The 288,358-nt window shown below is 43.9% G+C and overlaps 1 protein-coding gene across 2 annotated transcripts; it reads right to left on the reverse strand.

Annotated features, from left to right (window-relative positions):
• Window positions 1-51,052: 51,052 nt before the first annotated feature.
• DOK5 (docking protein 5) lies at window positions 51,053-156,871 on the reverse strand (the record flags this gene model as incomplete). Of its 2 annotated transcripts, none has more annotated exons than XM_084247040.1 (8): window positions 51,053-51,117; window positions 57,074-57,188; window positions 68,755-68,890; window positions 81,665-81,854; window positions 84,397-84,516; window positions 84,603-84,717; window positions 103,096-103,203; window positions 156,806-156,871. In XM_084247040.1, the coding sequence occupies 8 exons, from the start codon at window positions 156,869-156,871 to the stop codon at window positions 51,053-51,055; spliced, it is 915 nt and encodes a 304-aa protein (XP_084103166.1). The 2 variants fall into 2 exon arrangements, with proteins under 2 accessions (XP_084103166.1, XP_084103165.1); XM_084247039.1 differs by having other exon boundaries at window positions 57,074-57,194.
• Window positions 156,872-288,358: the final 131,487 nt, after the last annotated feature.

A 288,358-nucleotide genomic window follows, 5' to 3' on the forward strand; every position in this document is an offset into this window, starting at 1 on the left:
CCAATATAAAGTTCATGTATCTTTAAAGATATTTATATATTCAATATATGATAGGTTATTAATACATTATAGGTACTCATACATATAGAATATGTGTATATAAAATATATACATGTAAATAAAAGATAGTTTACATACAACAGATATAAATATCATGAATTCAGTCCAATGCTTGTGCATACATAATTCAAAAATAGGGAAAAAGACGTTGTTGCTTCTACCCGCATCTTCTGTACTTGAAGCAGGTGCTGGAACTGGCTGACTTGTCTGCTGCATATATACATCAAAATCAGATGGAAACTATAGGAATCCTGGCCCCCAGAATGATGTACCAGCCTCCTGACATGATGCCACGCCACCCTTTGTTACTACCTGTTACTGCTGAGCACCAAATCACTGAACTGGGATACATTTCATGCAATAGGACAATTTATCTAATTGGGTTTGCATAGTTTTCATTGTATATAAGCATTCATATGTATATAGATTCCATTATATATTCTCTACGTGCTTCATTCATATTATGTGTTTCACTATTTATATAGATACATGCCTCTGTATGTATAATGAGATGTGTGTGTGTATGTACAAATAATTAGGGCAGAAGCATGCACTCACAAGAAGTTCACCTGGGGGCCTCCCTGGTGCCTTAGGGTTTAAGTTTCAAGCTAACATCACTGAGGCCTGAGTTTGCTCTCCAGTCAGGGAGCTGACCCACAGGGTGCAGCAGACCTCTCCTGTCTCACCCGCTGCTCCCCTCAGCAGTGGATTTCAGTAGATCCACCTGTTCTGCTCCCCAGTCTGTCTCAGGTGAATCCTCTCACCCCCATCCCTCTGGCCTACACTCTAGCTCTTCTAAGCATAAATAAAAACATAAATCCTTAAAAAAAAAAAAAAGTGCACGTGGATGAAAGGATAGAAAAGCTTCATTCTGATCTCCATGCAGCTACAGCAAAATTAACCAATAAGAACTGACATCTACCTTGTTTTCTATTTTAAGTGCCTTATCTATGTACATTCATCCACTTCTCACGTAGCTGTGCAAGGAAGGTGTCCCTGCTGTACCCCTTTCACAGGTGAGAAAGAGCTTCACAAAGACAGCGACTGGGCAACCCCCAGGGCCAGGAGGGCTGAAGGCAGCCTCTGGGCAACCTCAACATCTGCCAGTGAACTGAGCTCAGGGGCAGCAGAAGTGTAACCCTGAGCCCTCCGGTGGGGAGACGGAGTATATTTGTTTCATGGGGGTTTTTAGACTCTCATAGACAAGTTTTAACAGTAAAATACAGCAAGTTTCCACAGGACCCCTTAAGTGACTCTGAAGGACTCTAAGGGACCACAAAAAATATCACAACCCACTGCAGGAATCCTGGACATCAGGGAGGTGGAAATCCTGAGAATTCAGTTTCCCTGTATGTAAAAGAGGAGTAAGAACCTATTTCATTACATGAAATGACAGGTGGGGAAGTTTCTAGAAGCCTGTCCAGGCACTGCGCTGCTGTTCCGTGCCTGTGCCCAGCTGCCCCAGCTCATGCATGCTCATGTCGCCCGTCCCAGAAGGGCACTGATGGGGCCCTTCCCCTCTCGATATTGCTAAATAAGTTATTTGGGCATCCTACCTATGTCTCTCTTAGAAAAATTTACTTTTGGATCAGAGAACAACCCTCAATCCAAATTGAGGTGGCCAGTGTCAGGTTCCCAGCAAGAAGTCTGGCAGGGACCCCGCTGGTTCCGTGCGAGCAGGGACCACGTGGTGTGACAGGCTCTCAGCCAGCCTGGACTCCTCTCTGTCCCGCTGTGAGGAGCACGGGCCGCCAGCCCCAGTCCTAGGAACGAGCGTTATCTGAAGAGAAGAAACAAAACCTCATTGATCGCATAGGTTCTGTAATTTAGAGCCCATCAGTTTTGAAATCCCTTAAACACTTTTGTTAGCACCAAAATAGGTGCCTCAGTTTCTCCTGATTGAGCTGCAACCCTGAAAACCATGGCTGGACTCTCTTGCCTTTCTGATAGAGTGGGGCTTGCTCTTCCTCGGGCAGAGCGGAGGGTCAGATGACCTTTCTCCAGGGCCCTCGGCTTGTGCAGGTCAAGCGTGTAAGACATCAAAGCGGAGGAGAAGTTGCAATCCCACAGTCTCCCACAGCATGCTGAGAGCTACTGGGGTTGCTTTCCATTGTGCAGGGCTCCGGGATTCCGCGTGCAAGGCAGGCTGATTCCACACTGAGCTAGCCATGGTCCTCCGGGTCAAATGAAGTTTCCAGGAAAGAATGGCCAATTCAGCGCCTTCTTGCCAAGATTCAAGAATAGTAGGGTGAGCAGAACCATCTGTATCTCTTTATTGAACTGGGGAAAGTGGCAGAAGGAAGAGTTGGCAGCTACATCTGTTGCCTAGAATTTATTAAGCTGGCGTGCACATATCATCGAGCCTTAGAGCTTATTTTTTTCTTATGAGTGACACATGCTCTGATGACATCCTACGTCTGCTAGAACACAATAGCGGCATTGCGGCATAAGCCGGAACAAATTCCACGTACCAGACACATTTCTGAGAGGGAGAATAGACAAGTCCAGTATTCAATAGCTCAAGGAGCTGCTAAAATAATTGAAACAAGATATTTTATGTGTCTTGAAAGAAATATTGAAAGCACTATGCATTATTTCTTTTTTAAATGGTGTATTTTTTATTGTGCCAGCTAAAAACATTTTCTTCACTCAGTTGATAAAACAACAAGCACTACAACAAAAACGATCTTCATGGATTCAAAGATAGAAGAACAGGGAAGCCTATTTATGGTGTCTGGCTTTCAAATTATCAGCAAAGATTGTTCTCTGTGGTACTTTCACATGACTTAGGCGCAAGTAAACAGAAACCAAATATGAAGAACTGGACAAACCGACTATTGAGCATTTGTATTGTGACTTTCAGATTCAGTCCTATAATTGCACAGGCATTGAAAGACTCAAGCTAATAATATCCTCCAGAGGGAAATTAAAGAGAATGACCAGCCCTTAACAAGGAAGTTAAGATGCTGAAAGAGTTCATGATAAAAGCAATGTTCGGGATATCAGGTAAGTTCATGAAAAAAAACCTGCTGGGCCTCCCCTGGTGGCACAGCGGTTGAGCGCTGGGCTGCGAGGATGCCCACAGTCCCTGCGGCACCGGTTCAATTCCCGGCTGCAGGCAAGGGTCCCACATGGTGCACAGACCTCTCCTGTCTCGCCCGCTGTTCCCCTCAGCAGTGTATTTCATCAGTCTGCCTGTTCTGTTCCCCGCTCTGGTGAATCCTCTCACCCTCCCACCCTTCTGATTGTACCCAGTGCTTGTATAAATAAATAAATAAATCTTAAAAAACAAGAAAAAGAAAAAAACCTGCTCAAAAGAGCAGTGGCTTAAATATTTGCTTATTAATTTCTCGCTCACAGCAAAGTCTTAGCTAGTATGAAGACTCCTCTCTAAAATAGGGGATGGGTCCTATTTCAGAACAGGCAAAATGGCAAATTCATTTTGGACGTGGGGTTTCCATCTTGCAATCCAAGATGGCAGACAAGGTTCCAGTCCATATTATGTCTGGAATCCAGCCAGAGGGCAGGAGTCAAGAGGTAGGGTTACCTTCACAGCATCATGGATGAAGCTGGGAGGGTTATGCTCAGTGAATAAGAAGGGAAAAGAAAAATATTGGATGGTCATCGGTTATAGAAGGAGTATAGGAAAACCAAACAAAGGGTCAAAAAACAAAAAGATAAAACACGTAGGCCACTACATGACCTGAGGCTTGAAGCAGGGGAGAGGGAAGGAAAAGGAATCAAACAGGAAAGGGAAGAACACGGACCATGGAGACGCATCACAGGTGATGTGGTGGTGGGAGACTGACATTGCCGTTACGAACAAGAATGTAAGAAAATCTAAGAAATTAACAAAAGGGGAAAAGAAAGGTAGGGTTACCAGAGACAAGGCAAACACCTGACATGTTATCTGCTACATCCGACATTGCTAAAATGGGACAGGGAGGGCGCACTTGTCCCCTGAATGTAACACACATCACTTTTCTCTCATCCCATTGGCTGAACTTGCTATTCAGCTACCCAAACCTCCACAGCAAAGTGAAAAAGATCATTGTGAATCGATGGCCACATTATTAGTATATGTTAGGATTCAACATGTATTCCTGTGTACATATATGAATATTGGAAAATAAAGTAAGAGTCTACATCTCCGTATTCCGCATAAATCATAACGCTTTTGGCAAAAGCATCTCTCTGGAAGAAAAACTCTTTTATTCTCACAACAAACCAGTTAGCCGTTCCTCCTCTGGACACCCTTCCTCAGCCCCCTCTGGCCATATCATTTCCCCTTTCGGATCCCATGGGATGGTCCAAGTCAGGGATGTGTGGCATCAGCCCCTGTGCTTTCCTCATAGACAAAATGTCGCACGGAGCAGGGACCACGTCATTTGCACTGTGTGCCCAGCACCTGGCTCTCTGCACTGAAGCCGCTGCACAATATTTACTGCTTGCACGAGCCATCTGGACACTCAGATTCGGCGAGGGAACGCTGATGCTGTCTCTCACTTACCCCATGCTTAAATCTAAGCCTAACAAGCAAAAGAAAGTTCTGGGCTCTGTCTTGTTCTTCAGCTCCAGCCCCTGGCTGCCAGCTGCAATGACACAAGAACTTAACTGGTCCGTAAAGATAATTTATGTGGTCTCTCCCCTCGGCATCAACTCCCATGAAACCCCATGGTGAGAAAGATCTTTGCTTTTCCTTTACTTTGACTGCTTCTGATCAGATCAAGAACCCAGTGTGTACACACAGGTCTGCCCTCCTCTCTATCAGCCAAGGTGTCTGTTATTTGCAAAGAAAGGAACGGTTTTCACTTCAGAATTTTCTAAACCAACCAACGTCGCTAGGATTTCATTCCGTGGCTTTGTTTTCATTGCAGTTAGGTTATTTTCAAAGTTACTTTCTTTTGCTGTTAGCAAGCTTGAGCATTTTCTAGTTGTAATTGTGGTATGATTTCTGTTCCGAATAAGCTAGAATTGGAGACTTGAAATAAAAATAGCAAAAGAATAAGTGTATGAGAACATGGCACACACTGAAAAATGTGGTGTGGATCAGAGGAGGAGGGGTCGCTGACGTGCGGGGCTTGGCTGATGGCCACTGCAGTGGCTCAGGGGTGGAGAGAGTGAGGACATGACCTGCCTTCCAAGCCTGCCCTGCACTCCCATCTGAGTGTCCTAAGGCAACACAGGACTCCACCCCCATCACTGCATCTTCATTTGTCAAGTGGAAAAAGCACCACCTGATTCATACAGTCTGCAGGCTATTTGAGTAAGAAGGTATAAATAAGGTGCTTAATTATTTACTATTTTCCAGAGTGAGGGAAAACAAGGACTTGCAGTCCCTCTTGGTGGTGCAGGAAGTCTTATACCACTTTACAGGGCATTTTGGCAGTGCCAAAGTGTTTTCAAAAGATACATCCTTGAACGTAGTCCAAGGGAAACAAGGAATTTGTCACCCAGAAATACTAACAAAAGCACCAAAAATTGTACTAGTAAGAATAATCATTATGAGTACTATTTTTTAAGAGGAATGATCCTGAATGTATTTTTAATCAATAAATTTTTTTAAAGATTTATTTATACAAGAGCTGGGGTACAGGCCAGATGTGCAGAAGGGTGAGAGGATTCACCAGAGACAGAGTGGGGAACAGAAAAGGCAGACTGACAAAATACACTGCTGAGGGGAGCAGTGGGCGAGACAGGAGAGGTCTGCTCTCCATGTGGGTTGCTCCGAGGCTGGTGGGGACTGAACCGGCATTGCCGAGGCTGAGGACAGCTTCAGAGAGCTGTGCTCAGCCTGCACCACCACGGAGACCCTATCAATAAATTTTATCCATAGGGAATAAATAAATTTTATGACAATTAAGCTTACTATATAGCTATTAAGAAGCTATACTGCAGACCTAAAAATTATCAAGAAAAATATTTTAATATTGAATGCATATTAATATAAAACATATATATTGATAGAGAACATATATGAATATAATTTATATCATGTGTGGGGAACAGCAATGTGTTAGATAGATGTGTATGATATGGCAAGTAGTATTTGCAGAGGTTTAGAAAACTCTCTGGGAGGAAAGTCAAAAATAAATAATGAAATTAGAACTTCCTTTCACAAGTCTTTTTTCCTTTGGTTACAACTAAATTCCTTATGATAACTTAAAAAGCAAAGCATAATATGAGAAATGTAATTTTAAAAGCCAAAATGATATTTTACAATGCATATCTTAACTCACCAGTCTACGACTAATATATCCACCTACCCTAGAATGCAGACTGGCCCAGCTCCCGTGGAAAACAGTACGGGGACTTCTCAAAATATTGAAAGAAGATCTACCATTTGACCCAGCAATGCCACACCTAGGTATCTAGCTGATGAATATAAAGACACTAATTCAGAAAGATATGCATATATCTTTGATCCTATGTTCATTATGGCATGATTTATAATAGCCAAGATATGGAAACAATATAAGTGTCCAGTAATGGATCAATGGATTAGGAAGATGTGGCACATGCACACATGCACGCACACGCACACACACACACACACACACACACACACACAGGAATACTATGCAGCTATGAAAAAGATGAACTCTTCATTTGTGACAATATGAATGGAACTGGAGGGTGTGATACTGAGTGAAATAACTTAAAATGAGAAAGGTAAATGCCAAATGATTTCATCTGTATGCAGAACATAAAGAAGCTAAGCAAAGAACAGACAAAATCAAACCAAAGCAAATCATTGGACTAAAACTGAAAACTTATAGTAAGGGAGGTATGAGGGAGAAGCAAAGAGTGGAAGGGATCCAAAGGACTGTGGTGGAAAATTATTGGTATTTTGGCGGTGGGTGTGGTATGACAACATTCATTTGTGAAACTGTACTTTAAAACATTACCCCCAAGTTAACAAAAGTGACTGGATACAAGAAATGAGAGTGTGTTAGCTTGATCAGGCTGCCTCAACAAAACACCACAGACTGAGGGACTTAAACAACAGAAATTTATTTTCTCACACTTGTAGAGACTGGGCATCCAAGATCAAGGTGTTGGTAAGGCTGGTTTCTCCTGAGTCCTCTCCCCTTGGCTTCTGTGCCCACCCCACCCCGTCCTTGTATGCCTACTTCCCTGGCGTCACTCTGTGACCAAATTTCCTCTTCTTATAAGGAGACCAGTCAGACTGGATCACAATGATGACCTTATTTCAACTTAAACCCTACCTCAAACACATCACATTCTGAACTACAGTTGGTTAGGACTCCCATTCAGGAATGTACAAAGGACACAATTAAGCCTACGACACATCCGTGTGTTATAAAGACAAAGCACATCATGTCACCTCATGTTCTTCCACAAAAAATGGTCTCTGGTTTGGAGTCTTCTTTCTTCCACTCTGTTTCTCGCTGGGTTGTAGAGACATCGACCTACACTCTCCTGCCACAGTCACAGGTCGAGGGGCTTAACCACTCAGAGTGGAAGTGGGGGATCCTGTAGGAATGCGTGAATTGAGGGCTGCCTGTTTCTGGTCAGATGTTAATTTGTGAGGCAGAAATTGTTGAGAACCCAGGACTGGGTGGTGGGAGGCACATTACACCACAGAGACCCCAACCACAATGTCATTCCCACTGAAAGATGCAACAAGAACTGGAGAGAAAGTAAGCTCTGTTGACATCACCATGTGAATCTGAATCCAGCCTTTGCCTGAACCCAGCATGATTTCTCACCCACTCAGACTTCTCAGTCTTCTTCTCTGAAATAAATCTGGGCTGGTTTCTTTCTCTTGGAACTGAAAAAAGCCTAACCAATCTAATCGACACTCTGCAGTGCGAGGTGCTGAAACTTCCTCCGTCATTGCACTGACATATCCTTTCTTAGAAACTAGAGGAAAACATTAATGACATACCCCGTCCTAGAACGAGTTTAGGCATTAGATGTGCAGCAGAGAGCTCCCTGTCAAAGTCACCTTGACTTTTTGAAGGCATGAATGATCAAGAGTCTTGTCTTTCTGGTTGAGAGCAAGTAGCCAGCTTCCCACACCTCCACCCTGTGACACAAAGACATTCTGAGGACCACTTTTTACACTGCTCAAATGGCCAGCCTCTCTGTAAACCTCCCTGGAGAGTGACAATAAGCCACCAGTCTCCAGAGCATCGCTTCATGCTGTTCTCTCATCCAAAGTCAACAGTCGGGGCAAGAGGCTTCAAACACACACCCTGAAACCACCACCCCAGGATCCTCAGCATCACCCCGCTTCACAGTGAATATGCAAGATTAGGCATGCAGGTGCAGCCTGTTGCTCTGGAAACTTAATGAAGACAAACATCGCCGGCACCTTGGTGCTACACTCAATGGGCAGGACGAGCCATTCTCGTCGACGCCAAGCCCTCAGTGTGCCTGATGGGAGCATGTTTATTGACGATGCACTTGAAGCTGGTGAGAATGCTGCCTTGGCATTGCCAGAGTCCCTCGGAGGAGGAGACCCCAAAGCAGCTGGCTTCTACAGACTTAAAGTATAAAATAAAAATGAAATCCTAGAGTCTCTGTAATATCTGTTCGAGAGAAAACACCATTAAACTGCAGCCCTTCAGAGCATGATGTCACAAGTCAGATCCTATTAAAGGAAGCAGAAGATGAATGCTTGCTCCAGGCAACTGCAAGGAGTCAAGAAGAAAACACATTGTAAATCTTTCCACTGCGTGCCTAAATTGTAAAAGATGACTTTCGGCATCCCGCAGACTTCACCAGGGAAGAACTCTTTCCTAAGGAAGAAATTCCAAGCAGCCAGTAGAGATAAGACATGGGTAATCTGATCAGCAGAGGAGAACTTGTGTGGGATGGCATTTATTCTCCCAGATTAAAACCTGACCGAATTTTCAGGAAGGAAATGATATCTGGGAGTGGCGAGGGAGGTGTGGAAATGCACACCCAGCAAAGTGGAAGGGTGGAGAATTCAGAAGAATGACTGAATATGCATAAGCACACTGATGGGACCCCTCATTCTCCAAAAGAGTGGGGGTGCATTTGTCAGTGGTGTTTGCCCCCCACTGGACACACCTGTGTGTGATGACACCCCTCACCACTGCATGCACGCACCTCCGGGGTGGTACCCCAAAAATGGGTTTATTATTACAATTAGCAAATGAAGGTAATGGCGTTTTATTGAGGAAAGAGTTAAACAGATTAAAATTGAGAATAACATCGGGCTTGCCTCTAGCACAATTTCATAGGCACATGGAAGAAAGACAAGCAGCCCACACCAGCCACGAGCTGCAAGAGAAACAGGCCTGCTGGGGAAGGAAGCAGGGCCTCCGTGGCCTGATCGATGGCAGAGGGAAACCCTCTTTGGAATAAGACCAAGACTCAAAAATCAAAGCTATTGCATAACTTCAAAATATTGCTAAGTAACTTTGTATATTACACACACAGACCTCTGCATACATCTGGGCAGACAGGCACGGCATTTGCCTTTCCTTGCATGCCTGTGCCACAGTGATTGATGCCATAGAGTAGCTTAGGGGAGTGCAGAGCAAAGCCAACACCAAAAAGAGGGGGAGCAGGAAGATCATGGAGGAAGCAGCAAGAAGATACGTGAATGGAAGTGCCAGAAAAGGGTGGAGATGGAAAAGCAAGGTTGCTGAAGAACTCGCTCCTGTTGCTGGGCATGGACCCCGAGGAGGGGCGCACACTCCATCGAGCTGGAATGAATGACTAACCACCATATTGAATGGGAGAGATTGAATATTGGACAGAAGGTTAGTTTGAATTTAGAGTGGGAAATTAACATCCCAATTTATCACTCTAAGATAACAGAATGGCCCTCCTCTCCCGGATATATTGATTGACCTTAACATCTTGGGGGAGGAAGAACTCTGCATTATAGATTTTCATATAACATTGATCACAACTTTGTAGCTCTCAGCCTTCAGGTTTTTGAATGGTGGTTACAAGAGAAGATTCTGAGGGACTGATTTCTGCCAATCCCCAAAGGTGATTTTAGCAAGTCTGGAAATATTTTCAACAATAATAATAATAATAAAACATTGGCAGACTAGAGATTGATCAAAGAGTAATATTTGATCAAAGAGTAACAGGTGGACAGATGTCAAAAACCAAATCAGCAACAATATTCAAACCCCAGTATTTGGAAATCACCTGCACATTTGTGGGAAGGAAAGCTACACGCCAGCTCGTGGGCACGACAGTCTTCAAATCCCACGTCAGATCCATCTGATTCCAAGTCATTACCCTCCTTGAGGAGTCTGAGGCTAAAGGTTTCTGTTGACTCGACTCATACCCTTTCTTCCATGGGATCTCCTAGCCCCACTCTGACCAGTTCTCCTGCACCATCTGGCTGGCCTACGATTCAATTTCACTTTGATAGTATCTGAGTAGAGTTGTTGCAGAAATAAATTCTAGCCTTTTACCCAGGCAGGGGAAGAACAAGGGGTACTTCAGGAATGGTGAGGTCAGAAAAGTTTTATTACTCATACATGAGGTCCCAGACCTGGGTAGCCCTGTAAGGTCCAAGCCCTAGTCTAGAGACAGAGTTTCTTTTATACACAACCACTTTACATTGATAAATTTGGTTAGTTAGCATACAAATTCTTGACACAGGAAAAGGGGCAGGATACAGATCTTTGAGGATGGGAGATCAATCAGCCTAACAGGCTGCCAGACCTTGCTTAAAGATGCTTATTAAGGAAGCAAACTTGTTATTTACATTTCATTTCCAGGTCTATGACTCTTTACCAGGGAACATACAGGGTTTGGTGAGCTTCTGGGTTGACCATATCCATGTGTCGGATGTGTTGTAAATATGTAAAAAGATCTCCTTTTCTTAGCAGTTCCCTTTCAGAGTAAGCATCAGAGTCCATAAGCTAAGGGTTGAATCCCACTTCAGAGCTCAATGCCCAGTCTCAGCCTCCTGTACTTTCTGCTGTAAACTGCAATCTCCCGTGAACCCCTCACCGGGTGACTACATAAGTCAAAAAAGTCAGCAAAGCATTTACATTGACCAGTTCATAATGTTATAGAGGACATAGAGCCAGATATGAAGGTACATTGGGTGCAATCCAGAAGGGACCTGGGCACAGGAGTTCTGTCTCCTTGGAGTTGAGGTGCGTTCTCCCCACTCCCCAACACATGGATATGTTCAACCCAGAAGCTCTCCAAACCCTGTACTTTAGAGACTGTTATAGCGATTTCTTTATTTAGTGTCACTGATCATTAATTCAATCTCTAGTTCCTATCCCCACTGGAGACAGGATGGGATTGGAAGTTCCAAGCTTCTAGTCATGCCTGATCGTTCAGGGAACACCCTGTCCTGGTGTGACCCAAGATTCAACTCATTAAGACAAAGGATGCTCCTATCAACCAAGAGAGTCAAGGAATTTGGGAGCCCTGCATGAGAGGTTCCAATCACCGCCACCACTGACAGATGAGAAAGAAGCTCTGTGTTAGGAACCAAACAAAAAATCCAAAGATGCTTGTAGCACCTCTAACGTGAGGGAGAATGCAAGGGTTTTTAGGAGCCCTGTGTCAGGAGCCAGAGGCAGATACGCATATACATTAGGGAAGTGTCAGGAGGCTATTTAGTAGGGGATGTGTGTGTATGCACGCACACATGTATACACACATTTATATACACATACACACAATAGACAGTAGGGATATATATTAAGAAAATATATAATTTCCTCATATAATATATATGAGTATATGTACATATACTCCTGATCATCTTACAGAGCTTCAGGTGGAAAGAATACAATCATAAATACAGGTAAAGGGAAATGCCAACCTCATCCTCAATTACACATATTTTTCTGTTAACAATAAAGAAACTGAAGGGCCTCCCTGGTGGCGCAAGGGGTTAAGCGTCAACACTATGAAGCAATCCGCAGCCACTGCAGCAGGAGTTCAATCCCCATCCATGGAGGTGACCCACATGGCACAGCAGACCTCTCCTGGCTCATCCGCTGCTCCCCTCAGCAGTGTATTTCAGTCGATCTGCCTGTTCTGCTCCCCGCTCTGTCTCTGGTGAATCCTCTCAGCCCCGCACCTCTGGCCTGCACCCCACCTCTTGTATGCATAAATAAATAAATCTTTAAAAAAAGGAAGAAAGAGATGAATAATTTGCACAGCATTACAAAGTGAACTACTAGAAACTCCATCATGAGATCCCAGGTCTCATAGTATCATCATTGTAGCATTTGCTGCCAAGCTCTGTTGCTTCCACTTTGACAATCTGGTACATTCACTCACTATACAATTTAATCAGAAATGAAATCAACAGATCACTCACAATAGCAGATGTACAGATGGCCCGTTACCAGCAACCTAGCAAGTTATAAAAACTTCACCCAACTAAACTGTTCAAAATATGATCTCACTGGAGAAAATGGTTATCAAGAATGTTTCCAAGCTTCGTCTTAAAGGAGAAATTCCCAAGCCACAAATGAACAGCTTTCTTCCTTTACCATATAGTTTCTTAAATTGCAGCACAAGGGTTTAGAAAGAAAAAGGAGATACACAGCGCATCTTTATGCAAATATGGAACATTGAGTGATTGTGAGATTACAATGAACCAAACCCTCCTAATCTTTTTGTTGAAAAATAAAGCACAAAGGTGTGGAGACGGAGACACACACACACACACACACAAAAACAAGAGAGTTATGCTGAGCACTTTGCTGTGTGTACTAATTAATAAAGGGGCTGATTATAAACTAATAGAACATGTTGCCTGAATCTATCATTTCATAATTGGAAGCATTTTTCAATGTGATTCCATGGAAAGCCTTTGCTAAGGGGAGGGAGGCCCTTTGAAATTCTGAGGCTCTTGAATTTAGTATTCAAGTTGACATTTAGGCAAAAGGTAATTTGGAATCCATGCTAGCATTTAGGCACAGAATTAGCAGTCAGAAATACGAGATGACTTACACAGTTTCACCCAATACGCACTCACCGATGAATAAACATTGGTCATTGGAGAACCATCGCGACCCTCTGAGTGTGCGGTTTTGTGACCTGCTTCTTCCTTTCACATGGTTGCAGAAACTGAATTTTTGCCAGTGTTTTTTCCTGCAATATTGATTCACAGCTTAAACTATGCTGTTTGCCTGTATTAATAAGTGTACCTACCACCTTTTTTTAAAGATTTATTTTTATTTATTTATGCATACAAGAGCTGCGGCACAGGCCAGAGGTGTGGGGGTGAGAGGATTCACCAGAGACAGAGTGGGGAACAGAACAGGCAGACAGACTGAAATACACTGCTGAGGGGAGCAGCGGGGAGACAGGAGAGGGCTGCTGCGCCATGTGGGTAGCTCCCTGGCCGGGGATCGAACTTATGCCGCAGTGGCTGCAGATAGCTTGATAGTGCTGAGAGGTTAACCCCTGTACCACCAGGAAGGTCCTTAAAGTTTGCTATTTCTATTAGCTTATGCTAGGGAGCACTCAGTTCTTCCTGGGGCTGCTTGGTTAACAATGTGTTCCTATTGGGGCCTCCCCGGTGGCGCAGCGGTTGAGCGCTGGGTTGCGAAGCTGCCTGCAGCCTCTGCAGCGCCGGTTCGACCCCGGCTGCTCCCGGGCCACCAGAGGAGGGTCCCACATGGCGCGTAGACCTCTCCTGCCACCCGCTGCTCCCCTCAGCAGTGTACTTCGGTCCTTCTGCCTGCTCTGCTCCCCGTTCTGGCTCTGGTGAATTCTCTCACCCTCCCGTGCTTCTGACTGTACCCAGTGCTTGTATAAATAAAGAAAGAAAGAAACAAAGAAACAAACAAACAAATAAATGAATAAAATCTTAAAAAAAAAAAAAAAAACCAATGTGTTCCTATATATCCCATGATTGATCTCAGACATTCCAGGCTATGAGTCCCAGAAGTGACAATGTGCCAACTTTCAGAAAATTAGCACACGTCTGTCTCCGATCCTTGCTTCAGCAAATACCATCTGTGATAGACTGATCCAGTGGGTCCTCCGACATCTCTCCAAGTTTTTCCATTTGTTAGTATACTTCACCTAGCACTACAGAACGTCATCATCACACTTCAAGTGACAAAGTGATCCCTTCTCTCCACTTAGGCAAGCAATGGTTCAAAGCCAACCCTGGCCCAACAGATGTTTTGATAGGGCTCAAAAACTAAAACACTGGGCCTCCCTGGTGGCGCAGGGGGTTGAGAGACAATCTCTGAGGCTCACCACAGCCACTGCAACATGAGTTCAATCCCAGGCCAGGGAGCTACCCACGTGGTGCAGCAGACCTCTCCAGACTCCCCTCAGCAGTATATTTCAGTTGATCCACCTATTCTGCTCCCCACTCTGTCTCTGGTAAATCCTCTCATCCCCCACAACTCTGGCCTGTACCCCAGTTCTTGTATGTATAAATAAATAAATCTTAAAAAAAAAACTGAAACATTTACAAATATTTTTACATGGCTGAAAAAACATCAGCCACTGAATACCATTGCATGATTTGTAAAATGACTTGCAGCCCAAATTTCAGTGTCCATAGTTCAGTTCTCTGAGGACACAGCCAGACTATTCCTTTGTGTGTTCTCTGTGGCAGCTTTTGTGCTTCGCTGGCAGAGAGGAGCAGTTGCCGTGGAGACAGAAGTCTCCCCAAGCCAAAAAAAATATTTAGAGGTTTTAAGCCTTTAAAGAAAAAGTTTGCCAACCCCTGACTTATTTTCATGTTGTAACAGGTCTTTAATTTTCCCCTTAGTGAGGCTGGCTTGACACTTCCAGATTGAAGATCAGATTTCTTGGTGAAGAAGATTGAGACAAAATGAGGATTGAATGACCATCATTTAACTTCTTACTGTGCCCCCAAGCAGAGATGCCGTTTCTTTCCAGTTTATCTTCTTGTCTGATGTATCGCTGCCAAGCATTTTCCCTTTCGATAATATTTCCACAAGCATTAATGGCTCGTGACCCTCCGTCTTCCTAAAAACATTCCTCTGGGTCCGTGACACTTTTCTTTTGTGCCTGGCTTTGTTCCGCTACATCCCTCCACTGCCCACGTGGGTGGACACATCAGAAATTGACCTGCCCAGGGAGAGGCTTCTTCAGGTATTTCTCTCCCACGAGCAAATGCTCACGTTCTAATTCAAACAACCCATCACCTTCTTTTGGTGTCAGTAGGTTTTCTTACCTCTTTTGAAGGGATTTTACTATTCTTTTTCAATATGATTTCATAAGGCAAGGTGGGCACCAAGCGTAGGTGGCCTCACACCTCGCTCTAGAATTCCTTTACGTTGCAGATGTTGCTGAAAGATGACTGTGCGGTCACCAGCCCCTGCGCCAAGGTGACTTCAAAGCACCAGTTAAATAGGAGCTAAAGAAACCAGGTAGCATCTGGACCCCTCCTGAGTTAGTCACAGAGCCTGGGACAGAAATCCTGCTTTCAAAACTGAAATCTAGCTCTTTCCTTCTGCGAAGAGACTGATAATATTTACTGAATGTTGCAAAGTTTCTGAATTACATGTCTGAAGTTGTACATCTTCAAGAGATAAAATATTATAGGGGAAATGTCTGCTTAGGATTTGCAAGAGAGTCAGTGGAAATTTTAAAAATCAAACTGTAATTTGCTAGGAATATAACCTTTATCTCTCAGTTATAGAACATGAGAAAATGCAATCTGATAGTTATTCCAACTGTGTGTGTAGATAGACACAGACAATAAAGCTCCCTTTTTCTTTTTGAAGTATCTTTACAATAAGTAGATGTGTGTGGGCCTCCCCTGGTGGCGCAGCGGTTGAGCGCTGGGTTGCGAAGTTGGGCGCAGCCTCTGCAGCACCGGTTCGATCCCCAACCGCCGGCAAGGGTCCCACATGGCGCGCAGACCTCTCCTGCCGCCCGCTGCTCCCCTCAGCAGTGTACTTCGGTCCTTCTGCCTGCTCTGCTCCCCGCTCTGGTTCTGGTGAATTCTCTCACCCTCCCGCGCTTCTGACTGTACCCAGTGCTTGTATAAATAAATAAATAAATCTTAAAAAAAAAAAAAAGAAAACAATAAGTAGATGTGTAATCATGCACTTAAAGGTACATAAAGCATAAATCTTATCCATTAATTAAACATAGAAAATTGCTAACATTTTATCATTTTGATGGTCACAAATAACTTCATATGTTCAAATCTATATTTTAGAATGACTCAAGTTTGAAATATACTGAAAGCTAAAATCATAATGAATGGAGCTCAAAGTAGGAAATCCTGTTGACAACAACATTAGAATAGATGCCCTAAAATAAAGAATAACTTTAAAAGGCCTGCTTGTTCCCAATATTACCTTCAAGAACCCCATCTTCACTCACTAGTATGGAACAGATCCCTTGACTCTGTCAGCTCCCTTCGATATGGAACTATCCCCTCTTATAGCTTCTAGTTTCTATTCTACCCTCTAGTTTTAACTATCCAATGTAGTGTTAACAATGCACAAAATTCTAAGTTGACTTGGCCCTGGTTTTTTGAAATATCTCCTAAGAGATAGTAACAGGACGTCAGGTAAGGTTGCATCCTAATAGCAAACACCAGCCGCCTTCCAGGGCTCCAAAGAAATAGCCAAAAACTCCACAGGGGCAGCTGAAATAAACTTTACATAAAGGAGTTTGTACATAATGTTTCATTTCTTATACATGACATTCTGGAACAAGCAAAATATGCTAGAAGGAGAATAAGTTCTGAGAGGAGAGCAGGGCCGGGGTCTACTGGGAAGGCACCTTCCAATTTTCTGTGGAGATGGAGTCTTCCACATTTAAGAGGGATTTGAGTTATTTCTCAGGTGTGGATATGTTTGCTTTATTAAAATAAACAACCAAGAAGTCTGTGAGCTTCACTTATTTATGACTCACTTGTTTGATGAGTTACCTACCCACCCCTCTCCCCACCTACCCCGCCACCACTTGTTTTAATATGAACTGAATGGGGTCTTGGCTGTGTCCAAAGGAATCAGACAGAGCTAACTGTTAAAGGGTTCCTGTTTAATTGGTGTTTCAATAAAATGGACAGACTAATAGAGTATACAAATGTAGAGAGAGAGATGCATTCATACGCATAGTGTGCTGGAATACAGAGGACGAGAAACGTCTTAAAATGTGTCTGTGGAATTGAAATGGCAGATAGGATGTGGACAAGGGTGAGACAGTACTTTGGAAAAGGAGTTAGCATGGGCAGCAGCAGCTACCTGAGAGAGTCTGTGTTCATGGAGCAGTGAGGAGTTTGAAAAACCAGACCCAGGCCTCGCTGGTGGTGCAGGGGTTAAAGTCTAAATACCATGAAGCTATCTGCAGTCACTGCAGCATGAGTTCGATCCCCGGCCAGGGAGCTACCCACATGGCGCAGCAGACCTCTCCTGTCTCACCCGCTGCTCCCCTCAGCAGTGTGTTTCAGTAGATCCGCCAGTTCTACTCCCCACTCTGTCTCTGGTGAATCCTCTCACCCCCTGCACCTCTGGTTTACACCTCAGTTCTCGTGTGCCTAAATAAATAAATCTTAAAAAGCAAATAAAGAAAACCCAGCCTCAAAGGAGACAAACAAGTAAGCAGGCTGGGCAAAGGCAAATAGCCTGGGTAGAACCTCAATGAAGCTTTGTGCAACAGAGAATCAATGCTCTGTTTTAGTTACTTGTGTTGGTTTGGGTTTTCTAAGCAGGTAAAGTAATAAAGCTGGTTGTGCACACAGGGAACTTGGTTGGAAATGAGGCAGATGAATCAGCAAATATGCATGGAACAGTTAGAAGCAAGAAATCAATGATTCCATTTAATATGTAAAAATATTCCCCAGATATAATTTCCTGCTTGAACACTGGCAAGACAACTGGTAACCACTTAGGACTCGGGAAGAATTTTAATTTCCCTACCATGTGTTAATATGCTTTGCCATCAGTAAATAGAATATTGAATGATTGATTTTATTTATAAATTCTGTGATGGTGCAGACATCAGAAGACATTTCTGAAGCATATTCCCCTTGGGGGCTTCTAACACACTGTTAATATGTCAGCATGCTGTGGCAGCCACGTCTTCCCCAAACTCCCCCCAAAAGTCACACAAGCGACATGTGCTTATTCCACTACCGACTCTTCCAGACCAACGCCAGGGCAGAAATACAAGATGAAAATGTAAAACAATTCAGAAAATAATTCCAAAATAATTCAATTAACATTTTTCATTTGCCTTCTGGACTGAGATTGCTTTTATGATGTGAAAACTTACAAAAAAGGGCAGTGAAAAGATAAAACATGACTTGGAACCATCATTCCTCATATAGACACTATAGTGAACACGAACTATACTTCCAGGGCCCACCCAGTCCTGCCGGACGCACCGCCACAGGCTATGATATGAAAACAGAAGCTACACCATCCAGATCAGGGCCTTTGCACAAATTATCTAAACTTCATTTTTTCTACACTTTTCCTGCACATTTTGCATAAAAAAGCAGCAGCAGCAGCAGCAGTGGGGACAATCGCTTGTAGTGCACAGAGAGGGCGCAAGGGAAGGGCCTCGAGACCCAGGCAGGGCCTCCTCGAATGGAGGCCTCCCCCGCTACCTGGGTCCAACTGGCCTCTGAGCCAGCCCCCTCAGCTCCATTTTATCTTTCCACATTTGCGAGAATCTACATACACTTGATTATAGCGCCTATGTGCAAATGGGTGAGAAAAGAAAAAATCCCTTGGAAAGGAAAAACAGACAAGGAAAGAAAGACAGTCATCGGGACGGACGAGAAGAGGGCGCCACCTCACAGCTGCCTCTCAGGAGCCCTGGCTTCGTAACAAGGACGTCAGTGCCTGACCACTCGGATGAGGATAAATATGTTCCAGGGATTGCAAGGCAAGCGCAGGCACCACGAGTGGAGTGTCTGTGATCATTTCTCTGCTGTTTCCACCCTCAGTTATCCTGTATCAGTTTTGCATCATCGCTGGAACAAATCACCACAAACATAATGACTTAAAACAACTCACATTTCTGCTGGGTTCTGGAAGTCGGTAGCCTGGGCTCTGGGCCACTCCAGGATGAAGTCAGGATAACCCGGCGAGTCTTTCTGGAGCAGGGTGAGGCTCTGCCTCCACACTCAGAATGCTGGCCGAAGACACAGGCTGGCTGCTCGGGGCACAGGCCTCCGCCGTGCCCATGCCTGGACTCCATGTTTATGTCCAGCAAGACAGCAGCTGGCCCTTCTCTTGATTCCAGCCTCTGGGCTCTTCTGCCCTCAGGAAGCAGAAAGCTCCTTACATGGGGCCCATCCTGATCATCTAAAACAATGTCCGTATTTTCAGGTCAACTGGAGGGTGTCCAGCAGGAGGGTAGCAGAGTGGAGCCACCTCCACTATTCACAAGCAGCTGCAGCAGGACAAGCCGGCGACTCCTGCAGGGAAGACAGACATCAGAGGATCAACCCTGTGGAAATGGGCAGGAGAAGCTCGAAGTGAACTGAGTTTATAGTGAAGTGGCCAGTTCAGCCCCCTGCAGCTGCTGAGTCAGGGGCACAGGCCCCTGTCAGGGACTCTCGAGGCCTAGCACTGCACTGGACAAGGGAGCACGGTGCTGGTGCCCAGGATGGAGGGTGCCCTAGTGGAGGGCAGGGTGCACAGGGTGCAGATTACAGGCCAGAATTAGAAGCTCCCGGCCTAGAACAACTGGAGCCTGAACAGGCATGGAGCGCCAGGTGGGGTCACCTGTGTGTCCTACAAGAAGCTACTGCTTGAAGCTGAGGCTGGGAAATTCAAAACCCCTGGCACTGCTCGCCCAAAGCAAAAACCCAAAGACGTGTGCTGTTGCATAAACCAGAGTGGAAGCACCTGCTAGTGAATAACAGAGGCAAGCAGGAACCAGGACAAGGCCTGTGCTAGGGAAGAAGGAAGAGCAGTCTTGGCCCTGGGTCTACTACCGCTGGGGCCCAGGGCTGCCGCTAGTGCTGGCACTCAGCCCGGGCAGAAGCTGACCTGGGACTGCAAGAGACGCTTGGGCCGAGGAGCTGGTCAGAGGCGGGGCTGGTTGTGGACCCACAACGCCACAGAAAGCCTGAGGTAGCAATTGATGCTAATAAGAGTTAACATTGACCAAGTATCCTCCATGTGGCAGAACCTTGTCATTTAATCCATAACCTTTCATCAGTGATGTTGCAGGCCATCGCCCTTTAAAGGGAAAAAAACACAGCGTAGATCCAGTGAAGAGCCTCGCCCCCAGTCACACCTGCCAAGAAAGCTGCGGCCTGGATTGAAACCCCAGCTGCCTGACTCCAGATTCAGGCCCTAAAGCGTCTCTGTTCTTCCCAGGAAACACTCCCGGATTCCGCATGGGTCCCCTGAAGATGTAAACATGGCAGAAACAAGAGGCTGCAGAGATAATCAGGCCAGGCGTGGCCTCTGGAGCCAGGTGAGGCAGGGAATAGGCGCACAGAACTCAAAAAACACTGGTGTTATTTCTGCATTTTTAGACATAAGAACAACCAAAAAAAATGGATCCATGACGGGGCCTGTGAGCAAAGGCTGCATCTACCCCAGCCGAAGGTTCTGGTGATGCAGACACTGGGAGTTAGTATTCTCAGATACTTGTTTCTGATTTAAGTCCACTTTTTAAAAGCTGATGGAATGAGGCTTCGAAACTGGAAACTGAAATGTATAGACTACTCAGTAGAGAAAAAAATCTCAGGAGCGAGATGTGGCAGTTTTAGAACAATCCTGTGCGGTGTATGGTAGGAACTGTGCTGTCCCCAGGCAGCCGCGGACTGTGGTGGTGCTGGGGGGTAGGGAGGCAGGAATGGACCCTCCAAGAAGCAACACATTCCCCATCCCCAAGACCTGGGGATTCTGTTAGGTTATGTGGCAAAAGAGACGTGCAGAGGCACAAAATTAATGGGTTTTGAGAGGAGGGAGAGTCATCCTTGGTCCCCAGCCTCTGACCCACAGGGCCTTCCTCGGTTAACACGGGTGAGATGATCTCCCTCTCAGGATATTAGTGGAGATGAAATAGTGCAAGAGGCCTGAGACCAAAGTTCCTACATTACGCTCACTCCCCACACTCAGCCAGAGGGGGCTCCTGACCCCTTGGAGCAGACAGTAGCTCTGAGACATTCAGGTGGGCAGGGAGATGGAAGGAGAGGGGCAGAGTAGAAAGTGAGGGTTGGACAGGACAGTGGTGACTACACCCAAGGATTTTTTTTTTTAAACAGACAATTACAGGGCTTCCCCGGTGGTGCAAGGGGTTAAGCACCGCACTATGGAGCAATTCACAGCCTGTGCAGCATGAGTTCGATCCCGGGCCGGTCAGGGAGCTACCCACATGGCGAGGCAGACCTGCTCTGACTCATCTGCTGCTCCCCTCAGCAGTGTATTTCAGTCTGCCTGTTCGTTTCCCACTCTGTCTCTGGTGGATCCTCTCACCCCCTGTATCTCTGGCCTGTACCCCAGCTCTTGTATGCATAAATAAATAAATCTTAAAAAAAAAAACAGACAATTATAAATCAGAGGCATCCTGCAGGGGAGGAGGCGGGAGAGGGATCAGAGGGAGGGAGAGAGGAGCACAGGGGACCAAGGTGATGGTGCAGGGGTGCACTGGGGAAGGAAACTCTACGGGGACTGCACCTGAGGGGGGTGGGGGAAGCAAATATTATTTAAAAATGAACAATGATGTAAAAAATTAAAAAATTAATTAAAAATGGAAAAAAAGGATTTTTTAATTAAAGTTAAATAAAATTTTAAAGAATTCAGAAATTTTAAGTTTTAGCAATTATAATATATTCTAAGCATGAAGATCAAGATTAGTTTTAATAGCCATACAAAGCAATACATTTATTTTGTGTAACATAATATATCCAATTACAAAATGACTTTTAAGAATGATCCCCCCCTTTGGTGTTTGCTACAGCAGATTTTATATTTATTTATCTTCTAAAATTGAATGATTGTTGCAGCTAGAACATGCAGAGTTTACTTGTAATCTTTTTTTGTTTGTTTGGATTAACATTATAAAAAAAGTTCTTAGAGTCATTGTGGTTGTCCATCTATGTATTCATTTTGAAGCTCACAAATGATCGCTGCTTACATTTAAAATTAAAATGTGTAAATTTAAAAAAGAAATAACAGAGCAAGGCCTCCTGCTTTGATGGGCTCTGCTCCGTTGCTCCTGATGTCAGCAACCCCAAGTCAGCTCTCATCTATGTGACTATATGGGACACAGTCTTGTGCAGACAAAAATCAAGGGGGATTCACTTGACTTCCAAGTAAGAGCACGTGAATATCACATAAAACTGCCCCCTGAGCTTGAAATATCTGTGCCAAGTCCCACGACCTAGCCCAGGCCGGAGGACATCAGAAGCTTCCATGCCGACACACTTGCCCAGTTTGGAAACTGAAACCAGACAAAGAGCCCATTGTGCAGCAGTTACCCTGTTGTAGCTACTGAAGCATCTTCCTGGACCCTCTGGTTCTAAAATGCCTCTCCTGAATCTTGAAGATTCACTTAGACTCCGTTGCTTTTTGCCCCTGCCTCCATGGTTTGGGACCCCAGCCTCAGGAGTGTAAGTGACAGGCTGAGGCTGACATGACGTCCTCACAGCCAGTGACAGCCGGTCAACAGCCGCTGAAACTTCCTTACCCGGAAGATGATATTCTCTGCTGATGGCTTAATTGCATTTAAATGCAAACCAAGTTAAAATCACAAATAGACATGCGCCCAGGTTCAGCAGAATGGCATTTTATTCTTTGTTCTTCTCTCTGATGACTGTTTCTGCGATCCCATTAGCCAGATGCATGCAGACTCGAGCCATCAGCACTAAGCTCACACCCTTGTGTCCCCCCCCCCGCTAGGAAAACAGTTTTTCCTCCCTTTTTTCTTATGAGAAAAAAAGGACATGAGCAATATCAGACACCTCTGTAGTTAAAAGGCAGAGGCCTGAGATTAAATCACAATCAAGGATAATTATATAATTGGGAAATTGCAGATTAAAAGGGACCACAGGACATCGAGGATAAGGCGCTGTGGTTGCACGTTATCTTCTGGAAGTTGCCTGCTCTGTAACGTGGGCTAGATACTGGAGGTACGACTCGGTCTTCCTCATCTGACGGCATTTTTCTTTGCTTTGATTTTGACTGTCTGGTTCACAGTGGTAGTGATAACAATTGCCATTTAAAAGCAATGAAATTCTCAGCTGACAGAACCTGGGAATCTGATTGTGTGGCGAGCAAGTTTGCTCTCAAACAAGACAGCAGGCGCCCCAGATGCTGCAGCTGCCCAGCGAGCCACCAAATCACCACCCAGCTCCACATCTGCAAAGCTAATTAGACTGTGATTACACGCGCTGGCCCACTGCACGCAGCGGCCACACAATGCAATCGCTCTTCCGCTGAGATTGGGCCGTCACGTGTCCTGGGGAAAAATGACTTTGAATTGATGTTGCTTCATTGTGTAAACAAGTAAATGAAATAATCCATTTGAGAAGCAAATGGCAGAAGTAACAGGCCCGCTCTGCCCCAAACCCGGGCTAACTGAAACCTGCATTGCCCGTGCAGATGCTGAGGATGACCACGGAGGGAAGCTGGGGTGCAGCAGCAAAACACCCCTGGCCAAGGAAGGCAGTTTCTCAAGAAATTGATGCCAACAAGAAAGAATATTTGAATAGCAGAGATTTAGACCTAGAGCAACTTCTCCCTCTGCCAGAGTGTGAAAATATGCCCAGTCTTGTACACACACCCTTTCCCTGTCATCTTGGGGAGAATGGGGGAGCTGCTGTGAGCCCCCTGGAACCACCTGACCAGTTTCAGAAATCCATCTTCATCACCCCACCTCCACATTCTGGCTACGCATTCATTCACCTCTCAATATCCCTAAGGCTGCTTCCTCTGGTTCTGAAATTCAAGAGTTTATTGAATATATGAATGAATTTGTGTCATTAATTATTAGGGGATGCAAAAAAAAAAGAGCGATCATTCCCAGCACATGTCAGATTCTATTCTAAAGGCGCCCCACGCTCAATTAATCCTCATACAAACTTACAAAGCAGCCTCGGCCTCTGCTTTTTATGTCCCCACAGAGACCACCTCTAACTGTTCTCTCTAAAGTACTCGACTCCCGCCCAACTTTCACTCCACTTTGTCACTAACAGGCGCCATGTCACACAAGGACTTGTCCTTCATGCTGCTCTTGGCTAATGACGCCTAAGTTCCTTGAAGCCATGGGCTTATTTTATTCGTTGAGTTGTTGTCAACTCTTTTCATGGCTCCAATATGTCCAGCAATTTCCAAGGGTAACAGAGCTATGGCAGATCTGGGATCCAAATTTGAGCCCATCTGAATTTGAGCCCATCTGCACCTCCCATCCATGTTTTAAGTTACAAACCAGACAAAGGCCTTGTCTCCTTAAACACAGTCTCTGCAGTTATGCTGTTAATAAATACAGTTGTAAAACAAAGAAACAAGATTTCAAAAGGTCAGAGATCCAAGTTCTATATTCAACATGTGTTTTTCTCAGTCTCTCTTGCTTTAAATAGACAAATCAGATGTGGGTGGAGGGATGGATGGATGGGTGGGTGGATGGGTAGAGGGATGGGTGGATGGATGGATAGATAGATGATAGATCAATTTAAAAAGAGAGAAAGACATAAATATATTTCCTTTTTTGCCATCTTCAGCACCTGCTCATGTAAAACCCAAATCATTGGCCATAAATTGTCAAGGGACTGGAAAGGCGCCCCCATCTGCACTAGGTCTGCCTCTCCTTAGACTCAACCGTCAAGGACATTCATTCTACATCATTAATAAGCAGGATGGTTCCACAAACCCAGCAAATCACCCCTTTTGGGCTCCGAGGAGTGTTAAGGTAGAAGGGGGAAAGTGAGTTTAAAAAATGGAAATAACCAATGCTGAATGTGTGTTGAGATTCAAGACGCTTTGACGGTAAGACCTCAATATCACCGAGCAGAAATGGATTTCAAAACCATCTTAAATGAGCCACCTCAGCCTTCCTTAGTCCAGTCTGCATTTAAGGGGAATGTGGCCAGGGGTGCCTGCTCACACACACCCCATTACCAGACAGTCGAGCCCTGAGAGAATCAGACTTGTGACACCTGAGATCTGTCCAGAGGTGCCACCTGTTACAGGTGAGAGTGATGTGCTGGAGACGCGGCTGCCACTGAGGATGGGCTGTGGCCCCAGCCACTGCTCTGTGAGTCCCAAGCAAGCACTAGCCCCAGGTGATGTCAGCTACACTGTAGTCCTGCTAACTTGTCGCAGGTAGCACATCAGGCATTGGGCTAAATAAGTTACAGGTATGGTTCCATTAACTAGTCACAAGTAAACAAGTAAAAGCCAGGTAAGTGTTCTATGTATCCCCCCTGATGGAGAAGACAACTGAGGTTTGATGAGGTGGAGAACCCCACACCCCACCCCCAAGATCATAGAGTCAATCAATTATAAAGCCCCAGTGTAATTCTGTGTAAGCAGATCATGTGACTTGCTTCTAACCAATGGAATATCTAAAAAAATGATGGACTCTTGCACCCGTGGATGGGAGGATTTTGCTAAATGAGAGGTCGTCTTCACTCCCGGGGGTCTCTGCTCTCCTGGAAGAAATAGCCTCCATGCAGTGGCCTCTGTGGAGAGGGCCATGCAGCAGGGACTGTGCATGCCTCTGAGAGCAGAGGGAGGTGCTGCACCAAGAACCAACCAGAAAGTGGGGCTCACTTCAGAGCCCACAAAAGTATGCCAGGTAGAGGGAAGACACACCAGCCACGTCGTTAGCTGCCATATCTACAGCGGTTGGTCACGCAGCCATGGCCACTAGAACAGCCCCCTCTGGGGACTCTGGCCTTGGAAATGGAGCAGATAAGAACAGGTGTTCAAGGATACCTGGAGCAGCATTATTCACAATGGGAGTAACCTGAAGACCTCCCCTTCGTGGAATGGTTTAAATGAGTTGTGGTTTATCAATTTATGAATTGCCTATTGATAAAATATCAACAAGTTGTTAATATCGATTAACCTGTGGGAAGAATGTCCATGACGAATTGGTTTTAAAAGAGAACTTTGAGTAGCATATATAATATGCCGTTACTTCTAGGGAAAGCAGGTGCGTTTGTTTTTATTGAACAGAGGGCCAGGGCTGAGAGCTAATACTGGCTTTGTCTCTGGGGTGGGGGAGGCTGGTGGGTAGGAAGGAGACACAGACATCACAGCGTATGGCACCTGGCACAACCATGCATGATGACTGTATGCACGGCTATCGTAATGTGATTATTTACTGACTCCCCAGAGAAACTGCTCTAGATTCGGTGGTAACTCCAGTTACTCGCTGCAGGATGAGCCAGACAATTCCAGAAGCAAGTGAATAAGCAAGATCGCGCAGGTAAGAGCTGCTACTCTTGAGCCAAGAAGACAGGGCACTATATTAGACGGCAGGCTCAGCTGTGCGGCCCCCAGCTCACAGAGCTTGTTACTCCAGGCTGAGACACTTCCAGGGCAGCTTCTACAGCTCAGCTTCCCATAGGGGCGCCATTCAGTTCTGCGATTGTGAGCGGATTCCCCCGTCAGCCCCTAGAACACAGTGTGGGGCCGCCAGAGTCCAAGACATGCCCAGATGAAGACAGTATCTGCCCAGCTGGCATCGCAGGCCTTCACTGCGGACATTCTTCCCACAAATTAATCGATATTAACAACTTGTTGATATTTTATCAATAGGCAATTCATAAATTGATAAACCACAACTCATTTAAACCATTCCTGGCCTCTGCTTGGCAGCCTCTGCAGGGGCCCACCTTTCTGTCTCTATGTGTGATAAACATGAATAATTTTTTTCTAAACATGAATAATTTTTAAAGAGGCGTGTTGTTACATTAAGAAAAAAGAAAAATGCGGGCCTCCCAGGTGGCGCAGCGGTTGAGCGCTGGGTTGCAAAGCTGCCCACAGCCTCTGCAGCGCAGCGCCGGTTTGATCCCGGGCTGTTCCGGCCACTGGAGGAGGGTCCCACATGGCTCGAAGACCTCTCCTGTCGCCCGCTGCTCCCCTCAGCAGTGTACTTCAGTCCTTCTGCCCTGCTCTGCTCCCCGCTCTGGCATCTGGTGAATTCTCTCGCCCTCCCACGCTTCTGACTGTACCCAGTGCTTGCATAAATAAATAAATATATCTTTAAAAAGAAAAAAAAGAAAAAAGAAAAATGGAATGACAATAAGGCCACCCCTGGGAATGTTTAGCCTCATTAGGATGTGCGGAGCTTGCTGGGTTGGCCACCCTGGCCCCTCGCAGACACCTTTCCAGAGCCCTATGTCCCTGCATGTCTCCCCGGTTCACCCCCAAACTGCAGCATGTGACTCATGTACACAGGGAGGAGCTGCGACTTTCACGTAGCGATTAAGAGACAGGAAAGACCCGCAGAGAATGTCACAGAGGGAAGTCACAGAGCACAGAGGAGGGAGCCTAGGCCTGCATCACCGTGGGTGACCTCCCAGGTCATGCTCTGTGCATAAAATGGGAGTCGCTGATTCAGTTCCGATCAACAAGTGTTGGAGAACAGGGAGCCCACCGTTTTGGGGTGAAAGGGGTGAGGTAGAAGGTAGGGGGGCGGGGAGAGCTGGGCAGAAAAGCCACCTCTGAGGAAGGCTGATTAAAGTGCCTTGAGTGGGCCAGGGTGGCCGTACCCCGAAGGTGGAAAGCCCAGCCTGCCAGGGGCTGGGGTGACAGCAAACTCAGCCATGGGGGGCAAGGGAAAGGAGAGAGGAGAGGGTAGACCTCCCAGACCCCAGACAGGGTCACGCGAGGACAATCACATGCCCTTTGAAGACTTCAAGCAGGTCATCCTTCTAGAAACACCAGCAGCTGCAGTGTGGACCCTGGGGTCGGGGCTGCGGCCAGCAGGCACCAGGAAGAAGCTGGCCCCCAGCCAGCATTTAGGTGATTAGACTGCTCACTCATGTCCCCCTGAAAGGTTTGTACAGAATAGCCCCACGGGGGCTTCGCTTGACCCAATTCAAAAGCATTAAGAAGAAACCAGTTCTGCAAATCTGCTTTAGAAATATTTGGATGCAGGTGAACGCAATTGGAGAGCCCTTGGGTTCATCCCTCAGTTAGAAGATTTCAAAGAAAGGTTCCTAGAATTTCCCCCACACCTCAAAAAAGACTTGCAGAAGAACCAATATTGCCAGCAAGTGACAGGGAATTTCTGTCACTGGTCTGTTAAGAGGATAATAATGGGAGAAAGCAGGCTGGCAGCCAAACCTTAGAACTCAGCCAAAGATGCCCAAGCAGGCCCTTGATTTAGACAAAATATGTACCATGACTCTTACTCAGAGATAAAACAGCTCTCCTGGATGGTAGGGGAATGTGAAAATCTGTTTTCAATAGAATTGTCTTTAGCGAAATCTTCATTTTAACCACCACACACATAGAGAAAGTTCCCGCCGTCCCACTGAGAATCACCTCTTCTATTCTTCTGCCTTCTAAAAATACACACAGTGCTTCATTAACACCAGAAGGCTCTCGAGCCGTTTACCTGGCAGGAGAAGAAGCGTTATATGCACCAAGTGCCCCGTGTCGGCTCCCAGAACACACGGCTGGAAGGACACCTTACACATCACTCTCCCACCTGCGTTTCCAGGGCCCCCACCCAACGCCTCAAATGTCTCTGCCTCTAATTTCTGGCTCCTACTTAGTCCAAGAAGGGCGTGGGTCCCTCTCTGCTGAGATGTCCCCAGGGAGAAAGGAGTTCAAACCCCCAAAAGAGATCTGGACACCCATTTCTGGGTTCCCTGATTTCAGAGCTAAATGAATTGAGACACAGAGAACTGGGCACCGTGAAGATTTAATGAAAAGGGAACATATAGACACAGACATCCTTTATTTTTGAACATACCTAGAATATGCACATGACTATGTTTGCATACAGTGTGCACACTCATGCATGGCCATGCATGTAATTTCAGACACCTGTACCACATTCCCCTTTACAAAAATGGGGAAAATCAATGCTGAAGTCAGATTAGATAACACCTGTACTCAAAATCTTCCAGAAATGTCACATTTCACTCAGAAAGAAGTGCAAAAGCATTACCAGGGTCTGCAACAGAGCCCCACCCTTTTCTCCCCAACCTTCCTTTTCTACCACCTTGTCCAGGCTAGCTTTATTAGACCTGCGCTGTTCCTCCAGTACATTCCTCCCTTGCCTGCTTCCGGACCTTTGCATGTGCTACTCCCTTCTGCCTTACTCATCTCAGCTCCCCTCAGCCCAGAACAGTGCAGGGAGATTCTCAAATACCAACTGAATGGACGAGCAAAGCTAATTCCATAGGACAAGACTGCTGCTAATCACAGAGCTTACAGCTGGGAGAGAATTGAAAATGGCAACTCGCCTTTCGTCCTGGCAAGAGGGTAAGACACACCTAACACAGGTGACTCCTGCCCTGGAGTTAAACTCACTAGATGCCCTGTGGGCTGCCGTGGCACTGAGATAGGCAGACACGGGCAAAGGCTCTAGCAACACAGCCTCAGGAGGGAGAGGCAGCGGATGGTTTCTGGAAGACTGATCCTTCCCAGACAGGCCAGTGGGCTCCTCAGACCTGCAGGCTGAGGCTGCAGTGACAGCGCACTTCCCAGAGCTTACCTGGGGTGGAGGGAGGCCAGGCAAAGGGCATCAGGAGGAGCTATCCTGTCTGTCTGCAAGACGAGGAAAGCAGAGAAAAGGGGAACAGGTTTATTAATGTCCCTTCCAGCAGGGGCCAGACCAAGGGCCTGCTAAGGCAGGAGAAAAACAAAAGGAAAAAAAAAATAGAAAAAGGAAATAGTGTTTTGGAAGAAACAGGGACCATGGAACTGTTTCTTTGTTCCTCGCAGGCAGCTGACACTGCCACCCTCAATACCCACCCCCCCGCACCCCGCCACCATGATCTCTTCTGATTCAACACTGTAATTTGCAGAATCTGTAAGGGGGCACCAGAGATGGGGTGAAGGAAATAAGTGAACACTGCTTATCCTGCCTGTGGTGCTCCCCTCCCGCCCACCCCCTGCCCATCCCTCGGCAGTTGTGGGGTCATTCACAAACGATCCTTTCCCTCGGCTTGAGTGCTCTTGCCTGGAGCTTCTCCAGGGGACAGGCTGGCTCGGTTAAACGTTTCAGTTTCTATTTCTGCAAAAAGGACTTTCAGCAGCAGATCTCCTGTCTAAATCCACGTCCTGGAAACTGGAAGTGGAGGCTGGCTGGTGTTTTCTCGCCTCACCCTGGAGTCAGCTCTGCCACCACCTGTTAACACGGGCTTCCGTTCTACTCTTTTTATTTGCGGCTTTGCTTCCAGAGAGACTGGAATAATACAGATGGTCCCCTTGTATACAGTTTGCATAGCAATTGCAACAGAAATAAATATTACTGACTTGGCGTGGCAAGATCTATGGAAAATGCCACAAGATAAATAAAAGAGGAAAAGTGTATAAGCTATTTTTACTTTATTAGCTATAAAGCCAGGCTTAAACAGGGATCAGAGCATCCAGCAGATACCATTCAACAAAGTTGCTTATTCTTTTGCTCTCTTTGCCTTTTTTTTTTTTTTCCAAATGAGAACATCGCCACCTGGTGGGAATCGGCTTAATCAGCCATTTCAAAACCACCCAGAGACAATTTAAAACCCAAACCTGAACTCAGAGGTCAGGGCTGGCAGAGAGAAGGAACTGTAGATAATAGAAGAAGCACAGATTTCAAATTACTTGCTGACCTCTTGGAGTCTCTTATATAGGACTTGTGCCCAGGAGTCCAAATCTCTTACAAATCCTTTGTTCTTCTCTAGGTCTTGCCTTCCAGCTCTCCTTGCTCAGTCACTCTGTTTGTATCATTTCATGCTTTGGGCCCTACCCCAGTTCTCGAAGTGCATCTAGACCACTACAGCCTCCTTGTCTCCCTCCTCTGCCTCCCAGTGCACTCAGAGTGCAAGACTCTAACTTGATTAAACTCTACTCAACATCCTCAGCTGTTTGAACTTTCTCCCCCACTATGATATGAGCCCATGGATTTCTTAATGTCTATGCCCAAGTCTCTAACTGGAGACCAGAGACAATTCATCCAGGAGGTAAGTATGGGTTGGCACGTAAATTGTGAAAGCAAAACAAAAGCCATAGTTTCAACATTGAGAGATTTCACATAAAAATGGACTTCCAGAACAAAAGTCTCATTATCTGCCAGAGCTAAGTCTAGACTTAGCTTTTCCACAGTCCCCACCATACCCTATTGTACCATCAATATGAGGTCTGAAATTCATTTATCATTTATCATTATGCTTACTCTGAGTTTTTCTTGTCCTTGAGAGCTAGTTTGGTTTTTTTTTTTTTTAAAGAATTTATTTTTGCTTTTTTTTTAAGTTTTTTTTAAAGATTTATTTATTTATACAAGCACTGGGTACAGTCAGAAGCATGGGAGAGTGCGAGAATTCACCAGAGCCAGAGCGGGGAGCAGAACAGGCAGAAGGACCAAAGTACACTGCTGAGGGGAGCAGCGGGCGGCAGGAGAGGTCTGCGCGCCATGTGGAACCCTCGCCCGGCGGGCCGGGAATCGAACCAGCCCTGCAGAGGCTGCAGGCAGCTTTGCAGCCCAGCGCTCAACAGCTGCGCCACCGGGGGAGGCCCAAGAGTTAGTTTTTGTGTCAATGTTTTCATTAAAGGTGTAGAAATAAGGAATAGACCAAGCTAAGCATATGTTCAAGAAACAAATGGCAGGGAATATATTTTCAGAGATCTTATTCATGGTAATATGTAAACATGCAATCCACTTTGTGTATTCCTGTTACTTTTGTGAAATTTGAGTTTGCTAGCAGGCAGACGAGAGTACCCAGGACCCCCAAACTTGGACTGTCAATAGGGGTTCTGCCACTTGCCACATAGAGACAAAGCAGACTCTTCACATAAAAGATCTTTAGGGCCTCCCTGGTGGCGCACGGGGTTAAGCACCGCACTATGAAGCAATCTGCAGCCTCTGCAGCACGAGTTCAATCCCTGGCCAGCCAGGGAGCTACACACATGGCACAGCAGACCTCTCCTGTCTCCCCGCTGCTCCCCTCAGCAGTGGATTTCAGTCAGTCTGCCTGTTCTGCTCCCCACTCTGTCTCTGGTGAATCCTCTCACCTCTGCACCTCTGGTGTGTACCCCAGTTCTTATATGCATAATTAATAAATCTTTAAAAAAAAAAAAAAGATCTTTAGTAGAATGTAGTAGAATGTGCATAGAGAGGGGAGAAGAGAAAGGAGGTAGTTTCCCGATGAAACATCGGACGTCCCACCCTCTCATGGGTAAATGCCCAACCATTTTGGCCCAAAGCAGGGTCGCTGAGGTACCTTCTGGCAGAAACCACAGGAAAGGGACAAAAGGGGTCAGGTGGTCTGGAAAGGAGCAAAACCATACTACAAATCCAGGTAACGGCTGCCATTGTCAGCCTCCCCATGGGGCTCTCTCCCACGTCTCTTCCAAGTGTCTCTGTTTTGACTCCACACATCTTCCATGTCCCCAAGTTTTTGGTGCCAGTCTGCAGTGGAGAAGCCAGCGCTTCACACATCTCTCTGCCCCCATGCCTCAAGTCGCCTCTGAGTTTCCTCCCAAGTGTCTCTTGCTGCTCTGAGTCCCCTCAGGTGGGCAGGGAATGTGGAGCCCCCACTTTCATGGGGCTCACACTGTTACAACCCCTCTCTGTGACCAGGCTCTCCTCAATTCAAAACGCTTCCCCCAGCCCCACCTCCAGCACTGGCCTTTCCTTCTCTTGCTTCACTGGGAATCTTTGCTTTAATGTCCCAGATATAAAATATCTGTATTTCAGGGACCACAGGGCCTCTGTCACACTACTCCACTCCACCGCTGTCGCACAAAAGTAGCCATAGATCCTATGGGAACAGATGGACATGGTGTGTGCCAATAAAACTTTATTTACATAAGCACACTCAGCCAGCTCTGCAGTAGGATTTCTATGCATCTCTACCCTTTGACATATTTTCCTCCTGCCTCGGTCAGGCCTTGCCTGTGGTATGTTCTCAGTGAAGGAACTCTGACACCTGTGGCAGGGGCACCTGTGTCTCTGGGAGCCCCTCTGCACCTCAGAGGCTCATGGAACTGTGGGAGGAGCTAAAGGGATGACTCCAAAGAAGCTGAGTGATATGACAAGGTACAAAAGAGCTCATCAGCAGTGACCTTGAGACCCATCCTTCTTCCGCCCACCATGGATCCAGCAGAAGCACCACATGACCTGGGACACGACACGTTGAGCATTTCTTCTCAGTGGGAGCAAAGGCCCCATGTAAGGGACACATCGAATGACAAGACTCATCGCCCAAATCTGAGCCTGCACCGTGGCCTCCCCTCATTTAATTACAGCTGACCCGTGGCCTTGGGGTGGCCCTCTGCGTGGGCATGTTTATGTTCCCCAGGGTTTCCTGGTAACACAGCAGCTGGGCCATCTTTACCAGGTTTCCAGAGCAACAGATGTTGAAAGTCATTTCAAGGTCAAACACGCCCCTTAAAGGGGAGAAAGGACTTGGTGAACCTTTTGCCCACACATGCTCTTTTCTGCCACAGGCAGTATTGTAGGGAGCAGTAGGGCGAGTTTCAGGGGGGACACAGCCGATGTCTTCTGTTCTGTCCTAGTGCCACTGGAGTCGCTGTGCCCCATGAATCTCTTTGGCCAAGAAGTTGTGTTTGACACTGCTTAATGTAATATTTAGTCACAATAAGGGGATCATCAAACAGGCATAGCCAAAGGAGTTGAGAGTATCTATTTGTTCAACTGTTTTTGAAAATGACCAGGGTAACGTGTGTCCTTGACTCGGTAAGGCCCCTTCCAGGGCTCACAGCTGAAGATGAATATTCATGCAGTTCATTGAAACACCATTGATAATAGGAAGCAACTGACGTGTTCAAGTGCAGAGCAATAATTCACTTGGGAAAATCCACATCATGGACTGCAAGAAACCAGTTAACAATGCATGTGTTTTAAGCTTCTTTAATTGTCTAGAAATTCTTAAGATTTCGATGAAAACAGCAATCATTTTAAGGTATCATTCTATTTTTAAAGAAAAACAGACTCTCCATCTAGGCACAGAAATGCCAAAGGAAACATCAACATGTTAACAACAGCGATCACACGTGGGGGTGAGATTGTTGTTCCTCTTTGCACTCACACATCTCAGTGTTTTCACAAAGCACTTGTTTGAATTTTTAAATAAGCAAAAGAGAAGTTTATGTAAACAGCAACACAAAAATAGAACTTAATAATTCCAGGGAAGTAGAACTGTGGGGGTTTTAGCTGAAAGGGAATTAGGAGCAAACTAATAATTATCTAGTTTGGCGTTCATAGGGGTCCCCTATCGGAAGGAACAGCTAAATTCAATAATGTTGCTGCTGGAAAGAGCTGCTGGATCCTCAACAATGCAAAGCCCCTGAAAACCGGCTTCGGTTCAGCTCGGTTTTTCAGTTACTTCGCGCCTTCATCACAGAAACAAACAACAAAATGCAATGAACTGTCTCAAGAAAACCAATTACATTTTCAGTTTCAACCATCCTGTTTGATAAAATCAAAGTCAGAGGAAACATCCTAGGAAAAAACCAAGAACCTAAATTTTATAGACTTTTCCAGATTCTAAATGGTAATTATTCCCTGCATCAGACAACACTGACTGACATTCATAAAAGATGTTTACCCCAAACCCCTCAAACCAGATACTGATTAGCATAATTTAGGTCGGACAGCTTGCTCTCACCAGCTCAGAGTTGTGAATGTGTGTGTGTACACATATGCTCATTACATGCAATTGTACCCTCACTATTCACACACATGTACATACATATCTATGCAAACAGGTGAACGTGCATAAATCCACAATTTCTCACAAAAACGTTGCGACCTATGTACACCGTTCTCTGGTTCTCTCTTAGGAACATGTAACTCAGTCAACAAATATTTACTGAGCATCTATTATGTGCCAGATACTCTCATGGGTGCTTAGGCAAGATCAAAGAGTTTGACCCCACAGGACTTATCCTCTATAAGCAAAAATCACCAAGGAGCATAAGCACCTTTCTAAAGGCAGCATGTCAGGCACTGGGGGTCAGAGGTTGGGGGATGGTCATTTTTAATTCGAGCTGTTAGATGAGGATGTTGGGAAGGATCCGTTTGCACAAAGATCTTGACAAATGAAGGAGATCAGAGGTGGGAGTCGCTGGGGAAGACCAGTTTGTTGGCAGCGAAGCCAGACAGTGCAAAGGCCCTGGGCAAGAGCGTCGCAAGGGGTCAGGAAGAACAGGGGCCAAAATGGGAAACGCAGAAGGCCCAAGTGGGGGAAGAGAAAGTGAGGGAGAAAGACCTGGTGGCAGGTTGCTTCGGGCTTCCTGGAGGCCGCTGGAAGGGCCCTGGTCAGCCGTGGCCAGCAAAGGAAGGGGACCCTTGAGACCATGCGAGAATCCCTGTCAGCTGACTCATTCTGACCCGGGGCAGCCAGGGGCTCTCAAGCTGGCCAAGGACACTGCCACACAGTTTGCTGGTCACCATCTCCGTTCTTCACCTGCATGCACAACTTACTCATGTTCAGAGAACAACAATAATGGAACTCATTTAACAAACCAGGGAAAAGAGAGTTGTTGAGGCCAAAAATGCCCGCTTACCTCACCTGAAGCCGGGTCCGGCGTTTTACAGTCCTAGACACCAGCGCCCCCACAACGGCATCTTCCAGCCTCTGCGCCCCAGAGCGCGCAGCCAGACTCCAGGCCGGATCCAACTCCCAAAGACAGCGGAAGACACAATAGGAGCTGCTGCCCCAGCTCCAGAGAGGCCCCTGAGATGCCCCAAGACGCCCCCGAGCTGCCGGGAGCCCCAGTGTGCAGCGACCCCACTCAAAGCTCAGCGAGGCCCGCTCCCGTCTCGCCTTCCCGGCCAGGCCGCAGCCACAGCAAAACCGGGAATAGTTTCAGTCTCGGCTACTTGCAAAGCCTCCCAACTTTTGCTCTCTGAGGTTGGCTGTTGGAGGCCTCCCCGGGCTCTCCAGAGGCCGCACCAGCCTTCCGGAGATGGGCATGCTGGGGGCAGGCATCACTGAGCCTGGAATCGCTGAAGACCTGAAAAGCTGAGCTCCCCAGTGCCGATTCCCCAGCACTCAATCCTGAGCTGATGCTGGGGGCTGCTTCATCAGTCCCCAGTGCTTGTTAGTGTTTCTTATCCGAGCCTCCGACCCAGAGGGTGTTGCATTTTCCCCCGGGGGCCTCTCCAGGCTCACCAGCACCCACCAGGCCGCCACCTGGAGCAGGCTCTGGCTTCGGCCTCTCGGCCTCGGGTTACAATGGGAGGAAACCAGCGCAGGTTGGAAGAGTTATGAGACACACCCCTTCTCTTTCAAATCTGGGGTGGAAATCAGCTGAGATGTCAACACATGTTGCAAATACACCCATAAACATAGAGGTGGTGGATTTCAGGCCCCGATGAAGAGGTGAGGTGTGTGCACGCGCAGGGACGAGGGCCAGAAGCCTCTGGACACCAGACCCAACCCGAGCTGGAGATGAGCTGATTGGCACCTGCTGAGGACCAACGCTCCAGCAGTTGGGGGCTGCAAGTGGGCCTCGACCATGGCCGCCACCTGCTCAGCAAACACAGGCCCAGGCGAGGGCAAAGGAGAGCCATCTGCGTCCCCTCCCCTCACGCAGGGCCAGGCCTTCCTGACCCTGAGCTGTGCTCACTTGGCCCCCACTGTCCCCCCAACACACCAGGTCCTGTCCACCATACTGTCCACCCCTTCTTTCCTCGGACGTCCCTGCTCCGCAGTTTTCACCCTTACTGCCCTGCTGGGTTCTTCCCCAACCTCTCCGAGTCTGACCAAAGGTCTTTCCTCAAAACCCCCTTCCAGGGCCTCCCCAGTGGCGCAGCGGTTGAGCGCTGGGTTGCGAAGCTGCCTGCGGCCTCTGCAGCGCCGGTTCGATCCCCGGCTGCTCCCCGGCCACCGGAGGAGGGTCCCACATGGCGCGCAGACCCCTCCTGCCGCCCGCTGCTCCCCTCAGCAGTGTACTTCGGTCCTTCTGCCTGCTCTGCTCCCCGCTCTGGCTCTGGGGAATTCTCTCACCCTCCCACGCTTCTGACTGTACCCAGTGCTTGTATAAACAAAACAAACAAACAAATAAAGAAAGAAAGAAAAACATGCCTCTATAAAAAAAAAAAAAACCCCTTCCAATGGAGACCTCCCTCACCGGTGACAACAATCCAGCTACAGCAACAGCCCAGCTACAGCAACGGTCCAGCTATAGCAACAGTCCAGCTATGGTGACCGCAGCGGAGGGAAACCCTGCACTGTCAAAACAGGTTTTGAAACCAGCAAGGATAGGAAACAAAGGAAAATAATAATTTTTTTCTTCAATGTCTGGATGTACGGTTTGTAATTTTTATTTAGAATAATAAAAAATATCATTTAAAAACGACAACATTCTTCCAGCACGGCCTCCGGCAGTGCGGGCGGGTCTGCTCAGCAGCACCCAGCAGCAGCTGATGCAATGCAAACACCAGGAAGCCAGAGAACCCGCTTCTTTCCTTCCTGCAGCTGGAGTATAAGCACTGCGAGGGCAGAGAATTGTGTCTATGTCATTTTCCGCTTTGTCTACAGTGTCAAAAGCACAAAATCGGTGTTGAATAAACACCTGGACCACCGAATGAGTAAGAAGCCATGCTTTAAACAACATGCCCCATCACAGCATCTTCTCTTTAGATAGAAATCAAAAACCTGCTTAATAATTCTTGAAATAGGGCCCAAAGGGGCACCTGTGCAAGACGTGGGGGTTCCCAGGAAGCCACCCTAGTAGGGGGCTGGGGAAGAAAGGAGTTAGTCTCCAATCAATCCCCACCGTGCTGGGCTCTCCCAGGTGGAAAGCACTGGCACAATTTCTCTCTGGTGCCTCTTTGGAATTCCTGACCCACATAGGGGGCAAATGATTTGAGCTCATCTACCCAATTATCTTCATGGCCTTCTTTGCTTTTCTATCATTTCATATTTTTCTGTTTTTCCATGGCCTCACCCTTCTCAGAGGCTCCTAAAGACTGTAGAGTGTCCCTTTCTTCTTACTGGTTGTTCCTTCTCCATTATTCCTACCTGCTCAGTGGGCAGGTAGCATCATTAGACAGCATCATTCTTCAGGCATCACCTCCTCTAGGAAGCCCTCCATGATCGTTTCAGGCGTCACCTCCTCTAGGAAGCCCTCCATGATTGTTTCAGGCAACACCTCCTCTAGGAAGCCCTCCATGATCATTTCAGGCAACACCTCCTCTAGGAAGCCCTCCATGATCATTTCAGCTCCCTGTATTCTGGGCTTCCAAGGCTCAACAATCATCAGAGCCAATTACTATCCTGAACATGCCTCTCTGTCCTATCAGTCTCTCCCACACAGTGTTAAGCTACTGAGAAAAATCACTCTGTATTTAATTCTTCATATTCCCTAGGCCCTCACATGATGCCTGGCATCCATCAAGATTATAAGTCACCTTTGAGGAAGAGATAAATAAATGAGTGAGTGGACTTGTATGCATTACTCTGGGCTATTTTTTTTTTTTTTTTGGCTGAGAGAATATGATCACTCAATAAATTATTATATACTGCTCCCCAGGGAAAATGCAGCTTTCAGCAAAAGAATGTATTGATAAAAAGATGAAATCGAAAACACGACAGCGAGCACAGCTGGGGGATTCGGGCATTCTTAGCTTCCCCAAATTATTTGTATTTGTGGTTAAATAATGTGTTGAATCATGTGGAACTTCAAACAATCAGATTTCTTCAAGCAGTGCCCTGTGCTCTGCTGGGCACATCAGAGGCGTCCTCCCATCACAGACCCGTAGCAAGAGGACTGCCCGGGACTGGCTGGTCCAGAGGTTACCCCCCAGGCACCTGCCTCTCCACACAGCAGGAGAGTGGAGGAGATTTGGCAATTTGGGGGTTCATTTGCTCCTTATCAGCGAGGCTTCAATGGAATTATTCCTGCCCTGGGTGGAAAGCACTGGCATGATTTCTCTCTGGTGCCTCTTTGGAATTCCTGACCCAGGTAGGGGGCAAATGATTTGAAAATGGGCACATGTGATAGCAGAGGGGATGGGATCCCGGAGCCTCAGTTTCCTCGAGAAAAGAAGAACTGCTGTTTCCTGTGTCGACTCGGAATAAGTTGATAGAAGGGAAATCTCTACTCTCTTCTCCACGGGCGATTCTGTATTAGGATGTTTTCTTATCACAGTGGGCTCCGCGTGTGTTTGTCTCAGCTTCTCTTGAGGTGTTTTTCCTTCTTGCAGCCAAAAAGAAAAGTAGCCATTTGCTTCAGATATTTGCATACAAATGATATCTGGCTCTTCTACATACAGCAGCATCTCTGCCCTCTGAAGGGGCGCTGTGTTATAATGGGGAAATACACATTGTTGTGAGAACGAGTTGGTTTTTTTCACAGATGACATTGTAAGGGAGCTGAGGGAGAGAGAGAGAGAGGCAGGAGAAGGGGAGAGGAGGGGCTGAAAAATCCCAAACCAGCCTAACCTCTTGCCAGTAGTTCTATAACTGGGGGGTCCCCAGAGAAAGGGGAGGTGCCAGGTTCCCTGCCCCACCCAAGGGAGGGTGGAGCTGACCAGGGAGGAGAAGCTGGAGACTGGAGAAGGGGGAAGAGGATGGAGCCAGAGGAGGCCTGGAGGAGGCGCAGGGAGCAGAGACACGTGAAGAAGCTGCACCTACTTCTTGGTCCTGGACCGGTTGGAACAGACGTGGGTGAGAGACCCAGGGGGAGGTGACAATGGCAGCTTTTATCTTGGTTTTGATTTTGCTCTTTTCCTCCCAGACTTGTCTGGGCTGTTTCTGACCCTTTTCCATGGGTCCCCGCCCGAAGTGCTTTAGACTTGGGGCAGCTTTCGGGCCTTGCTTTGGGCCAATCCCGCTTGGGTGGATTTGACCCTCGAGGGAACGGGTAACTTCGGGTGCTTGATTTGGAAACTGTATTACTTGCCTTGTCTGTATTGCACACTAATTCTGTTAAAGTTCCTTTTCATGAAAGGTCTTACATGTTTTGACTTGATGAGGCAGATGGAAGAAACTATTTAGAGCCGGCAGGTTTGGGGGTTCTGGGGTGCCCCTCTCCCTGCCCTGTAACAGATGCTGCTGGTGAGGGAGAAAGTAAGTCTGCTGTGTTGGCAGCTAGCCAGGGTCACGAGGGCCCTCAGCCTTGAGATAACATCCTGGAACAGGTTGAAACGGGACCTTCTATAGGTTGACCCACCCCCGGAGCAATACCTGTATTGGCCCAAATTGGCACTGTTTGGACATTCTGAGAACCAGATGGCATCTGGATAAGGACCCCCCCACCCCAGCCCCAGCTGATGACGATGACCAGAACCAGCCGGAGGGGAACCCATCATGGAACCTCGCCAATCCAAAAAGGACAAAACACAGAGTCATCACCAGCCCCTCATTTTTTTTAAGATTTATTTATTTACGCATACAAGAACTGGGGTATAGGCCAAAGGTGCAGGGGGTGGTGAGGGGAATTTTGAATAAAGCATATAAGCTCTTGCCTATTGCCCCCCCAGCAGCAACCTGCCAGGACCCCTCTCTGCTCAGAGCGTTCCTGTCCTCCTTCTCCAACTATAGATTTCTCACCTGCTCTGCCTAATCCTGATCTCATCATTGAATTCTTTCCTCCTGAGTGAGACAAGGACTGAGCCATAGGGGTCCGGCTCCTAGACTCCAGCCCAATTTGTTGCAGAAATAAATTCTAGCCTTTTACCCAGGCAGGGGAAGACCAAGCGGTACTTCAGGAATGGTGAGGTCAGGAAAGCTTTATTATTCATGCATGAGGTCCCAGACCTGGGTCGTTCCGTAAGGTCTGAGCACCAGTCTAGGGACTAAGGGTTTCTTTTCTACAGAGCCATCTCACATTGATAACATTGGTCAGTAAGCACAAAAGTTTGTGACAAAAGACAGGTGTTCAAGGATGCCCGGGGAGATCAATCAATCAGCCTGGAGGCTCTCTGGCCTTGTTAAAATGTAACCTCCTTTAGGTAATCTCATCGAGATAGGCTTTGGAGAGGCAAAACTTGTTTGCATTTACCTTACATTATTTACTGCACCAGCCTGTGACTCTTTTAGCAGGAAACAGGAAAGATTTCATTTGATTAGTGGTTCCTTTTCAGATTCACGGGGTTGGGTCTTGGACTTACCCTGGCAAATCTGCAGCTCTGGCCTTGCCTGGTGTTTGCCCACGAGAGGATGGGAATTCTGAGTGTGTCATTTGAAAACCTTTCTTCTCTCTCTATACCCTTTGAACTTCTCTCCAATTAAAATCTCCAAGCATCCTAAGAATCTGCTTTCTTTGTTTTGTTTTGTTTTTCTTGTGCACAGGAGACACAGACCTTTAGAATGAACCTTTTAAAAGTCTGGGGTCCCTGGGCACCTTCTTTTTCATACAGCATTAGTTTTGATTCCCTGTTAGGGAATGAGCTTCCTCATAACATTAGAGGAGGTTGCTCTTGGTGAACATGAATTCATCGAATTCAAGAATTTATGAGAGAGCCAGAAACACAGAAGACATCCTCAACCCTTTTAGGATCAAAGACTCTGGTGGGGGGGGGTCCCCAAAACCTTCACCCTGCAAAATGATACCCTGCAAGCTTAGGATTCCCAACCAGTCCTTTGTTCAATTGATTCCCACATCCCCCTAGAAACTTAGCTGAACATTGCTGCTAGTTCATTGCCCCCATATGCCTCAGGGAAACATTTCCCACTGTAACAGGAGGGTCCCCAGGAAAGGGGGAGGTTCCAGGTTCCCTGCCCCACCCAAGGGAGGGTGGAGCTGAGCAGGGAGAGAAGAAGCTGCAGAGAAGACTGAGGAAGGAAGCAGGATGGAGCCAGAAGGAGCCCTGGAGGAGGTGCATGGAGCCCAGAGACACGTGCAGAAACTGCGCTTGTCTTTTGGCTTTGGTCTGGAGTGGGGGCGGAGTCCACAAACCCTGTATGGAATTAGCTTTAGGACAGCCTTTTCCCCCTAACACCACAATGCAACAGCTAAAAATACAGGGAACTCACCTCTCGGGCCACACCACTGTTTTTGAGCCTGCTGGCTAAAACCCGCTGGCAAGCATCTGGTGCAAAGGCATTGAAACAACTATCAATGGCCCTTTTGAGGGTTAGGAGACCTACCCCCACCTGCCTTTAATCACCGGAAGCTGTTGATCCCTTAACATCCAGCAGCCAAAGTGGCCTAGGTCAGTTTGCAACAAAACTCTGCAGCCCAAAGTCTGCCCTCGCCCACTGCTTTCTGTTTACTAAGTGAAAGGCTCCAAGCACTCTGCAAAGCAAAGGGTTCAACTCGACACTTACCAAAAATTCACTGAAGAACAGAACTTTTTTTTTTTTTTTTTTCCAGGAACCAGTATTGGCATCTCTGGGGGGAATCCCAGTCTAGCCCGATCTGACCCCTTCCACATTGAGGACATTTCCTCCAGGCAATGAGAGGGCCAGAATTAGATACTGGGCTTTTGTGCCAGCAGAGCTGAGTTCTTCCTATTGTTCTCTGCTCTTTTCTTCCTTCTCCAAGTAAATCACAGGATCATCAGAAACCCTATTGAAGCCTCTCTAGGACTGCACTGTGATCTTTATCTTCAAAGCCATCCAGCTAGGCCTCTGGCTGTAAATTTACATGACAGCTAAAGCAAGGTAAATTTGGGGGCTGGCTGCCTTTGATAACCAAATGCTTCTCTTTCTTTCTTTGTTCTGATGGTACAACTTTGAAAGGAATTCAGTGATGAGGAAAATAATTCTGCAGTATTTAACTCTGTGCAATCACTGTGACTGGCTTGGGGCATTTGCTTAAAATAGGAAAGGTGTGGCTGGTCCTGGGCAGAGACAGTCCAGGTCAATTATGAGATGCCTGGACGGCCAGGCTAAAGGTGAGCAGCAGTTCTGGGTGGGAGACACTTACTGAGGCAGGAAAAGTCAACCCAGACCTAATCCTCAGTACTGCTCAGCTTGCTTTCTCTTTAGTCAGCAGGGCTGCCCAGGACCCGCTGCAAAATTAGTGAGGCCCAGCCTAGCAGGGAAGTGCAGAGGTCCTCATTGGAGAGGCAGGGAACAGGTGCCCCCAAAGAACTACAATGTCCAGTGATTTTTTTTTTTTTTTTTTGCTTTACTCTCTCAGCTTTTCCTTGTGATGTTTATCTGCTATTAATGTCATTGTAAGTACAGAAAAATTTAAATGTGAAAGTGCCAGCATGGATCTCCCTGCCACTGCACCATGGCCCTTTTAAACATCAACGTGAGAACATTTTTAATTCACAAGTTGAGTCACCGAAGTGACACACCTTGTGGACTTCATAGCTGGTGGCTGCATGTGTGTGTTGCTCTTGGCAGAACAACCGAAACGCTGCACGAAACTTAATAACTTACTTCTTTACACGGCACAGACTAGCTTGTACTCACCGGTAAGTCAGGAAGAAGTGAATCCGGGGCTGTCCTTTTCCTTCTTTGTCATACACAGAAAGCAGGTGAAGAGGGAAAAGATACGATGAATGGGCGTTTTTGTTTTTTTAGTTTCTGAGAACAATATTTCTAGAAACATTTTTTCTACATTTTCTACATTTAAAACAAGTTCTGGTTCCAAGGGAGAGACTCTCGGGGCTGTCAAGACCCCTGTTGACTCCCGGGAGATGTGACACTAGTCCATGCTCTGGGTCTGAGTCCCATGCATCGTGGGTTCTCTGGAATTCCGTGCTCATGGGGCATCAGGGGTGCTACAGGCCAGTGATGTCCTTTTCTTATCCTCCATCACCAGCAAGGCGTCTAGGAAGAGCAAACCCCTCTTCCCAGATGAGATGATGAGCCTAGGGACACTCCCACCACAGGTGTCTCCTTAGCTCAACAGGAGCCCCCTAGTCCTGTCTGACTTTCCTTGCAAACACAAGTTCAAAGATAAAAGTAGTAAACATTTCACGATGGCAGCAGCAGCAGAGCATTAAGCAGAGCATGGGCACCTGGCACACAGTGGAGGATTCAGACATTCAGAACAGGCCTCCCTCAGACGTGTCACATTGGCACATGGCTAATGTCAAGCTATGGTCATTTGAAGGTCAATAGGTTCATAGGAAACGTTTACCACTCCCTTAACTACCTAGGAGAATGAAAATGGGGGCATTAGGATTTTTACCAGAAATTACCATTCTATTGGCAAATCTACGTGGGCGGGCACACAGCTAATTACAAAGCAGCTGGTCTTCGTGACATGAGGCTCCCTCATCTCATCATGGGAGCATCTTTCCTCTCCCCTGGAAGCCCCAGGTCCCAATCCTGTTCCTTAGCTTGGGATATATACCCTCACTTTACCCCTCTGGCTTTAGAATGTGTGTAATTAAATTTGTTCTTTCTCTTACTTATCTGTCTCATGTTAATTAGCTTGCTCTGCCAGCCTCAGAAGGACGCAGGTGAGTAGGGGAAATCCCTCTTCCCAGACACGAGGCACAGGACTAGAGCTCACGCCCTGTAGCTGGGATGAGAGGCCGTTGCAAAACAGAGCACAGGCCAGACACAGCTTCTCACATTTCCTCTTCCCAGTGTTCTGAGAGGCTCAGGGATTTTTTTCATAGCATCCTGATGCCAAGAGAAACACCTAGCCATACCAGGTATCAAATTGTTGGGCTCCAGCAACTTCGATCTTTATGTCCCACCAAATAAGTAGCCATTAAAAAAAAAAAAAAAAACCTAAATACAAAGAAAAGTAGCATCTGTAACAAACCACAATTTCTCGCTAAGGGGATGTGTGTATCTACGGGGCACGGAAGCTCCTCCGCCCGGGGCATCATTCCAGACACCCCCCAACTCCCTCCCTTCCTGGGCCACATGGATCTTCAGAATGCTGCTGCTTTCCATCAGCGCAGCTGCCAGAGGCCCAATTTCATAAAAATGACATTGGCTTCACCTATTATGGAAACTGAACAGCCTCCAGCCTGTAGCTCCCAAAGGCCCAATGCTCATGGAGTGTCGCTTCTGCCTACAAAACTTTTCTGTATCCCACAGACCTCCGCAAGTTCACCGGGGCACCCCAGGACACACAGTTTGGGGACCACACCTGTATAAGTCAAATGTGGCCTCAGGGGTCACCATCCTCAGAGGGATGGCAGGAGCCTGACTCCTGCCCTTTTCCCTATTCTGTCCCCCTCCTCCGAGGTAGACCGATCTTACCCTCGGCCATGATTAATGGGGTATTGACTGACACCTCACTTTCCAATTCTTAACTGACGGAATGAATATTGATTAAGCACCTGCCATGTCAACCAGGTGTCTTGTCTGGTGCTGAGGGCACAAAGCTAAGCTAAATTGATACAGCACCTGCCCACAGGGGGCCAGAGAGGATGGAGAAGGCAGGCACCCCACGAACGCATCCCACCCACGATGCGCGCCGTGCAGGGCCGTCCCCAGCACTTCGAGAGCTCACGAGCAGCTCCCTCTGCTGCAGGGGCCTCAGGAAGGACCTCTGAGATGCTGGGTTGAAGGAAGTTTGGCTCTTGCAGGAGCCAACAATTCTCGGCAAAGGCACCACAGAACCCATGATCTTTGCAACGGGAGGGCACAGGTGAGGACGAGGGCACAAGCATCCCTCCCAGGAGAACATTCCCTTCCCTGCAATGCTGAGGACAAACAAGCAGTCAGGACCTGGATGCCCAGCTGGTCCTTGAAGGCAGGCTCAGGTAGGGCAGGACCCAGCAAACCTGTCCCGTGGAGGGACAGGATGCTTGGGGAGCCCCACTCCTCAGAAGCTGCCCAACTCCAAGGCTGCCTCACCACAGCAGCCACAGCTCGTGCCTGGTCCAGTGGGCCTGACTGTGCCCCAGGAAAGCTTCGGGGACAGTGACAGCGAGTAGGCCACGCTGGGCAGAGTGTGCAGGCCTTTCCAGAAAGGCCTTCCAGGGGTCCTCACTGCTTGGGCCTAGAGACGGTCACCACTTACCCAAAAAACAAGCAAATGGGTCCCTGGCCTCTTAAGATTCCAACTGGGATTTTGTGCCCCCACCACCATCCCTTTTACCTTAGGGGCTCCCATGTAAGTGAGCAAACAAAGACCACATAGACACACACAAAGGACCAGCGCTGTTCTAGGAACTCCAGGCAAAACACCAACCAACCCATCTCCAAAATCTGTCCATCCACTCAAGCAACCCCAGCTCTAAAGAGGACGAGGCGAGTCTTCAGGGGCCCTGCATTGCAACAGGGACTGGCGCCTGTGGAGGGGAGGCCGGGGGGCTGCAACTCCTCGCTCATTCTCCGCCCCTGGCCTGGGGCTCACTCCTGCCCTCACGCCGCTGCAGCGTGTGCCCTGCGTCCCGAGCAGCTCCTGGCTGGCTTTTCCTAGCCCAGGGAGCGCTGTGGGAAGCCCCGGCACTTCAGGCATCGCAGAGAAACAAAGCAGGTCAAACTGGGCCTCCTTATTAGTTAGTTGTTATGGCAACAAAGAAAATATTGCAGAGCCGCTGAAAATGCCAGGCGGAGCCCACCCCGGAGCTGCCACCTAGGCGCACAGAGCCCGGTGACCAGCCCAGGTGATCGCCTCCCAGGGCCGGTTCTTATACCAGGACACCGAAGGGCTTGTGGCCCCACCCCAGGGCTCCTGAGCAGCACCCCCAGTGTAACAGGGTGGTCCCCAGGAAAGGGTGTCGGATGCCTGCAAACACAGGGTGGGCGCCATGGGCGGGGAGAGGCTGCGAAGGGTTCCCACGCGGCCGGCCCTTGCGGATCAGGCCTTGCGGAGCTGGCTTTGAAGCCAGCCAACTGTTGGCTTTTATCAGAAAATGAAGCCTGACCTCTGACCTCTACCAGAACCAAAGGCCTCCCCGAGAAGGGGAAGCCGTGAGCATCCCATCTCGAGGGAAGCTGAAAGTGCATGTATAGAAGTAGATTTTGCTAATGGCTGGTGCACTGTCTCCTCCCAAGAGTCAAGACCATCCCCCAAAGAAATCATTAAATGTTTCTTTGTGCAAATGTCCGTTTTCTCTTTTTCCTTTGTTATCTGAACAATTTGCTTCAATACTTGGCACCTGGGGCTCAGGCGCGTGATGGCAGGTGCTGGGGTGTTGGTGGTTCCTCCCCCGCCCCCCACTCCCTCTCCAGGGGAACATCACTTTTCTTACTGTGTGGTTTTGTTTTAAGACTTATTTATTTATACAAGCACTGGGTACAGTCAGAAGCGTGGGAGGATGAGAGAACCCACCAGAGCCAGAGCAGAGAGCAGAGAGCAGAACAGGCAGACCGACAAAGTCCACTGCTGAGGGGAGCAGCGGGCGGCAGGAGAGGACTGTCGCGCCATGCGGGACCCTCACCCGGTGGCCGGGGATCGAACCAGCACTGCAGAGGCTGCGGGCAGCTTCGCAAGCCAGCGTTCAACCGCTGCGCCACCGGGGAGGCCCACTGTGTGGTTGAAACAGAAGCAATGGTCATATTCAGGAAAATCTCCAGAGTCAGACTCCACCTTGCAACGCAGTTTTGGTGCAAGTGGTTTAGACTCGAATCTGAACCATACACAAATCCACTGCAGCTTGTGATTCTTCCCCTTCCTCATGCGTGTGTATCCACCCACTTGGGTTAGGCATCAGAAAAAAGAAAAAGGAAATGCATTTCCCTTTATTTATTATTATTCTCTAGTTAAGACTAGAGGTTCTAGCATTTTAAAATCTCATTGTTTGCAACAAAACCCTGAAACTAATAAAAGAGAGTGTTTGAGGTTCTTTTATTTTGGGGGGAGGCTTCATCCTTGCCCTGGGAGATTGTATAACAAGACCCAAGGTCATGTGACTCCCTATGGATTGGGTCTAGACAATTTATAGATATGAGAACTAAGAGGCTACTTTGTAGGAAACAGGTAAGATACCAGTGATTTGTGTCTCATAGTGACACAAAGGATTGCAGCAGAGATCACCCCAAAGGTCACAGGCCATATGCCGGAGGGCAGGAACCAGCTTAGAATCTGACCAGCAATCTTATCCCAGCATCCTCTGTGCTTCACTGTTGTGCTGACCGAGGTGAGGTTCTTGTGATCTCGAGCCAGGCACTGGTAAGGACTCAGGGGATAAGGCCAGCCTCCCACTTGCTTTTGTAAATAAAGTTTTATTGGCACTCAGCTCAGTCTTTCTGCTGATGTACTGGGTATGTTTGCTTTTGCACCATGACAGCACCAGAGACCATATGGACCCTAAAGCCTAAAATATGTATCTTCTGGGCCTTTAACGAAAAAGTTGCTGCCCCCTAAAGTAGCCTGGGTTAAAGATCTACACAGCAAGCTGAGGGATCAAAGCTGGCTTCAAAGGTGCGTCTCCCATTTAGCAGCTATTAAAGTAATTAAATAAATGAGGTGCTGATCAGATGCTGGTATGTCCCTAGCATCCAAAACCTCAGGCAGACTCACTGCACTCAAATCAGAGAAAATGCAATTGAAGATCAATCAATCACAAGCAAAAAACCAGCCAGGCTTTCCCAAATAAGGCAACTGCTTCAACTATGGCCAATCAAATCATTTCCTTGCTTTGCTGCCACCTGGTCTCCATAGAAACCCTCCCCCAGCTGGTGTCCCAGGAACAGCCATAACCACCTTTGGTTGGATGCTCCAGATTCAATGTTCAATCCTGAAAAACATTTTATTTTATTTTATTTTTTTAAAGATTTATTTATTTATGCATACAAGAACTGGGGTACAGGCCAGAGGTGTGGGTGGGTGAGAGGATTCACCAGAGACAGAGTGGGGAACAGAACAGGCAGACTGACTGAAATACACTGCTGAGGGGAGCAGCAGGGAGTCAGGAGAGGTCTGCTGCGCCATGTGGGTAGCTCCCTGGCCGGCCGGGGATTGAACTCATGCTGCAGAGGCTGCAGACAGCTTCATAGTGTGGTGCTTAACCCCTTGCACCACCAGGGAGGCCCCTGTAAAACATTTTAATGTTTCTCAGTTTACCTTTCAACAGAACTGAGGGATCTTGGGCACACTAGATTATTCAAACTCTCTGAGCCTCAGTTTCCCCATCTGCAAAGTAGAAACAGTCAATATACTTCCCTGAAGGAGCTGTTGTGGCGATAAAGCAACAATGCAAGGAAAGCACAGAGATAGTGCTTGTCCAGCAGTAAATAGAATCTGTTGGCATCACCTAATAGAATTCTAGCTCTATTGTCAATATGTTCCTTTCCTGGAAAGTTTGAAGAGTGGCTCTTCTTGTATAACGTAGTTAAGTACATGCAGCAACATTTCTTTATATACTCATTAGCTTTAGACTTGCCTCAGCAATTTTGACTTCATTAAAATTACAATTATTTCTTTAATTCCATTTCCTTTATCTACTTCTTCAACTTAATCCCCCACGTTGGTTGTCAGTGCCCTGAGAATCAGAACCTTTTGTGAGATAGTTTTAGAAGAGAAGGGAAATAAAATAAGGCCAGAGAGTCGGGAAAGTAAACAGGGAGAGAATTATCAAATGTGCGTGGCAAACCAAAACTTTAAAAGGTGAATATGAACACCCCTGGGAGAAGCAGGATGAGCTAACGTGGTGTGAAGAGTAGCTTCAGAGAACACAGAACGCAAATGCATTCCAGCGAAGTCATTAGCACTAAATCATTTCTATATCCTTAACCCAGTAATTAGTTCTTAGCTAATTCAACCCTCATCCCCCAATACTTCGCAACCCATGAGAAAAACATGCTAGCTGGAGGGGAGAAAAAAAGGCCACTGCAAAAGGGTGAAGGGTTGAGACTATGGAAGGGGTCCAGATTTCTGGGCGGAGGCTGCTTTTGAAAAAGACCTTTCTCTGTTAGGGCATCTCCCTCGCTGTACCGGGAAGACCTAAGGGGCCGCATAGACTTTCACGAGAAGGCAGGACTTAAATTTGCACCCTTTTGTCTACTGTGCCTTCCCTGGGAAGCACCCTAGTGACCCTTGCATCCTCCCCCAGCCCCCCAAGTCCTTCTGTGTGTGGCTAAGCTATTCAAGATGGGCGTGTGAAGCCACACGGGCTGTCAGTCATGTGGGGCCTCTCCCATAAATACAGGGGGTAGACATGTGATTATTAAACTTTTTGAGTTTTTTTCCCTCTTATCAGTCTGGCTAATTTTTTTTTTTTTTTGATGATGATGATTTGCCAGCCTAGAAGAGCCCAGAGGGTAACAGGATGATTTCCTGCACACCCTGACATATCCATGAGTGTCCTCGGAAATCCCGACTAACTCCAATCCTGTGGGCTTTGGGATGCAACGAGAGCGAAGCTAGGGCCGGGCCACGCCGTAGCTTCAGAAGTGCCAGGCTCTCAAGAAAGCTACACTGCCAAAGCCCTTCCAGGCAAAGAATGAGTTTTAGTTTTCAGATGTTTGCTGAAGGTTCTCCAAATCAAAGGAGGGCTTTTAAAAAGGGATGGGGGAGGGCCCATGCAAGAGAAACTGTCACCTCAACAATCCTACATTGTCCTTTGAAAAGTCACCCTTAACACAACAGGCAAGAGGGCGGCAAGGCATTGATTTAACTGACTGATGATAAAATGTTATATTAAAATACGATTTCCAGTTAACCAGAATCGTCCTATGAATAACCGAGGAAAACAGTATAAACCGATAACAAATAATGAAGAGCCATTTTATTGTCAGGACTGACTATCATCACACAATCGAAACGCTCAGAGGAAAATCACAAGGACCACAAAAGGACAGGCTCCGAGCAGCGTGAGAGACACGGTATCTACAATAGAAAAATCATTCTGCGGCATCGACTCCTTTCTGTCCAGCTGTAGAGGGACGCCACGCCGATGCCTACAGGACAGCTGTCAATCACACTGAGATGTAAAAAAAGAAGAAAGGAAAAGAGAAAAGAAACAAATATTGGTTTGCGGAATTCCTCGGTGCCCACGGCTGGCCGGGCCCGACGCTGGCCCTCCGCGTGGCATCCCTCGCTGCCATCCGCAACCGCCGGGCTCGCCAGGCCCCCCGAGGCCGACACATCACAATATCGCAGACTCTTGGCAGCTCCTGTCAGTGCTCGGATCGGAAGGCAGGAAAAGTCTCTGTTCGATGCAGCTTCAGAGGGCTGGTGACATCTTTTCCAAAAAAAATGAAAAGGAAAAGAAAAGGCAGTTATATTTCAAGAAAGCTGAAGATCACATTGGCTAGTAACGAGTTTCTATGGAACAGAAATAAACAAGCTACAATACAGGCCTTCTTGCCCCCCAGAGGCTACTCACAGTGGTGTGCAAATACGAGGCAGCAGATTAACGTGTCATTTGCATGATTAACATATCATTTGCATGGGCCTTTGCAGGGAACTATAATCAGGCCGGGAGTAGTGATTTTCCTACTTAATTGTCTTCATCAACCCCGATAGCCAGGTATTGAGGAGAAAGGGGAGGGGCTCATAGGATCACGGTTGCTTTTGATGAGAACACGCTGGTTGGGAAGCCTCAACAGAAATCAGGCAAGAGTAGCCTGAGGCTATTTTGCAGTAAAGGAGCATTTCTTAAAATCCATGTTGCCTTTATTAGTTCAAGTTTGGATTCCAAACTAAGGAAAATGAAGGAATCAGGAAGGCAAGAGACAAGGTTGCTGGCAGCCCCCGTGTGACACTGACGGGCAGCCGACTATGTGTGACGGACCCGTACTAAGTACAGGTTCTGACCACCTTAGGGTCTCATGAAACCACCCAGCTCCACAGCCTGGAGCTTGAAAGCAACCGTCGTTAATATTTAAGGAACAGGCATGGATGTTCCAATAAAACTTTGTCAACAAAAACAGACAGCAGATGGGAAGTGGCCAGCAGGTGACACCCGGCTCGTCCCTATAGATGAAATGCCTGAATTTATAAAAACGAGAGGTTTTACTGCCATCTGCCGGCGAGGGCTGGCACAGGCACGCAATTTCCCGTGGGTACCGCTTCCCTGATAACCAAGCCTGGGGCTCCAGCCCACACAGCACGCAGAGAGGGGGCCCCCATCAGGACAGTGGGGACAGAACCCAGCCCGTAGACTGACGGGGCAGAAGGCACACGTAGGTCCTCTGCCACATCATCACAGTCCTGACCTCCTCGGACCTCAGTCCTAGGACCAGCGGTGAGAAATTTGGCAATAACCTGATCCATTTTCCACATCTACAAAATGGGGTGATAATACTTGCTTTACCCTCCTCATGGTGCCGGTAAAGGTTAAAGGAAACACTAAAGGTTTCGTGTAACATACAACATTTGCGACCACGTTAGAGTGAATATTGAAAAATGAAGTTTAACTCCTCTGAAGTAGCCACTTGCTTCAGGGATCCATCACCCTTAAAATAAACGTGTAAATCACAGGCTGGAGCCAATCCCCTGCAGGGACTATTCCCACTGCTTGGCATGTGACTTTGAAGCGCCCACGTGGCAGGACTTCATCCCAAAGGGCAGCCCATACGATAAAGAAATAGCCAGCAAGGGAGTCAGAAGGCTGGAGTTGTGGCGCCGGCCCCTCCACACACTGGTGTGAGCTTGAGCAAGTGCTTGGCCCTGAAATAGAGAAGACCGGCCTGCTGTGCACAACCAACCATTGCCAGGAGAACCCAGCAAGGCGCCAGCAGGTGCCCACTAGAGTGACACAAACACTGGGGCCTCTCAAACATTTCCTAAAATTTTCAACAGTCAAATCTCATCAGTGATCAGAGGCGCCTAGTTTTCTTGGTTTGGGTTTGAAACAAGAGACGCTGACAGAAGAGATCTGAAAAGATTGGGTCAAGGAGCAACTTTGGGTCATGGCGCACCTGTGGAGTAAGGGCGAAGATTCCCACCCAAATAACTGAGAAGAGGATGGGGGAGTCAGAGAAGGCACAACCCTGAGGCTGCAGGCACCCCACTGTCTCCTAATAAAAGTGTGTGCCAACCCCACAGTCTCCTTTCTGCTCTTCTGAAAATCCTGGCTGGCTTCTGCCTTAGGGCCTGAGGGCCTTTGCACTTGAAGACCACTTTTCCCTGGCTCTCAGTACGGGGCGATGGGGAGAGAACTCTCACTACAGCTCTGTCTCCTCACACTCATGATCGGGGTGAACACTGTAGACTCCTGTGACCACCCTCAAGGAAGCCCTCTGCAAGGCATTGTCCTCTCCAAGTCAATGACTCCGCCTCTTCCTCCATGGCAAATGCTTTCTTTTCAAATGTGACAGGCACCACATTTGAAATTAAATATATTTAATTGCTGTGACTCTTCTTTAGAGTATAAGCTCCAGGAGGGCGGGGACATGACTGTCTGGTGGCCAGTGCATCTCTATCATCTAGCACAGCACGTGGCATGAAGCAGATGCTCAGTAAATATGTACCAAACAAACGAATGACCGAGTAAGTGAATAAGTGAGTGGGTGAATGGGTGAGTGGATGAATGAGTGAGTAGCTGAATGAGTAACTAGATGAATGAACACGGGGGGGGGGGGTACCCCACAGAACACAGCTGGGGGAATCGCAGTCTGTGGTTATTTCATGCGATGCATTCCTGCAGGACTGATGGGAATGATGGTGCCCAGCGAGTGCTTGCTGAGAGCTGCAATTCCATCATGCCAATCAGCTGTCACGCCAAACCTCCTTCCCCTGTTGATTCTGTGAGCACCTAGCCACGAAAAAAAATTTCTACATGAAACTGGAAAGTGGGGGTGGGTTGGGAGAAGCAATGAAGGTGGATTAAACGCTCTGGCTGCACACAGCCTGTGCCTCTCCTCCCCGAAGGGAATAAAATGATAATTCCAAAAGCAAACAGCAGGCGGCTCTCCAGGACTACATTTGCAGAAGAGATTAAAAATTTTTTTTCTCAAGCCAGTTGGATCAATTCTTCCATAAGAGTGTGATTTCCACGATTAACCTCCAGATCTGTCATGAAAAGTCAGCCTGAAATCCATCCAGGCAGGCGAGGTGGTCAGGGGAATTGTGACTGGTGATTACCAGCAAAACAAGAAATGGCATACTGAGTAACTTCAGCGCAGGGGACACCCAGGCCCAAGCGCTATTCTTTTTTGTCAATATTATTTTTTTCTTCCAGGAGTGGGAGAAAGAGGGAGGAAGGCAGGTGTGTAAGCTAGAACAACAGATGCCTCACTGAACAATAGATGTAGCCACCTCTGAACATGAAGATGTCTTCGGCTGTCTGTGAATTGTTTTGCTCGATGTACCAAATTTACTGGTAAGAGGAGAGACTACTGGGGACCAGAAAGCTATCCACAAGATGACTTTACAGTAGAAAAGTCTACATAGAACACACAGGTGGAGAGAGATTTCAGTAGACAAGCCAAGGGTCAAAATAAAACACATTTACATGGATTGCTATGCAGGAAACAGAAGTATGTGAAAACAAGTCATTTGATGATGAAGCAACTGGCTCAACATGTAAAACAAAAAAATAATTTTGAAACAACAATAATGCCATGTTCACGTATACAAATATTCTGACAAATATTCTGAGGTCTTGGGACGTCCCATTGAGTGTGCATATGCAGCCAAACTAGGAAAAACGTAAGAATTCTAATGGACAATTATATTAAGGGAATATCAACTATGTACGAAAGATAAGCAATAAAAATTGCAATTATCATCTTCAAAACGCTATAAATGATCAATCAGAAAGCTTGCTAATCCATCAACTCAGCAGGAATTCCGTGGCATTTGTCGTCATTACCACTGGCTTTTATTTCATTAGAAATGTACTCATCTTAGTATCTTCAAATTACTGTTTTATAAGTACAATTACTGTGTTCATTTAAAAAAATCTATACCAATCAACTTGAACCTAATTTTACAGTAAAACCTCATTACTTTTGAGTGATGGTTTAGACATCAAGAAGTAATAAACCCAAAGATAAAGAGGATAAGCTCAATTCCGATTCCAAGGGGCCGGTGGGTGTGTGGTTTGCTTTTTAATAAAAACCACAAAGGAAACTTCTGCCGGGGCGTGCATCTTCCCCTGCTGTGATGTCGTGGGTCGCTCCGCTCATTTCTCAGGGGAACGTTATAAACTACTGTTGCTTTGGAACGAGTGGATTTCTCATCTTTGCCCATCACCCCAGAGTTGCCAGCAATGTAGGGTCTTCCAACCGTAACGGGACTTTGAGCCTGGAGGCAAATTTGCAATTGTCGTTAAATACCTGAGTCTGGAGGCTGGAAAATAAAATTGTCTTCTTCATAGCATTCAACGTAGACATTATCGGGGAAGGCAGACATGCATCCTAGGAGCAGGCAGACAGGACGCCAACAGCTTCTCAACACCTTCTTTCAATTTACAAAGATTTTTAAAAATAGGATTGCCCATCAGAGCCCTGACAAGACCCTCAGACTTCAGTCATCTCTGACGGGTACCTCCCACCTTCAGTTATGGGGCTTTAGGTTAGTTAAGAATCGTAACGCCAGTGGACCCCGCACACCGCATTGTCCAAGCCCACGCCGTCCTGAGGGCTTTTACGCTCTGGGATGCCTGCAAATAAAATTCTGAATCGGCAGCGTGTCCCAGCATTGCGGCTTTCCTCACTCTCAGAGCATCTCTGCAAACTTGGGAGTTCAAGGAAAATCCAGAGCTTTGTGAGTTTCTACGGATGCTCAGGCCATGCTGCTGTCCAGGAGTCAAGGCCGTCCATCTATTTCCCTCGATGAAGCCTGCGTCACTTGGGTCCCCAACTTCCTTGTGCACTTCAGACACACAGACTATAAAAAGACCTGACTTGTTTGTAAAGATTACCTCGGGGGACGCTAAACGTCAAGATACAAAGCAATTCAAAAGCTTCGTGTGCATTTACGTTCATGATCTTTGAAACTTTCATAATTACCGTTGATCTTACTGTATGTTTGGAAAATACAGCCAATTGCTGTAACAATATAAACACAGTGAAACACACTTTTCTTTAAAGTAAATACCTTTGAGTATAAAGGCTGAAGAAAATGGAAAAATAGTATAAGTGTTACGGATCGATGACAAAAATGCTGGTAAGATTCACGTCTATAAAGCTCTCTGAGGCTGATGTGACAAGTGGTGGGATCTGCGGGTGACCTGATGAGGCCGACTCTTCTCTGTGTAGCTGTGTTTTGGAAGGTGGGTGTATTCATTCAGTCACTGTTCACACAGGCAGCCCTCACTCAGCCAGGCACTTGCGATACAGGTTTTGAACACCTACTGTGCGCCACGCTCTCTGTGCGCCACCTACTGTGCGCCACACTCTCTGCCTGCAAGCACGAAGGTGAGAACGCAAGTTCTACAAATTTCCATGGATGTTTGCATGCCAGGCTGGGGTAGAATGAGAAGACCCAGAGGGAAACCTGCCCCCAACTCGCTCCCCTGCCTAGTTTGCTTCCCCTGATGGTGCTTCCTGGAAGAACTTGTCCTGAGCAAACAGGCCACAGGCCAAAACAGGAAATGAACACCAGGGCAAAGACTTAACGAGCAGCGACTCATCATCTTCATGCTTGTGCTACGCACAGTCAGAGGTTTCCATGATGGCATGACAGAGTCTGTGAGGGGAGGGCTGGAGGTGATACAGGGTTAGCCGGGACAGGAGGGGAGAACAGGAAAAGACTTTCTGGGGGAGAAAGGCCCAGTGGGCAGCACTGAAAGGAAGGCTGGGTGACCCAGCACAGTGAACAGGCCTTTGTGCTCCAGCCTGCTTCTGTGGTCATTCAGTCAGTCATCCTTGCATTCATTTATTCAGCAAATTTCTGCAGAGGAAGCAGGCAGAGTCGAGTGCATATTCTTCAAAGTTCTGTGACTTGCACCATCAATGACAAAGCCCCTACAGAGGCCTCTGCAGCCCCTTACCGGTTGCTCGCGTGTGCTATTCTTATACACCATAAATCAAAAAAGGTGCCTCTGGAGGACAGGAAAGTGCATAAATGGGATAATTGCTGAGTGTTGCTGGTGTCCGTCCCTGACCCTTCTGTCCCCTGCTTTCCTGCAGGAGGGGCTTTGTGGGTGTGCTTGGAGTCCAGCAGAGCCAGAACCCCGGGCTCCCCACGTCTGTACATCCCTCCCACAGGAGAATTCCTGGGGCGCCGGTCCCCAGGACCCGCCTTACCTTGCAGGCGGTACAGCTGCCCGGTGCTATGCTGCCGCGTGATGTGCTCCCAGTAGGCGCTGCGCGGCAGGGGCACCATGGTGGCCAGCGAGGCGGCCCGCTCACTCATCTTCATCTGGAGCTGCGCAGAGGGGGAGGCAGGTCAGAGGGCTGGAGGGCAGGGAGTCCAGAACCACCACTGAGCTGGCCAGAGACAGCCCATCAGGGAGTGTTTCCCCATCAGCCTTTCCCCGTGAGTATTTACCCCATGCGTATGGCTCAGAGCATTTAACATTGAGTAATTACCCCACGAGTGAGTTATTTCTCACGAGTGAATATAGACCCTGGAGTGAGGATTTGCCTGCGGTGAAGAGAACACAACAGACCATCCTGCACTTGCAATGGGTTAAGTCCCAAGAAACTCCTAAGTTGAAAATACCCAACCTAGAGGTAAACCAAGGGGTTTTGCCCGGGATTTGCCCTGGCGCACAGTAGGTGCACAGTAAACATGCTGGATGAGTGAGCGTCCTTCTGGGGTTGCGGAGAGGGTCACAGAAGAAAGAAGACACAATCTTGGAACCCCAAGGGGGAACAGTGATTGGGAGGGCAAAGCCAGGAAAAGTAGCTCAGAAGAGCGGTGAAGACTCACCGAGCCCCTGGATTGCACCCGAACCCGAGGCTAGCAGTACCCACCAATTCCTTCCTTTCAGTTTTTACTGGTCTGAGCTGGAGCTCTACAGCAGCATCAGAGAAAAAAACTCTGCCTGCCGCTGCCAAGCGCCGATCCTTGTCCTGATCCCAAGGGCCTGGGGACTGTGCTGGTCGGCCGGGACAGCCTGCCGCAGGGAGGCCAGCAACATCATTTATTCATTCTATTAGCAGCGCTGCCTCAAGATCCCACCAGGGAAGAGAGTCAACCAAATGTCTTCCTGTGCTTCCACACCCCAGCTCTCCCCCTAAACCGGAGGGTGGCAGGCTGGCCTCCTGACCCAGCCCGTGAGAACCCAGTCTGTCCAGTGGCACCAGATACTCAAAGCCTTGAAGCCTGAGCTGTGGAGAGAGAAGCTGGCCATGGAGTGGGGAGCTCATGACCCAGCCCCACAGATTGAAGACACACTCCCCTCTTTTCAGCCTCTCGGTCCCTTTCTCACAGAGCTTCCCGTCCCAGGAGGCAGTCAAATTAAATAAGAAATAATCCAATTGTCCTAAAAAGGAACTTGCCGCATCATATGCCACCACAAGGGAGGCCTGAACGCTTCGCCAAGCCAAGGAGTCGGGTTTTTTTGGGGGGTGATGAGGATGTTCTGGAGTTGACTGTGGTGAGTTTCCCAACGCTGGATATTTTAGAAGCACCAAATTGTAGTTGAAAGGGTGCGTGGTTTGGTATGTGAATTATAACTTTAAAAAGCTGGCATCCGAAAGATCAAATCAGAGTGTGGTGTGTGCTGGGCAGACGATGTGTAAAAAGCCTGATCTGATGAGTTAGTGGGTGGCCCCAGAGCAAGGGACATTTAAATGTCAGAGACAACAGACCAGGGGGCACCCCCATCAGACTCATCATCAACCACACAGGCAGAGCCTATTAAAAACTTTCCGTCCTCCCGTGAGGGACATGCTGAAGGCCGGGGTCGCCCCTCGTAGTGAAGGGCAACTCTCATCAACCCTTTTGGGAGAGGAAATATGCTAATGACCTCTCAGCAGAGCTGGTCAGTGAAAAAAGCAACTGTCCTCAGCCCTGCCAGCCGGCTGTGGCCTCTATCCTGTCACCTGGCCTGGCTGACTCGCCTGCTGCTCCAGCTTCCTTAGTGGGCCTGACACAAGGCTCAGCTTCGATGCCGCGCCATATTGCCTTTCTCTGGAATCCAGCTGTTTTACAGCCGAGCACCATGCTTCTCGAACTGTACAGCAGCACGACAGGATGTAACTGCTCGCTGGCCCCAGCGGTTATGAGCAGGGGCTGGACCACACGTCACCACAACGGCCAATCTTATATCACAGCCTTATGTCACCCTCTGCAGGCTCTTAGACTTCCGCCAGGTTGTCCCTTAGGGGGACTCTGGTGGGGTCCCTGCTGGTACAACCCTGTGTGTGCAAACCAGGAGGCGAATTTCCCTCCCCACCACCTGGGCCTGTAGCTGGCTCTGGCTATTAGAGGCAGCCGGAGCCAGAAGCACCAGCTACACCTGAATGTCCCCAGCTGAGACTTCCAAAGTGCATGTAATTCTGACAACGCCCTGCATTTCAGAGAGTGTATATACCTACTCACTTATTCTCTATGGACACTTGAAGCTCCAAATGCACAAAACATTCATTCCAAGGGAGATCTGCACTCGATGATCACTGCAGCACTGTGCACAATAGTAAAGTTATGGAAACAACCTAAGTGCCCAACGACAGTTGAGTGGATCGGGAAGATGGTGTATATATTCAGTGAAATACGACTCAGCTGTAAAAAGCGATAAAATCTTGCCATTTGCAACTACAGGGATGGGACTAGAGGGGGTGATGATGAGTGAAATAAGCCAGGAGAAAAATAAATGCCGGATGATGTCACTCATGTGGAATGTAAAGAAACAAAGCAAAAGAACAGACAAAACTCAGCCAAAACAAACCAAGAAATTCAACTGTAGAGCTGAGGCTTCCAGAAGGGAAGGGTGAGCAGAGCAGCAAAGGTGAAGGGAGGACCCAATGGACTAGGGTGGAAGATTGTGCCTGCCTGTGTGGTGGGGGTGGTGGCTACATCTGAAGATGTGTGAATCTGTGCCCCTAAATTACAGTGCTGTAGAGCAACATGACTGTAGAGCAACATGACTGTGATAAACATAATTTTTTAGGGTGTGGGTGAGGTTGAGTCATTGGGACAACTCAGCTCAAGAAAGAAAAAGCCAAACTTTGCTTCAAACACCAGCACCTCAAGGTCCTGTACCTCCTTTTATTGAAAATTCAGCCCTGGATTCACTGACATCAGCTCCCTGAAGAACACTTTCCGCTTCTGTCTACTTACGTGCCTGTGAAAATAATGCTTGGACATGTATTTACTTTCCGGACCTTGAGTCTGCACTTCTCCAACTTTCGCCAGTTAGGAACCATCTGGAGGGCAGATGCCTGCCCCCCACTGCCAGACATCCCAGGGGTGGGCTGAGGATTTTGCATTTCCCCCAGTTTCTGAAGGATCCCAATCTTACTGGCCCAGGGACCACACTGCACCATCACCGTGCTCTCTTATATAAGATCTCTGGGCCATTCATTCTGGAAAAATAAAGTTTCCTAGTGGGGTAAGAACCAACCTTGGAGCCAGGAAATCAAGGGTCAAGAACGCAGCCTGCCTCTGTTGGTTGTGCTGGATAAGCTCATCAGCTAAAAAGGAGGGGACAAGTTCCTTCCTTGTAGCAAATTAAAGGGCATACAAAATGCATTATGGCACCCCCACGGGTGAGCACATTCCGGTTGGTCAGTCCTTATCCATCTCCATAGGCGCAGGCCAGCTTCTGAGCCAGGTCCTAATCACGACATTCACATTTTCCTCTGAAACGTAAATATTTGCTCTTGGACTTTGTTTCTGGCTGAGGGCAGAAGCCTTAAAAGGTTTTCAGGCACAACAACAAAGTCACACATAAATATGCTGGGAGGGAACATTTTATCACTTGGTATAAAAGAATTATCCTATTTCTACCAGATGGGAAAAATTAACTTGAAGAATAAGCATAAATGAAACTCCTGTCACCGTGGATGAATTGCAGGTATAGAAGACAAGGAGGTTCTAGGGCCTGCTAGGACCCCGGGCTCCCCGGTGCCCCCCAGGACCTGACATTCTCCAAGGCTGCTCTTTCTTTGGCTCTATCTGGTAAAGCTTTGCAGGAGAGGGCAACCCCAGTTAGAACGTGTAATAAATTGAAATCTTTCTTAGTATTGATAGGTTTGTATTATGTCCAGGAAATACAGAAAAGAGTATAAGGGGTATTTGAAACAAAGAGCACTTTTGATATGTTAATGTATTTTCTTCCAGTCTTTAAAAACATGTGTATTCATCATGATATTTCACATACCCTGATGGTGCATTTAGTATGTAGAAAGGGAAGCTAAGCCTGCAGACCCCATGATAAGAGTACTTCTGTCATGACACCCTCCTTTTCTCTCTTAAAATGTGTTATGAGGGCCTCCCTGGTGGCCTAGGAGTTAAATCTCAGCGCTTTCCCCACCTGAGTTGGATCCCTGGCCAGGGAGCTGACCCACAAGGCACAGCAGACCTCTCTGTCTCCCCGCTGTTCCCCTCAGCAGTGTATTTCAGTAGATCCACCTGTTCTGCTTCCCACTCATCTCTGGTGAATCCTCTCACACATCCCGCAACTCTGGCCTACACCCCAATTTCCCTCTGCAAAAAGAAAAATAAATAAAATGTGTTCTGAACATACCCTAAATACAGCCACCTGCTACACTCTTTGAATGTCTGAACTGCAGCCCATCTTTGCTGTACCATACTTGATTCATTCATTCCCTAACCATTTTTAATTTACCAGATGAGATCATGGAATTAAATTCTGACTATTCTCCTTCAGAACATTTTTTTTCCTCCTAACCACATTTTTATTCTGGAATTTACACACAACTATTCCAATAACCTGTTCTTAAATGAATTCTAAAATTTAATTTTAATTCATATGTCAAATTGGATTTTCTACTAACTCAAAAGTTACTTTTAAATGTTACTTCATCAGACAAGTAGATGAACTGGTAGCTCCATTTTTATTCTTTTTTTTTCCAGTTTTATTCTTAAAGAAGGTAATCTTGCCCTTGCGTTATTGTGCAAATATGTAAAAGACTAATCTGTACCCATTAAAAAGAAAACGGTGGATTACTGTGAATTGATAGAAAACAATTCGAAAATCCAGGACCCACAGTTACTTCTCTACCTGTGCTGGAGAAGAGAAATGGTCACTAGGATGAGTTTAGATAATATCACTTCACAGTCTGATGATTCTCAAATGTCTAATTCCAATCACTCCCCTCAGCCTTAGACTTGTGTGTTTAAAAGCCCACTTGCCACTCCCCCTACCTACTAGAAGTCTCTCATCCAAGGGACACAGAGCTGAGGTGATATTTCTCATGCTCCAGTCCCCCCAGGTGCTTCCCCTACTAGGTCGAGGGTTCTTTCACTCAACTGGTTGTTCCAATCTTCAACATGCATTGAGAACCCACCCCTTACACCCCTTCCTGACCACCATCCTGATTCATGTCCTGGCCCTCACCTGCATGTCCAGAGGAGCTCCCTAGCTCATCTCCCTGCCTGTACTCCTGCCCCAGCCACCCCAGCTTTCCCAGACAATGGCCAGGAAGATCCTTTGAAAAGCAAAGCCAGGCCATCCCACCTTTTCTTATTTAAAGCCTCCAATGATTTCCCAACTCACCCCAGGAAAATCAGAAGCCCTTCCCAAAGTCACTCAGGCTGCCAGGACCCTACAGAACCAACTCCCAGTTACTTCCAGACTCACCTACTGCCCCTCTTCTCTGCATTTTTATCTGCTTCAAAGTCACAGCCTCCTGATACTTGAACATGCGAAGCACAGAGCTGCCTCAGGGCCTTTGCATTTATGGTCCCCTCTGTCCAGAACAATTTGAAATGTTCAAAGCTCACTCCCCACTTCCGCAGCTCTTTGCCCTAACAACACAGCAACAAACCACATCATCCTCTCCCTCTTTCCACTGCATGCTTCTTCCTAGCATTCACCAACTCTTGAGACAGATTTATATGTTGATTATCGACTATCTCACCTCCCCACAACGATGTGGGGAACTTCATGAGGGGAAGGACTATTTCTCATCCTCTGCTGTACTCCTTGCTAGAACAGGGTATGGTTCAAAGCAGGTCCTTGTGTTTATAGAATAAATGAGGTTACAAATAAATAGAAACTCTTGTATAGATTAAGCAATAGAATATTCTGGAAACATACAAATACAAAAGAATCTGGAAAATGTTTGCCTCTGAGAAAGGAAAGTGGAGGCCTGAGGTGATTAAGGGTAGGAGAGAGACTTATTTTTCACTGTTTGCATTTTATAGCATGTGCAGAACGAATCTTTCCACTCAAAAGCCTTCTTTTGAAAGGAATGCATGTTAAAATAAGTCACAGTTTCCTCCCTCGATCACACACCCTTCCATTCACTGGTTTAAAGAACTTTGTAACTATGAACCGGGCACCAGCCCTCTCAGGACAAGCTTGCAGAGGGGAAGCACCTTCCTCCTCACACACTGTGGTTGTGTAAACCCCGTTCCCAGCCCCAACCCCTTTGGGCTCTTCCAAGCAACACTTACTAGAAAATGAAAACCGGGAGAAGTTAGAAGGAAGTTAGAAAAGAATTATCAAAGAAGCATAAGCATCATTTCAAATCTCTAACCAGAGTGAAGTTCTCCAAACAGCTCATGAATAGTATGTTTTGAAGTGAACCTTAACCTGAGAAATCAAACATTGTACAAAAATGAACAATGATATAAAAAATATATAAATATTAAAAAAGTACACAGTAAAAAAAAAATAAATTAAAAAAAAAGTTAGGTTTATTCCTATAATATCCAGAACAAACGTCTCCCTTATAACAGTGGCCTTAGAGAACATTTAACAAAAATAAAAAGATATAAAAGTCAAGGGTGTGGTCGAGGGCGTGCAGCCCACAGCCCTGCCACCAAGTCTGGCCGATCTGTCTGTCTGAGTTTTATCAACCCCCCTTGGGAAGTCCTAGCAAATACATCTTGTCGGGCTGGGTGCTGGGAGTAATTTATTGCGATAACTACATTCACTGCATTCTTTGGAGTTCTTTCCGCTTGATGAAGCAGGTTCATTTAATCAATACAAACTGCTTAAAATGCTAATTGCTATGCTAAGTGACGGTACCAGTTCCTCTGGAACAGAGATGCAAAAGCTGTTGCACAAATTTTGTCATCACTGCAGGCAACCGTGCGGCTGGTGAGGAGAGGGAAGGCGATGTCGAGGCGCACAGAGGTCTGCGTGGCTGCTTGTCCCCTTTTCTCCACCTGCCAGACAGGTGTGCACTCTGCTGTGTTAGGGGGGTCATTTCTTAAGAGGATCTAGCTTTCTCCAGAGAGAGTTTAACAACAAGGCTCTCTGGTCTCCTCAGATGCACACACGCTGCTGATGGATGTGGAAAGACTGGGTAAGGGTCAGTATCACTGGACAGTCATGGAATGACGCCTGAGTGGACACTTCTGTTCTCAGCACTGGGGTTCACTGAATGAACCTCTGCCCCAAGACTTGCTGCAACACTAGAGGCTCAGTCACCTGGCACTTATTCAGCCTGCCAGGTGACTCTGCCCTCCCCTGATCGCCTCTGACCACACCACTCAGCTCCTAGAAGGTTTCTATTCTACCCCCTTGAGGCCTCCAGAACAGAGCACCAGTCGGGACTCCATGCTCCTGTCTGATTTCTTCACATACTACTTTTGAGCCACTGACCCTCAGTTTCTCCCACTATGAAATGGACCTAAGGATAACGCCAATGGAAGGCACAAAAGTCAAGTATTTTAGAAGCAATACACCAACCAAACGCTTCATTTTATACCTATCAAAAAATACAACTCATAATCCACCATCCTACTCCTGAATTTAAAAAAGTTACTTAAAATTCAGTTCAGAAACTCAAGTTAAATAAAGTTAACCGTACATAAGAAGCTGGGTAAAAGATGCTATCATGGGATTATTTATTGGTACCAAAAAAATGGATATTCTCATAGATAGGCTCAATAAATTAAAGTTACACGAAGACCCTGAAGTTACACACAGCCTTTAAAAATAATGACTACCACCAAGCTTGGTAAATTTTCTGTCAAGGACCAGAAAATAAATAGCTTTGAAGGCTTCACAATCCCCATCGCCAAGTAATTAACTCTTTTGTTTCAACATGAAAGCAGAAAGCAGCCGGAACAATAGGCCGTGAATGGGCATAGCTGTGTTCCAATCAAAATTTAATCACCAAAGGAGATACAGGCCAGATTTTGCTTGTAGGGTATAGTTTGCCACCCCCTCAATCAGACCCACACATCAGAATGTTTAACTATTTCCACTAGCTCTTTACCGTGAGGGAGAAAACCAGGGGTGATTAGCTTGTAAAATGATGACCATGTTGTAAATTCAACAGTGAACCCCAAACCCCCGTCCTGTGGACCTGTGTGTGTGCGGAACTATTGATTTCTGTGTAGGGTCACGTGGGCAGAGAGGACAGGATGGAAAATGTATTAAGATTGGGAGCTGCTAAGAGAGGAAACAGATATAAACAAAGAATGAGAAGAAAAAAATATATAGCGCTAATGTTGTCTATCTGGTCATATTCTTGTAGTTAGATTTCCTGTGCATGCATTTATATAACAATCAATTAGATAGGACTCAAAAGCCAATCGCTATCTGCGAGGGTGGTCATGAGAATTGAAGGTAATAAAACATGCAGATTCGGCACAGAGCCGGCTGGAGCTCCTTGATCAACTTTAACTGCCCCTCAATTACAGGAGTCTAGATGGATTAGCTCTAGCTGTGTTTCTGCTTACATGTGCCCGCCCTGGTAACCCTGTCTTCCCCTCCCCCATTTGTTCTGTTTATTGGGGTGCAGGCCAGATGTATCGGGGGCAGAGAGGATTCACCAGAGACAGAGCGGGGAGCAGAACAAGCAGATCCACTGAAACACACTGCTGAGGGGAGCAGCGGGGAGACAGGAGAGGTCTGCTGCGCCATGTGGGGAGCTCCCTGGCGGGGATCGAACTCAAGCCATGGTGGTGATATCGCTGAGATTTAACACCAAACCAGTAGGGAAACTCCCTCTTCCTTTCAATGAACTCTGCACCCCCTAATTGTAATCTTGGGCTTATTAAAAAAAATGGGAGGTTTTTAACATTGAGATGAGGAGGTACATGATTTATATACCTCAGTGCAGGCAACAAAACAGTCGAGTGTGTTCAACCTCCCACTGTGGCATTGGGGAAGGGATTCTCCTTAGTTGTCAAAGGGATTCTCCTTAGTTCCTCACCCAACAATCATACCACTAAGAATTTAGTCTCAGGAAACACCAGCAAGAAAGGCTGATGCGGAAACTGTTCACCAGGGGTCTCACTCCTTTATTCTTGGAGGAAATCTTTCCTTTATTTGTACACCCCCTGTTTAACAAAAGCCCCTGAGCCCTGCTTTCCTGCACACAGAGAACACGGTGCTGGGAAATGGCTCCAAATTGCACCTACATTCTACAAAGTCATTAGGAATTATTCTTAAAGTCAATCAATTAAACAAAGAGGTGACAGGGAAACAGTTCTGGATTCACTCTCAAACCAGGGTGCAGGCAGGATGTGGGGGAGGAGCCCCCACAGAGCCCCGCCTGCAGTCCCTGGAGTCTGCTGAGTCCCTGCCCTTCTCCACTTGGAGGGAACTCAAGAAATGACAGCGCCTGTGGGGCCGGAGAAACATCCCACACGCGGCCACTCCTTGCTTCCAAATTAGAGTCTGTCACAGACACTGATCTCCAAGGTGGGAAAAATAGCAAACTGCTCCCAGGGGTCCCCCGAGACCTGTAGGTTCTTGGAGAGGCACTGGCTTCCCCCCACTCATCTACAGGTCCTTAGAGAGGATGATAATTTTGAACTTAAGAATAGTCGAGAAGGTGATGGAGGAACCAGGAGAGAGACTATTGCCAACTGGGGACAAAACTACCAAAGAAACAGGTGACTTTTAGATGCTCTGCACTTGCGTGTGCTGCTGGGAAGGTTCTCTGATATTCCAGGTAATTTAAATAAGGCTAAGCCAGTTGTTAGTGGGGCAACTAACCTCCAAGAGAATGAGGTGTCATGGCTAGAGAGAGCGGGGTAGTGCCAGAGAGGAAGGTGGTGCCCTCCAGGCTGCTGGCACGTGACTCAGCCACTGAGTCTTTTCGTGCACTACTCAGGGACTGACTCAAGCCCACTGATTTTAAGTGATTCGCCAGGTCTAGCTTCCCTGCGAGTGGGATCCATTTGGAAGCTGACTCATTTCCATCTAAAATGGGATGTTGTTGTTTTAAAATCACATTCATTTGCTAGAACTCATTAAGCATGCCTCAAATTAAGAGCAAACAACATCATTTTCCAGTTAAATTTGCAATGGGATGATCTGAACAAATTACTCATATTCCTGATTAATTTTTAGCGGAAGTAATGAGGAGGCTGTAAATGGAAAAACACGTGTGCACAGAACCTGCTTTACAAGCTTAAAACAATTTATGCTAATTGTGGCTTTACCACGAAGGTGATCTTGGAAAAACCTCTTCAGGTGTGTAAAGGCATCCAACGGGAGAGCTACCTAACTTTAACACGTGACATGTCCTGTAGTTGGAAGTAACTTGAGGTCCGCTTCATAGCTAGTATCTCTCTTTGTGTTCATTCACCTATCCATCCGTCCATCCATCCATCCATCCACCCATCCATCTGTCCATCCACCCATCCATCCATCCATCCAACCAACCATTTATCTGTCCCTATTACAACATCCAGGATTGTTGAGGATATGGAGAAATGGGTACAAATATCAAGTTTGTTCAAAAAGAACATCTTTAAATAGTTGGGGGAAAATATCAGGTGAAGAATACTTCATGATACTTGAAAATTACATACAATGTGAGTTCCAGAGCCCACTAATAAAGTTTTTCCACACCCATCTGAACTACCTAGATTTGATTTTGCAGCACAACAGCAAAGTTAAGTATGTCCTGCCACAAACACACCGTCTTAGTCCACAAAGCCTAAAGCACTCGCTGCCCAGCCCTTTATACAAAGCCACTGGTTGCTGCTCCCAAACCCCAGAACAGTGCAGGGACAGGAAGCTGGGAGTGATCTGGGGTTACCAGGGGTCAGATCATTTCACTCTTGTGCTTCCCCTCTTTAAATCCCACTGCTGCACGTTTAGTGACCACGCAGAGCGACCCAGCATTCTTGGTTTTGCATATTCTCCTTCCAGATTCGAAGCCCCATGGTTTGCAGCCACAGCCTATGATATGCCTTATTCAAATGCACGTTCACCCCCTTGGCTTCTCCAGCAAGAAATTCGCTAGACCTCTGACATGACGCCCACAATCTTAGGTCAGTAATGCCTGCCTGGGCGTGGGCCTTCCTCATTTCACTCCAGTTCCCCCTCGGTCTTCTTACTTACATTATGGTGGATATTCACGATAACCTCATTCAGGTTTCTGAAAGCTCAACCCCCTCCAGGTGGTGGTGTCAGAAGGCGGGAGCTCTGGTGGGGGGTGATAGGTCATGAGGGCTTGTGTGGGATTCATGCCCTTTAGATAAAAGAGAACCTCATCTCCAAGGCCATGTCAGACACAGTGAAAAGACCACCTTGACTATGAACCAGGAAGCAGTACCCTGGACGCTGACCTGGCCAGCTGCACCTTGACCGGGGACTCCTGCCTCCCAAGGAAAAACAAAGTGCTGCTGTTTATATCCCCCAAATACCCTCCCCCACATCTATGGCATTTTATTGCAGGATCCCACGCTGATTAGGATACACACCCCCGAAAACTGAGGCACAAGGCATATTAATGAACCATCAGGGGTGCCCGGGGTCTGTTGTCACCTCATGGCCACCTGGGGCTTCCCAAGGGTGGCATTTCATCCAACACGCTGTTGGGTGTGGAGTCAAGCACCTGCCCCAGCAGGGCCACAGGGAGTCGCCCCAGCGTACCATTGAATTCTTCACGCTCTGGAGCAGACGCTCGTGCTGCTCGGCTATGGCCAGGGCGGCCGAGTGGACTTTCTGGTAGATGGCCTCTCCATCTCGTGTTTGAAAGATAAACAGCCCTTCTCCAGTCTCACACATCCTGTGAACACAAAAGCAAAAAGAAAAATACCGGATGGTCTCACTCATAGCAGGAATCTAGAAAACTTAAATAAGGGACCAGGAAAAAGAATAACTATAAGAAAGTGAAAATCAAAATCAACAAAAACTATGAACCAGAGACACTTTTTGGGGGGTGGGGGGCGGGAGGGGAGGGATTGGGGTCAGAATGGGGGGATTGCAATTGTATGGGGAATATAAAAATAAAATTTATTAATAAAAAAAAAAAAAGCTGCTGAAAATCCAGCTCTGAGAAGCTCAGTGCACTGAGCCCAGAAAATGCCGAGACAGACCCGCTCACTTTGAACAAGATGAGGGGTCTTGCTCAGGTTTGCTCGACAGCTAGCCTGAAGGGAACGCGCCCGTAGTCAGTACTGACATGACTGGGAATCAACTGCTTTCGTTTAACATGGCACCAGCTGGTTCAGTTTGTGTTTGTTTTTTTTTTTTATCAAGGAGCTTGATTCTTAGCACGGCCCCTGGCCTCCACCTGTCGCTCCCACAGGAGACGAGGTGGCCTGCAGCCCCACTGTGCGCTGTGTGGAAGAGGCACCACCAGCTCAGAAGTAAAAGGATCCTGACCCTCACATTCTCTTCTGTCCTCCCAGACGGTGGCTGCAGGGATTCTTTCATTTCCAAAACCATGAACCAAATTGCACTCCAGCGTCTGCTCGGTGCAATGGTCAGATGCAACTAAGAGCTTTTTCAAATAAGCGTGACTGTGCTGGATTAATGTGCAAAACACAAGAAAATTTCCTTAAGGACAGCTATATGGGTTGGATAACTGATGTAAAGGATTAAGAGGAAAATGATCACTACCTCACACTGCGAAAAGATAGAAATGAATTCCATTTGTAAAGAGAGATTGGTAAACACAGTGAAGCAAGCATCAAATACGTGTGATCTGATCGCTTAATATATTTTAAGTACCTGTCTGTGTAATACAGATATATGTTCACAATCATCAACTGCCCGAAATAGCTTTAAAGAACTTGGATAAAATTATAACAAAGATTTTTTTTTACAATTCTGATTTTGATGTACATACACCAATAGTAAACAAACAGGTAGATTTTTTCTGTTTGTTGCAAAGAACCTATTGAAAATTATTCTAAGACACAATTTCATTTCTTCCAAGTCAGAAACTCTTGTTGAAAAACTGAATCCAGGGGCCTCCCTGGCGGCGCAAGGGGTCAAGACGCAACCTATGAAGCTATCAGCAGCCACTGCAGCGTGAGTTTGATCCCCAGCCAGGGAGCTACCCACATGGCACAGCAGACCTCTCCTGTCTCCCCACTGCTCCCCTCAGCAGTGTATTTCAGCAGATCTGCCTGTTCTGTTCCCCACTCTGTCTCTGGTGACCTCTCACCCTCCACACCTCTGGCCTGTACCCCAGTTCTTGTGTGCATAAATAAATAAATCTTTAAAAAAAAAAAAAAAACTGAATCCATCTTCAGAGGCTGAGCTGTGGCCCCAGCTAAGGAACAAATGGAAAACACACACATTTCCAGCCCCAGCCACTGTGAGTTGTTTATCTACCCCAGTCTTTGCAATTCACGCAGTACAAGGGAAGATTTGTCCTGAGCTAATTTCCCACAGGTGGCCCAGTACCAGAGCCATATGCTCCCTCATTCACAGACAGCTCGGCGAACCAAACTGGTCAAAACCAGCCTCACTTTTCCACGACAGGGGGGCGGGGAAGAGAAAAAGAGACACATTTCCCCGAGCTAGCCTGAAAAACCAGGGCTTGGGAGAAAAGGCAGGAAGAACAGTCTGGCAGAAGTAACAGCACGGAGATGCTTGGGGGTGTGATTTCGCCGCTTCGGGCAGAGGACGGGAGGAGCAGGGCAGCCGGTGTGCCTGCAGCACATGTTCAAGACTGGGGTCCCTCCTCGTGGTCGCGTCGCCCCCCCATGCAACAACCCCCACAGGTGCTGACTCCCTGCATTTAGGCTCCGTGCCTCCTTTTGCCAAGGGCTTTACCCTCCAACAAGTTTATTAGAAAAGTAATAATGGGGTTGAAATTATGAAAAGCCCAGTAAATGACCTCATGGTGGACAGTATCAATAAGTAATGAAATCATGAACTGATCAACCCCTTAGTTTCTGACTTTCAAGATGTAAATATCATTCACTGGCACGTGTGCATGAGCAGGCGTGGGGGGCATGTGTGTGCATGTGCGTGCACACGGGAATGTGTGTGTGCATGTGTGTACACGGGAACGTGGGTGTGCATGTGGGTGTGCATCTGGGCATGTGTGCATGTGTATGTGTGTTTAGAAGATTTGGACACTGCTAACAGCGGGATGGATCTTACAGCCCATGCGTATATTAACGGTGTTCTCTCCACCCCTGCAGACGTGATCATTAAATCCATGATGAATTTTACATTGACAACAACATGGTCTAACTGCAAAGAAGCAGGTCTCTGTCAGACTCGCAGGCGGGAAGTCCTAACCGCTGTGGCTCGGGTGTGAACCGAGGCAGAGACATGGGCGTCTTCTTGGAGGGGCTTACAGCTGACTCGGTGAGACAGGCGCTCGCTGGTGAACGGATTCCAGAGCAATGGGACCTCAGAGGAGCCTGATCAGAGGGGCGCTAAGGAGACCAAGGGCAGGGCTGGGAGGAGAGGTGGACAGCAGTTTTCTGCAGTAACAGAGACGTTAGGATGCCCGGCCCCAGAGAAGCAGATCAGAGCACTTTGCAGAGAGGAGCACAGAGGGGGGAGCGCCCGGCGAGGAGTGTTTGTGTTCCTCTGTCTGTGCCAGCGAGGTGGACGGGGGAGAGTCTGGGCAGTGGGGGCAACCCCGCCCCACAACCTCCCTCCCCCGCCAGGCTCAGCCGACCTCAGATGATGAGACCAGGAGACACACCGACTGACCCACAGGGGCCCCGGGAGCTCCACCTGCAGGAGACACAGGTGACAGCCCCAGGAGGTAGCGTGCACACAGCAGGGCCAGCCCTGAGGGCCAGCGCTGGTGCTGTGGAATATTCTGCAGCATCTCTGGTCCCAGCTCCCCATCGTGGCAGCCAAAAAGCATCCTAGATGCTGACAAGGGTGCCCGGGAGCAAAGTGCCCCTGGTTGAGAATCACTGAGAGACAGAAAGCAAGGGCAGGGGGAGGGCCTGGCCGGGGGCACGTGTGCAGGAGGCTGCACGGTGGGCGGCTCATGGGCTCAGGGGCCGTGTTCGCCACAGGCACACTCCGCGGGGAGGCACACAGCTGCCGGTGTCGCAGTCTCATCTCTACCCGTCACACGGCCCGGCCCGCCGCAGTTGGCGCAAGACAGGGGCAGCCGGCCCCTCCAGCAGGGTGAATGTGAGAGGCGCGGGGCGCATGCGTACGTGTGCATGAGCATGAGAGTGTGTCTGTGTGTGTGTAAGTCAGCATGAAGGTGAGTCTGTATGTGGGGTGTGTCTCAGTGTGTATGTGTGCATCTGTGTGAAGCGTGTGTGCAATCACGTTTGTGGTACGTGTCTATATGTGGGAGATGTGGGTGTGTGTATTTGTATATGTGTACATGTGTGATATGTGTATGTGGTGTGTGTGTGGTGTGTATCTCGGGTGTGATTTGCATGTGATATATGTACATGATGTGTGTGTGTGTGTGTGTGTGTTGGGCACAGCCCAGGGAGGCTGGAGACTAAGGGCAGACCCTGCAGAGCCACCACTGATTCACGCAGCTCCGAGCCCAGGGCACTCCCGAGCATCTCCTTCATTCACACCCGACTGTCACCTGTTTGCCACATCTTCATGCCACTTATTCAATCTTTTATAATCAACTCACTTTCCACCTTAAACCAACATACCATAAATGAGCCTCCAATCAGCACCCAAGCAGTGTGCTCGCCTTTCACTGAAGAGGAACACGAGCCTGAACACAGTGAGAACCAAACACCATCATTCAGGGGTCTGGGGTCTCTTGCTGTCAAAGACTCGAGCTGGAAATCTGCCCACTTAACAACTCAGGTAAATTAGAATGTACTAGAAGACGGACTTAAGACATGCCAGCACCCAACTGAAAGCTTTCTCTGTAATTTAATCCAAAGGATCAAAAGGTAATTGAAAAGAAAATGGCTTTATTACTGTGAGAGCCACATTCACTGAATGCTCTGCCCCCATCACCTACAATCATCCCACCTTTGGGGGAACAGGTGCGGTCCTGGGCAGGCAGCTGTCCCGTCACTGCCCTGGCCGAGTTCCTTGACCTTCCGACACCTCAGTGTCCTGAGCTTCACCTTTAAGAGACAAGGTCGCCCAAATCTCACAGGGTGATGGACAACTGTGTTGCATCTAGGGAAGGCTCTGGCATCAAGGTACACAAATAATCAGGATCTGTGGTTACTTTAACCCTTTAAAGGATGCAAGTCTAGGAAACAGCAGCATGGGGGCAAGAGAACGAGCACAGGGGACAAGGGACGAACGTGTGTGGCTGGGGAAGGGTCATGTTTGAGGCTCGAGGCCTGTGAAAGCAGCATAACAGAGACCTCGCCCTTGCGAATGGAAATACAGATTGAGAAACGTGGGCCTCCTGGTAGGAAACGAATCAGTTTGCATTCAAGACAGATGACGCTGCCACATCCAGGGTGCCCAGTCTCTCCGGCTCCCGTGAAGCTACTGCGGACACTCCGAGTGTTGGCAGATGAACCATCTGAGCCAAGAGATCGGGATGAAGGGCAGGACCCCAACCCCTTCCTCCCAGGGCTCATCTCCAGTCACCAGGCTTCCTGACAGTCAGTTCCCGTGCACACCTCCCACGACCACTGTTATCATCTGGGACAGAATTCTGACCCCTAAGTGTGTGCACCCGAAGGTTTGGAAAAGAACAGCACAAGAACTATCCGAAGTCACAGGTCACGGGAGGGTGGTGTTAAGTGGCGGTGTATTCCGGCATCGGATCTTGAGCACTTAGCTGTGAAGTCAAGAGCATTTTTTCTCCCTCCGTGACTTTCTCAGCCAAGACCAAGCTGTCACTCCAGCTGCGGGGTTTGTAAGACGCAGGCTGGATAGGAAGTGCTCGGTGCAGTTTCTAAACACAAACACGGTGTGTGTTGCTTGGCTAATCCCTGACGGGGTGAAAAGTCAGCTTAGCAAGGGAGAAAGTGTCAGGCGAGTGTTGTGTGGACTCATTTGCTGGTGAAGGGGGTCACCCTGGGCCGGCCCCTGCCCTCCCCCTGGAGTTTGAGCTGCTTCTAAAGGATCCCGAAACCTCTTTCTCTCTTAATCCACATCCAATCAGTCAGTAAATCCCCTGGCTTTAGCTTCAAAAGCATCATGTCCACACACCTACACCACCCTCTGCTCCCAGCGCATCAACAGCACCCCCGTTCTCCTGGGGTGCCCCGGTGCCCTGGAACTGATGTTAACCAGAGATAGTCTAGTAAAAAAAAAAATGGGTCACATCATGTCACTTCTTTGCTTAATCCTCCCTGGATAGTGAACAGTTTAACCTGGTCCAGAAAGAGGTCTGGCCTTTGGATGGGGCTCCGGGCATGATGGCTGTTTGCCTGGGGACCTCGGGCCGGCCAAAGGCAGCAGTGTGACCCAGGGAGGGGCTCTGGGCCACCTGTGCTCTTCCGCCTGGACACGCGGGCCACCCACGCGGGCGGAAGTCGCCAGTAGAACACACATGTCACACAGGCCAACACAGGCTCTGAACACGGAGGCTCAGGCTCAGGAGGGACCCCTGGTGGCAACATTGGGAATCGCAACCCAGCTCCAGGCGGAGGGCAGGGCTCTGGGGGTCTGGAACTTCCCTGGACTCCACTGCGCCCACTTCCTCCCCCAGCAGGCGCTTTCATTGTCACAAACTTGAACTGATGCTTCAGTTTCCGGACTGCACTGTGTTTCTAGCAAATTATTAAAGCATGGGTGGAGGGAGAAGCTCTTCAGCTTGCAACCGGTGTCAGGTGTGAGGGGGGTTGTTCTTGGCCAACTCCACACGGTCCCGGGGGCTCCCTATCTGACCAAGACCAACAGCCAGTTCTTCAAGACCTGCCGGGCCTGCCCTTGCCTCATCTCCACCTCCACGTTGCCCCCTTGCCTCTCCTGCCCAGATTCGCCGGCCTCCTGGCTCCTCTTTGCACCCCCAAATCCACTTCCCCATCTTCCTTCGGCTGGAATGCTCGACCCCCAGGCTCCAACACGGCTCACTCTTGCCCCTTTAGGGTTCTGCTCCCACGTCACTGGCCAGCAAAGCCAGCCCTGGCCACCCTATGTGCGAGCACACGCCTGCTCTGGCACTTTCTATTGGACAACTTCATGGCTCACTGTGGAACTCACTCGCACCATCTATTATCTGTCTTTTTCAAATGTCCGTTATTGCCGGCCGCCCTCTTCTCTGCAGAGTAAGCGCCACATGGCAGAGCTCTTGCATGCTTCAGCCGCTGCTCCTTCCACAGGCTGGAGCCACGCCAGGCTGCTGGACAGGCTCAGAGAGTGCTTGAAGAAGGGAGGTTTCGACCTTACTAGCACTCTCTAGAACTCTGAGGCAGCACTGCACAAAGTGGCCACGTACATGGGTGCGTCATCACTGGTCAATTCCAACACAGGGGTGGGTGCTGAGGCCTTTCCGCCCTAATAATGGATTCCCAGACCCCCTGGAGTCTTCACTTCTCACACCGTCTTCCCAGTGAGGGCAGCAGCTTGCACAGGTGAAGAGCTGGCTCCCGAGACCCCAGGCTGCAACCCACGGCTTTGACCAAGCAGTTATAGATCAGGAGTCCTCACCACCCTCTTCCCAAACCTCAGGTGCCTGTCACAACTCCCAGCTCCTTATCTACGCTTCTGGTTGTAAATCAGAGGCTCCCAGGACACCCCCTCAGGTTTGGTGGATTTGCTAGAACAGCTCCCAGCACCAGGCAATCTTTCACTCACCAGCTCACCAACTCGTCCACGGGAAACAAGAGGACTCATTCCTCAGGCAGGCACCCAGGGCAAGGGGTGGTGTCGGGAGGAGGCATGATGCGCCCACGCCCTTGCCAGGTGCATACAACGTTTTCCCCCAAACCTTCGCACGTCCACCCCTTTCTCCCCAGAAGCTCTCTGCAGCTCCCTGGGGCTTTCTAGAGACTGGATGAGCCCACAGTCCAGGACGATGAGCCTTGGGCCACCGAACTCCACCTCCTGCCGCTCCCCTGTGGGAAACCAGAGCTGGGCCTAGAAGTCCCCCCTTCTGTGCACTGGTCTCCCTGGCACCAGCCCCTGTTCTCAGGCGCTTTCCAAAAGTTACCTTCATTCGCCCAGGCCCATTAAGACAAACAAAGTCGCCTTTTAACACTGGCTCTGAAGCTCACTCAGGCTCTGAGGAGCAGAGGCCAGAGATTATGATAAAAGAGGCTCCTGTGGCACAGCAAATTCTGAGATCTGGGAGCTGGGTGCCAGGGACTGTGGGTGAAGACGACAGATGAGAAATCCTCTCGGTCATCTGAATCACCACGTACACATGTTCGCAGATGGCCACACCAAGCAAATGGCTACCAGGCCCACGGAAAGATGCCCAACACCGCTAATATCAGGGGAACAAACCCGCATTGAGATACCACTTGGCACCTGTGAGAATGGCTGTCACGAGGGGTGAGTGACGCTGGGGGCACGGGAATGAATAAATGCTCAAACATTCAGAAGCGAGAGAGCACTTAGCAGCTTAGACACTAGAAGAGAAATAGAGCCGACCCAAAGATTTATGCCAAAATGATGCTCCAAATGCATCATTATGCCAAAATGATGCACCTGTATGTCACCAATTATAGGGGAAAATGATTTTCCTCTGCAATGAAAGGTTATTTCACTAATACACTTGCTTCTAGCATGGTCTACACCGGATACAAATGATTTCTTTTCCAAGGATGTTCGGATGCCTTTACATCCAAAACAGTCTCACAAATCTGTGCCCTCCATTTCAGGAAAAGACTCTGCATAGGCAATATCAGTTTTCACATATTCTTGGCATACTCAGAGTTTCTCTTAGCATCACGTCAAAACCAAGGAGGTGAAGAGAGGGACTTGCGTGGTCGTGATCCTGCTGCCCCTGCCAAATGTCACCTGCGCTCCTCACTCCTGCAGGTGCTAAACCTGGGGTATTTATTGAAGCCAGTTGGGAGGGGAGGAGGAGCCTGTCAGGCAGGGCACTCCGCCCCCAGCCAGCTGTAAACTTGGCAGGAAGCTCCCTGGACGCCTGCCACCTTCCCCAGACAATGACATTTCAGGCACAGGTCCGCGGGGGATGTTGTCACAGTGAGAGCTTCATGTCAGCTGGATCTTCCCATGAAAAACCAGAGCCCCTGCCAGCGATGGGCTTCGCTGAGGTTTCAGGGCTTCGAAGTGGAAAGAAACAAACAAAAGACCAGAAAAGCTTCAAACCAGTAAAACAGCATGCCTCTCGGGACTCCCCCCCAATGAACTGATCCTGCTTTATCTCCAGGGCCAATGAGTGGACATTCACTGTGCAGTTGCACTTTATTAAGCAATCTCTCTTGCAACTCTAAATTCTTCAAGAAAAAGCAGTGTTATGGTCTGATTTGCTCCTGGGGATGAGAAATGGCACCTAGAAGAACCTGCTGGCCTAGGACCTTGAGACAGCTGACAGCCAACATCAGCCTGCACCCCATGCTGTGGAAGCAAATACACGGTTCCAGGATTCAAGTGACGGAGAGGACCCACACAGTAGGACGCGTGTTCAAATGACCATGATCTCTGCCAGTTTGTCACTGACTGATGGGCATCCTTCTGCAATGGCCAGGGGGAACTCTGCCAGGATCACGTGAAATGGTCTCAGGGGGCTCAGGTGACATAAGTACAGCTTCTCTTCCTGAGCTCTGTAGAAGTTAACTGAGAACGAGGCTCCCCACCAGTGGACTGGTGACCCTTATTAGAACTCTAGAGGATCTGGAAGTCAGAGGACCCAGATGTGACTCCTGAATCCACCACCTACCGATCTTGTGCCTTTGGAGCATTCACACCAATGGCCACATGTCTCTTGAAGATGCGATAATAATATTCCCTACTTCATGCGATCACTGAGAGGCTTAAATGAGACAGTGCATGCAAAATACTTAGAACAGTGATTTTCAGACAGCAAGGGTTCAATCAGTACTAGCAATTGTTTCAAAGGCCAATACACCTGCTAGCGTAGAGTTTCTCAACCAAATAATTATGCCTGCAAAGTCGTCACTGCAAAGGACTCTTCCGTGCAGTGTACATCTAGCAAAACCCCTGGCCCTCCTACCCACTACACGCCGTTGTCCGTCCCCAGTCAAAAAGTCTCCAGACATTGCCAAATGTTCCCTGGGAGCAAAACCACCCTGGCTGAGAAACTCTGTTCTGTATCTCAGCACCTTCATGAGTGACATCACTAATTAGAGTGAAGTAACCACTTCACCTATATGCTTCAAGCCATTGTTAAATGTTGTCTTGGATACATTTTTTTTAATCACATTCATTCCCCTTCTGATGGCACCACCACCTCATTCCTGCTTTGGCGAATCATCCCCACTCTATGTGTACCCCAGTTCATAGGCTAAAATGCTTTAGTACAATGCTTCATGCACGGACAATGTAATGGTCAACACAGTAGGACTTTCTTTCTGTTGGCCAATGTTAGGAGACCTTAAAGCTTCTGAAAACCACCGTGTGGACCCAGAGTACAGTCAACTCAGAGGAGACAGGATGGTGTGATAAAACCTTGGACCACCATTTGGATTCCAAATCAAGCCACGCCTGAAGCCTTCCCTCCTCCCTAGACTTTGAGTTACCTAAGTCAATGAATTTCCTTTCTGCTTGTGTCAGCTTGGGTTGATGTAACTGCCTAGTATGTGCTAGGTCAGTGTGGCAAATCATGACAGGGGGTTGTAAATGCATCCTTACTAGTCTTCATGGCAATCTTGTGACATAAGTAATACACTCTACCCACTCACAGAGGTGCCCACATGCGTACAAGAGCCGTGTAATTCCCCCAACTGGCTGCCCAGTGCCCTGGGTCCGTCACAGTGGGGTGAGAAGGGGTGGGAAGAATACTCAGTCCCAACCTTAAGAGGCTGAAGGTGAGCAGAACTTTGCTCAATGTCCCTATGAAGACCCCCCCCGCCCCCGTTCCTCAAGTGGAATGCCATGAAATCTGTGCAGATGCCGTCAGCATATGTACAAACCAGTGCCTGGAGAGACTTGACTTCTGTTCATTTATTGATGTGAGACAGGGAGAAAATTCTATTAGTTAATATGAAACTGCCCTGTTTTGAACACATCCAAAAATAGCCAATGAAAAAATTATCTTTATCTTGCTAATAAAGCAAGGCAGATATGAAACCTTCACGCTCAGGGAAACACGAATGATCTTATTATCCTGAGCATCTTGATGGTAACGATAAAAATTCATCTTTATTTGAGTTTCAGGCAAAATATAAAATAGTAATATTACCTTGCACTTAACACTGTCTGGATGCCAGAAACCTAAGTCCTGCTCCAGAAGTAATCACAATAAAATGTCAATGATAACGATTTAGGAGTAACCCAGCACCTTTGAGGTCATCCTGCATTGCTGCTTTGACCTGTAACAGCCGTGCAAGGAAGTGATTACTTGGATAAACTGAGGATGCAGGTGAACATTTTATCCAAGGTCAACATCTAATAAAGCAGAGAGATTAGACTTGGGACCTCTCTGACTCCCAAACCCGTGCTCCGTACCCAGTCCCATGATGCTTGAGAAAGGCACAGCCTCCTAGGAACACACGATGCTTTCCCTACCGATCATGCAATGTCAGCTTCGCACCAACCTACAAAGCATGACCCCTGAACAAGCCTGCTATTCAAAATAAATAAATATCCCCAGTCCCTATAAAACAGGAGGCACAACCCTGTGTGCGTGTGTGTGTGTGGTGGTGTTGTAGTTATTGACATCACCTATGAGAGTGCGTGAATAAAATACCCAAGAGGTCAGACTGCAGAGAGACCAAAGTCATCGCGTGAAATTCCTTTCATTTTTCGCATCACTATTTTATGGCTTTTGGTCCAAGGTCATAATTTTCATCTACAATTTCTTTCACCTGAGCTACTTCAGTATTATCCCATACCCACTTCTGCCCTCGCTCTCCTACAGCCAACAAAATACCAGCAAGATTACATCACATGCACACTCCAAAATACATCTGCTTCCAGATCGCTATTTCCTGCATCAATTGGCAGAAATACCAAAGTCTTAAAATCATCATCTAACTCCTTGGCAGTTCTACTAGATTTTAGTACGAACAGATTAAATGTTTGCAAGATATGAGTAGTATTAAAACCTGAGAGATTGGGATGATTTCAAAAAAAGTTTCAAATAGTCACAAGATATTACAAAAGTTTACTACAGTTTTAGCCTCCAGAAACTACCATACAAAGTCACAATACTCTTCCTGCTCCTGTTTTCCATAAATAGTAAATCAAGGAATCAGATTCCTGATCGATGCAGAATCCTCCTGTGTAGCACTAGGAAATAAAAGGGGGGGGTAATAAGAGTGGTATAATTACAGAAAATCTTTCTATCATAAAACATTTAAACCTAAATTTCAGTGGTTACAATTCATATATAAATCATTTCTGAGGCCCAAATTTTCCAAGCCAAATTCTTAAATTTTCCCAGAAGGTTAATAAATAAGAAATTCTGACAAAAGAACACTGCTCTGAAGATTCAAGTTTTAATTTCAAAATTGAAGAAATCTGTGGTCTCTGGGAGATTCATGGACTTTCTTACAGCATTTCCAGTTTACTTAAAATAAAAGAGACCAGGGAAGAGTCGTATGGAAAAGAAGAATTGAAACTTTCTAGAATAGCTGTAAAAGCCTCCCAGTGATCATATTTTTGAAAAACAAAATTTAAATAACTGGATTTAGTTTCTCAGGGGATGAACAGATTAGTGTGAGGAGGGCAGGGCTGTGATTTGTTCATGTGAATTAGGGTCTTAGGTTTAAAACTTCTGTTTCTACTCTCTCCTCCTATCATTTGTTTACAAACAAAAAAAGAATTAAGTCACAAGTTAATGCTTTTCAACTCTAATATCAGCCATACACAGAAGGACTTGCATTTGTCTTCAAAGCTAATCATTTAAAATTCTAAAAAAAAAAAAAAAATGTATCTGCAGTGTTGCAAAAACAGAGGCTAAATCCTGAGGGAGAAAGTGTGGAGGAGGAAATGAGGCGCTGAAGTGGCTAATCTGGTAGCTAATGATCAGCCCAAAGGTCCTGGCGCCATCTTTGTTCCCAGTTAACCTCTCAGAGGAAAAAAGGCAAAGTGATAAAAGTGCGTGGAGTATTGGAGACCTAACCCCTTCCAGTCCCACTGTCACTCCCTACATGGTGAGGAGAATTCAGGAACATCCTATACTTCAGTAAAGTCATATAATTAACCATAATGAGTTTAATGAGGAAACATACATAGAACACTAATACGAGAGCTTTCCAAAAACCAAGAAGTTGGCCTCTACTTAGCCTGACCCAGTAAATGGTATGTTTTTACCAATTTTATCTAGTTCAACCTCAGTTTGCGGTATGGAATCAAACTATGTGATGAAAATCCATGTCCCATTCATGAGCCATTAGCATCTCCCCTGGGAAGGAATGCCAGGGTGGGTGCCGCGTATGTACACGGGGAGATGCCAGAGTCGTCCATCTATGCCATCCCAAGCTGTGCTTCCGGTGGGTCTCCTGGGAAGACCCAGGCCTGCAATGATGTGAACTGGGGAGAGGGGGAGGGGAAAGGTGAAGCAACAGTCCCCGAAACTCACCTCCCTGCCTCAAAAGTGAACCAAGCTGCATCTCGTCCATACCGCCGCAGGGCGCTTAGCGGCCAAGAGATGAGTTTGACTCTGGGATTCTGGACGTCCCAAAGGCAGATGTGCTCATACGTAATCTGCAAGGCACATTCGCCATGTACATCTAAGTTAGGAGATGGCATCAAATACACATTGAATCTCTCTGGGAGAAAAACAAAAGGTTAGTCTAAAATCCCCAGGAATAAAACATCAAAGACATCGTAGGAACAAAGAGGCATTTCAAAATAATTCAAGCTCACATTCTTAGGGTTTGGCTGACTACTCAGGAAGACAAACCTTCGCATAAATTAACAGTCCCCCCAAATGATTTTTTAAGTGAACACCCATATTAAATAACAATCGTGATACAGTCTGGCTGTCAACATGCACTAAACATGACATGAGCAAAGTCCATTTTTAGAATTTTTAAATTTGCATAATAAAAAAATTTGGATGCCAATAATACTAAAGCAATGAATCCATTAAAAGCAATTTTTTTTCCCTGACAAGTACGTAGCAATTACACCCACACTTTTGTGTTCACAAAGGATGCAGGTGCAAAGTGCTGGCTGCATGGCTTAATGATATTAAAGTTAGATTGATCAACTTATAATTTTCATAACTAAATGGACAAAACTGTATCCCAAATTATTTATATTAAACTCCACGCTAATACTATGCATTTCACTGACCAACAGATGGGAAATACCAATGAATAGCAGTTTTAACAAAGAACTTTCTTTAGCCAAATACAGGATATATTCATTTGCTTATTATTTGGGTGATTGTTAAAATTTCACCAAGATCAATCTATATAAGTAACTTTGGCTTAGGAACACAACCAAATTTTCCTTCCATCTGTTAAAATTTTTAGAAAATTCTTTGATTTGAGAAGTTATAGAGACAAACCCTTTAAGGGAAACATAAACAAAAATATTATCACTAGAGCAAACACATTTTCACCTATCCATCATTATGGTAGGTGGTCAATATCTGGTAAGATAGTGGCATGGCACTAGCAATATTAGTAGAATTCTGGATGAATTGTTTCATAATAAGGAAGTCATTTGAATTGTCATAGATTCTAATTGAATTGAGTAAATAAGTGTGACAAGATTATATTCATAAAATGTATTCATGCATCTATTATTAGAAATGTCTAAGTTATTTTAAACTCCCCATAAGCAAATATGTTCTATGTCTATTGATAGGAGCTATTATTAAAAGTATACTTTAATGGGGGAAGTTTCCCTTGGGAGAATTCTGGAACAAGTAAGAAAAAGTCATGATTCATTGAAAAGTGAGCTTATTACCAATTCCTTTCTTTCTTCTATAACTCTACCCACTCCAGAGCAACAACAGCAATGGGGTAAGAGTGACCACTTTAATTACAATTAGATGGAGCCAAATGAAATAATAGTGTAAAATGCCTTAAAATACCTAGTTGGGTTTTGTAATTATGTCTAATAATCATATAACAGAGGTATTTTTATTCCCATTTGACAGGAGAGGAAACTGAGGCACAGAAAACCAGCATGGGAAAAGTCACTCCTAGGAATAGATAATTCTTGAATTCCATTTGCAGCAAATGATCAGGACACAGCCTCACAAATATAAGTTTGTGAAAAATGAGTGCTGATTTGAGCACACTCGATTAAATCAAACGAGAGCCTGCCACGTGCTCCCCTTCATGTTGACGTCATCTGCGTGGAGATGGACGATGGCCAAGAGGACGCATCCACATGAGCCCAGACTAAACATGTCATGGAGACACAGCCCCAATCGGGAGGTGGGGGACCATCTTTTCCCAACAGCTGAGTGTAGACCCATGAAAAGGGTCAGCCCGATTCCGCCTCTACCAGGTTCTAATCCAGCCAGGAGACTCAGAGCCTCTAGGGGTGATCTGTCCTCACAGATCAAATCGATGGTCTCAAACAGAACTCTGGGGTCCCCTCCACCTTATCACAGACTCGGTGACTTGGAGGCAAAGAGATGCCCCAGGCTCATGCTGCAAACCAACACAGACAGGTGCTGCAGCGTTCACGAGCGTTTTGGTCTTTATTCCTTAAAAAGCTTGGTTCCCAAGGCATGTGTCGATCTCAAAAAGTTAGCTGAAGGGGTTTCAGTTTGAAAAGCAAAATCACAGATTTAGATGGATTTAAACTTGATGAAACATACATGAAGTTGGGATTTCGTGAACAACAGTGGAAAGATTTCAATAAATTTTTAAGTGGAAAAGACTAAAACCCACTGCACGATAACATCTGTACATTATAAATACAGGCCCAAGACTACACAGGCCGGAATCCAAAGCTACTTGTGGGAATTAGAGGAAGCAGGTTATCCCCTGAAGCTTCAGTTTCCTCACCTGTAAAATGGGGAGGGAGCAGGGCCTGTGTCATCAGACTGCTGGTGAAATTAAATGATCCAATGGAAGTAGAGCAGCTTCCATAGAAACTGGCGGGGAGCAGATTTCCCTCAAGCTTTCGCTGATGTTATAAATGTCGACACATTCACCTGATGTACAATAAAAGCACTAAGACAATACACTGGAATATTAATGCAAGTTTTGGGTGAGCTTAGAGGTCATCTTTACTTTTCTCTTTGCACATTTCTATCAGGTCACATAGTGAAGACGTCTTATGTTCAATGGGGAGAACAACCAATTAAAACAAGAGAGAAGGAGAAGAATTTTCTCTACATACCACTCTGTTCTCTCTCAACCCCGGTAGCCAGTAAGTCAGGCTCTCCGAGGCTGATGTCGTTGACCCGCGTCCCCACACACTCCACCTGGAGGACTTTGCACCATTCATCAGCCTCAAGGTCTGTGGAAAAGCAGAGAGATGAACCTGGAGGCCCGGCATCCACTGACGAACTAAAAGCAACAAGGTCTTTGCTGCTTCAGACAAACCTGATTCGCAAGCAAAGGTCCTGGAGGTGTCGTCACTGAAGTAGATGCCCACGGCGTGCTTCTTGGTGCTCTTGGGAAGCCGAGCGACGCTCCTCACGTTGTTGAGCTCCGTGACCTGGAAAAGGAGCCGGGGACAGCGGTCACACGTGGACGGTGCGCATCCGCCGGCGACAGCGGGCCTGGGGGGCACCCCGCAGATCAACACAGCTTGACCTAAAAGTGTGCGTGTGAAAGCGGTGGATGATCTGTGTCCCCCTGAATATACAGCAAGGGGGGTGAACAGATTGCCTGTCCTTTAAAAATTTTTCAAAGCAAATGAAGTGGCCCAGGCTCAAAACTTATCAAGGTAGAAAGCTTGTTTAGCTTTTTTTTTTTTTCAAGATTTATTTATTTATGCACACAAGAACTGGGGTGCAGGCCAGAGATGCAGGTGGTGAGAGGATGCCCCAGAGACAGAGTGGGGAGCAGAACAGGCAGACCAACTGAAATACACTGCTGAGGGAAGACAGGAGAGGTCTGCTGGACGATGTGGGTCAGCTCCCTGGCTGGGGATCGAACTCGTGCTGCAGTAGCTGCGGACAGCTTCATAGGGCTGAGACATAACCCCTTGCGCCACCAGGAAGCCCTCACTTTGTTTTTATCCCTCCTCTGCTCCCCAGAGTCTGTCTTCTCAATCACTGTGGTGTCATCTATTGTCATCACTGTGGACAGACTTTCAAATACTCTGTCCCTTCAGATTGCTCCCAGCATAAACCCATCACCCCCGAGGAAGGGAAGAGTGCTCCATCCATAACTAAATCATTTCACTCTGTCAATCAGAGATGGAGAGCTGAGAGCCTCGAAAATGCTGCATGCTCCAACACACAGTTAGCTTGTGGGATATTTCCCGCTTCTTCCTGACTTACATTCTCCATGGTGATGGGGTCCCTACCTTGGAAGGAAGGCTCCCCATCAGAACTTCATTCTCTCTCTCTCCCTGTCTCGTCGCCTTACTCTTTATAAACTGCTCCCTCTCACGAAGAGTGTTGGGTTATTGGTTTGCAAAATGTCTGCCCCTCACTCAGTGATATTTAGATTCCTTGCTGCCTTCAAAGAGCCTCACACTCGAGTCCTGCAAACAGAAGGCTTGGGCGGCTTCCAAGGAGTGTACAAACAAGACAAATGCCTCTGTCATGGGGACATGCTGAACCTCCCCTTAGCATATCTCTCTGTGTTGTTCTATGAAAGAATGTGCCTCCCATCCGTCTTCAGTAATGTTATGATTTCCGTCTAGTTTTCTAAGTTCAATAAATGCCAGGATCAAGAAATAGGTGGGAAGAAGCATAAAGATTCTTCTCCATGTGCATACTAATCTTATTATTACATATTCCTGCTTCTTTACCTACACAAGCTCTTTTTAGGGTATAATTATAAATTTCTAAGCATGAAATATCATAACACTTGCTATAAACTAAATGTTTGCCCCCCCAGTTCCTAGCTCCTAGTGTGATGCCATGTCATGATGATGTCATGAGGGTGCTGCCTCATGAACAGGATCAGTGCCCTTACAAAGGAGGTTCTAAGGTGCCCCTATATCCTTCTTTCACATGAGAACATGGCAGGAAGACACCTTCTACGCCAAAAAGCAGATGCTGAATCTTTTGTGCCTTGAGCTTGGATTTCCCCTTCTCTAAAAGTGTGAAAAATAAATTTCTGCTGCTTATAAGCTACCAAATTTATTCTTCTTTTGTACCATCAGGACTAAGATGCCAGTGTTCTACAAAAGATGGCCAAACCAGTCTCTTCAGTGGCTCCATATCATCTCTTATTCTAGAGTTTACCAGATGCAACCACTTTTTTTGTTGTTGTTTATTGAGTCACCACCTCAACACAAGCCACTTGCCAGAACTGCTTATCTATCTCTCTTGTTTCATCTCAACCCCAAGAATGCACGATTCATGCAGCATCCAGACAGAATTTTAAAAACACGGGTCAGATTCCACCATTGCTGTGCATAAAAGAGGACACTTAAATGACTTTCCATTGCCCTTGGGATAAGGGTCCCAATCCTCAGAATGACCACCAAGGCGCTCTGTTGTCCACCCCAGAGCTACCCCACCAATCTCCTCTCTGATACCATCCTCGTGTGTCCTGTGTCCCAGCTCCCAAAAGGCCACGGGGTTCGCCTCACACACAGTCTTCCCCACGCCTTAATTCACCCCCAGTCACCAGTAACTCTTAGCTTAGTCACTGCAGGGACCCTACTGCACAGCCCCTACCTCCCTCTCTATGATGGAGTCTCAAGGCTCTACCATCCACCCGATGACATCTTTGTCTGCAAAGCCCTCTGAGGGGGGGGCGGGGTATGGTTTAGTGCCCGTCTCTCTTCTCCTGAGAAGGCCACAGAGAGCAGTGACAGTATAGGTTTTGCTTATCATTGTGTTCCCTGAATCGAACACAGAATGATCACGTAGAGGGACTCCCATGCAGTATCGTACGACCTGCAGGACGCAGCCACAGACTCCCCTGCTTCGTGCTCCTCCACGGTAAATGCCTCGTCCCCCTGCCTCTGCTCCAGGAAATCATACTTTTCCTTCAGGTTCATTTTCCTTGGGAAACTTGCCCTGACCTTGGTGTGAATCAATTGTTCCTTCCCTTCACTTCCATCTACGCTGCATGAAACTGTAGTCTGTTAGCTCCTGCTGTCACTAACCCATCGCGTCTCCTGTTCCCAGTGGACACGGGTCACCCGTCACCGCCGTCACGGAGAGCGGCATCCATGAAACACAGACATTGAGAGGAGGCGCGTCTGAGGCTGGGCCGCGCGCCACGCACTGTGCGGAGGGTATTTTTAATACAGAATCTCTCATTTGAGCCTACGAGCTAAGACGTCGCCTTGATCGGTATTATCCAGATGAGGAAACCGAGACTGGGAAAGCTGAGACGCACGCGCCCACATTCACAGCTGAAAACCAGCTGAGCTCTGAATGCGGCAAATGGGTCCCAAAAGCTGTGCCCTTCACCCCCTGAAAGGCCAATAACGAACTCAAAACTCAGAGGAGCTTTAGATTTGAAAGTGGTCTCTGATTTGAGGACCCCTTTCTTTTCCTGGGTGGTCGAAGTAAAGGATGAGCGGCCCAGGCTCGGTGCTGACCCCCTGCTAAGACGGGAGTCAGCCCCCCTGGGCCTGAACACGGCCGTGACACTGAAGCACGTCGCTTCCCTGCACGTCCGTTCAGGGCCAAGTGGAAGGAGTAAGTCGCGTCACCCACAACAGTCAGGAAGTGCAAGGAGAACTGCATGACTCAGAACACAATTACCCGTGCTGGAAATTGGTTTAGATAATAAGCAACCCCACACCTCCGCTCGGGAAGTGGGGGGTGGGGGTGGTGATTGTGTTCACAGAACACAGGATTACATTTTATGTGGGAAAAGACCTTCAGGTTCTACAGCAAGTTTCAGTCCCCAGCTCAGCACTGCAACTCAAGGAGCATGTGCATGCAGTTCCCCTAAACACTCCCCATACACACACACACACACACACACACACACGCACATGCACACGCCCATGCACACACACACACGCATATGCACATGAGCTCTCTTCTTACTTCCAAAAGAATTGCAATCTACACGACTCCATAGCTGAGTCTTCCTCAGAAATGTAATGGTGATTATTACAACCAACACAGGTATCTTCATAAGTCAAAAATTTTTATAAGATATGTTTATTTCTACCATCACTCCATTTTGTAAACAAGAAAATTGAGGCAAGGCATATTTTTAATACTTCTTTGATCAGGAAATCATTGGTCTCTGAAAACACACTCTCGCAGCAAACTGATATTGATCAGGTCGCAGATTTACCTTTGAGAGGGACGTCACTTGAACTGGGGGCGACCTAATGTCTCTGGCCATGAAAAGCAGACTGCACGGAAGTCCCCAACTTCCTCAGGTTCTTGGAAACTGGGACTTTGAATGAACAAAGGATAAAGAAAGTAGGTCCTTGAATAAATATCATTTCCTTCATCAGCAGCCGGGATTTTTCCTTCTCCATGTTAGGGTAAAATGTTGAACAAGGGGCCTCCCCGGTGGCGCAGCAGTTGAGCGCTGGGTTGCGAAGCTGCCTGCAGCCTCTGCAGCGCCGGTTCGATCCCCCGGCTGCTCCCCGGCCACCGGAGGAGGGTCCCGCATGGCGCGCAGACCTCTCCTGCCGCCCGCTGCTCCCCTCAGCAGTGTACTTCGGTCCTTCTGCCTGCTCTGCTCCCCGCTCTGGCTCTGGTGAATTCTCTCACCCTCCCGCACTTCTGACTGTACCCAGTGCTTGTATAAATAGATAAATAAATCTTTAAAAAAAAAAAATGTTAAATACCGGATGGTCTCACTCATAGCAGGAATCTAGAAAACTTAAATAAGGGACCAGGAAAATGAATAACTATAAGAAAGTGAAAATCAAAATCAACAAAAAACTATGAACCAGAGACACTTTTAGGGGGGCGGGGGTGGGAGGGGAGGGATTGGGGTCAGAATGGGGGGGGCTGCAATTGTATGGGGAATATAACAATAAAATTTATTAAAAAAAAAAAAATGTTGAACAAGGCAACGGTATCGCGGTTCTGCCGCCTGGGCCCTCAGCACCTCTTCCAGGGGGACAAGAAGCCAGTCTACTCGCACGCAGCAACGTTCACTTCACCCTCAGTTTGAATTTCTTCTTTATCTCTCACATCTCAGGTCTGCCAGAAGTTGTTTTCTGCCAAGCTCCAAACTTTTTAGGAAACTCCCTCCTGAGTGTCTGCAGTTATAGCTTTTATTTTTCTTTCACATCAGCAGCATACAGACACCCCCAGGGCTCTGCATGAATTAAGCTGGGTACAGATTCACAGATAAAATGCAAAACTCTCTCAAGGTCAAGCATTCAAAGAAGGATTGTAGTAGAACCACATTCCTTCTTCAGCCATCTTACACCCATTCATCCATCACAAAGTCTAATTCATTGTTTATTTACTATTTATTTATGCATGCATTCATTCATTAAAAATACTTTGTATCAAGTATGGTTCTACTCACTGGGGATGAGACAGCCAATGAGACACAGAGACTCTGCCCCTCTGCAATTTAAATTCCAGTGAAGGTGTTAGGGGGAAGTGATGTCCTGATATTCTTTTTTTTTTCTTTTTTTAAAATTTTTTTAAAAAAAAAGAATATCAGGACATCACTTCCCCCTAACAATTGGAGAAAATAAGTAAATGGAAGCATTTCACCAGAAGGGCTATGAGAATAAATAAAACTGTAAAAAGAATTTGGTGTGGGCTCAGGGCATTTTGTTACTTTATATCAATAAACCCCTTTCTGAGAAGGGAGCATTTGAGCAGAAGACCATGAGAGTGAACTTGGGGATAACTGAGCCATGTCATACCAGACGCAGGTAATGTGGGTGCAAAGTTCCTGAGGTAGCAATTGACCTGTCTGGCAAGGATTAGGTTTACTTATAGGTCTTAACATTTGACTCCCCCACCCCCATGCTTGATATTTGTGCTAAGGGGTAAGCCATCTTTGATGCCCCTCTGTATCTTTCTACCTCCCTTCCCCCTAAGGCTGTGCAGCTCATGGAAAGCTGGTAAACCCCAAGAGAGCAATACCATTTTCCTTCATCTGTGCAAACTCATTTACCTGAGCTCATTGAGAGTCTTTATAATGTTGATTTTTAATTTTTGGTAAGTAATGCATATACCCACATTTCTTTAGGTCAGTTTCTGGAGATTTACTTTGTTATTTTGGTTCAAGGGCCATGCTTTTTGACTGAGTTCTTACAGAGAAAGAACCAAACCAAAATTTTGGAACTGGAGGTTACAAGTAGATGAATTGAAAAATCACTAGAGGGATTCAATAGCACACTTGATGAAACAGAAGAGAGATTCAGCAAACTCGAAGACAGGGAATTGTGCCCTTGGGATCAAATGTTACCAATATACTCAGTTACCTGGAATAACCCCCTAGAATTTTTGAAAGGGAAGGACTTAATCTATTTATAGGGATTTATAATGCAGCTAATCTAAGAGAGTCATACTCATTGTTTATGACATCACAAGCTACACACACACGTATCACATATATATAAATGAAAGCTCATTTGCTGGACAGAGGCATGGATGCCAATAAAAAGTTGGTGGAGACTGGTTCCCACATAATATCCCAAAGAGCACCCATCCAATGGGCCCATCTCTTTCCTCTTGTCTCTCTTGCCCATTTCCCTGTCCTATAACAATTTTACAATTGCATTTCCTAAATGAGAAAGACAATCAAGCTTTCAAGTCTCATGACCAAAATCTGAAATATGCTTGAGAACTAGGATTTAAAATAACTCTCAGAGACGGGGAAGGTGAGGTTTAGTTACAAATTCTCATTGCTAAGAGTTTTGATAGCTAACAGGAATGAAATAAGAGTCAAGTCTTCTGACTAAAAATGGCATGTGAGTACACTGCAATGTTTTTTCTACCCTTTTATATTATCTCTATGCTAAAACAATAGCAGACCAAGTTAGACAATCAAAATAACTTCTGTTTATTTTCTAGGTCACCGCCTGTCTGATTATTCTTTCAAATTAATGTAACTGTTAGGGGGAAAAGGATGTCCCAAAGCAAATTCCATACAGGCTTTGTGGACTCCACCCCCACCCCAGGTCAAAGCCAAAGACACTGGGAACTCCAAATCCCATCACCACCAAAGGGAAGGTGGCTGGGACCTGAGGGTGGGGTTAAGCAGCCAGGTGGATACAAAAGGCAGACACGTGGGCTTTGGGGGGCTCTCCATTTTGGGCTCTCGGCCAGCTTGGAGCGTCCGGTCAGCTCTGAGAGTGACTTTGGGTTTCCAGGTCTTCGGATCGGGTAGGACGCATTAAAGACTTTATTTCCCTATTTTCTCCCTGAGTTGTACCTTTTCCTTATTTTCTTTTTCTCTTGTAAATAAACCTTTTATTAACCCTTTTGTGTGTGTCTGTAGTAGAGTATTCATAAGTCTCTTTAAAGCGCGCGGGTGAGGACCCACAGCCAGGAACCCGTTTAATATCGGGGCTGCTCTATAACATAACCTCTCCAGTTTTCACCTTGCTTTTCCTTTTCAAGAGTATATTTAAGCTTACTGACTCCAGAGATTTTTCTGTAATGAAGATAAAATCTGTAGCTATCAAAGCAGACCAGAAACATCTGTATGGCTTGCTGATGTCAATATTGGGACCTTTGGCATGCTTGTTTTTCATTAGAAATTGAGTGTTTACTTTCCAAGCCCAGTTTAGCTTCAGGCTTAATCTGATTTTGCACAAACTGACACCATTTCTTTCTGACAGAAATGATCATGGACTAACTCAAAACTCACAGCAGACAATGGCTCCTTGAAAAGTCCACCGGTAAAAAGTAATGAAGACCAGTCAGGAGGGCCTCTGACATTTTCACCTTGACTTTGTTTTCTCTCTTTTTATTTTTTTTTTAAATAATAAATTTTATTTTTATATTCCCCATACAATTGCAACCCCCTTATTTTGACCCCAATCCCTCCCCTCCCTCCCCCTAGCCCCCATAGAGTGTCTCTGGTTTATAGTTTTTTGTTGATTTTTATTTTCACTTTCTTATAGTTATTCATTTTCCTGGTCCCTTATTTAAGTTTTCTAGATTCCTGCTATAAGTGATCGTGCTCAGCGAAATAAGCCAAAAAGAAAAAGAAAAATACCTATGTTTTCTCTCTTTTTACATGTAAATAAATATATATGCAAGTGAACCCTTGGTCTGGGTTAAACTATTCAAAAGTAAATTACAGGCATTAACCCATAGCATCTTGCAACTTCAGCAAATCTTTCTTGCAAATAACAAGGTTTCCCCACATCACCTCAAAGCCCTTTTCTCCACTAAGAAAATAGGTAAGAAATTCTGGTATCATCTAATTTTCCATCCCATATGCAAATCTCCCTAAAAGTCCCCAAAACATCTTTTAAATCTGTGCCCCCATCCCTCCACCATCACCCCAATCCAGGATTCAATCCAGTAGATCCATGTATTGCATTTCTTCTTATGTCTGAATCTCTATTAATTTACAAGATGCCCACATTTTGCAGATGACACCACCATTTTGAAAACATCACATCCATCTTCCTGTAGAATATCCCATGGTCCAGAAGTGTGTGCTTTTCCATGGTGCCCTTAATTTTCTGATCTCCTTGTACTTCTCCTAAAACAGATGTTACATCCAAGGCTTGATGAGATTCAGAAAATATTCATGTAAAGTCACTTGGATATGACTCTGTGAGCCTCACGTGGCATCATATGAAAAAGCAACTGAGTCAGAACATCCCTGTTAGTGAGACTCAGCACCGCCACTGGTTGCACCAAACACTTCTCTCTATACTAACAAAGCCTTATTTTGAGTTGTATTTATTTGAGTTGTATTTAGTTGTATTTAGAGCCAGGTGAAACTTTGGTATTATGTGAATAGTCAGTTCTGACCACCTTTCAGGGAAGGGCACCAGCAACTACTAAAAAATTTTTTTAAGATTTATTTTTATTTATACAAGAGCTGGGGTACAGGCCAGAGATGTGGGAGGGTGAGAGGATTCACCAGAGACAGAGTGGGGAGCAGAATAGGTAGACGGACCAAAGCAGTGGGCAAGACAGGAGAGATCTGTCTCGCCATGTGGGTATCTCCCTGGCCAGCCGGGAATTGAACTGGTGCTGCGGAGGCTGCAGACAGCTTCACAGCACTGCGCTCAGCTTACTGCACCACTGGGGAGGCCCTATAAAATTCTTATCCTTTTAGCCCAATTGGTTTGCCAAGTAAAGAGCTATGATTGCCAGAGACAAGATCAATATTGACTGATGATGCTTTTAGGGTATGGCCACCCCCAAATTGCCTTCTATTAGAATAATCTGTTAACATTGATCCTGAACTTTTACTAGAATCCCTATTATCATTCAATTATTTCAAATATGTACAACTGCTGCATTTGATCAGGTGAGAAGTTCAATTCTCTGTATGCTGAGCTGGTAGGGGGCATGCCATACACCCCCACACCCTTGTACGGCCTCAGCCTCAGGTTCTAGTGCTGTCACAAGATGGACTGTAGCGTAAACTCAGGTGGCTGACTTCAGGACAGAGCCGCTCATCTATGACTTGACCCTGTCATCGGTCTCTTCACAGGCACTTCAGCAGGGGCAGTGAGCTGTTAACATAGTGCAAGTTCTCACCATCCTGAGGTGGGTCCTGGAGGCAGCCACGCACATTCAGATCCATTTAGGCTGAACTTCAAGAGCCTGTTGAGAAAGGGTCCTGGGGTTTTTGGCTTCTCAAGCCCTTGGGTGGAACTTGCCTGGCATCTAATCAGTGTGATGGGGACTTTCAAGTCTTCCCCTGCACGGAGGTCCAGACTTCCTTCAACAGCGATGGGACGCAGATGGTGAGAGCGGCCCCACCCGCCTTTCCTGGGCTAATGCAGAAAATGACAGAAGGCTTGTCAGGAGCCAGGCCTTTGTCACGTGCATCTTTTATGCACCTCTGTGCAAATGCAGCCTACATGATGCTGAGGTCGCTGTGTTGAAGAGACACAAATGCCCCTGAAAGAAAGGCGGTGCCCAATTTATTTGTCCTAAAAGCCCAACTGAAGCCAATTTCATTCATGGGGTCTGTTCAATCTCATGAAACCAGAGCACTTTGTATTTGTTGTTCTTTCGTCCTGAACGCTCATCCTCCGAGAGCCCCAGGGCTCCCCCTTGGCCCAACTTCAGCTGCTCACACTTTGTCTCTATAACGACAGCCCTGCTGGTGGCTCTGTTGAGAATGACAACGCCCTCGGCCCACACTTGCTTTGCCCTCTGAGACCCTTAGTACCCCGCAGTATTTATCAGTCATACCAACACACTGTTTGCCCCTGTTTCCTTCATGTCTCTCTCTTCTCCAGCAGAGTAGAGGCGGGGAGCCATCTTCTAGTTTGCTACTGTACCTCCCTCCTGCCCTCCAGTGCTTAGCACTGTGCCCCTCACGCGTGGATCCTCATAGGTGCGCACTAAGGGAAAGCTCTGTCTCTGGAGCTGGACCGCCCCAACCCAGGCCCAGTGACACCATCAACACGCCCAGAGTGGACAATTCCCCTCCAGGGGCAAAGTCAGGATTTCACTCCCAGAGGCAGAGCCTTAATCATGCGTTAGATGTTGGGGATGTTGAGTTCTGAAGATTTCATAGCCACCAGGTTATTCTATTTCCCCCCACGCCTCCTCACTCACTGTCACCACTGTATCCCCACTATCCAGGAAAGAGTGTTGTGGCCACGGAGCTAAATTCATGCACACAGCTGGCAAGGGGCAGAGCTGGGCTCCGGGCACAGACCAACTCGCTACTCTTGACAGAACCACCAAATGCCAACAAATGAATCTAGGGAGAAGGATGAGAGGCCGCCACCGCAGAGTTAGGGCCTGTTGCTCTTAATGTGGGTCACGAAGACTGGACAGTGTTCAGGAGACAAAGAGAAAGAAGACCAGTCTCCAGGGAGAAGAAACAACCTGAGCACCATCATGAAACAGCGTGACAACCACGGGGAGGGCAGCGGCGAGGAGGCGGTAACAGGAGCTGACAAGGAGGCTGGCCCGGGGCCAGATCACAAGGGGCCGGAGGGCTGCCGTCAGGGGTTTAGGGTGACTCGTGAAGTCGGAAGAGCAGATACTAAAAGGTTTTAAGTGGATAAATGGAATGGCCCCATCTACATATTACAAAGATTATTCTGTAGGCCAAGGGTTCCCAGTCAGGGAGATTTTGCAGCCCCTCCGCCCCAGACATTTTTTGTTGTCAAAACTGGGAGGGGTGCTACTGGGTAGAAGCCAGAGAGGCGACCAAACTTCCCACGAAGGACGCGCTGATAGAGCTGGGGTTGGGAATCACTGTTCCAGTAAAGGCAAAAAAGGAACCAGGCTGATCCCACATGCAACTGCCCCCCAGCATTCGGGTGGGATGGATGAGAATGGCGCCCCCTGGAGGTGAGCCTGGGCAGTGACTTGGTTTCCCCCCTGGTGGGTGAAGGATTCCGGAAGACCTGAGGGTTGTGATGAGGTCCAGGGAGGCCAGCAGACATAAGTGCACAGGACTTTATCTCAAGTTAGAAAAGAGGAACGAGCAGACAGGGAGAGACTCAAGAGCTACTTACTTATAATTGCTCTGTAGATCCTGGACCTCAGTTTTTTGTGCATCAAAATAACACAGTACTATAGCTTCATGAAAGGGAAGATTCAACCCTCTCCTAAATTCTAATAAATCTTGGCGTGTGCCATCCAATTAAGAATTCCCAAAGAAGGAACGCCAAACTAATTTGGCTTTTAAAGCCATCCTCCAGATGTCTTATTCATCATCAATGATAGTATTCATTGAAATAAATGTTTAATAGTCAGCGATTAACAAAGTGGCCATACTTTAAAAGTTTAATTAGCTACCAATACAGTTTTGCATTAACAACCTGGAAAACAATTACCAATGACACAATTCAATTTTCCTAATGGATTATTTTGTAACGAGACAGAAACGGTTGAAATTTCTTCTGGTGTTTCAAGGGAAGATTAATAGAATTGGATTTTTAAAAGTACATTCTTTTGAGGAACTAGTATATTCCTGTCAGAATTAGGCAATTAGTAGGCATTGTGTGGGGATATTAAGTATGTTTCTGGTGTGCTGCTAAGGCAAAAGCCATTTAGGAAAACAAGGATTTGATTTCCAATTTTTCCCTTCTTTTGCTGTTGGTAATTTACAGATGATGATTTATTTATGTTTACAGAGTGAACACGGGATGGCTACCTAAAAGGCAATTTTCCACCTTGCTTTTCTAGGCTATATTCTAATTATTTTTCCCCTTGTGGGACTGAATGAATTAAATGAGCAATTTACTTTGTATATGCAAATCGCAAGCTCTACGGAAGCCTCAAATTACTTTATTCTTAAAAAAAACATGAAAGCCATTATCCTCCTGAAAACGAAGAATCACAAGCCCCTTTAACTTTTGTAGGTTGCCCTTGAAAATAAAAGCAATATGAAAGCAACCCATTTCTGGGTTCATAACGCTTTCCTGAGTATTAATAAAGGAATCAATTATATTATTGCCATCTGTTGAAAATTTCAGAGTATTCCAAAATACATTGATAAACATTTCTATTAAAAATATCCAAAAGATTGCCTTAGTGTGTTCCAAACCTTTTAAAATTTTCATATTGTCTGTCCTGAAAAAACAGGGTTTTCTAGTTCAGCGCATTCCACACACGTAAGCTGGGCCAGACAGATAAGGTTACATGCTCAGCTCTAATCAAAAGTTGTCTGCACAAAGCATTTGTGTCCACAAGTCTCCCCTTAGGACCCCGGACACAGCAGTTTAAGCAAACATTTTAGAAAAGATTCTTAAGAAAGAACCAGTCTAGACAGTTATATCCCGACCCCACAGAGATGGTTTCATTCTTTCCAAAAATATCTACGTGACCTTGGTCACTGAAAATAAATTGGACTAGCGCCTGTCTGAGTTATAAATTTGGACTGTCTCACTGGAAAGGGAGTCTTTGTTTGTACATGTGAAGTAACTGAAATAATCTATTCATTGTGTCTTCCTTAAAAATACAAAAGTCACACACACACACATACACACACACGTGCGCGTGCATGCATGTTTAAGTCTGCATCTGAAATTTGTAGGCAGAATAGAATCTAGAGTGAAAGGTACTTTCCTAAGTTGTCAGTGGGTGTGTGATTTTGTAGAAGCTACCTAGAGACAATTTGGCAGTAGCTGCAAAAATGTTAAAGGTGAGGGATCTTTACCTGACAATCTCACTTCTAAAACTTGGGAGGTTTTTTTTTTTTTTGCAAAAAAATCAGTAAGAGCACATAAAGATAGACAAGTTTTCCCACCATAATAGAATTCACATTAGCAAGAAAATTGGAAACCTTTTTGTCCATCAATTTGGGTGTTTTTAAACAGATTATGGTGTATCAATTTATAAAGAGTACTCTAGAGTTATTAAATTAATGAGGTGAAACTGCTAATTACTGACTTAGAGTTATGGTCAAAACGTGAGGGAAGAAGGCTATATAATTAATGTGGTCATTTAATGCATCTTATAAGCCAGAATATTTGGAATGTGAAAGGACTCGTTACTGAAAATTACGCCAGGACAACAGGCTCACCAAGAGTGTCTTGGGGAAATCCGGAATCGTGATCTCCTTAAAGATATGCACAGGATGCAATGAACTACTCCATTTCCATTTTTGGTCTAAAAATATGATCTATCAGTGTGTGAGAAGAGGCTTCTATTTGTGTAAACTGAGAAAGAAGTCTATAAAAGCACACATCAATTTATTAGCACCCTTTTCTGAGGGCTAAGATAGCATTATTGTCTTTCATGTCACTTCCTACCCTTCAGAATTAAACTTATTACAAGGATCATGTATGTTTATAATTTAAAGAATAAGAAGAATGAAGAGAACAAAATGGAAGATTCTATAAAAGCACTTAGAGTAAGTCGGTCGCCACCCCTTCTCAACGCAACTCCCTTCCCCAGGAACTCACGTGGCCAGCAATGTTCTGTGATTCCTCTCAGATCCCACCACCTATTTGACTAATTTTTCACTAACTTGAGGAAACCCACCCTTTCTCTGTTCACTTTATTTAGAACAAATAATTTCTAAGGGTTCACAAGGTTTACTAAAACTATAAAGTGTTGGTCTTTGTTTTAGAAAATCTTCACATTGACCTTGAGAGGTGAGTGCTATTATCACAGTCTTGACTTTGTAGATGGGGAGCTTAAGGTACAGAGAATGTAAATGTAGTGAATGTCCTTTCTGACTGAAAACCCGGGGTTCTCCCTCCCATCAGAAATTCCAGCATTTGACGGAAGCTTCGATCATACTGAGTTGATATAAAGATGCTGAGATCACAGAGCTCAACATGCAATATGGCTCCCTGGGCTCTCAGAGCTTACTGCCAACTAGCAGGTGTTAAAAAAGGTACAAATAAATGACTGATATAATTTCAATAGTGCTAAGTGTTATGAATTTAATATCCTGAAAAAATGTGCTAGGCACTGCGGGGTGTTCAAACAAGGCCTTTGTGAGGCAGTAACATTGGGGTAATAGCTAAAGAAAGTGAAGAAACCCCAAGGAAAAGCCTTCTAGACTAAGGAACAGCAGGTGCAGAAGTCCTGAGGTGCACCAGGGTGAAGGAGGCCAGCATGGGAAGGTGCTGAGTGGCTGGGAGAGTATCACATCTGCTACGGCAGCATCAGGCACAGTCTTGGAGCCTGTGGGAATGGCAAGGAGTTTGGATGTGATTCTAAGGGTGACGGGACGTCTCAGAAAAAATCCTTCAGAGGTGAAGGCTCTGGGACTCATGGCTACTAGGCCATTCCTGATCCAACGTCCCTGACGTAATCACAAAAGCGTTACCACACACACCGACACCACCTTCGATCTAGAATCCACGGTGGCCACACTAGACGATATACTGAGTCTTCCTGTCTGAGCTGGCCTCTGTGTCTCCCCTGCAACCTGCAATTCTGGCATGAAAAGCCTTCAGCTCTCCAATTAAAATTGGAATACTCTTGTAGAGGAGGTACAGTGAACAAATTCATCTTTGACAATTTTAATGGTGTTTTTGATTAAAATAATATTTCTGAGGAATGTGTGTGGCTCTGATGAAAATCTTATTGTAGCTGAAGTGTCTGTGGCATTTTTCATCACAAAGCATGCATACACATGGGCTAATATAAATAAATGAAAGAAAATGAGACTCTCTAAGTTCATCACAGATAGAATATTATGAGAGTTTCATTTATAAGTTATGCATAATAAGACTGCAGACTTCCTAAATATAGTGTCACATGAGGACTCCTGGCAAGATTATCACTTTTTCGTTCTGCTATTTGCTCAAGAGGAAACTCAGAGATTTAAGAAAAAGAGGTGTGGGAGGCTGCAGGCCAATTCAGCCCGGAGAAATGTCTGATTTCACCCACACTGTATTAAAAAATCCACTTCAGTAATAAGACATTTCACTGGAACATTATATTTCTGGTTTCTCTTGAAATGGGTGACACTTGAGGTACGTGAGGACAGTCGGCACACATTTCTGTCAGACAATAGTAGCCTGGAGTTAGGTGATGTGAAGTAAAGAGCTGACAAGCTGGAGAAGCCGAAAGTGAAAGGTAGAGCCACACACCTACCTTGTACGAGGCCGTGTGTGAAGCAACGCTTTCTGACACGTGGGGGAGGCCCAGGGCCGTCTATGTATGACTGAGCAAATGCACAGAATCAGGGCCTAGCGCTTTACAAAGAAAAAGGAAAGAAGAGGTAGGAGAGCTTATACACATGAGCCAAAGCGCTTCCTTCCTGAAGGGGGGAGTCTGCTAATGTTGCAAATGTTGGATGTTGACAAGGTAGTGAGGTATAAACGTAACATTGAGAGTCACAGAAGCAACTACCAGGAGAGGAAGCCAGGAGTGAAGGTGACATGATCTGGCTCCCAAGGGCTGAGGTAACGGAGTGCCCCATGCTGGCTGCTTGAACCACAGAAATGTCTTCTCTCTGTAGCCAGAAGTCCAGAGTCAAGGTGTGGGCAGGCTGGCTCCTCATGAGGTCTCTGCAGAAGGAGCTCCTCCAGCTCCCTCCTGGCTTCTGCCCACCATCACTGGCATCCTTTAGCTTGCAGACTTATCCCTCAGTCTCCACCTCCATCTTCTCCCTGAGAGTCTATGTCTCTTCTCATGAGGACACCGGCTACTGAATGCCGGCCCAGTGACCTCACCTTGACGCGGTGCCACTCGCAAAGAGCCAATGTCCACATGAGCACGATTTACGGCAGCCACGTTATGATACAACCCAAGGGCGCGACGACAGATGCGTGGATGAAGATGTGATATACGTGCACATGGAATCTACGCAGCTGTAAAAAGGGACAAACCATTGCCATTCGGGACAACATGGAAGGGACTGGAGTGGATGATGCTAAGTGGAGCTAAGTCAGGAGAAAGACAAACACCAGATGACTTCACTCATGGCGGAATACAGAGAAACAGACAAAGGAACAGACCAAGCTAAACCAGCACAAGCCTTAGCAACAGGCCAGCAGGACTGAGGGTGCCGGTGGGGTGGGAGGAGAGGCCCCCAGGGACCACGGGGTGGGTGGTGACAGCCATCTGAGGAGGTGTGAACCTGCACCCCTAAATCATGCACAGTGTTATAAACCAATGTTACCTCAATAAGAAAGGTAACAACTTTTTCTCAGAACAGAAAGAACCCCAGGGACACAGGTCTCCTAGATGTGGGTCCAGCACACCCTCTGCACCATCTGTTTTGGTCCCAGAAGTAACAGACCATCTTCCATCCCCTAAGATTTCATCCCAACTGTTTTCATCTTGAAAACGTGAAACTGTGCACAGAAACACTCAACCCCGGCTGGTCTCCCAACTTTGAATTCCTGAATAAAAACGGTGAGCTCGTGTTTAACAAGAAGGTCAGGAACTATATCTATAGTCACTGGAGTCTTAATATTACTGCAATTACAGCTAATCCAATTCACAGCCGTCGCTGACAGCTGTGGTGCTTGAGGGGTGCTTCACGGGGCCGGCAAAAAAAAAAATAAAAAAGAAAATGATTTGTTGTGTGTGTGTGTGCATTATTCATATATTTATTTTCCAGTGTTTTGCATGAGAAGACCTTAGCTACCTCAGCTGCAGAGAGGAAGGTACCTAGTTTCAAATCTTACACTCAATTTCTTATTTAAAAACAATCAGGTATGGAAAACTGACATTTTTTCCTCTTAATATCCTTTTAAATGAAATTAAAGACACCCCTCGCTCTCACAAACACCACGACCCCAGGAGGAGGGATGGGTCTGGATGTGCCACCCCCAGCCCAGTACTGCTGGGAGGCACAACAAACCAATCTTCCCTTCTTTTGGAAGGGAATATATTCGAATATATTCTTTCTATTCGAAGAAACTCTGAAATGTGGTCACGGTGTGCCTCTTATGAGCCCAATATTTTATTATCAAGATTCATAAATTACACAGCATTGAGACAAAAAATGCATAGCTCAGAGTTACCAGGGCTTTTATATGCCCCCAAGAGGTTAATACTGAACGTATCAGATGTAAAATTCGGGAGGGTGACTGGGCTACGGGACTCATCAAGGGCTCGGAGGCGTAATACAGATAATTCCTCTGCTGTGATGCTTTGAACTGCAGTTAATGATTATTATAGATGAAAGAGAACGCAGCTTCCCACCCCATCCCCCCAAAGATTTACATGTGAAATTCCAAGGCCAGCAGGTAGAAGTCTGAAGTGGGGCAGGTTTGTCCTCAATCTCCCCCTAACTTGTTTTACATTCAAGGAGGGGGTTTTTCACAAAGATGAGGAGCGAAACACACAGAGGATGCAACATCTGACACCCTTCCTACTTTTCTCGAAGTCTTGCTTTGGGTTTTCGTTCCCCTTCTGTGCATAGTCATGTGTCTGGAAAGCAGCACAGTCAGTTTTGCTAAGTTGAGAAGAGACAGCTGGTCCCAGGTCTCTTCATCATCGTATAAACCAAACTGTCAACACAGCATAAACCAGATGCCGCCACCCTTGGAGAAATGCACAGAAGGAACGACTATACTCTTGTCCTCACCTAGACATACTCCGTGCCAAGGGATCTGCTGGCCCAGCCCACTGAGGCCATTGAGGCCCAGGCCACTGAGGACGAGACGTGACCAGCTGGAGAACCGAAGCCACCGAAATATTCTATCATGAAAATTAGCACTGTCCCTGCACAGGGGGCCGGTTTTGTGCCTTGACACAGTTTCATAAAGAAAGAGAACACACACAGGCCGCCCACTAGTGAGGACGACGGAGCATCTACTGCCTGACGTACAGATGTACCCAGTGTGCTCACCTCACACTTCCAGTAACTTCCTATTCCTGAGAGATGCACTTTCATGCACAGCTACTATTGGGTGAAGAGCTCTCACTACTACTAAGCGCTCTGCAAGTCTGGATTACATTGAGTCATCAAAGGTAATGGAATAAACTAATGGGTGGAATGTCCGCCTCCTCGTCAATTGCCTTGATTCCAGCTTCTCCCCTCTCATTTTCCCCCACATTCTAAGCACTGGATGAAGGGCTTTGCTTCTCCAGGCCCTGTACTAGGCCCATGGAGATCTAACTTTTACCTTCAAGGGCCTTCAATGTTGGGGTAAGGTCTACTCTGCAAATTGAACATTTACCAAAAAATTAGTAAACCCTCGACACTAGAGATTGGAACAGGAATAAACAGTAAGAAACCAGGAAAATGACTCTACATTTCTAATCAATTATTTTAAGCAATTAAAAAGTGGATATGATATTAGAGATATTTTGCTCTGGGGAAAAGTATTATTTGCCCCTTAGTTAGAAAACTTAGATTAAGTTTTCAGACCCAGTGAACTCAAGGTACCTACTTGTGAAGAGATTTCTGCAGAGCTACAGCGACTGAGTCTCACCTTATGATAACACCTAAAATATGCAGCACGTTCATCGGAAAATTTCTCCAGTCTTTTTGGACCCTTGCTTGAAGCCTTCTTGAATACTAACCAGCATCGTTGATAAATCTGCAAAGAAGGACAAAGACTGAACTCAGCATCACACCAACTCAGATGTCACTGACATTTGCATTTACGTGTATCTTTTTTTGATGTTCTCACCTGTAAAATATTCATAACTCATAAATGTGATTTTGCTTTGGGAAAATAAAATTTTAAAACCCCAGATTGGTTCCACAATAAGAGTATTATGTCATTTAGTCAATTATTGAATTCTAAGGAAAATGAGCATTTGAGGGCAAATTTCAAGTTTTGATAACAGTATCAGTAGGAATATATCAGAACAAATCCTAGAGGTAAAAAGTCCAGATCAGCACAAGTAAAACAGGCACTTGAGCACATGCTCTAGCTTCAAATTAAATCAAATATGAAATGATAAGCCTGATGTATGCCAACAGCCTACATCACAGGCAGTCCTGGACACATACTGTATAACTGATGGTTAAGAGCTGCAGCAGGGCCTCCCTGTTGGCTCAAGGGGTAAAGTTCAGCACTATGAAACCATGGGCAGCCACTGTGGCCTGAGCTCTATCCCCGGCCAGGGAGCTGACCCCAGGGCTCAGCAGACCTCTCCTGTCTCCCCGCTGTTCCCCTTAGCAGACAATCCCCTTATTTCAGTCAATCCACCTGCTCTGTTCCCCACTCTGCCTCTAGTGGACCCCCTCACCACCACCCCCACCTCTGGTCTACACCCCAGCTCTTGCATGCATGCATAAATAAATCTTAAAGAAGGGAGCTGGACCAGGTACTAGACCAGCTAATAATTGGCTGATCAATGCCAACTAGATTCTCCCTCAGAAAATTCAATCCAAAGAATCCAAGATTATTGCCAGATACGACCTGAGGTTGGTGGCCACGTTGAATCATGTGCACAACAGTTAAATGGCAGAAAAGAGTACAGAGAATTAATGTCTACTTTACACAGAAGAGATATTTTTATTTTTTTAAATTTATATTTCCGTAGAGAAACAGGATGATTAATGCATTGTCAATAAGAATATAAAATGGCCCAAAAAATTTCATCGGTGTTCACTGCAGCTTTATTTGTATCAGCACAAACTGGAAGCAAGACCCATATCTTTCCATGGGTGATCCCCGTGTGAATAAGCAAACAGTTGATGACACATGTGTATCACAGAATAGTACTTAGCAATAAAAACAAATGAATGATTGATACTGCAATGCTTTGAATTAATCTCCAGAGATTACGCAGAATGGCGATAAAACCAACTCCAAAAATAACATATTCTATGGCTGCATTTATAGCATCCTTGAAATGACAAAATGATAGAACTGGAAGCCAGATTTGTGGTTTTCGGGGGCTGGGGTGGGGAGTAGAATGGAGGATGTGCTATAAGGGGTGATGGGACTGCCCTGGGTCCTCACTGTATTAATGCCAATGTCATGTTTACGACCTCACACTGTTGTGTTGCCACTAGGGAACCGGACAAAGTGCACAAGACCTTTGTGTGGCATTTCTTACAACTGAATGAGAATCTACAATTACCTCAGAATAAACTGTTCCAATTATTTATGGAAAAATGTAGTGATACTGAATCAACCTCTTAAAAGGACAGCCAAACCAATCTGCTCCAACCCCACGTCGTGTGTTTGCAGACCCGAGGCTGTACTCCACTGAACGAAGAAACATCTAGAAGGGCAGAGCCACTGGTAAAAGCTCAAACACAAAATTCTTTCAGGCTGAAGAATCAACCATGAGAATTAACATTCCCAACAGTATGGCTGGCAAATAAAAGTCTTCCGACATCTCACTTATGTCTGAATAACAGATGAGACAACAGACTCCCTTAAAGCTTGACCGCTACCCGGGGACTGTAATTACAGTGGGGATGATTGTCACTCTGATTGTTCAAAGAAAAGGTTTAGAAATGGGCTTCTTACTGGCATTCTATTACTGGCAAAGCCTTTTCTTTTGTTCCTGTCCCTGATATGAGTGCAGAAATTGAGCATGCCAGAGATGCACAAGAAATCTGTGCACTGTGGGAAAAAATTATTTTCATTAAGAAAGATATTCTGAATTTCCTAATTATGCTTCACCTTTGAGACCCAATCTTGAATGATAGCGTCTCAAGTTTCTTTATTATAAAACATGTTCATTTTCACAATCAAACTGGTATTTTTCTAGCTTCTGTTCAAAGGCTATTGAATGCAAGCTAAAGAAAGATTCCTCAATTTCAGCATACCTGATGATTTCCATCTTTACTCTGATCCATCTGTAGCAAGTCTGGAGAAGAAATTTATTTCTCAGTTTTTGTCTTTATTTTGTTTTACTAAGTAGTAAGGGCAAAAATGCAATATTATAACCAAATAACTGCAAAAATACAATCATGAAAATTCACACCCCACATGGCTTACAGCGATTGGCTGGGAAGTCACCAGGGAATAGATTAAAATGTGCTGGTCCATCCGGAGATAAGGAAAACCAAATCTGGTTTATGCAAAGGGACTGTTTGTAACATACAAGCACATGGTACAAACATCAACAGTGCCAAAGTCGAGAGTGATTTGTGGGATTACCCGCAGCATACGATGTGATTCTCAGAGTTGGTCCAGCCTCACCCATGACTATTGTCATGTATGCAGATTCCCAGAGATTAGCCAAGGTCTACAGAGCCAGAGCCTCTTGGGGGGAGGCCAGGTACATCTGCTCTTTAACACCTTCCCAGGTATTTTGTTTGTCATTTGCAAACCAATTCATGGACAATCATAAAGACCTTCAGATGACACGATGTTTCCCACTTGGAACTCCAACAAAGTTGGAGTGCATCATGATGGGGGCCTCTGTGATGGGTGGTTTCCAGCAAGTGGGACCCAGTGGCAGTGCTGGATGCTGTCTTGATATGAGACACATTGAAGGTGAAACTTCAGTCTGCTGAGCTAAAGTAAACTCCCAATTCCAACTGCCACACAGTCTGCATCTTAGGAACACCAGAGGAACCAGCTAATACCAGAGGATTAAACACGTATCCTAAATATCTCAGGACTGTTCACAAGAAATGAACCAGGAGGGTCTGTGAGCAGGGGAACGTGTGCAGACTAGCTGGATTAATACTGACATTGCTAAAAGGATGATAATTTGAGAATAACCCCATTTGTTTAATAGTTTAGTGCATTTATTTTTTAAAATTCATTCATTCAACCTGCTCCTTTACATTTTATTGAACACATTTATCATCTATAATATTTTAGTTAAGTTTTCTTTTAATTGACTTTCTTTAAAAACTAATTCTGTTTTATTTAAAAGACACTGACCACTGACCCAACTATCACCGACCAGACAGAGGTGGTAACCCATTAGTTGAAACCCAGTAAATACACTATTAGAGAATTTGATGGCAGAATCATCCTCATGTTAAAGTGTTAACCCCTGGCATTGGCTGTGCTGGTCCTCTGAGCCCTGCAGAATGCCAGGCCCTTCCTGGGCATGACCTCAGTGAGTCTCCCCCCACCCCTCCCTGAGGCCAGTGCTGTCATCATCCTTCACAATAATGAGCTACAGTGGCAGGGAGGTTCCTTACTAAGCATTCCTCGAGGGGACAGGACTCTAGAAATGAGCCAATCTCCTAATCTCAAGTTTGTCTGACTCAGGAGAACCAGCTCTGAACCATTTCCCCAGAATTTTCCCAGAAAGGTTGGCCTCCTAAGGAGGCACAGACTTCTGCTGAGGGTCAAGCCTTCTGTATGGAGTAGCATTTTGCACTTATAATCTAGAAAGGGACATTAAATTGTAACCATATGCTCTTTCATCTGGACAGCTACTTTACAGCCTATTTCAGTGTAACATTTGCATTTGTGATTTTAAATTCCCTACTGCCGAGCATTCCCCAACAGAGATGGTTTCTAATGGAGCATTTCCACACCTGGAGTCCTGGACCCCAAGGCATCCAAGCAGTCTGCAAAAAGTGTTTGCTTTAAGAAGGCGCCCACCCACTCTCCTTCAGCGACACAGTCCTCAGCATCCTTCACACAAGTCCACAGGCCCAAACATACTAAGTCTGCTGGCAACACGGAAAGTATCTCATGCAAATTCTCGGATTTTTCTGGCTTCCCTTGCCTACATAACCTTCAGCATCTTGTTCTTACTTAGTTATGGCTGCGGTAACTACATCCAGGCTAAATTACTTCCTGCTGGTCTGGGTAGTTGGCTCTGTAGGCTGACCAGTGACTTCTCTAAGAGGCCAGCTCTCCACCTGGGCCATGATGCATGGCCAGAGTAACCAGCTGCCTCCCCATGTGTTGGCTCCTCTGCCACTTTGAGGCTGATGAAATGCGACAGTCCAACAGTTCTCCAACAGCCACAATATGGCGCTAGAGATGCTATCTGGAAGTGGAGGAGACTTTAACCAAGGAGAAGCAGCAGGCAGGAATCAACCCAGGAGATGATGCCTCCGCCATCCTGTCTGTCATTGTTTGCAAAATTCTCTTTCCACACTAGAAGAAATCTGACCTGGTTGAAGCCAGGTTTATATTTTATATTTATATCCGAAGCCATGATGTTTATATTTTTCTAGTCCTAGAAACGACTTCTTCATGGTGGAATTTCAGAAAGTGATAGATGAAGAGGATTTACAAAAGGAGTTCTTTGACATCTTTGAATCATAATGCTCATGCTGCTACCAACTCCAATTACTAAAATAATGAGCTGGCTCAAAATTAAATCTTTTATGGGGAAAAAAAAATATTTCCAATGAGTAAACAACATAAGCTAATGCCTATCATTTATATATACCTTTCATTTGCAAGGAAAGAAAAGCTAATTTGGAGAAGGTTATACAGTGGGAGCAAGGCTCATTTTAAATTCACTGCAGAGGAAAAATACCAGCAAAAACAAGATCATTAATCATAAAATGAAATTTGTGTAAATAAGATTAAGAATACCTAAAAGCACCCACAGACAATAAATGAACTATGTCAATTCTTTGTTGATGGTGAAGTAAATTAGCACAACCATTCTAGAGGCAGAATTATACCTGTCCTTTCACCTGGAAACACTAGGAACTTTAGGGTTCTTCCATATAGAAACTGGAACCATTCTAAATGTTCCAGGACTCTGTTCATTAATTATTGCATATCTGCAAGGTGGAAATTGCCATCATTAACAATAATGTTGTAAAATATTAGTTATACCATAGAAAATGCTATTAGTAAGTGATTAAGTATAAAGGTAGATTTATTCCTGCTTGTTAATCTGCTTGTATACCAGCATATATATCCATCAATAAATAGGGCCTGGGTGCTTATCCGAGATGAGCAAAAAGTTTTATTTCATCATTCCCCATTCCCTTTACCATACACACACACAACACAACACCCACAGGCAAAACACACACGCAATGCCCCTATACACAACACGTACACACAAAGGCACACTGGAAATTTAGGGGAAAGCATTTTCTAGGTGCATCTAAACCACTTCTGGGCTACTTGTGTTTGAGTCTGCAGGAGCTATTTTACAATTCTACACTGTGCAAAATATGCTAGTCCATAAAGATGCAAATTCTGTCCCATTCAGAAGAGGTTCAGGTGACTTTCCTCCTCCAGAATCATAAAGCTGGTTTTGCCTCCATCGGAACCCTCACTTCACTACGAAGGACAGATAAGCAAGTGCGGGGTCGTCTGGGTACTACCTGGTGTAGTATTCAGCCTCAGCCCCTTGTTAACAGATGAGCTGAGTAGCATCTTTAGCACATGTTCACAATACATCTGTCCCGAGTCACAATTTTACCTGGTTTTGAAAATTACCCTCAATGGTCCACTGGCCACGACGCTCTGCGTCTTTCACCCAGGACACCTATATTTCTTTGTAGGGGAATCCATCCTAATCTAAACCACCATCTCCTGGATTTCAGAGTTCCTCTGCTTTCATTCTTGCCACTTTTCATTCCATTTCCTACAGTATGCCTGGAATGATCTTTAAAACACTAATCTGACCACATCAGTCTACCACTTAAAGCATTTCTATGGCTGCCTGTTGCCTTGAGGGTAAAAACCAGTCTTCCAAGGACATTCCAGAACCTGTAAGAACTGGCTCCTCTCTACCTTCTTCACTTTATTTTGCTGCTTTCTTCATTTATGTATCCTTCACTTATAAACATGCATCCTGCAGTAAGTATGTGTTTCTAGCAATAATCAAATAAGTGATACGCTCTTTTGAACAGCTCTCATGAAATCAAAACCTTCCGTGAACTGCCCAGGTTATTCTCGCCTCATAGAAGAAACTCTTCCCCGGTCAGTACAAAGTTGGCCAGGGTTTAATGCAGAGGGAGACTGACACTGCTCCATGGATTGCAGAGCTATTCACAACTGCCAACTTACGGAAACAACCTCAGTGCCCAGCGGCAGATGAGAGGATCAGGAAGACATGGTCTAGCCACATGATGGCATACTGCTCAGATATTAAAAAAAAAAAAGATGAATTTTTGCCATTTGCAACAACATGGATGGACTGAAGAGAGGATGCTAAGAGAAATAAGGCAGAAGGAGAAAGACAAATACCAGGGGTTTCACGCAGATGTGGAATATACAGAAACAAAGCAGAGGAACAGACACAACCAAACCAGTAAGTCTAGAAATCTGACTTAGGGTTGAGCAGAAGGGGGTGGGTGGTGAGTGTGGAGGGGTCCAGCGGGCTATGCAGGATGACTATGGGCGCCACACCAACCTCAGCATCTTTATGCAACAAAATACTTTTTAAGTGCAAGATACATAGAGGACAAACATTCAAATTATATTAAAAGGTGTTCTTTTTATATGAAGCATAAGTTATATAACCAAGCTTTTTCATTAAAAAAGCACATTCCACAAATGCTGCTTTTGAAGCATGAGAAAGGCTCGGTGGCTACTTGTCACAGCAATGTTTTCAATGTCAGTGGGTTTTGCTCTAAGGTCCCCCACAGACAAAAGCAAATGCATTCCTGTAATTACACCTCTCCCAAATTGGAGAGACATCTATCAACCGTGGCAAAAAGAAAATAAATCCCAAATTAGGGAGTTTTCATTCAAAATGCTTATTCTGAAGTTGAGTCACTATAATGATTTCCAAAGGCAACATTCCAGCAAGACTCGGTCCCCAACACCTCCACATCACTGGGGCAACCCTGAGTGAAAGGCATTCAGCAAGGGAGCCCGGTACAGAAAATTAGAATGTCAGTCTTCCAAGAATGGAAGAGAAATGAATTCCACGGTTGAGAAAGCACTCGTACAAAAAAACACAACACAAGGAACAGATGTTGCCAGTAAAGGGCAGAAGGGTGAAGAATAATAGTCATGTTTTAAGAAACTGGAAGCCCTGAATTTAAGAAAAGGACACTTAGATTGCCACGGAGGAAACAGTCACAGGTTCTCGCGGACAATTTACAACAAAGGAACATATTTTCAAATAACAATCTTGTCAGGCGATGGGAAACTGACAGTACCTGCAAGGCTGGTGCGGGGGACGGGGGTTGTTTTGGCTTTGGTTGGTTTGTTTTATTTAAGGATGGATGGGATTAAACACTGTCAACTCATATACTGTTCAGAACATAGCACAGCATCACTCTCGCTATCCCCACCGCTCACGAGGGCTGTGCACATGCAAGAAGTTGCCTAAGAATCCCACAAGCGCTTTCTCCATGAAGTGGCACCTAAGCTGTGTGAGCTGAGACCTAGTCATGTCCCCTTCTACAGAGAAAAGAACTGAGGTGCGGAGACTTCAGCAGCGTGACCAAGCGCACACGAACACATCGCGTGTCATGCTAACATCGTAGGCAATTCACGTGGACTCAGTACTTAGCAACCAGATCTTTCTCTTCCCATGATCTCGACCTTGAGTTCAAGTCCCCAATGTGTGAAAAAAAAACTCATCTTCAGGACCACCCATTGTCAACAACTGGTGGTCCAATCAGTCCGGCATTGTTCTTTCTGAATTTATTCTTTGGGATGGAATTTCCGGATGACAATAAAGTGGCATCTTGCTGAGTCATGAGCAGGACAGTCAGACATAAAATGCTTATTAAAGACGAGTTATAAAACAATTGCTGGTCATCATCAGCCTTGCTGCTTGCTGCCGTGTTTGGAGGACATACTTCCTCTATGATACAAACATCAATCCAGACATAGTTTTCATCTTTTAATTCTGACATTTCTCTAGTGTCATAAACAAAACTATAAACAACCATCAAAATAAAAATATTGCTCTTTATATCACAAAATGAATATTAAGAAAAGTGCAGCTTAAGAGCTAAAACGACGAAGCCTGGCTTCAAGTCAAGGCTAATTAAATATGATCAGGCTGACTTGGAGCAAACAACTTACCCCCTTGGACATCAATGTTTTCATCTGATAACAGTACATGTCACACAGGTTTGCTTTTTAGATGCCCAGTACTTAGTAAGAACCCACAAAAGTTTAGTTATCATTTTATTCTTTACCTATTATTTTCCTAATTGTATATGTTAGTATTACTATTCATAAGTAGAACAGGTTAGAAAAAGGGTTCAAACACACATTGTTAAAATGCTATGAAATGGCCTTTGGCCATCATCCACCTGTAAGAGCAATCTACACCCGAAGACAAAGGGCCATGGACAGGTTAGGTCAGGAGTTCACAGCAGCAAGTTTGCCCGCCAGGGAACATTTGACAACGTCCAAAGACATTTACTTTTCACAAGGAGGGAGATACCGCAGCATCTAGCAAGTAGAGGCCAGCGTCACTGCTCAACACCCTGAAATGCCCCATTACAAGTTACCCAGCCCCACATTAACAGCATTGAGGCCAAGAAAAAAAAGTCTTTTGACAAAGGTTCAACTCAAAAGCAAAGTCTTTATCCTGGATTTGAAAGGACACCTTGATCAAAGGTAGGTCGGCCAGATGAGGCAATGTCAACCGAAAGCGTTTTAAAATGCAGTAAAATCAAAGCAATTGCCAGGCTAGGCTGGAAAGCAAACAGCAGCCGAGCTAACGTTTTTGAGGCTATGATAGAAAAGCGTAGGATCAGGAGACACAGATCCCGACCAGGAGAGACAAGCTCATCGTCCCAGGACGAGAGACTCAAAACTTCGATGGATTTCCCAAGTTGGGCAGCAACCATGAGGGCTGGGCCAGGGGTCTGGACAGAGACTGAGGAGATGCCACTCAAACCACAGGTCACTGGACCTGCTGGCATCTTGCCAAATCTGAGCTTGACTAGAAAATTCATTGCTAAGATCTGGAAAACTTAAGGAACAGCAGCACGGTGAGGAGGAAGCAGCAGGGACGAAACTCCACAAAGGCTGTGAGCAGCAGCAGTGCCCCCGCAGCTGTGCACGGCCCCCTCAGCTTCCGCCCACACCCCTTTCCTTGATGAAACCACCCCCACCTTCTCCCTCACATCTGGGTGTCAAATCTCCATGTAGAATAATCTCCCCATTTCAACCTGGCTTCAAATCTTTCCTGACACCCCCAAACCAACACACACACACAGACCAGATAAAGCGGGGCACAGACAACAAAAGGCAGGGGCATAGCCCAAAGAGCCAACCTATTAGGCACAAATGTTGGTTCCAAAATGCACATGCTCTGTGGCCTGGAGCAAGTCATTAGCCTCCCTGTGCTTCATGGGATACTTGTGGTAGTATTTACTGGGCCATCAAGAGTATCACTATGACTTGCACATAATAAGCCTTTAATAAATGATAGGCAACCTGACTCAAATGCAGCCTCTGTGAGTGGAGGATATGCGTCTATACCTCCACTGATTTATCCACAGCGCTAGCACAGTGCTTGATACACTGTAAAGAGTCAAGAAGCAAAGTGGTAAATAAGGAGTTGTCAGAGATGCCCTCATGGACACCCAGAGCCCTCGTCCTCCATCCATCGCACACAAATGATACTTAAGGGTAATCAGGTAGTTAGGGAACTCTGTCTGCACCGTCAGGACCATGAGGGGCAGTGCCCGCTATATACCTCTCCGATCACTGCATCCTGGTGGACACAACACAAAATCACTTCCAGGTGGAGTGAAGAAATAAATAAATGCTTAAAGAATTAAAAGGCCAATCAGGAGAACCAGTAACACTCATATACAGTCTTTCCTTATGTTTTCTTACAAACTTATCTCTTCAAAGTTTTACTGGAGATGTCTTTGCTTTTGCAAAGGATTTGAAGAAGATGAGAGCTTTTCCAGCTAGAAATTAATGGAACCCACCCCCCCCCAAGACTTTATCTCCAATATTACTAGATGGAGGCAAGAGACTTTCATCTTCTTTGCATTCAAGGCCAAAAATGCAGCTGTGTAAGAAGCTGCTGAGTGTTACAAGGTCAGCGATGGTATGCTCACCCTCGCTCCTTAGGAAATGAAGCAAAGCTCTATTCCCCCTAAAAATCAATGTATCCTCATGTGTGCTATCTGCAGTAAATTTTACTCAAATGCTCTCAAAATCTAAAAGCTTCCCTGGCTAATACATCAGGGTCTATTGTGGTTTCAGTCTTGTGAGGCTCTCCAGATGGAACTGAAGTCGACTCCAGACTCATCTAATGTGAACTTAAAAGTCCAGGGACTACTTCCCAATACCTTGAGATGAGCAAAAATGGAGACCATAAGATAAAAACCCACAATGCAATTTCATTTACATGTTAATGGTGAACCACAAATTTGGCTTAAGGAAATAACAGAATACAATCTTGATGAGTTATGAGTCACATTCTCTATAAGATAAAAAACAAACCAATTATTGAGGAAACTTATAACTATTCTTTATACAAAGGCCAGGCAGAAATGTTTCCTTGGGGTCTTTATAACAGATGGGAGCACAGTTCAGATAACCCCCATGGAGGGTAATTTGGCAAGATCTTTCCCCAAAATATGCACATCCTTTGATCCAGCAATTCCACTTGGAGGAATTTAGATTACCTTATTCTCTTAATATGTGTAAAATAAAGGCTGCACAAGAACACTCACTGTAGCACTGTTTGTAATAGCAAAAGCTTGGAAACAACCATAATATCCATCATGAGGGGACTTGAATATAACAAAAATGTAATGGAAGACTATGCAGTTGTTAAGAAGAGGGAAGTCTCTCTGTGCCTACAGAAATGAACTCATCTCATCCAAGCAGCACTGCTAGGTGAAAAAACACAGGAGAAAAAAACCAAAAGAAGCTAAAACATGCCCACCGAAAATCGAATACGCAAATGTTCATAGCTACCTTATTCACAATAGTCCAAAAGAAGAAATAACCCAACTGTCCATCCATTGATGAGTAGAGAAACAAGATGAAGGTCCAATCCACACAAAGGAATATTATGTGCTCATAAAAAAGAATAAAGTACCAACACATACTACAGCATGGATGAACCTTGAAAACATTGTACTAAGTGAAAAAAAAATCAGAGACAAATACCCATATACTGTATGATCCCAATCATAATAAATGTGGTGGGGGGAAGCTAATCCATGGCAACTGGAAAAAGATTAGTGGTTGCTAGGTACAGAGGGGAGAGGAAAGTTAGGAGTGACTGCTAATAGGGCTGAGATTTCTTTATGGAGTGATCAAAATGTTCTGAACACGGGTTGTGATGAGGATATAAGCCTAGGAATATACTGAATCGTATATTAAGAACAGATCGCCTGGGGCAGAGAGCTAGCATTTCTAGGCTCCTCATCTTGGACTGAAGGGTTACCACATCTCTCCTAATATTTTAAGATCTTTAAATTTTGCATTTATTAAATTTCTTGTTTATTATTTAAGTCAACAATGTTTGTCTGAAACCACCACCAATACAGAAGAAGCGTATAAAGAAGAAAATGCACTTGCCGCAATTCCACCCAGGTGCCCCACTGGACAATGTGCCACCTGAGCAAGTATATTTTCTAGATTTTTTTGGTGAAACCAGATAACTAGATAAAAGGCAAGGAGAAAACAGTAGTTTTGTGGGGGCTACATAGGAAGACTTCTGGGGGGAAAAATTATTTTGCCCTTTGGCCAGCCTCCTTTTTTTATTATTTTTTTTATTATTATTATTATTATTATTTATTTATTTATTTATACAAGCACTGGGTACAGTCAGAAGCACGGGAGGGTGAGAGGATTCACCAGAGCCAGAGGGGGAGCAGAGCAGGCAGGAGGACCGAAGTACACTGCTGAGGGGAGCAGCGGGCGGCAGGAGAGGTCTGTGCGCCATGTGGGACCCTCCTCTGGTGGCCGGGGAGCAGCCGGGGATCGAATCAGCTCTGCAGAGGCTGCGGGCAGCTTCGCAACCCAGCGCTCAACCGCTGCGCCACCAGGGAGGCCGACCAGCCTCCTTTTGCTGGCCTGTGAAAGACACGATGTGTGGAGCTTCAGCATCCATGCTGGACCATGAGGTAGCCTTCAGGTGGGATGCCAAACTTTAAGATGGCAAAAAAAGGGCACTTGCTTCCCAATGCCCACGGACCTATCATACCAACTTTGACTTCTTTTCCATGAAAAAAAACTAAACTCTTATCAAGCCATTTTGACTTTGAGATTATAAGTGCAGATAGCCCAAAGAATTTTCTAAGAGATACATATCATTCCATGTTTTTATCTGTGTATAATGTGCATAATTTTCCTTTTTGTAACGAGGAGCATACCACGTGTTATGTTCCACAATTTTGCTGCTTTCCACTTGAAAACAAATCAAAGACATCTTCCCATTTCAAAATACACAACCCTAATTTGTCTTAATGGATGCCTCGCTGTGCACTGTAGAGAGTAAAGCTTCAGATTGCTCCCTGTATACTATTTCCACTTAGTTTAATTATTATTTCAAATCTCTCTTTTTCTGAAAACCAAAAATGATCTATTTCTACTCAGTTCCACCTTCCCAGGCACTGAGTTGTATTTTGTTCTTCGAGAAGCAACTTTTGTTTCCCAGCTTCCCATTCTGAGAAACTAACAAAAAGTCCTCTGGGGGTTCGCATCCCCCCCAGGGAGCACGGGAGCACACACCATCTAATAACACCGCAGAGCGAGGTCTGCTCTTGGATTGGAATTTAGCTGCGGCTGCCATGACAACACGAGGTCCCAAGAAGGAACAGAGCTAAGGGCTGTTTCTTGGGAAGAACCAGGAATTGTAAATGTAAAGAAGCTGCAGAAAAAATGGGGGTGGGGGTGGGGAGGGAGGCAGCTAGGTAGGGGTGGTACAGAGGAGCGGGGGAGAGCGGGAGAGCAGGCAGGCAGAAGAGAGGGAGGGAGGCAAACACAAAAGTAGGGGAAAATGAAATAAAAAAAACCTGCATGAAGTTCTAAGCACAGGAATATACACTTCAATTGCATCTCCAGGCATCAAACCCTGAAATAGCCATTAATTATCAGAGAACAAAACCAAATCAAAATCTTTTCCAGCCTCCATTCCCAGAGACAGCTAATTCGGAGCCACAGATCCTGCATTTTGTCCTGGAACGAGAGCCGCGGCCTTCCAGGTGAAGCACTCCCCGGGCATCCTCCGAACCCCAAGTCTGTGTTTTCAGGCAAGTTGCTCAGATTGGCAACTTTCTAGAGAAATGTGAACGGCGGAAAGTCTCTCGGTTGCCCTTTCTGTTGAAAGACAAACAATTATTCCAGGGACCTTATCAGACCTACACAGAAAGCGCCACGGTGTGGTACCATTTCTCGGGGAAATAGAAGACCAGGACGCTGCACCTTGACGCGTACGGGCCCCCGATCAATTAAATCTCATTATCCCATAGACACGGCCTGTTTGTGGGAAGCCGCTGATCTGCAAACATCTCTCCCTCTGAACAAGAGGTTTCACTGGCCGTCCCCGCCAGGGTGCACAAAGAAAGGGGGTGGAGGCTGCTTTCCGGGAACAGCCTCTGTGTTTTCTCCAGGAGCCCAGACACGGCTCTGTGTGTGTGTGTGTGTGTGTGTGTGTGTGTGTGTGTCCATTACTGGAAGACAGAGTCACTCCAAGCGTGTCTGGAAAACATGGTTGAATTTCCTCGCCTGCCCGAGCCGGCCAGCAGCACCTGGACAGCTGTGTGCACGTGTGTTTTGAAGGTTTGCTTTGTCCAGCCCAGCAGACTTCATTCTGCAAATCTGCAAATCCTCACTCGGCGTATCACAGACCACAGGTCTGCCACCAGGGAGTTCGAATCCTAAAGAAATGAATATTTCTAGGTTCATTATTTCTAGGTTCTTAACACCTGAGATGTCAGGTGTTAACACCTGAGATGTCAGTCTCTGCGTCTCTTCACTGCTCAGGCGGCACCGCCAGCGGCCGGCCGTGGGCCAGAGGAGACACGTGCACGCCGCCTCCGTTTCTTTCCTGACCGGTCACCAGGCAGACGCCCAGGAATCCAGGAGCCAGACTGGCGCTGTCTGGGCTTCGCGGCCTTGCCCTGCACGCTGCTGAGAAAGGGCAGCACTCACCCCAAAGTGCCCTTGGCACCGCTGGTCTCCATCCAACACTATCCACTAAGGAAGCGGTCAGGCTGGCTAGTCTGAAATCTGGCCTCGCCAGACCTAAAATGGAGGAACGCAGGAAATGGTTAAAAAATTCTGGGTTTGCTGTCAGCAGGCCTCTGGGCCAGAGAACAGAGAAAAGTGAACTTTCACGGGGGAAGCTGCCAGTTTTCAAGAGTCCAACTTAGCAAGGGCAAGTGGTTTAGAACAGAAAAGGAGAAAGCAGCCAGCTGGCCACCGGGAACGGTCAAGCAAAAACCCACACACTCAGGCGCACGCATTTAAAACAGAAAAGCCATTTGTTTCTCCGTGTTTGGCCCCAAATCTGCAGGCAAAGCTTCAAAACAAGTGGAATCACCAAATGGGAAGCTTTCAGAAGCCCGGCTACAACTTCTAGCCAATGTCTCTCACTGCAGGAACGGCGACAGGGCTGCCTGAATTATGATAATAACTTCAGGTTGTAAAATTTGCACAAGTCTTAGTTTTTGACACTCTTAGTTTTTGACACTCTGAGTCAGGTGAAGGAGGCCTCGGCGCTGGTCCCCTCCCTCTATCTGGCCTCTCTGACTCTCTGAGCAAAGATATGATTGTTTTTCTGGCTGAAAATAACTCACATCCAAGCACCAAAGAAATGAAAATGCAGCTTTTTACCTTGTCTTTTCAAGGTCTGATGTTTAATCAAGGACGGACTGGCGTAGATGAATTTCAGCTGGACGTTCACGCGCACGTTAATTAGCTTAATAAAAATTAGTTATTGACAAACATAAAAGGAGAAGAAAATATCAAAACTCGCAGAAAGGATGGATGTACAATTGCTTTGAGAGTCGGAGAAAGTTGAATTGTAACCCGGCCCTCCTTCTGCTGTGGTCTTGAGCACATGAATTCCTCGCTCCTGTCCACGTCCCTGACTGGCAGTAGAGGACACGCAAGTGGCCCCTGCACCTTACCCCGCAGCAAAGTCACAGTGTTAGGGGGAAAAGGCTGTCCTAAAGCTAATTCCATACAGGCTTTGTGGACTCCACCCCCACCCCAGGCCAAAGCCAAAGACACTGGGAACTCCAAATCCCATCCCCACCCAAGGGAAGGTGGCTGGGACCTGAGGGTGGGGTGAAGCAGCCAGGTTGATATAAAGCCAGACACGTGGGCTTTGGGGGGGGGTCCCCCATTTTGGCTCCCCGCCAGCTCGCAGCGTCCGGCCAGCTCTGAGAGAGCCTTTGGGTTTCCAGGTCGGCGGATCGGGTAGGATGCATTAAAGACTTTATTTCCCTATTTTCTCCCTGAGTTGTACATTTTCCTTATTTCCCTTTCCCTTGTAAATAAACCTTTTATGAACCTTTTGTGTGTGCCTGCAGTGGAGTATTCATAAGTCCCTTGTAAGCGCGCGGGTGAGGACCCACAGCCAGGCACCCCGTTCAATATCGGGGCTGCCCTGTAACAGCAGGACAGGGCAGGGTGGGGGTGGTCTCCGGGCAAGCTCTGGCTGTTCTATGGTAACAGGGATTCCCCGAAGCAGGCCCCTGAAGACAAGCATGCAGTCAGAAAAAACAGAGTTGGGGGTTTCTGGAAGCCCGAGGGGTTCAAAGGCCAAGCCTCGTGCATACCTCAGTGCATCCTAACAAGGACACTTTCCAGGGCTCCTGCTTCTGGTGGCAAGTGGCCAGACCACTACGTGGGCACAAAGGGAAGAAAAGCCCCCCGTGTGGTGGCTCTCCTGCCCCCAGCTGCCCTCTCAGGCCCGCCTGGCTCACTGCTGCCCACTTCTCTCCGCTGCTCTCCGATGTCCCTTCACCATCTTCTCCCCTTGCCCACACACTGCTGCCCCCCCGGCCCTCCCCACCTCAAAATCGGAGGACACTGAAGTCAGACCCGGGGAGAAGGACAGGGCTGAGCCATCGCGGACCCCGCTCCCACTCTGCCGGCCTTGAGCCCAGCACCCTTCCCGGCTGGCACCCAGCAGGCGCGCAGGGGGCGTCTCAGAGCTTCACTTCTGGGGCCAGGATGAATTCACCGCCTGCTGCCCCATAACTGCAGTCATGGGACACTTGAAGACCAGCCGTGCACGACGGCGGCCCCGACAGGCTACGCCGCACAGCCCGGGGCACAGCAGAGGCTGCCATCTCGGTGGGTGGTGCTCCATGACAGACGGAAGAGCAGAGAATGAGCCAGAAGCACAGACATGGGCGAGCTCAGAGACCATGGATAGACTCACTCTTGATTCTACTGAGTAAGACAAGACTTGTGGAGTCCTCAGCAAAGGAGCTGCCACTCTTAACTCACAGCCTCAAAAGGCATCCAAGCCAAGGATGGGTAGGGGGAGCTGAAGGGACAGGCAAGGGCAGCGAGAAAACAAGTCAGCTTCCTCCAGGGGACGAGGGCAAGTCATCATGAACCCCACTTCCCTGACTGAAAGCGAGCCGGAAAGCTGATATAATCGTCCAGGGGCCAATACCTGGAGTTTTAACCGAAAGTGCTACTTGCAGTCCTGCGATCTACAGCCAAGCAGTGTCTTGAGCTCGCAGCTAGCAGCGTCAACCGAGAGTGCAGGAATGGAAGGTGAGGCAAAGAGAGGACTCAAGACGGCTGGAGGTTGGCAGCCCAATCGGAAGATGGAGCCGCCATTTGCTGAGATGGGAAGGACCCGCAGGGGCGTACCTGGGGGTCTGCATGAGGAGTTCTATTGCGATGGCTTTTGTCCAATCTACGAGAAGAAGAGGGATCTACACCCTGAGGCAGCAGCACTACTTGAAAGGCTCAGCAGAAGCTAGAGGTCGGTGGGCAGGTAGATGTACTAGAGAAGCTAGAACATACTTGATTCTCAAAGACCAAGAGACTAAGGCATCAGAATTTTCTCTCTGACAATTTGAGATGGGTGTTACTAAAAGCCTACACATCAGATTTGCCACAGATAATCTGCAATTTCTAATGCCTCACATTTCCTTGAAGTCAAAACAAGTATTAATTGAAAGATAAAATCAGACAAATTGTTTATTTCATAGCAGAGAGCCAAATTCACAAATACAGTTATTGAATGCATCGTTCACTTTCAAATGGTGCAGCCTCGTGTTGAAACAACTCATTTCTCTTTCTTAATGGAACCCTAAGAGGAGCCTAGTGTTTAAGATCGAATGATATTTGTTTAAAATACAAGTTAGTTCCTGGGAAAAATGAATGTAATTCATAGTCAGACTTGCTACCCTGACCTAGATAAAGAATCCATTTCTGCTTTTTGGTAAACAATATAGAAACCTTGTCATTCCTCCATTGTCAGTGCTAGGTACACTGGTGAGTTTGTACAGGAGAACAAATTATTTAATCACTTCCAGCAAAATAATTTATAATAAAAAGTAATGATAAATGATTTAATCATGGACTAAGGATTATAATTACTATAAAAAAGATTTACTATTGATCGATACTAGCACTTGTGTGGCATTTACTATGGGATGAATTGAAACATTTCACATGATTTTGTCTCTTTTAACCTTCATAGCATCTGACCTTCTGATGCAAGAAAATGCAGTCCAAGAACCCAGAACCATGGAATCAATAAATGAGACACTATAGACATTAAAATTCAGTCAAGTCTTTCTTTGAGATCTAGACATGCTAATTCCTACCTAGGTTAGCCCAGCATATAAATTAAACCACTTCAACTTCTTGATTACAATGAAAGAGAAACTGAGTATCTGCCATCGAGGATTACCTGGAACACTATGACATGATGCTGCGGAGCATTCAGTACTGTACCTGGCAAAAGTAATGTCTTACTAACCGTGAGATGGTATCCTCAAGGTCATTACCATCAGCAGGGACAGATCATCCATTCCAGCAACCACCTCATCAATCCTAGAAGGGACTATGTATTCTTATTCCTAGTTTATTCAGAGGAAAGCAAAGTTCAGAGCAGTTAAATAAATTACCCAACGCCACACAGCTTAGGAATGTCAAAGTCAGCATTTGCACTAGGCTGATATGCTTCAAAGACTATAGTCAAATTCAAGTCATATGACTCCAGTGTACACCCAGGCCAGGCTGTTTTGGTATCTCACGCATCTCAATCATGATGCTTCCAACTTTTTTCAGAACATAAACCAGTGACGGCATTATTGTATTTCATGGAACTCCTACACAATACCTTTATATCTTTTAAGAATAAATGTTGATTGGGCCTCCCCAGTGGTGCAGTGGGCTGAGTGCCACGCTGTGAAGCTGTCAGCAACCTCTGCAGTGCAGGTTCAATCCCAGCTGGCCGGTGAGAATCCCACATGGCGCGGCAGAGCTCTCCTGTTGCGCCCGCTGCTCCCCTCAGCAGTGTATTTCTGTCGTCTGCCTGTTCTGCTCCCCGTTCTGCCTCTGGTGAATCCTCTCACCATCCCATGCCTCTGGCCTGTACCCCAGCTCTTGTATAAAAATAAATAAATCTTTAAAAAAAAAAAAGAATAAATGCTGATGCCTATGCCCATTATTCAGGTGAAGAAACTGAGGCCAAGTTAGTCCAAATGAATTCACCAAATGTAAACAAAACCTTTGCAAGAGACACAGAAGGGGTAGAACTCAAATCTATTAAATGTGGTGGCTTAACTTTGCACATCGGGTGGGAAGCTGTATTTGAATCAAACCAACTCTGCTAATTCTTCAGGGATTTTGCACACAGCAACACATATTTGGAAATATCAAATAAATAAAAGAAATGGACAGATTAGTTTAGAACAAAAAACATAAATCGTGATCTATGTTGTATTTAAAAGCAAATGCATGGCTTCCAAGAAACCCAATAATATGGAGAATTTTAAACCCAGGAGACAGTTTGTAGAAACAGAATTGCTTCTGAGAAAAATCTGCTTTAAATTCAGTGTGACAGAATAAATGCAAAGAAGCTAAAGACTTAATTGCCGGTTGAGAAGTAGGTTTCCCCTCTTCCCTGTAAATTCTTTGAGGGAAGAACCAAATTTAACTTAGTTCCCCGTTTAGCAAAAATCTTAGTCTTTGATAACTGTGATATTGTGATAAAATAAAAGTGCACATTTATTTGGTCTTAGTCTTGGTTCCTGGTATAGAGATTCTAAGACCCTGTAGCCAGAGTGACTGAGATGACTGGAGCATCTTTTGTGACTCCTAACAGGTCCCTCTCAACCAGCCCAGAGTTTATGTGAATGAGGTGACTCCCACTGGCCCCCACATAGCTTAGGGATGGGATGTGTTTGGCTTAGGAATCAACTAATTAACAGACTGGAGATTTCAGCACCTTCCTCGACCTCCAGGGGCTGGAAATTGAGACACTCACCAAGAACCAACAATTTAATCAATCATACTTATGTGAGGGCACCTCTGCAAAAACCCTAAACAATGGGGTTCAGAGAGCTCCCAGTCTGTGAACAAACCCACAGGATGCCGGGAGAGTCATTCACATCCCAATTCCACAGGGACAGAAGCTCCCATTCACCTGGCTCTATCCTTTATAACATCCTTTAGCATAAGCCAATAATTGTACGTAAAGTGTTTCCTTAAGTTCTGTGAACTGTTTAAACAAATTAGTAACTATAAGGAGGGAGGTCATGGGAACCCACAATTTGTAGCCAAATCTTACAGAAGTGGAGGTGATCTTGGGGACCCACAATACTTGTGAGTAGTGTTAAAGTTGGGGAACAGTCTATGGACGGAGTCCTTAAACTGTGGGGTCTGTATTAATTCCAATGCCGGGTAGTTAGTGTCTGAAATGAATCAAATTGGAGAACACCAGTGGATGTACTGAAAGGTAGGGGACTGGATGGTGAAGGAGAATCCCTCCCACGTTGTTGCTAGAAATACTCTGCCAGTAGAAACTGATGGCTAGAAGTCACTATTTAGTCAATCAATCAATCAATCAATCAATATCTACGGTAATGTTTCCATCATTTATTTCTAGGCTACCTCTTGGGTTAGTGTCGAACCCATGTTGGGCATCAAACCATCTGAACTGGACTCCCATCTTTATCACTTAGAGGGACCAAAGTTTTTGTGAGCATAAAGCTCTTAGCACAGACAGTAGGAGAGCAGCCCAGACACGACAGTATGCTCTGCCAGAACCACAGAAGACTGTCGCTAAAGCTACAGTGTCTACAAAGGGTTAAATTCAAATTATTTTCTTCTCTCACTCATTTCTTCCCATCTGCTGTAAAGGCCTCTTTAAATAAAGCAGTGCTGGAGCTGCAGATACAAACGGCCTGGCCTCCGTTGAGGCAGTCACTTAAACAACACTGCTCAGCTCTGTTCAGACAGAATTAGATCTCTCATTTGAATAAAATCAACCCCCACATCCTATTCAAATGCATGGATTTTTTTCTTACAGTAATTAAATATGTATCTGTAGCTGACAATGGATTCTCCACAGGCATATTTAAATATAGCTCCTCTTCCCACTACACAGGATTATATAATCAGACACACTTCTGCCCACTTAAGGAATCACACATCATACTGGAGAATGGCACTCTGGGAGCTGGATTCTCAATGCTGTCTCTCTTTAGCCCGAGGGTGCAAGCGAGCATTTTGCTATAATACACACCTTTCTTTCGGCTTCCCCTGTCCGCTTGAAGAGTCAGAAGTAACCAAGCTGGAGAGAGATGGATTGTGTCAGGGGTTGCTGCTGGCTACTGCCTTCCCCAATAACTACAGCCTCATGGAATTACATAAAAGCAAACTCCAGACATGCCTGGCGTCACTCGACAAAAACTGTCTGAATTCCAGCCACCTGACTTCTCTGTCTGTGTGATGAATACGTGTTTCTGGGTAGTGAGCATCTCCTGAGGGGGTTCAAAACCCACCGAGGCACCTCTCTTTGGTTGAGCCACGCCTCTTCTCATGGGCAACCAATATGAACTGGCTTGTCGACTTGGAAAATTAACTTCCTGAAAAGAGTCAAACATGCGAGCACACCTGTTCAAATATCTACAAAGGTACATCTGAAGGGACACTGGTAGGACACTCCTTATTATTAGATCTAAAAGTAAGATTTAGTCATCCATAGCAATGAGCTATATTTCAGTAGACAATAACATGTCCCCCCGGAGATGTCCATCTTAAAGCTCTAAAGATGTTGCTCTATAAAGCAAAAGACTCTGCAGGTGTGACTGAGCTAGGGGTTTTGATTTAAAGATATTATACTAGATTATCCAGGTGGGCCCAGTGTGATTACTTGTGTCCTTACAAGAAACAGGCAAGAAATCAGAGAGAAGTGATGGCAGAAACAGGTTGGAGTGAGGGGGTCTGATGACTCGTGGAGTGAGGCCACGAGCCAAGGCATGCAGGCGACCTCTAGGGGCCATAAACAGAGAGGAAACAATTTTCCCTAAAGCCTCTAGAAGGAACACCCCAGAACACCTTGATTTTAGCCCATTAGGCTCAATTCAGACTTCTGAGCTCCAAAATTGTAAGATAATAAATTTATGTTCATGTGATAATCTTTTACAAGAACTATGGGAAAGTAATGCATGTGTCATGATTTTTTTTTAAAGTATACCTTCAGGGGTCTCCCCAGTAGCGCAGCGGTTGAGCACTGGGTTGCAACGCTGCCCACAGCCTCTGCAGCACCGGTTCGATCCCCAGCCACCAGATGAGGGTACCCCATAGTGCGCAGACCTCTCCTGCTGCCCGCTGCTCCCCTCAGCAGTGTATTTCGTCAGACTGCCTGCTGTGCTCCCCGCTCTGGCTCTGGTGAATTCTCTTACCCTCCCGCACTTCCGACTGTACCCAGTGCATGTATAAATAAATAAATAAATCTTTAAAAAAAAAAAAGTATACCTTCAGACTGTATTATATAATTATATAATACCCAAAATATGTTTGAAGTTAATTCCCATTTTTATCATTGAATACATCTATACTTTTTCATTTGAACAGTGAGCTAGAATTATTGCTAAATAATGCTGTGCATTATTCACATAAAAATTTTACAATTTTCCCCCAATTCTTACAAATGTATTCATGTATTTGTTCAGGTATAACACGTCCATCTTTTCACTCCTTAATATGTTTTCCCTGTTCAACAGCTCTAATTGAAAAACCATGCTGAACTGAGGTAGGTTAGAAATACCAAATTAAAAACCTCAACTCCTCCCTCCCAGATGCTCTCAGTCTAATGTAGGAGAAACATGTGCCAACATCTGAGTATTGTGACATAAATAATTTGGTGGAAATACAGATATGATGCAGAATATACGGAGGATTTGTGCATGTTCCTATATATTTCATTCATACACATACTTTGCTCTCCATTTCTCTACCTTAATTCTTTTCAAAACTGCACAGAATCCCATAATTCCATGTATACAGAAGTAGTAATTTGGCCATTATGTACAATGATGTACATAATCTCTTTTTAATTTTTCACCACTAAAAACTAGGATGTGATTGCTATCCTCTTATCTGTTGATGCACATAAGCTTGCTCTAGGTAAGTAAAGAAGACACTTTGCAAAGCACTCTATAGACGAAAGCACACAAACCAAGTGGCTGTATTTCTTAATAATGTTTTGGTCAGTGATGGACCCCTTATCGGCCAGTGGTCCCATTAGGCTGTTCCTTCCAGCTAGGTGTGCAGTGGGCTGGACCATGTGGGCTTGCATGAGACACTCCAGGATGTTCACACAACCAGGAAATCCCTGAACAACATGTTCCTCAGAAAGATTGCAGTGGATAAGCGAGGCATGACTATGTTTATGGAAATGCCTAGAACCCACCTGTAATTACCTTATGCGAATCAGTAACAATGATTACTTCTGATAAGAAACCAAAGGCAGGAGGACATGGCCGAGATACTAGCCGTGGTACTCGTGGAACATGTTAACTTCTACAGTAAGAATGTGCTGTGCATTATTCACCTAAGAAAAGTTAATAATAAAATATCACAGCAACGAATGTTCTCTAATAAGGAGGAGGAGGTATTAACTGGGTAGAAGTAGGAGAGTCAGTTAGAGACAGAAAAGAGAAGGGTCGTCGTGGCTGGGGCTTCCAGGGAACACAAGAAAACAAGACATGGCTGCCCTGATGGTTGATCCCACCCAGGATGTGCTACCAATAGAGTCCAAAGACCACCTGGAAGAATGAACAAGGTCACCATGTCTCTGAAAGTTTGGGGGGCAGCTGGTGTTCCCTAAAAATCCTGAGCCTGCAGCATACCTAAAACCCTTATGAACCAACCTAGCCCTCTGCTGAACCATTAATCCATTTCATCTTCTCTAAAAGTCATTCCTGGGGCCTCCCTGGTGGCGCAAGGGGTTAAGCACCACCTTATGAAGGAATCCGCAGCCTCTGCAGCATGAGTTCAATCCCTGGCCGGCCAGGAAGTAACTCACATGGCGCAGCAGACCTCTCCTGACTCACTCTCCTGCTGCTCCCCTCAGCAGTGTACCTCAGTCAATCTGCCTGTTCTGTTCCCCACTCTGTCTGGTGAATCCTCTCACCCCCAGCACCTCTGGCCTGTAGCCCAGCTCTTGTATGCATAAACAAATAAATCTTTAAAAAAAATAATAAAAAAAAAAAGTCCTTCCTTCAAGGCTCAGTCCCTTCTCCCCTAGAAGACAGAGATTTAATAAACTCAGAAGGAAGGTTCTAGGGCCAGAGACCTGGCTTGTCTTGGTGATCACATTATCCCACATACACCTGCCTGGCTCAGTGATGGCAACTCATTTTTTTTTTTTGAGGTCCCACTGGTTTACAACCCTGTACGTAATTCCGAGGTAAGGATCACGCCCTTCAGATTATGCTAATACATACTTTTTGAATGAGTCAAGTCTAAGTTTTCTGTATCACAGAGACTAATTTCCACGAATTGGGTCCATGAGCTTCAATCGCATTTTCCTTAGTTGTCTCCTTTCAGTTCAAAGAGTACCAAAAAGGAAGAAGAGAAACAATCTGTCCTTGAGTGTGGACAGGTGCACTGAGCACAACAGGTAGTCAGGAAAACTTCACCAGCCCCACAAAACGCAGCCAAGTTCAACATTCCGCCTTGGACAAGTCAGTGAGGACCCTGAGGACACTCAGTTAAGCACCTCATCCGGGGTTTTCATCTTGACCAGTTGCTTCCCACTGGGGTCAAAGAAACAGAACTAAGAGTAAAGTTAGTTAAGGAATCAATGACAGCCCCCATCTCAAAGCCTGGTGTCAGGCCCACGGAGCACAAGGGTTATCCATCCTGTTTTCCTACGGACTGAACTGTGTTACCTCAAAACTCACGCCTTGAAACACCAACCTCCAAAATGACTGTCATTGGAGACAGGGCCTTGAGGGAGGTGAAATGAAGAACCTGGGGTTAACCAAGGACGGGGCCCTCATCCCATACAACTGCTGACCAACACAACTGCTGACCAAACAGGAGGAGAGGGGACTTCGGAGACCCCCTCCCCACAACTCACAGGGAGGAAAGACAGGGTGTGAGAAGGAGATGTCATGCCGGACAGCGACCTTCTGGCACCTTGATCTTGGCCTTCAAGATCAAGTCTCCAGAACCGAGACAAAAGTAAATCCTGTTGTTTGTGCCCCTGAGTCTGTGGTGCTCTTGGAGCAGCTGAGGGAGAGGTGGGGGGAAAGGGGACAGGAAGGGAGGGGAGGGTGGGGTAACAGAGGGGCAGGCAGGGGAGGAAAAAGGCTGGCTCCCCAGTGCTAGTGGAGACAAAGCAGAAGATGGTTTCCTAGAAGCGCCGCCTCACCCCCGCAGACCCGCGCCCAGGGTCTCATGTTCCCTCGAACATCCGAACATCCATTTCCTGTGCCCTCAAGCCCCCGGGAGAACCTATTTTTCTTTCATTTCTCCATGAGCCCCGTGTCCCCATTACCCTTCCCTGACTGTCCTTCTGTAGCATAAAAAAAAAAAAAAAGGAAAAAAAGCAACTTCCTTCCATAGAGAGCCAGTGAGGCCGCCGTTACTAGGCAACCCTCGGGTATATTTTAAAATAACTTGAAGCTCTTCAGCAAAAGGAAAGAGAATATTTAAGACCCTGTTAAGCCTCCAATTTTTAAGGCACACCTGAAGCAAAGTCACTAAGTAAAGCGAACTATTGCCATTTCTGGAATCCTTGGAATCCCTCTTGCCTCTGAAAAGAAGCAGACCGCGGGCTCTAAGGAAGCCTTCACATCTTTTGACAAGTGGCAAAGGCAAATCCTCCCGCTCAGCACAGGGCCGGCTTGAGGAGGGCTTTGCAGAGTTATTCAGTCTAATGAAAGGGAGGAAAATGTGGAGCTGGCATGTCAGGCTGCGAGATGTGACTTCCCGGGGGAAACTTCTTCTCTGCGTCTCCAAAGGGGCCTGTATTCAAAGCCTGAGTCTATTAACTGCAGTGGCTGTGGAACAGGAGGGGCCAAAGACCCTCCCAAGTGGCCAGAACCCATGATCACTGAGGGCTGGTGGGGTTTCTCTTTGAATTGCACCCTGTAAAGAACAGAGCCCCAAAATTTTGGGCACAGCTAGTGAATCTCTCCAGAAGTGCAATCACAACCTCAGAACTCCAGATGGATGAAGTCAAAGAAGGATGAGCAGGAAAGGTGGCTGGGAGCTGATGATTTAAAAAGTTGTTGATTCAATAGGCCAGCAGGTGCTCCCTAGTTCCCTGTGAACTGACCTTTGCCTTGACCTTGCTCAACAATTGTCAGTGAACACAGGAGAGTGCCCTTTCCTGCTCATCTTCCCTTGGCTTCATCCTGTGGCCAGGCCGGAGGCAATACTGGCCTTGTGAGCCTCCTAACTTATTTCACTTCCCCGAACTTAAATGTCCTCATTCACAAAGCAACATCGGCAACCTACGTTTATTGAGCACCTACTATGGGCCAAGCACCCAGTGTCCTGCTCCACGCAGCAGTTCTAGCTACTGTAGCAGCTACTATTGTAATCTTCATTTTAAAGATGGCAAACATGAGTGTGTAGGAGTTGGACCACTCGCCAAGGGCACAAAGCTAAGAAGTGGTGAATGGGGCACCCAGGGAAGAGGTGACTTCAGAACAAGCACACAGACCTCCAAAGCCACAGCTCGCACAGAAAAGCATATGAAATTGCTTCAACACTGCACGGGGCACATAGAAAACACCTGCGAAGTGATTGTTTCTGTAGCAGTTGGCACCCGATGGCTTTGGCAATCCTTGGACACAACGGCCTTTCTCTATGCCCCATGGGGCACCACAGAGAGGACAGCAGGGCTCTGTCTGGCCTCACCGAGCCCTCTGGCTGATGCCTTCCCAGGGGCCACGCTCTGAGCCAGAGCCCAGAAGTGACGGCGAGTGGGCAGGTCCTAGGCAGGTGTATCCTGAAGGCCAAGCTTGGAGGATGACCTGGCCCAGTGGGCACACTGCGCCAGGCAAAGAATGCCCAGAACAGCACAACCCAAGAGATGGAAGTGACACAACCCAAGGCATCAGAAGTGATGCCCAGTAAAGGAGAAGTGGGGCACAGTCTACCCAGGGAGAAAACATGTCTCGCCAACTCCGCCATGAGATCCTATGCAGAATCCATTTAGAAAGTCCCTCTTGATATTTCTCTCAAAGTTCAATAAATAGTGACAGTTTTTCCAATTAGTCATTACTATTCAGTGATACCAGAAATTTAGCCTGAAAGTGTTTATTTTCTCTGCAATTCGAGGCAAAAGCTAAAAAATCGTACAAGGTTTTTAAAGTGTTATTTTATATAAATGTATTTCAGGATGAAGTGTGATATGTGGCTGTTAGGTACTGAGCACTTGTGGAGAGAGAGCATTTGCCTAATCAAGGAAGGGAGGGAAAGAACCCACAGCAAAGAAAAATGGGCAGAGTCTGTTCTCGCCACTTCGCTCTGGAAATTTTGTGTACACGAACAAAGAATGCAGATCAGAGGGAATACAAGCTGGTATTTTCACAAGTGTCTGAGCTCTCGCCCAACGTGGCCAATGGACACATCTATGTCCAGTTTTGATTGGATTAGCTCCAGGCAGCGTTTCTCCTCTGGAGCGGCGCAGGTTGGGGTCAGGAGGAGCTGGCCTGTCCTGTCTGTCCTGAGGGAATGAAATTTCCCTCCAAGATGAAAGCCATGGTCTTTACCAGTGTGAGTTTTCAACTTACAGAATTTAATTAGAGGAAGTGGGGAGGGGAGCAAGAAGGATTTTCTAGGCAATAATAAATGCTCTTGTCCCCACCTTGCATAAAACCCTTTGTTCGTGATTTTGCACATTAAATCAAATGAAGGTCAAGCACTCACCAAAATGTTAGACAGCCTCTCTTAAACCCTGCAATGGCTGCCTCCATCGTCAACAGAAATATATGGAAGTCCTTGGCACCACCCGGAGCCCCTCATGGTGAAGGCCTGCTTAGCTCTTCAGAGAAGACTCTGGACTCTCCCTCACCATCACTCCACCCACCTCCACATGGGTAATCACCCCTCCAGGTGTGCTGAGCCTTCCCCCATGTGCAGGCCTACTGTGTACAGCCCTGTATGCAGGCCTACTGTGTCAAGTCTTGGCCTGTGCACTCCCCTCTGCCTTGAACAGCTAATTGTGTGTGTGTGTGTATACAATAAATAAAAAAGAGGTTTCCCTAAAACATACTATAAAACATAGATTGATAGATGACATGTGTGATAAGTAAGTATAAAGATATTAGGAATGCCTTTTTTAATGCACGAATTACATAATCCAAAAACAGCTGAAGACTCCTGGGTCTACACACAATATAATCCCATCAGGGGCTTTACTCCTTTCCCTCCCATCCATCACGATGTCTCCCCCTTTATCATTCTCTTCACTCAAACAATAGAAATGCAGAGAAGGGCCCTATCTCCACTCACTACCACATATTCTGTAAGCTGTGGGAGCGCTGGAAAGAGCTGCACTGTGAGTAGCACTAATCACACTGGATTTCACAGTGAAATCTCCTTTTGTCATTTCAATTCTTTTGAATGAGTTGGGGAGAATGTTCCAGTCAGTTGGTAGCAATGATTTTTCACTCTAACACACACTAATCTTCCAAGGGGAAGCCTCAGGATCAGTGCCTTCTGTGAGCACTGTGTCTAGTTAGAATTCAATGATATGACTGAGTGTTCACTTACGTTTACAGTCTTCTTTTACACTGGATTCATAGTATGTCAACAACGTTAAGCTACAAATAATTTTTGAAGAATTGTCTCACTTGCCTTGGTCAGAGGTCATGCGGACGAGGTAGTGTGGACCATGAGATCTGGAAGAAGGGGAGCAGCAGTGAGTTTGTTTTCTGTACTTTGTGGGGGTCAGCACAGGGCGCCCTCTGGCTCTCAAGCACAACCTCTCAGACCTGTTGGCTCACCGGGTGGGCATGAGGAAAGACCTGGGCTATAGCTTCTTCAGACCCTTCCAGATCCTCCTTCAGCTCCCCAGAAACCTGCCCATGCATCCGTCTGGCTCCTGGATGATGGGCGCCAGGTTCTCCCTTTCCGGGGTAAGACAACCCCATTGCTGTGGGCTTTGTGACTCACAGACTTCCAGCCAATCCTCAGAAGGTCCAGTTTGTCTGCTTCCCCCCGATTCATGTCCATCTTCATGTCTGATGAGTGAGGCTCCAGGCTAGGGCACACCTACACGGTAAACCAGTTCCCGCGGCCTCCAAGCAAATCCCTGACTCACCACCTCCCACATCTCCTAGTGCTGCTGCGTCCACGATGGAGACCTTACACAGCTGCTGCTTATAGAAAATGACCTGGCCTTTCATGAGCAGCACTGTTACAAAATTTCAACATTAAGAAAAGTAAATCATGGGCCTCCCCGGTGGCGCAGCGGTTGAGCGCTGGGTTGCGAAGCTGCCCGCAGCCTCTGCAGTGCCGGTTCGATCCCCGGCTGCTCCCCGGCCACCGGAGGAGGGTCCCGCATGGCGCGCAGACCTCTCCTGCCGCCCGCTGCTCCCCTCAGCAGTGTACTTCGGTCCTTCTGCCTGCTCTGCTCCCCGCTCTGGCTCTGGTGAATTCTCTCACCCTCCCGTGCTTCTGACTGTACACAGTGCTTGTATAAATGAATAAATAAATTTAAAAAAAAAAAAAAAAGAAAAGTAAATCATTTTAAAAGAAGAGTCGTAAAGGAGTAACGTAACGGTATTGCTGTCCACAGTTATGGCAGAGACTGTGCAGGGGCGTGAATGACCAATGGGCAAATACTCCGTTCTTGTCCCATTCTTCCTAGAAGTCAGGGGTAAAAGCAGCCAAACTCCAAGTGAGGTCCCACCGGTGAACAAATTCCATGCACATGCACCACCAGCTTCCCGCATTTCACTGGCTGCTACTACTTCTCCAGTGTCCCAGTCTATAACAACAATCCTGTGTATCTATACATTGAATATGACCGTATACCAGGGAATCTGTTTGCTTTCATTTTTAACTTCAGAGTTAAAATTGAAATTTGCTTTTAAGTAATACATTTACATGGCTCGAAATTCAAGTGATTTTGGATATATTACATTGATTATCCTGGCTCCTACATCTCTGCTTTATATTTTCTGAACCAATTCCTGTCACCTACTTGCAACCGCATTTATTAGTTTATGTAAACACAAGCACACACAAATATAAGTATATAATGTATCCTTTCTCTCTTTTTACACAAAATACAGTATTTCATATCTACTATAGGTCAATACTTCCAGATTATGATTTTAAAAAGTTTTTAAATGCCATTAAAAATTGTTCCACTTTAGGGCCTCCCCAGTGGCGCAGTGTTTGAGTGCTGGGCTGGGAAGCTGCCCGCAGCCTCTGCAGCGTCAGTTTGATCCCTGGCCGCTGGCAAGGGTCCCACATGGAGAACAGACCTCTGCTGCCGGGCCCGCTGCTCCCCTCAGCAGTGTACTTCACCAGTCTACCTGTTCTGCTCCCAGCTCTGGCTCTGGTGGATTCTCTCACCCTCCCACGCTTCTGACTATACCCAGTGCTTGTATAAATAAATAAATAAATAAATCTTTAAAAGAAATTGCTCGACTTTAAATCCACAATTCCACTTATCAAGGAAGAAGGGAATGAACTTTTTTACCGAGATGGTCCTTGCAGTGTTGTTTATAATAACAATAAAAACAGAGATAATAAACTTCCAAATTAACAGACTATTTAACACAATTGAAGATCATTTAGCCAGGAAAAAGGAAATGCAGCTGATCTTTAAGTAACGATAAGGACAGATTGCTGCCATTTATTAAGTGACACCAGGTAGGCAAAAACTAATGTACATAATCTGTATGTATAAATATATGTACATATTTACATGCACTATAGATTTGGGGAAACAGGAAGGATATACACACATAACAAAAATATAAACATATCTGTATATCTGTGAGTGTGTGTGTGTGTGCTCTCATTTACCTGAAATAAAGCTAAAACATACATAAGAAATTATTTCAAAAAATTTTTGATAGCTATGAGGGGAGGGATAATAAAATTCTTGCTGTTTACCCTTTTGAACTTTAATTCTTGCATTTTGAGCCACAGAAAAACCTATAAAATTTTAAAATTAAATTGTTAGTATTATGTTAGTCATTATGCAATATTAATGTTATTATCTATTATTAATCATTATTATAATATGAAAATTACTGGCTAGATAAGCATATTTATCACTAATATATTTTCCAGTTTACTTTGACGGTTAGTACCAAAAAAAGAGCCTTGCACATAGTAGGTACTCACCTAAGAGGTACTGTATGGGTGAATGTGTGGAATAATACCTGGACCACATATGAATGTAAGAACATTAAGTATTTTAAACTCCACGAATGACTAGTTCACTGGTATAGTGATATTTAAAACTAACATGGTGTCTGATAGGGCCACAGCACACCAAGCCCCAGGTGACTTTCTGCTTAGACTTAGACTCACTTAGACTTCCTACAAAATCATGCTCCTCTTTATTAACTTTCCCAGCTTCGCAGGAGAATAGATAGCTTTATCAATTCGGCATAATTAATAAAGGGCATAAGCCACAAACCCAATTCAATTGTTTCCACTGTTAGCAAGTCTAACAAGTCAACTGCATTCTGAATATTAATGGTTGAACTAAAATTTGCTCAAAATTCAGATATCAAGTGCTTCTTTCCAGCTTTGGAACAAGTAAGACCACAGTGTTCACAGACATCATCTAGCTGCAGTTATTCATGTGCTGAAGATGGCAGAGCTCATGATTACAAAGAGCATATTTTACTTTATTCTGCATGGAGTGAAATCCTAAATGAGTTAAATAATTTACTGTGGTTCTAAATTATGGAAGTTACAAAACGTTGTGTATGATTTCTTCATGTGTGTGCTGAAGACTGCAGGTGTAACTCTGGGATCGAGAGTCCCATCACCAGTGAACAGGTGATGGCCAAACAAACAGAATACCGGTCTCATATGTGGTGCCCTGCTAGCCAGATTTCTTATCTTGAAAACTGAACTTTGTCCCACCGACCATTACTGACAGGAGTGTAAATTGCTGTGGCTCTTAAGGAAGTTAACCTGTGATATGTATTAATGGCCACAAAAATGTTCAAATTCTCCAACCTCATAATCATGTGCATTGTAAATGAGTAATCCAAATTATGCTCGAAGTTATAAGACTGAATGTTATTTGTAATTAGAAACAATTTAACTATCAAGCAAATTATGAATCTAACCAAAGGTATCTCATAAACTTCAAAATTGTGATTTTTAAAGATTATATAACCATTTGCCAAAATGTTTATACCAATATATCTTATTTATTTTTTTTAAGATTTATTATTTATGCATACAAGAGCTGGGGTACAGGCCAGAGGTGTGGGGGTGAGAGGATTCACCAGAGACAGAGTGGGGAACAGAACAGGCAGATTGACCAAAGTACACTGCTGAGGGGAGCAGTGGGCGAGTCAGGAGAGGTCTGCTGCACCATGTGGGTTGCTCCTTTGCTGGCAGGGAATCAAACTCATGCTTCAGTGGCTGCAGAGTGCTTCATAGGTTGCGTCTTAACCCTTGTGCCACCAGGGAGGCCCAATACCAAAATATTTTAAAACATACACAGTATATAACATTGTAGTAGGTATGTAATAACTACCACCTTGTGAAATTGTAGCTAGATAGGGGGAATATGGACAGATATACTAAAAAAAGACATTGGGGCAAGAGGTTTATATAATTTTACTAGAGAATATACTGGAAAACCCAGCAAAACCATAGCAATAAAAAGAAGAAAAACATTCATTGATGTGAATGAAATGTAGTATCATCAGAGGAACACCTCCAAACCAGCCAGTGACATTCATGGCCAATTTATGGCAAAAGGCGGAGTTTTCCAGATTATATTCCTGCTTTCCTGGATGGGGGCTGCTGGGAACAGGACGCACAGTAGAGCTGCCCGGGGGACTTTATTTTTTTATTTTTTTTTTTCTTTTAATAGAGGCATGCTTTATTTATTTGTTTGCTGGTTTGTTTGTTTGTTTTTGTTTATACATGCACTGGGTACAGTCAGAAGCGCGGGAGGGTGAGAGAATTCACCAGAGCCAGAGCGGGGAGCAGAGCAGGCAGAAGGACCGAAGTACACTGCTGAGGGGAGCAGCGGGTGGCAGGAGAGGTCTGCACGCCATGTGGGACCCTCCTCTGGTGGCCGGGGAGCAGCCGGGGATCGAACCGGCGCCGCAGAGGCCGCGCGCAGTTTCGCAACCCAGCGCTCAACCGCTGCGCCACCGGGGAGGCCCGCCCGGGGGACTTTAAAAGGTGGAGCGCAGGCTTGTTGAGCTGTGGTGGTGTGTGTCTTTCTCCCAATAGCACCCTGGTCTCTGCTCAGTGCAAGTTCTCTGGGGTAAGAGACAGTATCTGGTCACACGTCGGTCAATATATTTCTTTTCTTTTTTCTCTCTCTCAGCTGTCCCCTTTTTTTCTCATTCCCATGCAAACAAATCCTTTTATTTTTAGTTTTTTCTGCATGTCTTGTATTTGTAAGTATGTGGGTGAAGCCTCACTGACTGGGTCATTTCCAGCCCCCTAGGTTTACCCCATTTCAGTCTTTCCTATTTTCTTTGTGTCCTGTGTTCAGATTTAGTTTACTGTATTGAATGAGATAATCTTGGTTATTAAAATTCTTCTAAAGATACCACTTATGGAACCTAGCTTTAGTCTAGTCTATCTTCTTAAAAGAAAAAATTAACTTACAAAGCGCAGATGTCACCCATCTATATATTTCCCCCATTCACTTTGGTTTCCTTAAAATCCATTTTTGGTTCTTTTCCTCATTACAACCTTTGAAGCTTCTTCCTATTTTCAGACAATCAGATAATAAAGCAGTTCATGAAAATAACTAGAAAAGGCAATCCCACGGGAGTTACTCATGGTATTAGCTAGTCCTGTTACTAATTTTAAAATCACAAAGACTGGATATGGGGACTGATTAATATTATAGAAAGTAAGCAGAGCAAGGTATGGATCTGAACCCCATGTTCCTCCTGGTACTAGCTGGACAGAATTGAGTAGATACACATCCCCCTCTTAAGCCAATCTTATCGTCTGTAAAGTGAAGACAATGACAACAGCCAGAAGGGGGTGGACTGAATTCAAACCCAGATTTAACCATTATGCCAGACTGCCGCTTAGTCAAGTAATCTGGTTAACCACAGAAACAGATGAGGGGGTCTTCTTTGCATGACCTCGGTTAATTATTTAATCTCTCTGTGCCTTCATTTTACCAGACCCTGCAGATCCTTTTTAATTTAGCTAAAGAGATGATGCAAGTGCACAAACCTCTTAGTACTCATTGCAATATTGGCTCAACTTGTAACTACAGCAGATGCAGAACGACCCTCAAAGCAGTCTGAGTGGGTAATAACATTCCACATTTTCCCGCCCATACAACACCCTGATGAGAGGTCTGCACGTGCCCACATCAGGATTGCTATAAGGAGCAGGACTCACAAAAATGCTGCTACCACAGACAGGACTTCAAATTCTGCTCAGTTTTTTACCATTACTGTGACACTGGACAACATCTAATTTCTTTGATCTTGAATCTCCTGAAATGTTAAATGACACCTAACTTACATTATTAATGAATAGGGAACCCCAAAAGATGGTGATGTCAGAAAATTTTGCCATGCACATAAAACTCTTAACTCTCCCTGCAAAGGGAGTTACATCAAAGATTGAATGGTCTAAGTAGCATGCGCAAGCTGAATTCCAGGCTCAAAGCACTGGGCCATGTGACTCTGGACAGCCTGTGCCGCCACTACTTTCTGCATCTATAACAAAGGCCACTAATAGTAAGTGGTCCCCTGTGCTTGAATAGAAAGCTTTGCTAATGGCGCCAGCTAATGCCCTGATGTTGTTAAATCCAGATCCAGTAGACTGACTCACAGAGCTCATCATAACTCCACCAATATGTCTACTTTCTACATCTGCACTGCAACCGCCCACATGGACCTGCTGATGAGGTGGCTTTATTCTTTCACCAAAAAAAAGTTTTATGTGGCTGGAGAGCCAAAAGCTATAAAAATAAATACAAGTTTGGGGGGGGGAACTTTGTAAAATCAGCTCCAAGGGGTATGTTTTGCTCCTTTCCTGATTTATACTATGATTCTAAAGAAAATATATGGATTACATAACTTATACAGTTTACCTGACCATGAATTTTAAGTATTTTGTGTAGTTCTGCTCCATAAAGATACATAAAACATCAACACTTGCAAAGTGCACAGAAAATTAGAAGTGAGCAAATTATTAAGGAAAATTGAAATTCCAAATCGGCATGATTTTCTCTAAAAATCTGACCTAGCTTTCTTCTCCCTTGGGCCCTGATCAACTCTCTTACTCCCAATACTGCCATATTTAAATATCGAACCATAAGAATCCAAATCCCAGCTTTTTCTCTTGACAAACTAGAGCAATTGTACCCTGGATAACTTTAATATGATATGTAAAAAGAACATTAAATCCTCTGACTTATGGCAGTGAGGGAGATGTAGCTGAAACCCTGAGCTGTCTCTGTTCTTAATTAAAATAATGTTAATAATGGCCACTAAAGGAAAATACATTTCATGCTAATTGTGAAGCTGTCTTCAAACATTTTTAACAAAGTCATAATAATTATGCTAAGGGGCAGCAAGTAATGCCACCAGCCCCCCTCCAGAAAGGAAAACACAGAGGAAGTGAGAAATGGATGACTTTACATATAAAATAAGCATGAGTTGCTGTTCTCCAAAATCCCAATAGATGCAGAACACAATATATACAAGCGTATGCCCCTCTCATATGGAGAATGGATTTTCAATATATTCTAAATAAAATGAGTCCACTCAAAAGTCTTATGCCCTACCTACTGTTAGTTGTGTTTGGCTAATTAGGGTCATATTTGTTTTTATTGTACTTTCAAAGGTATGAATGTGCATTGTACGAAATAAATAGGTAGACTGATAAATAGATAATACAGAAATAAGCATAGAAGTAAAAAGGCAAATGACCATCCATTTCACCTACCTCCTACCTATTGTAGGAGGTAGAAACCAGGCCTTCTTCCTTGTTCTACCCCCATGCAGAAATAGGTTTGCATGCATTTGTGGCAACATTCCTCATTTTCCCACTGAGTCCTAGGGCAAGTCAGGGACATTAGGCAGCTGTAGGGCAGTACAGACAGGGACTTCAGGAGAGTTAAGGAAGGCTCCAGAGATAAGGGCAACCAGATTCCAAAGGGGACTAATCAAACACCCCAGGACTAGGGACAACAGGACATTCCAGAACTGGGATGATAAAGAAAAGTATGCCAAGATAAGGGCGGGATACAGAGACTTTGTTCTGGGCACAGAGACATTAAAGACAGAGTGAGTGAGACCACCAAGAACTAACCCATCAGAGAGAGACTGGTGGAGCTTTAGAATAATCCGGGAAAGAAGGTACATGGTCCGGGCTTCCTTGCCCTCCCTGGCCTGCTTCCATGGCCTGGGAGTCCCACTTTATTTCTGTTCCTTTTCTCCTTAATAAACTTTTTCTTTCTCTAAACAAATCCGCCCCTTTCCACTTGCTTGCCTGAGCGCCAGTGAAGTTCCTGCTGTGGCTTCGTGAGACACCAGCCTGTGGTGGTCTAGGGGCTGGGGCTCAGCGCTGCCCCCGTGGCCTGGGATCGGTCCCTGGCTGGGAGACTAGGCCTGAAAACCTGAAATTACAGTATCACCGCTACTTGCTTTGTGTGTGTGTGGTTTTTTTTTTTTTTTTTTTACACCTCACAATATATCAGGACAGTTTTCCAGAAGATACAGGAATGGAGTTAAAAGAACAGAGAAAATGTGATTCATTGTTCAAATCAGTGGGTGATTTTTCACCTTACAACACATCATGCCACCTTTCAGCCACCCACTCAACAAAAACAAAGAAAATAATCCAGTCAAAAAATGGGCAGAAGAGCTAAAAAGAAACTTCTCTGAAGAGGAAATGCAAATGGCCAACAGGCATATGAAAAAATGTTCAACATCACTTGTAATCAGGGAAATGCAAATCAAAACTACCATGAGATACCATCTTACACCAGTGAGAATGGCACATATTAAAAAAACTAGCAACAACAAATGTTGGCAAGGGTGTGGAGGAAAAGGAACTCTCCTGCACTGCTGGTGGGAGTGCAAACTGGTCCAACCACTATGGAGAGCTGTGTGGAGATTTCTGGACCTACTAAACTTAGAGCTTCCATAGGATCCAGCAATTCCACTCCTAGGTATTTACCCAAAGGACACAGAAACATCCATTCCAAAGAGCACCTGCACCCCTATGTTTATAGCAGCACTGTTTACAATAGCTAAGCTTTGGAAACAGCCCAAATGCCTAAAAATAGATGACTGGATCAAGAAGATGTGGTCCATATACACCACGGAATATTACTCAGCAATCAAAAAAGATAAACACATGCCATTTGCAGCAACATGGATGGCGCTGGAAGGGATCATGCTCAGCAAAATAAGCCAGAAAGAAAAAGAAAAATACCGGATGGTCTCGCTCATAGCAGGAATCTAGAAAACCTAAATAAGGGACCAGGAATAAGAAAGAAAATATCAAAATCAACAAACAACTATGACCCAGAGACACTCTATGGGGGTGGGGGAGCAGGGAAGGGAGGGATTGGGGTCAAAATAAGGGGGTTGTAATTGTATGGGGAATATAAAAATAAAATTTAAATAAAAAAATAAAATAAAATAAGCCCTTTACCAACACCCTAATGATACAATTCTGTATCTCAATTATAAGAGTTTGAAAAAAAATTCAAGGAGTGAAATACAGGTATGTTCTTCCAAGACAAGACTATTTACAAGGACAGAGCAAACTGACAACTGTTATAGACTTCTGAGGGACCAGAACCTTGGAATCAAGTAGTCGCTCCTGGCCATAGTTTCCAAGTCAGTAAAACACAAGGATCAGAGCAATTAATATCAAATCTCTTGCAGTATGAATATCTATTTATATGAATATCCTTTCTCTTTTCTCTGCTTTAAAACTTGAACTTCATTCTCCATTTTATGGTATTCCTTATGTTTAATATAATCTTTTCTTGCATGCCTCTCCAGGTATAAGAATAGTAGGAAATATTTTTTTAATAACCCTATGTCTCCTTGTGAGTCATTTCTCCCAGTAATATGCCAATGTCCTTCTCAGTTTGAATTTTTGGGAGATAAAATGAAAAATTGCTAATTTCTAAATCTACACACCTACAATTCCCATCTACAATCATGATTGCAAATTCCCTGGAATGTATGACCTTAACTTGCAGGAAGCTGACCCATCCTTTGAGTTAATATTAGAGCAATTAGTCTAACAAAAGGATTTTTTCATCTTTGAAATATTCAACTTCATCTATCTCTGAAAAAATAAGCTTCAAAGTTAAACACCAATAAAATGTCCAATCTAATTCACACACATTTTATCCATGTCTCGCAAATGGATTTTACTTTAGAAATTTATTTCTGTATGATAAAGAACTTTTCAATCCCATGTGTAAGACTGTCAATCTCATTAAAAGGTAGTCCAGCAACCCAGGGAAATGTACTTCTTTCTAAATCTTTAATCAATCTTGAAATATCTGTCAGTCAGCATGTTATAGGGCAGCCCCGATATTGAACGGGTTCCTGGCTGTGGGTCCTCACCCGCGCGCTTACAAGGGACTTATTTATACTCCACTACAGGCACACACAAAAGGTTCATAAAAGGCTTATTTACAAGGGAAAAGGAAATAAGGAAAATGTACAACTCAGGGAAAAATAGGGAAATAAAGTCTTTAATGCGTCCTACCCGATCCGCCGACCTGGAAACCCAAAAAGCACACTCCAAGCTGCGAGCTGGCGGAGAGCCAAAATGGGGGACCCCTCCAAAGCCCACGTGTCTGGCTTTATACCAACCTGGCTGCTCAACCCCACCCTCAGGTCCCAGCCACCTTCCCTTGGGTGGGGATGGGATGTGGAGTTCCCAGTGTCTTTGGCTTTGGCCTGGGGTGGGGGTGGAGTCCACAAAGCCTGTATGGGATTAGCTTTAGGACATCTTTTTCCCCCTAACAAGCATACCCTCTAAAACTCCCATTTTCTTTATATATGTTGCTCAGAAATTTGCAGTCATCCAATGAAATTGACAGTTGTGGAAAAAAATCAAATTGTCCCCTCTCATTGAGTGGCCATTTAATGGCCAAACACCCCATTCAAAATTAAAGTGGAGGCAAATCCACAAACTAAACAGCCCCCTCACCCCCACTCCTGCTGCAATGCAACAAGCTACAACCAGAATTCTACTTTTATGATGCGAGAAACTGGTATTTGGGGATAAACCTCTGCAATCAGGCCTTTAGAGCAAGAAAAGCCACAGCAATACTCATGTAAATCTCTCCATCCTTCCAGAGTGAAACCAGGTTGATATTAACGATTTACCCAGACCAAATTCAATGCAATCAACCAGTTAAAGTATTTTCTTCATGCATTCAATTAGGCGTATCTGCTGCAGTGACAGGAGCATTTCAACAACAACAAACAAATGAAACACGTCACCCAACTTCCATCTTAGGAAAATCACACTAAAGAACCATTTTAGTTTTGAGACCACTGAGTGAAATACAGAGCAGTATGCTGAGTGCAGAAAGTCTTTGTGTAAGGGGAAGGCATTAGAGAAATTTAAAGTAGAGGTAGAGTAAGATTGGGTTTTATTGTTTTGATGATCAATTTGCTGTCAACAAAACAGATTTAACAGTGCGGGATTGAGGCAAGGAACAGAGGAATGAGAACATCCCTTGAAAGTAAAACACACCCCCCGCCCCAGAGTTACACCACCCCAAGTGAGGCCTGGCAGAAATAAGTACTCCTGAGTACTCTTGATGGGAGTAGCCTCTTTGAAGGAGAATCGGTTCTCTTTATCAGAATTGTGAATCTATGCCATTGTAAATCTATGCGAGGTGTAAGGGCAACCTCCTCCTTGGGATTTATCTTAGAAATACAGCATCATATGTGTATAAGCGTATGGACAAGGAGGTTGCTGCTTCAATTTTAAAATGCATTTATAATTTTCAACTAATTAAATATATTAACTTTAATTAAAGGTAAATTTTAATGTTTGAAATGTCTAGCAAAAATTTGAAATACTCTTTGATTGTCTGTTATTTAGTGTGAGCTAATTAGAGAATTTGTGGAACAGTCAAATAATGAACACGGGACAGCCATAAAAATGCTTGAAAAGTACTCAACGTAAATTAAAATAAAGGGGGAAGGCCTGTCACAGAATTAAATAACATAAACCCATCTGTGTAAAACACAGACACACACAAGCACATGCATTTTTATAAATGTCTAAGCAGAAACAGAAATACCAAGAGTCTCTCTAGACTGACTCATCCGGGAAGTGAGACTGGAAGGAAGTTTCCTCTTCCTGCTGTCCTTTTCTACATTGTTTTCTCTCTCTACATCATTTAATGTAAAGCAGTCATTAAGCAAAATAGTTGATACAGAAACAGGGGCATAGAGCTACCATCTACCTACATATCTATCAATCTAAGCTGCCTTTTGCAGTGGGCAGACTGTGTTCTTTCTTTTTCCACTTTTACTTTTTGGTCGGAAATTAAAGATTTCTTTATTTATGCATACAAGAACTGGGGTACAAGCCAGAGGTGTGGGGGGTGAGAGGATTCACCAGAGACAGAGCGGGGAACAGAACAGGCAGACTGACTGAGATACACTGCTGAGGGGAGCAGCGGGCGAGTCAGAAGAGGTCTGCTGCGCCATGTGGGTAGCTCCTGGCTGGGGATCGAACTCATGCTATAGAGGCTGCAGATAGCTTCAAAGGGCTGTGCTCAACCCTTTGCACCACTGGGGAGGCCCCTTGGTCAGAAATTAAACTCTGCCCTTTAAAACCCACAGTAAACAACACGTTTAGGAAGTCATCTGTCATGCTGGGTCTGACACAGCCGCCACTGCACAGTGCAAGCCTAAGTTTTTCCTGTCATTGCACAGAGGAGGCCAGCAGTAGGGCACCAGGGAGCAACCCCCCCAACCTGGGACTGGATGAGCCGGTCACTGCCTGGGTGCTCCCCACCTCCACGACTCTGCGGGCTCAGGGCCGGCCAGGTGGGGAGGGAGGGAAGCCAAACTTTGTGTCCACAAAGCTGAGGGGGGAGCAGCTCAGGGACCTCTGCGGTCAGGGCAGATGGCCAGTCCAGGAGGACAGACCCCAGGCCCCCGACGCCAGCGCTTTCTCACTCCCCACGAGGCCTGTGCCAGGGTCTGCGCTGCAAACAGAATCACACAACACAGTCCCGCAAAGCTCCAGGAGTCGGGCTTCGGGAGCAGGGGTGTAGGTCCACCCCCGGGCTGCCGTCCATCAGCGGACTCACCGCTCATGTTATTTCGGGTTTGCCCGAGTTTATGTAGATGTTTCTCGAGCAGCTGCGACGTGCCCGGGACGCCTGGGCGACACTGAGACAACATAGGGAAAGCTCTTCCCCTCGATGCTCAGAGGCAAAGAGGAAAAATGGGCTATAAAGAAATGAATTGTTGAAAAGTCATGACGGTTACGAAGCATGGTCCTGCAGGAAGTGAAAAGGGGTGACCCAAGACCCCTGAGGGGGGGCAGCTTCCATTGGAGGGGCCGGCAGTTCTCTGGGGACCTGACTTTTCAACTGATGACTGTAGTCAGAGGCAGCCACTGGGGAAGAGCTGACAGACAAAGGCTGCAAAGGGTGAGAACCAAAAGGAGCCTGGGGACCTCCCTGGTGGCGCAGGGGTTAAGTCTCAGGGATATCAAGCTATCACCAGGCACTGTGGCCTGAGTTTGATTCCCACATGGCGCAGCTGACCTCTCCTGTCTCCCCGCTGCTCCCCTCAGCAGTAGATCCACCTGTTCTGCTCCCCGCTCTGTCTCTGTTGAGTCCTCTCACCCCTCCACACCTCTACCTGTACCCCAGTTCTTGTATGCATAATAAAAATAAATTTTTAAAAAAGAAGAAGAAAGAAGAGGAGCTTGTCCTCCAAGGAGCAGAAGGGAGCTAGAGCGGCCAGAGCTCAAGGAGAAAAGAGGCTCGTGACACTAAATGAAAAGAGGCGGTGCGTCCGGACACATAGGAAGATGTAAGTGAACTATCCAAGTTGTATCTAGCTTTCGGTAAAAATCCTCCTAGCACTTCTCCCAACTGCACCCCTGGAAGCATCTCACCAAAACGACCAAGCCAATAAAAACTGCTGGGCTCCATAAGTCAATACAGATTCATCTGATTCAATTAACACATCTCTTTATATGTTGATCCGATTTTCCATCTCATCATTTTATTTTTAGAAGGAAAGTAACAAGCACAGCCACAGATGACACGTGATTCATCTTATCTTCCGGGTCAAAGACGTCTACACAGCAATTCCCAGAAAGGTGCTTTCTAAGAAAGCAAATACCTTTCCTGTGTCTCTCAACCCATATCTCATAAATATGTTTTAAGTTTTTAAGTGACATTTTCAAGTAAATATCACTGTTAAAAGAAAAAAGACAATAAAACTGAAAAGGGGGCAGTCATAGAGGTAACAAGACCTCGGTCTCATGCTTGAGAAAATGTATATACAAATGAGTTCATTTATCACCAATTAAGATGAGCAAAACCTTGCAAGAGTTCTCGAAGCCCATTGATGTGAGAGCAGAGCAAGCAGGTGCTTCACACAGGTTGGGAAAATGCACCAATGCAACTTTGATAAACTCTTACATGTGATTATGGTTTGGACAATAAGTCTAAGGACTAGTTCCAAGGATTTCCTCACTGAGATGCCCACCACTGTGTGCTCAGGATGAGGCGTGTTTGCGGTGCGGTGGGCAACTGAGGCAAAGAATTACTCAAAAGTTTCAGCTTGGATTCAAATTCAGGCTCTGCTACACACAAGTGATGTGGCTTGGAGAAAAACTTGACCTCTCGGTAACTCAGTTTTGTCATCTGCAGGGCATAAAAACAATGCCTATGTCATGCACATATTTCATAATAATAAAAGGAGGAAAGAAAGAATGAATAGCAAATAAATAAATCCATGCACTGGAATCCTATTCAATTATTGAGAAATGTGCTATATTGCTAAAAAAAAAAAATAAACCAATGTCAAAGGATTATGTAAATATATATTATGTGCATACCCACATACACACACAGAGCTATTTATAACAGACTATTCTGTTGGAATTGATTCACAGTGGATGCTTCTGGGGAAGGGAACTAGATGATTCCTGGGGATAAGGATGAAAAGAAATCTTACTGCTTAATATATAATCTATGTATCTCCAACTTTTACGCTAAGTGTATACCTTATCTATTGAAAAAATCAAATAAAATTTAATTTTAAGGGCCTCCCTGGTGGTGCAAGGGGTTAAGCACTGCACTATGAAGCAATCCGAAGTCTCTGCAGCATGAGTTTGATCCCCAGCCAGGGAGCAACCCACATGGTGCAGCAGATCTCTCCTGCCTCGCCTGCTGCTCCCCTCAGCAATGTATTTCACTCAGTCTGCCTGCTCTGTTCTCCACTCTGTCTCTGGTGAATCCTGTCACCTCCCAGACTTGTGGCCTGTAGCCCAGCTCTTATATGCATAAATAAATAAATCTTTAAAAAATAAATAAATAAAATTTAATTTTAAGAGAATCATTCCAAAGCTCCAGCATTTATTTCTGTATTCCTGACTCTAAATTTGTAGATTACATACCAATAGCAATTGCGAGAAATCCTAGAACATTCCAGCACTCAAGAACAGACTCTACAACAAAGTCAAGCAGGTTACAGGCAGAGCTTTCTATTGTCTTCTTACACTTGAGTGTTTTATTAAATTATTCTACCTTCTGGAAAAATCATTCTCTCAGCAAATACTGAGCATTCAGTCTGTACTTAGAACTGCCGATATACAGTGAGTAAGACAGTCAAGGTCTTGGGTCTCTTGGAACTTAGAGCCCAGTGGGAGAAAATATAACCTACAAAAAAAAAATTTAGGAAGAAAATTATTGGGCACATATGCATATATCACGCATGCCCAAATTAGGGAGATCTCCTCAGGGATGGTGGTTAGGTAGGCCATTTTGAGGCAGGAAGTCTAAAGGTAAAATCTGAATAGCAAGAGGGAGTCAGCCAGAGAATACCACAGGGAGGGCTCACTCAAGAGAAGTTGGACTTGAAAGTACTAAGAGGTCTCCAGGGACAAGCTCCTTGGGATGTTATTTTCAAACCTTACTTAAATATACATTTTACATTAAATTAACGGATGGTGAAGACTAGAGCCATTTCGTAACTTCTAGATTTGGAGCCATGACTAAGTGGAACAAAAGCCAGGCTCAAAAAGTGACTCTTTTGCAAATCAGCCACAATAGCTACATATTGGTATATGGAAACTAAAGAAATTGTACACCCGAGCTACGAGGTTCAAAAAGGATGATTTCTTAAAGTTTTTTTTAATGTCTTTAATAAGTTATGACATGGATAATAAAATGCATTTTAAGACTTTGTGTTCCTGAACAGTGAAATTTGTAAAACCTTTGAATTTAAAACTAGTGTTTAATTTTATTTTAGTGAGTCCATTCATAACACAGGCTAATTGCTCCTCCTATTAATTGCTACATTCTCATCATGTACATGATTGAAGGGAAAGCAAGATAAAGGTTTGGGCAAGATAAAAGTTTGGGCAAATTGAAGTAGCTGAATCTGTGGGATTTGGGGTGAGACATGACATATACATTGATGGTGCTATCAAAGGGAAGTTTTTTTGAGAGGATGATATTGCATAGATGGGATATTTTTTTGTAAGACCCAATTTTTAAGGTATTTGTCTATGATTGCTATAGGACCCCTGGACCCAAACTTTGCTTTACCTTCCTCTGATGGAGCCCCCAGGAGAGTAGAAATTCCACAAAACCCCAGTTAGCCAATCACCAATGAGGAGCCTCACTGTGGCTTCCTGCTTTCTGACAAGGATGCAAGAACCAGCTAAAACCTAACGACCTTACTGACTCAAACAGCAGAAAACTGACTTAGAAGTCACCTATGACTCATTAGCAGGCAAAAATGCACATCCCTGGGAGGGGACTTAAGATGCTAATGAGACATGTGACATATGGAGACACCTGTAGCCCCACCTCAAACACTCTATGAACTGCTCCCTGTTATCTGCCCTGGTAACAAACCCCATAAAACCAGGACCCCCACCACTCACAGGTCTAGAGCCTGGCTCAGGACACTTTGCCCCTTTCCTACTGCGTGAGCCACAAAAAAACATGCCTCAGTTGAAACCTACCGACTCTTTCAAAATTTGCCGGGGGATTAATTGGTAAAAGCCAGACAAAGACCCTTGGAATCAGTGGTAAGATCAAGCCACAGAGCAACGAAAAATAAGGAAATTTTCAGAAAACCTACTTAAAAAGATAAAAATAATGGTTCTGAGTTTCCCTGACACTGCACTGACATAGGTAAGTGCTGGATTAGCCCTGGTCTGACTTCCAACCTCTATCTTGCAGCTTTTACCATGATTTGGTAACACTTGCACCATGAGTTAATTTTCTATTAAGCGACTCCACTTTTTAAATAGGAAGAAACACAGTTCTATCTTAAATAGAAAACCAGTAAATGTAAAGATAAATATAAAATTAGATAAAATATAAGGTTAATGAATGCAATGAAATGCAATATTGTTAACAGAAGGCAGTACCTAACTTTTCTCTCCATTAAAAGACCTACTAGCCAGAAGCGTTTTGTGATAATTAAAAGTAGGACTTTTTTCTCATTTTATGATTCAATGATGTTTGTTGCCTTCAAAGGACCTCTCACAATATCTACTTCCCACATCCAAGGAACATGAATAGAGTTAATAGATAAAATATTGTGGTTAATCTTTTCATCAAAAGTTTGCCATTATGGCTACTACACCCAACTCTATATTTTCTAAGATGATGTTTCATTGGTGGTTCCTAAGCAGCCCCGATATAAAAATGTGCTGCTGAAGTTAACAGCTAGAGGAAGGTTGTTTTTCATCATCAAAGCCATCACTTTTCTGCTGGGATAAGACAGAATTAATTGCTATCACCTTCTGGTTCTTACAGTTAATGACCAACAATAAACAATAAGAAACAAAAATCAACAGGATAACCATCCATTAAGTTTCTACTATGCGTTAGGCACAGGGTTAAGAGTTTGATATACTTAACTTTTATAAGGGGTATATTATCATCCTCACTTTTGCATCTGAGGAACCAGTATCCCCAAAGGCATAGCCAGTGGCCAAGCTGATATCCAAAGGATGTATCCTATTTCCAACAAGATAAAAGTAATGCAGCGATTTAATCATTTGAGAGCAAAAGACAGAGAGTCTCAGCCAGACTTGGACTGGTTAGGGACATGATTTAAACTTCATATCCAAAGGTAAAGGAACTAGATTAACCAGAACAACTCTGAAAACAAGGAACAAAGTGGAAAGAGTCAGCCTACCCTATTTCAAGACTTCTTGTGTAGCCACACATATGGAGAGCCCACTGCACCCACACAGGTCACAAAACAAAACGAAGCAGAATAGAGGGCTCAAAAGCAGATACACGTAAATATGCTTGGTGGAAAAAAGACACTACTCTTTCAGCAAAATGTGTGGGAACTGGAAATCCACAGACAAGAAAAAAAAAATTCTGGACCTAAAATGCACACTTACACAAAAATTTACTCAAAATGGCCCATGCACTTAAATGCAAAGGGTAAAACTATAAACAATTTAGGAAAAAGGTGTCTAGGATCTTGGGTTGGGCAAAACGTTACTACTAAAACCATGACCCAAAAAGAAAAAAAATGTGAAACTGGACTTGATCCTAGTTAAAATTTTTGCTCTGTGAAAGGCCTGCTTAAGAGGATGAAAAAGATAGTGCTTCACCTTGAGAGAAACTATTTGCAAGCCACATGTCTGAAAAGGACCCAAATTTAGAAAAGATAAAGAACTCTCAAAATGCAACAGTTAAAAAACAATCTTATTAGAAAATGGGCAAGAACCCTGAACGGGCATTTACCTAAATGCACGTACAGACAGAAAGGCACTGGGGCAGCTCTCTGTGCTTGTGGTACAAATGCATGTGAAACTACGATTTTCTAAAAATAGATATTTTAAATGTAAAAATGAGACAGTGGTTCTTAACTTTTAGGAAGGGGGAGCAGGTGGAAAGAAGAGAGGGTCTCGGCCAGGGAGGTCCAGATTTCTACAGGAATCTAACAGAAGTTATGAAAAGTCACTGCATCCCATGGCTGGAGCCTCATTGAAAAACTTCACTCTGGACCATGAAATAGGACATTATGTTCTCTGGGACCCAGGGATCAGCAGAGGCTGAGAGCACCATTAAAGTCAAGATAGTTCCCCAAATGCTCTGCAAAAATCAGCTTCCAGATACTTATCCAAATTTGGCCATCTGCATTCTAGAAAGAAGCTATTTTAACTTCAACATTCATATCTATCTATGGCATTTCTAAACTCACAATTTTATATCGATGCTTCAAAGAAACAGAGGGTTGGAGGAGGGAAATATTATAATCTCTCCTTCTTGGCATAGAGTCTCCAAAGGTTTTATTTCCAACCGACTGAAGTCAAATTCCTAGAGTGAAAGGAAAATCCAATTTGTTTTTCCTCACTTAACAAAACTGGAAGAGGAAGATAGAGCAGATGTCTTTTGACTTTAATATTTGACCCTTTACTCAAGCCGATTCACCTTAACTATAGTGACTAATCTCAAATTAACAATAAGGCTCAAAATTAGACTGTCAATTACTGGAGAATGTCAACTCTACCTGTCTTACATTAGGAGACTTATCCTGATTCAAATATTACTGAACACTCAATCAGTATCTGATGAAAATATGAAAAGATATAAATCTCAAATAAAAACCAAATTCTTAAAATGCCAAAGATGATGAGTCCCCAAAATAATAAAACTGCTTAAAAATGTAGATTTCTTCTCATTGAATAGTGTATGTGTGTGTGTGTGTGTGTGTGTGTTTGAGCCTTATATTCCGGGTTTTGCAGCCTCAGATTCAACCCTGGATGGAAAATCCACACTATGCAATTAGGCTGGCAATGGCTGTATCTGCACTGAACATGGACAGACCTACTGTTCTTGCCATTATCCCTGAACAGCATATAACACTATTTAGAAAGCACTTACATTGTATTGGGTATTATCAGTTGATATTGTAATTAAGCATTATAAGTAATCTAAGTAATATGATATAAATGAAGAGAGGAAATATAGAGTTTATAAGCAAATACTACACCACTTTACATAAAGTTTGTGAATCTGTGAATATGGGGTCCTGAACCCAAGCCCCGCAGACTGGGATGTCTGTATCCACAATGGTATACGATACATTTCTCTCTTTCTATGATTTTTGTGTTATCATTGTAACTTTATTATGGTACCATGAAAATTGCACAGGTTCCTGATCACCTGTAATCCAAAATCCCGAAATGAAATATCAAAGCTTCTTTAGTAGACTGGGTCAGGTGAAACAGAAAAACACAGGGCATGAGGAAATATTTCTTCCTAAGATCTGACCTAAAAAGTAATCAAATTTTCAAATCCATTCCCTGTCACCCAGGAAAAGGATCTCCAAATGAACAGGAGGACCACCTAGTCTGATGAACTCAGTCCAAAATTACATGGAGATGAGCTTTGCTGTCCAAGACAGCTCTGCTCCGTACCTAGAGCCCATGAAAAATCTTACAAAGGCAAATATTCCTTCTCTACCTCACATCAGCACCAAGGTATATGTGCTTATACATGAATCATTTCACAAATATTAATTTTGTTTTCCTAACAAAACAACAAGCTCTTTGAATTAATAGCTGTTGCACAGAAGGAGTGAAAATAGCCACCTGAGTGTCACTGGTTTCCAACAGCACCAGCAGTAAGAGTGAGAGCTGCAATAAACATTGATTGGGTTTTGATGGTGGCAGCCAGTGGGCTAAGTCCTTTAAGAGGCTTATCTGTTAGGTGGGGGACATGCGTCTCCCTGTTTTTATAGGAGACCGAGGTTTACAAATGTTAGTCACTCATCAAAATCCACAGAAGGGTTGCTGAATTGGGATCTGAACCTAATCTCACGTCAGAGCCTATGTTTTTAAACCAGTATGCATTGACAGATTCATTCATTCATTCATTCATTCACTCACTTATTCCATTAAAAGCAATCTAGGATGACAGCAATGGGCATGACGAGAAGCAAGCAGACTGAGACCAGCTTGGGAGGTAGAACCTGGGGGTGAAGTCTACAGAGGGGGAGGGAAAGAGAATGAGAAAGCAAGGATGACTCCCAGAGTGCTTGGGCACATGTGTGGGTGATGACACAGTTTGAGAAGACAGGAACTGGAAAAGACAGACACCCCCTCCATCAGGTGTTCCACCATGCCAGGGACTGTTCCAGGCACTGGGGTTTTGCTAAAAGATAGAGAACTCCCAGCCCTTGTGGAGCCCCATACACTATTTGCGGGATGCAGGCAAGTAACAAGTAAAGAACACAGACCAAAATGGGAGGATGATAAGTCTAGGGAGAAAAAAGGGAAGACATGTGAGGAGAGGGGGAGGGTGTCCGTTGAAAAGGGTGACAGTTGAAAAAGGCTAAAGGGAGTGAGAGAGACAGCCAGGAGGAGAGGCCTGGAGGACCTACATTCTGAGCAGAGGGAACGGCATTCTGAGGAGAAGGAATGGCATTTTGAGTAGAGGGAAGAGCAAGAGATAAGGGTCTGAGTCAGTATAGGGACTCAGAGCCGGTTGTATGGCTTTCACTCTGAATTGCAGAAAAAAGTATGGTGGTTTGAGCACCCAGGGAGACACATTAGGAAGTTATTGCAACATTATAGGAAGAGACCGTGGATGGATGGTTAGGTGGGTGGAGAGATGGGTAGATGGGCAGGTAGGTGGGTGGGTGGAATGATGGATGGATGGATGGATGGATGGATGGATGGATGGATGGATGGATGGATGGATGGATGGATGGATGGATGGATTTCCACCTGGACAACTAAAGTGACAGGGCCCCTCAGTGAGAAGTAGTCTCCAGGAGAAGCAGCTTAGGATAAAAGAATCATGGGTCTGGCTGTTTTAAGTATGAGACCATTAGACACTGGTGGAGATGTGAGCAGGGCAGTGGAGGTCCTGCGTAGATGGAGCATAGAGATGGTACTTAAGAGGTTTGAGGGGGACTGCGCATAGAGAGTAAGTCTGAGTTCAAACTCTGAGGCTCCATCGTGGACAAGCCACAGAAGTTACTGATTGGAAAAGGCCCTCCATTGTAAAGGAAGACACCAAGTGAGAACCATTACCTGGGGGTGTGTAGGCCCCACATTTGGTGAGGTTCATGGCGTGCAAATCCACATGATTTACAACTGATCTATTAATACATTTTCAGTGTCTTCTGTGTAGTAGCTAGATAACCCGTCCCCCCATCAAAATGCCCCAAACACGAAGAACATTGATGATCCTCAACAAACATCACAGAACACAGTTTGAGGCTTCTTCAATGGAGATGGAGCTGGGGAATGAAGATGCGAAGACACTGAAATTTTTGAGTTGAATGAGTTTAGTTCATTAAGCTTTTTGATGCTTATCTTTAAAAGTGAGTCTCTATATAAATTGATTACTTAATCACTTAAACTGTTTAGTATCTCAACTAACGGTGATCCCTTACTTCAACCATTGAAAAATAATCCTGTTGAAACATCACTTAGATGCTTTTCATTTGTCAAAACTTTATGAGAACATCTAAGAGCTGCATAAATACTTAAGCCTCTGGACATTTCCAAAGAGCAAGAGAAGAAAATAAAAAATCCCGGCCTCCTAACTAACTCACACCTCTATGCTTCTATCAAAGAAATAATACAATCAGGTTCCATGCCGTGTGCATTCAATGCATTTGCAAAGGTTTTCTCTGAAACGGTCTTTGAATAGTGCTTATTTGGTACTCCCAGCATCACTGAGGAGTGTTCATTGAACAGATTAGAAAATCAAGGCCAAGTGCCATCAAGAGTCAGAGAGCTGGTGAATCTCAGAAGCAGCACACATCCTAGTGGCTCTTTGAACGAATCCGAGGAAGCATTCCTTGGCACAACAGCTGCTTACCATGAAATGCTGTTTTCTTGTTTAATTATAAACCCTCCTAAATGTGGTGCTAAGCCACAGACACTTGTCTGGATTCCATTAATAAAACCACCATGTCAAATTTGTTCCAAAAAGGGCGTAGGAATGGCAAAGTCTCACCCTGGAGCTCAATGCCTATTTCGACGTGCACTCACTGAGCACCTTTTCTATACCAGACGTGCTGTCCTCGCCTGGAGACGCAGGCATGCTGTGCACTGTTCTGGACTACGTGCAGCCAGATGAATTCCAGTAACATTCCTTGGTGTGGACACCGGGTCCCTCAGCCACTTCCCTGAAGTGCTCCTTGCAGCCTCCATGAAAACTTCAGTTTGCAGGTTTTTCTGATGGCTCCATAATCAGCCTCCTCAATTTACATAAAGAAATTATATCATTGGGGCCTTCCTGATAGTACAAGGGGTTAAGCATCAGCACTATGAAGCAATCCACAACTACTGCAGCACAGGTTCCGTCCCCAGCCAGGGAGCTGACTCACATGGCGCAGCAGACCTCTCCTGCCTCCCTGCTGCTCGCCTCAGCAGTGGATTTCAGTAGATCCACCTGTTCTGCTCCCCACTCTGTCTCTGATGAAACCTCTAACCTCCTCCCCCACACACACACACACACACATCTCTGGCCTGCACCCCAGTTCTTGTATGCATAAATAAATAAATATTTAAAAAAGAAATTATATCATTAGGCTACTTTTTAAAAATTAACTGGTGATTTAAAAAAGTCAATGTCAGTCAATAAGACCAGATATCTCCTTGATAATAAGTTTGACCTTTTTTTCTCCCTGAGCAATAACTGCCACTCCAGAGAATTCTAAAATTTATTTGAATGTTAACACAGATGAAATGACTACATCTTGAGAAACTATACTGCTTGTTGGCATCCAAAATGCTGTAAAACATAAAAGGAAAGCAAACTAAACTCTATTTCCTTTCCTTCTGCTTCAAATATCTATCCATAAACATTGGCATTCACATAGGAATACATTGTGTCAGTTGTAACACTATAGTAAAATAATCTCAATTACCATAAACTAGAAAGTTATGGTAACTAGTCTTTCAAATAAATCACCATGTGTCACAATTTGGCACCAACCCCGATCCTTATGAATTATTCACATTTTGTGCATTAATAATGCATGCCCTCTCTCTTCCCATTGGAATGCTCCTTAACACTGAAGAGATGTCTCTTATCGGTTTCTTCCATTGACAGGATGGAATTAACCTAAAATTAGAATGGTATTTTTTATGCTCTCTATAAAGTTGCAACACTTGGCTAGTCCACCCGATGATCAAAAATATAAAGTACCTATTCTTTCTTGCCTTTTGCATCAGAGTCACTGGGTTGCTTCTGCTAATGAGAATATTTGCATAGCAGAAAAGAAAATCAAAGAAACTTAGGCAGAGCTGGTAGGGATTGGCTAGTTCTGTTCCAATTCTCCCTAATTATATATTTATATATTCACAATAACCCGGGATAGAATTATTAAAACATGGCAACCAGCAGGGGAAGAAAGCAAAAGACTAAAACCAACCAGGCAAGAGTTTTTAATAATTACAGATGTTCCCCATCACCAGGTATTCTTCCCTGCTCACCACTGTGAAATTTCCTTTCAATTTTCAGTAAAATTATTGGGCACATAAAGTCCAAAGATCATCAAGGAGAAAGACGCCGGTGACATGTATTTGCAGAGAAAGCCACTCATCACCGCTGAGGACTCCCGGCGGGACCATCCCCTTATGAGGGGACCCAACATGACTAACTTGACCCCCCTCCCACCGTCACCCCAATACACACAATAAACAAAAACAGCAACAACCCTGGACACAAAGAGAAATGCGCTGCCATGAATTTTTTTTTTAAAATCTTTCCAGTATCTTCAAGAATTCCTTTAGCATCATTGAAACCCAGAGAGAGGCCCAGCGAGCGCTCTCTGAAGTCCCATCCATGGAGAGAAGGTGGGGGGAGAGAGGGGGTTTTAAGGAGGAGCCTCCCCTGAGCCGGCCTCTGTCCCCCACAAGCGCCCGAGGCTTCATTCATTCGCTGCCCAGTCCGGAGTCGGGGAGCGCACGGTCTGCGCCGGGGGTTCGCTTCTCCCCCCGAGTCTGGCAGCGGGTTTCCAACGCGTGCACCAGTCCCCAAGTCCACCCCAGCCCCAGCTGGCGGAGATCGGGGCCGGCTGTCACCCCGAAGTGGCCCTGGCGTCTGGGCACCCCCTGGGCAGGTGTGGGTCGCGGCCCGAGGAAACCTGCTTGGCAGACACCCCTCTCGGGTGCGCAGGGTCACCGCCCCTGTCACCCCGCGAGGGCCCGCCCGTCTCCCGCGCCGGCCGGTGCACCCCCCGGAAAAGTTTAGTTGGCCGCGCGGGGGAAGCGGGGCGCCGGGGCACCCCGGCGGGCTCGGCACCCCGACTCCCATGGCTGCCGAGAAATGTTTATTTCCCGCAGACGGGCTCCGGCGGCCGCCCCCGGGCAGCCGAGTCCTCCGCGACCAGGACAGCTCCGCGCCGGCCCGACCTGGCCCCGGCGCCGCGCGCTGCCGCCGAGACTCGGGGCGCGCCCCCCGCGCGCGGCGGCGCCGACCCCCCGGAGCGCCCGAGAGGGGACCCCAGCGCCGGCGGCGCGGAGCGAGAGGCTGGGTGCTTACCCCGAGGCGCCGGCTGCGGACCCTCACGTACCCCTGCTTCACGATGTCGTTGAAATTGGAAGCCATCCCGGACGGCGGCGACCCGCGCCCCGGCGCGCGCCCGGGCGGCTGGGGGGCGGCTCGGGGGGCGGCTCGGGGGGCGGGGGGCACCCCGGGGAGGGGCGGCGGGCGAAGTTGGCGCGGGGAGCCGCGCGGCCGGGCTCGGCTGCGGCGCGCGCGTCACTTTCTCGGGCCCCGAGCCCCGAAAGCGGGCGGCCGGCTCGCAGCCACTTCGGGGCGCGCGGGGAGCGCGGCGCCGCGAGGCGAGGGCTGGGGCCGGCGTCAGCTGACTCATCGGCCGGCCCCGGGAGGAGGAGCGGCGGCGGCTCCGGCTCCGGCCCGGCCTCTCCCGGCCCGGGGGAGGAGCGCGCGGGGGCGCGGGCGCGGGGAGGAGCCGCGCGGCGCCCGGCGCGCCCACCCGCGGGCGGACACCCCGGGACGCGCCCCCGCCCCCCGGCCCGGCGCGCGCCCCCGGGCGCCCCCGCGCCTCGCCCGGCCCGCTCCGCCTCCCCGCGCCCGCCGGGGGCACATTCAGGGGGGAGCAAATTGCGCCCCTCCCGGCCGCCGCCCGCCCGGCTCGCTCGGCCCTCGCAGGACCCGGGTCTCCTCCGTCGCGCGCGCGTCCTGGAGGCGGCGTGGCCAGGGCTGGTCGTGACCTTGGCCTGGGAGGGCAGGGATATTACCTTTGGGGTAACCCCGGGGCTTCCTCGGGCTCCTTGGCATCTGGGGCGCGGTCCCTGGGGGTATCATTTCTCAGTTTTCCTGGTTTCAGCCGGGCCTTCCCGGGGCACGGGACTCGGCTCGTCCACACCTGTCCCCCCAAAGCCAGGGTAGGTCCCAGGGGCCCCTTTAAACAACCCTGCCCCGTGTAAGGTGGCCCCCACTTTACGTAAACCCCAGGACCATATTTAGGCCTCCACAGGCTGGCAATGGGGGGAGCACCATGCAACCATTAGGGGGTCTGCCTAGAGAGTAAAGTGGGGGGGGGGCACCCCTGCCCTTGGCTGCACCAAGGTCAGAGCAGGCTTCAGCTGCGCGCAGCCAGCATTTATTGGACGTCAGGCTGCGGGCGTTGCGCTCCTCCTGCTACAGGAATAATGAGGTCGTTACCGCCCTCCATATGCTACAGAAAGTGAACTCAGAGGAATTGAGAGACTTATTCGCCCGCGTCCCGCTGGGCTGGGATTGCAGGCGGGGGGCTGTGGGGTGTGACCCACTCGGCTGTGCTCACTGCACTGCACCCCTTCCGAGCACAGAGGGGTGGGGGTGCTGGGGGGAAGTTCCTTCCGGTCATTGGACCCGAAATGGGGTGGCTCGTGTTCCCAGAGGTGGACCCTCAAGTCTGGGGGGCCCTTGATCTGAAGGTGCGTTTTGCATCTCGAGGACCGTTGGACCTGACAGCAGCAGAAGGCCTTTCGTCTGTTAGGATTTGCTGGATCGCTCCTTTCTCGCCGGAACGCGAGCTGCTGGTGCCCTGAGCCTGAGGACGCAGCCCAACAGCCTCCCCCAGCGTGTCCGGGAGACCCAGCCCGGCCCAAACAACGAGCAGCGGCTCTGACAGGAGGGGGCGCCTGGGAAAGAGAGGAGCCCTTGGGTCACCACGTGCCCGATGCTTTAACTTTAAATCCCTCACCCGGAGAGGATGACCTGACAAAGTCACTTGGAGAATTCTTTGGGAAGGTTTAGAATTAAAAAACAAAAACAAAAAGCTCCCCTGGTGGCGTGAACTCAAGATATCCATGGGAGACGCATGTCCAGCGCACCGTTTGCAGACCAAGTCCACGGTCCCATGGGAACAAAGAGAGGCCACATACATCTGTGTACACACATCACACACATCTGTATACACCCACACACGCCATGCACACACACCACACACATCTGTATATACACACCCACGCCCCCACACATACACACTATGCCGCCACACGTGCCACACATCTGTCTACACACACACATCACATACACACTCACCTGTATATACACACCCACGCCACACACACCATGCACACCACGCACATCTGTCAACATACACATGCCACACATACACACATATACACACCACACACATAAATGCCATGCCACACAACACACAGGCACACACATCCCACACACAGGCACACACCCCACACCTAAGCGAAGTCCCTGTCCCCATGGAGCAGAGAGCCCAACGGGAGAGAGGAAAGACTATTTCAAGAGCTACAGATGGCGGCGGAAAGGAAATGGAAGCTGCGCTAGGGAGGAGTGAGAGCAGCTCTGGAGGAGCTGGGAGGGAAGGTTTCCAGGAGGTGACAGGAAAGAGGAGAAGCAGCTCAGAGATGGGGGAGCGCGCCCCGGCTCAGCAAGCCCGGGTGTGAGGGCCGTGGCTTCTGCAGAGCTGAGGACCGGCACTGTCTCAGGCTGAGGGAGGAGGCCCTGGGGCCTGCGGGGCCACAAAATCCACCTCCTCTGGGTCACTAGAACCTCGGTCTAGTCAGAGGAAGGAACCCCGAGGCAGCGAGGGATATATGTTCTTGAAATATCATATTCTCCCTGATGAGTGAAGAATGGACTAGAAGGGACGGACTAGAGATGGGGAGACCGCAGAGAAATCTACTTTCAGGGAGCTTGACCCAAAATTCTTTAGGAAAAGAAACGGAGCTACTAGTGAGAGTGCAAAATTCTCCGCTTAAATTTCTTGATTTTTTGTTGTTTTACTTACTTATTTTTTTAATTTATTTCTCCCACCACCATCCCCAGTGTCGTTGTTGGGGTAGTTAGGGGACCGGTACCCACAAGAGGTCGTAGGATTAAAAGAACCAGAGCATCAGGCACCACAGGATCAAACCCCCCCCCATAGACTCCGGCATTGAAATCCCTGTTGGGGAGTGTTTCTTGGCGGGGTGCAGGGGTTTGCGTGTCCACCCTGGGCAGAAGGTGGCAGGTGTGTCAGGTATCAGCAGCCAGAACGCTACACGGGGTGCAGGTGCGCAGACCATTCAGGCTACAGCTCTTCTGTAGGATGAGCCTCAGGCCTGGCCAGGGGTCCTTGTTTAACACCCTCACCCCTAGTCCTCTCCCCTCTCCCACAGAGCATCCTGGGTGCCGGCTCATGCACCCCCCTTATCCAGTGCGGGGCTGGGTCTCAGAAGCCCGGATACTGGTATGTGACAAAGGTAGTAGCTGTAGCAGCCCTGCCTCCCTCTTGGGCTGTCCGGCCCGGCTATTCCTTTTTTGTTTTATTCTCTAAAATGTTTTATTTTATATTTATTTTACATCGTTCTTCATTTTTGTACAATGCATGGTCTCTCCTCGCGGGTGTAGTCCCTCAAGGGACCACAGTGCCTTGTGTGAGAACACATCCCCTCCCCTGTTTTCATGCCTCTCCCTCCCCCTCCTGGCTATTCCTTTAAACAAAGTTCTTCGCTTGGAGCTTCTCCCACCCCTTTGGGTCCAGGGAGGCTCGCATTGGGTTACTGATAATTAGTTAACCCTCAGGGCTTTTCACTTTGATATGCTGTTTGTGTCAGGAGGAGGTGAGCCTGGCATCTGTCACTCTGCCACCGTCTTGCCAGTCTGTAAATTTATTTCAATTGATATGACTGTTTTGAAACATAAATGATAAAATCTATTCAACTACCCAAATCTTTGATATTGCTTATACTTGGTCCAACTGTATCCAGAATTGGATATAATCCCAATTCTGGAAACGTATCCAAAGGCTCAAGTATTTAGTTATGAAAATATTCACTTGAGTGTCATTTATTATTGTTATCTACATATATGCATATACCTCCATGTATACATATATTTTTATATGGAAATATGGACATATATTTCTGCAGGAGCTGGGATCAATTGTATGTCATTCCCCATTAAATTTCACTCAATGCAAAGTTATTTCTATAAACTTGCATGAAACCTCCAGAAGGTCCCTGCCTGGCCTTTTAGCTATTTCTAGAATAGTTGGGTGCCTTGCTGGTGGGTGTGGTGGAGCAGCATACGCTAAAGAGGTGGGATCCTACTTCTGGGTCATATACAGTGTTATTCATCAATATTACCTTAATAAAAAATAAATGATAAAAGTCCATTTCTCCCATATCTCACACAATCATTGCATTTCGAGTCTATCCCCTGCTGCAGGTGGGTGACTTCATTGCTGACTTTCTGCTCTGCTTCCTCTTCCACTCAGTAACTACAGGCTTCTGTGCCCCCAAGGATGATGCGCAGGGGCAATGAGAGATTAGAATCCAGGACAATTTTTCTTGCTCCAAGTTTAGTGTTGGAGTTCATGGCCTCTGGGCAGCAGGGGTAGAAACACTTGCTCTTTCTCTCAAGGGGCTTTTGCAAGGTCATTATCAACCAACCAGCTGAGAGGTGCATCCTCAGTGCCCTTCTTAATCTGGCTTCCCTTGAGCCCATCAAAGCCCTGGATGCCAGTGCTCCCTGCCTCTGTTGGATCCTTTTGCCTTCCCAGGTGGTCCTCCCAGTGATACATCGTTAGAGAGCCAGGGCTGTTTCTGTGCATTCAGGTCCCCCCACTCCCAGTGGAACTCACTTGGCATCGCCCCTCAGAGAACAGCCAACCCACTCGGGGCAGGATGGCTTTTAGCTCTGCCACTGGTCAAAGCAGCTGTGTAGATGCCCCCAGAGCTCACGTGCACACATTAGGGAGTGGGGCAGGCATGAGTTCCCATGTCCAAAGAAAGGGGCACCCCTTTCTTGCCCCACGGGGAGGAGATCAAATGACTGCAAAGAGCCCTCCTTCTTTAACCGCATTACCCACAATGTTTTAACTAGGCAGGAGATACGTGATTGACCAGACACATCTGTGATGAACTCTCTTTGCAATTTCTCCACACCTTGCCTTTAGAATGTTTTCTGAATATTTCTCCTCCATGGACTTTTGAGACCCAACAAAATTGAGTCAACAGGAAGAGTCGCATTTACCATTCTGCTACAAATCCACGTCACCACTGCTAAAACGGATATACAAAAGGTCCTTTCTTACTTGTTCAGATATTATTTGAGCCAGAGTAAGTGAAATAGATAAAGACCAGAGTCTGTCTTCATGGAGCCAAGAGCCTATTACGAGTGCAAGACATTAAGAAAGTATTCAAGTAAGTCTAAAATGAGGCATGAAGGAAAGTTCCATGACTTCAGGACAAGGGAAGAGGGACCCCTCTGGGAACGGGGTGGGGGAAATTAGGAAGGTGAAGCAGGAAGGAGATGACACTGTTTCCTAGGAGACCGTCAAGAGGGTGGGAGGCAGGACAGCAAAGACCAACATCTCATACAGGGGAGTGTGTGGTATATTTAGAGCAGAGAGAAGGTCAGGGTGATTGGAATTGGGAGACTAAGGAGAGGGAGGAAGATAAAGAGACCAGAGAAGATATAAGTTTTTTTTTTTTATACATTGATCCGTACATTGCAAATGATTATGCAGTTTGGTCTGATTTTTTAAAAAAATCAGTTTTTTATAACATAAAAATCCCAGGTTGACTAACTACACTAAACATTAGTGGTGGTTTTTATTTGTTGGCAGGAATATTGGAAAGGTTAATTTTATCCTGTGTTTTTTTAAAAATAAATTCCAAGTGTAATTTAAAAAATTGAAGAACTTTCTGCACAAGTGAGCCTCCTGTCTTTAATTTTATAACTAAGGACACAAAAGCCAGCAGAAAGCTCTTGTGAACTTGATGGGAATACAAAAAAAAAAGATTCTGTGATCATTAGGCGCGCCCAGATATTGGCATTTCTTTTCTCAAGATAATAGCCCTCCTCTCTGTAGGTCAATGCAAAGCCAACCCAGGAAAATCTAGGCCAACTCACAAACAAAAGTCCAGACAGATGACAAAGGCACCGGCATTTATAGAGCCCTTTTTCAAAATGAAGTCTTCTTCCAGTGGTTGTTGCAAGAAGATGGGAATCAATATTCTAGGGGTCTCTGCAGGGCTGTTCTCCTGGTTTAGGGAGTGACTTTGGGCAAGCCATTAATTTCTCCTGTCTATAACCTGATCTGGAAAACAGAGATAAATGGGACCAGCCTATTGGCATAGTCTGTTGAGGTCCCTGGGTAAAATGTGTGAGAAGGGCAAAATCATGTTCAACGTGCTTTGCCAATGTTAATTAATCCTCCCAGCACCCCCAAGCCCCGTAAAATTATCCACCTTTCATAGCCGAGAGACCTGAAGGAGAACGGAATGATTTGTCCAAAGACACAGAAGGAGCTTGCTTCAGAAGGGGCATTAGCACCCCACAGCATGGCAGCCAGACACTGAGACGAACTTCACTCATAAGACACAATTAAATCATGCCTGGAATGTTTTTATCTTGGAAATACAGTTTCCATGTCCATGAATTATGCAGCAGGAGAAAGCATCAGACAATATACAATATAATATGACAAAAATATAATTGCAACTTTAGGGACTGCCTTCTTAGATGACCATGATGAGTTGTACATATCTCATTGGCTGAGCTTAGTCAAGTGACCTTGGCTTCAAAAAAAGAAGACTCGAGAAAGCAGGTTTTACCCAAGGCAGCTGAGAGCCGAGTTAAGAGCAGGAGTTTGTGGCAAAGACAGAAGGGCTGTTTTGGGGGGACAGGATGGCCAAGAGCCCGGGAGGGACATGCCATCATTTAGGAAACTCCTGGGAAAATGACCTAAACTTCACATGGCTAAGCACAAATTTGCAGTTTTCCCGACACTGCCCCCTCTACTTTTCCTATTACATTAGTTAGCATATGTTTTTTTTTTTAAATAATAAATTTTATTTTTATATTCCCCATACAATTGCAACCCCCCCATTTTGACCCCAATCCCTCCCCTCCCACCCCTCACCCCCCAAAAAGTGTCTCTGGTTCATAGTTGTTTGTTGATTTTGATTTTCACTTTCTTATGGTTATTCATTTTCCTGGTCCCTTATTTAAGTTTTCTAGATTCCTGCTATGAGTGAGACCATCCAGTGTTTTTCTTTTTCTTTCTGGCTTATTTCGCTGAGCATGATCCCTTCCAGCGCCATCCATGTTGCTGCAAATTGTGTTTATATGTTTTAAGCTCAGAAGAGTTTAAAGGTTAGTCGCCAGAATCTCAGCCCAAAGGAATTTATTGCAGTGGTTTATGAAATGAAAGATGCCATTAATTTTAAGGTGCACCACAATGTAATGCACTAGTAAGGAAGAAAAGTCGCTTTCAACTTAACTTTCCTACCAGTGACTCCCGACAATAATTTTTGAACAGATTTATTGTGGCATCATTGACATACAGCAAACCGCCCGTGTAGTATGCAAGTTTGTAAGTTGAGACGTACGTCTACACCTGTGAAGTGGTCAAAGTAGTCAAGATAATGAGTGTGTCTGTCATGCTCGATGCCTGTTCATGCCCCTACTATCTCATGCTATCATGCTCTGCCAGTGGCCATGTTGTACCTTCGAGGTGTGTTAACATCTCACTTTACACCTTACACCTACACAAGTCATGCATCAGTGATAGCTCAGTAAATCTGGGGGAAAATCATATTTTCTGTACCCTTTTTGCTATACTCTGCCTTTCCTCTGTCCTCACTTTCTGGAACCTGTCCAGGCTGATACACTTAGATCTAGCCATTTATTAAAATGAGGAATCATATCCTATCATATGACAATAACACATTTTATAACTCCTTCCTCAGAGATTATTTCCATTTCAACCAATTACAAGCAACAGACATTAAATTGTTATGCTTAATATATTAAATAAGATCATCACTGTATAATATCTTTCCCCCCAAATATCTAAAAATCACTGAGAGTCATTGACACTCAATATCAGGATTCTTGAGGAATATTGGTGCTTGTGGGCTTTTTTAAATGAAATCAAATACTCAATAGACCTTCTAAGGAGTCAGTGCAATAAGAGAGTCTGGTTCTGCAGAAACTCTACAGGGAGAATAAAAACTAAAGTAATATATTTTAAATATTTTTTTGATTTCCCTTGTCAGCTTCACTTTAACTCTCATCTCAGTCTATTTAAATAACCACAAACATATAACTGAATGATAGAAGGAATGACATGTAAGACATGACATTAGTATTTTAGCACAAAAAAAAAGAGAGAGAAGGCATTTGGTTCTTTTGAAGTGAATTCAACAAGATGTAGCTGCATTTGCACGGAACAAAACCCATGTCCCTCCACTGGCCCACAAGTGTGACATGCCAGGGTCTTTCCTCATCCACCTCCCTGGCATCCTTGACCTCTTGCCCCTACTCAACCCAGTCACCCACCAAAGTGACTCCCATCTGGGTGTCTTCATGACTCATCCACCGATGAGCCTCAACACTTAGGATGATGCCTGCGATTACTGAATGAATGAATGGATAAATGAAGGACGTAATGAATGGAGGAGTGAATGAAATTACGGCAACACAGTCAGTGCCCACAGGCCATTAACTCATGTTACATGACTCCTGAGAGGTTGAGACTAGCAGAAACCTAGCAGAATGTCTCATTTCATCTTTATCTCCCTCTAGGGTGATCCATTTGTAGGAAAGTCACCACATGACTCTTAATGAATGCAGTTGAACACCAACAGGCAGCCCCCAAGACAGACCTGTTCATGGGGGCTACCATTTAAAGAAAGAAATCTGACCAAGCAAACAGACATCAAACAGAATTGGTCTGACTACCCCCACTATCCCCTGTGTCTCGGAAACTGGTTCTACAGCAGAGCGATTTCGTTCCCCTGTGAGCTATTTGTCTGGAACATTCTTACTGTCATAACTTGGGCGCATTTAGAGGGCAGCAGCCAATGGTGCTACTAGGTAACCTAGAGTTCACAGGGCGACCCCACCAGGAGGAATATGCAAACCCAGCACGGGTACTACTGGCATTGGAAACTCTGCTACATACAGATTTCTTGGTCTTACTTATTCTCAATTTTCTCATCTGTAAATTGGGAACAATTACTATTAACCATGTAGGATTCTGGTGGAGATTAATAATAATGTGTTTAAGGTACCAAGAACTAGATATCTGAGCACGATATGTCTACAAATAAGTGTTTTTAGGACGAGTCTTGCATAGTATCCTTTATTGGTTGTTTCTGTTCATTTCATTTTTTTCAAAGCCTGTAGCTCCTTCTATGGTGGACTTTTCCCTTTTTCATCTTTGAATCCACAGTTCCTAATATAGAACTTGACATTTAGCAGATGCTTAATAAATGAGGTCTGAATTATTTAAATTAAATTAAATATTGAATTGTCTACAGGATCTTATCCTTTGCTCTCATTTTGTCCCTTTCTCTGAAAATTAGTTTGACCACTCCTACCAGCCCTGTCCCCTCTGTGTTCAAGTTTCTTATTATTCCCTTATTAATCATCTTGCTGGCCCTTGAAGTTAAGGACTGAATTATGTAACATGGAAATGAATGCTCTAGACCTTACCAGTCTCTGCCATCACCTACCTTCTGCTCTGTGACTAGCTAGGCATGCCAGGCGGCCAGGAGTTAATACTGTAGTTTTGATTCTGTTCAATTTGTACTCAGTTGTAAATTTTCCTGGTTTCCAGGAGGACAGAATTTAGGGATATTGACTCAATTCCTGCAGGTTTAGCGGAGGCATCTCCATAAAAGAAGGAGGTGCCATGTTCCCCACCCCACCTAACTGCGGGCAGAGCTGAGCTGCTAGTGAAGTCATATGACACGGAAGGCAGGTAGGCCCAAGGGAGTCACAGGAAGCGAGAAGGGAGAAGGCTTTGGACTTGACCAGGGATTTGGGGGACCTGAAGGAGACACGTGGAGGAGAGACATGTAGAGACACTCAACTGAGACGTGTGGTGAGAGACGCACGGGGAGGCTGACAACGGTGGCCACTATCTTGATGTGTGCTCGGATTTTGCTCCTTTCACTCCATACCTGCCCTTTCTGCCCCTTTTCTGTGGTTCCCTGCCAGAGATGCCTTAATTTTGTGGCAAGCCTTTGGGCCTCAGCGACCCGGTTTTGCATTAACCCTGTTGAAGAGAGTGATAATTTTGGGAAATTTATTAGGAATGATTGTCCTTTCTTCTTCCTCTTCCTCTTCCTCTTCCTCTTCTTCTTCCTCTTCCTCTTCCTCTTCCTCTTCTTCGTCTTCTTCTTCCTCTTCCTCTTCTTCCTCTTCCTCTTCCTCTTCCTCTTCCTCTTCCTCTTCTTCTTCTTCTTCTTCTTCTTCTTCTTCTTCTTTTCTCTCTCTCTCTCTCTCTCTCTCTCTCTCTCTCTCTCTCTCTCTCTCTCTCTCTCTTTCTCTCTCTCTCTCTCTCTCTCTCTCACCATGCCCATGGATCTGCCATGAACCTGGAATTCTTATGCATTCTTTCTCTCCTTGCGCCACACACTCTTACTGGAATTCCTAACAACATTCCCTTGTTTGACTCTGTTTGACTTTCACCTTCTCCAATTTGACCTCTACCTTTCTCCTCCAAATCCCAAAGTCCTTCCCCACACCGCACCCACTCACTCTCTCCGTGACTAAGCACACGGCCTGTGCCCTCACCCCTCACCACAGACTCCGCCTAATTCCTTTTCCTCCTACGTTCTCTCCTCTAACAGATTTTGATGGATATACTTTGATGCTCTTTTATGACTATTTTCAGAGTAATGAAGCACCAAAATAAAGAGAATTTCCTTTGCAACATTTATCATTTTTACTCTGAATTTTCACTTCTTAGGTTAATTTATTGCCACCTCAATATTTTGGTGATGTTCTGAGACAACACTGCCTGCTCTTTATTTTATATCATTAGGTATCATTTTGAAGCATGGATATAATTGAAAGCATCTTTTCACCAACTATTTTATTTTTCCTTTTTATTTTCCTTTTTCCACTCTTCTAAATTGAAGTAATGCTGGTTTGTCACAATGTGTGTGATTCAGAGCATAGGATCTCACCTCTCCAGGTGTATGTTAGCAGCCCACACCCCCACCAAGGCCCCTCCAGTCCTCCCTCTTGACCATGGTCCTCCCTCCCCACTTGGCTCTCTGCCCCTCTCGTCCTCTGGCAGCCTCAGTTTCATAGTCAGATATCTACGGTTTGTTATTTTTTGTTTTATCAGACCCTTCAATTTGCTCCACTATATTCCACACATAAGTGACACCATCCCATATTTGTCTTTCTCCTTCTGACTTATTTCATGCAGTATCATGCCTTCCTGCAACATCCATGTTGGCACAAAGGGCAAGAGCTCATCATTTTTGTGACTAGCTGAGTTGTATTCATTGTGTGTCTGCACCACATCTTCCTAATTCCACCTCAACCCTGGGCGTTTAGGTGTTTTCATAACCTGGCTATTGTTAACAGCGCTGTCATGAACACAGGAGTGTCTAGATCCCTTCAAAGTAGTGCTTTTGCATTCTTTGGGCAGACACCTCAGAGTGGAGTTGCTAGATCATATGGTAGATCTGCTTGTAGTATTTTGAGAAACCGCCATACTGTTTCCCACAGGGACCAGACAGGCTACACTCCCACCAGCCATGTGTGGGGGGTCCCTGTATTGGTCTTCTGCTTGTCCTTATAATTTCTGTTTTCTGATTTTATGCTCATTTTATGACTCACTTTTCCATATGCTAGCATCTACATCAATGTCACTCATTATATACATTAACATGACTCTATTTTGCCAGGAAATTCTTGCCCCCAAAATGAAGTAGCAAATGACTTGTTCGTCTCAGACACTTGCCAAAAATCTATTTATCTGAACAATAGACTGTTCACCTCGTTCTCTTCAGTACAATGAACAATAGTGCCTTCTTTCTATGAAATAATAAATCACTCAAGCAGATTCATCAAATTATTATTTATTCTTTGCAGAATAAATAATATATGCACTACATAATCCACCTATAAATAATAATACACTACAAAATCTTCACCTCTCTCACATCCATAATCCTCAACTATTATATCACAAACTTTGCCAAGTCCCAAGGAGGTCCTTGTATTGAAAACCCCATCTTAAGTCAGACCAAAAAAAGAAAAAAACCTCACAGATATTCTGCTTTTGGCCATCCCCTTTAAAGATGATAGTAAGACTCTTCCCCACCCACCCCCACCTCCATCCTGCCATAAAAGATAAACTTGGCATGGCTTCATCTGCAGGTTATTTTGATGATCCCTTTGGGGAGTCAGCAGTCAACAGTATTCTATTGTTATCCCCCTGGCAGTTAATTTAATAATTTGATGACTACATTTAAAGCTATTATTCATATTTATATCACAAAATTTTGAGATTGAACTTTTGGTGCAAGATAAAAAATTAAGCAAATCTAATTTTTTCCTAAACCCTACCCCTTTTCCTAGCTTTATATGAGATGTGATATAAAATATCAGATTATAATAATAAAAATAATGAGTTTATCACATCTTTGCATTTTCAGTGATTGTCTTTCATATGCACTAGGTTTCAGAGGCATAAAGATCTACAGTGGAAAACTTAAGGCACGGCTCCCTGTCAGCTCCATCCTCTCTCTTCTCCTGCAGTTGATCCTTGAACAAGAGTTTGAGCTACACAGGTCCACTTCCATGCTGATTTTCTTGTAAACAGATGGTGTAAACTTAGGGTGCCAATATATACAGCCTACTACTGCATAAATAAATAAAAAATAAATCTATAACAAAAGAATCTAGGTCTGTCCCTTGATTATGAGTTATGGTCCAACTCTATAAATCATATAACTGAGAGATAAGCAAATATGTCTTATATAGTAGAGGCTCAAATTGTTTTCAGTTCTACCCTATGGAAAAGAAAAAACAATTTTTGCCTTTGTCATTCATCCAACATTCCTGTAACTAGAGATATCGGTGCCCTTTTGACCTTTTCCCTTTCAACCGGTTTGAATTTCAGCCGGATCCCCCTTATGAGCAAAACAAAATTTTCAACAATGTTCATCTTGGTATCTATATGGAAATCATAATGTTACCCCTTTCCTGAAAATGATCTTCTAACAACGGTCAGGGTGTCTGGTTCCCTTCGAGGAGGGAAGGCTGGAACCAGTCCGACTCTTGCTTCTTATACATAATTCATTTTTCCCTCTAGACACTTTAGTTATTTTTCTTTATTCTCAAAGATATAAAATGTCACGTAGATGAACGTCATCAGTTTGTTGTGACATGGTAAATTAAAAAGATACAATTTGACAACCTCTACTTTAAGACAAGGCAAAAAAAAAACCCATTTTAAGTATTTTAATTGTTTTTGAACTTGTCTTATTAAGAGGAATTTGTGGAAATGGCAACAAACCACTGATTTTTATGTAAAAAACAAAACGAAACATGAAGCCATCTCAAAGACAGGCAGAGCCTACTGTCTTATGTGGTTATTTTACCTAATGTCCATGAAGCCTGTTTTGATCCCTTCTAGTGGTGTTATTATTATTATCTAAAATTTCAAGGATAACTTAAAAACCCTGATGCTTACTATGATGTTATTTTGATCTCAGATTTGTTCTCCAGACAGATTATTTGAGGTTGCTGTAATATGTGTCTTGCCATGATGCCGTTTATGGAAGTCTCAGGCTTAAAGTGTCACATATTTAGCATGCTCAGACTGCAAGTTTAAATAATGAGGAAGGCTTATTTTTAGAAAAGAAATGCCATGCTTAAAATCTGCCATTTTCCTCATCTACATTTTCTTTCTCGAGACATGTTTCTTTTTCATCGATTACTTAAATCACCCCTTCATAACAAAGGAGCTATTTATTTTCTTTCTGGGAATCATCTGATGAGTCAAACCACATCAAGACTGATTCATTTCTACAGCTGAGAGTGGTAGGAGTTCAAAAAGTCTTTGACATAAGCTCCTTCGATGCTCTCCTAGACTGAAGAATTTCTTCTTGCTACCAAAGATGAACTTTTACAGACAGTAGATCTCACATAACACTACCTAGAAAAATTCCTTCAGGACAAAGTCCAAAGTTCAATGGTAAGTGAAAGAAGAGAAAGAGAGAGAGTCGATTTTATATACATATGGACACACATGATGTATGCTTATGTGTATGTGTACATAGATAACTCTTTCTCTAAGTACTATATCATTATTACTCTGTATAGTATTACTCATTACTACTCTGAATATATTACTCTGTATAAAAATGCACAGATATCTTAGCATTATAATAAATAAGCTAAAAATTGAAATAAATACCTTATATTTATTTATTTAATTGTATAAAAGGACTGAAGGAGCTCACAAAACTCTAAAAACTTTATCTCTGGGTGTTGAGTTTAAAGGTGATTTTAATTTTCATATATATGCTTTTTCCATACCTTCAGTTTTATATAAAAGGTGAAATTAATTAAATTCAGAATGAGTGTATGATGTATATTAATTAAAAATGCATACAGTTCAATTGAAAGGAAATATTCATGATGTGGCTGGGCCTCTCGGCCCTCATCGCCTATCTGCTGGCCTCACACCAACAATCCCGACACACAGAGACTGAAATAGGGAACCTCTAACCTTGGCCTTTGCATAAATCACATCTTCTCTGTTTGCTTTTTTTCCCTCAAATTGCATTGATTTTCCACTCATTTACATAATTATGTAATGTCAGATCAATTTTACCCCTCCATGTGTGTATGAGCCACTCACACCTTCCACCAAAGCCAACAGCCTCTCCATCCCCCATAAAAGTGAGTCTGAATTGACATTCTCTTCTCTGTAAATTTAGCCAGAAACAAAACAAAACAAATATGGATGGTCTATCCTGATGAAAGCTTCCTTTTCTTCCAGAACAAACAGAAGAAATACTCCTTTACCTCTCTGGGGAAAAACTGGTTTTCTTTTAAGAAGTGTCCATTCTATAAATAAAGAAGCAATTTCTGAAACTTGCTGCAGAATTACATCTAGGTCAGAAATGATCATCCTTTTGTGTATATCTCACTTATTTTGAAGTTACTTATTATGATGGTAAAAAATGCGCCTTGGGGAGCTCAGGTCCCGTAAAAAGGAAGTTGGCTGAGCCTGTAATAAAAGAATTCTAGACTTTATAAGGATGGTTCCATGAATATGTCCTCATCTTTTGGATTAATCTGACAGTGATATGTTTAATAATTACAGAGTACTTTTTCCTCAAAGGACTTGAATCTCATTATTCTACCTTCAGCAGCTCTCTGGAGTAGGCAATCTTAACATCATAAAATAAATGAGAAGGTGGAATCCTGGCATTATGGGCTGAATTGTGTCCCCAAAAGAGACACATTGAAGTCCTAACCCCAGTGGCTCAGAATGTGACCTTGGTTGAAAATAAGATATAACTAATTAAGATGAGGCCTTAACCCAAAATGACTGGTAGCTTTACAAAAAGAAAAGAGAGACAGAAAAATGAGGAGTAAGGTGATGTGACACAGAGGCAGGGAATGGAGTGGTGTGTCCATAAGCCAAGGAATGCCAGGGATACCCAGAAAACACCAGAAACTAAAAGAGTCAGGAGGGATTAACCAGATGGACCTGCTAACACCTTGACTTCATTCTTCTGGCTTCCAGAACTACGAGACAACGAATTTCTGTTATTTTTTAAGTCACCCACTTTGTGATACTTACTAACACATATGGATGGGTCAGTCCAATTCTCGGGATTTGTATGTAGTTATTGGTGGAATTAGGACTAAGTTCAAGTCATCTGTTGTCTGAGTTAGTCTGGGGTCAAGTGGGAAGCGATTAATACTTTCTAATTATAATTCTCCTAGTTCAGCCATAAACGTGAGTTATGGAAGGTGGATACGAATTTGCAGAGAGACAGACTTGTCTTTCCCTTAATTTTCCACTTAACCTTTCGCAAGGTTGGCCAAAGAGCCAAGAACAAACGCAGTACAATGAAATTAGGCTGTAATTTTGCATTAGCTTTCGTGTAGTCATTTATCTGTCCGGAGGTGCTATGAAGTCAAGATTTCTGCTTATTAACCTTTCAGCAAAAGCAAATCTGACTTTTTGGTTAGAAGCTAAAATATTAGGAACAATTACCTTCAATGACACTGCATTTCACGTCAATGAATGTGGCCTTGTGAATATTCTTTTCCAAGTGGTCATTTGTTACCTAAAAGCAGAACAGAGATAAGAACAAATGATGAGCTAAAATGAATACAACATATTGACTCAAACCGGGCATCGATTTCAATATTTGTTAGTGAGCAACTTGTGATACAGAAAATAAACAGGACAGCGAAGGCAAACAGGAGCGGTGATTAAGAGCACAGAGTCTGGTGACACGCTTTTATTTTTAAAATTCTGGCTCTACCGGGTCTCCCTGGTGGCACATGGGGTTAAGCACCGCACTATGAGGCAGTCGGCAGCCTCTGCAGCACGAGTTCGATCCCTGGCCAGCCAGGGAGCAACCCATAGGGCGCAGCAGACCTCTCCTGTCTCCCTGCTGCTCCCCTCAGCAGTGTATTTCAGTAGATCTGCCTTTTCTGCTCCCCACTCTGTCTCTGGTGAATCCTCTCACCCTCCGCATCTCTGGCCTGTGCCCCAGCTCTTGTATGCATAAATAAATCTTAAAAAAAAAATTCTGGCTCTACCATTTACCAACCCTAAGATCACAAGCAATTCATGTGCGCCTCAGTTTCCTTATATGTCAAGTGAAGGTAGTAAGAGTATCCCCCTTATAGGATTGTTGTAAACATTGAAAAGTTCTCAGTACCCTAATTTAAGAGAGAAAAATGCTGAAGGTATTTTCACACTCGTCCACACCAGGAACAGGTAATCACCACAAAATCTTTTAAATTCATGCCAAGTTGTCCGCGATAACCACGCAAGAACACCTTACTAGGAGGATCTCAACAGCAGCCACATGCAATTAACCAGACATCCAGAGGTGAAGCAAACCCTTGGTCCTGTGACGGGAGCTTGAGAAGGGGAGGAGATCGGGTAAGACACTGGCTGGTAGAGCAGGAATCTTCATCACACACTTTGCTTATGGCCTGTCTGCTCTGAGTTAATTTCCAGCACAGCGAGGCAAGCATGAGGCCAGGTGTGCAGGAGGGCGATAAGGAGCTTCGAGGCTGGTCTTCACAAGCTCCTGGCAGCCGTGAAGGCCTGCTCATTGCTGAACTGTCTTTGTTCAGCTCACTACAAAAGGCCAGCTGGAAATGAAACATTAAGGAGGTTTCTTTAAGGTGTTAACCCCCATCTTCCAGGTTGCCGCTTCTCTGATTGCAGCACGGTTTAATCAAAGATTCTATTTCTGTCTCCACTTTATTGGCATCCATTGGTGACAGGTGGCCCCAACTCCGGTCTTTCGGTTACACCTCTGTTTCCCCACCTCCTTCAAAGGTCAGTTATTGCTGCATCTTCAGGAGATTTACCCAGAACTGGTCTCCCTTGCTTGGCAAGTAAGATATTCAACTTTCAGTTTCAGATATTGAGTGGCAGCTTCTTTCCTCAACATTGTAAAGATCAGATGATCGAATTCGTACCCAGATCCCTTCCCCAGTGACTGCTGTGCTGTTAGCAGTCAGGAAATGTTCATTACAGGTATTAAAAGCTGTGGCGGCCTTGACCTACTGCATGGACCAGCAGGAAGGAAAGGCAGTACTGAAATGCAGTTTTCAAAACCCAGCATTCAGGAATGAGGACAACCTCACATAAACCCTAGCTGCCATTTAACAGCTATTTAAATGCAGGCAAATTACCTACTCCATAAGAGGGGCTGGCAAACCACAGCCAGCTAAGTCCAGCAGGCTGCTTATTTTTGTAAACAAAGTTTTATTGGAATGTAGCCTTGGCCGTGTTTTATGTAATAACTGTGGCGGCGGTGAGCAGTGATGGCAGAGCTGGGGAGTTGCAACAGCCCACAAAAGCCTAAAGTATTTGTTATCCGGCCTTTCCAGAAAAAGCTTACCCTATTCCATAAAGCTCAAGTCTCTCTTGTTTCGAGGACTGCTGCAAAGAACTGCAGCAGTCCTTTGCAGGATTGTTGTGGATATAGTGGCAGGAGACACAGAGGTTGTGGGAGAGCATCTGATGGTGGAGGCACTGCATCAAGGATTAGAAAACAACAAAATGGGGCCTCCCCAGTGGCGCAGCAGTTGAGCGTTGGGTTGCGAAGCTGCCCGCAGCCTCTGCGGCGCCGGTTCGAACCCCGGCTGCTCCCCAGCCACCAGAGGAGGGTCCCACATGGCGCGCAGACCTCTCCTGCCGCCCGCTGCTCCCCTCAGCAGTGTACTTCGGTCCTTCTGCCTGCTCTGCTCCCCGCTATGGCTCTGGTGAATTCTCTCACCCTCCCGCGCTTCTGACTGTACCCAGTGCATGTATAAACAAAACAAACAAATAAATAAATAAATAAAACATGCCTCTATAAAAAAAAAAAAAAAAACAAAATGAATAAGGGTGTCAAATAACAGTTCAGCAAAAAAAAAATTTAAAAAAAGAAATCAATTGAGGGAAGAAGATGTGGTGTGTATGTGCAGTGGAATACTACTCGGCCATTAAAAATGAACCCCTGCCATTTCCAGCAACATGGCTGGACCTAAGGCGATGAGGCGAGATTGATAAGCCACACAGAGAAAGACAAACACCATCTTATTTCACTCATAGGTGGCACATAAAGAAAGAAAATAAACAAATGAACCAAATAAAAGTGAAAATCAACTTTTAGACTGTAAAACCCAATTATTAGTTGTCCAAAAGGAATGGGGAGAGGGCAAGTCAGATAAAAGTCATCCACTGCACAGTGAAGGAACTGGACTTTCAGTGCTGAACATAATGTGCCACATAGAGATGCTGATTTATAATGATGCACATCTGGAACTTATATAATGTTATAATTCAATGTTACTTCAGTAAATTTTTTCTCAAAGTAAGAAATCAGCCAGCCAACTCAGACACTGCAGTATTTTTTTTTTTTGGTTGAATTTGAATGATTTTTGTTGGGCCATGATCCTTGGTAACAGCCATTATCTTTTCTCTTTTCTTTAAAAGTAGGTTGACTTCAAATTTTTTTTGCCTACCTGGCAACCTGCCACTTACAAGCACGCGATTCTAAATATTACCTTTACTGTTACTCTCTTTCTCCTGAGAAATCACCTAAAATCTCATATGTTCTCCTTGAGTTTAATTACACATCTAAATATTTTACTTAAAAGAGAAAAATCTGCCCAGAGTAGAAGTAAAAGACATGTGATTTAGACTGACCTATGAAGTGTCTGGCATGTCCCAGGGGCTGAAGAAGGAGTTACCCTAAATAGGGTGTATCTGAAGGCCTCTGTGGGGGGCATATACTTGAACTGACCAGTTCCAGAAAAGGTAGGGAATAGCATGCTGGGCCGAGTGAAGGCCCTGCAGCTAAGTGAGTTTGTGTCCTTGAATGAAAGGGAATAAGACAGATGTAGCTGCAGCAAAGAGCCAGAAAGCATGATGAAAATGAGGCCTGAATCCCCAGAGGCTTGGATTACCCAGGCCTCATGGACTAAGGTGAACAAGCTTTTCTTCCAGATTCCATAAGCAACTGTTGAAGTTTTCACACATTTAAGAATGTTTGTGATCTGATTCACTTTCTTCAAAGATCCTCCAGGTGTTCTTTGGAGGAGTGAGTGAATGAAGAACGGATGGATGGGTAGATAGGTGGGTGGGTGGGTGGATGTATGAATGGATGGGTGGGTGGATGGATGGGCCGATGGGTGGGTGGGTGGTTGGATGGATGGATGGATGGATGGATGGATGGATGGATGGATAGATGCAGCAGTTTTCTGTGTTCACTATTAAGAAGTCAACAGGGAAGGGCTGAGCATCTCTGCTGAAAACCCATCTGAACTTGTCATGGGGTGCTCTCAGAGGTGACTCAGTGATGCTGGGTGCCAGCCCCAGAAAAGGCAAAATGATGCCAACCGGGTGATGAGCCAGTCTAGAATCGTAGCAGGTGGTAAAACTCCCCTCTCAAAACATTTTCAAAAAAGTCTGTTATGCAAATATTTAATTAAACTCTTGAAGTTCTAGCTGGAAATAGCCCAGTTTGCATTCAGACACGTGGAAATATTCAGGCTGTACTGTAGAGGACCTGGGATCCTTGGCAGCAAATAATGTCTTTTGTGAATCGGGCAGAGTTGGATGCATTTTGAAAATCCTTTGCTCAGAACACCTTGACATTGCCTCTTAAACTGCAATAAATATATCATCCTGCCTGGGGCCCTTTGGCTGGTTCTGGATTGATTTGTCTCTTCCATCCAGACTCACTTGCCCATTCATTTATTCATTTATTAGCTTTACTAATATATCATTGAAAATCTTTACAACAATGAAGCACTGTGTTGGACACATAATATTGCGTCTCATCCTCAGAGACCCGCCTATTTATTCATATTAATAATAGCTCAAGAGTGAAGACTCATTCAGGGGGGACCCGCCTCTAGCAGTGCCTCTTAATCCAGTGACTATTAACTAGCCCTCTCGCTGCTGTTACCATTATTATGTCTGCTGTTATTATTACTCTTGCTTCTGTCAGCTCAATCCACCTATGAGGAAACTGAGGCTCAGAAATTGAGTAATTTGCTCCAGGGTGAGACGTGGAACTCTGGTTTCAGACTTCATGGTCACACGCTGATGTCCACGCATTGCCAGGTCTGTGGTGAAAATTACCTGCTTGGAAATATGGAATTATTTGGGCCAAGATTTGAACCAGTTGCCAATAGGATCCATCCTTGACATCTTTTTAAGATTTCCTGTGCACAATTACACATACACACTCACACACCCAGACACACACTCACACAGACAGACACACACATACACATAAACACACACACACACCTTTGTCTATATAAAAACACATTCATAATTTTAGACACACTCAGAAACTTTAACAAAATTATAATAGATTTTGTGTGTGATAAATGTGTGTGGTTGTTATTTTTTAAAAAAATCAGGACTTAGTTTTTAAACATTTACACAATACAGAGCTCTCATAGCATCCAATAATTTTCACTGAAAAGTATTCCGTGATGATCCCACCAGTTCACAACAGTAAGTCTCCAGTGTGGTTGTCATTTCAACAGCCTGCTGAGATTTCCAGAGACATTTTCTGATGAATGCACAATTTTGTTTTTGTTTTTGCTTTGTTTTTTGCTTAGGTCAGGTGGTTTCTCCAGCAAAATCTCAGGGAAGCAAAAAAAAGAAGGATTATTCAGTAGGAACATATGCAGAACTTTAAAACCTGCAAATTACTGTCAATATGGTGACTACTATTAAAAGGAGGGCGGAACGCTGACTCGCAAGCCCGCAGCTTGGCCCTGCGTTACACCGAGAATCCGGGCCTCCTTCTACTTGTTGGGGACTTTGGAGCCAGGCGCCGGGCACACGGCAGCTTTGCTCCATTCCCTCCTGTGCTCAGACCTTTGATGGCATATGCCAGGGAGACCCTCGCCTCACCCTGCCCACCGACTGGGGATAGGCGAGGCTTGAGTCAGATTACAAAATAATACCCATTTGTCCTCTTTTGTGCCCTATTTCCAGTTCACTGGAGTTCTTTGCCAAATTAATTGGCAGGCTCTGTGTTCATCACCAGAACAGGCTGAATCCCCGCTCATTGTTCCCCCCGGGGACAGCCTATAAGCCACTACTTGCTCAGTGATTATGGGATTCCAGCTCATCCTTCCTGCCCAGAGCCCCTGTCCAAATGCCAGAAGGTAACTGGGCCAGAAGTTGCCACGCCAAATGCCAACGAGCCTTTCCGCCCTCAGCCACAGAAACTCCCTTCCACACGGATGTCTGGCGGGGCTCCTCAGGAAAGAGAGGCGCTCACCCCAACCCAGGGATGACCCTCAGACCCAGGTGGGCATGCGACCTAGGGGTGAACAATGACGTGTAAGTACAAAAGCCCTGAGAAGGTGAGTTTTCAGCCCTGATAAGAGGATGGGTTGGAACAGAGTTGCTTTGGACCTTGCATCCGGCTTGGGAAACAATTGCTTAAGGACATCAGGCTTAGGGGAGCTGGGCCGTGTTGTCACTACCTGTAAGCAGAAAGTTAAGAGAACTGCAGGAAACTTGAAGCAACCAGAAATGGGCGTGTTGGGATGGAAGTTGAGCGAAGCAAGGACCCAACGGAACGAGGTGGAGGATTACACAGGCTGTGGGGAGCACAGTGGGAAAACCTGCATTTGTAGGGGTTTGAATCCCTAATCCCTACAACAGAGTTGTAAACCAACATTACCTCAATAAACATAAATGGAGCAGGGGTGGGGAAGAGAGAGAGCAAGCGCGAGAGAGCCCTGACTCCCAGCCTGACACTGAACCATCACCAGTAAATCCCTGTTTGCCTGAAGTCCATTTTGTGAGAAAATGAAACGCTCCTTGGAGACGCTGATAACATTCCCCTCCTTGCAACCCAAGGAGTTCAGAACACTTACACCTGTGTAGGAAGCCCTCACTCAAGGTCCCAATAGGTTGCCAGAAACTGCAACTTTACGCAAAAGGATGTATAAAGAAAGCATGTCTTGGACTAACAGCATCTGGGTCAATGTCAACTAGGATGTTTTTTCCTCATCTGTGTTAGAACAATACATTGGAAGGACGTTATTCCAGGACTGCCGTGCTCTGATTTCTTATGTGGCTCCCTGGCCCTTTCTAAAGCAGAGCGAGAGTTAAATTTGGGACAACTTCTTGTATCAATCTTGGTAGAGTGACTCTTACTAAAACAGCCCTGCCCCTCCACCCCCCCCCCCCCGGTAAGCTAAAGGCCTGGATCGGGGGTGGGCAGATGCCATGGACCCTACCCAGGCTACTGTTCAGGGTCTGCTCAAAGAGCAACTGTGGGGGCTGTGATAACTTCTCTAAAGACAAGGAGCAGACATGCTTAGAGCTCCTGTTATCAGTGATGGATCCCCCAGTCCAGAATGTTCTCCTAACCAATCATCTACAGTACATTTTCCTTATCACTTAACAATAGAAATTTCATATGCGGGAAGAAATTTCCAAAATCATAGTGTCCTATAAAAGCATATCTTGGGCTTCATTCATACCAAATATTAAGTGTGGATAATAGGTAGCAGTAATATCTAGGGGAAGTCTGGCTAGTCCTTTGCAACTTCTTTGCAATGTGCAAGCATTGGCTGTTGACACATGAATATAGTGAAACCACACATTGGATTGTAAATGTCTTAGCAGTTCACAAATAACTCCTCACAATATTTATCATAGTCTTTGGCAAATAGTGTGTGTTCAACAACACAAGTTCATTAAGTTGTTGGTTAGAAGAAACAGGGAAAAAATTTATTATGAAAAGAAAATATGTTATTACAACCTATCACCATGAGGACTTGTATGGGGATTCTGGGGTCTTAGTCTTCCTCTCTCTTTTGGAGCCACTCTCAAATTAGCCACATGGTATTGTGACAGCCATTCAGGCTACATTCCAGCCAAGGAAAGGGAGTAAGGGCAAAGAACACTCATGAACTGAGCTTTTTGGGTCCTTCCCAGGAAATCCCACCTATAACTTCGATGTATATTTCATTGAGTTTATCAAATGGTGAGTCCTATCTCTGGGGGATGATGGAAGTGTAGACTTTTAGCTGGCCGTGTGGTTTTTTTTTATCATCAAAATCCATGGTTTATCTTAGCAAGAACCATTGAAGAAGTACTGGATAGGCATCTTCTGACTTAATAAAATAATAGAGACATCAATTTCCCTTAAGTTAGGGGGACCAGACACGCAATATTTTACAGGTTTAAGGTAGAAGATAAAATGATTCAATATGAACGAATTTATGAATTTCAATCCATTTAACCTAAATGGGTCTATTCTCAAACTCTCTGAAAAATTAAATACCTAAATTCAGGGCTTTTATCTAAAGAGATGGAAATGAAATAATACAGCAGATCAAATAAATGATCATTTTAAGTATTGAGTAATGATGGTCATTGAATTTTATGTGTTGAATAGTAATGGTTTTAGATATAGCAGATGCTACTAGATTATCAGAGATTCTGATAAACCTGATAAACCTAAATACATTTTTTTAAAAGCATATCAAGCCAAGGAAATTATTTAGACAAATGCACTTTGAAAGTCAGTTATGTCTTGTCCCAGGTGAATCTCCAGAGTCTGCAGTGTCTGGCACATAAGTAACCGATAAATATGTGTTGGCATGGAGTACTACTCAGCTATAAAAAAGGTGAAACGGTCATTTCAACAACAGGGGTGGAACTGGAAGGAGATGATGCTAAGTGAAATAAGTCTGCAGGAGAAAGAAATACTGGATGGTTTCATTCATATTTGGAATATAAAGAAGTAAAGCAAAAGAACAAACACAAACAAACCAAAACAAACCCCAGACATCTGACTAGAACTGAGGGCTATTGGAGGGGGAGGTAGCAGATAGGGATTAAAGGAGGGAAGTGGGGGACAATGGACTGTGGTGGAGGATTATTGGTGGGTGTGGTATAGCAACATCCTTGGAGGAGTTATAATTCTCTACCCCTATAATATATACAGCGTTGTATGTCAATATTACCTCAATAAAGAATAATTTAATAAAAAAAATTAAAAATAAAATATTGGAATGACAATATTTTAAAGTATGTGTTGAAGGAATGCAATGAAGAAATGATGACCTACTTAGCTGTTCCTCACCACAGCCACCAGACACATGGGCACCCTCCCCCGCTCTGTTTTAATGTAGTTTTCTCTATTTTCCCTTCTTGAAGAAGAGACTCAGTCTCCCTATAGGTGAGTTATCCTATCTTTCTCCATCTTCCCTATGTGTGTTAGTGACCTGATGGGTGCTAGAGGACCTGATGTGTGCTAGACACATGGGGAATTGTCAAGTGGGACGGCCCTCCCTTTCAGAAGCTATTCCTCCACTTCTTTTTCCCCCACTTTTCAGACTGGAATCAGGGACCCAGAGGAGTTGAGAGAATACCCCAGACTAGTGACTGGATGAGTATGACTCTGACCCACATATTTTTACCCCAAGTCTAGGTTCTAATTTCTCCTTTCAACCTTGCTCTTCCCACCAATGACCAACCCTGGTCTTCAACAGATACAAACAGAGCTCCCAGCAACACACACACACTGTGAAAAGTTACGTTTGAGGCCTTGGGATCCTTAATTTGTGAAATGTTTGGAAGAGAAATATACTGCTCTAATTATAGAATGCAGATGGCACTCTGAAAACTTACAAACTATGTCATTTAACTAAGTAGAACATAGGAGAATCATGCTTCACAAAGTGACCTTATTTTCTTCAAGGGACAATTTTTGTGACTCCTTCTTTGAAAGCCTTAAACAGTCTGCCTGTGTGTTTTTTGATGAGAAGAATACCTAAAGTCCATTAAGTACCACTTAAAATAATTTTAACCATCAATTATGAAAGTGGGCCTTTCTAATTATAGGCAACATTTAGCATTTGGGACTGAGTTATTGCTGGTTATATAAGTTGCAGATCTAACTAAAGCCAAATATACCCTAGCTGGATTTTACTCCACATTTCTAAATTTCTAATTATATTGTGATAGCATCAGCAGTACCCTCTGCAAAAGTTTAAAACCTCATGACTCTAAAATAACCTACAGGGAAACATCCAGAAGCAAGGGAAAAATGTGAATGAGGACATGGCTTAATATCAAAACCAAGTATCTGAGGAATGACCTTTGAAAAATATAGATAGCTACAACCAATAGAATTCTTTATTTATGGATGTTCTAGAAGTCAGGCAAAGTTTCCCAATCCTGTCATTTCTTGCACAGAATATACACTAACTATAAACCACAAAGTAGAACATATCGTGACGATTCCAATTTCACCCACACAGCTTGGCATGAGAAAGACCGTGCATAACTGAATTAATTAATTCCACAAATATTCATGGAGCAGTGAATAAAATCAACAATGCCACCCGATAGAGGTTATACTCCAGCTGTACTTAAGATTGGTTATAAAACTTACTCAAGAGTTCTTCTAAAATATACTTGTCAATGACCCGAGATAGTGAAATGTGAACTCCTACCTAAACTATGAACTTGTTAGCATTTCCCAAAATGGTGGTAATGAAGTGGTTTTGGGTGTTAAACTTTTTTAAACACTGATGCCTTTATTTAAGTAGTATCAGAAAAATGCACTTTCCCCATTTAAACCACTAGCACATCATATATGCACGTATACTTTACAACATATATATGCACAACATCATATATTACAACGTCATATATGCACATATACTTTACAACATATATATAAACCTAACATATGATGTATAGAGAAATAAATATATCATGTTTATATATGCATATTTTACATAATATGTATTTGTTTGTATTATATATATATATACACATACACTTAGAGGAAAAAGAGGGTTTTTTAATTAAAAAATACTAAATAAATAAGAATAGAAATGGTTTGATACTCAGATCTTGGCAAAACTGGCACGGTGACACATAACCAATGTCTTAAAAACACTAGTGTCTTCAGAAAGTGACTGAAACTCACGTAATTCCCCACTTCAGGTGTATAAAAGCTTGACGTGAGAAAAGAATTGCTTAACTCTAGAATGTTTTATCAATCACATGGGATGCTACAGATACACATGCACAAATATACACGTAAATATATAATCAAGTAATAATTGAGTGAAAACAGTAATGTTGATTGTGGTTTAGTAAAATACATTTCAGACACTGCTCTAAGCGTTTTATATGCTATATATTATTCAATACAACAAAATTATGAGCTAGATAAAATGATTATTTCATCCTTAAGTTTATGGTCCTATGACACAAAAAGAAAAATTGTTGGACGTGTAAGAGAACAAAAGATGTAAAGATGTCCCTATTTCCATGTGATATATTGACATAGCTGGAAAAACTAAACAATTAACAAATCAGTGGAAAATTGCTACAAATAAGATGATCTAATAAAGTAGCAGTGGTAAAGTCCACCTGCTAAAACCAATGATCCATATATCCATATCGATGTATGTGACTATAAATCATAGGAAGATTAGGGACATAAAAATGAAAATGAATGAATAAATGAAATATCTAGGTGTAAATATAACAAGAAATGTTCAAGAATTATGAAGAAAACTCTAAAATGCATTGAAGGGACATAAAAATTAACTTGAACAAAAGAAAAGACAGCATCTTAAGAAGCCGTGTCATCCTAATAATGTCATTCTCTAACTTAATTTGTAAATTCAACATTATCCCAGTAAAAATACAAAAGCATTGTGTGGAAAGTTTGTTACAGAGTTTATTTGACAGAACGAAAAAGCAAAAAGTCAGGAAAATCTTAACAAAGAAGAAGAATGGAGTGGAAGAGCACCTCTATGTGTGTGATATGTCACACACATATCAAACCTCTGACATAAAGATGGCGAAATATCAGTACATAGACGTTCACAGATAACACAGATCAGAGAAGTCCGGAAGTAGCTGCAGTATTGGCAAACTTCGTGTGCAATACATTCAGAATTGCACCTCCACTGGGTATTGATAGTGACGGTGTCCAAATCAGGACACCCTAAGATTCTCTGAACCTGTCTCCTAAGATTCCCAGCTCCAACATGCAGTCTCCTGCATGTGAAATCCCTGGAGGCTGAGGAGAGGCTCTGTCCTTGCCTAAATCCCTTGTCTTCCCTAATCAGAGCAGGGATGGTCTTTCCTAAGCTTCTGCTCTTTTCCTAATCAGGGAAGCATCATAAAAGCAACCCTAGAAGAATGCAGCTTGGGGGGCCTCGTTCAGATGTAGGCTTATCAATAAACATGTCCTCTCTGAGAATCTCAGCTTTGTTCTCAGAGTAAAGGTGGCTAACCCCTTCTTCTCTGCCATGTAAAGTCCCCTCTCCTTAGTGCCCTGGGTCTTTTAAATCCTGATAAATATCCCAGGTCCATCCTATCTGGTCCTCTTCATTCTTTAGAATTCACAACGATTCAAAATTTCAATAGTCAGTCATTAAATTGATTATTTTTCCTTTGTTAATTTGTCTGACCCTGTTATGATTACTCCTCCAGCCTGAGAAGAACACAGCAGGTTACGGGATGGTATTTTTTTTTTTTGGTGCAACAATAGACATTTTAAGTGGTGATGTTCAAATACCTGGATTACAATATGGAATATATCTGATAGAACCTTCACATGTATTCAGTGAATTCCAAATGGTCAAAGATTTTAGATATAAAGAAAAAAATGAAACAATACCAATGTTAGAAAAAACACTGATAAACAAGTCTATAACTTGAGTATGCAGACAGCTTTCCTGATCATAATTCAAAATCCAGATGCAACAAAGAAAAAGACTGATGAATTTGACTGCTTAAAAATGAGCTTTTGTACCACAAGGAGAGTAAAAATATAAATGCAAAATGGGCAAAAGACATTTGCAACTTATACCAAAGTATTAATACCCCTAAGACACAGTTTCTTTAAAAAAAAAAAAAAAACAGTTCAACAATATTATTGGAAAAATAAGCAATGAATATGAACAGATGGTTCACGGGAGAAAATGTAAACAGATGTCCAACATCAGAAAGGAGTTCAACCAAGACTCACAAGGATGCTGGTTAAAATCATGCAGTGGGGGAAGGGAAGCAGGTTCCAAAAAGAGACTTCCCCTCTTTGGGGATTTACCTCAAACAGTCTTTCCAATACTGTTACCAGGGCACGCTTGATCTGTCCAGATTGCTTGTCACGAACAAATTCCTGGACTTTATGAGTGTGTGGGGCAGGGGTAGCTGGAAACTGGAGGATGAATTATTAGAGGGAAAGGATGTCCTGAGCAAACTCCATTCAGGCTTTGTGGACGCCACCCCAACTCCATCAAGACACTGGGAACTGCAAATCCCAGGATCCCCAAAGGGAAGTTGCTTGCGAGGACCTGAGGGTGGAGTTAAGCAGCCATGTTCTCTGTTTGTAAATAAAATCAGCTATGTTAGGGGGTCTCGTGGACACCTGGCTCCTGCTCTCGGCCGGGCAGGTTTGGTCTCGGTGGGTCATTTGGGATTCCAGGTTGGGGGAACGGGTAGGATGCATTTAAGAATTTATCTCCCTCTTTTCTTTCTGAGTTGTATGTTTCCTCATTCCCCTTTCCTTTGTAAATAAACCTTTGTTAACCTTTTGTGTGTGCCTGCAGGGTAAGTCCCCTTTGAGCTTGCAGGTGAAGACCTACAGTCAGGCAACCTGATTTATATTGGGGTTGCCCTGTAATGTATGGACGTACCTACATTTTATCTAAGAAATGGGCATTGTCCAAATGAAGGTATACACTTGATTTTATTATAAACTGTGGACAGATAAACCAGAGTATTTTTTAAGTTTATCCATCCATAGGGAGAAGAATAAAATAGGTTAAGAGTAGGGATATAAGCTAAAGTTGTCTAGATAGATCTTGATGTAACTTTTGCAGTTAAAATACAAAAATAAGACAAATTCTTTAAAAAAAAATAAAAACCCTGAAAGAAAAGGAATATAAAATCAAGCAACCTAACAAGTACTGATTGGCGGCTGAATCAAAAAGAAATTATTTTAACTGACATTAGAGCACAGTAACTTAACTGCAAATTTTTATCAGAACATAAGGATGAAATTGTTCTAATAATAAATGTGGCATTATTTTTTCTCATATGCACAGAAACACATGATCAATATGTGCAAACGATAATAATGACATTATTATTATCATGCACATGATTAAACATGATTACAATGAAAGCAAAAAACAACAAACAAAAACACTATCATATGTGGGTGAAGGGGAAAATTCCCCCACCCCATCTGGGTTCTTCTAAGTCTGGACAGATAAACAAATTATCATCAGACATATTTCTAGAAGAAAAGGCTGAAATTTAATACTGTAAATATGCAGAATTTACATGATTATAAATTCTAAAGGATAATGGAGTGGACTGGGGATATTTATTTTGTGGGGATATTTATTCTGTTTGGGGGTATGTGTTTTCAAGGAGGAGGGCATAGTTTGCATGGTAGACAAGAAGAATGTGACCCCATCTTTACTCTGAGAGCAGCTGAGATTCTCAGAGAGGACATGTTCCCTGACAAACCTACACTGGATGAGAACTCCCTCTCCAAGTTACACGGTTCTAGGCCATCAAAGAGGGAGCACCTCAGCCTTCACCTCAGCCTCCTGGGATTTCATTGCTCACTCACAAGAGTGTGCATGTCAGAGCTAGGTGTCTTGAGGAGACAGATTTTGAGAAGCTTGGGGTGATCTTTTGGGCACCCTAACTTATTAAGAACCAAGACTTTTTAGCATAAAAGTAAAGCAATTCAAATACAACATCAAGGATATTAAGTAAAAATCCCACTTAAATTTGTGATGCCATTATGAACGCTAATTGATTTTTTTCCTAAGAAAGAAACAAACACTCACATCTGTCCTCCCAAAACAGCACACAACAGAGAGCGGCCTGGCATTGCTAAGTGTCCACCACCTGGATCATTTTCTTTAGGAGTCATTTTTCATGAACAAGAATCAGACCTCTGGAGAAATGGCAGATTCCAGGACTGGGGCAGACGAAATGTATGAAGGGTTAGAGCATCTTGTGCCAGAAACCAAGAAAGCAGTGAAAGACTCTTGAAATCATGTCAAAAGGACTCAGGAACTCTTGCCAAAAGATAAATAGAGCCAAGCCAAAGAAAAAGACAATGGTTTGAAAAATAAATTCATAATAACAGTAAGAAACAAGAAAAAGGAAAAAGAGAAACCCCCATTGGTCATCTTGATGGTAAACAAAGAGGAGGAAGGAATCAAGTGTTTCTCCTGCCTGCCCTGTTGAGCTCCAACTCAGGTAGCCACACGGGCTCGAGGCAAGTGTTCAACACAGAAGAGTTCCAGCTAGCAGACATGTACAAGATGTGGTCAGATGAAACCAGGCACCACTTCCAGTGCCTGTGGAAATAATGGATCTGGGACTGCTGAAGCCAGCCAACAGTGAGAGCTGGTGAGGAATATCTGGGTCAGGCTGACAGCTCTAATCCCCCATCAATCATGATATCACAAGATGGCGCTAGACATTCTACAGAGGAGGCAAGAGGAAACAGGAGCCTCACCTCCCTGTCACCGGAGAGATATCCTTGGGGTGAGGAACTTGATTCAACTTACAAAATTATCACAGGACAGGGTGACTTCTTAAATGTTACTTCAGGGTGAAAGCAACAAAATCCACAAGTGTGATTTTCTAGAACAACGTAATTTCTCCAACAAAGTAATGGCAAGGGAAGAGGGTGGCCGGAGATGAACTTAGACTTTGTTAAGAGATGTACGAGACATATCGACCACAGGCAAGGTGTGGACCTTGGATCCTGAATTGTAAAAAGAAAAACTACTTTTTAAATGTGTATTATATAATTGCAAAAAGGTGAACACTGATTGGATAGTTTTTAAATGTCAAGAATTACAATCGTTTCTGTGTGTGAGACCATGGTGCTATAGTTCTGCTAAAATTTAGAGGCACCTAAGGAAGGGCTGCAAGATGAAAATAATAGGATATCCAGGAATGGTTTCATAATAATCTAATAGTTAAATGTAAGGGCCATAGGGAGGTCACTTAGACAAAAATTGTTTTTCCAATGGCTAGAAAATTGCTGCATCTGAGAGTTCTTTATATTATTCTCTGTACTTTTGTGTAGGTTTGAAATTTTCCATAATAAACAGAGAGAGACGGAGAGACAGAGGCAGAGACAAGTAGCCACAAGGATGTTAGCTAATTTCCCCATGGTCACATGACCAGTAATTAATAGCACTATTAACCATTATTAAATTAAAATTATGCTTACATTTTAAAAACTTGAGGAGAGGGATTATGTCTTATCCTTTTGAAAAATCTCCAGATCCAAACAGGGTATTTGCCACATAGTTGCCCAATAAAGCTTTTTAATTTAATATTTTTAATTACATGTGCTCTGTGTTGTTCTGAAAGCATTTAGAATCTCATGAGTGACTAAAGTGAATTTGCAAAGCCTTATGAAATTAGGATATTTATTTCAATGTGATAAACAGATTTTGTTGCTTCATGAAATCCATCTTGAAAATACAAACTCGAATATTCATTTTTTTTCTAACACTGTCATTCAATGGTACTTTCACTTATTCAAATTTTGAATACACTTGGGTTTAATCATTTACTTAGGAATGTGTCGAAATGAAGCTCAGAAGTCTGATGAGGACGAGCTGTCATGGTGTACAATATCACCTTCCTTCATGCAGTCATTTTTTCCCATGCACTGTTGAGCACCTACTGTGTGCCAGGTGTCCTGTTATGTTTTTATTCAAAACCAGAGTTGCATTTAATAAAAGTGCAACATTTAAACTATCCCATTTCTTTCAGATTCTCTTTCCACTAAACTTAATATAAAATCCTAACTACTCTGTGCCAAAACCCCACCTCCATCATCAAGATTCTACACCCAGAATCACCTCCTACTGAGAGTCTGCTCTGACTACTCAGCTCATTTTCTTTTTCACACTCGTCACACAAATTCTTGTATCTGCTCTGTACCTGATTCCCCATACCCTGTGTGACTTCCTTGTCACTCTGCTTATTCCTGGGCTGGGAGGAGGGGAGGTGTTTGGGGATGGCATGAGAATTTTGACAAGTGAATTCCCTTCCCAGTTGGAGGTTGTGCCAGGGCTTACTGCACAAACACGTCATTTTCTATTCATTTCCTTGTGTCCTACATGTGCAAGTCACTCAAGGGACCCTCCAAGATGCAGCAAGCACAACCTTTCACGCCCACTGCTGAGGGGTGACCATAAGCAGTGGTCAGTGACAATCTGTTTAACTGCTTAAGAGCTCAGCCCCAGCATGGGAGAAAATGCACAAAAGTGGCGCTGGCACAAAAGATGGAAAACACAGCAGATTTTACCGCAGGGTGTGGATTGTGTCTGTGCTTAATTGGTCTTATTCTGAGTGAAGAATGAATTCGTGGTCAAGCACATTTAGAAGAAGAATATAATGATATTGTGTAGCAGCAGTGACTATGATTAATTCTTTCCTGTAAAGATTATATATGATTGAGCCACAACAAATGAGGATAACTGATCATGGGAAGTATATTGCTTATGGTGTGTAACCATCTAATAAAATGGATACCAGGACTATATAAATCAATGTATGTACATATGCACACAGAGATATTACTATAATTTGCATATTCAAATACAAAGGTATGCATACACACATACATGTGATTTTCAGTGAGTCTTCACGACAACCTACAAGGTAGATACAATTATCTTCCATTTGACAGGTAAGGAACTATTGAGCTGAAATTCACACAACTGAGTAGCAGGGGAACCTGGATTTGAACTGAGCATCTAGGATTGTAAGACAGTAAATTTGCGTGGCTGCAAACTACCACGTTTAAATTTGCTACGGGTGTTATACACAACCTGATACTAAACTCTGTCAGTCAACTGCTAAGCTCTGTTTCATAGTGATTAGTTGCCTCTTCAGCCTCTGCCACTTCCCAAGGTATGTATCTGACTCTAAAATGAATAGTGTGACTCATTTGTCCCTCATATTAACAGCAGGAGGGATGGACTCTGCTCCCATCAGTCACAGCAGCTCATTAGGCAATGAGAGGAGGCGTCTGTCCTCCCAAGATGGGCCCTAAAAACCTGCTGTGAACTGGTGGCACCTGGGGAAACTGAAAAACCCCCCATGTAAAATAAAGAACAGCCCTCACCCCACAGAGGGTCTGGGCCCCGCTCTCCCCTCCCCCAAAAATTACTAGAGGAGAATAAGACAAAATTCAATCCAATTTAGGAGCTTGCCCTCTGAATTTAACATTTTAGGAATGACCAGCAGCACCTTGATTCATGTATTCAGGCGAGTACAAAATGGCAGGTGTGGCTGGAAATCACTCCCGTGGACTAGTAAGTGAGTAGTGGCCCATTTGGGAAGTTGAAGAGCATGAAGTGATAGTTTCTTATCAAGCCAGAGAATGGAGTAAGTCCCTCAAAAGAATGAGAGGAAGATTTTTAATTCTCTTTGAGCCCCTTGCACTTAGCATCAAACACTACTGAATTATTTTTTACAATGTCCCATTTCTGAATTATAAGGCATTCCCGAAGGAGGACTTTTGGGTCTCACCAGCTCTGCTGATCAGAGATGACTATACTCTTCCTTGGAACTCAGCCCTAGAAACAGGTCATTATCCATCATATGAGCGCAGCTCTCCCTCCCTCCCCATCACACTGCCACCACCTTGGTACAAGTCAGCACCATCTCTCATCTAGACAGGAACAGATTCTTTACTGGTCACCTGACTTCTATTCTCTCTACCCCAACCTCTCTCCCAAGATAACCATTTCTGATGCTGACAGAACAACAACGGGGAGCTTCTTAAAATGCAAATCAAGCCTTATCATTCTTTAGCCAATCAACTGTCTAGTTTCTCTTGCCACTTGGAATAAAGCCCAAAGCCAATAAATGTTATGTCTTACAAGATCCACTCAGTCTGATCTCTGCCAAGTTTCTTTTACAATTTTATTTGAAATAGTACAAACATTCAGAAAAATATAATCAAGAACCAGTGTCACATATCATAAACCCAGATATGGCAAACATTTACATTTTGTTACAACTGCTACAGATTTTGTTAATATAGCAGCTTTATTCAGATAAAATCCACACACCATAAAATCTATCCCTTTCAGCTATACAACGGGGCCTCCCTGGTGGCGTAAGGGGTTAAGATGCAACCTATGAAGCTATCCTCAGCCACTGCAGCATGAGTTCGATCCCCGGCCAGGGAGATACCCACATGGCGCAGCAGACCTCTCCTGCCTCCCCGCTGCTCCCCTCAGCAGTGTATTTCAGCAGATCTGCCTGTTCTGTTCCCCACTCTGTCTCTGGTGGATCCTCTCACCCCCCCACACCTCTGGCCTGTACCCCGTTCATGTATGCATAATTAAATAAATCTTTTTTAAAAAATAAACTACACAATGGGTTTTACCGTTGAACATTTTCAGGACTGTAAAAAGAAAAATCATACCCATCAACAATCACTGTCCATTTTCCCTCCATCTCCTCAGCCCCCAGGAGACTAATAATCTGATCTCTACCTGTACAGATTTCCCTCTCTGGAGCATTTCATAAAAAAGGGATCATCCCAATACTCGTTGGCTTCTTCTTTCACTTAGCATGCTATATTTAAGTTAACTCCCATTGTAGCACTTGTCAGTACTTCATTCCTTTTCAAGGCTGCGTAATATTCTGTTGGAGGGTTATGTATTAATTGATCCACTCATCCAATTCATGGACTTTTGACTTGTTCCCACTTTTTAGCTGTGTATGATTAATTCTGTTGTGAACATTTATGTCCACAAATTTTTCTGTGGATATTTCTTCTCATTTCTCTTTCTATAGAAGAGTTGGGTTATATGTTATCATTATGTTTAATCTTCTGAGGAATTTCCAGACTTTCTCAAAGTGGCAGGGAAATGCATTAGAAGTGTATTAGGGTTTCAGTCTACATATCCTTGCCAATACTCATTGTCTTTCTTTTTTTATTCTCATCATCCTAGTGGGTACAAAGTGCTAGCTCATGATGGTATTAATTTGCATTTCTCTGATGGCTAATGATGTTAAGCATCTTTTTGTGCACTTACTGATCTTTTGTGTGTCTTCTGGGGAGGAAGGTGTATATTTAATCCTTTGCTCATTTTTAATTGGGTTGTCTTATTTTTATAATTGAATCTTGAGAGTTATTTATGTATTCTAAATGCAAGTCCGTCATTAAGTGGATGGCTTTCTTCCATTTCTACAGTTTGGGTTGTCTTTTCATTTTTTTTAAATATCTTTAGAAGCATGAAAGTTGCCAGCTTTGATAAAGTTCATTTTATCCATTGATGAGTCCACGGTGCCTAGAATATCGTTGATACTCAATAAATATGGTGGCGCAGGCAGTGAGCGCCGCACTGTGAAGCTGTCCGCAGCCTCTGCAGTGCTGGTTCGATCCCAGCCAGTAGGCGAGGGTCCCACATGGCGTGGCAGACCTCTTCTGTCTCACCCGCTGCTCCCCTCAGCAGTGCATTTCGTCAGTCTGCCTGTTCTGTTCCCCGCTCTGTCTCTGGTGAATCCTCTCACCCTCCCGGCCCTCTGGTCTGTACCCAGGTTCTTGTATAAATAAATAAATAAATCTTTAAAAAAATAAAATAAATATTTCTTAAGCCAGTAACTGAGCAAATAAATGAAAAAGTGAATGAATTTCTATGATGGGGTATAAACAAAATGTTATGGGAATCTGGAGGGGCAATTTTTCTAAAGAATCCCTTTTAAGACCACCAAAGAGTCTGTAGAACGTAGACCAGAGGGACTATATAACTTAAGATCTACCCAGCTTTGAAGGGGAAGCATCTTGTCTTTGAAAAGCTCCTCATTGACAACAGGCAGATATCTAGATCCTTATTTAATTAGAAGATGAGCCATGATATTAAATTTTAGGGTCACCTTCTTTGATTCTCAATTGTTCTTTTCATCTTTCTCAGACCTCTCCTACTTTTGTATTCATCTTCCAAGAGAGAGAATTAAAATCCCAGATCTGTGACAGAGACACAATTCTTTCAGCTTCAGAGTAAACCCTTTGGTTTCTGAGGCTCACAAGTATAATATGGAATCCATGTGGGGGTGGAGGAGGCATGACTCAGAGCTAAAGTTTCCCTCCTGAAACTTAAACTAGCTCCCTCTTTAGTTTAGACGTGACTGTTGTCAAATGGTTCCTATGGCATTTAGGAAGAATTTAAAGTCTGAGGCGCTCACATCACTTTACAAGCCTCATACCTCCTGACAGGAATCCATTTCCCTAACATTAAAATTTAATACAAGCATCTCTCCTCTTTTCAATTTGGTGTTTAAAAATGTAAGCACTCTTATACTCAAGCTCTCTTTAAACAGTCCTCTCCAGTTTCTAAATGCTTTATGTGAATCCCAGAACTTCTTTGTTGCTTTGGAATATCGAGGTGACTGGTATTTTTCAATTTTGTCTTCAAGAACAACATGCAATGATTTTCAACATCAAGTACATACAAAGTTGAATTGTGTGAAGTTCTTCTAAAAGGAATGCATTAAATAGAGATGGTAAGGGAAGGTGAATTGGTTTGATAATACCCTTTTCCAAAACTGGAGAGAGTGGGCATGGTTTAATTATTGTAGTAGAGGCCCCACTTAAAAAAAAAAAAAAAAAAAGTCTGGGTTGGTGAATGGTTTTTTAAGTCAATGTTCTTATTCCCATCTTCATCCCCCATGGATATTTTGTTAGTTGCTTCATTGATATTTACTGTCCATCATTCATTCTCTGTTCTGTGTTGCCCATCTTTTGTCTTTTAGAAAGAAATCCTCCTTAATTGAGTCTAGTTAATTTAGTCTGTTCTAGAGGTAAACCTATGATTAAAGTACAACAATGAGAGCAATTTCTTGTATCTGGAACCACATTTGGTTCAGGAGGGCACATAAGCCAACCCAATATATGACAACCTTAAGATTTTGATGTATTCATTGTAAGAAAGAAATCATTTTTATAATAGGTTTATCATTCATATAAGATGTATGTCAACCTAGTGGAGGTTATTTTGCTGCAATGAATCTAAAACCAATTTATAGTCACATAGAAGAAACCAAAGAGAAAAGATACAAATAAATCTCCAATGACAAACTCTGAACACCTGGATTCAGCCATGCCTGATTTACATTTGACTTTTCTGTTACATCAACCAATAAATTATTTCCTCCTACAAACAGTCTTGGGCAGACTTTTGTCTTTCAGAACTGCCAGCATACTGCTAAATATTTAACAATGTTTTCTGATTACCACTAGCCCAACTTGGAATCCAGAAACAAGCCAGACAATTCTCATATTAAATGCTAATGCAAGGATGTCCATGCTATTCATCCAGAGCCAAGGGATTTTTTTCAGCAATATCCATCAAGTACGTAGTCTGTGTCTTGTTTTGTTTTTTAGCAATATTTAGTCCACTAACAGAGATCTAACAGGACATTGTCTATTTCCTTTCTATGGTAACTTTTTAGTGAACATTCAAAAGAAAAATGTAAGTCTAGAAGTAATAGTTCATTAGATATAATCTAAATTCAATTCTTCTTGCATTTCCCCCCCCCCCCCTGATTTTCTGCTGCAGGTTCAAGTCAACTTTGCCAGAAGACCAGATTGGAATATTGATTCAGCTCACAGAAAGGACAGCCAACTTTTTGCCAGGATGGCCAAAGCACCATCTGTGGCAAACAAAACCTGATGCTTTGCAGAATCTTCTGGATCCCAGTTATAGGCAAGGTACAGAATCTGTGAGAGTGAAAATTAATCTAGAAGCTTGTCTCTCTTTCAATCATCGACATTCTTGGGACAATGAGAAAAGGGAAGAAAAAGTCCACCTCCAAATGACAAATGATCAACACTGCTTGCTTGCTAAGTGAAGCTGACTAATCTATTACCTCTGAAATGATTTCAAGGTGTTACAGAATGAGCTTGCCTATATTTTACATTTGCTAGGACATAAGGCAATAAATTCTAGGCACGCTTCGTTGCCCTGCAATAAGTAACTCACATCATCTTCACTCTAGTTGATGACTGATCAAACCATCAGGTGACCATGATGGAGAGGCAAACCACATGTTTGCCAAAGCGTATGTACCACAAAATGTTTTTGTAGTGGAAAAACTGAAGGAAATACACAGTTGGAAGCCCCTGAGCTCTGATTTCAGTCAAATAACAACACTTGATTGATTCAATCACAGCACATTATTTTCACCTGTGTCATTTGCATCTATTTATTTCTAAGGAATCCACAAACATCCACATTTTAATCTCATTTATCTCCATAATTTCCCTCCGTGAAGAAAAGACAGGGCTGATTATCAAACTTGATCCAAATCATGTTTGGCAAATGAAGACCTCACAGCACAAAAGGTGGATTAGCTGGCGCCAGGCACTCACACAGTCAACATTATCAAAATGATACTGATTTTCTCCCTCACCTTTGGGTCTCAAAGATTCTGAGGTATAAAAGGAAGTCTAATCTATTGGTTGGGGGTGATAATTACAAGCTACTTTTGTTCTTCATGCCGCATATTAATATTTTGCTTGGAATTTTATCAGCGGTGAGTTCACTATAACTCACAGGGTTTCTCTTGGTCCTTGCACCTCAATCTTTTTTTTTAATCAATTCACAAGTCTGTCCTCTGCCTGGAGGTTGAAAGATGGAGTCCACCTGCCTTCCCAAACCTCTTAACCTGATGGGAGAAACATGTAATTAAACATATAAAAAATTATTTCTTATTAGTTTATTAAACAAATAAAAAACAAGAAATGAATAAAAATCTAGCAATCTCTAGATAAATGTAATCTAGTTATAAATTCTGAAGTGATAATATAGTGTGGAAAATGTGATAAGGAAATCAGTACAGATACCTTCCCACCATTTTCTTTGTTTTTTTTTTTAAGAATTATTTATTTATTTAAACAAGAACCGGGGTACAGGCCAGATGTGCGGGAGCGTGAGAGGATTCACCAGAGACAGAGCGGAGAACAGAACAGGCAGACTGACTGAAGTACACTGCTGAGGGGGGAAGCAGGTGAGACAGGAGAGGTCTGCCGCGCCATGTGGGACCCTCGACTGCCAGCCGGGATCAAATCTGCGCAGCAGAGGCTGTGGACAGCTTCACAGCACAGCTCTCAACCACCTGCGCCACCAGGGGAGGCCCCATTTTCTTTGTTTGTGTAAATTTACACAACACCAGCCCAAATTCAGAACCAGTGGTTTAAAGGGAAAGTCTGTTCTCTTAGTCATTTTGATGGACCAGGGACTCTTAAGGTGAAGTACATCAGTTTCACCTGCAGGACTTCTGGGTCCCATTCCCAGATTTTCAGGTTCAGTAGAGTGAGGCTTCAGACTTGGCCTGTACGACGAGTTCTTGGGTGACTCTTGGGCTTCTAATCAGTGTCATATTTGAAAACCACTACGCTATCCATTTGGTAAGTGAAGACGATGCTTCATCTTCTAGGAGCTCTGTGTTGGAATCCCCAATTGAGCAATGAGGCTACTCCATGCTTTCATAACATCTAATACCCATTTAGGGTAATATGCTTCCATTCCAACACCAGCATAATGTTTGTTTCCCCAGCTACACTGAACTCTACTCTACTATTGGAAACCATGATTTGTTCATTCTTGTAACACCCCAAGGTTAGCTGATTCCCTGACACAGCAAACACTCACAAAATGTGGCATGAGAGGAAGATATCTACCTACACGTAGCAGCAATATAGGAAGTGCTTGGTGAATCATCAAATGTCACTCACCTGCGTGCCACTCAACTCATTGACCTTCCTGAGCTCAATACAGAGGCATTTGCAGTGAGAAGATAAGTGCCTGACATACATCACATTTTTCCAGTTGCTAGTTTTCTGGAATAGAGACCTAGATAGCCACCTCTGGCTGAGATCTCTGTATAATGAAAATCAATTTCATATCCCCACAGCGGCAATATTCAACTCCTTATTTCCCCCACCCACCTCATTTTAATTTAGCAGGTGCTTAATAGTACATAATTATATCTCACAACTATTTGGAATGAGGACATTAGGAATCCAATCTGCATTTTAGGAATACTTTGGAAACATGAAAGCTAATTATCTAAGATCAAATTTGACCAAATGGAATAAACTAGTTACCATTTGACAATAAACACTAGCATTTATCTGTATAAATCCAGGAATTGGGCATGAACTCGTTTATAAATTAATCGTTTTTAGGTGATATTGTTAGGAGACACTATTTTTGTCTGTTCATTCTATTCCTGTTTCCTCATGGGTATCCTCTCTCCCCATTTGTATATAATCTTGGTAGTAGAATAAGGTTTTCTCTTCTAAGGAAAACTGGTACGAAAAGAAGTAGTAGTTTATTTATTTTCTTGGGGTAGGGACTTGTCTGTGAATAAAGCTCCTCCATTGGCTTTTTCTCCTTGGATGTTGATTTTAGCCACTGACAAAAAGAAAGAAGAAAATGTGGCTGGTATCTTTAACCAAGATTTTTCAGCTGGAAGATGGTTGTGAACCTCTCAGCACCCTTGGTTCTGGGTTATTCCCAAGCCTGTGTGTCAGTTTCTCTTTCATGCCTTGAGTCCTCCAACTCTGTGACCCTGTACTGTTTTTTATTTATTTTTTTTTAGATAATAAATTTTATTGTTATATTCCCCATACAATTGCAACACCCAATTCCTGAACCCAATTCCTCCCCTCCCGCCCCCGCCCCCCTAAAAGTGTCTCTGGTTCATAGTTTTTTGTTGATTTTGATTTTCACTTTCTTATAGTTATTCATTTTCCTGGTCCCTTATTTAAGTTTTCTAGATTCCTGAGACCATCCGGTATTTTTCTTTTTCTTTTTGGCTTATTTCGCTGAGCATGATCCCTTCCAGCGCCATCCATGTTGCTGCAAATTGCATGTGTTTATCTTTTTTGAATGCTGAGTAATATTCCATGGTATATATGTACCACATCTTCTTGATCCAGTCATCTATTTTTGGGCATTTGGGTTGTTTCCAAAGCTTAGCTATTGTAAACAGTGCTGCTATAAACATAGGGGTGCAGGTGTTCTTTGGAATTGATGTTTCTGTGTCCTTTGGGTAAATACCTAGGAGTGGAATTGCTGGATCATATGGAAGCTCTATGTTTAGTAGGTCCAGAAATCTCCACACAGCTCTCCACAGTGGTTGGACCAGTTTGCACTCCCACCAACACCTGTACTGTTTTTTAATACATTCTGTTTGGTTTACATTTGACAGATCAGGTTCCTGTTGCTTGTGGCCATAAGCTCCAGCACAGTGAATAAAGTTAGGAGAGTGGGGGCGAGTAGGGGAGAGGAAGGTGGGGGCCCAAGGTTCTAGGGTAAAGACTATGGGTACTGGATGGTGGGGGTTGGGTGGTAACATACATCGAAAGTGGTGTGAGCCTGTACCCCTAAGTCATATGAGTGATAGGTATAGAAGAAAAAAAAGAGAACTACCCAGAAATAGCCTTAACACTGACATTTGACTAGACACTTACTCATCTAGTCAAGTTCATTTTTGTCATGCGCTGAGATTTTATTTCCAACTCTAACCTTTACATTTAATATTTTCATTTCTTTCATAGTTTTTCCTTTTATGTAATATAACTTACCCAAATGTTAGGTGATTTATTTTCATTAGCTACATTGCTATATATGAGTTAAGTGTTCTATTTAAACCTTGTAACCCCCAATTCATTTTAATAACAGTATCCCTGTCCTTAGAGCCAACATACTTTTCTTCAGAGTAGAAAAGTATATTCTGTGTTCTATAAGAAATAACAGTTTCTTATTTCTAGAAAGCAAACTCGACGGAAAAAATATGTCACTAGATTTGCAAATGTCTGGCATGTGTTCAACGCATATTTTTTGAGTGACTGAATTTTATTTCCAACCAGGAGATTTGAAGGGATGGTAAAGATCAATGACATCAGCTCTTTTCTTTACTGTTTTTAAAATGAAGTGAGGAGTTGTCGATTGCTCATTCAGAGACACCTATCGTCACCAATAAAATCTTTAAGAACCTGTTTTAAGTTCAGACATATCTGGATAGCATATACATCGCTTAAAATCTTAGAGACTCAATTTCCTCCTTTTTATAATATCCATCTCTTTTACAGTACAAAGGTTTAGCAGAGTCAATCACTTGAGTGTTAAATAAACAGTATTATTATCATCGCTGCAATGAAGGTTTTAATCTTTCTAATAGCTGATGCCTCGGCTAAGTTTCCTTAATGCCACTGCTGCATGTTTCCAGGTGAGAATTTACAAGCTATTTCACTGTTGATGTCTTTATTAAATAATTCTTCTTAAGGATGCTGGCAGTTTCTTGGAAATATTGCATGCTGGGGGGTGGGGGAAATTTGGAAATTTCAAAATAGCAAACTGATTGAGTTACTCTAAAAGATGATCTTTAAAGACACAAAAATGGCACAGGCTACTAATCGAATTTAACATTTGGCACTTACAGAGGCATATATTTTTTCAGGTTGGAGAATAAAACAAAGCTTCTTTTGTTTTATAGGAAATCGAATAGAACAGGCATTATCGAAGTAAGGATACAATCTGGCCTGGCACCTGTTCTTTTAAATAAAGTTTTATTGGAACACCACCACTTGGCTCCTTCCTGGTGGTGTTGTCTGTGCCTGCCTTCCTGCTTCAGATGCCGAATAGAGTAGTAGGGAGAGAATTGTGTCTGCCAACTCTACAATATTTACCAGCAGGCCCTTTGCTGAAAAGTTTCCTAATTCTTGAGCTACATATTTCTCCCCCTTTATTGGCTTAATGAAATTTTGATAGCAGCAAAATTCAATTTCGGTGAAATATTTCCAGCCCCAGTTTAAAATGGTTGCCTTTCCCCTTGTGCCTGCATTCTGCCTGTTACATAACAGCCCATATATTTACCCTCACCTATAGTCAATCTGTCTTCTTGCATCTATATTTACAAATCAATTTCTTTTATTCCAGATGCCCACTGAAACAAACACCCTGTAATGACAGCTAGAGAAAAATAAACTTTGTAAACAGAATAAGTGGAGAATGCCTTTGGGCTGGAGGTATTTCTCTAGGAGGAAATGTTGGCCAAAGTCATTACACCCATAGAGCACAAGAGTTTGAGAGTGACTGAAGGCGGGTCTCAGAAGAACTGGGTAAATCAGAAAAGCCAATCTCAAATTCACCTCAGACTGGGCGTCTTTCAAGGGACCGTGGCTGTGCCCCAACAGTCATAAACACAGACCAATCACGGAAATTACTTGGATGCTAATCACAAGATAGTTGGAAAGAGGAGTTTTCCCTGCATTCACGTGGTGATCCCTGCAGTGGGAAGACCCAGAAGGACACCAATCAGGAGAGGAGTTCTTACTGGAGGAGCAGTGTTGGCAATGGCAGAGGAAACAGGATCTACCAGAAGTGGGAAGAGGCAGCTGTGGGTCAGCACACAGAAAAGCAATTAGCCAAATATTCAATATGCCCAATGACCAGGCTGCCCGCCCGCCTCCACTGGGGAATGACATTGCAAAATAATTTGAGTAGCAGTCACAGCTGCTATGTTGGCCCCAAGTCTTGAGAAGGGACCGTGCCCTTGCTGTCAGTGCTGTGGGAGCATGCGACTATTTGGGGACTAGAGTCTGGGGGTCTGGGGTACAGTCAACTTGGGCTTTCCATTTCTCCGTGGGTCGTGGCCATGCTGGTGACATGGATGGCCAGTCAGGGAGCTTGTCCTGAGTGTTCCTGAGGACTGACCTGAATGCATTTGTGAAGCAGGTACACTAGGGTAGGAGGTGACCCCTCCCCCCCCCCCCCCCCCGAAAGACAGCCATGAAACCTGCCATAAAACATAAAAATGTCAGGTAAAAAACAGAGGCTGTTAAGATCGTTCCTTAGGACACAAATTGCCAAGCACATTTAATTGCTAATAGAAGCATATTTAGGCAGCAGAGATCTGCTTCCAAAGGCTTGCCAAGGTCATTCATGAGTAGGTGTGGGAGACTCCAGGGGGTTTCTGGGACCTTTGACAGGTAATTGGCGGTGGGTTTCCAGTAATAACGCAGGTGGATAAGACTGATCCCCAGAGCTTGTATCTCCAAAGTTGGGTCACTCTGTCTGTAAATCCATTGTCCACCCTCTGCCTTGAGGTGCATCCCTTGGTCAACCCCATTGAAGAGAGTTTCTCACAGGCCTCTGCCTGCTCGTTTGTTTATTTACTACCTGTGGCTGCTTTCAGGATTCCAGAGCAGATCTGAGGTGCTGTGGTGGAGACCACCTGGCTGGCCAACCCTAAAAGATTTACTCTCTGGCTTTTTACAGAAAGGGCCTGGACCCCTAATCTGAACTGTGGATAACCTCAACAGACTACCCACAACTGTTAGAACCTGTGAAAGGAAATGTCAAGAATGATTTAAAACAAAGAGAGCACCTTTGTTCTTTCTTAGAGTAACAAAAATCGTGACAGCCATAGGTGCCTATCGTTGGAGTCGCTGCTAGAGTTGCCATTTTCTTACTCTGGGTTTAAAAATACAACTGCTCTGTTCAAAGTCAAGATAAACAGCGAGACTGCGTCTGCCGCTTCCTCTCGGCGGGCTCACACCATTGCTCATGGAGCCTTCAGCCAACAGTGCAATTAGGAGGGAGACGTAATGAGCTGATACAGTCACAAGACTGACTCATTCAACAGCCACATCCGCGACAACAAATGCAGCTGCTGAACACAGTGGTGACATTTCCTATTTGTGAACATAAAAATATGACATACGAGTGTTATCTTACTGTCCACAGTTGCAGCTTCTCGTTCCTTCTTGCATTTCCATGGAAAAATTGTTTAACACAGAAAGTCTTAATCTATGAGAAAGTTATCATGGTACAATAAAGGCTGACATACCCAGGAGTCGTAGCCATTCCCATAAACCCTTCTTTCTGAGGTCAGGCCTATGAACACGCTAGTGCCTCCTCTCTAGGACTCTGCTAAGTGAATTGCCCTGATCAGCTAAGCAAATTGGAGCTCAGCTTTTAATGGGTAGGAGCTGATGCCTTACCTCCTCCAGATCAGTATTTTCTCCATTTAATTTGCAAGACTTCGATAACCATTCCTCTCTTTTATTTTCTGTCCCTCAGAAAAATTTCTCTTTTTTTTTTCTTTAATTTGACCATGCATTTTTTAAAGTTTGCTCCCAGGCATTAATCATTTTTCATTCATTTTTGTTGCTATTTATAATTTTTGTGAAAAGTCTCTTCCATTGCATCAGATTTTCTAGCGGACAATATTGAACACATGGATCCTTTGAAATTTTATTTTACTAGCTAGCTTGGGGAACTTATAAAAAGTTCAGCTTTTCAGCTGTATTTTTAGCAAGAGAAATAAAGGATCTGAAAATGATTATAATTTTGTCTTCTACTTTCTGCTATCTATAAACTGTCCTTCTTTTTCTTGTCCTGTTGTGATTGCAGGTTTCCTTAAAATTGACCTTTCGTGTGTGAAGTCTAAAGTTACAGACTTATGAAGTCATTCAACTACAAGTAAAATACAAAAATATATTTATTTGACAGAATTTAATCTTTCTTTGATGATTCAAAAGAAACTTAAAGATATTCAAAGAAAACAGGCCCATTATCATGCATATCCATTGTCAAGTGATTGAAACATTTTTGTGTGGTTTGGTTTTGGGTAAAGAAACACTTATTGCCTATCAAATGGCTGTGTGTTTAAATAAAAGCACCTTTAAGTGAGAAAGCGTTTACAAAGGGAATCACCCCTGCTATTTTAGACAGCACTGGCGTTCTTTTATGAGACTTCAGTACCACGAGGCAAGATTTCTGGAAGATGGGCATTCTACAGTCAAATTGAGTCCCTGGACATCACTCTCAGCCTTAATGAGCATCACTTATCTGCCAGGAACAGCAGGAGAATAGCTTTCTTAGTCCCCACACTTGCAACAGTTTGAATTCCAGATGTTGGGGCCTGCTCAGCAGGGTTTTGGCAGTTCCACACATTTCTTAAAAGATAATTCTGCTTTCACAGCCTTGGGGGTGGGAAAATGAGTTGGCACGTCTGCAATGCCATCTTTGCAAAGGAAAATGACCTGCACATTCACTAAGCTCTTGGTTATAATTTTCATCATCTTTGCTCTGGTTTCAGGCCCACAAATCACTGGAGAGAGAAGAGAATAGAGGGGCTGAATCCACAAAGCCCCAACAAGAATCTAGCATTTGGTTTCTTGACTTCATGCCACCAAATGTAAAACTACACTATTGAATTGCTCCTCAGAGAGAAATCAGAGTTAGTTGTTTATCTGGAAGAGCCACGTGTCTGCTGTAATGATTCCTGCTTTATCGGGGCGCTGTTCCACTTTTCTTTTCAGAAATTCATCCCCACACGAAACTGGACTTTCTGCATTCATAAAACCCCTCCGCTCCCCCTGCCTGTTCTACCTGGCTCACTATTTGGGACGAAAGTACAGAGAGAAAATCTTTTTTTCCTAACACAGCTTTGTGCAGTACTAAGAAGCTGCTGGAAAATGAATAAAATATTGTATTGAAAACCCCTGAATGTGTAAAATCATTAAATAAACCTTCTTAGTGGAGTTATGGCAGAAAAGACACAAATTTGAAAGACAAGTCAGTTGGTTAGAGACTCAGTTATGATACTGATTTAATGAGCCAAAGGTATTTCATAGGTTCAGATTTGGGTTCTAGAATCAGAGACCCTGGGATCACAGCCCAGCTCGTTATATCAGGTGTGTGAGCTGATCTGGAGTTTCTTCTTCTGTGAGTCAGGAATATGCTTATCTACCTTACAGGATTCTCACTTTGATCAAAGGATTAAAGAAGATCATGCTTGCAAAGTGTTTGCAGAGTGCCTGGGTCAGAGCCAAGAGTAAACAAATGTTAGCCATTGTTTTAGAAACTAAACGAGTTATTTCTCCTTTCAAGACTCCCTTATGCCTGTGTGTGTGTGTGTGTGTGTGAGTGCACACATGCACACACACACAATGAGTAGGATCTGGTGGCTTACCTCTTCTAGACAGGTTTTTTCCTCCATTTAATTTGCAAGACTTCGATAACCCTGCCTCTTTTATTTCTCCTTTATGTCCCTCAGAAAGGTTGTTTTTTTTTTTTCACTTTGACCCTGAATCTTTTAAAGTTTACTCCCAGGCATTAACCTTTTATTATTTTTTTGTTGTTGTTTATAAGTTTTGTGAGTAGGATCTTCCATTGCATCACCTATTAGCACACACCTCTTTAAGTGGCTGTGTAATTTCATCAAAAGCAATTCCATCTATTTGTTTTACGATGCATTCAGAACTCATTCATCTTTCAATATATTTTGTAAATAATGAACAATGACAGAATTTTAGTGATGAAAGGGATTTTAGAATTGATGGCTTAATCTCCATCTAATACAGAAGAGAAAATGGAGGAGCAGAAGGAATAAGTCATAGAATCACTTAGGAGAAAGCAAGAACTAGAATCCTGGTCCCTTTATACTCATACTCATGTTTTCTTTGTATTATTCTAAAGCCCCCGGTGCCCCCTTCTCAGTGAATTGACCCGTGACTGGCATCTCCATGCTGCATTTAATCACTTGTTGTAACTATTGATCTGCTTCTCGGCACAGACAAAAGCTGGACAGTCAACGGGCTGTGCAGCTACAAGGCAAAGCTTTCTGCTTTGGGAGCAAAATATATACAGATAAACAAGAAATATCTCTCATTCTCAGTGCCCAGCAGGCCACAGCAGGAGTTCTTCATGCTTGAGACTGAAATATTGTATGACTCCAAGAAAGTTTTATTACCAGAAACATATGGGAGGACCGATTTACTGTCAGACCATTTGTGCTGTAATAAAGATGATGACAGCTTGACTTCAGACACAATATGTAAACACACGGCCCTGCAAATTAGAGCCGGCTTACATGTCCGATGTAACATATCTGATTATGCACAGGTGTAATGCAGATTCATAACAGAGAGCGTCGATGGCATTAAATGGAGAGGTTTAATTGCAGTCCTTCTGCAGATTCAGTGAATGACCTGTTGTGGAAATGGCCAAGGGTGACTCTCAGCAAGAAAAAATCCATACCCCCCAGTCGTGTGTTGGAAGCGGGTGGGGGAAGGGGCTGGGAATGAGACCAAAGACAAGGGCAGTTAGTGTTATCACAGGCACAGGGAAGGCTGGTGTCCCTGGCAAGGAAAATCAATCAACCCAGGAAAATCCAGGGCATTGATTGCAGATCAAACCTCCTTCTACCATCTTATCTGTCATATTGATTGCAGCAGCTTGCTAGTCAGTCTCTCTGCTTCCATCTTAGCCCCCCGGGGTCCTATTAAAACATAAGACATGATCTTTGGAGTTGAGTTGTAGCAAAGGTAGTAGTGACGTGTATAACTCCCACGCTGATGCTGTCCAGAACTAGCTTGCCCCCGCACACACACACCTTCTCTGTCTTTCTCTGAATCACAGCTTGGGAGACCTCCATGCTCCAGCTGGACAAAGGCTGCCTGGAGGGACTTAGCGTGAGGCCTGAGTCACACATAAACTTGTGTTGTCTTAAGTCACTGACATTTGGGATGGGGAATATTTGTTACTGCGGCATAACCTAGCTTATCTCAACTAATGAAATGAGTTTTTTAGTAAAGTCGTAGAAAACCTTCATGAAAAAAATATTCACAGTCTGATAGTAGCTCACATCCCACAAGGAAAGCTGCGCTTATTTTTCAACCTATATTTTGTTCTGTAAGAAGTTAAATGCATTGTGTACAGTCAGGGGCAGATGAATCCAATCACCACACCTCCCAAAATTCATCATTCGTCTTGGCAATCTTGTAGATGCTCATTCAAAGTCCCTTTGAAATTCAGCTTTGATGGGTAAGTGACTTTTATTCAACGGTTTCATTAAATGCCTTCCCCCTCTAGGAATTAAAAAGAGAAACCAAAGATGCAAGTCTATGAGATACCTCACTTAATTATTGATGGGTGCAGTTGAGGCCATGTTCAAACAAATTAGCTCAGCTGTGCCAAGGGAAGAAAAACAAATCTGAGAAACAAAACAGAAACTTCTCTCTAACTCTTACAAGGATTGGGTATGAACATCCCTGGGCTGACCTCAAACCACAGTAAAAATTTTTATGTCCCTGTGCTAATAGTTAGGGCTGTGTTGGCACCATTGAGAGAGAGAGGCTGGGAAGTGGGTATCAGGCTAGGCATCTGCCAGGATCAAAAGATGGAAATAATAATGATGACAATGATAATGGAGATAGCTTGCAGCTTAGGAAGAACAAATAATTATTTAACTACAGTAATGAAAGTTTGACATCAAAGTAAGAGAAATGTCATGAAGCAAGGAATTGAGTCTGTAAAGATGGTAGCTGACCCAGAACAGGAGTGAGGGGTATTGAGCTATCAGGAAAGATCTCCTTGAGGAAGTGATGCCTCAGAACTGAAGGGTCAGAAAAAAGAAGCATGTTCTAGGTGGAGGGAGGGTGTGTGCAAATGGCCTGTGGCCCAAGGAGCATTTGTAGAATTACAAGAGAAGCACTTAGAAAGTCAGGGGATTTGCAGCAAGAGGGATAGTTGGAGATTTGGGTGTGGGGGCAGGACAAGCAAAGAAATTTACAGCATGCCAAGAACTTTGGATATTGTTCTCAGAGCAACAGGAAAGAATGTAGAGGTTTCAGTGGGGTACAGGGAGAGGAAGAGCTGGCCGCACTACTTAACCCTAGCTGAATCCAACCCCACAGCCCAGGCTTTCAGTCCAAGCCACTTCATTCTTAAGGTCCAGGCAAAAGGGGTGGACCAGAATTTAGGGAACAGAACTCAGGTTTCTGAGACCAGAGAAAATGAGCCTCGTTCAGGGCCAATTTAAAGGGGAAAATCCAGAGAACTTCCTCTCTGATGGAAGGTAACTCTGCCCACACCAGACTTGACCCAGCATCAGACAGACACGATCTTGCCAACAGAAATGGAAAGTGTTGCTGAGCTGGGAAGGGGAAGGGGAACAGCCTGAAAAGGCAGAATTTGTAAGAGCAACGGTGAAGACAAATAAACACCAAAGACCTTCTCCTCACATTTAGCAGCTCTATAAAGAGCGAGTCCACCCACCACGTGTGTCTCTGGATAGTGACTAGCTGGCGCCATCACAACAGCTGCTTGTATGTAGAGTGTATATTTAGGCACTGGTTCAACAACCACTTCTTCAATCTCTACCAAGCGCCAGTCTCTACTGTGATCCTAAGAAAGGAAATGAAATGAAACCATAAAGGTGTCCTGACTTCATAAAACTTGCAATCTACCATGTGGGCAAAAACAAGAAATAAAATAATTAAGCACAACTTCAAGAGTAGCACATCAAGTTTTAGAGACAAATTAACCAGGAATGGGGAGAGGAGGGCTCTACTTTTATTTATTTATTTATGCGTATGAGAACTGGGGTGCAGGCCAGCGGTGTGTGGGGTGAGGGGATTCACCAGAGACAGAGTGGGGAGCAGAACAGGCAGACAGACCAAAGACACTGTTGAGGGGAGCAGCGGGTAAGACAGGAGAGGTCTGCTGCACCGTGTGGGTAGCTCCCTGGCTGGGGATGGAACTCAGGCCATCGCAGTGACAGTGCTGAGACTTAACCCCTAGGCCACCAGGGAGGCACAAGGGGCCACCACTTTTCAACAGGATGACTTGCAAAGCTTTAGTAAGAAGGCAATGTTTGAATAAAGACCAGAAGCAAAAGAGGAGAGATTTCTCAAGTGTTTTTTGCAGGAAAACCAAACAACCCCCCAAATCCCAAAACAAAACAAAACATCTTAAGCCAGGGGGTGGCTAACGCAGAGCCCCTGGACAAAGAGCATCCCCAGGAGGAGAATGGGGCTGGACCTTCCTGGTTGCTGGGGAGAAAAGCAGGACAGCTGAGTGGCAGGAAAGCAGATGTAGGGCTGCAGTCGGCATATGCTTGTCAGTGAAAGGCCAGAGAGTCAATATTTTTTGCTTCGTGGATCTACAATCTCTCTTACAAACACCTACTGCCCGGGCAGCAGGAAGATCATCGTAGAAATTATGTCAGTGAACGGGCATGGCTGTGTTCACTTGAATCGTTATTAACAGACACTGAAATTTGAATTTCATATCATGTTCATGTGCCAGCAAATATTATTCTTTAAACATTTTAAAGCATTTAAAAATGCAAAAAAATATTTTCAGTCTGTCATAGGCAGGCGATTGGATTTTGTCTGTGGCCATCTGTGTCTACCTCTTGCACAGGGTCTGGTGAATCATAAGAAAGTGCTGGTTTTCACTCTGAGAAGGAGGGATGGGCAGGCCTGAGCTGGAATGGTGGGTCGGACAGACAGCCCAATGGCTGCCTTTGTGTTGCGAGTCGATGCCAAGGAGACCAGGATTGAAAGAGGCACAGAGAGCCATTAAGGGCCTGGCACACGGACATGAACTGTATTTTTAATCAAGGTTGCTGCAAATGCATATGTGCAGTTTTCACCCCAACAAGAATTTCAAGCCATTATGACCGTGTTTAAAATAAACACATGTTAGCACGAATCATAGATCAAAGGCGTTACAGGGCAAGAATCCCATTTATACTTCTATTTCTTAGCATTGAGGAGTTATCATTGAGCAAGAGGGCTTATCTCTGATTTTGCATGTGCTTTTTTGTCTCTGATGTCAAAGGCAATGCTCTTTGCTCATGTTTTTCATATCACCGTGTTTGCATTTAACTCAGAATCAAAGTTGACGCGAAAGCTCTTGATTCATTGAAAATACATCAGCCAGCTGCCAGGAGCTTTCTTGGTTCTGGATTTTATACTGAACACAAGAAAAGTGGCTACAAACATAGATGATATATAACTGAATGATTTCAGCCTGAAAACAGAATTTAGCACAGTGTTATAAAAATGGTGCTATTAGGGCAGGTTGTCAAGCAATGATTAATACTTCTAACTGGCTATCATTCTTGTAGTCTTCACAGTCAAGTAGGTCATTAATCTGGAATTGCTGCCACCACAATTGTCACTTGCTTTGTTTGTATTTAGTGACCAAGATGTCTTCTTCAGAAAGGGGAAATAGAACCAGATTAAGGTGTGGGTTTAGGTTTCTGCCTTAGCGGACAGGTGATGTATGTGTTTATGTGTGGTGTGTACGCGTGTGTAGTGTGCGTGTATAATGTCCCATAAGTGAGCACAGGGTCTTTTTCTGGGCAATTTAGTGATATAACCTTTGGTTAGTGCACTGATGTAGCAAATGATTTCTATTTTTATTCCACTGAACCAAGAACTAGCAAATGATCATAAAAATTGGGCCTGGGGTCATGAACATAATTTTTGAATGCACTATGAGTTAAGAAAAATATCAAACAGCTTGTCTAAATATTTATGATTACTTCCCGTAAGTGCTTTCTTATAAGGACTTATATTAAAAACTTAACCCAAATATGAAATTAAGCAAAGCAGGTGCTGTTTTCTTGTGCCCACTCCATTAAAGAAAAATTATTGTCTGTGGTGCTCTTTTAAGAATTATGACTCAAATAATTATCATCACACCATTATTGAAAGTCTCCCAGACATAATCCCCATAGCAGGCACTAAGACAAAGAATAAATTGGCAAGGATGTGTGTGCACCAGCAGAAATGCCAGACTTACATATTTCTAATCCAAATACAAGAGAATTCATAAGGAAATAAACTTTTAAGATAAATCAGATTTCTTATTGAAATGTAATAATTATGACAACACTAACATTCAATTATATGTTCATTTCCAACCCTATGAACTGACTTTTTAAACTACTATGCACTGGGATAACTTTTCAATGATGCAGAAATGGGTGATTATGTGACTCTCTGATCTGGGATATTTGCTTAAAAGAATCTCAATCATCTCTACCAAGAGAGCAGGAAGAAGCAGCTGACTCAAAAGATAAAAGTGTCAGGGTTCAGAGGAAAACTCTTCTATCCATCTGGGTTCTTCTGAGGCTGGACAAACAAATGAACATCAGATAGATTAGTAGGAGGAAAGGCAAGAACTTAAATACGTACAAATGAAGAATTTACGTGGTTGTCAATTCTAAAGGAAAATGAGGCAGACAGTGATAAAACTTCTGTTTAAGGACTGGGGTGTCAAGGAGAGAGAAGAGGGATGACCTCACCCTTTCATTCCAAGAGGAAAAAGACAAGTTTCTCAAACACAGAAAACATGTTCACTGATAATATAACACCTGTTGGGACCTTCCCCCCTCGAGGCTACATCCATCTCGGTCATAAAAAGGGGGAGAAATTGGGCTTCCCTGGTGGCGCAGCGGTTGAGCGCTGGGTTGCGAAGCTGCCCGCAGCCTCTGCAGTGCCGGTTCAATCCCCGGCTGCTCCTCGGCCACCAGAGGAGGGTCCCACATGGCGCGCAGACCTCTCCTGCCGCCCGCTGCTCCCCTCAGCAGTGTCCTTCGGTCCTTCTGCCTGCTCTGCTCCCCGCTCTGGCTCTGGTGAATTCTCTCACCCTCCCGCGCTTCTGACTGTACCCAGTGCTTGTATAAACAAACAAATAAATAAATAAATAAAACATGCCTCTAAAAAAAAAAAAAAGGGGGAGAAATTAAGAAAAGGGCAAAGGACTGAGATAAGGACAAAGCTTCTTGCAGCTCAAGGGCCTTCACCACCCTTACCTTAAACTAATTTGCATTCTTTAAGTATTGGTAGTAGAAGTCTCCAGGCTCTGAGGGCCTGCATGGACCCTGAGCTCCCCACACCAAGGTGGCATTTATTAGCAGAGAGAGGCCTACTCGGAGCATACTGAGAAAAGTCTAACTTTATGGGCCCACCAACCCCCATTGGGGAGAATGGAGTGATTTTGTAGAGGCTGACTTTCGTCAGCTTTCTTTTTGCAAAAATGTTCCAACGATTTAATATGTTTAATAAAATATTTACGTGAACGTGCTTTCCTACTACAATCTGGCTTGTTACTTGGGAAAGATGTGTAGGGGGCAAAAATCTGCCATCCTCAAAGTATGTCTCTTTACCAAGAGGTGTCTTTCATGGCAGAGGCTCTGTAAGGTGGGTAGAAGCTGCTTTGGTTATTTACCTGTAAACTTGTCTAGCCCAGGAAGGGCATCTCCCTGAAGACCTAATCTCCTGATCTCATTTCCATGGAGAGGGAGAACTGAAATTTTTCCACATTCCTAACTTAAACCTGCATAGCTTTCCCCTGGTAAACTCCCTAATAAGCCTCCGCCTTTTCTCACCACCCACTCCAGTCTCCCTGCCTTAGCTAAGTTATTTAAGATGATGTCTTACACCAAGTGGGTGAGTTACTCCGCCTGGGTCTCTCCCATGTACACAGGAATAGAGGTGTTCTGAGTTCATAAGCATGCTGGACTCACACAAACACTGGGTCATCCCTCTCTCCCGGGGGCTGCCCTGTGACATGCATTGTATTGCATTTTTGTGATTTAAGTTAAGACTAAACATATTTAAAATATATCTCGCTTTAAATAACATTGTTTTTACATATCTTTTTTTTTTTCAATGCTTCAGGTTTGCCCAGCATAGGACCATATATAGGTGATACTTTTATATCAACTTTCACTTTGAAAGATACTGAGGTAGTCCAGAACTTCTATTTGCTTCCATTTATGAAGTCCCCTAGCTCATCTTACTCTGGAAGCCCTCTTGGGCCTAAATCAGTTAAAGTACAAAGTAGTACTCTATAATTGCATAGTGAGCTTAACTAAATTATATCTTTTCCCAATTGGGAGGTGATGTTCTTTTCTAATAATACATTTTTATTTGATGTGGTATGACTGTTTCCACAGGAGCCATTTATTAGTGTTTGTGATGAACACAGATAAATCATTTTCAAATTGAGTAAGAAGATGTGCATCCTATGACATAGGTTGACTTTTTAAAAATCTCCAATTCTTCAACCCTTTGAATTTCCATATCATTTGCACTAAGCTTGCAAGGGATGGGGTCTCCTCCCCCTTGTGAATCAGCTCACTCTGAGCAGAGAATGCAGTATGTGAGTTCAGGGACAAGCATTCAAAGCCCCTCTAACACCTCTGCTCTTCCTATTGCTACCTACAGCATGTGAACAGGTCTGGACTAAACTACTGATGGATGAGAGATCACTGGGCAAGAAGCCAGCTGTTCTGGCCAAGACCAGTCTGGACCAAGACACAGTCAGAAAACACACATATATCAGGGAGAGTGTTAGAGAAAGCACTGAGGAGCAAACTGAGCCGATGGATGATGTCTTGAATGAACTCCATCCCCATCTCTAAACCAACAAAATCTCCAGTGCTGAGGTCTACAACTTCCAGCAGGCCATGTACCTGACTGCTGAATGGAGGGCTGCTGTTACCTGAGGGGGGAGCATGGCATGTTGTACTTATAAGACTGGATCATGTGCACTGTTGTTCTCTTGCTTTTCCAGCTTCATGTAAGATCCTGGTCTCCACTCAGATAGCACTGCTGCCAAAGTAGTGGGTCAGTTAGCCCTCTTCTCTCTGTGTGTTCTCCTTCTTCTCACTCCCTTTAAAAATAAAACTTAGTTTGGGCCTCCCTGGTGGTGCAGTGGGTTAAGCGCAGCGCTGTGAAGCTGTCCACAGCCTCTGGTGTGAGTTCGATCCCGGCTGGCCGGGGAGCTACCCACATGGCGCGGCAGACCTCTCCGGTCTCGCCCACTGCTCCCCTCAGCAGTGTATTTCGTCAATCTGCCTGTTCTGCTCCCCACTCTGTCTCTGGTGAATCTTCTCACCCTCCTGCATATCTGGCCTGGACCCTGGTTCTTGTATGAATAAATAAATCTTTAAAAAAATAATAAAATAAAACTTTAGTTTTAAAATTTCTCTCTGGATGTCTGATTTTGGGTCTTGTCCCAAGTGCTTAAGTGTGTGGGTGAGGATTCACAAGACAGGTCACCCCTTTTCTCATAGGGTTGTCCTGTAACAAGAGTCCCCCTGGTCAGCAGAGCCACCACTTGCTGTCATGTTGACACTAAAGTAAATACAGCTGAAATCACGCAGATCCTGCATGAGTCTGCAAAACCACCTGGGTGATCCAAAGACTCATAATGGGGAGGGGAATTATAAAGCACTAACTTAAATATATATAAATATCTGTATTTGTGTGTTTGTGTGTGTATATATATCTGACATATAAAATTGGTAATATTTTATGCATTTGATGCAATTATTTTAATATAACATACTCACTTAAATCTAAAATTTTCTTAACATTTCTCCAAAAATGAGAGAAGATATGACTTAGAAGAAATCTTTCCAATTATTTTATTTTCAACTATATTTAATACATTAACAAGCGATGCTTGGAAACTATCTCCTGTTTTCCTCCCTACTGGCTATTTGCATAACTTCATAAGCAATCTGCCTTGTGTCTGGGGATTATTGTGACTGACTGGATATAAATGCTCCAAAATCTTCCACGTTTAGGCCTGAAAACTTGGCATTTTGCATCACAAGCAACACTTTCTACACGAAGAGGTTTTTCTTTCCTGAATACCAACTCCCAACTCCGAGAAAAGCTTTCTTACTTGGATTGTGTTACTACGACAACAGTCCCACAAGGCTCTTTAGCTCAAGTTCATTCTTTTAATTAGCAGACTGAGATTCCTCCTCCTCCCCAATCTCTTCCCCTAGGAAAATTTTCCAAACATCTCTGCCTCTTCTCTTGCCTTAGGGTGTTTGCATGGTGCCAGGAGGAAATTTGCTAATTAGAATATCTTAGTGTTTGGTGATGGCTTTTGTAATTTTGCAAGGGCCTTTGTAGAGTAGATTTTTCCTAAGAGGTATTTTGTCCCCAAAGGGATAATCCCCTGGTATATGTCTGTACAACAATTCTCATTTCTACACAAAGGAAATTAGAAAAGGGCCCGTGATAGGAAGTTAGATACTCATGTTGGCAAGATGAAGTTAAGAATCATACTGAACGGGGATTCTTCCTTAACCCTGTATAATCTTTGTTAATTCATCTAAGCCGCTTTTTGAGCATATTCCAAATATATCACCAGATCTAATGATAAGATGAACTATGATGAAACCATGGAGTGGAATTTAAACTACAAAATATGGGCCTCCCCGGTGGCGCAGCGGTTGAGCGCTGGGTTGCGAAGCTGCCCGCGGCCTCTGCGGTGCCGGTTCGATCCCTGGCTGCTCCCCGGCCACCAGAGGAGGGTCCCACATGGCGCGCAGACCTCTCCTGCCGCCCGCTGCTCCCCTCAGCAGTGTACTTCGGTCCTTCTGCCTGCTCTGCTCCCCGCTCTGGCTCTGGTGAATTCTCTCACCCTCCCGCGCTTCTGACTGTACCCAGTGCATGTATAAACAAAACAAACAAACAAACAAATAAATAAATAAAAACATGCCTCTATAAAAAAAAAAAAAAAGCTTTCTTATAAACTACAAAATATGATACTTGGGGCCTCCCTGGTGGCGCAACGGGTTAAGCACCGCACAATGAAGCAATCCGCAGCCTCTGCAGCACGAGTTCGATCCCCGGCCAGCCAGGGAGCAACCCACATGGCACAGTAGATCTCTCCTGTCTCCCTGCTGTTCCCCTCAGCAGTGTATTTCAGCTAGTCTGCCTGTTTTGTTCCCCACTCTGTCTCTGGTGAGTCCTCTCACCCCCAGCATCTCTGACCTGTACCCCAGCTCCTGTATGCATAAATAAATAAACATTTAAAAAAAAAATATGATACTTGCCAGCAAGTCAGTCTACAGGAAAACTGACTTACATGACTTTCTGGATGTCTTCTTTCTGATCTTTAGTATGGGTATAATCTTATATTGCTGTCCCTGCATTTTGTGAAGCTTTAGTTAAGTAATTTAGGTAACTGTCTATTGTGATTGCTTTCTATGATGAGACCTAAATGGATATTTATGGCACTCAAGAAGCTGGGGGCAGACAGTTGTCTGTGTTATTTCAGTGACTGCATACCTGAAGGTCAATTGTCTTTTCCTCCAGAATCAAAAGCACAGCTGCTGTGGTCCAGCTGTTACGACCGTGTTCACAGCAGGAAAAAGGGAACAGCAGACTAAGCGATCACTTTTATTAGAAAAGTAACTAAAGTAACAGTTGTTCCAGAATCTACCAGAAACAACGTCAGATTGGGTCTTATGGGTCAGATTGTAACAGGGTGGTCCCCAGGAAAGAGGGAGGTTCCAGGTTCCCTGCCCCACCCAAGGAAGGGTGGAGCTGAGCAGGAACAGGAGAAGCTGCAGAAGAGACTGAGGAAGGAGGCAGGATGGAGCCTAGAGACACGTGAAGAAGCTGCGCTTGTCTTTTGGTCGTGGACGGGGTGACACAGATGTGGGTGAGACCCATGGGGAGGTGACAATGGCAGCTTTTATCTTGATGTTGATTTTGCTCTTTTCCTTTCCAACGTCTATGGGCACCATGTATATCGTCGATCACTGGAGGTCAAGACAGTTAGACACAAGGACATACAGACATACAACGTATAGACAAAGTCAGTTTTTTTTTTTTTAGTTATGCCACGTGGAATATGTTAGGTAACTGCAGTTTTACTCCATAGGCTCAGAAAAAAAAGTCAAAGTCCAAAAAAATGTGGAGTGTTGCTGGCAGAAAAATTTCCAGTTGTCATCCTATAAACCTAAGACTTTGGAAATAGGAAGGAAAAGTTTTATTAATCACAAGGGTTACATGACCTTGTTTATCACCTTAGGGTTTTCAGTGTTGAAGACTTTTTATTAGAAGTCAATCCTGGGGTATTCTGTACAGCAACTGAAAGAATAAAAGTAACAGTTAAGCAAAAGGAGTCATCTCTTGTTAGCCACAAAGCAGGCTCTCCTTGGGTTTCCTGGAATAGAACCCGAAAAAGCAAAATCAAAATATCAGTAATTAACTTTCAATTAAAAGGAGTCATCTCCTTACTTCTGTTAGCCACTCTGGGACAGAAGCTGAAAGAGCAGATTCAACATCTAAGCACAGATTACACCTCCCCCACACTAGGGAGGGACAACAACAACACAGGTATGAAAACCTGGTACAGTTATATGATGCACCCTAAAGAGTGCTTTCCATAACAGACCTTCCTCAGTAGGAAGCAGAAACTTAGAATCTTGTCTTACACCAGCAATTGAACAAATCCAGGATTCAAAATGGCAAACATGCCCAAAACAAATTGTGTAGACAAAATTCACAGCAGCAAATCCTTTCAGACTCAGACAAAATCTTGTTAATTTTTCTGATCCAGACTTTGCAAAAATTCAAGTTATCTCCAAGAATCCATCAAGGATACCAGCAATTACCAGTTACTGCTTAAGGCTACCCAGGCATACATTTGCTAATTTAAACACCACTGCTCCACAATTGGCTGGCAAAATGCATCAGGCAGAGAGCAGGAAGTAGCCAAAGACAAAGCAACATACCACTAAAGAACCATTATTGCCTTTAGAAATGCTAATGAGACAGCAGAGATTGCAAAAAGAAAGAAAAAAAAAGTTCCAAAGTCCTAGCAACAAGAAGAGCACACCAAGTGGCCTCAGACGCCATCTTTGATCTGGCCACATGGTCCTACGTACTGCCTCATCTTTTGAGTAAAACTGGCACAGAACAATTTCCACAAAATCAAATGTCTTAGCAAGTCACTACAAACAAATTACATACAGACACACAGATCTTCACAAAGCCCAAGCCAGTTTTTCAACAGCAAATCGACATATGAAACAAACACACCGGAGAAACCAAAAATCACATTTGCGCTTATGGTAGCCAGCGCCACAGGGAAGCCCAATTTCCCCATGGGGCTGACTAACCACGGATGGCTCTGTCCTAAATCACGTTGGACGCCAAATCTGTTATAGGACAGGGAGAGGGGCAGCCCAAACCCCGCAAACCTGCCTATTCTAAATGGGTTCTGCCATCCGCCGCATCAACACAAAACATAGGAGACTTTAATGGGAAGGAACGTTAATAAAACTAGGAAACAATACAGGAAAGGCAAAGAGTCTAGTTTCTAAATGAAGCACCCAAAGTTACCCGTCCCCTCGTGGGTAAAAGTCCATCCATATGGGATTGGCCCAGAGCAAGGCCCCAAAGCCTGCCACAAGTCTAAAGCACCTTCCAGTGGGGACCCACAGAAAAGAGTCAGAAACAACCAAACAAGCCCGGAAGGAAAAGAGCAAAATCAACATCAAGATAAAAGCTGCCACTGTCACCTCCCCACGGGTCTCACCCACATCTGTGTCACCCTGTCCACGACCAAAAGACAAGCGCAGCTTCTTCACGTGTCTCTAGGCTCCATCCTGCTTCCTTCCTCAGTCTCTTCTGCAGCTTCTCCTGTTCCTGCTCAGCTCCACCCTCCCTTGGGTGGGGCAGGGAACCTGGAACCTCCCCCTTTCCTGGGGACCACCCTGTTACAAGATTGGCCATGGCTGGCTGGAGGGTGCCTGTGAAGCAGGCTGGGGTAGGTGCCAGATCCAGGGAGCTCGAGCGTTGGCCATACATCACTCAAGGACGGATCACATGAGCACTCAGCACGCGGCATTGGTCTGCTTCTCCATCTTCCCCTGAAGTTCTAGACACAAAAGGATTTTCTAGATGAAGTGGACTCATGCAGCCAGGGAGGAAATTGGGTTTTCTTTGACCAGGTCAGTTTAGGGTCAGTAACAATTGCTGGGGACTGAGTCTACCTGCTTAGAGATTTTGAAATAAAAAGGTAACTATATTCAAGCGGTATCAGAAAAATGTCATTTTAAGAGATAGGGCAATACTCTATGGAGACTAAGGGTTTACAAGCTGCAGATGAAGACCCTGGAAGCCTTAAGAATCTATTGGGATACTGGAAATGTTCCTAGGTAACCTTGTTAATTTTGTGTTTCTTTAAATAATAACACCTTCCCTTAAACTAATAAAGATATTCTGGATTACGCAGATGACTTATGCATTAATAAGGTTGAATTAACATATGCCCCTAGAACAAACAACTTCTCGGTCTCAGTGGCTAACACAACCAAGGTCTATTTCTCCCTGCAGGCTCATGGGTTGGCTCAGTGCTGGAGGCCGCTTTGGTCAGATGGAAATGTCAGATGTGATCTCGATGCCTGCAGCTGGGAAAGAAGACTAGTTCTCACGGCTTCCACTCATGGCCAGGGGATGTCCACTGACACCTGGCTTCACGCAGGCGGGAACAGGTAATGTTTCAGAAAGGGGCAGGAGCAGAAAACATGATAGTAACATCCATAATAAAATTAGGCATCTGAGGATTGCCATTGCTTTTCAGTGCCAGAGAACAGGTGTAGGATGGAGCTGAGATCAAGTCAGGCAGCTGTTATTTAATCACTCCCTTAAGCAAGAAAAAAAGTGAACCTCATGGAAATTATCCGTGCACACCAATGCATGGTGGAAAATGCCATAAAACATGGAAGAAATGAGCAGGTGAAATTAAGAAAACAAAAGATGAGAGAATGGAGTCAGGACTGGGCGTGCTGGAACCACATGACACTCAGAAAAACCTTGATCTAACTGCTAGAAAGTCACCCCTCTGGTAGAGCTTTAGACTTCCCAGCAGATCAGCATCTGTCCTACAAAGCTGATGTTTTCAATGCTAGCTCTGTTGGTTTTAGAGTTTTATTTGAAATGAACTTGTGAATTTGTTATGGTTTTAGAGTGTATATAAGCAATAAAAATAAGAGGTGTCATAATTTTATTTGCTTAATAAATAATACTGTAATACAAGCAATTGAAGCTAGCACAGGGAGTCTGCAAAGGTATTTTTCCTTTAAATGGTAATTGAATTTTATTTAAGTTGGAGACATACTATGTAAATTGTTAGAAAATAATTCAAAAATCACCCGATCAAAACCTGCTGGAGATATTGAAATCCCTGTTTAATTGTACAGTCTAAGGTCACAGGCTGTGGAATATACAAAACCCATGTTCTGGGGCCTCCCTGGTGGTGCAAAGGGTTCAATCTCAGCACTATGAAGCTATCAGAAGCCACTGCATCATGAGTTTGATCCCCAGGCAGGGAGTTGACCCACATGGCGCAGCAGAACTCTCCTGCCTCCCCGCTGTTCCCATCAGCAGTGTATTTCAGTAGATCTGCCTATTCTGCTGCCCACTCTGTCTCTGGTGAATCCTCTCACCCCCACCCCCCCAGCACCTCTGGCCTGCCCTCTGGCTCTTATATGCATAAATAAATTAAATTTTTAAAAAAGTTCTGAAGTGAAAAACTGTTTAAAAGCTGGTCCCACCAACTGACTCTGGAAACTCAGTAAGTTTTACAACTTGCCCGAGCACTACTAAAACTGGAGTATCAACATAGTGTTGACTTTGGGATGGGGCACAGGTTACACACGCTAACATGCGGTCTCTGGAGCATCCTGAAGGCCATGGAGACCACACAGGTGCAGCTGGTACTATTACTGCTGCGTTGCTGTTGTTACAAGTCTAAGAGAGGAATCAGCCCTCCATGGTTAATCCTCAAACTGAAACCACCTTCCAAAGGATGAATCCTCTACCCTCACCCCCAGAAACCCATCATCTACATTTGCCCCAAATGGCTCACTTTGGCTCCAGCTGAAGTGAAAATCTGGCAGTTTTCTAAGATACTTAATTAAAGGAGTGAGCCGTGAGATAATTAACATGCAATATGCATAAGCATTTCTCATGGCAGGAGTGGAAATATTTGCCCCAGGAGTTACACAGAAAGCAGACTGTCCTGCAGCTGTCTCTGAAAGTTGGATTTCAGATCAGGTCTGCAACACACCGTGGACAGGTTACTGCCCAGTAAATGGATGTCAAAGATTTTCATCTCACTGCTTTCTTAAAATTGGTTTTGTCCACTTTCCCTTCCTGGGGATTGCATGGATCTGTGAAAGGAAAATGCTACAAAGCAGAAACAGAGTCCAAAGAACTGATTGTTGAGACTGGGTTGTGTTGACACTGTGTTGTGTGTTGGTCACAGGCTGTGGAATATATAAAAACACTTTTTTCCTAAAAGCACTCTTTTCTTCTTTATATCTACCTATGCAGCCAGTAGGAGACATCATTCCACCGAGGTCCATAAATATTTATAACCTAACGTGCAGAACACTGCAAAACTGAAATGTAAGAACATTTTACTAAAACATCGATGACTTTAATTTGGTGTCGGCAATTAGAATTTCCAAAACACAGAGACTATGAATATATGAGTAGTAAAATTGATCTCCAATGAACCATCTTTCACAAACATATGTATTTTTTACGCTCTGTAAACACCAAAGACCCTGAAAAGCAATTGCCCAACAAATAATTTTTTAATACCACTTTCTCATATCAACAGCCCAAGGTCATAAGGTAATAGCCAACTAATGAATTTCTTCCTCAGGTTAGAATTTTAAATGAAACTATGCCTAAGTACAACCTTGTTTTCTGCCTAAGTACAACCTTCAAAAAAGTAATGGGTGATAAATGTAGCAAATGCCATGCTTTATTCCAACCTGATTTTCAAATTTGATTTTCCAATGTAAAACTCAAGGCAAAGCAATAACCTATCATGCAGCTAATTGCTGTGAAAGACAAAAGCATCTTTCCACCAATTTATTTTGTTATATGGGCTGCTTTTATTTACCTCTGATGCACTCAAACATTATAACTTGTTTATCTTATGAAAATTAACAATAAACAGGCTCATTTTGGGAGCTGGAGAATCAGGCTTCCTTTAGAACGCTGACAAAATGACATTTTTATTCTGGAGTAGCAAATGAAATGCTTATACGCAAGAAGGAAGGTGGGGGGTCACGAACAGGGAGTTGACCTGTCTTACTCCAGGAAGCCAGGCTTCTAAGTTTCAGTCATAACTGATCTGCAAGAGGAAGGCTGAGCTGTATTTTTCCTTGCAATTGATCAATCTTACCCAAGTATTCTAATTTTATTGTGTCTAAAAATCTATTTTTCCTGATCCCATGTTAAGACTCCACATTCCCTTTTTTCCTATTTGTCTTCAAGCAGTTTCTTGAAAATATTAATTTGGAAAAGTCCATTGCTAAAAAGGACACACTACAGATTTATTTCTCCCTAGGCTTATAAATACTACAGAGAAAAAAAGTCATGTAACTCCACCCAAAGTCATTTTAAACCAGGAATTCTTAATGAGCACTGTTGAGAAACCACCTATCAATTACCCTTTGGCATGTCCCAGTTCTCAAGGCCAGGCTGTTGTCCAGAGCAACACAATTTTAAATGGTGGCAAAACTACCAATCCAGGACACATCCCTAAACTCATGTCCATCTGAACTCTGGAAAGCCATCCTCCAACCAGAATCTCCTGTTCTCACATGAAGATGGGCTGTTAGGTGCTCCCCACTTTACAACAGAGCTCATGTATATCTGGAGGGGGTGGGTATTCCTCAACAGCTTAGGAGTCCTTCAGAGCAAGGACCGTGCTGGTGAACCCTGGTCCCCTGGCTCCTCACCAGGCAGCTGGGCTTGCCAAACAGTCAACAAATGCTTATGGGATGTCTGCTGTGGGCAGGCAGTGTTCAAGGCACTGAGGAGAGAGTTTGGGGCAAAAGAAACAGGTTCCCTGCTCTCAGGGAGCCCACACCACCATGGGGTAACACACCACAGACAAACACTAAATGAACAAGAAAAAAAAAGTCAACTGATGACAAGTGCCACGCAGAGAATTAAGCAGGGTATGTGGTGGAGCTGCGGTCCCCAGAGTGATCTCCAGGGCAGCAGCAGAGATGGCAGCTAGGAATCTCTCGGAAATGCTAATTCTCATGCCTCCCCTGGTCCCACTAAGCAGGATCTCTGGGCAGGGGACCCAGAGTCTCTAACAAGCCCCCCAAGTGCCAGGTCCTGTGCTCAAGATTGAGGCACGCTGTGTTGGAGGGGTCCGAGGTGGCTCCTTTGGAGAGATCAGTGAAGATCTTTCTAGAAGGTGATATGTGAGGGGAGAGATGGATTTAAATAAAAAAGAGGGATCAGTCTGGAAGGATGAGGAGAGAATATTCCAGGTAGAGGAACCGAGGGGTGCAAACCCAAGGACAGAAAGAAGCTTCTTAGTCACCTCCTAAGAAACCCAGAGGTGACCTTGGGCACAGTGCGGGGCAAATTAAAAGAAAAGGTACTGGATTTGGGCAATGAGGAGGAAATCCACCATCCTGGCTTGGAAGTTTCTACCTTTGGATTTGATTCTCAAAGGGGTAAGATGCAGTGAGGGCTTTTAAGTAAGAGAGTAGCATGGGCTGAAAACATTAAACCAAGAATGTAATGCACATAAAATGCAGATAATTACCTATATACACATGTGTATTGCATATATGTGTTTGTGTGCACATAAATAATTTTATATTACATTTATAAAATTCTTAAGCTTCCTTTTTCCCAAACATGTGTTTTGTTTGGTTCTGCCCAGAAAACAAATCGACTTGTTAGTTTGATATCATCAGGTTGGAAAGTGGTTTCTGAGAAGTGAGCCTGCTTTAGAGCAAGAGATTTTCCCTGCAAGTTATTCCTGGGTCAGATCCCAAAGACTGCAGAGTAGGCTCCTATGTCTGAGACCAAAAAAGTCTATAACTAACTAATAAGCCACCTGCTACTATTGCTGGCTTAGAGAAACTGAAATCAGAAATAAGTAGTCAGGCAGATGAAGTGGACATGCCAAGATAACTAAGCAAAGCTGTTTTCTAAGAGCACATTTATAACCACACTCAATGCCCTAATTTCCCCCAGACCATCTGTAATTATATTTCATTAACACAGTTGCTACATGTCCAAAATAGAGCATCTCTTACAAGATAGAAGACAGAATCATAGACAATTTGTGTCCCCAGAAATTCTAATTTTATTCTGATAATTCACTAATGAATAATTTACATACTAATGTTAGTTAAATGAATTAATAATTTTTCTCATGCGACAAGATTATTATTAAAATAGTTCATCCTTAAGGACACTTGCCATTTCTTTGCATTCTAACCAGTAGTGAGTTTGAGAGACACCAATTTGTCCCACTTGTCTCTTGTCTAGATTCACTATCCATTAAAAATAAATTCCAGCACACATTTTTTTCCTCCACACATTTGCATGTAAATTAGAACTCTCTTTTAGTAGTAGAAAACTTCTTCCTTTTTATTTTAATTTACTGGCCCGGTAATAGCTTCCACATATTTGTTTTCCGATTCACGGCTTCACTCATTAAAAATAAAATCCCTTGAATGTTATTTGGCTAGAGAGAACTTGAAATTTGTTGAAATGTAAGTTTTTAAAAGATCATTTTCTTTGATTGGAAGAAATACATGGAAACATTTCAAACATCCTTTTTTTTGAAATAAAAATTCAAGAATGAAATGAAAATCTACCTGCTGGGATCAAAGGTCTCTGTCACCAGTTTTTCTTAGGACTCCATTAATTTCACCAGTATTTTACACTGTCACATAGTCATCTAGAAGAGTTCAGTGATTAAAACCCATTCATCTGTCAATTCTTATTTCATAATGAATAAATGATTTCATGATCATCTACTATGGTCAAACAATAGCAATAATAGTTCCTGACTGAATCATTACCATGTTAATTAGGAAGATGAGATAATGTCCTAAAAGATAACAGATGCCACAAAAGGAAGATGAGCAAAAGATCCAGCAAACAAGAACCTTCAGGTACTGTTTTCTGAGCATGATGGATTTTTGGAATCAACAGAAGAGCTTCTAGAAATAGAGTGGTGCAAGCATTACCCCGTGTGCCCCTTCTCCAAACCTAGTCAATCAGACTCTCTGGAAATCAGGTTTGGAAGAGCTATCAGGTGACCGTGAGACAATCTGACCCACTCGGTCCATAACCACTGTCCCAGACATACAGAGGAGGCAGAATCTCACCTCCACCAGAAATGGCCAAGGGCGGTCTTTGTAGATGAGGTCAGATCAAGGGGGGCTCTTGGGAAATATGACAAGGAGAGATGAACACGGGGCCCAAACCTGGTGGTGTGACCCATCTAGGCAAAGCAAAGATGGGCGATGGGACACACAGAGAAGAAAAGCAGGGCCAGGCAACATGGCCCCAATATTGGTCCACGCTATGGAAACCGGCAAGCCAGAGGGGCCTGGGTATTGCCTCAGGCTTGTCAAATCTTCCTAGGCAGACATTGTGTGAGAGACTAGAAAATATATATTTTTAAATATATTTTTTTAAAGATTTATTTATTTATTTATTTATACAAGTACTGGGTACAGTCAGAAGCGCAGGAGGGTGAGAGAATTCACCAGAACCAGAGCGGGGAGCAGAACAGGCAGACTGACAAAATACACTCCTAAGGGGAGCAGCAGGAGTGGCAGGAGAGGTCTGCACGCCATGTGGGACCCACCCCGGCGGCCGGGGATCTAACCGGTGCTGCGGAGGCTGCAGGCAGCTTTGCAACCCAGCGCTCAACTGCTGCACCACCAGGGGAGGCCCTATTTTTAAATATTTTTTAAATTGTATCTCTTTACTGAAATAACATTGCATTATAACATGTAAGGTTCAGATATGCATCATTGAAAAGTAACATGTAGGTATATATTATTTTAAGGTCACTACTTAAAGTCCAAATTTATCCTTCACCAGATAATTGCCCACCTTTGTCTTAATTTGCCTACCATTTCCTCCTTAGAAGCATTAAGCCCCATGTTCTCTCCCTTTCAAGATTTTCATCTCCTCTCCAAGCTTAATTACTATGTCACTGGTTGCCGAGGCCAATCCCCATTAAAAAAATATTCTGCATTGCCACATTTTGAGCACATGTGGTAATACATGTACAATCTTTCATTGTCTATTATATACACATGACACCCTACCATATTATAGATGTTGTAGGACTTGAGTTCAAAATAGCTTTTTGATAAAGACAGATGTAACAAATATCTTAATTATAAATTTCATTTCATATATTCACAGTGAAATACACCTTTGCTCCAACAAAAATTATTATTGATATTTCATGGGCAATAATATGACTGAATTTGCTTTATTGTTTTTTAAAAATGCATGTTGAATGATGGTTTAGAGTTCTCATCCTAACAGTTGACTTTCATGGCAGTCTAGGTTTACAAAGACATCACAAAAAGGTGCTTGGATCCACATGGAAGAAACCTGATATCCATTTTCCAATGCAGCCACCAACTTTGTAAATTATTCTTAAAAACGAATAAATGTCCAGCTTCCCTGATGTCAACTGATTGTTCTCAAAAATTAAAATGTAAAAACCTTTTCTTTGAAACACATGGGTTCATATACCTAATAAAATCACCCTCAAAAATATTTTTTCACAAGATAGAAATTCTACCTCCATATTTTATTATTATTTTTTTAAGCCCCCCAACCCACCCAGAGATCTATTTTTAAAAGGGTCTGTCTACACGTTTCTTTTGAAAATCATGTTGACTTCTCAGTGCTAACCTGTCACCATTAACTTGAGCAGACACTTTCAGCTTCCCTCCTGCCCCAGAAACAGAATGCTGGGTCGACTATCCTGTCAGGCTTCTTTTAACCTTGAATCTAGTTGGGAGGGAGCTGGTCCCAGATGCAGGAGTGGCGTGCTGTTAGCAGTTCCTTGCTACGTGCTGATGCTAACATTATTATTGCTGTTTTCAATCTGCACTTTCTTCGCAGGAACCTTATTAAGCTTTTGCAATTTTGTGAGGTAAGTTTAATTAAAACAATGTAGCATCGTCTGTAAAACCACTGCACAGTAGAATCTGCTCTGCTTGCATTCTGCCACCGGTGACTCAGTGGGCACCATGCACCGAGGAATTCCTCCATCTCCCTTCCTCCCTTGGCCACGATGGAGGGGAAATGGAGTTACTCAGGGCTTTTTTTCACCTTCCCACCACTGGCCGCTATGGCCCCCACCTGCAGCCTTGGTCCCCACCCACCCCACCCCCCGCCCCAGGTTTCATTGCTCACGTGTGATACTGTGTTGGTGCAGAAAGTGCTTGGGAGTGTGAGCACCGGGCATGCATGGACACTGGGGGCCAAGAGGTATGAGCCAAGAAGCTGGAGACACGGGGCATCTGAACCTGTAAGTGTGGACACTGGGAGAGATCACTGCCAGACAAGATTGACAAGAAACTGACGAGAAACGTGGGGAAACTGGGAGAGAACGCCGGAGAGAAGGGAGAGAGAGCACAGAGATTGGGGGACGCAGTTTCTCCCTGTCGCCCAGCCCCTCTGCCTCCCTGCCTGCTGGCCTGCCTGTGTCGGGTCCCCTGCTTCAGCTTTAAAGGCCTGTCAAATCCATGGAGGGCTTCAAAGTCCCTTACTCTGCTCGCCTGAATCCACTGTGACCCTGCCTGCTCGCCCGGCCCCAGGCTTGCCTGCTCCGCATGGGCAGAGTGCGTGAGGGGTGGCTTCTAAGAACTGGAAAAGATGCTGGAAAACAGACACTCCCACCCCAGATATTCAGGACAGCCTTTCCCAAAACAAGCCACTAAAGTATGTGCATTATTTCGAGCTGACTTGGTGGAGGCCCTGCAGGCCCATGAGGAACTTACCCCTCCTTTAACTACCTAGAAGAATGAAAATTGAGGACTTTACCTAGAATTAGGATTTTTTTAAATATTTATTTATTTATGCATACCAAGCACTGGAGCACAGGCCAGAGGGGTGGGGGGTGAGAGGATTCACCAGAGACAGAGTGGGGAGCAGAACAGGCAGACTGACCGAAGTACACTGCTGAGGGGAGCAGTGGGCGAGCCAGGAGAGGTCTGCTGTGCCATGTGGGTAGCTCCCTGGCTGGCAGGGGATCGAACTCATGCTGCAGTAGTTGCGGACAGCTTCATAGGTTGCATCTTAACCCCTTGTGCCACCAGGAAGCCCCCTAGAATTACGATTTTTATTCAGAAATAGACATTCTGCCAGAGAAACCTATCTATAACATATTACAGAGCACCTGTCTTCATCACACGAGTCCCCTCTCCTTGTCACATGAGCCCCCTCCTGTCCTTGAAGCCCCAGGTCACTGCCCCTCCCTCAGCTCAGGACATATATCCTTACTTTGCCCCATTGGCAGTAGTATCCACAGCCATGTGGATTCTCCATGTGTGTATAATTACATTTGTTCTTTTCACATACTAATCTGTTTGACATTAATTTGATTATTCAACCAGCCTGAGAAGAATCCAGAGGGAGGGGGAGAAATTTCCTTCCTGTCCCTACAAGGCCAATGTTGATTTATATAATAATTATTGGTTAAAATCAATTTCCTTCCTCTTTTGTATATACATAGGGTAAGGGCTATACAATCTCCCTCTCCTACCCCCCCTCCTTGGCTCTCCTGGACCCCCGTCAGGTTGCTCCTGCTCCGAGTGGGGGGACCATTGAATCTGGCTGGCTCGTTGTCACTGCCAGGGAAGGCATTTGACAGCAGGCAGCAGAGAAAATGAGACTCTCTTCCTGGATTTGGAATTTCAAAAGCTAACTCCTTGGAGGAACAGAAAAGAATCACAGCATGAGCCACAACTTGGGGAATTTGTGATGAATCAAGGCACTGCTTCCCTCCCCCTCAAGCACAAAGTAGCCCTCTAGACGGCAGGAAGTGAGAAAACAAAGTGGAAGCAGCCAGAGGGCCAACTTCAGGGATCTCTGAGCAAAAGCCCCTCTCTTTTCTCCTCTTTGCAGGTAGATCCTAGAGAAGAGAGACTCTGGCCTTGTAAGTGTGACGGTCTCCTAAGACGCGGACTTCAGAACAGGATGCGCAGCAAAGCTGTGACTCAGCTGGAGGTGGCCCCATGCATTAAAAACAATTCTGAAATTTCTCTTAAAGAGGAACTGGAATTTAGTTCTTAATCCTTTCATAAATGCCACACCAGATTCTAGGATTGCAAAGCTTGCATTGCGCCCCAAGGTTAGAAGCCCACATGAATAGGTGAGCGAAACGTACTAGTTGAACTATTGCCAGTAAAAAACATATTTTAGCCATCTAGGTTCTCTAAGACTCCAAAATTCATAAAAGTTATAGCATGGACAATCCATAGTAAGAATCAGCTGGGCATGGAACAAAGACTGCTAATTTAATTGGCTTGGGTTTTGTTTTTAAATTTACAGTAAAAATGGAAGGTAATAGGCATTGGATTGAGGTCTCTTCTGTGGGCTTGACTTCTGTTGCTATAAAAACTAGAAATAGGGCCTCCCCAGTGGCGCAGCGGTTGAGTGCTGGGTTGCGAAGCTGCCCACAGCTTCTGCAGCACCGGTTCGATCCCCGGCTGCTCCCTGGCCACCGGAGGAGGGTCCCACATGGGGCGCAGACCTCTCCTGCCGCCCACTGCTCCCCTCAGCAGTGTACTTCGGTCCTTCTGCCTGCTCTGCTCCCCGCTCTGGCTCTGGGGAATTCTCTCACCCTCCTGCAGTTCTGACTGTACCCAGTGCTTGTATAAACAAATAAAATAAATAAATAAATAAATCTTAAAAAAAAAAAAAAAAACAACTAGAAATGATGACTCAAGTTTGGTCCATTAAGATTGGGAACCTTCAGTCCACCGGTTTCTTAGAAAACTTTGGAGAGGCTTTTTGACTTGCAACACAATTCTCTTCACTGATCTCTGCTGGGAGTGTCATCGTCCATGTCACTGAATGGCCATCACAATTCACCTGCCATCAGACACATGCCATCACAAGATTCACCTGAGCAAGTTGAAGGTGTCCTGAGTGATCAACTACTCACATGCAGAAGGATGTGTTTGCAACATCAAAAGCACCCTACTCAAGAAAAATGGAAGGCTGCCACCACGAGCTCTTTGAAGAAACGTATTCTGTATTGCAAAGACAAGTTGTGAGTTAGTGAGACGTTTCTAAAAACATCTTGCAATCCTGGCTAAAAGATAATTGGACTGACCTAGCTTCAAAGATGTTTAGTAATTGTTGCTAAGAACAGCCTCTACGAAACCCAACAATACCCTCTTAAAGCACACCAGAGAGAGGAGAGGAAAACCATCTGGCCTGTCTTCCCCAACAGTTGGTCATCACAGTGGATGTCACGTCTACTGTTCATTTCTTCTGAAAATGAGGTAGGGTCGAGTTCCAGGGTCTCTAGAGACTTTCTGAAGCTCCAGCATTTAACTCAGGTACAGTTTTCTCTGTTGCTTCTAATGTTTGTTTTGTTTAAACTTGGAAATAACTTTAGTATTTTTTAAATCAGAAAGTACTTCCTGCTCATCACTGAAAAAAATTGGATAATAAAGGATAAAGAAAGGAGTCAAAATTTCCCATAATCCCAACATTCTAAAAAAATGACTAGTCATATTCTGTTTTATATGGATATTACAGGATTTGCAAAATTCTTTCTAATTAAGATAAACATTAAATTCTATTTGCTGGTTTTGATTTATCATGGCTAGATTTCATGTCAGTAAAATAACTATATCAATAATTTTTATGGTTGTGTAGCTTGTGAAAATGCATATACCAATTTCTATTGATGAACATTTGCTTATCTTTAATATTTTGCTATTAAACTATTCTTTATTTGTTAAAAAAAAAATAGCTACTGTGCAGCATCCATGGTCTCTAACTATTAGCTTCATTGGTATATTCTCCCCAAGTTGTGAAAAGCAAAAATGTCTCCAGCCATTACTACATGTTCCCTGGGCAGGAATGACTGTACTAGGCTGAGAACCATGGTGGAGTGTAGCCTGTTTGCTAGCACGTCTCATTCTGGGGAACTCATGTCTTCTTGGAGTAACATACTCAGATGTTCCAATCAGTAAAATATGCTAATGATTTTAAGAACAAGCCAGAAGGACTCCACAAGATGACAAGTTCTGAGCAGCAATCTTTTCAACGGGAGGTGCAACCTGAGACTGATGTTTTTTATAATTCAGTGTTTTCCAATCAGATGCAGCAAATTCACGAGTAGCCTCCTTGCCAGTGACAGATTTCCAGGCTCAAAGAAATTCCTAAGTTGCTCCAGGCCTGTCGCTAGTGCCCGTCAGCAAAAGAAAATTTAGACAGGTGACTTTCTGTGATAACCTCTGGAATGTCTGTTTCCATATGAATGTCTGTTTCCATATATTTTTAAAAAATGATTCAGTCACCGTGAACTCAGAGCTAGCAAATAATTATATGATAACTGTTGCTACTTTTGAAAAATGTCTACTTTCATTATATAGGTTATCTCTGACGACAAAGAACTACATAGAGTAAGATGGTAGCTATTTCTGTCAATTTCACATTTAGAAAGAGTCAAATACAAAGCCCAGATTTGCAGTCGGAAATTGTGGGTTTCTAGGAAATTATAAAACTTTCATTCTCATCCAATGCCCATCCTCCTGAGCAGGGCAAGATTTTACAGTTTAGATCAACTAGGTGGGATTAAGCCTTCCATGTGGTCACCTGCACCCAGACACATTTCCTTGGTCTGTTGACAGTGTCGCCACTAGCACCTCTGTAAATACACCAAAAACTGCAGTTTCATGTCCCTTGGCCTCCAGCTTCTACTAGAAGAACAACTTCTAAATTTGAGAGCAATGCAGAGCTCCCAGGAGCATTTCAATCTTCCGCCTCTGCCTGCTGTCAGCTGGAGAGGTATTGCCACCCGGCCCTGAAGCACTGGACTCCAGCTGCAAATCAACCACAGCCCATTGTATTCTCAGTGGCCACACAGAAGGGGTGACCTGTGTATCAGAGATAAAAGATTACAGTATCCCCCAAACGTTCTGCAATTGGCAACAGGAAACCAAGTTCTGAACCAAAACTTGATTCTGGCTTCTCCTGAAGACTTGTCTGTTCAGAGGGATTTGTTACAGTCTTTCTAAACATGAGAAGGTAAATATTTTCCTCTTCTGCATATTCTCCTCTTTTTTTTTAAAAGATTTATTTTATTCATGCATATAAGAACCGGGGTACAGGCAAGAGGTGGGGGGGCAGTGAGAGGATTCACCAGAGACAGAGTGGGGAGCAGAACAGGCAGATGGACTGAAATACACTGCTGAGGGGAGCAGCGGGCGAGACAGGAGAGGTCTGTTGGATAGCTGCCAGGCTGGCCAGGACCAAATCCACTTTGCAGAGGCTGCGGACAGCTTCACAGTGCTGCGCTCAACCGCCTGCACCACCAGGAAGGCCCTCTCTTTCTTCTTTTATATAAAATTAATGAAGACAATGACTACTACTTGCAAAAATCAAAAACTGAAACCTTACCGAGGTGGTGCTTGAAACCTCCCTTTCACATCCCAACTGCATTCCCCCTTCTCAGAGGAGGCTACTAGGGAGTTTGGTGCATTCAAATCTTTAAAAAACGTAAATAAAATATTGACATGTGTGCATAATTTACAACACACATATGTGTGTGTAGTCATGTCTCAGCCTCGAGTGTTCCTGTGCTGTTGCTGATGGTCTTGATATGTCCATGCAGCAGGCCTGGGGCTGTGGGTGAGGCCAGGCTCAGTGGCCACTGTTTACTCTCCATCCTGTCATCCACGCCATCGCACCAACCATTTCAGATGAGATTCTGTGTCAAATCCAGGGCTGCGCAATTAAATATAATTAGGAAGAGCTCAACCCCAAGCTCTTCCCAAGTGCGTCTGCCTGCAATGTCAAACTCTTCAAACGCCATTGCATTTGCCAGTGTGGTAACGTGATGAAGGCTGCTCTGGGCCAGTGACCGAGCACACACACACACACACACACACGGACACACACCGATTGGACACAGGCACACACATACTCACATTTATGCACACACCCACAGGGGCACACATGGCCAGGCACACGCACTCAGCATACCCACACATATGTACACCCTCACACCCTGGCACATGCACGTACACACGGACATATACACACACTCACATATTCCCACACACCCAAGGATCACACACTCACTCACAGGCATGTGCATGAAGCCTGCAGTGCCCTCCACACACCCACAGGCTCATGCACACTTGCGCTCACACTCACACACACCCAGAGGAGCACACATGCAGGCACAGACACACAGTGGACACAACACAAAGTCATACACACACGCAGACTAACACACACACGTGCACCCATGGAGAACACACACAGAGCATAAGTACACGCACAGGCACGTATACATGGGCTTCGACACACACACACTCAGCATCCCCACAGACACGTACACACTCTCACACGAAAGGGCACACACAGACACACATGTGCGCACATGGTCTGCACTCCCTGATCTGCAGGCAGCGCAGACGGGTCTCTCTGGAGGCCTCCTCTGGAGAAGCCTGGCAGGAGCGTCCACGGGGAGGCACCAGGGCGAGGCCTTCTCCTGACCACCGTCCTCTGGAGAGCTGGTTCTTGGTGAAAACGCTGACAGCCTTTCCGCTGCTTCCCCACTGGAGAGGCCAATGCCACTGGGCCATCTGTGCACTTGAAGAAGCTAATGTTCCCTCTGGGCCCTGAGGCTCCGTGATGGCAGCAAGAGAGAAAACGTACAAACAGGGCGAATCGGCTCAAAGCGTGGCCCTCGGAGGGGGCAGCGGAGGTGCCCTCCTCCCGCCCACCCCGAGCTCCCCAGGCCCACCGGGGGTCACACCCGCAGGGGACACGTCTGGGACGCGGGTCACTGGGGGCTTGGGAACTCCATGCAACTGGAAGATTCCAGCTCTTCTGACAATTTTCTCGTTTCCAGATGTCCTCATCTCTAAAGCCCAGCCTCCCACCAAGCTGGGGGGATTATTCCTTTTCCAGTGAAGGCCAGTCCCAGGAAGCACGTCCGTGGGCTGTGGTGAGGGTTAGGGGACCTGGCGCTTTCGTGTTCTCCTGACCATCAGTGGCCCAGACACCATCACTGTTTCCCTGCTGCAGACTAAAACATAAGCTGCAGAGAAGAACAACGAATCTCTGACTCGCAGACCGTAGGAGACAGGCCCAGGCATGGAATTCTGGGAATTCATTTTGCTCTACTGCAGTTTTATCACAGTGGCGTTTTTCGTAAGTAATCGCCGTCATTATTGTTGTCATCACCGTCCTCCAGAATTGCTTCCACGCTGCCCATCTTACAGGCATGTTTTTCCAGCTAAAGAAAAATTTCTGGCCTGAACACCAACATGCCACCTGTTTTCAGTGGCACCTGGTCAACCAAGAGCTTGTCACTAGTCGGTATGTTTAAGGCTTTACAGTGACTCATGAAAGACATTCCGAGGCCGGACACTGCTGCGCTTCCACGAGTCGCCAGTCCTCCGCCCTGATCCTGCAGCCAGGCAAAGGCATCCAAGAGGAGCTCCAGGCTCAGGGCTCCCCGAAATGATCATTACCTAAATCCCCCAGCCCAGCTGAGCCACTCAATTTAATGCTTCTTTTAACTCTGAAAATAATTTTGGAAAGCACTTGTCTCTGACAATCTTTGACTCCCACCGAGTCTGAAACAACAGGCACGTTTTTAAACACAAAAATCCAGAGCCGGGTTCTCAACGCTGGCATTTGGTCACTCTGGGATGCAGGGCCCGCCTGGGCACAGCAGGGTTTCGAGCATCTTCCTGTCATCTCCACCCACAGCAAACCAGCAGCACACCTGGCACCTCACCTCCCAGGTGTGACAAGCAAAAATGACTCGACTTGGCTGAATGTTCCTGGGGGAGAGGGAGGAGGCAAAATTGCCCCCACTTGAGAACTATTGATCCAGAACTATATTTTGAAATAATTGATGGTAAATTATGAGATAAGCTATTGCTATGGCCCTGATCTTCCTAAGGATGGTGGGTAGGTGAGGGGGATGGGGAGCTATCAGGCATGTAATCAAGTGCCAGCTGCATTTTGGACACAATGCCTGCAATTGTATATGATATAATTATATGTGTGTGTGTGTGTGTGTGTATATAAAATGGCATATACAAAATTTGCATTGCATTGCAATTTGATACACAGTTTATAGTTGCAGTATTAATATTTATTGCATGTTTACAATATTTCAGGTACTGCAGTGTATGTAGTACACTGTCTCAATCATTGTCCTCAGTCGGCTGTAGTTACACTGTCTCCACTGTGAAGACTCAGACACTTGCACAAGGACAGGGCAGGTCTGGACCTAACCCTTGAGCCCCCCTGTCCCCATGGCCAGTGTTAATGCTTAGGCTCGAGTCGTCGCCACATAACTTAGCCATGAGATACGACCACAGATAAACAGGACAAGTGACCATGGCTGACGCGGCCTCTCTCAAGATCTCCTTATGTCCCTTAAACAAGTAGTAAGAGCACCTACAATGTGCCTCTTGCTCTCTTAGACCCAGGCAGGAGATGGCAGGGCAGAGGGTGAGGGGTTAAATGCAGGAGGAGCTCCCATTAGGTGCAGAATCTGCTTTGCTTACCTACCTTGTCTGCTTTGTACCCCAACTTTGTGGCAGTTTTGCAAAGCTCACATTATTTCTGCAAGCAGGAAGACATGACTGTATTTGCTATAGTACCCACCACCCTAGGATCCTGAAAATGGGCATTTTATTTTTTAAATATAATGGGTATACAAAGGACACAGAAACATCAATTCCAAAGAGCACCTGCACCCCTATGTTTATAGCAGCACTGTTTACAATAGCTAAGCTTTGGAAACAGCCCAAATGCCCAAAAATAGATGACTGGATCAAGAAGATGTGGTCCATATACACCATGGAATATTACTCAGCCATCAAAAAAGATAAACTCATGCCATTTGCAGCAACATGGATGGCGCTGGAAGGGATCATGCTCAGCAAAATAAGCCAGAAAGAAAAAGAAAAATACCGGATGGTCTCACTCATAGCAGGAATCTAGAAACCCTAAATAAAGGAGCAGGATAAAGAGTAACTATAAGAAAGAAAAAATCAAAATCAACAAACAACTATAAACCAGAGACACACTATGGGCAGGGGGAGGGGGAGGAAGTAGGGATTGGGGTCAAAATAAGGGGGGTGCAATTGTATGGGGAATATAAAAATTAAAAAATGTAAAAAATAAAAAATAAATAAATATAATGGGTATACAAGAGGTTAAAGGAAATCTTGCCCATGAGGACATCATGCAAGGCTTAGAACACAGTCCATGTTGACCTTGAGGGCGAGCTTTGCCGTTGGGTTTCACTACACTCCACAAGGCTGTTTTGCCTTCAACTTGGATGGAAAGAAAACTACATTTCTAAGCACTGAGGGGTAAATGGAAGGCTTGGAAGTCTGGAGCAAACTAAAGCATTTCATACATAAAGATTAGGACCCAATTCTTCAGCAGGCAAACTCCTTCGACTTCAGTGGTGCGCTGGGAAGAAAGGACTCCACTGTGAATAACATTTCAAGTCATTGCTTAGCCAGTGGCATAGAATGTGATGGAATAAATTCTGGTGCTTGGCTTACAGATGATTAAATGGGTTTCCATTTGCCCATCCAAGGGCCAGAGTGCCAGAGAATAAGAAAGGGCAAAGGAGAGAAAAAAAAAGGGAGGTAAAGGGGAGGGAGGCAGGTTTGCGGGGAGACAGCGAGAGCAAGCTCAAGGCCTCTCCCTCCAAGCTCCCTGGGAACATGGTTAACAGATTGCTAGCATTCAAAAGGAAAAAGTCAGCTAGATGGCTTTAAAAAGCTTTGTCAACAGATTCAAACCTGTTAAGGGACTCCAAGGTGGTGAAGGGGGGCTGATGCCCTAGCCATATTTGGAGAAAATGTGCATTTGCATATTTACTGCTGCAGGAAGTCACATTTCTTTTTATGGTATTTTCTAACATTTACAGACAGAGCAGAAGTGTGAACAGTGGGGAGGCAATTTGTTTCTCCCTCATAGGCTGCAAGTCAATTTTGGGGAAAAGTTCAACTTCCAAGAGCAGCTACATTAAATTCACAAGGGCTGTCGGGGCCTCTTCCATGGTCTGCTGGGTTCACGTCTCGTGCCACGTGGCTCCATCAGCCACCTCTCACGGTAGCTGGCTTTTGTTAATCCAAATATTCCCAATGTTGTTTGAACACCAAACATTTTCCCGAGCATCCATTATGTTCCAGCTCCCGGTGGCAGTGCGCTCCAGAAACACTTTAGGAAATTGTGGGTCGTGGGAGTTGCTCTGGTTTCAGATCACAACTCTGGTATTCATGGGAACCGAAGAGTTAGAACTAGACAGATGAAACAAGTCGGCGCCAAGCTGCTTGAAACGTGTTCTTGCTCTCGTGAATCAAAATGAGCCAGAGTCATGGGTATATGTTAGCTTCCAAATCATCATGGTTACGATTTTTTGAGTACTCACTATGTGCTGGAAATAGACATAGCAAGTGTCATCTGATCCTGACAATAACAGAAATAAATATTTTTAGCCCCATTTTATAGATGAGGAAACTAAGGCTCTAAGAATTTCAGCAACTTGTCTGTGACCCCAAACTAGCCCATGGCAGATTCCCCACATGAGTTCTCATCTCAGTCTAGATCAGATGTTCTCTCAATTCTCTTTTAACAGGGCCAGTTGAAGATAGAGCGTTACTGAAAGGGGACGTACTTTGCTGAACGCCGCCACCTGTTCTGTCGGCAGCTTGCACACACGGCGCTCACTTCATACATAGTTCACGCCTGGATGCTGACTCATTGCACAGTGAGCATACACAGGTCTGTCCGATGCTCACATTCTTTCTGCTTCATGATAAAATCGCACCCCAAGTCACTTTGGGGACATCTGATTACTAAATTCCAGACCCAAACTTCAAAATTTTAATTTTCCATTTTAATTAGGTAAAGATAAAATAGTAATGTCATAACCAGGGCCAGTGCAATGTAATACTCCACTGGAGTTAATAAAATTTAGTGTTTGGATCATTGGTATATATTTCTTTAGATAATTCAAGTCTAAACAATTAGAAATGTCTATAATCTACAGGACAAAGATACCAACATGAGTCTCCCCTGGGTCTGTAACTATGTAGATAAAAGGGAGGGTCTGATAGTCTACATTTCCTTCCACTGCTGGGGGTGCTGACTAGGGGTTTCAATTATCTGAGGAACCAAGTAAGACCTGCCCGACACAGTGAGCTGCCTTGAAAAGGAGAACCAAGTTCACAGTAAGAAGCAGGACGTATGGAGGGATGCAGACAAGTGAAAAGGAATCTATCTACACAAATGTGATGAAGTGATCTGGCATTATACCTGTAGGCACTGATTCATCACGTCATCCTGGATGAGGTGCAAGAAAACTATAAATCCAACTCTGTCCTTTGGGAGATGACAATGGATGAAGGATCTTTGGCGAGAACACCAGCCCCGCTCAGTTTTACATGGTGGAATAAACAAACCAATTATCCAAGTGAAATCTCTTTTGCTACCCAGGGTCCTCTTCCTCTGGTAGAAGCACTGAGTCTGCCCTGCAGTGAGCACTTCCCTGCCGGAGAGAGTGGCAAAGTATCGGTGCCCCACATCCTGGAATAACCATTGACCTTGACCCAACATAAGCTCATCAGAAACTTTTTCCTTTGAGTAAATCTGAAAGGAAATGACCCCAACACAAATGGAGAGCAGAGCAAGTAGCAGCTGGTTAACTTCACTGGTGGTGTCCTGAGTGCCAGCCCATTAATTCAGGCTAGGACTCCCCTCTCCCCTGAATTTTCTTGGCTCAGTCTTTTTCCAAACGCGCTTCTATAGTTTCCCCTTGCAAGTTAGAACCTCTCGGAACCGGCAGGCCCCATATTTCCTTTCAATGAATTTTTTTTTTTTTCTGCTTAAGACTCTACGATGCATGTTCTGTTGCTTGCAACCAAAGAACCGTCACTTACAAAGCTCCAGATCAGAGACTTCATAAACATGCTAATAATGAACTGGACAAAAAACATGGTGAAAGGGAACCAAGAAACATCATCATCATCCCAATAAACATCACAGCCTACCCACAACCAGACAAGTAGGCAGGAACACCAGTTGTCAGGCTGGACAAGGTAGAACTAGGTCATGGACAGCAGCCATCTGCTCTGCATCCACGGGGGTCCCACTTATTCCCTCCAGATCACATCCCTCTCCTCCATCTATACTCACACCTTGAGTGAGCCCATCTAGTTTCATAGCTGCTTTTTTTTTTTTTAAAGATTTATTTATTTATTATACAAGCACTGGGCACAGTCAGAAGCGCAGGAGGGTGAGAGAATTCACCAGAGCCAGAGTGGGGAGCAGAGCAGGCAGAAGGACCGAAGGACACTGCTGAGGGGAGCAGCGGGCAGCAGGAGAGGTCTGTGTGCCATGCAGGACCCTCCTCTGGTAGCCGGGGAGAAGCCGGGGATCGAACCGGCGCCGCAGAGGCTGCGGGGAGCTTCGCAACGCAGCGGTTGATGCGCCACCGGGGAGGCCCTAGTTTCATAGCTTTAAATATCATGTGCCACATGGGATTGAGATTTAAAATTTTGGGGAAGTTTGTACCCCAAAATTCCAGGAAGGGAATGTACAGGGAAAAGGAAGCAGAGGGATAAAATGCAGGTCAGGGGGCTTCTGAGTGCCCTTTATTAAATACTTCCACTATTTGATCCTAAGACTATCGAAATAGGAACCTTTAAAATAAGTTGAAGTTGCCCTCTCTTTTGAATTCCTCCCTCAGATGAGTCAGGTTGGGCGACCATCACAATGGAAGACAGGTTCTGGAGAAACGGGCAGTCGGGACCTATGTTGAATTCTTCTGAAGGTCACAATAGAAGGATCTGTCCCAGCCTCTCTCCTTGGCTGCAGATGACCTTCTCCATGTCTTCATGTCATCTTCTATCTGTTGTGTCCAGATTTCCTCTTCTTACTAAGACACCAGTCAGACTGGCTTAGGGGCCACTCCAGTCACCTCAGCTGAACTTAGTTATGTCTACAGAGATGTCATTACCACCTGAGGTTCTGGAGATTAGGATGGTCACCGTATAAATTGGGGTGGGGGACACAATTCAGCCTGCAACCAACCTGGTCCTCACTGCTCCCCAGAGGTCACGCTGTTTCTTTCCATCAAAAACTGTGTATTTGTGCCCACAAATATCCCTACATGAAAATATCCCTACAAATATCCCTACATGATCTTGAAAAAAATTAAACAAACTGGCTAGATAAAATATATAATTAAAATCAGTTAAACCTGGACCTCCCCTGGTGGCGCAGGCGGTTGAGCGCAGTGCTGTGAAGCTGTCTGAAGCCTCTGCAATGCGGGTTCGATCCCAGCCGGCTGGCAGAGAACCACATGGGGCAGCAGACCTCTCCTGTCTTGCGCGCTGCTCCCCTCAGCTGTGTATTTCGGTCACTCTGCCTGTTCTGTTCCCCACTCTGTCTCTGGTGAATCCTCTCACCCCCCGCACCTCTGGCCTGTACCCCAGTTCTTGTATGTATGAATAAATAAATCTTAAAAAAAAAAAAAAGAACTAAAAAGAAAATCAGTTAAACCTGTTTAGCTGTTTTGTTGTTTTTTTTTTTAATTAGATGTGCAGTTGGCATTTGAAATGTTACCATTGCACTAACTATTTCTTCTTCCCAGAAAGCCAAACCCTGGTGTCAAGAGTCGAAGTGGCCCGGCGGAGGTGGTGAGCAGGTCCCCTGGCAGGGCTGGTGTGGTTCTGGTTCTGGGTTTACGGTCCCTCCAAGGTTTCACAGCACTGGGGAGATGCAGAAAGGAAAGTGAGGGGCTCAGAAAGCAGCTGACGCGGGGTGTCAAAAAGGGCTCAATGTCCAAAGTAAGAGACCCATGTGTGGGCCATAGTAGGCGTTGTTGAGATGGAGAAATAATGAGCAAGTGAACAGACAGCACAGTTGTGATTCCTTTCTCCTCTCACGGTGCTTCTCCCTCAGGTCCCCATTTCCATTCTGGACTCGACGTTTCAAGCTATAAATAACTCCCCATTGCTGCTTTCATGAATTACATATTCAGTGCCATGGGTCTGCATTATTCTGCGCAGGAAGGCACTGATTGCTATTATGACTCATTCATTTCGTTCATCAGTTCAATGAAATTATTGAGCTAGTACCGTCAACTCCGAGATGGCGTCTCTCCTCCATGTACACTCATGCCTTGAGTGAGCCCATCTAGCTTCATAGCTTTAAATACCACATGCCATATGGGATTTAGATTTAAATGCCACATGTATTGATAACTTCCAAATGCATACCTCTAGTCCAGGCCTCTCTCTCAAATTCTAGTCTCGGCCAAATCTCCAGCTACCTGCTTGGCATGCGCACTCGGATGACTAGTAGATACCTCAAACTCAACTTGTCCTAAAGGGGAATGGAACCACTTCCTCTGGCAGCCTCTTCTTCTCAGGAAATGGTAGCTTCATCCCTCAGTAGCCAGGTCAAAAACTGGAGAACTATGCCCAGCTCTGCCTTTCTGTCACAGTCCACTCATCACCTACAGGAAATCTCACTGGTTCTGTGGTCACAAGGACCTAGAGTCTCATCACCTCTCATCAGCTCTGGGTCCAGCTGTGGTCCAAGCACCCCTGGGGCCCCAGGATTGCGGCCAGAGCTTCCTAACAGGTCTTTCTGCCTTAGCGCTGGCCTGCCAGCAACATACTTTCAACCAGCTTCCAAAGGGTCGCTTCTCCACATCCCCCTACTCTGTAAGAAATCCTCCTGCAGGAGTTTCCACATGCAAATCCTTCAGTTAAATCTGTGTGGGGGTCATCCATGTGCTCCCACGCAGCACCAGAGTCTGGGCCAAAGTCTCTGCTCCCCATATTCCTACTATGGGAAGGTGGCACATTTCCCCACCTGGCTGTTCCCAGGTACCAGAGCCCCCCATGTGGGGGCTCTCCTATCTCCCCGCTGCTCCCCTCAGCAGTGTATTTCAGTCAGCCTGCCTGTTCTGTGAGCCCTTCAGCTCTCAGAAAGGAACTCCACACACCTGCTGCCCTCCCTCTCGTGTGTCTCAGTGTCATGTTGGCAAGATATGTTTCAACTTTTCCTACCCTTTCTGCAGCTTTCTGTCACTGTGGCTTGTGAAAATGCTGATCCTCCAGTTCCCTGGGCGTTTTCAAGGACAGTTTCTCTCGTGTGTATGCTGTTCCGTTCTGTCTGTGGGGAGGTGAGCCTGGAGGCTTTACTGCTCTTCCTCTTCCCAGAAGTACTATTTAATCATTTTGTTTATTATTTTTGCCGAATTAATCCTGCTTCAATGTAAATTCCATAAGGAGAGGTACTTTTATTTTCTATTTTCTTCACTGATCTTAAGTGCCTACAAAAATATGTGACACATAGGGGCCTCCCTGGTGGTGCAAGGGGTTAAGTACCACACTAGGATGCAATCCGAAGCCTCTGCAGCACGAGTTCCATCCCCTGCCAGCCAGGGAGCTACCCATATGGCATGGCAGACCTCTCCTATCTCCCCGCTGCTCCCCTCAGCAGTGTATTTCAGTCAGCCTGCCTGTTCTGTTCCCCACTCTGTCTCTGGTGAATCTTCTCACCCCCCAAACCTCTGGTCTATACCCCAGCTCTTGCATGCATAAATAAATCTTAAAAAAAAAAAGAAATATGTGACACATAGTAGGTATTCACTAAGTACTGGTTGAAGGAATGACAAAGAATTTACCCTGAAGGAATTTACAGTCTAACATAGTTGTCTTCCTGGGAATTGATCCTCTTTTTAAAATCACCCTTTGCTAATAATGAGTTTCTGTAATTGTCTAGGGTGAACTATGCCTTACCGGTCACCAGAAGGAACCGTTGAAGGTTATTTGAAGGAGAAAATAGAAAATATATATTTAGTTGACTACAAGATCCGCTGGCTATTCTCAACTCCTTTTCTGCACATAGAAGTCTCAGCCCCTTCTCTGTTTATATTGGCCTGCAAAGGTATTTGATTTTCATAGAAACTAGATAATAACCTATAACATCTTGACTACAAGGCTATATCTCCAAATGGAGAAAATGTGTTTGCATTTTATGATGCTGAATAGTCACCCATTTCATGACCTTACCATCTGTTTCCATCTGTGGAATATTTCAAAAGACCAAATAACATTAAAATCACCTAAAAGAATTTCCTTATTAGTTATAAACTTTTACAATTCAATTTAAAAAGTTTATAGTCCTTAACGCTGTAAGAACTACCATGTCCCAAGGCACCATCCTGCTCTTTATCACTGGGGTCTGACAGCAGCTCTGACCTTTTCCAAAATCTTTACTGAAAGGGGGAGATTTGAAAAATAGATAATAAATGACCAAGATTTTACTGATATTATAATGGGATATAGTTGAAACAGGTTATGGTTATTAGACCATGGGAAATGACACCCATTACATAATTATCTCTTCCCTGTCTGCTGGCTTCTTTTACTGACAAAACATCTTTTATGAGTTTCAAGACTTGCAGAGCCAATAAAATGACAGGAACAAGCTGGATTGCATTCTGCTCGATACATTATCATCAGAATTGTCAGCCAAATGCAAAGGCTACACCTGCTGGGGCTACTGCTGATCTCAGGGAAGGGGAGTCCAGCTGGGAGATTGAGATCCTGGAGAATTTATAAGGGCGGACCAAAGAAAGTTCCTTTTCTATTGATAGTGACTGATAGTGACGAAAGGAGCACTAGTACAAGGATTTGTCCAAGGACAACCCTATTTGTTTAAAATCAAGAATTATAATTAACCAGTACCAGAAATGGCGGGTCTTCCTCTTCTCACTTCCAGCTCACAGCAAATTGGAAATATAATTGATATCAACAACTGCTCTTAGGTTTAGTTTCCTCCTACACATTTGGGACCTAAGGCCATAAGTGCTTCCAAACCCACTAGCTCTGAATATTGGCTGCTCTATGTATGTCCTCAAACCCTCGTCCATCTTCTATTTCTATAGCACCTCAGCATAAATCAGATGGAAGAACTGCTTTAGAAAGCCTAGTCACTAGGCTACCAGGTTTAACTGTTTCACTACTGTATATTGAAACAAGTATTGATATCAGATGAGGGGCGTAGTCCCCTCCTTGTTCTTTGTCAAAGTTTTGGATCATTTTTTAATTCCCCAAATGAATGTCATAATACATGTTTTAGGTTCACTGAAAAATCCTATTCAGTGTAATTACAACTAAAATGCTGGTCTATTGATTAATTTTGAGGAATCAGCAACTTCACAATATTGATTTTTTTCATCTACCAGCATGGTCTCTCTTTGTCAAATTCAGGTGAAGATAGCTGTTAAATTCAGTATAACAATATATTGTCATAACAATTATAACTATTTCTATAATAAATTATAATTAACTATGATGATCTATAATTATATGCTTACAAATTATGTATAATTAATTATATATAACAATACATAATTATTTAATAATTGGTATAAGAAATATTCAGAAATATGCATTATACAATGCAATAATAAAGTCAATGAGGACTTGACAAAAATGTTTGCTACACACAGATCTTACTCTGCTGATCAGTTTCAGAATGAGATAAGGGATCTGAATCATAGTAACTTAACTCTCCTAAACAACAGGTTATTAGATGTGATGACTAGACTTCAGCAATAAACATACGTGTAAATATAAATAAATAAGCAGTTAAGTCTGGCAACAGCTACTTTTAAAATAAAATGTATGGAGAAGGGATGATGGCATTACTGTATTTATTTGAAAGTGATTCTAGATTCTAGAAATGGCAGGGTTCTGGGTGGGCATCAAAGTCACTCTGCGTACTTACTTTTCTCAGAACATAACTGCAAACTCATTTTTTAATAGTTTTGGCTACTGGAATCTTCTCTCTCTCGTGCTCTCTCTCTCTCAAAAGCCTATTTATTTTCTTGGAGAAATAAATGTTTTGAATCTGTGCTGAAGAGAAATTTACATATAGCATCTCCAGAAAATTTTATTGGAACAAATAATTTCTGAAATAAATCTCCAATGCCAAGTTCTCAGAGGAATGGAGATTTAGATCTGTAGTTGAATAAGCAATCTCATTTTGATTTTGTTTGTGTATTAGCCTTGTTTCACTAAAAAGAATAAGGTACATAATTTCTTATTGGGATGACCCAAAGTTTTTTAATAAATAAAAAGTCTAAAGCCATAGGATCACCAAATATAAAAATGAGAGCTACATCAGTGTATGCATAAATGCACAGATACAGTCATATATTTGTATTTTAAAAATTTACAATGTAGCATTGCAAAAATGGATAACACAAATGCCATGTTTTCCAACTACCTTCCCTGTGTTTTTCTGAATTTGAGAATTTTTTCTAAATTGTAGTTATTAATACAAATGTTATTCAATACAAATGATGATTGGCAAATGAAAGATAGAAAGATGTGTAAGTGGAGTGAGAAAGACAGGAGGTAGCAGAGGAGAGGAAGGATGCAGAGGAAAAGGAGAGACAAATAATAATCAGGATTTGAGAAATATCTGATGCAAATAGAAAACATACCTATTTGGCTCTATTTTGTTGCTGACTGATAAAGATATTGAAAAAAAAAAAAAAAACAGACCCTGCTGGGAATTTTAGTAGAAAAATGTGAGTAGAAAAAGGAACAGGCGTAAATCATGACATATCAGTCCCCTTAATTCATAGAAATATTACGGCAAGATTAGAAACTTTACCCTGAACACAGAATGGTTCTTGGTGTGTTGGAACCAATCTTATCCACAGCTTAAGAAGCAGAGTGTGTTTCACTGATTAACAAGTTATACATATTTGCTTTTGCATTTTTGGAATACATTAATCTCTTCTCTTCTTCCACTCACTCCTAAATTGTGCATGATTGGCCCGAGATGATTGCATCTTTAAAGGGTTTTTCTCCATCCAGTTTGTTTACCCCAAATCCCTGAGAAAGTTATCTCATCAATCTCATCCCAGCAAAGGATTTTAAAGTAGTATTTTCACCTCCTGAAAACAACATTTGTATCTGAAATCTTGACATTCATACATACTTTACTTCACTTTTCCTGGGTGACTTTTATGTGTTAACTAGATTTTTTTTACATACATTTTGTGTCCCTCCTCAGTTATATTCGCAGCCCCTTTGAATGTAGCTCCTAAGGGTTTTTATTTTTCAATTTCCTCCCCCAGTGTAGTCTTTCAAGCATTGTAATTCACAAGTGCTATATATTAAATCAGTCCCTTAGATCCATGAACATATTTTGCTGTATATTTTCTGCTCCAGTTATGAAGTAGAGCTGCCCCAAGTTTCCAAACTCATCTCCACTTCAACACCTCCATTCTGGCTCCCTGTGCTTAGAAGAACCTCCCCTCTCATGATCCCCTGGATCTTTCCATCCTACTATGAAGCCTGTGCTCCAAAGCCTTCTCCTTAGAGAGGTCTTTCCTAACCCCAGAATCCAGAATAGCACCCACTGCCCTACCCAATCCCACCCTGTCCATTTAAGCTACTTCCTTTTCTTGTCTTATTACTACCATAACTCCTGTGATCTATTGCCATACTTGCTTGGTCTTTCCCCTACCACTGCTACAAACGCTCTATATATGACCAGAAAGTAATCTGCTTATTCAGCCTGTTCAACTGGACAGAGCAGTAAACAATGAGCATGTGCTGAACAGAGGCCGGATGCTCATGTCTCTAAAGATTTTATTTGGTGAATTCTCTAAACAGAGAGTGAATCTCAGGGTAACACCCATGCACTGACCCCCTACTGTATCAGTAGGGGCTTTCCTGTTTGCGTGTGTATTTCAATCTTCATAACAATCCAGTGAGGTTGATATCGTTAGTCACATTTCAGAGACCAAAAGAAGAGAGGAGAGGCAGCTAGTAAGTAGCAATGCTGAGATCTGTAGCCAAACCCCACTGATTCCAACATCCATAGTCTTTGTATTAACAATTCTCCTTGTCCTTCAAAGTTCATGCCCTCTTGCAAAGGTAATTCCTTAAGAGAAATACCAAAAAAAAATTTTTTTTGTTAAGTCTCACATTGTTAAAATAAGCAGGGTTATCTACATAATTTGTGAATCCCAAACTGAAAATAAATAAGGGGTCACTTGTTTAAAAACAACAACAACAATTTGAAAATGGAGGCAATAGAGATTAAACTAAACATAACGTAGTGTCCAAGGAGCTGGACAGCGTCCCCTGGGGCAGACTGATGAAGACAGCCTTGGAGAGACGAATACATCTTTTCACAGTGATTCATTTGGCAGGAGTGATGCTCCTCTTAGTTTGGACGTATTCATCAAAAATGAAGCAAGTGACTCTCTAATACCAGTTTGCACTCCGTTCCCCCTTAGCACTCTGGCCACACTGGCAAAACTTAGTGGTGATTTCAGGCACTGCCTTCTCATGATCATGAGCCTCCTGCAAATTCCCTTTGGTTTCCAGTTTGTAAGAGGAAGCAGAAAAATTTGCTTATGGGTTCTTCAGGCCTGAGCAGGTGTCAAAATGATTTTTACAAACCAAGAGGTAAAGCTTCCTGACAAGCCGACTTTCTTGGCTCCTGCGGTAGGTATCTTGGCTGTTGAGACCACTGTAACCTGAGGCTACAGAGACTCTGGCCTCTTGGCTTTGAAGCAGGAATATGAGGGTGCATGGATTTATCGCTGCCCCAGAGGTTTGTGGAATGTAACTGAACTCCAAAGTGGCTGCGTCCCAGGACTTCCCCACTCATTTACCCAACATATACCTGTCAAGCTCCTATGTGCCCCTCGAGTGGGGTGAATAGTATCCTCAACCCCAATATTCATCTCCCCAAAACCTGTTACTATGGCCTTATTTGGGAAAAGGGCATTTGCAGATGCTTATGTTAAAGATCTGAATAGGAGATCGGGGGAAGTTCTAAGTCCAAGGACAGGTAAGCCTAAAAGACACAAAAAAGAAAAAGACATGCAGAGATGCAGGGAAGATGGCCTGTGCGGACAGAGGCAGAGATCAAAGTGATGGGACCACAAGCCAAGGATTGTCAGGAGCCACTGGTAGCTGGAAGAAGCAAGGAGGGGGCACTTCTAGACCTTTTAGAGAGAACTGGCCCCACCGACATCTTGAGTTCAGATTTCTGGCCATCAGAACTAGGAGAGAACTACTTTCTGTTGTTTTAAGCCACCAAACCCTCTGAAATTAACAGTCTTGCTCTCTTAGAATGAGGCCTGTCATGACTTAAACAACCAGTCAAACATAGAATGTCTGATCGTACTAAGTGTATGAACAGGGTTGCCAGATAAAATTTAACACATGGGGTTCTACTGAATGTCAACGATAAATCATTTTTCAGTGCAAATCTGTCCCAAATATTTGTTCTTTACCTGAAATTCAGAGTTAGCACAGCTGTCTGTATTTTATATGCTAAATCTATCAACCCTAGTTACGGAGAAAGACATGAGCAGGGGAAGTTCTTCTAATCAAGTTGGTTAAGGAAGGCCTCTCTGATGACGGGTATTTGAACAGACTGAATGAAATAAATGGGTGAGTCATGCAATTCTCAGGATAATAGTATTCAGGTCCAGGGCTCTGTGAGGGCGAAGGCATGAGGTGAGAATGTGCTGGCTATATTTAGCTTTATTCAGTAACACTGACAGCAAGATGGCAAATCTCACTCTCTCCACAATGTTCCAAACTCAAAGCAAGAAATCTGTTACAGGATTCACCAGGCTATTGATCTCAGCTTTTAGTGAGCTGGACTTAGATTATTTAGATGTCAAACGGGCCTGGTACCCAAGTTTTATGATCTTCTTAAATAACCATCAACAACCCAAGGAGTCATAAACAGTGCCAGGTGGCATGGAGTTGCCATAGTGGGGAACACTGGCATGTAATTAAAGCAGAGGCCAATATTTATGTCCTTTCCTCTGCAATAGATTGGTGAACAATATCTTAAGCTATTTTACTTACTGACTTTTCAATTTTACTGACTTTTAGATTGCTGGCGCTATTGGCATCCATTCAGAAAAGGAGGTTTTATTTAATTTTTCAAGTTTTTCCTAAATTACAAAATCGCACATGCATCCACATGAACATTCACATGCAAATACTCACAGCAGCACTATTCTAAATAGATGAAAAGTAGAAACTCCAAATGAAAAGTTGTTAAATTTAGTAAATAAAAACACAGATGTTTGGCTGCATTGAATTTTAGATAATGGCTTTTTTTTTGATATAAGTACGCCCCAAATTATTTGGGACAAATTAATTTGGGCATTCTATTTTATATAACAATGCTATCCAGAACGTGCTATATTCATGCAGTGGAATATTCTTTAATCCTAAAAAGGAAGGAAGTGCTGATAAGTGCTAAAATATGGACAAACCTCAAAAATTTTATGGGAATTGACAGAAGTCAGACACAGGGCTAGACAGTGTGTGATTCCACTCGTGTGGCGTGATCAGAGGAGGAACTTCTGTAGAGACAGAACACACACTGGAGGGGCTTAGAGTTACATGCAGGGGTCACAAGACTTCTCCCTGGGGTGTGAAATGGTTTAGAAATGGATCATGGTGGCACTTTCCCAACTTGATAAATGCACTGAAAAGTTTTTAATGGTATACATCAATGGTTGAACTTTATGGTAAATTATATCTCAATGTTTTTTTAAAAATATGTGTTCATAGCAACACATCAAATAGCCACACATGGAAAAACATGAAATGTCTCTGCCCCTTCCTCCTTAAGGTAGCCAGTGTTACCACACAGCTTGTGTCTCTCCTTCCATACATCTTTATTGTAGCGAGTACAGATAAGAATAAATATATATGAGGACAGTCCACGTATTATTGGGCAACTTGCATTTATCATGCAATATCTCAAGGACATATCTTGGGTGGAGCTTCAGAGATCAACATCATTCTTTTAATTACCCGCATAATATTCCATATGAAGATATCACATACTCTTCCTCAAACGCATTTTCATGTGTTGACGAGTATTTAGATTTTCTTCTTCCTCCCTCCCTTTTAAATTAAATTATGCCTGAATAAACACTCTTGAACTCATACTAAAAGCAGTCACTTAAAATTAGCACAAGGTTTTAGAATGAATAAAGAATGCCAGGGTATTGAAGCATCATTAAAGGTCAAAAATGTCACCTCATATTGATATTGTGCTCTTAATTTAGACTTCACATCAAATTATGAAAAGGTTAAATTATGTATCTGCCATCACAAACAGTTGTGCTTTATTTATATACACAAAAATGCATTCGTGACCTAGAAGCCAGACGAGGCATATTTCTCCAATATAACCTGCATGCGCTGAGCTGAGATTGAAGTTCTGAAACACCAGTCAGTGGACTACGGGATTCTAATTCTTTCATCAAGAACAAGACAAAGAGACCAACAGGAGGTAAAATATAGAAGTGTTTATCCTATCTCTGCGTGCAGTAGAACACGTGGAGGAAGCTCAAGAATCAGCAACAGTAGCAGCATTTATCACCCATTATGCAGTCTTCTGTGTTTCATGATCTCATTTAACCCTAGGAGGTAAAACCATCCAGATGCCCATTTTCCAGATGCCAGACCTGTGTTGCCTTGCTCGGTATCACATAAACAACAGAACCAGGATTGCAACACACACTCAAATATCAAGCTCTCAGTGACTACACGAAATATGGAGACTACATCTTTCTAATCATCTGCACCTCCCATGCTGTAATGAGAAACTCATTGGCGGAGTTAGAGACACTCTTCCTAACTGCAAGGTTTGGTGAGAAAAGCACACGCAGAATGGAGATCACTGGCAGGCTGGGGGGCCATGGTGAGCAAGAGTGCTGGAAGGTGGGGCAGGGTCAGGGAGGCCTGATCTGTACTTTGAAAAGCTCCTCAGGGGACAGAGTTGAGTTTTGAAGACCCAAGCTATTTGCAGTAGGAGGAAGGAAGACAGCCTTCCAGGCAAAGGAGCCACAAGTACAAAACTAACAGGCTTTTGAAAAGCCAGAGGAATGACAGGTAAAGGTGCTTCTGGCAGGTAAACCATGAGGCAAGAAGAAAGAGGAGATGAAGGACTCATTTAGAATGTGTTTAGTAGCAAGTAAAAGAGAATCTATCTGACTAAAGGAGAGGGAGACACACAAAGGAAAGGATTATTTCACTGGAACCCGCCCTTACATGGACATAACCCATCTATCATACAGCATTGGGTTTTCTTTCCTTCTTTGTAAATGCCCACAAAATAGTGGTTTCTACTTTAACTCCAGGGCATGAAAAAGCATGAATCACCCCTGCCTGGAGGCAGGGGTGTTCCCTACGTGGTCAGTCTGCGCTTCCAAAGTTGTCTTTGTAGACTGCTTCTTACTCTGGCTCCCTTTCGCCATCTTTGACTTCGGTATCCAGATCTTACACTTCCAGGTACAGCTGCCTCCCTTCCAGGCATTTCTTCCTTCCAGAGTCACATTCTGGGGGAAGCAGAAGAACTTCTCTAAAGTGACCACCCAGGTAGACTAACCCTGTGTCTCTGGGGAGAAAAGGGCTCCACGCTCCTGCCTACACCAGTCATCCAGAGTGAGACCCCCACATCCAGGTTCTTTTGGACCAGACTTCACTCAGTTCCCTGAACGGGCACAGTGGATTGTTGGCGGGAGAGTTCTGTTACCAAGGAAGGGGAGAGAAAATGACTTTGCCAGTATGAAGTCAGGATATAGCCAAGGGCTAGAAATAAAGGCGCTTAACATTGTCATACAGCTCAAGTTACCTAAGTGTCAGTCCCACGAAGACCATCTTGCCAACTTTTTGCTAAAGTCATACATTATTAAATTATCATAAATTATCAATTATTTATTATAGATAATCATTTATCTCCTTAACGACTTTTGTCATATCTCTAAACTATCTGTAATACTGCTTATTTACTATTCCTTTTTAAATGATCACATTTTATACATTAGTAGGTTTGCAAAGAAAACTCGACACCACTCCCTAAATGCAAGCAAATATATAACGTGCCCTAAATCAAAGGCAAACACGTATGCTTACATATGCTCATATGTTTAGATTTGAAATAATTTATAATTTTTATTGAGAAGTGTTATATTCATATTTTACATATATAATGTGATGATTTAATAAGCATAATATAAATATAAATCTAGTTTCATATATTATGACATAAAACATATTTATAAACATTTCAGTTTATGAAATTTTGGTGGAACCCGCCCTTACATGGACATAACCCATCTATCATACAGCATTGGGTTTTCTTTCCTCCTTTGTAAATGCCCACAAAATAGTGGTTTCTATTTTAACTCCAGGACATGAAAAAGCATTAATCACCTCTAGCGAGGTCAAGGCATAATGTACCTGTTGTCCTCATTCTTTTATATCAGATCTAAATCTTATCAGGAAGTTAGTACTCTTTTTTGTTGTTGATTTGGTCCTTTCAAGCAAAAGGAAAATATTGTGAATGGTTTAATTCTGTAGAAGCTTCTCCCATATGTTTATCCACACCACAAAGTGGAGAGTTAATTTAAATGTCTCTAGTCTTGAACTCTCTGGAGACCCTGACCAGTATAATCACTTTCTTCTTAAGATATAGTTCAACCTCTATATTTTCTGATACCCCAGGCTCAATGGGTTCAAAACCAAATTAATAATTATCCCCACAAAATAAGCCTTCATTTCCTGCTGCTATGACTTTTCATTCAATAGCAGCAATTATGATACTACTGGACTGTATAAAACAATAACACGCAATTATCTATTCTGCACAAGATGCTGTAATGAATGTATGGCATTAATCATAACAGATTCAATGTGAAACTGACCATCTACATAGAATACTAATGTCTGCAAAGCTTATAAAAGAGTAACTCATGCTACCAAGACTGCAAACTTTGTAAGTAGACTATCTGACCCAAAAGCTGAATGTAATAGAATATGTCAGTTTTGGTTTTTTTTTTTTTTTTTAGCTTTCATTTCTCTGTTGGGGGAATTTTTTCTACCTTATGAGTCAGAGCTTCCTTTTTATTATAGAAACTGAAAATCCCAAATACGTTCCCAGATTCTGTTGCTACTAAGACATGTCCTGTGCTCTGTGTTCAGACAAATCCACTCCAGGTTTTGAATTCAAATAATCATACCAAGAAGACATTTTTAGTAACACTGAGAAGCAGGTGTACTAAAGAGCAGTTAGTGGCAGCATTCTCCAGAGGGCAGCAAATAGTGGTTTTAGCAACTGTATTTCGAGCCTCTGCTGGTAGCTTTGGGGGTACAACCTCTGGCATACCTGCCCAATCAACTTTTGGCAGCTGTGTCTCCAAAAACCTAGTTTGGGGCACTGTTTCTGGCTGCAAGGGCTCTAAGTCTACTTCATTGTCCCTCCAGGGATTCTGTGTGCTACCCAGTACCTCCGAGTAACTTCCTTTCTGTTAAAACAAAGAGATGATTTTTATTGTCCACAACTAAAGTTCCGCCACAGGGAAGGTCTTAGAACTTGTAGTTCATTTGAGATGCGCTTCTATTGATTTTCCTCTGTCTTCTAATATTTATTTAAAATATATTCTATGTCATTAGAAAGAGGAACAGAAATGGTAAATATTTAGGTTAACATAACTGACTGCTCTTTTCCCCAATGGCTGTTTAAAATGATTAGAGAAAAACATAACATTGTCTGATGGAGTTTTCAGTGTGTGTAGATGCTATACATCAGGCAACTAAAATATAAAATGGGGAAGACAGAGGGGCCTAGAAGGATGTCAACTTTACTACATTTCAAGTGAAGTGGCAAAAATTGATTCTAAGTAGATTGTTAAAAGCTATCTATATATATTGCAATTTCTAAAACAACTCCTACAAAAATTATAGCAAGAGTTGTATTGGGCTGATTAGGTTTTATTTTCTTTTATCTGATAATTTATTGAAAGGAAATGGATGTACTTCTAAGGTTTTCTTATTCTATGTGTTACAAGGGTGAACTTAATTTTATGCTCCTTATTGTTCAAATATATTTCTTTTCTCAGCAGCTGGTCGAGAGAATTAAGCCATCTGCTATTTGGAGAGAAAATTGAAAATAGTTTTCAATAGTTGGTGATGAATTCATCCTTTTTTACTGCACATTTCTTGTCTCTCTTCCTAATATTTCTGATAACATACAGAAATACTCATTGAATCATGATCCATAATCATTACTTTTTAAATATAAGTATGACTCAAATCAAAACAAGTGCCAAGTTGTTGAGTAATCTCTATCTCCATGCCTACAGCTTAAATTTGAGCTAATTGAACAGTATGAGGTATGATTTGTGCTAGGGGAGAAGACACAAAAGCAAAAAATTGATGACATCATGGGTATCCTAAAATAACTACATCAGGAGGCTTGACTATAAACCTACCTCTGGACTCATAATTAATATTAGAGTAATTTGGGATAAAATTAATCTAATAGCTAGAGTTAGAGTGCTTGAGTTCCCATAGGAAAAAAATATCAACTTAGTTTAACACTTGAAAAATTATCTGGTACACAGTTTGGCAATATATTCCCAAAGAGGTAAAAATGTACATCTCCTTCATTCTATTTTACCCAGCAGGTCTAAGCAAATGATCAGTTTTCCTGCTGGGACAAGCACCCTTTGATGAATGTCACAGGAAATAAGACAAGGTCCCTGCAAACTCAGTTCTTATGTCACTCTAATGCCTAAGACTTTCTCGTAGGAAAAACTCTGAATATTCTGCTCAAATACTGAGCTAAGAGAACATACGCCAGAGCAGTGCATTTGATCACGAAAACCTAAAAGTCCAACATGGTAACAGGAGCCGTTCGATAAAGCAAGGTTTACTCTTTAAGGGAGAATCTTATGAAATAAAAAGTTGACAGCACAGAAGAATATGAAATAATATAGACAGATGATTTAAATAGCTTAACTAAATGACATAAGAAACAAAATGATATCTACCCTCTCTCATATGCTTTCATTCTCACTTTTTTTGGTGGTTGTTGGAATTTATTTTTATTTATTTTAATTTTTTATTTATATATAGTTTACATCATTGTTCATTGTTCATTTTTTAAAAAGATTTATTTATTTATTTATACAAGCCCTGGGTACAGTCAGAAGCGCAGGAGGGTGAGAGAATTCACCAGAGCCAGAGCGGGGAACAGAACAGGCAGATCGACGAAATACACTGCTGAGGGGAGCAGCGGGCACGGCAGGAGAGGTCTGCGTGCCTTGTGGGACCCTTGCCTGGTGGCCGGGGATCGAACCGGCGTGGTCAACCGCTGTGCCACCGGGCAGACCTGATTTCATTCTCACTTTTAAAACCTATCAGTTGAATCATTTGCAAGGCCACCATGACACATCACTACATACTGGGGAGCTTAAAGCAACATAAATGTGTCTTCTCACAGCCCTGCAGGCTGAAAGGACAAAGTCCAGATGTTGGCAGAGCTGTTCCTTCTGGAGGTTCAGGCAGAGTGTCTGCTCCTTGTCCTAGCTTCTGCTGGTTGCTGGCGTCCTGGTGTTCCGTGACTCCTAGACACATCAGTCTAATCTCTGCCTCCAACTTCACACAGGATTCTTCTCTCTGTGTGCCTCTTACTCTTTTAATAACAGAGAAAAGTGCTTATGTACAAGGAGACAAAGGCAGGTTGTTCCTGGTAGCTGTCTACCGTCACTAACGAAGTCACACAAAGAATTTTCCATCAAGAGGGGAACTGATGAACTGCAGTTTATTCCCCTCCAGTTTTAACTGGGAGCACCTTAGTCTTTGCCATGGTCAGTGCCTTCTCAGAGATGAGCCTGCTGATGTGAGCTAAGTAGAGACCATCAAACCCACTTGTGTTGTAACTTCAGCCTACATTTGAAGCCAAGTCTCCAGATGTTGGACAGCATGCTCCCTTTACTGGGAAATCGCATCAAAAGGACCGTACTGGGTAAATGGTTGATAACGTGAGAAAGCAGTTAAACACCCCATTAGTCATTACATTGCTTGTGGGAGAAAAATATTAAGCATTGCTTCCTTGCCTCTTCTCAAAGGACTCGATATTGGCCTCATCAGTGAATGGAAATTTGTTCTAGAGAAGGGGTCTGGAAGCTGAAATAGAGGGGAATTTGCTACCAGACTCACTTAGGCTGCTGGGAACCACAGTCCACCCAAGCTGACACAAAACTAACCACTACCTGATCACCATGTTGTGACGAAGGTCTTCTGTAGATGTGCTGAACGTTTCCGCTTGACTGACTTCATGGAAAGGACATTGTCTTTGATAATCTAGTTGAAACTGACCCAATCAGTGAAAGTTTTTAAACATGAAATCTGCAGTAGAAATTCTTTCTCAAGTCTCAAGATTTGCCCTAGAATTTGCAGGCAACTGACTGCTTTACATATACGAGACTTTTGTGCCCTCATAATAATCATGCAATTAATTCTTTGAAATAAATGTCTATCTACCCATCTGACTGTCTGTATTTCTGTCCATCCATCCACTTATCACTTATTGATATCATTACTATCACATATATATCCTCTTACTGTTTCTGCCTGACACAAATCCTTGCTAGTCCCCTTTCTTAACATTAGAAAAAGAAACTAAATAATTTTGAGCCTCCTGATCTACCCTGATAAGATAGTGCATTCCAAATAAATAACTATCTTAAGACTAAATTTCTCAGAATTTAGCAATAAATGATGTGGAAGGTGAGATGCAGGAAAGGCAAATATGGTCTGGAATAAAATAAGTGTTAGGGTTTAAGCTGACATATTGTATGTTAGCAGGAGTGGAAGGCACGTGGTGTTTTTCTGGGCCCTTGATAATTTTGTTGGTGCCAGAAAACTGTTCATGTTTTTTAAACATTGTAAAGTGTCTCCCTTTTCCCTCCAGCACATGGGAAATGTCATCACATAAGTGATCTAACTACATATAACTACACCAGAGAGATTGGAATTTATATTCATAAGGAACACACAGACACATAATTCATGAGCGACGCTGAGTAATCAAAGGGCCTCGGCGGACTATAAATCAATTCTAAATCTTCGATATATTTAGTACATGGCTGAGTTATACGGCTCTTCATCTTGAAAATTGTCATCAAGGAGATTGCACTCTCGGCTCATAACCGCGGAACTACGGGGGCTTCATTTTATGGACATGCCTGTGGCCTGTGTTCCCCTACATTCAAACACTATGTTTTACCAATACCTCTCTAATGACCTCAGCACTTAGGGCCTTGTGCTGATTTATGGGACATTCCAGATTCCAGCAGGAAACTTCCCAACCCCAGAAGGACCTGACTGAATGGACACATTATTTTGCTGCTAACGTGAAGCGGTATAAATCTCTTCCCTCTTGCATGCAAGCTTCTTAGAGTAGGGTTAAGCTAGTGACTGCCCCATGGACCTGTGTTGTCAAGAGCTTTGCGAGAAGGTAAGTAGGTGAGCAATTCTGTCACCACCACCGAGAAGACAGGGTCTTCTATCACACCCCTATGAATACTGGCATTGAGCCAACTAAGAATGAAAGCCACTTCTAGGCGAATTTCTTTATTAATCAATTATTAAATTGGTCCTTCCAAATTTAAAATGAGACTTGGAAGGAATGTCACTCACTCACTTCCCATCCACTCCACTGTCTCTGCAGTTATGATAATAATTTAATAAAGATCTTCCACATTTTTCTTAGTTAAAAATCAATAAGTGGGGGCCTCCCTGGTGCACAGGCGATTGAGCGCAGCACTGTGAAGCTGTCCGCAGCCTCTGCAGTGCCGGTTCGATCCCCGCCGGCCTCGGAGCAACCCACATGGTGAGCGGACCTCTCCTGTCTCGCCCGCCGCTCCCCTCAGCAGTGTACTTCAGTCAGTCTGCCTGTTCTGCTCCCTGCTCTGTCTCTGATGAATCCTCTCACCCTCCCGTGCATCTGTCCTGCACCCCTGCTCTTGTATAAATAACAAAAAAAATCAATAAGTGAAAAATACTTCAAACTTGAGTGAGGCCCACAGGAGGAGAAAGCTACTGCTGCGTGTGGGTAATGATCTAATCATTGGGCAGCCAGGGGACTGGCTTCCTGATTATTCAGTACGATTAGGCAAAAGTGTTTTTTGCTATTGAAGGAAACACATCAGATGGTTCGAAATGTGTTTTTGAAAGAAATATAGTTAGACAGCTCTAAATTAGTTTTGGAAAATACGATCGGCATTTAATATGTATGCTAATTGATGTCAGACTTTTCAAAGGCATATACCATTATTTCTTGTGATGCTGTCCCAGGAAGACTTTACCCTAAGATGCTTCTAGGAGCATGAGGTTGGAGCTCAGTGGGCAAGAGGGCGATTTTTCAGTCACCTCTTGGGATATCTAGACCCTGTCTGCTGCGGGACATGGAGACACAGTCAATTTCCAGACTTAAGAGGTGGGGAAAATATTTCACTTTACAGCAAGGAGGCCATCTTTCTTTGTGTAAAAAGTGGCAGAGAAAACATGAGAGAGGAGGAAGACAAAGCAAAAATGAGAGCTATCAGACATTTCATAAGGAGAAAATAAGATGGAGCATCCTTCCTACTTCCTGATAGATTTTTGGTGACTGATTCTTGTTCCTCCAGAGAAATGACTTTCCCTTTCCCCTTGAAGTCTGAGACAGCGGGGTGTCCTCATAACAAATTCACTTTTTTTTTTCTTTTTTGCTATGCTAATTTGAAAGGATTTCTGTTACTTTTAAACAAAAAGACTTCACCAAAACAGAGAGGGACAGGGGAGAATTTGATCTCAATCAAAAAAAAAAAAAAATCATAGGATTCACAAAGAAAAAAATTATGCTTTTCTTTACTTTAAAAGCCATTAGAGGGACCTCCCTGGTGGGACAAGGGGTTGAGCACCACACTGTGAAGCAATCCACAGTCTCTGCAGCACGAGCTTGATCTCCAGCTGGCCAGGGAGCAACCCACATGGTGAGGCAGACCTCTCCTGTCTCACCCGCTGCTCCCCTCAGCAGTGTATCTTAGTCAGTCTGCCTGTTCTGTTCCCCACTCTGTCTCTGGTGAATCCTCTCACCTCCTGCACCTCTGGCCTGTACCCCAGCTCTTGCATGCATAAATAAATAAATCTTTAAAAAAATAAAATAAAATAAAAGCCATCAGAGAGATGTGGACACAAAGAAACCTAGAAGTAAAAAACTCAGAGGGACATGCCCCTCCTTGGTGAGCACAGAAGGATGATTTCACTTCTGGTCAGTCCTCAAGGTCAAGGACAGGGACAGCAGAGCAGACATCCGGAGAGGGACACACTTTGCTTGAAGAAACAGAAGTCCACGACTTGACCCACACGGGGCTGGCCCTCAGACTTTGGAAGAGCCCCACATGCAAAGTTGGTTCTCCCACCCAAGTCAAACCCCTGGGAATTTTGCTGAGTGAACACAGACGAAGAGTCAACTAGACCCAAGAAGAGCGTTCATGCACCGGGCCTCCTGCAGTCTGGGGATCTGAGTGTCCCTAGCGACGTGAGCTTGCGGTCCTCTGGCCTCAAGCTCTCCACCCCCGTGGCCCAGGAGATCATAGTCCCACTGGCCTGCTGCCTCTGACGGCCTCCCTGTGTCCCACGGCAGAGAGCGGAATCCCTGCCTGACTTCAGGACAGTCCGCCACATTCAAGGTCTGGGAGTCTGGTGGTGTTTGGTCTGTGCTCCAAGTAAACTGAGTCTCACTGAACTCAATTTCTGATAAAATCAAAGATATGAGCACTGGGCTGCCTGCCCAGGAAATTGAGTGAGAGATTCAAAAGCAAAGAGCTGCTGACTTTTAATAGTCAAATGGGAATGCGATGAATTGATAAATATATATATAATATAGCATTCTTTATAGAAACTATATATTATTCTTTGTATCATATCCCATATATATAGCACACATCACATACAATGTATACAATATATTGCATTTAACATAATACATATGTATAATATATATAATATGTGTGTAATATATAAACTAATACATATACCATATAATATAAAGGTCATATATGGGAATGTAGAGCTACATATATATATATATTTTAATAATTTTATATTTTTTTAAAGATTTATTATCCATGACTACAAGAACCAGGGTACAAGCCAGAGGTGCAGGAGGTGAGAGGATCCACCAGAGACAGAGCAGGGAACAGAGCAGACAGATAGACCGAAGTACACTGCTGAGGGGAGCAGCAGGTGAGTCAGGAGAGGTCCACTGAACCATGTGTGTATCTCCCTGGCGGAGATCGAACTTGCGTTGCACAGGCTGCAGACAGCTTCACAGTGCTGCGCTCAACCCCTTGCACCACCAGGGAGGCCCTGTGTAGCTATATACTTGCATGCAGTGCACGGGGTTCCAATTTCTCTACATCCTCTGTAACACTGTTCTGCTTTCTTGTGTCTTTTGTAAACTGCCCTCTTTCCAGCTTCTCACCATCTCATCTACAATCCCACTCTTGTGCCCTCCAGACCAACACTTCCAGGAACAAACAAACAAAACCAAAGGTGGGCAGGGACAGGTGGAGATGCGTGTAAGGTAAGGAGGCTTCAAGGGGGGCAAAGAGCCAGGTAAAGAGAAGCCCCTGCAATCAGTTTCCTACTAGCATTTGGCCAGATGCCTCTGTTGTTTTGCTCAGTCATGTACTAAAAATAACTAATTGCAAATCAATTGAGTGAAATGTTTTAATGCCGAAGGGCTTATGGTAACAGGAAATTTAAACAAAAGTTTAAAATTTTAGTTTGTCTACCTTGTCTTTGTTGCCAAGAAGTAGGTTGATCAATAGACTATTTTTAAGCATAAAAATGTCTTGTTTTAGATAAGAGTCTGTGGTGAATGTGGGATAGCAGAACAATTTCAAGGAAAAAGGCAAGCTTTGTCAAATTTTCGGTCTGCAGAAAGAGCATTTTTGTTCTGGTGTATTTGCTGTGGCTGACGACGATGTCAAGTGGGAATGATATTTATATCCTTTCAAATAAATATAAAAGCGTGATGTTACTTTTTTAAAAGTCAGGACTTCCAATATTTTTGAAATGACATCCTTTTCAACTTCTGATGAAAAGATGTAGGTGTCAACTTAACATGTCAAGGTATGCAGGAGATTTTTTAAACTTTTATGGAGGGTACGGGGGGAAAAAAAGCGACAGAAGACCAAGATTTACTACACCTGCCAGCCAGGATCTGAATCACTGTTCTTTCATTTCCTACCAAGCGCCTTTTGCCAACTCGTTTATCCTCCTGAAATCTCAGTTTCTTTATCTGAAAAAGGGGATAACAATACCCCCCTTCATTAGCTCGTGTGATGAAATGTGACATGACAAGTGTACCTGGAGAGAAGCGCTGAGTTCTGTGGGCTAGAGGGGGGCTCTGGAGAGGACCCCAATTCCAGGCACTCTCAGGGGTGCTGGCGCTCAGCCTGGAAAAGGCACAATCATCTCCAGCGCCACATAACCACTAATACGTAACGTCTGCCAAACACCGACTCAGCCAGCAATTGAGGACAGTCCTGTATTTGTTCAAACTAGTGTCTGCAGAGTGTTTCATGGATGCGTTGCAAATGATGCAAGTTTATTGCAGTCAGGTTTGAAGACGTAACAAATGAAATAAATAAAATACCCATATACTAGATCCTAAAGGCTTAATATAAAAAATGTAACCCATCTCCCTAATAATTTTATATTAATTATATGTTGAAATACTAATGCTTTGACTACATGGGGTGAAGTAACAGATCAACAAATTTAATTTCACTTGTTTCTTTTTGCTTTTTCTTCAATCTGTCTACCAGAATTTCAAATTATATGGATGACTTGGAGATCTAAAACACAGGGAAAAATAACCGTAAATTATCTCTTGAATGACCTGGGAGATTCAGCTTTCTTCTTCACACAGCAATTTCTCTGTTCCAAGAACAAGAAGAAACATTGCAGCTGCCTGGAGATTTAAGCCATTCTGCCTTTCAGGTTCAGGTAACTTTAAAAATCCCTTGGGTAAATAGAGAAGGGGTGGAGAATTATTAAGTGTCTGCTTGTCAACCAAGTTTGCATATTCAGTTAATGTTCAATTTAATACATATTAATTGTTTGTAAAACTATTTTTGTAAAGATGAAAGGAGCATTAGGAGGTGTTGTGGCTGCAGCCCCCACAATCTGCATAAAAGATGGTTCTTCTAACAGCGCTGAGCTCACGTCTGCTCTGACATAGCTGCTCTAATTTAATGCTCTTGGCAGGACTAGGAGTCAAGCCGGCCCCTCTTCAAAAGGCATCCAGACTGCGAGAGCCTCCCCTGCTGCCCACTTACTTCAGGGCTTTCTCCTGAGCTAAGGCAGGGGGCTTGTCCCTCCTACTCACAGGCTCGCCAGTGAGTCTTTCAAAACCTAAGCCTGACTAGGTCACTTCTCTACTCAAAATCCTCCAGCGGCTTCTTCTGTCCTCATCATAAACTCCAAATCCTTACGGCAAAGCACAGAATACCCTCATGATCCTGCCTCCCCCCCACCCCATTCACATTTCTATTTCCCCACCCATCACTTACTCAAGTCCTGCGGTGCCCCATCCCTCAAACACCCAGGACATGCGAACCTCAGGAGGTCGCACTGACCGTCCCAGTGCTTCAAATGCTCTTCCTCTGGCTTCCCCACGGCCCCACATCTCCCTCCCTTCATACCTCTACTCTCAAAGGACCACCTGCCTTCCCTGCTGACCTGAATCACACTGTCCATGATGCGAACCTTCCTCCACAGCATTTAGTGTCCTCTGCTCTGTGGCAAGTCTAAGTCTTGCTTTTAGGTGACCCCCCACTACAACACAAAGGACATGAGAAAGGCAGCTTGTCTCTCTTAGTCATCCCTGGACCCCAGATTCTGGAAGACTAGGCGGGATCTACACACCAGTTGGCCATAAATGAAATGAACACCACTATCAGAAGACAGAGACTCAGAGTGGTTTAAGTTATTTGTCCAAGTTCAGTTGATTTGAAGCAAAGTGTTATGACACTAGGTTTAATTAATAGAATATAAGGAAAAGGGAAGGATTTAGTACTACAGCAAGTGAAAAGATTAATGACTCATAAATAACTGCAGCTTTTGACAACTTCCACACTCACTGGTTCCATGTTTGGGTTGTCAACTACCTGGAGATAGTTCGACAAATTTAGTATTAATATGGTGTTTCAGCAGGTACATTTTCAGATGGTAAATGTAGGAAATATTTTAGACAGTTTATTAAGAAGCAACATAGTTGGAAATTAGATTCTAACACGAATCTGCCACCTCTCTAGAAAATCGAGTAACTTCTTGGTTGCTCACCAATTGAGAATGCAGAAAAGTGCATAGATGCCAAAGCACTCCAGAGAAAACAAGAATGATTGTTTTCTGTTTTATTTCCCTGCCAGAAATAGATACTTGTTTTTCTGAGCCAGCACATTAATTATTTAGAACTATTAATTGTTTCTATAAGATCTAGGGTTGGTGCAATTCAAGGTTGATTAAAAGCTTAACCAGTTAGCTCTTAGATAGCTAAATGCTGTATCTGTTGCATTTATTTGCTTGTGTATTACCAACATACTTATCCTGAAAATGTCATGGCTTACTTATTTCACAATAAACTTAAGATAACCAACTCCAAGATGGTCCTTGGTCATCTCTGCCTTCTAGTACGTCATTCACTCCCACATTGAATAGAGTTGATTAGGGTTCTTCAGGTCTTTAGGTTAAGGAAACCAGGTCTCCCCCCAACAACCAGCACCACGTGAGTAGCCTTCTTGGACATGGCTTCCCTGCCCCGGTCAAGTCTATCGATGATCAGCTTATCATCAGCCACCATCTTAACTGCAACTTCATGAGATACCTCAACCAGAACTAGCCAGCTAAGCTGCTCCTGAATTCTTGTTGCAATAAATCTTGAAAGATAAAAACTGTTGTTTTCAGTTAGTATTTGGAGTAATTTGTTCAACAGCAAGGATAAAGCACCATAAGCATCTTAGGAGAGAGGCACAGGCCATCACACATGGGTCAGATTGTTGCTACTAAACACAAAGTACTTGTAATCCCAACAATCATAAAGAATATTGTTTTTCAAGCATTTCTAGATAGACAAACCAAACACTGTAGTCTTGAATCATAGGGAGAAGTTTTGCTTGATTTGGTTGCTTATTGCTTCCCAAGCATGGCTTGAGGAAAATAAATCATTCTCTGGGGTGATTTATATAATACTCTATAAAAACCCAGGAGCCAAAAGTCAATATTTCACTAAGCCGAAGTATTAACCCACAGCCCATTTTTGTTTACACATTTGAATTAGCTCTCTCTCTCCTAGATAATTTTGACCTTCATGGCAAGTTCTATTACTAGATTTTGAAAGGAATAATTTTCTTTCGCGTGATTTCTTTTTTAAGTCTTCAGATCACAAGACATTAAAATTATACTGTATTGGAAGCTCAAGTATGGTTAATACCTGATTACATTTTTCCTACTGTGAGTTGTGAACAATAGATAAATGCTAATTTTTCAGAGTAGATCCATATTGAGTGGATATATGCATTTTCTCTTGAAGAAAAAAATGTCCTGCAGAACTAGATGTTCATTGGGTTAATGTGTTCCTATTGACAAAATTCGTTACTTAGGTCTATCTAAACAGATGCTTAAAAAAAAAAAAAAGATCAAAAGAAGCAATTCAATCATTTCAATTATGTCAACATTCTATAGAGAAATTGTGTCTATATAATTTATATAAGTTTAAATGAATATTTCACCCCATCAGGGTTCAATTACCATTATGGAGTTAAGAGTACACAAACAGGAAAGGGGCTATACTGTAATTCAGATAATTCAAGTCTAAAAGTTCACCTTTACCTGAAATGTCTTCTCTTTAAATGTTATATTTGATTTCACCTTCTAGAGTCAAGAGGTTCTACAATCCAATATATTTTTGCTTTCAAATTTCCTCTGCTATATTTTCTTTTTGAATTCTTCGTTTAGCCTTGGTCTGAGAATATTAGTTCCAATTATTAAATTGCTATTCCTTGTCCCATATCCTCTCTGAGTTTTCTTTTAACAAAATGTTACCCTTCTTAAAAATATTTTAATAAGTATTATTGTCCCAAGCAGCTTATCCTAATACTCATAAAAGCTGAAATTCTGAACAAATTCATTTGTTCATAGTTGTGTCCCATCTCCCCAGCAAAGTGCCTGAGCAATTAAGCAAGGGAATGAAATAAAAGTCACCCAAATTGTAAAGAAAGTCTGTGTTTACATACTGGGAGAATATTGTTAAAATACCCACACTACTTGAAACAATAGATTCAATGTAATTCCTATCAATAGTGCAATGGCATTTTTCACAGAAATAGGAAAAAAATCCTAAAATTCCTATGGAACCACCAAAGATCCCAAATAGCCAAAGCAATCCTAGGAAAAAATAATAAAACTTGGAGGTATCATAATTCCTGATTTCAAACCATATTGTAAAGCTACAGTAAGCAATAAATAAGTACAGTACTGGCATAGACTTATCACTCAATAGAATAGAATCAAAAGTTCAGAAATGAGTGCAAGCACATACAAATGACACTGAAATTGATAAGAGAGCCAAGAATACTCAGTAGCAAAAGGATCGTGTCTTCAATAAATGGTTTTGGGAAAACTGGATAATTACATGTAGAAGAATGAAATTGGACTCCATCATACACCACTGAAACAAATTAACTTGAAATGAATTAAAGACTTAAACCTATGACTTGAAACCATAAACTTCCTAGAAGAAAACAGAGGTGGAAACACTCCCTGACATTGATCTTAGCAACAATTTTTTGCATATAACACCAAATTCATAAGCAAAAAAAATAAAAAAAGAAACCAGTGGGACTACAGCAAACTTTAAAACTTCTACACAGCAAAAGAAACAACCAACAAAATGAAAAGCCAACATACAGAGTGGGAGGAAATATTTGCAAGCCATCTATGGGATTAGAGGTTCATATACAAAATATACAAAGAATTTGTACAACTAAGCAGCATAAAAATCCACTTAAAATGTCTACCTCAGTAGACATTTCCCCAAGACATACAAATGGCTAACAAGTACATGAAATAATGTTCAATATCACTCATCATCAGAGAACTGCAAATCAAAACTACATAATGAGATATCATCTCACACCTGTTAGAATAGCTAAAAAAATATAAACAATAACAAGTGTTGGCAAGGATGTAAGGAGCTTTGTGCAGTGTTGCTGGGATGGAAAGCAATATGTACCTGGATAAATAGCCAAAGGATTTGTATTCAGGATCTTGAAGAAATATCTGTACTCCCAAGCACATTGCCACATTACCCCCAACAAATAAGTTATGGAAACATCCTATCACCACTAATGAATGACTGGAAAAAGAAGACATGATAAATGCATAGACATGTATATATACATACAAGTACACACACAATGGACTATTATGCAGTCATGAAAAAAGAAAGAATTTCTGCCATTTTTGACAACATACATGAAGCTTGAGATTGTTACAGTAGGTGAAATAAGTCAAAGAAAAGTTAATGCTGCATGATGCCACTTACATGTGGAATCCAAAGAGCCAAACTCATGGAATTAGATTAAAATGGTGGTTGCCAAGGGTTTGAGGGTGGAGAAAATGGGGAAATGTTGATCAAAGAACCCTAACTTCCAGTTATAAGATGAAGAAGTTCCAACAATGTCCACAGCATAGTGACTATAGTTAACAATATTATATATTTGAAAGTGACTAAGAGTAGATCCTAACTGTTTTCAATGCAGAAGCACGAAAAGATAATTATGCGGAGTGACGGAGGTGTTAACTAACCCTATTGGGTTGATCATTTAGCGATATGTGTGTCAAACACTACATTATATGTTAAGCCTACATCCTGTTATATGTCAATCATATCCCAATAAAACTGGGAAAACAAACAATGTTCTTTGGAAGGTTTATGATGTTCAAGAAAAAGGGGGGAAGTGAGAGGGTGGGTAGCAGAATAAGAAGTGGGAAAGTATTAGAATATGATCAGGGAGATGAGAAGCGTGTACACCCTTAGAATTTTGTGCTCTCGCTAAGAAGTTGCAATTTTATTTGACCATATAGCAAGTCAGTTTTCCCATAAATGATACATCTCATGCTATTCTCAAAGCATTCAAGCTGAGGCATTTTCAGGAAAAGTTGTGAACAATTTTAAAGCAAGAACAAAAACAGATTAGCCAGTACCCTGTCTAACTCACACAACTGATTCGTCTCCCTCTACTTTTTCTTGTCTTTGAGCGTCAACCTGAAAATAATGTAAATGAGTCTTGTCCACAGAAATGTCAGTTATGTCTGGTTTCATGCAACCTGTCCTTGCTCTGTGGATACTCACTCACCGGTTTTGATATCTATCCAGCAAATTCATTTCAGCATTTCTGATAGACTCTGTATGTCTGTTCTCTGTATATTCTCCTGTCAACTAGTTATAGTTTATTTGTTCTGCCATTAATTAATAAGTGAAATAAAATCTTTAATACGACTTCATCTTATAGCTATATGAGAGTGAAGATTTTGCCTTTTCAAACCATCATCTTTTAATAGCATCAGCACTCTCCACAGCAAGATCATAAGCCACCAAACAAACATTTCACCCACCACCCAATTTCAACATTCACTTGAAGGTTGACTTAATAAAGCCAGCCACCACTTTGTTAAAATATGAACTACAAAATGGAAAGTTCCCTGCTGAGACAGGATTATTTTCAAGTTTTACCTTCTTAGAGATGACTTCAGAAGCCCCTGACAGGCAGCAGATGTTAGTTTCACCTACAGGAATGTGATAATTCCCATGATAACTTTTATGTATGTTTTACAAACACTGCGAAGACAGGTTACCTATCATGTAGAGGTATATTCAGGATTTTAAACAATGTGGAATATAGTCTAATACAAAACAAGTCACCCATAACCTTCCATCATAGACCAATGCACTCCCTACCCCCATGGTACACCACACTGACAGTCTCCAATAGCCTCAACTCTATAGTCAGAATTCTAAGGTTTGTTTTGGTTTAATTGTGTCTGCTTCTTTGCTTTCTTCAGATTCCACATGAGTCAAATCATGTGATATTTGTCTTTCTCCTTCTGACTTATTTCACTTAGCACCATCCCCTCCAGTTCCATCCATGTTATTGCAAATGGCATGGTTTCATTTTTCACAACTGAATAGTATTCCATTGTGTGTGTATACCACATCTTCTTTATCTACCCATCTGTCCTGGAACAGTTAGGCTGTTTCCATCCCTTGACTTGTAAATAGCTCTGCAATGAATGTAGCAATGTATATATCTCTTTGAATTAGTGTTTTTGCACTCTTTGGGTAGATGCCCAGGAGAACAATTGCTGGATCATATGGTAGATCTATTTTTATTTTGAGAAACTGCCATGCTGTTTTCCATGGGGGTGGAGCTGTCTACATTTTCCCCAACACTGTTGAAGGATTCTTTTTCTCCACACCCTTGCCAACTTCTTGTGTTCGTTGTGTTGTTTTTTGTGTGTTTTTTTGTTTTTGATGTAGGCTATAAAATGATCAGTTTCTTACTCCTCTGTTTACGCTTACCACTAACAAAGATCTTCCACCCATGTCCTTATCCTCAGTTAGCCTCTGCTTTCATAAGAATCCAAACCAATACCTAATGTTATTGCAACTCCCACTTGACAGCTGGAGAAACTGAAACTCAGAGAAACACAGCCCAAGGCTACAAAACTGGTAGGGAACAAAGCTAGGGTTCAAGCCTTGATCGGGAGACACAGAAACCTGTGTGTCCACCTCTGCCCAGTGGTGCCTTCTAGAACACAGAAACCCTGTGCTCATTTCTTCACCTTTCTCTAATTAATCATCAAAAGGACAGTACTTCATCAGGTCCCTGTATATACAGCATTCCCTCTCTACATCTTTAAGAAGTTTTGTGAGGATCTTCTTGCCCTGATGGACATAGCCAGCTCCAAGCTGGGTTCCATAAAGTAAATGATGTCAATCTGTCAAACAGTATTTATTGAGAGCTCACGATACACTATTTTCCACTGCCAGGGTGCAAAGGAAATCATCCTGTACCCCTCTGGGTTCTTCTAGGCTTGCAAACGATCAAGCATCAGACATAAAATTCAGAGAGAAATTTAATATAATAGCATGTATAGCTCCTGTGTGCACATGAGAGAGACTCAGGGTGACTAACTCCCCGTGTGATTTTAGATGCCATGTACATAGCTTAGCGAGGATCAAGAGGTTGCAGGGGGAGAAAGGAAGTTCTTTTAGGGAGGTTGCTAGAGGGCCCAGCAGACAAAAGCATGCAGATCAAGTTCTGGCTTCTCCATTGAAAAGGGCTGAGGAGATTAGGTCTTCCCGGTACACACCCTCACAGAGGTTTTCCTGTAAATATCTTTTTCAAAAGCAACTTCCACCCAGCCTACACAGTCCCTCCTGTGAAATCAACCTTGTGCCAAAATGACATATTTTAGCGTGGCAGATTTTTTGCTCCCCTACACTGCAAAATTAATTACAAAGAGTAAATTAACGATCACTGGCCCCACCTCTCAAGAAGATTGCAATGTGGAGGATGGGGGAGAAATATGTAAATTAAAAGTACTGAATGCTGAGTATGGCTGATGCAGAAAACAAGCAACCATTCCAACTGGAGCTAGCAGGAGGTGAGGCAGAACTAAATCAAGAACTAGATTTCTAGAGCAGTTTCTCAAACTTGGCTGTACATTTTCTGTACACTCAAATTACTGGGGGATCATTTTTATTTGTTTTTCTATTTTATCATATTTGCATTTTAATCTGCATTTTTATTTAGTGCAGGTTCTGATTCAGTAAGTCTGGGCCTGAGCTTCTGTGTTTCTTACAGACCCCCTGCAGATTATGCTGCTGAGCCTGGCCGCACTCCACAAGAGGAGGTTCAAGAGTGCCTCTGGGCTGTGTCTTAAGCTAATTAAGTTTTCCCAAAGAAACATAGTTAATCTTGGTTTTCAGGAAGAGCCACCCTATTATCAACAACATTGGTAGAATGAGATTAAAATCTGTGAGAATTTAATTCAACTAGTTCATGATTGGATATTAACTTGGAAATAAATTTGCAGGGAAGATAATAAAAATCTAAATGTAATGTTCAGGCTAAGCACTTCTTTACAAAAAAGAAACACATTAAACAGAAGGACATGAATCACATCTTTCTTTTCTCACAGTGATATTTCAAATTGATTTGCAAGTAGAAAAGCTCTCCAAGTGGTCCTCAGAACATAAGTCCCATGAGTTCAGAAACAAAGTAGCTGTTGTTCCCTGCCTGGCATCAAACACAGATTGTTGCTCCATAAATACTGATAATTAATAATAGCACCTATTTTTTCAGAACTTAACTTTTATGGGTTGGTGTCCCCACAAGAGTCGGATGGGCCTTTCTCCATGTCCCCAGAGCAGACCAATTGTCGCCTTGGATGGGAAGTAGACAGCATTCATGGCGCTGTGAGACTGGCAGGCCTAAGACATTACTTAAAGAATGCCAATTGTTTGGGGTTGAGAGCAGAGAAGGCGGGAAGAGTTGGAAATTCTCCTGTCCTTGCCTAACGCTTTCGCCTCTTCCTAACTGAAGAAGAAACACAGAGGAGAATGTCGCTTGGAGGGTCTCACTCAGGTGCGGGTTTATCAACGAACAAGCCCTTTCCATCCAAGAAGATGAGGCACGTTCCTCCTTCCCTGTCATATGAAGACACCCCCTCCAGCTCCTGACACCCCGATCTTTAAATGCATGGTAAATTTCCCTGGTCCCCTCCATTATTCATTTATAACATGTAAATTCTCCATATATGTTATTAAATTGCTTAGTTTCCTTTCCTAGCCCATCTGATGCTACTTTAATTATTCATCCAGCCCAAGGAGAATCCAGAGGGGAATGGACTGACTTTCTTTGCACCCCAACCCTAGGGACTGGCGCTTTACAGCTACGAGATCTTTTAATCCCCACAACAATAGCTAGAAACTCAATTATCCCCACTTACAGATGAAAAAGCCGAGGCCCATATTTGGGTGGACCGGAGCTGGGCAACCAGGTATCTGAGGTCTCCATAGATGCCAGTTGCTGTCGCTTTGTTACTGCAGAAACTGACTGACAGCTGCCTTGGACAGGGAGCTTTCTGGCCCGACTGGGGCATAAGGAATCAGTCATTATAGCCATGCAAGAAACTGTATAGCTGGAAATTTCACAAGGATTTTTGACCCAAATGTTAATAAGTGGCAAATTTCTATTCTTTATTTTTTATGACACACTTTACTCATGATGAAACACCCAAGTTAACTTCTGCTGTTCAGTTCTATTTACTTTTCCATCTTGTTAGAATATTAACAACATGGCTCACATGGTATTGAGGGTCAGAGTTTGGCACAGGTAGGACAATCCCCTGCCTTATGGTTTTGGCAAGAGTTTCCGAATGAAAGGGATTGTAGTGCAACCACATTCCTTGCAAGGCCTTTGTGTCCTTGGTCCCTTTCAAAGGTCTCAGCAACCTGAGCTATGGAAGCAACATTTCCCTTCTCTTAAGGCTCACAGAGGATAGCTTTCTTTCCATGAAGGTATTCCACACACATGGTTCATAGAAGTCAGGTGCTTTTAGATCACTGACCTCCCAAGTTTGAAAACAAACAAACAAAAACAAAAAAATCAGGAGATTCCCAACTTTCCCAGACATTGCTTGGTAGTGTCTCCATTAAGTAGCCTGTCATTGGACACAGTTGTTAGATTTTGTAATCAGTGTTTTAAGATTGCCTAACTAGGTGACAAATTACCTAGTTTAAAAACCATCTGAACTACTTAACCACAAACCACAGTGCAGTGGAACGCACCAGGGCCAGCAAAATACTGTCTTCCTGCAAGACTTTAGATGATACCTGCATAGTCCAACTCTAATGAATTAATGTCAGTATTTACAATGAAAGTAAGACATATTCACCAACATAAATGCCAGTTTATTCACCAACATAAATGTCCCGGGATTGAAGTACATAGCACAAAATAAAGTATATAGCACAAAATAGTTCCTTAAAAGGTAGAAGCTAAAGAGAAACTATTTCAGAATTCTGGTCCAAGCTAAGGAAAGAGAATCCTAGACTCCACGATTGAATCATTATTTGGATCATTATTTGATGCCTCTATCCTCTAGTCTAATCCCTTCTACAACAGTTTCCCAGATTGGTGCTTATGTGGTTCACTGGAGGGAGTAAGTAGCCATGTTACATGTGTGGGTATATGTATTGATGAGACAGCCTAGGTAAATTAGTGTGAGCTGACAGGATAGAACTGCTCAACATCCTGTTAAAATAGGTGGGCTACATTTCAAGCTGACAGACCACTGTGTAACATCTTGTTTAAACATCCTATCCCACCAGCCAGATCAAAGGTACTACATCTAGACCAACGGGGCTATCTCCTGACAAATAATCAGTTCATAATTCCCTGGAGGGGGTACAGGAGAATGACTAAGGCTGCCAGATGTGTAGATGGTAAAAGAATCTGACCTAATATGACCATTAGCATGCTAAAACGCACACCCCAGTTTCCAGACTTAAGATGCCAATGAGGCATGTGACATATGGAGAAGCAGGTAACCATCTGTGCATGCCCAGTCTTTTTGTTGAATTCTTTTTTTTAAGATTTTTTTTTAATTTATGCATACAAGAACAGGGGTACAGGCCAGAGGTGCGGGGGGTAAGAAGATTCACCAGAGACAGAATGGGGAGCAGAACATGTGGATCCACTGAAATACACTGCTGAGGGCAGCAGAGGGCGAGACAGGAGAGGTCTGCTGCACTACGTGGGTCAGCTCCCTGGCCAGCCAGAGATCAAACTCATGCTGCAGTGGCTGCGGATAGCTTCCTATTGCTGCATCTTAACTCCTTGCACCACCAGGGAGGCCCCTCTTTGTTGAATTCTTACTCAAAGAGGGCAAAGACATGAGTCTTGTAGCACTGGGAAGTGTGAAGAATATCCTGTACTTGGTCTATGCTTCATAGACCGTGATGCATAGTTACGTGGATTGTTTTACTGCTCAGCTCCCTAAAACCTTTACCAGTTTGACCACACAAACATTTGTCACAGTCACTTATTAACTTTCTTCTGCTGGAGCTAGTGTTCTTTGGAACACATTTTGGGAAATGAGCCCTTAACATGCCCGGTTAGAGCCAACAGATAAGGATTGTTAAATACAATATATGTTTAAGTGTTACAGAAATCTCCAAAGTGCCCTTCCAAGGAGGCTGTCAATTTCTGCTCCCACCACCAGCGCATAACTCACCTTTCTCCCCTCATCGACATAATGGTATATCATCCAAGAGAGTAAATTGCACATGGTAAGAATTCAAGCCACTATTTTCACATCTCCTTCATTGTTCTCAGCTCATCAAGAAAATCCATTTTTCACTGGAATAAACATGACAATTAAAAATTAAACTAACCACCTGGTGAGCCGCTGTTCATGTGTCTTTCTGACAAGAACAGACTAACAGAACTCATCTGAAAAGAAAGGGATGATGGTTTATGAAAAATGATATGGTACGCTTAGCTGATTATGAAGAAAATGAGCTTATTCCCTGCTCCATGATGGTGAAGTCTAAATAAGAGAAATTTCATCAGCATTCAGACAAATTTAACCATACCAAGTTATGATCAAAATAATATTTAGGTGCTGTTTTTTATTGAGTTCCTAATGATTTGTTACTAAACAACAAAATGACACATAATGCTATAGATTAAAAATGACCACACATTGGGCCTCCCCGGTGGCGCAGCGGTTGAGCGCTGGGTTGCGAATCTGCCAGCGGCCTCTGCGGTGCTGGTTCGATCCCCGGCTGCTCCCCGGCCACTGGAGGAGGGTCCCACATGGCGCACAGACCTCTCCTGCCGCCCGCTGCTCCCCTCGGCATTGTACTTGGGTCCTTCTGCCTGCTCTGCTCCCCGCTCTGGCTCTGGTGAATTCTCTCACCCTCCCGCGCTTCTGACTGTACCCAGTGCATATATAAACAAAACAAACAAATAAATAAATAAAACATGCCTCTATTTTAAAAAAAAATGACCACACATTGTCTGTAGCTCCTCTCATCAAGACACGGAGTCTCTTTCCCCACTTCTTGAATATAGCTGGTTTCATGTATTGCTTTGACCAATGAGATAAAACTGATGTATAATTGGGACTTCCAATTCCAGGATTGGTGAAGTCTTAAAACACTGCTCTCATTTTCTTGAAACAACTGTTATCATGTGAACAAGCCCAAGATGGCCTGCTGGGAGGCAACACAGAGGAGGAAAGAGGAGCCCCAGTCATTGATCAGAATATGAATGAAATCAATTGGGAACAGGGAGTCCTCAGCTGACCTGACAACTAAATACAAATGCCTGAATGAGGTTTGTCAATACCAAGAAGAACCTTTCCACATGAGCCAATCCTAACTTCCAGCCCACAGAATAACGAGGGGGCAAAAATTGCTGGTTTTAGCCAATAAGTTTTGGTGTGGTTTGTTACACAATAAAAGATAACTGATAAATGTAGATTTTGAATAAATGTCAATATAATCCCACTACAAGTTTTCTTCCATGAAGTTTCAAATAACTAACCTAATACTATAAACGTATTCCCCATTTCTAATTGATTATTCAACTAATAGTTTTCAGTTTTGATTTTTAACTGATTCCTCTCAATTATTTGTAAAAGAATGCTCATTTCAATTAAAATGTAAGTCATTTAGTCAAGTCCTGGTTGGTGCAAAACATTATTTTTAGCAAAATCCACATAGAATTTTCATTTTATTCTAATGTCACTAGAGGACAGTTTCATTTGGATAGGGATTTTTGTCTGTTCTCTTTTCTGCTATAACTCCAGCACCTAGAACAGTGCCTCATACAAAGTAAACATTCAACATGTATTTAATAAATGTGACAAGTATTCTAATATTTGAATGAGTGACATGAAATTATCATTTTCATAGGAAATCCAGTCAACTTTTTTTTTTTTGGTCTCTGAAGTAAATGATAAAATGCTATGTAATCTATAAATGCAGATTCATTAGTTTCATGAGAGTATGATTAGAAGTTCTTCCACAGGTAGTTATGCAGCTAATAACCTGAGGAGTTAAATATAATTAAGGCATATCACTCTAGAGAGAAAAACTAATGTCATTCTCTCTCTCTGCATTTATGTTCTATTCATTAAAAACCTTACAGTCCATTAGCCCATTAATCACAGAGGACAAACAATGATATATTGATGATTGGTATTCCATATCCCTTTCTTGGTGAAAGCATTTCATTATCAAAGTGGAAAACATATTCCTCAACTGCAACATCAGAATGCTTGCCCAAAAGAATGTTAAAAACTGGCTTAAGGTTACTAATTAACTATGCAACTGCTAATGCACTCAGGAAATATTAACATAATTGAAAGGTATCATTGAGAACTGAAAGCCACTCTTGATTTTAATTTCTTGCCACTGTGTTGCAGAAAAAAGTTACCATAAATATTCCATACCTTTTTGCAATGTTTGGGAAGTGTTTTGTAGGCTAATTCCTAAAGATACAAATTTTAGACCATTTAGTTTTAATAACAAATGCCCAAGGCCATCTTTGAAGGATGTATTAATTTATAGGTTGAACTATAGAGCAGCCAATGAAAGGATTGAGTAAGAGTAACAGTTTATACAAAGATGAACTACTGAGTGAAAAGTAACATTGGAAAATATAATATATTAAAATTCAAATTCAAATTCAAAAGGTAATGGATATACATAAAGAGAAAGCGAAAGGAAATTTTTTTAAGAAATCATAAGTACTACATTACTGAGGAAGATTTTCTTCGGAAGTTATTTATAGGAGACTAATAGATTTTATATTGTCAATCTTAGTAACACTTTAATGTCATATTACTGGTATGCATTTTTGTTTCAATAACTATATTTTCTTTTTCAGTGCTCCTTCTTTTAAATATCTCTGCCTCTTCCTATTTAATATTCTATTTCCTGCAGTTACAATGTTTTCGCCAAGTGGCAATACTATTTTTGATTTTAATCAAAAAAAGAAACAAATGGTTTCTCAAGTAAGAAAAGACATCCAACCAACTTTCCATTTCTCCACTGCATTTAAGTATCTTCTATTTAAATAACAAGAATTTCCTAGCGAGGTGGTGCTAGGGTTTATTTGGGGTAAAGGGTGGACCAAAAATGCCTTCAAGCACCTAGGGTCTGGGTCTTCTTTCCCTCTGTATCCTCAACATTTTGGATTTCCACATTTGGGCTCCTTGCTTTATGTATGCAAATGGCTGTCTCACCATATGACCAAGTTCAAAGTAGAGTGTGAGTGTGAATAATCCCTGAGCTCTCCTCACATTCTTTTTTAATTGCTTCAGGAAGGAGACTTTTTCAGAAGCCTGTTACCTTTTCATGCCAAGCCCTGGGATAGATGACATCACGCCAACTCCAGACAGAGGAACAGATTTCCAAGATTTGATTCATTCTCCAAAGTTAGGAATAGCACAAAATGGGATTGTAACAACAATGAAAATGGAAAAGTACCTACCACTTCTCTTCTCACTTCAAGCTGATTCCCTCCTTTATATTTTTGATGACTTTAAATAAATTTAGATAAACAAATTCTTTGAATTGAGCCATTATTTCTATTTCTTCGTGTGTGAACTCTACCATTTTTGGAATTGCAGACTGTATTATTTGATGGTGTAGTTTCATATGTTCATTATTCAAGAATTTATCTCCTTGACTTAATCATACTCTCCAGAAACATAACAACTTTTTAATCCTTTTAATTGTCACATTTATTGTTTTCATCACTGTCTCAAGAGTGGCTGCCCAGCATTTACTACCTTAGAATTAGTAGAAAACTGAAGAGCTTTTGCATAACCAACAGGATTCTGATGTGAAAGCCTAGGTGCTTTCTACCAAGTGAGGCTTGTTTCTATAAAAGCAGTTTCAGGAATAGGGTGAAAGTAAGGGCTAGAGTCCACTGGGTTAAGAATGAGTGGAAGGCAGGAGGATGCAGCTGTCTACATTGTTCCATTCTGTAGGACACAGGCTGAGAAGTTTGGAAGTAGGTTTAAGTCTTGAATTCTGGCACCTCTGCTCCCTGCTCTGAGGATCTTAAACCTCCCTGACTCTTGGCTGCCTCTTCTGCACAATGGGAATCATGATGAGACCTGTTCCACTGGGATGTTGACAAGATTAAGATAATAAGATATCTAAGATGTGTTAGATAAATAATCAACACTGTTTACTTTTTTGCTATTGTTTCTCTGTTCTGGAAATTTATGATCAAGATGGCTCTGTATTGTGTAAAACAAGGAGTTTCTGATAGCTAGAGAAAGATTTTTGGCATTCTAGCCCATCATCTGAAATCTCAGTATTAACATTTCCCATTAAAATGCATCTTTGGCACCGTAGCATTTCATCTCTCTACATGGAGAAAACAACAGCATTCATCTGCCAGAGGCAATCATTTTGGTATGACTTCAGACCCTTATGACAATACAAATTAGATCTTCCTGGAAGATTTTAGTAAACACTTAGATGTTTAATCTGCCCAGTGTCATACTTCAGCTCTGGCCTCCTCTTGCAAACTGCCCCTGCCTTTCTCTGCGCAATTATTTTTCAAACCATCTCTTAGGTTTTAACAGGAGCAGTAGTGGCGCAGAAACCATCCTCTGATTCACCAGTGGAAGGGTAGGCTCCTGATCCACATGTACCCTTGTGGGCCCTCCTGGTGGATGGAGAACTAGAACTACGAAAAAGAGGAGACAGGTTCCAGACTAGAAGCTATTGAACTCAGGAGAGCTATCAAAGACCAGGTGGAAAGGCCAGGGTGCCTGCAAAGGGGAGACTAAGAGCAAAGAAAATTAACTAGATTTGCAGAGAGAAGCAGGACAAAAGGACAAGATAATATTGCCTAGGGCATAAAACTCTGATTCCAGTTACCCCTGAGGCTCTGTCCTGGGATTTTGTTAGATACTTAAGAATCCTTATGATACACTCTTTTTTCTCAAGCTGATATTTGTGATGCCTTTTCTGTCATTTCTAATCAAAAGAGATGCCCAAGTTGTTGGAAATCTCAGTCCTATTATTTCCCATTAAATACATCTGTATGTCAATGGCATTCCATTTTTCTTTATAGAGAAACAGCAGCCACCATCTGCTAGAGGTGATATATTTTAGGCAGGACTTCCGAACTTCATAGCAACACAAATTAATTCTTCTTGGTGGATATATTCAGGGGGAGAGCAAAAATTACAGTTACCTTGGCACCATCATAAAAAAAAATCAACTGCCACACAAACAAACCGCTTTCCCAAATACACACTGATATTTGGATGCTTGGAGGACAGATAACATCGTGTGTGTGTGTGTGTGTGTGTGTGTGTGTGTGTGTGTGAATTGCAGGGAAAGATGGTAAGTTGCAAGTTTCAGCTCAAGGGCTGTATAGATAATGGTACCAAGGCTGAGCTAGAGCAAAGCAAAGGAAGGTCAAGGGCATACAGAGGGAGAAAAGGCTCATTCCATTTACTCACTCAGGGAATATTCCCTGAGGGTTTCCCTCCATCTTAGGTATTGTACTCTCTTCCTAGAGCTACAGCCATATCCTCTTTGTCAACAAATACCAGGCACCACTTTTCATGTGTAAGAGGATCATGATGGTTGCTTTGAAAAAGAAAGTTTTAGAAGGTAGAATTTCAATGGTATAAGGAGAAGGAAGGGGAAGAGAAGGACTTGCAGGAGTTACAGTTATCACAGAAGCAGTCTGCAGTGTGAGAGCGCTCTCACCTTAATGAAAAGACACAGAAAGTAGGGCCTCCCTGATGGAGCAAGGGGTTAAGCACCGCACTATGAAGCAATCCGCAGCCTCTGCAGCATGAGTTCAAAACCCGGCCCACCAGGGAGCTACACACACAGTGTGGCAGACCTCTCCTGACTCACTCGCTGCTCCCCTCAGCAGTGTATTTCAGTCAGTCTGCCTGTTCTGTTCCCCTCTGTCTCTGGTGAATCTTCACACACCCATCCCTCACATCTCTGATCTGTACCCCAGCTCTTGTATGCATAAATAAATAAATCTTTAAAAGAAAAAGACACAGAAAGTAAACAAAAGATTCCATATATGAAGTCTCTACTGCAGTCTCTGCCTTGGGAGAAGGCAGGGTCTCATAACAAGCTGTTAGCATTTACAGTTTTTCGTGATTTATGGGTATTTCTTGGTTAGGTACAATTGCACTGATTTCTTGGCTTCCTTGTGTGGAGGTTGATAGCAAGAGAGTTGACTCATATGGCCATAGTGAGAACTAAATGAGTTCCTCTATATAAAGCAATTAAAATGTTGCCTAGAATATTGCTGGTACTTTTTTTATTACAAATTATTTACCACTGATAATGCTGTGGCTATTGTTACTATGCCAGGCAGGCAGTATGAGACAGTCTCTGGGACTTCACATACACCATTTTGCCTTGACAATCCAGGATGGGGAGGGTACACACTATCCCTCCTCAGAGACTGACCTGCTTGACATCACATAGCTGCTAACTGCAGAGCAGAGACACAAACTCAAATCATTCCAAATACAAATACACATTCTCCCTGCAAACATGTTAATCAGAGAAAAACCAATGCTGCAAATGAAAGCCAAGGGGTATATCATTTGCTCTAGAACCTAAATGGACATATGAGTCACCTAGGATACTCAATTTCTGAATTCCTGATCCCACTCCGATGCCTGACTCGGCTTGATATTGAGTGAGCTGTGGAAAGGTACAAAGTTTTCAAGCATCTAGGGATTTTGTTCACGGAGCAAGGGGGTGGGGAGATGTCACAATTTGATTTATTCATCTTCAGAGCTGAGGTTAGAGGTTGGCCTGGTCTCTTGGGCAGTCTGGAAGCATCCTGAAGTTGCTGTCTAAGGCATGACCTAGGGAACGAACAGGTGAGCTATTTCAGGTAGGATCTAAACCTGAGCAAAGGTGAGGGATAGGAATACAAGTTGTGGACCAAGGAAGATTGGGTGGCCCTCATCAATTGCAGTGATAAGAAGTTGCAGAACAGAAAAAGAGACAGGACTCAAACAGTGGTTCAGCACAAAACAAGGTGTGTGCAGTACGATAATCACACTTGCAGGCAGTCCTCTCCATACCTGAGGCCTCTTCATTTCCTGCTGTGCTAATTCGCTTCCTAAATAGCTTAATCACCTTGTCTTTTGACCCTCTGTGTCCATTTCCTGAACAGCAACACCAAAGTCAACTTAAATGACACAATCCAAGACACATCACCCTCCTGTCACAGCTTCGGGGACCGTAAGAACAAAATCCTAGCTCCTCACCAGCATCCATGTGTCCAAACTCCTGCTCTCTGGCCACCCATCCTCCCCCAACAGCTGTTCAGGGCACAGTCTCCACGCTTTGACCTGATCTCCTCTAAACCCCGATCCTGCCCCAGCTTGGGGCCTGTCCCCAGCCAAGGCTTCTCCCTGCCAAGCCCTTCCTTCAGTTCCCATTCGGGGCTCAGCACTGATGTCTCCTCCTCAGAGAGCCCTGTTTAACCACCCAACCTGAAGTTTACTCCTACACCCCCACCTCTTGCAATGGCGTCACCTGCTCATTCTTTCCTTCATAGCTTTTACCATCACCCATATTATCTTATTTTTAGAGTCGACACCCCCACATCGGGATGTCAGTGCCAAGGGAGGAGGGACTTTGGATGTTGTATTCATGGCTCTATCCCCAGCACCTAAAACTATGCCTAAAGCCAACACCTGCTGAAGAAGCATTTGGTGCAGGCCTGAGGGATAATTGTGATGGCAAATATACCAGAGAAGGGATGGGGGCTGTGGATTTAAAACAGGTGCTTCCAGGCCTCCTAGCTATGATTGTAGCCCTCAGCATTCTCCCTATAGGACACTTTTTAAAACAGAAGACAAACTCGTTTTTGTTATGTTAATGAATTTAATTAAACTAATGATGTCTGACTTCCAGCTATGTCAGTCTAGTCTACTAACCTTTTCCTGGCAGTTCAAATAGCTCTAAAATATGAGAACACATTTACAATTATTCTGGCAAAAAGAGTTAATTAACAGCATACTTTTTGAGCTCAAATAGATCAGCATTGGATGTCATTTTCATTAATAGGCTCCAATATTTATATTTCTTTAGACTGAAAGAATGTTGCTAATGGGGTAGAGAGGAGATCATTTTCTTGCTGAACACTGTCCATATATGATTAAGTACTCAGACTGTGGTAAAAAATGAATGCAGCAACCCTAAATCCTTTCCATACAGACAAATGGATGTATTATTCACAATAACGTTGCTGCTACTCAAGGCAGCCCACTGGATCACAGAAATTTCGCCTGTGAATGTCAGGTTTACAATGCAATGAGCACAGCAAGGAGAGATGGCATGGCATGCTGATAAACAAGCTAAAATAATATCACTTGCACAGCATTATTTGTACACTGACAGACTACAGATCATTCCAGAAATTACCCTGGGTCAATCCCCCAGCCAGAAAGCTGTTGTCTACAATGAATTTTAGTTTCATCTGATTCAGGTTAGAAACGTGTAATGCAGAGCTTTCTGGACCAGAGCAGAGAGGAAAATCCCACTTTTGGTTCCTATTGGAGGTTGAATCTGTCACCAGAGTTGCATCCTCACCCTAACTGCAAGATGTCTTGGACTTTATTTTGAGTCTTAATTGCATATTTCATCATAGTACTTGCAATCTACTCATGGCGAGGCAGAGAGAACAAAGTGTGCTCACTCAGTGTGTCCAGGAGGGACACACACCCATTCAGCATCTTTTTAGAAATGCAGAGAAGAGAAATACTCAGAACCAATAAAGAACAAAAAAGATGCTAAAGTCATGGCCCCTCTCCTTGTGAGTGCTACTATGGCTCTGCGTTGCTTATTATCAGACTCCCAGAGCAACCTCATCCTGAAGCTATACATAAGTGAAATTAAATTCAGGTAAAAAATATTTAATCAAAAAGCTATTTGTTCCATCCATCTTTCCCCAGCAAGCAAATATCCCAAAGTTCATAGCCACTGAGAAAAAGAAGCAGATTTTTTATGATGTCTAAAAACAAACTCTCAAACTGCAGGAAAATTGCAAGTCTCCGAACATAATATTCTAATGTCTCAAGTCTAGGAGAAACTTAATCATTTCCGATCATGTGCCACCCTGTTTGACTTGATTGTTGCTCAAATTAATTCTTAACATTAAAAAAAAAATAATAAGTTAGAAAATAAAATGTCCCAAATCCAGAGTAGGCCTGAGCTGGAACAAAAACAAAATAAAACACAACAAAAATTGAATATGAAGTTTTTTGTGAAACTGTAATTAAAGGGAGACATTTTCATCTCTCAGAGCTTATGCTTATGTCCTGGGTTCTCAGCAGACGCTCACTGGGGTCCCTGTTTTCCAATCACTGAAGATACCACAGTTAACAGTCAGCTCAAAACCTCTTCTTTTATAAAATCGATATTTTAAAAGCTAAGAGATAGATAATAAACATAATTATAGTACAAAAGATTCTGTAGCCAAGTGTTAGAGACTGGGGGGGGGGGGGAGAGGGAGGGGGAAAAGAGAAGGTGGAGCGAAGAACTGAGACTTGGAATCATGAAGTTTTACCCCATGTCACCCAGCTAAAAACTGTGCATCAATCTCAAATACCTCCTAAATCTAGCGGGAATAGACTTACAGAATAGATCAGACTTACAAAGGCAAAGACCATGTGACTTACTCACATATGATATAAAAACGAAACAGATGAATAAAACAAAAATAAACTTTTGGTCTCTAAGATCAACTAGTGGTTACCAGAAGGGACGAGGGGAGAGGGGCAGGTGGATGGGACGAGGGGACAATGGCTTGGGGAGGGCACACCTGGCCTTTCTGTGGTCACCTTAACGTCATATAGACTGATTCCCAATGATGAAGCTCTGAAGCATATATCTATACATATGTCACTTATATAATGTGACAATGCACTGTTACTTCAATAATAATAATCCAAACTACCTCCTGAAAGGGTATGGGTCTATTTTCCATGGGAAGAGACTTATTGTTCCTTAAGTAATTCACCAAAGTCATTTAAACAACCAACAGTTGTAATAAGAACAACAGTAAAATAAAATCCCCCAAATTAACATACAGAGGCACATAAATATAATGTATATAATCGGCAGAGATCCGAGGAGATGAAGCATGATATTAGAATACCCTCCAGATGTTAAAAGTCCTGCAGGAGAATTTCCAATTAAGAAGACTCAAGCACCAAAGAAATTGAGCTCATAATTCATTGTGAAAGAAGAGATATGAAACCTTGCAGCATTTTTAAAGAACATTTTTTGGGTGACAAGCACAATTTAAAGAATCTTATCAATGATAAATTGTTGTTGTTGACGATTAATGCCTTTCTCAGCAGCTGACTGGGGCATGGTACCCACGTCAGGTAATTGGTTTAATTGTGAAATTTATCTGGATTCAATGTGGCAAAAGGGAACGTAACTATGGAGACATATGATGTCTCGTCTTTATTGATAGGTCTCCATGAATCATTCTGCTCAGGTCTCCATTCCTGACTGGTGAACGAATCAATAGCCGGTGGAGATAAATCATTTTCTTAGCATGTCTCACACTGTCCATCCCATGTTTGGACAACACGGGCTGCCGATGAGTAACCTGTTTTCAGCTCCTGAAGCAGCTCTTCCTTTAAATCATTTTTTTGACGGTTGCCAATTAAAGATACAATTTATGTCAGTGCAAAGATAGCTATAGAGAGCTTTGACTCTAGCAGGAGAACAGTGCCAGGAATCAAATGCCAGGCTTGTGCCAACCAACAGGCCACTTGGAAGTCTCCGGAGGTTAATTATATCACAAGCCCCAGACCTGAGCTCAGTCTGCAGAGATGGAGACCAGTTTGCATAATGGAAAGAGCAGACATGGTCACCCGACAGCGCAGGCGTCCAGCCAGGACCAAGCACGACCCAGCTGTGTGTAGCTGTAGCAAATGACTACACTTCTTCTGGATTTGGCTTCTTCATCTATAAAGCAGTGTTCAGAGACTCATCCTCATAGGATATTGGTCACTATTAGAAAAGGAGAAATAGATAAACAGGCAATGCCTGGTCCACAGAATACGCTCCGTAAAGGTAACACACAGTCTCCGTGCAGTCATCTGCAGCCCACATGACACCACTGATTTTCACTTTTGGCCTTAGAAGGAAATATAGGGAAAAAGGAATGTTCAGTTTCCCTCTTTCATAAACTGGGAGATAATAAAGTCACCTTCCTCTTGGTTATATATAACATAACAGAGGTGAGGTTTATATACTATGACCTCATGTATAATTATAATTATATATTATATATAATATAACCTCATATATAAGTATATATAGCCTCACATATATATATATATATATATACATGAGGTGACTTTATTATACACACACATAGCAAAAGATACACACAGAGAGAGAGAGCAAAAGAGACAATTCAGAAAAAATGCTTAGTAAATGTATAATGAACTGGGGATGAGAAAAAAGAGAGGGTTTTTCCAAAAAGCCTAGTCAACTAAATCATCTTCAAACAACTACAGATCTCAATTCAATGTGGCAGTGAGGGAAATCCTATTTTTCACCCCCAAGCCCCCCCAAATACTGCAAATCCTAACAGATGCCCCTTGTTCTCCCTCACTGTTGTGGTCTCATTTAGTATATATGTTCGCTTTGAATTTCAGAATTGGTAGTAAAGTAGATGAATAGAAAAGCACAACAGAAAAGAAGGTAAATAAAAGTTAAGAGGAAATATCTTAGAAAGGGGGAAAACAAAATTTGTTGGGGGTGATCTTGACCTTGGTTGGGCTGGCTAGCTCACTTTTAAGCAAGCCCAAATGAGATTAGCCATACTTTACTAGTGCATGCGTTTCAACAGCATGAAAATGAGGGGAAAACATTCTCTTTTTTATTAAGGATTTATTTACTTATGGAGGTTACAAGCCAGAGATATGGGGGGTGAGAGGATTCACCAGAGACAGAGTGGGGAACAGAGCAGGCAGACTGACTGAAATACACTGCTGGGGGGGAGCAGCGGGCGAGTCAGGGGAGGTCTGCTGTGCCATGTGGGTTTCTCCCTGGGAGGCCGGGGATCGAACTCGTGCTGCAAGGCTGCGGATTGCTTCACAGTGCAGTGCTTAACCCCTTGCGCCACCAGGGAGGCCCCAGAAAACATTCTTTATGAGCCTCTATTTAAGATGCCCATGGGCAGGGATGGCTCAGCAAGTGGCTGGCTGTTGTGATTAAGTAAATGAAACGAGGTGAACTAAAAACACGTGTGTCACTTTTTATCCTAAAAGCAATCTTTCCCTTTTAGCAAAACAGCATATTCAATTATCTCCATTCCATAGATAAAAATGATTTCCACCTTGAAAATAAATATTTGCTTCTGAAGATCACATTACTGAAAATCAAATTACATGCTTGTTTTTATTATTAACAAGAATAAGGTCCAAAGCTCTTTACGCATTGCACCTGTCACTCTCCAGAGCCTACAATCAAATTTCCCTTTAAATCTCATCAAATAACTCCCAAAGTCATTGAAGAGGCAATAAACGAGGTTATGACACACTGCTCACAGAGAGCTAAATGTCTTTCATATATCTTTAAGTGGTTATTAATCTCTGAATTAGTTTAGAATACATTAACCTTCAAGGTAAATTAGATCAATCAGGGAAATGACTCACAGGAGCAGAACTGTCTTTTGTGATGTTGTTATTTTCACATCCAGCTTATGCGCCAAGAGGCACTAGTTATATCAGGCACCATCAACTGTGGGAGCCCCCAGTCACTGCAGAGAGAGGCTGGGGTTGTTTGGGGGGGGGCGGGGGGCTCTGTTTCTTCCTGGAAGACTGCCCACCGAGACAGAGAGACAGGTGAGCAGACGCGAACACATAGCACCAGCACTTTAGTGTACGTGGGGTGATTTGACTATTGTCATTGGGGACAGTTTATCCAGACACCATTACCCTCCTTCATAGCATTTTAGGGTTCTCTGCCCATTTACTGTATGGTAGTAGGCAGAAAGAAGACACCTTTGTAAAAAATTTTAAAATGCTACTAAAATGTCCTGAAGCAAATGAATCTGCAATGTTTAACCTTTTCTGTTTTATGGGAAATAAAAGAGAGAGAGAACCATCACAAGAAAGTAATTAGAACTGTAGAGAAATCGTAGAAATATATGCCTATTATTTTTCTATGCACTAGGAGCCTAATGATGGTGGTGATCATTTTAATAATTATTCAGGCTTGAGTTGATATGGTTGGTGCTCTGGCTTATCATAACTCAGAATGTTCAATTATATTGGTCAATGAATAAAAAAGATGAAAAGCCGGTCTCCCTGGTGGCGCAAGGGGTTAAGCAGCGCACTATGAAGCAATTTGCAGCCTCTGCATCACAAGTTCGATCCCTGGCCAGCCAGGGAGCTACCCACATGGCGCAGCAGACCTCTCCTGACACACCCAGTGCTCCCCTCAACAGTGTATTTCAGTCAGTCTGCCTGTTCTGTTCCCCACTCTGGCTCTGGTGAATCCTCTCACCCCCCACATCTCTGGCCTGTTCCCCAGCTCTTTAATAAATCTTTAAAAAAAAAAAAGATGAAAAGCAAAACCAGGACTTGGGGACAGACCCCCTGGTTCTGAAGCACTTGAATGATACATTTTGGAGAGACCAGGGGTCTGCATTACGGGTTTTGGGGTAGTTTGCTCCTCTTGGGGTCCTGTAGCTACATATTACAGGCTTCCTTCACTGTCCAAAAGTAGAACGTTTCTAAGAAACTTTTTCTTAGCCAAAATGCCTTAATGCAAAGGAGCGATCACAGTATATCTATAGGGAAAAAAATTTCAACATTCCCAGAACAAAAAGTAACCTCCCAAATTATTGCAAAGAATACATCAACCCTCAAATAACACTAACCTATAATAAAAGTAAGAGTTAGATGGTAACTACACAATCTGTATAAAGCAACTCCAAGGGAAGGAAGCTGGTGGGTTGCCCTGGCTACTCGGGGTGCCTCCAGGACAGCTATGGGGGACACCAGTGTTGTGATTCAGAGTAGATTTAGTCCTAAAAAAGATCATTGTCAGGTGCTATTTTAACTGTTGTGTTGGCACCAAAGAGCTCAACATATATGGAAAAGAAAATCCCAGCATATCTTCCCCAAGATTTTTTTTTTCTCTTTTCTCTAAAAGCTCTATAAAGAAAAATAAAATACGAAGGAAAGAAAACCTGCCAGAATAATCTTTGTGGATGATTTTTAAGACAGAAAAAGCAAATCTCTTTGTCAGTGCTTCAAAGGATCATGTGGGATTATCCATTTATTCTTCAAAAAGATATAATATACTGGTAAAATAAACTTGAGGTTTATTAAATTACATAAGGTCTAGAAATTTAAATTTTTGGAATGGTAACTGTGATAAACTGTCAATAAGAACTATTACTGAGATTAATTTACATCCATTCGAAGAAATAAATTTCTAAAAAAGAAAAAGACCAGTTAAGAGAACAAAATTAAGAGATATTTGAAAGAACCAGGCCTTCTTGCATGCTACGCTGATCAGCCTGAAAGAGTCCTATAATTACAATATCCGATAGAGAAGACAGCATGGAGAAAAATTGGAAGAGGAGAGATGATAACGTGAGGCCTTTTATTAATGTCTTCATGAAATGTTCTTTTTCTTTTGTAAAAATGAACAAAAATGAGAAAGCAATTAAAATAGCCATATCTTAGATGAACCTCCACTTTCTAGAAGATAAAAGACCCCATTATTTTCTTTTCTCTGAGCTCCTCTCAAATTAGAGGAAATTGTGAGTTGGGGGCCTGGCTTTATTTAACAACGTATAAGACAAATAATGCTTTAATGATCTTGCTTCCAACATAAATACAATGAATGACAGAGCATGCTGTTCATTAAAAATAAATAAGACATTTGCTTGAAATAAATCATATTTTAATTGGCATCTGAATGGAAGGGATGTTAAATAAAATGACATTCCATGATCCCAGACAGTCCTCTTTAAGAAACATTTCATGGGACTATTTGTTTGTTTGAACATTTGAGCCAATAAAGGTTTTTTACGTTTGTTTACACCCAAGAACAACTCATGTTTCACGTTGGCGGTGGAGGTGGGCACTGGAACACCAGCGAACGTCGGGCTGCCAGCCCTCCGGCAATGGTGGGGGAGCTTTCCCTTGGGTTTCTCTTGTTTCTGTACAGCTTGTTCCAAACATTTTTTCAAGGATGTCACGCAAAAGACTGGGGTTTCCTAAGTTCAGGGCTCGTCAGCTGTACCATGAAACCCTCCCCCTGACTGGGCAACCTCTACCTGGCCTGTTTCCCATCACTCCTGTGGAATTTGAGCAAAAGGAGCCTCACGTTGCCATCCCAGCCCCAACCCTTACTAATAAAACCCTTTTTCTCTGCCCCAGCATCCTTGTTCCCTGCCAGCTCTAAGAACTGTAGCAGGCTAAGTTGTTAGCCTGCAAGCAGAATAAAATCTCAGACTTTTCAGCGTTCTTGACAGACATAAGAGACTTTTGCAGAAAAGAAAAAAAAAGTCATTGTTGGTTACCCTGAAAATGTTACTATATCAAATAGCCAATCTTGGGCTGGAGCAGCAAAATTTCTTCAAGGCAGGCAAAAGGGATAGGATCGAACCAAATTGTGTTTCTTTCCATGATATCTGCTGAGTACATATCCTAATTCAGCACCCTCCAGCTGTCAGAGCGGCTACACACCATGGAAAAAAAGGCTGTACCCGAGATGAAACTCCTGACACCCCAAATGCACCGCTTCCTATTGAGGAAGACGCTGGCCCAGCTCCAGACCCTCATCGATCATCTACCAATTCTCTCCACCCCGCTCTGAAAATTAGCCTGGGTGACATCAGTAACTTAGATTGCGAGGCTGAGCGAGGATGCTGGAAGGAAGGGGGACGTGTAAAAGAACTGATCACCTTGCTTCGGTGGCTCCGGAGAATATATAAGGGAAGATGCACGGCTTACCTCCCACTCAGGGAAGGAGACCCCATGGGTTACAAATCACGGTTCTGGTGGTGTGTCTATTTATCAGCGCACTGGAGCGCTCACTGAGGCCATTCTCCAGATTTATGTGCCCCGAGGTCATGGAATCCTGGTCTCTGAGAGTGACACGACTGATGAGTTTCCTCCCACCGCAAGCCTTGCCCTTCCTCCAAAAGCCGTAAATTCCACAGATGGTCAAT

This window comes from Talpa europaea (assembly GCF_964194135.1).
Source record: "Talpa europaea genome assembly, chromosome: 11".
Lineage (NCBI taxonomy): Eukaryota > Metazoa > Chordata > Mammalia > Eulipotyphla > Talpidae > Talpa > Talpa europaea.